Genomic DNA, 288,358 nt, shown 5'->3' with positions numbered 1-288,358 from the left:
ACTCACTGGACTTCAGAAAAGAGTGTAGGACATCAGTGAGACCCTTAACAATGAAATAAAAATTAACCAGAGATGAAGAACACAATAAATGAAATCAAAAATATAATAGATGGAATAAATAACAGACCAGACAAAGCAGAAGAACAAATCAGCAACCTGGAGAACAGAGTATTGGAAAAGTAATCAAGCTGAGCTGGTGAAAGAAAAGGAAATATGCAGAGTGAGAAGCGACTTATGGAACTCAGTAATACCATCAAGCATAATAACATTTGCATTATAGGGATCCCAGAAGGCGAAGAGGAAAAAAAAAAAATAGTGGCAGAAAGGTTAAAGAAATAACAGTTGAAAACTCCAAATCTAGGGAAGGAAACAGGAATCCAGATCCAGGTGGCACATGATGCCCCCAACAAAATCAACACAAGGAGGTCTATATCAAGACACATGGTAATTAAGATGCAAAACCTAGTAATAGAGAATTTTTAAAGTAGCAAGAGAAAAGAAAGCAGTCACATGCAAGGGAAACCCCATAAGGCCATGAGCTAACTTTTCAGCAGAAATGTTACAGGCCAGAAGGGAGTGGCATAATATAGTGGAAGTGCTGAAAGGAAAAAAAATCTGCAAACAAGAATACTCTATCCAGTAAGGCTATAATTCAGAATAGAAGGAATGATAAAGAGTTTCCCAGACAAAGGAAATTAAAGGGATTCATGACCATAAATCAGCCCTACAAGATGTGTTAAAGGGGACTCTTTGAGTGAAAAGGAAAGACCACAAACAAGATTAAGGAAAATAGGAAGCACAGAAGCAGTAAAAGTAAGTGCATCTGTAAAAATGAGTCAAGGGACTTACAAAATAAAAGTATGTAAAGTATGACACTATATAACTAAAACATTAAGGGGAAAGGAGTAAAAAATGGGCTCAAAATTAAGTGACCATCAACTCAATATAGACTACTATATAGAGAAGATATTATATACAAACCAAATGGTAGCCGCAAATCAGAAACCAATAATAGATATGCAAAAAATAAAAAGCCCAAGTGTATCAGTAGATAAAGCCAACCTATGGTAAGAGAAAGAAAGAAAGAAAAGAAATGGAGAATAACTACATAAATAAGCATAAAACAAACAACAAAATGTCAATAAATACATACTTATCAATAATTACTTTGAATGTAAATGGACTAAATGCTCCGATCAAAAGATAGAGTGATGAAATGGATAAAAAAAAAAAAAACAAGACCCATCTATATGCTGCCTACAATAGACTCACTTCAGACCTAAAGACACATGCAGATTGAAAGTGAAGGAATGGAGAAGCATTTATCATATAAATGGATGTGAAAAGAAAGCTGGGGTAGCAACACTCATGTCAAAGAAAACAGACTTTAAAACAAAGACTATAACAAGCGACAAAGAAGGATACTATATAATAACAGACAATCCAACAAAAGGATATAAAAATTATAAATATTTATGGACCCAACGTCAGAGACCTAAATACACAAAACAGTTAATAACAAACATAAAGGAAATAGTGAATAGTAATATAGGGGCGTCTGAGTGGCTCAGTTAAGCGTCTGACTTCAGCTCAGGTCATGATCTTGCGGTCCTTGGGTTCGAGCCCCACATTGGGCTCTGTACTGACAGCTCAGAGCCTGGAACCTGCTTCAGATTCTGTGTCTCCCTCTCTGTCTGCCCCCCCCCCCACTCACTCTCTCTCTCTCAAAAATGAATAAACATTTTTTAAAAATTTTTTAAAAACCATCAAGTTGAAGAACTCATAAAACTCAACAATAAGAAAACAACAATCTGATCGAAAAATGGGCCAAAGACTTTAAGACACCTCACCAAGGAACATACACAGGTGGCAAATAATCATAAGAAACAATGCTCTACATGACATTAGAGAATTACTAATTAAAACAAAATACCACAACACACCTCTTAAAATGGCCAAAACCAGAACAATGCACCACAGTCACTTTGGAAAACAATTAGGTTTCTTACAAAACTAAAAACACATTCTTAAATATGATTAAGCAATCATAGTCCTTGGTTTTTACCCAAAGAACTTGAAAACTTATGCCCCCATAAAAACCTGCATATGCATGTTTATAGATTTACTCATAATTGGCAAAACTTGCAAGCAATTAAGATGTCCATCAGTAAGTGAATGGACACATATCCACGTGCTATATTCAGATAATGTAATATTCAGTACTAAAAGGAAATGAGCTATCAAGCCATGAAAAGACATAGAGGAACCTTAACTGCATATTCTGTGGAAAAGAAGTCAATCTGAAAAGGCTAAATACTGTATGATCTCAATTATATGACATTCTGGGAAGTGGAAAACTATGAAAACAATAAAAAGATCAGTGGTTGCTGAGGGTATGAATAGAGCACAAAAGAGTTTTAGGGCAGTATAAATACTCCATATGATATTATAATGATGAATACATGTCATTATACTTATGTTCAAACCCACAGATTGCATGACACTAAGGGGGAAGCCTAAAGTAAACTATGGACTTCAGGTGATTATAATGTGTGTGTGTGTAAGCTCATCCTTGGCAATAAAGGTCCCATTCTGGTAAGTGATGTGAATAATGGGGGAGGCTGTGCATGTGTGAGAATGGGAGTTATATGGAATATCTCTATATTTTCTACTCAATTTCATTTTAAACCTAAAACTGTTCTAAAAAAAAATATTGTCTTTCAAAAACATTACCAAGTTGAATGTTTACGACTTCTTGCCTTAAAATCAAAATTTTCAAAAATTTAGGAAATTTTAGGGAGCCCCTAAAAACATAACTTATTTTAAAATATGTAGAACTTCCAAACTATGGATGGCAGGGAAAATAAAATAATTAATCAACCAAAAATAAGTAGAAAAGGAAACACCAAAGAATAAAAAGCATGGTAAAAGAGTACAAAACATGATATGGCAAAAATAGGTCCAATCTTAACAGTAATTAAAAAAAAAAAAAGTGAGTGGCTTAAATTTACCTCTAAAAAAAGGCAAATTCTCAGATATAATTCAATTTTACATCTAGTTTATATGATTTATGAAAGACCCATTTAAGCAAAATGACACAAAAGATTTAAGATAGTAGATGGAAAAAAAAGTCTGTAACAGGTAAACATTAACAAAAGAAATCTGGTATATTAATATTTAAGAGCAAAAGAGTATATTTCAAGACATTAAAAAGGACATTGATATTTCAGATTTTTTAAAGGAAGTAATTCACCAAGAAGTAGAAACATTCAAGTATGTCTTCAAAATACAGAAATCAAAAGAGAAACTGACAAGACCATAATCATGTGAGGAAACCTTAATATGAGCTCCCTCAAATAGAAAATATACATTCTATTCAGAAATGAATGGAACACTTACCAAATGTAATTATACACTACATAATTTTATTTTAAATCCTGTAAAATGAAATTTAAAAACCCTTTACTAACGATAAGACAAATTATCATATAATTATAGGTGGCTGTATCAATCATGAGTGAAAAATTTATTACCATAATAATTATATGGTTTTTTTCTGCTATAACTAAAATCTGGTTTATTAAAGAATAAAATTATACAAGACCATGATAAAGCTCTAGTTATTATTGCTCAAGGCAGTCTGTGTGAAAAAAATAATAATGTGAATGAATAGAAATATGACCTGAGTCTCCTAAGTTTTTTGGTTGTTTTTTTTTTTAATTTTTTTTTTCAACGTTTATTTATTTTTGGGACAGAGAGAGACAGAGCATGAACGGGGGAGGGGCAGAGAGAGAGGGAGACACAGAATCGGAAACAGGCTCCAGGCTCTGAGCCATCAGCCCAGAGCCTGACGCGGGGCTCAAACTCACGGACCGCGAGATCATGACCTGGCTGAAGTCGGACGCTTAACCGACTACGCCACCCAGGCGCCCCTCCTAAGTTTTCTTAATAAGTAGCCTTGTAAGAGAATCTTGGACTGTACTGGTCTGCATAGAAGTCTCTGAAATCAAAAACTTTTAACATGTGAACTCTGGGTCAGAAGAGAGGAATCCCAGTATTACATTTTGAAGGTTATTTAGGGAGAATAGATGCTAATGTCAGCTAATTCACACAGTCCTGTCGCACATAACTGTCCAGGCAGCAAATGTGTTCAGCTCAGAGTACCACTACCAATATTGACTCTTTACTTTCCTTGTGTATGCATATTACATTAGGCATAATAAAGGCCCTTATAACTGGGAACAATATAAGCAACAGTGTTAGGAACAAAGTGCCTTGAGGCTAATTCTATACTGGCAGAATAGCACTACAATTATCTTGCTTTGCCAAGAAACATTGCCTCACATTAAATGGGAATTGAGTCTAAGTTTGGTTTCCTTTCTGAGGCAAGAGGAAGAATCTTATAAGAAATTTCGCCGAAAAAAGACAGTTGCTCAGTTGTAAATGGAGCCCTTGTTTATGAAGATAATAAACCAGTTATTCATTTTCACTGAACATATTTTCAATTGAAGAGAAAATCTAGAACTGTATGTTCTAATACCAGTTTATAAATTCTCTACGAGACGTTCATCTTTTGTCCAGTCTTCATATTTTTCTCTGAAGAATATAGTGTATTTGATTCACAACTTGTCAGAGAATTTTAATAGCCAATTGAATACTAATCATTGAATTTTTTACCCCTAACCATATAAATTCTGTGTATGTGTGTATGTGTGTGTAATACACACATAGGTAGTGATATGCTGGTTAATGTTGAAGAACTGGCCTATCTGGAGAAAAACAAAAAAAAGCCCTGGTTTGTAACGTTTGCTGGTTTCCATGGTATAAATACTCCCTCCAGGATCAATTTCAAGCTACCAACGTGATTCCTGAAAATTTAACAGCTCTCACAAGCCAGTGCAAGCCAGTTCCAGCATACTAGAGGGGTGGAAAATGCTTCTGAACCATCAAAACTGAATTGGTGGCATTATCTGTATCTTGCTCTTCTGAGCATGCAGTTTAGGATACATGAGTTCTGGTAAATGTTATCTTTGATACTTTATCCAATTAGATTTTTACTTAGGCAAAAATTCTGCAGCACAAATATCCTTTTAAACTATCAGACCTCAGAGAGAGATGGTTGAATATAATAGCACAAGAAAAACATTAACGCTATATAGGTAACACTGCAGAATAAAAGCAGATTTTAATGAAATGTTTTAAAGGCTCTTTAAAGCACAGCCTAAAGACAATAAATAGGTCTTTGTATCAGTTTGCCTCTTTTCTTTAAATCTGAGGTAAATGATAACCATTACCTTCATGCTCTGCTCAGCCCTGAGAAGAGCTTTTCAAGCTGTATTTCAGAAATGCAACATTAAAGTCATGCTGAGAGCTTTTCCTTTTAAAGCAGACAACAGCTTTTATAGATGTGAGGCGAAGTCATTCAGCTGCACTCCTGACTCCTGGCCTATGTGACTCCGAAAAGCTTTGTATGATTTTCACATAGGAGAAATGATCTTACTGACACTTTCTCTGAACCTCAAAATGGGCTCCTTTTAATTGGAAAACTAGAGAACATGAAACCTCATTTTTTCCCCTAAGTTGTACCACCTAATTGTTACTCAAATTTTGAAATAAGACATCATTTTCCAAATACCAGTGAATTGTGTTCTATTCAATGTTATGCATTATCACACACACTCACATTTTAGAATTTCTTCTCTTCACAACTTTAACTCTCCACAGAAATTGCAGTACTTAAATAATTTTAAGAATGAAAGGAATTTAGATGATGCCTCAACATTAATCAGCACTGCCTGTTCAACTGACACAGACATGGAAATTTCGCCATTAGGATGGTATTTCGCTTATGAAAAGATTATTTTCCACTTATGAAAACAAGGAAGGGGTAATAACCACAATAATGATAGCTGACACTAAACCCTTTAACATATTAATTCACTTAAGGATTTTTAGACTGTATTTTATAAAGTTAATTAATTAAGGTTATGTTTCACTAGTAAAGAATACTCTACAATATTGGTAATATGAACTATCCGAGAGAAATAAATGGATTCCATTTATTTATTATAGATAATGGGTATCAAGCTTTTGCTACCAGTAGGCCCTTTTATTCAATTTGTTTGTCATCATGTTCTATATCTTTCATAAAATGTATAAAAAGAGTTATTTTCATGAAACTTTTTTTCAAATGCCCACAACCACAATTTTGAGTACTTAATACTTGAGAATCTATTTTTGCACTTTCAATCAATTCATCAAATGTGTATGAAGCTCTTACCATGTGTCAAATACGATGCTAAGTCTGGGAGAAATCCTAGGCTACAGCATCAAAAATACTTGGGTTAAGTGTCATGAAACACTGTTTATATTCCTTTTCCTGATGTATGACCCAAAAGTTTTCAGTATTGCACCAAATAGTAGGTCCAAAGCATGAATCTGTCCTCTTAGTAGTAAACAGATGATGAGCATCAATTGCTCAGTTTAGCTTGATATGTTAACTAGAGATATGTAAAAATGTACAATGAAGTTGCAAATTGAACCATAAGGAATTTGATCAAAGGGCTCTGGTTTGTTTAAATATGTTTAACTTAATAACATGACTAATATGAAAATATCAATTTCCAAACGATTATCATTGCTTTTTTCCTTATTTCTAAGCTTTATAATTTTTAGTGTACTTTATTTCTACCACAGTCAAAATGTTATCCATAAATAAATAACAGTAGGAAAAATATTTAAGAATGTACATAGCAAAATGATTTGCATTGGCTGTTTTCAGGCTTGGATATAGTAGCTCTGAGGCAACCTAAGACTTTTTATGATGTATTGAGACAAAGATAGATTTACAGAAATCCATTTAAAATGGGTCTTCAACACCAAAAAAATGAATAATCTAATTAAAAACTTGGCACAGGACCTGGATAGAAATCTTTCCAAAGATATGCAGATATCTGGTCAACAGACATATGAAAAATATGCTCAAAATCAGTAATCATCAGGGAAATACAAATCAAAACCACAGTAAGTTTTCACCTTATACCTGTCAGAATGGCCAGATCAAAAAGACAAGAAATAACAAGTGTTGGCAAAGATGTGGAGAAAAAGGAACACTTGTGCACTGCTGGAGGGAATGTAAATTGGTACGGCCACTGTGGAAAAACACTATAAAGTTTCCTCCAAAAATTAAAAATAGAACTACCATCTGGTCCAATAATTCCACTATTGGGTGGGGGGAAAAAAACACCAATTTGAAAAGATAAATGCACCTGTATGTTTACTGCAGCATTATTTACAAGACTTGGAAACATCCCAAGTGTCCATTGGTAAATAAATGGATAAAGATGATCACACACACACACACACACACACACACACACACACACACACACTGGAATATTACTCAGCCATAAAAAAGGATAAGATCTTGCCATTTGCAACAACATGGATGGATCTACAAGGTATTATGCTAAGTGAAATAAGTCAGACAGAAAAAAACGAATACCACATGATCTGTCATATGTAGAATCTAAAAAACAAAACAAAAGAATAAACAAACAAAAAGCAAAATCAGACGTATAAATATAGAGAACAAACTGATGGTTGCCAGAGAGGAGTGAGGTAGGGAGATGAGCAAAAGGGGTAAAGGAATGGGAGACACAGACCCCAGGTTAGGGAATGAATAAGTCACAGAAATAAAAGGTACATTGTAGGGAATATAATCAAAGGTATTTTAATAAAGTTGTATGGTGACAGATGGCAGCTACACTTACGAGCAGAGCAGAGCATACAGAGTTGTTGAATCACTACGTTGTACACCTGAAACTAATATAATAACATTGTGTGTCAAGTGTACTAAAATAAAATAAAATAAAATAAAATAAAATAAAATAAAATAATAAAATAAAATAAAATAAAATAAAACAAAACAAAATGGTTCTCCTTCATGATTGTCCTTCTTCTGCCTCACAATAACATTGCCTTTGCTATGTAAAAACCTCTGAAGTACCAAAGACACCATTTGAAATACTGGTGTAGGTGTTGAGAAAGTTAACAATGGGATATAAAATCTTTACTTATTTATTTATTTATTTATTGCAATTAATGAGCAATCCTTGCCTTGAAAAAATTTAAGAAGAAACTAAACTATCAAATGATAGATGATTAAAAATATTTTTAATAAGAGATTATATTAGTCAGAATCAATAGAATCAAATTGAGTGACGATGTTACAACAAAACTTCCATTCCTACCTATTTAAATAGACATAATTTTTCCATCTGTAAATATGAAAATTAGAGCAAATTAATGCTCAACCCTGTGGCATTCTAGCAGTAATATTCATCCATGTCTATATAAGATCATTGGTAAAAATTTCCACCATCTCCCTAAGAAACCTATTTCTATAATAATTGTCAAAATTTATAATATATTTGTGTTTATCTAAATTATATGCTAATAACTATAATAAAAACTCATTTAATAGACTCTTATGGACATAAATTTTCTAAAAAATATTTTCATATAGTATAATTTCATTAAAAGGTAATCTATTAATAAGATTAATTTAATTTAAAAATAATAAATTAATTTAAAAATTTATGTTTAAGCATGAAATGTAATTTAGGATAAAATTCTGTAGAGGAATAGAACAGAAATACAAGTACAAAGCAAACTAAAGGTGAAATTTCTGGTTTGAAGTTTATTCATCAATTTTTGAATGGATTGTAGTTAGTAACACACTGTTGTGGCCGTTAGGTAATACTGAGTGCTTTTTACAGAGTTTTTAAAGGTCAATATTTACATTATACTGGAAATGTTATACTTTGTGACTATTCATAATTATCATGAGAAATTTCAAATGTATATGAGCAAGAAGATATGTAGTTTTTCAAAATTCTTTCAGCAGATATTTTTAAAAATATTAGAAGACTAGTGTCATGTCTTGAGAACACAAAAGGCATTTCTGCCCAAAAATAACTCTGTACTAAATCAAGGAAATTTCAAGTTCTCAACTCTACATAATCTATTGGTAAAATAGGACTGAACTTTAGAGATCATCTAATTCAGTTCCATTATTACAAATGAAAAAACTGGGTCCAAAAAGGGTAATAAGAGGGTCTCTCCACCTACCCCAGTATCTTTGACTACATCATATAGAGAAGTCTTGACAAGGCAATTTGACACATCATCTTGCTATCCAGACAAGAATGTAGAGGCAAATATATGATGTAATGTTAAATATACGGAAAATATGAACATTACAATGGTATCTCGTTAAGAAATTGTATTTACTTAGTATTTTCAAAATTATCATTTTTTTCTAAGGATAAACTTAGACTTTGATTCTGTTTAACAGATAATAACATCAATTTATATGACAGTCTGATTCTGACATATAAACTCTTGAAGCATATAAAATAGCTACTAAATAATCATTCTCTTTAGATCTCAAATACCCGGAGAGCCACTGTGATATTGTGAAAGAAGAAATGAAGTGTTTTATCTGAGGTCAAGCATTCAATATAATTAATAGGTCTTTATTAAGCAAAAAACATGAAGATAAAACAGCCAAAACAGTATCATATTCATTTATATCAATTTATATCAGGATAATACTACTGTAGGTAGTATTTCCTTTTCCCTTTTTTTTTCCCAAATTTTCTACAATGTGATCTTACTACTTTTATAATGGAATTTTGTTTTCAGGAATGCTCAGAAAATATACACTGCTCCAGGTTCACAACATTTTTCGAATTTAGATAAAAGACCAATCTTGGGAGGAGGAAGACAGATTTTAGAGTTTTAAATAGAGCTGTACTAAGGGATATAGGTCTGGTAAGAAATAAATGAGTACCAAATGCATTTATGTCTCTAGTCTTCATCTTTTTTACTTAATTCAATTATTCCATGTCATCAGTTGAAGAAGAGATGAAGTCTAACTCTGTTGGGTTGTAACTCATAAAAGTTAGCCCCAGAGTAGCATCTCTCGAAGACTCACAGTCCAAACCCGCAAAAAGAGTGAAATGAATTCCATTCCTTAGGTAAGCCTCTGTAAAGACAGTAAACGGGGTACTTTCAGGTTAACACATACCTTCCTTCCCTTAAAGTTCACATAATCCTGGGGCACCTGGGTGGCTCAGTTGGTTAAGCATCTGACTTCGGATCAGGTCATGATCTCTCAATTCATGAGTTCAAGCCCCACGTCTGGCTCTGTGCTAACAGCTCAGAGCCTGGAGACTGCTTCAGATTCCAGATCTACCTCTCCCGCTCACATTCTTTCTCTCTCTCTCAAGAATAAACACTAAAAAAAAAGTGCCACAATCTTGGAGTATAATATTTAAATCAGATTATTTTTATACTAAAATGTGCTTAGAAAGAATTTCAGAAAAGATAGATTTTATTTGAGAGGTTTGAAGAATCTGAGTAGGGAAGAAATAGTCGATAATGGAGCAAGGAGACCTTGCATAAGTAAGAAAAGGTAAAAACAAAAAAAAAAAAACCTATAGTTAGGAACCTAGGAAGGGACTGTAGAGTGGTCCTGAAGAGGTTGAAAAGAAGTATAAATAGGGATGTATGATACAAAAGACACTTTGTGAGCATTATAGTCTTGCCTAGGGCCAGTGTTTTGCCCAGGATAAGCACTGAATATCACCCTCAGATCTCTGTAGACTAGCCCTCCTTTCTGCCTGTTATCTATTCAGTTATTCACGTATTCAATATTTATTAATAGTCTTGTTTATATACAGCACAAGAATTAAATGGATTTTTTTTGGAGACTGGTTGATCAGCTAAGCATTATTTTACAGCCCCACTTTATGTGGAAATGTGCACCAACAATCCCAAAATACGAACTCAACTTGCTTTAACAAATTGTTATAGGAAAAAAACTTAAGACTGTTTACAGAGAACATGAAGAGAAAAAATATTGTAAGTAAACAGAATGCATAAGGTGCTTGTCCTATTGAAACACAATCAATTAGCCACTTATACAGTAATGCAAATTAATTAAATATGATTGTTTTCCTCTTCTTAGCTAACACCAATCCAGGAAAGGGAGTTTGTCTTTGGAGTTGAGATGTACGCAAAGAACATTATTTTGCAACATGTTTCACTTCTGGGGTTCTAACAGGCTGAGCTAGAGATCTAGAAAAAAAAAAAACTTGGAGCCATTTAATCTTAAGAGTGCTGAAGAGGGGCGCCTGGGTGGCGCAGTCGTTAAGCGTCCGACTTCAGCCAGGTCACGATCTCGCGGTCCGTGAGTTCGAGCCCCGCGTCAGGCTCTGGGCTGATGGCTCGGAGCCTGGAGCCTGTTTCCGATTCTGTGTCTCCCTCTCTCTCTGCCCCTCCCCCGTTCATGCTCTGTCTCTCTCTGTCCCAAAAATAAATAAAAAACGTTGAAAAAAAAATTAAAAAAAAAAAAAAGAGTGCTGAAGAGCCAGTAGGAATTCGTTCACCTTTTGGACAAATAGTCTGTATATGAGTAACTCAGGAGTTAAACGTTTGCTGAGATGGCCCGTCTCATTTATATGTATTAGGAACTACGCTATGCTAGAAGGGAAAGAACATTTAAGGGAAAGGAGGATTGCAAACTGGCAAGTTTGAGGAAAAGGTACAACAGAGTGTTGTAGAAAACGGCAAATATAGTATGTCCTGCCTGATACATTAACCCAGACAGGGCAAAAAGGAGCAGACACACAGAGGTGAGAAGATTTTAACAGGGTTATATTTCTCAAAGTAATTCGATGCTTGTATAAGGCCTTAAAGGATCTTGTTCTTAAAGGGCATGAGAAACTGAGTTGTAAAATGACTTAACAAATTACATTTCACACCTTGAACTAGGCCTTCTATTTTAGACAAATTGTGTATCCCTCAGTTTGTTTCCATTTATAGACATAAGAACACACTGAATTAGGTCATTAACAAGACACACCCGATGCAGTGCCTCATTATATAAAACCATAAAAATTCTTTCTGGGAAAAGTAATCCTGTCCTTCAACATTTCGGTTGCTGGATATTATACTGGATTAGATTGCAGAGATTACATAATCTCTCTGAGGGTTGCAGGCCTTACATCCTCTCAGCTGGCATAAAAACAGCTAAGCACTGTCAAATAGCACTGGAAGAAATATGTGGGTATGTTCTATCACTTCATTTATACCACAAATCCTTGGCTTCTAAAACATGAACTTGATTTATCCTTCCTCTGAGTAATGTTCTGTCATGATCCAAGACTGAAGGAAGTAGGTTCTGATTTCAAGAGTTTTTACTCCCTTGAAAGAAGAATTCTTCAACAGGATCAGGATTGTGGAATACGAGTTCAATAGATCTTAGAGTTTTTCTATTCTAAGCCCCCTTTCCTACAGATAAAGCCACTGAAAACCAGAAAATCACTTGCCCAAGATCACCAACTTAGCTAATGAAAGAAGGGAGACCAGGTCCTGACCTTTTGAGTGTCACGTTTACATATGTGTATACTAAAACTAAAAGAGTTAAACTCAGGCTAAGGTGTTATGGTTCTCAGATCTGGCTAACGCAAAGCAATCACCAGAGGAATTTTTTTTTTAAGTGGAATTCCAGATCCCACCATAGACAATTCAAACAAAATCCCTGGGTGGAAAGACCTGGCTTACGTTTTTTGTTTGTTTTTAATTTTCCCAGACAAATCCAATGTGGAACCAGTTTAAAAATTACTACTCTCGAGAAAGAGCCAATCATCTTTGCCTATAATGACTCTGTATCTCTCTTTTCTCAAAATGTCCCCAGTGTGCATTTGTTGTCCTAGGTCTAATTATTAACAGAAGCTCCTTTTACTTTTAAAAGTGTCCCAGAGTGTAAGACAAGGTAACTTTATCTTTAATTCATCTCACTAGTAAGCACTGACATAATATCTCCAATGGCAAATGCAAAATTCCCCCTAAAGTATTAGAAACTAGAGCTAGGAATCATGGTGCTGCCCCAAAAGAATAAACCTATTCAGCTACTCTGGAACTCTCGCCTTAAGAAAGAGACATATCCATCTCCATAATGATTTTTGGCTTCCTAAGTTTAAGGTGACAGTGTAACCAGGTTATGAAAGACTTTGGGAAGGCTGTTTTTCTGGGATCTGCCTTAACATATTATTATGAGAGGTCCCTATATCTCTAATCAAGATATAGCAATTTATTGTCAGCTAAATGAGGCGTAATGGAATCCTGACAGAAAACAACTTATAAAAGAAAATGTCTAAACCTGTAGTATATACAAAAAACTCATTTACATATTTCAAGGGATTACTAAATTGCTGCATTTCTTAAAACTCTCCATTTCTGTTTGTTGTTGTTGTCGTTCATTTTAGTCTGGACATTTTCAGTTACAAGTAACGGAAACCAAATTCAACTAGCTTAAGGTAACAAAAGGAAAAAAAAAAATATTGACTTACATAACTAGGAAGGGAAGGGGCAGCCCCAGCAGGCATAAATATATCCAGGACCAGGTCATCAAGATCCTTTCTCACAGGTAAAAACTCTGCTTCCACCTGAGTGTGGGCCTCATTCTCTATAGTTGTCAGACTCCATAATATTATAAGCAGGACAGTTGCCAGTGGTCTAAACTTCATATCCTTCAAGCAAGGGGACCAGAGAGGCAAGAAACAATTTTCTACCCTTGTTCCAATAGAAATAGACCAATGAGTCTGATTGGTTGTTTGATGTCACAAATTACCTTCTGAACAAATCTGTGTAGCCAAGGGAATGGGTGCTCCAATTAAACAAGACTGGGTCTCATTCCTACCTGCTAATATCAAGAAAATGGTGAAGGGGTCCATTATATAAAGTTGGGAGGGGTACATGGGAAAACTACTGTATGACTAAAAACTGTAACAACCATCCTTACAGATCCTCAAAAAGTAGATGCCTCAATTCAATAGATTGGAAGAAATCTTACAACAGCTTTGGGGAAAGACTTCCACCTTTTAAAAATTAAAACAAGAGGTGAGTGAAAAGTGTAAAGCTTATTCTCCTAAAGGTAGGATTCCAAATTCAAGAGGTAGTAAGAATGACCTTTCTTAACATAAGCACCTGCACCTCTACTGGGAAGTTGCTATTAGAAATGCAGTTACATACCAATGAAAGAAAGGGACTGAAATATCTCCTTTATTATACCAGGAACCTGAGTGCAGATGGAAAAGCATAAAATTACACAGGAAGTCTAGAAAAGAATGAAATCCAGACCAGGATGTCCTGACCCTTTCCTGACCCCTAAAAACTAAATCTCTGTAATCAACAACTTAATGCTTTATATTCAAGTATCAGGTAGTAGCAAGAATTTGTGGATTACTGAAATGGAGACTAAAGTAAACAGGTCAACAGAAAATAGTCATGAGGTTAGGTAGCTAATTTTCTCTCTGATCAATTTTAGAATGCATTTCTTAGCCCTCTGTCTCCAAGTTGGGACTACATTCAAATATGAAAAGAAATAAATATTGATTGAACACAGATGGTGAGCATATTAATACTGCAAATCTAAGAGAATGAAGCATGATCCCATAAGCTCCTCTCCAGTGGAATCTCTATTTATTATCAGATATTTTAATGTATTCGATTCTGCTCCAGGAATATTACTTCCAGCACTCTGTAAATATGAAATAGTAAATGTGAGTCCATAATTAATTCACAGAGAAGAAAATTAAAGCATGAAGAAGTTGGGCTTTTTCTGAAAATTCCAGTAAATTATTATGGAGGTTAGAAAGTGGATGCTGAAGGAGGATATGCTCTGGTCAGGACGGAAAATGTTTTCCATACTCAGCTACTAACTACTCATTGCAATGCTTCAAGGAACAAATTGTTATTCTTTAGGCCAAGGTTTCTCCAAGTTTGAAATGGCAGTGTAAAATGCACCTCACTGAGTATCACATCATCCTTGCTGACTTACAATTCTATGAACAAAGGGACTGACCAGGAACCTTTGTTTTATTAAGCATACTCAGGTAATTCTTTAATAAGCTAAACTTTTAAAATTTTTGCTTTACTGTTTTTTAGTTACTAGTATTATATTCACCAGCTGCAATAGATCAGTGCTTTTTCCCTTTGTACTTGAATCTTATTAAAAACATTACACAATCAGTCTTGACTTATGTTCCTTAAGGAACTTAGAAAAGCATTCCTTTTTTTGTATTTTTATTTATTTTTTTTTAATTTACATCCAAGTTAGTTAGCATATAGTGCAACAATGATTTCAGGAGTAGATTCCTTAATGCCCCTTACCCATTTAGCCCATTCCCCCCCCAACAACCCCTCCAGTAACTCTCTATTTGTTCTCCATATTTAGGAGTCTCTTATGTTTTGTCCCCCTCCCTGTTTTTATGTTATTCTTGCTTCCCTTATGCTCATCTGTTTTGTATCTTAAAGGCCTGATATGAGTGATTTCATATATTTGTCTTTCTCTAATTTCGCTTAGCATAATACCCTCTAGTTCCATCCATGTAGTTGCAAATGGCAAGATTTCATTCTTTTTGATTGCCAAGTAATACTCCATTGAAAATATACACACACACACACACACACACACACACACACACATACATATATACACCACATCTTCTGTATCCATTCATCCATCAATGGACGTTTGGGCTCTTTCCATACTTTGGCTATTGTTGATAGTGCTGCTATAAACATTGGGGTGCACGTGCCCCTTCGAAACAGCACACCTGTATCCCCTGGTAAATACCTAGTAGTGTAATTTCTGGGTCATAGGGTAATTCTATTTTTAATTTTTCGAGGAACCTCCATATTGTTTTCCAGAGCAGCTGCACCAGCTTGCATTCCCACCAGCAGTGCAAAAGAGCTCCTCTTTCTCTGGTCCTTGCCAATACCTGTTGTTACCTGAGTTGTTAATGTTAGCCATTCTGACAGGTGTGAAGTGGTATCTCATTGTGGTTTTGATTTGTATTTCCCTGATGATGAGTGATGTGGAGCGTTTTTTCATGTGTCGGTTGGCTATCTGGATGCCTTCTTTGGAGAAGGTCTGTTCATGTCTTTTGCTCATTTCTTCACTGGATTATGTGTTTTTTTGGGTGTTGAGTTGGATAAGTTCTGTATAGATTTTGGATACTAACTCTGACACATCACTTGCAAATTTCTCCTCCCACTCCATCGACTACCTTTTAGTTTTGCTGATTGTTTCCTTCACTGTGCAGAAGCTTTTTATTTTGATGAGGTCCCAGTAGTTCATTTTTGCTTTTGTTTCCCTTGCCTCCAGAGATGTGTTGAGTAAGAAGTTGCTGTGGCCAAGGTCAAAGAGGTTTTTGCCTGCTTTCTCCTCAAGGATTTTGATGGTTTCCTGTCTTACATTTAGGTATTTCATCCATTTTGAGTTTACTTTTGTGTATGGTGTAACAAAGTGGTCCAAGTTCATTTTTCTGTATGTCGCTGTCCAGTTTTCCCAGTACCACTTGCTGAAGAGACTGTCTTTATTCCATTGGATATTCTTTCCTGCTTTGTCAAAGATTAGCTGGCTATACGTTTGTGGGTCCATTTCTGGGTTCTCTATTCTATTCCACTGATCTCTGTTCTATTCCCCTGAGTTTTTGTGCCAAGAAAAGCATTCCTTAAGCAGAGCTGAACTTATGACTAGCCTCTCTCAAGAATATGGACAAGGTTCCTCTATCATCTCCTCAACAAATATTTACCGAGTGTTTATTATGTGACAGACTCTACTTTTTGTGTTGAGGGTAGAACAGTAAACATAGTAGAAAAATTCCTGCTTCCATGGACCTTACATTTTAAGTGAGAGGGATCCATCTATTAAAACTTTCTTTTAATGAAAAATATAGTTTAGACAGTAAAATAGTTTATAGTTAGTTTATAGTAAAATATAGTTAGACAGAAAAATAGTTAGACAGTAATACTTGCTAAGAAAAGTGATGGAAGAGACTACAGCAATAGGCACTGTATCAAATGAGAGGGAAACAGTGTTTGTAATTTAAAGTAACAGCTGATTCCCCAAGAGCAACAACAGAAGCTTAAACAGTAAAAAAATCTGTGTTAACACACTGAGAGAAAAATAACTGCCAATGTACAGTTTTATACACAACAATATCATTCTTTAAAAATTAAGTGAAATCAATATATTTTCAGGTAATAAAAAAAACAGAGTATTCAAAGTTAATTCAAGATCAACTTCCAGTAATGATGGAAGAAAGAGTGATCCCATAAACCTGCAACAGGTAACAATTATAAAATAGGGGGAAAGTGGGAAAATTTTTATATAAAACTACTTAAAAATCACTAAGAAATCGCCTGTACTGGAAGAGCTAAGAATTTTGCATTCACAGCATGAAAACAACAGAGCCAAATTCAGAACATAAACTGCCCTAAGTTGTGACTGATAACTAAACTATATGTTACAGGATGCCAGGGGACGCTACAAAGAAGACAGAAAGCAGAGAGAAATCTATTCTGGAAAAAAGCTGAGCTGGACATGTGAATTTGACACTCTTCTTAAAAACATTCCAAACTGTGGGAAAAATCACGTTCCAGAAAACCTAAAGGTCAGAATACAGACCCCAAGGTAAATAAACCAGCAGTAAATGACTTGTATCCTTAGAGGCTTCCCTTGCTTTTCTATCCCGTTTTTATGTTTTTGTCCTGCTTTTTAAATCTAGCCCTCTGTGGGCTTCCCTTATACCTAAAAAACTTGGCAGTGAACCAAGTACTAGAGAATATATGGGGCTCACCACAGAGAGGGTTATCGGGTCTATAAATATTTTAAAAGAATTGAAAGAAAATATGGTATCAGTGAATAAATAAACTGGCAATCTCATTCAAAAGTAAAGATGATTTTTTAGATGAAAGTTCTAAATCTGAAGAATATAAATATTCAAGTTATAAAATCCCTAGCCTGGGCACTACAGTTAGACTGGAGATGGCAGAAAAACAAGGAGACCTTAAAGACTGCGATTGAAGTTACCCAATCTGATACCATGTTTTCACTCATATATGGATCTTGAGAAACTTAACAGAAGACCATGGGGGAAGAGAAGGGGGAAAAAAAAACAGTTACAAACAGAGAGGGAGAGAGGCAAACCATAAGAGACTCAAATACAGAGAACAACCTGAGGGTTGATAGGGGAGTGTGGGAGAGAGGGAAAAATGGGTGATGGGCATTAAGGAGAGCACTTGTTGGGATGAGCACTGGGTGTTGTATGTAAGCGATGAACCACAAGAATCTGCTCCAAAAACCAAGAGTACACTTGACACGCTGTATGTTAGCCAATTTGACAATACAGTAAAAATAATTAAATAAATAATAAGAAGAATTGAAAAAAGAATAACAAAAAGAAAGAAAGAAAGAGAAAAAGAAATTACCCAATCTGAAAACAGGGAAGAAAAACAAAAAGACTGAAGGAAAAGTAAAAAGAACCACAAAACCTTCTGAAACAATGAAAAGCAGTCTAACACATGAGTAGCTGTAATCATAAGAAAAAATGTTTGAAAGAATAATGGTTGAAAACTAAAAAAAATCTGATGAAAGGATTTAATTTACATATCTAAGAAACTTAACAAACCCAAGCAAGAAAACACAAAGAAATCCACTCCCACACAAATTGCTGAAAGTCAAAGATAAAGAGGAAATTTATTTTTAAAGCAACTACAGAAAACTGACCTCTTAAATAGAAGAATTATAAGAAAAGGATTATGAGCTGACTTTTCAAAAGCCATGAAAGCCAAAAGACATTGGGGTGACCTCTTCAAAGAGCTGAAGAAAAATGCTATTAACCAAGAAATTTGAGTTGCAAAGCTTTTCTTTAAAACTACATGTTAGGGGTGCGTGGGTGGCTCAGTCGGTTAAGCATCTGACTCTTGGTTTCGGCTCAGGTCATGATCTCACAGTCGTGAGATCAAGCCCCACATCAGGCTTTGTGCTGACAATGCAGAGCCTGCGTGGGATTCTCTCTTTCCCTCTCTCATTGCCCCTCCCCTACTTGTACTCATTCTCTTTCAAAACAAATAAATAAAACTACAAATCAAAAACCATACAAATATCTCAATCATTACCAAAAAAAAAAAAAAAAGATAGAAAGAAACCCTTTGATATACTTCAAAACCCAATCATAATTTTTAAGAAAGCCTTTGCAAAGTAAAGATAGAAGGTGGTATCTTTAATCACATACAGAAAATACTGTACATAATGGAGAACAGGCCTTGTTAAGAACATGCTACTCAGTCATATTCCAAAATGGTTCTTTTTCCCTCCCTCTGTTAGAAACAACAGGAAATGTTTCTCTGACATTTACTGTGAAAACCTTGTGTGAGCTCCTGGAGACAACCACAAAAGCATGCCCCTCAATGAGGACTGAGTCCCCTGGAGTTTTTGACTCTCAGATTTGCCCTCACCTAGCCACCAGCAATTCATCAATTACAGTTCAGGTTTTCCTTCCACAGCACTGGTTCCCATAGAGACTTCTGTTCTGGTATGTTGTGATTCTCTGTATCCCTTTGTTGGTCTCTCTGATTTGGGGGGAGAGTCGTTTGCCTTGAGGCTTCACTTTTCTTTCAGATCTAAGAACAGTTGTCAATTTTTCAGTTTGTTCAGCTTTTTACTTGTTGTTAGGACAGAGTGGTGACTTCTAAGCTCCTTACATGTAGAACTCAAAGTACACTTTCCTTTTGAGATTGAGAACACCACCAAGATATCTGCTGTCACTGCTTCTTTTTTTTTAATTTTTTTTTTTTAACGTTTATTTATTTTTGAGACAGGGAGAGACAGAGCATGAACGGGGAAGGGTCAGAGAGAGAGGGAGACACAGAATCTGAAACAGGCTCCAGGCTCTGAGCTGTAAGCACAGAGCCCGACATGGGGCTCGAACTCACGGACCGCGAGATCATGACTTGAGCAGAAGTCGGACGCTTAACCGACTGAGGCACCCAGGCGCCGCTCACTGCTTCTATTTAACATTATTTTGGTTGACCCCGTCAAAATTAAATAAGAGGAATAACTAAAAAGAATGAAATTGATAAATTGGACTACATTAAAATGAAGAACTTCTGTTAATTAAAAAAACACCACTAAAGAGCAAAAATTCAAGTCATAGAATGATAGAAATATATCATTGTAACCAAGGGCTCAGATTCAGAATACATTAAAAACTTCTGCAAATCAATATGAAAGAGAGATGGCCACAGTAGAAAAACAGACAGGAGACTTGAACAAAAATTTTAAAATAAATAAATGTTAAATTAAAGTAAAATTTTTAATTAATTAATTTAAATACAAGTTAGCTAACATACAGTGTGGTACTGGTTTCATGAGTAGAACCCAGTGATTCATCAGTCAAATATAATACCCAGTGCTCATCCCAACAAGTGCCCTCCTTAAATTAATTTTTTAAAAATGGACATCCAAAAAGCCATTAAATAGAATGAAGTTTCTCAATCCCATTAGTAATCAGAAATGCAAATTAAAAACGTAAGTTCTCACTACGCATTTATCAGAATGGCTAGAATAAAAACAATGAAAATTCTAACACTCCATCAGTGGGAACATAAATTGACCAACAATTGGAAAAATCATTTGACATTATCCAAGTTGAGCATACACATATCCCGTCACTCAGCAATTCCATTCTTAGGTGTGCCCCCTACATGCACTTTGAGAGACATGTGCCAGGTGTTTATACTAACGTTATTCATAATAGTCAAATACTGAAAATAACTCAAGTGTCCATACACAGTAAACGGGTAAATTGTAATATATTAAGCCAAGTACCAAAAAACAATGAAAATGAAGAACTGTAGAAATAATTAGGATTGAGTGAACTAAAAGTCCAAAGATAGAAGAGTCTTTCCTAAGTGAAATGTTGACCATGGTCACTGGCTATTCTCTGCTCTGGGGGCTTTTGCCAAATCCTGGTAGAAGCTGAAAACAAAGCCTGATTCAAGCAGAGAGACCACTAGCCAAGATGCAGAGAGAGAAATCAGGAAAGGTCTGAGGTCCTGAGGAGCTCCTGCAACAGATTAAAAACTACAGGAGCCCAGTTAGTAGTACATGATATTTTTAAAGATATATCCAGCTTGAACATGTTTTTGTATTTTCACACTACGCTTTTCACTTTGCTGGATTTTGTTTGCTGGAGTTTGTTTAGGAGTTTTGGAACATGTGTTCTGGAATGAGACTGTTCTATAATTTTCTTTAATTATTTAATATCCTAGCTTGGTTTTACAAGCCTCATAAAATGAGTTGAGAAGTGTTTACTCTTTTCATATTCTCTAGAAAAAGGCTTAAATTGCATTTAAATTGCATTAAAGAAAGTTTTAAATCGCATTACAATGAACTCCTCCATAAAGGCTTGATAGAATTCACTAGTAAAAGTGTTAGTGTCCACTCTTTTCTTTGTGAGGATATTTTTAATTACTGCTTCAATTTTTAATAGTTATGTGAGTACTAAGGGTTTTTTATTATTATTCCTGATGGGGTTTTGCCAAGTTATATTTTGTTTTCTAGTAAATTGTCTGTAATTTTTTTTTATTCATTGGCATAGATTTGTTCATAGGAGTTTCTTCACTATATTTTAAATATCTGTCATTTCTCCAATGATACCTTTTCTTTGACTTGAATTTTTACTATTAACAGTTTCAAACATACACAAAAGCAAAGAGATTGGTACAAACCAAAATAGTTAATCACCTTATAACTGCTTCTGTATTTTCATTTTGAACTTTTTTTTAAGTTTATTTATTTATTTTGAGAGAGAGCAAATGCAGAGGAGGGGCAGAAAGAGGGAGAGAGAGAATCCCAGGCAGGCTCTGTGCTGTCAGCACAGTGACCAACACAGGGCCAGATGTCAAGAACCACGAGATCATGACCTGAGCTGCAATCGAGAGTCAGACATTTAACCCACTGAGCTACCCAGGCATCCCTCATTTTGAACTTTTTGTGTCTTTTGGCTTTTGAGCTTCCTCTTGGAGACAGCATATACTAGATTTTTACTTTTTTTTTTTTAAATTGACCTAACAATCTCTGTCTTCTAATGGATAATTTAACCTCTTCTTTTTTGGTAAGTTTCAATTTTTTAATTCCATTTTTTAGTTTTCAAAAGTATATACGCTTTTCTATTCATTTAATTGTTAACTTAAAATTTTTAACATGCAAACTTATTTTAACATCTAAAATTTTTTTCAATATTTAAAACCTCCTCCCAAACACAAATATTTCACATTGAACTCTTATCACATTCCTCTCATCTTACATGTTAATTTTGCTGAATATTTATGTTCTATCTTAATTTAACTACCAAAATCAAGTATTAATATTGATGCCATAAAATTATTTTTTCCAGATGCACTCACATATTTCCCAAGTTCCTTGCTCATCAGTCCTTCCACATCTCAGTATTCTTTCTAGAACAATTTACTTTTTTCTTCAAGAACATCATATATATCAGCTTACAGGATTAGTTTCCCGGGGCTGCTCTAACAAATTACCACAAATGTAGTGGCTTAAAGTGATAGAAATGTATTCTCTCTATAGCTACAGAGGCCAGAAGTCTGAAATCAAAGTGTTGGCAGGGCCACACTGCCTTCAAAGGCAGAAGAGGAGAATCTTTGCTTGCTTCTTCCAGCTTCTGATGGCTTCCAGTGTTCCTTGGCTTGTGGCAACGTAACTTATCTGCCTCATGGTCTTCTCTCTGTGTGTCTGTTGTCTCGTCCTCTTTTTATTAAGTTACTGGTCATAGAATTTGGGGCTCACCTTAAATTCAGGATGATTTCATCTTGAAATCTTTAATTACATCTGCAAAGAACCTATTCCCAAATAAGGCCATCTCCGGAGGTTCCACGTAGACATGAATTTGGGAGACACTCTACACAACCCTCTACACATACAATATAATTACCCATTTGTACACAATATAGTGTGTAAGACAATGGTTTTGGAATGTTCAGTTGTGCAATCGTCACTACAATCAACTTTAGAACATTTCCGTCAACACCCCTCCCCACACACAAAAAGGAATACTGTACTCTCAAGCACATCTTCTAAATCTTCCTTTAGTACCTAATGGTTGCAATTGTTTTCAGGTTTTTTTTTTTATGTCTGAAAGTGTCTTTATTTTGTATTAATTCTTTAAAATTTAGCAAAGGTTATGGGGCGCCTGGGTGGCTCAGTTGGTTGAGTGTCCAACTTCAGCTCAAGTCATAATCTCATGGTTCATGAGTTCAAGCCCCACATAGGGCTCTGTGCTGACAGCTCAGGGCCTGCTTCGGATTCTGTCTCCCTCTCTGCCTCTCCCCCACTCGCATTCTGTCTCTCTCTCTCAGAAATAAATAAAAAACATTATTTGTTTTAATTTAGCAAAGGTTAAAATTCTAGATGAACATTTATTCTCTCTGAAGTTTAAATAAATCGTTCCACCATTTTTTGAATCTGTTACTATTGTTGAGAAGTTTGCTATTAGAATAATTGTCATTTCTTTGAGCCATCTGTGGTTCTGTTTTAAAAATCTTCTCTTTATTTTTAGACTTCTGCAGTTACACCGTGTTATATCCAAGTATGATTGGAATTTGTTGTAATTACTAAATCTGTAAGTTTGTGTATTCCATCATATATAAGAGATTATCAATCATTATCTTTTTATATAGTGCTTTTTTCATTCTTTATACTCTGCCCTTCAAAAAATGTACATCAGGGGAAAAAATTAACTTCCAGTTAGTTCAACAGACTGATATGTTCTGATCCCTTTTTAAATAGACTTTCAGGAACAACATTGTGACCAACAGCTAACTCAAAGATATATGAAATTAGTCACAAGAGAAGCTGTGGAGAAACATGAACTTCTCAAAATAAAGCTATTTCCATGCCATCTGAGGAAAAGCTCATAGCTCATGCCTTACTGAGACTGGTGAGTACATTAGCATAATTTCATATTAAGGACTGTGTTGCTATATCATAAATGAAGTGTATTAATTATAAAAGAAGATTAGACATAATTGCTTAGTCTATAGATAATTATTTGAGCTTGGCAACTGATCTCTATTATTTCCCTAAATGCTCCAGAGTAAAGGTGCTACAGAAATCTCATCAATCACACTTTGCTGTTTTCAAAGAAAACACGCAGTATAGACTGAGCAATTATTGTAGCCAATATCCTAGCATATAATTCCAGTTAATTTTGGTTTTTGACAATATTTTTCTTTCAGTGAGCAAAACTCAGGCTCCGAATAAGACATTATCTTATTCATTATGCCAGAAATGAATTCCTAAAATAGATGATTAAAATAAACTACTATAAATCCAACTGTCTAAATGGAAGTTATGTCTTTGTCATAAACCTTGCTCAGGATATTTGGAAACTATAATTTGAAAAACAGAAATCAAATATATCCGAAGGCAACTGTCCATTTATCAGAACATTTCCACATACATACTTTAATTTGCTCTCCTACATAGTAAAATATACTTATATATGTTTGGCAGAAGTTATTACTGTATGAATGTGTGTGGTTTTTTTCTTTCCGTATTTTCCCTTCCCCTTTTCCAAGAAGGTAGATAGGCTCTTTTTTTAATATCTTTCCCTCAGTGTGGTGGCCACCGCCAGGCCTGCCCACAAAAAAAGTCCCTACACAGACTTAAATGAGAAATTCAGATAAGAAGAGAAAGTCCCCATGCTGGCAAAGCAACAATTTCAAGGCCTGGACTCCAGATTTTTTTTATCTGGTTCACATGGCTTCTTGGAGAAGCTGAAGTATGGACTTTTATAGGACTAGGTTATTTCAGGGTGTTGATGTGGCTGGAAATATAAAGGGCAGTGAGTCTCCCTCCAACCTGGTGGGCATTTCCCTTTTCCCATGTCCCTTTTCAGGGACTGCCAAGACCCCAGAGATTGGGTGTGCATCTGTCAGATACAAGGGAGGCAGTAAGGAACTATACCTATAGACTTATATCTTTGTATTTATTTGTTTATGCTCAATTTTTATTCTGCTTCAGGAGTAAACAGAGTCCATGTTATAGTTCTTACCTATTCTGAAACCTGAACCAGACCCCATGGGGATATTTATAGATGTGGGAGCAAAAGCTACTTGAAGGTAATATTTTGTGAAAGTCTACACTCAGCAGATATGGTGTGCTAGTTCCTCTGGAGTCCCTTTGAAGTGTCAGTCTGGTGTCCCATGTGTCCATGCTGGGGGGTGTGGATTTTGGAGGAGTAGCTCGGGAGGGGAGAGAGTCTAGAAGATCTACATCCTGTTCCCTAGGGCAAATGGCAAGCCCATAGATGAGTTTTGTTCAACCCATAGCATGGAAAAACAAAACTGCTGAATTTCAAGAGTCCATGGACTAGAATGCTGCAAGTTAAGAACCCTCTAGCCATTGGTGTAGATAATTATTAGGACTAAATGGACTCAGTTTTACCCAGAGAGCCAGACAAGGTAGGCAAGCAGTCACCCTATCATACACATTGGACCACTCTGGTGGGGAATGGAAAACAACACATTTCAAGTAATTCTGGTATGTGTGCAAATCTCTCCTATTATACACCAGACACTCCCAAGAGTGCTTGGGTCATGAGGATATCAGCAGCAACCACAATGTACTAGAGAGTCAAGACCCTGCCTTCGTTTTCTCAACACTGTATGAGCCTCGGGATTCCTGGGTAATCCTGGAGAGGGGAGAGAATCACAATCAGGATTGATACCTCATTCCTCAACAACTTCTCAGAATGGAGAAACCAGGTTAGGGTAGAAGTTGATTTAAAGGAAATAAAGTAATGCATTAATTCTTATAGATCTGATTATGTGACTTCAGATACTTACTGTATACAGTATATATTTATAACTTATCTTTCAAAGTGACAAATTTTCAAAAATATTGTCTATCACTTTCTTATAAAACACACATACACACCCATCTAAAGGCACACACACACACACAAACACACACACACATGCACACATTCCCCTCATTCTGTTTCTCTTTCATATATGTGTATTACTTTTAATGTATTTTTCATTTTCCACAGTACCAGATTAAGCATAACTATGATTCTCCTATTATCTTTTTCTCTTTGGAATTCAATCTTTATAAACTCTTTGCAGATGCATTTTATCCACCCTTTATCTCTGCCTCCTTCACCTACCAAGAAACACCAAAAACAGGCTCTACTGTCTTCATCTTTGGCTAAAGCACAGCAAGAATTGCTAGGTCTTTAAAAATTAATTAATAAAAAAAAAAAGAGAATTGCTTCTGCATGATTTTCTTTTCTTTTTAAAGTTAAATTTCTTCTTCCCTGCTTTAAAACTTTAAATATTTAACCTGTGGACTGAATAGACTCAGACTTCTTTTGCAAGAAGCTTAGTAAAAAAATGAAAAGAATAAAGATGTATAGTTCATTGTAATAGCAAATGGAGGGACAAGATATTTTCAGCACAAGACAGACACAAAAATGCTTCTCTTCAGAAGGAAAGAAGTCAGAAGAGTAGGAGGCACTGAATATGTGAGAAAGAAATGGATAATTAAAAAACTGATTGCTACAGAAGACACAAGAAAATGGCATCAAGAGTATCCTGAAAAAGGGACATTTTAAAATTAGAATAAAGAAGAGAGACAATTACCAAATACACAGACAATCTGATATAAACTTGAAGGGAAGTTAATGGTGTTCTCTGAAGATCTCACTCTTCCTAACAGATCAGGAGATGCTGTCACTGGCTGAGAATAATACTGAAGCTTAGAAAGTGGAAAAGGTTTGAAACAACTGCTCTGGGAAAGTAGGAAGTAACAAGAATTATAATAACAATAAACACAGTAAAAAAAGTTATGACATTGTAATTCAATAACTGTTAGTCTTCTCTTTTGTCTCCAGTTAATCTCAGCTTCTGTTCTATCCTTCCACTTCCTCCAACTCTGTTCCTGCTTCTAGGGTCTTTGTTCTGTGCTCCCCCGTCCTGCTGGCCTCACTCGTTTGGGTCTTTCTGTCCACTGGTTCCACTATAGGCTTTTCCCTCTTCCTTTTTTCTTCTATTTACAAAGCTGTTTCAGGGTTTCCTTTCGTCTGCAAGAGCTTCCTTCTTACTTTCTCGCTACATCTCACATTCAATTCCGCCGTCACTTTCCCCCACATCCCTTCCAAAATGTCTAAGTTTAACTTACCTGTACTAATTCCTAATGATAAATCTACTGTTTCTCCCTTCAAGCCCCAAATAGCTCCTCTCTTTCATTTGGTAGCTGTCACCATCTCAGTTGATTCATTGTACCTTCCACTTTACATTCCTAAATATAAAGATAGGCCAGCTCTTCCTACCTCCTCTCCTTCCAGGGTAATCCTGAGCATTTACATAATTAGCCCTCTTTTCTCAAAGGTTACCACAGTCCCACCTTTTAAAAAAGACACTGGAAAATTTCCTTCTTCCACCCCAAGAGTTCAATCCTTGAAAATCAGGTAATGTCTTGAGCCTCAGTAAAAGAATATTTAACCTTCAACTTTTCTGCCCTAAAATGATATCTATCTTGCTCTTCTGACCTTGCCATAGTTATTCAAACTGGTTTCCCACTTTTCTTGAAACTATTAATTTCTTTAAATAGGCCCTAGCATCTCCTATATTCAGCTTTTCCCTCTCAAAGATAAAGAACAATGTTCACACTTGGTTGACTAAGTGAATTGCCTCATAAATCCTCTAGCATACTGTAATTCCCAAATCCCTGAAACCAGAGGGGAAAATATATAAATCCAGACTGCAACCCATTTGCACTTGCTTGCCATGCTCTGACAGACTACTTTCTCAGCTGAGTCTGTGAAAGATTAAAGACGGCCTCAAATACTCCAATACATTTTTTGTTAAAAGATTAGATCTGTGTCCCCATTTCTTGAATGTAGGTAGGTTCTGTGACTGCTTTAACTAGATAGAATATGGTAGAAGTATTGCTATAACCATTTCTGGGACCAGACCCTAAGAGACTGATAGCTTGTACATCTTCTCTCTTAGAAGACTCACATATGGCACCCTGGGCGACCACATGACAAAGTTGATCACCCTGATGAAAAGACCAAATAGAAAGGCCGGAGGCCATACTGGAAAGGAGAAGGACTCAACTGAGTGTAACCTTCTGTCCATTACTACTAAGGCCCCAGGCATGTGAGTAAGGCTTGTAGGCCAGACCACAAAACCACTGCATTAACACTAAATAACCCCAGTCAATACCATGTGGAGCAGAAGAATCACCCAGTCAAAGCTTGCTTAAATCCCCAAACCACAAAGGCATGAATAAATTATTATCTGAAGCCACAGAATTTGGGGTAATTTGTTATGTGGTAATAAATAAACAAGATCTGTATGGGCACACCCAAAGGAATACCACTCATGCACAAATAGGTGAAGCTCGTTTGTTCCTCAGTGATCTTAGAACATAGTATATTAACATTTTAGATAGAAAAAATAGCAGTAACACTGTTGGAGTCAGTATATTATGTGGTTAAGATTGTGGGCTTTGGGGGGTGCCTGAGTGGCTCAGTCGGTTAAGCGTCCAACTTCAACTCAGGTCGTATCTCACTGGTCCGTGAGTTCAAGCCCCGTACGGGGCTCTGTGCTGACAGCTCGGAGCCTGGAGCCTGCTTTGGATTCTGTGTCTCCTTCTCTCTCTGCACCTCCCCCACTTGCACTTTCTCTCCCTCCCTCTCTCCCTCTCCCTCTCTCTCTCTCTCTCTCTCTCTCTCTCTCTCTCACAAATAAATAAACATTAACAAAAAAAAAAAAAAAAAAAGATTGCCGGCTTTGGAATCAGACTATCTGGTATCAAAACCCACCTCTGTTGCTCACCAGTTATGTAAACTTTTGAAGTGAACTGAGCCTCAGACAGTGTCCAAATAAGCTTGTTATACTGAATTATAAAACATTAAAAGTGTAAAGGATCATGGGATCATCTAGTCCAGTGATTTCCAGACCAAGTTCCTGGGAACCCCTCAAGGGGAAGAGGGAAGGTAAGTGGATAGAGCTCAATCTCACTCCCACTCTGTCGACCAAAGCAACTACCCCACCCATGTTGGGTTTCCAGACAGAATTTCCTTTTTAAAAAAATTGCTGCTAGGGGCACCTGGGTGGTTCCGTCAGTTAAGTGTCTGACTTCGGCTCAGGTCATGATCTCCTGGTTTGTGAGTTCAAGCCCCACATCAGGCTCTGTGCGGACAGCTTGGAGCCTGGAGCCTGCTTAGGATTCTGTGTCTCCCTCTCTCTCTCAAAAATAAACAAACATCAATAAATAAATAAATTGCTGCTAAAACAAAATGGAATACTAATATATACACATATATTCTACACCAGTTCCTAAATACCCAAATTCAAAGAGGAGAAATTTTCAATTTTTCACAATCTCTAAATGGCTGCAAAAACTTTATTTGCTTAGTTATGACATCCTCCAAGATATAACTAATCTCTTTTTTTCTTAATTTTAACAAACATGTATTTGTTGCCCATGATGTGTAGAATGAGGTCATTTTCATAAGCAGAGAGTGTATCTCAAGTCTTCTACTTGCTATTTTTGAAGCATGGCTGGCTGGACACCTTACACAATGGCTTATGTTAAATTTGCCTACAAACTTTATGCTCATAGACGTTATGTACATAGGTAAGGACAGAGTATGTAAACTACTATTAATAATAATATTTTATTTGTTTGAGTGTGCTAATGTACCTGGTAATTTTATCCCAACTCTGTGCCCTTGCATGATGTGATATCCTCTTGCTAGTGCCATGTAGGATGTGGCAATGGTCAGGATTTGAAATGAAAGGCTCAGACTGGGAACTGTGATAAATCAGAGGAGCCATGACATAATTTGGGGTAGGCAAGTAGTAGAATCCAGTGAGTTTCGGCTAATGCAGAGCAGTCAGGGAGGACACACTTGAGTGCAATCTAAAGTTCAGGCCATGGGGTAAACAAGTATAGGACTGCTCAGCCAGGATGGTAATTTCCAATCCAAATCCACGACTATTTTGTTCCCACTCTGTATAGGTAGCCTTGGGCCTATATGTTTCCATCATCAGAAAAAGCCCTCACAGCCTAAAAATTACCAAGGATAGTTTATCCCCAAGTATAAAATTTCTAGGAAGCTGAAGAATTTGGAATTAAAATCTTTCAGGTTTGAATTTTAATCCAGCTCTAAATTCCACCTCTGCATTCTTCCTTGCTAAAAGATCCTTTGTATATATCTAAATGTTGGCGTCTATGTAAACCACATGATACTGCTTCCAAAACAGTTAAACTCCCGAGCATCTGTATCCAGGAAGGATGTTTAGTAGACTAAGGCTGGAATTACCATGGCACTTCTATTCTTGCCCAATGGGGATCTTTTTCAGCTCAGACCCAAACTGCGAATTACTTTTCCCTCACAAAATAAGTGAAATAAATCTCATACTGCAACACGTAGGTAGCACAGGAAGGCAATAGAGAGTATTCAGAAAGAAGCCAAAAGTTGAAATCCAGCAAATGAAAAAATAAGCCATTTTCAGGAGAATAAGTAGAATTAGCAGAAGGCATTTAACAGAAATCCCTGGATAGAAGCCACCCTCTTTAAAGATAGTTAATAGTGTTTTTATACTTAAAGTGAACTCAAAGCAGTAATATGTTTTTAAAAACATCTTAATTACCTCAGTAATTAAGGCACAGACCCAAGAATATAACTTTCCTAGCACAGACAGGCACAAGGCAAGAGATATGTGTCAGAATGACACAGACAACCCAAGAAAATAAAACAAGATCAAAGAAAAATGTATAACTTCATTTGGCTAAAAGTTTCAGCAAAACTTAAAAGAAAATAGGAATATTAATTTCAGGATAAGTTCATTATTCATGCTTCTCATAAACTCAACAGAACACTTTATAGCGTTCTCATTCCAAAATACAGGCTTGCTCTAGAATGTTGCAAGTTAAGAACCCTCTAGCCCTTGGTGTAAGATAATTAGGACTAAATGGACTCGGTTCTACCCAGAGAGCCAGACAAGGTAGGCAAGCAATCACCTAATCATACACATTGGGTCACTCTGGTGGGAAATGGAAAACAACAACACATTTCAGGTAATTCTGGTATGTGTGCAAATCTCTCCTATTATACACCAGACCCTAGAACTACAGCAACTAAACTAATTCATATCTCCACCCAATTAGTTTGGTGCTGATCCTAAAGCTATGAATATACTTCTTGACCTGACTAGAGATTTTTGTGTTGTGGTTTTTTAGCTCTTCTTTGAGCCCATATTCGCCTCCAGCTACGTTCTCGTGAATATTCTCCTTTATGCAAAATGTGGTTAGGTTGCCAGATTGGAGTAAATTGAAGAATATATGGGAGATGTAGAACAGGATAAAGAGAGATAAAGAGAGAGCACACACAGTGGCTACATTCTTCTGCTTACAGCCACACAAAATGTGGCCTTAAGACTCACCAATGTTTAATACTTATGCTCTAATTCTCTTTTGCCCTTCATATACTCTTCAATTCACTCGAACATAAAAAACTATAGAATAAAACCACTGTAAAACTACAGCATAAGAGGAAGGGAACCAGGGAAATGTATCTGATCTCTTTTCTCATTGGCTGAGCCCAACATCAAGCCAGGGGCAAGGGACCATGGGTTACACTGTTCAGCAGTACGGAGAAAGATAAAAAGACAAATGGAGAATATCCACTATGCTATTCTCTCTTGGTTTTCTCTTCATTTCTCTGACCACACTTCTCAATCTCTGATAATTTCATTTTCTTCTGTCTGACCATTAAATGTTACAATACCATAGTCTTCAGTCCTAGGTCCCCTTGTTTAACTTACTTCACACTCTCTCCTCAGGAGAGCTCAGCCATGGTTATGGATGCATTCACCGCCAATACACCAGTGATCCATAAATGTGTAATTCCCTTCCAGATCACTCCCTGGAAACTAAGACTTAAATATTCAAATGCCTACACGACATCTCTAGTTAAATGTCTCAAACTCAAAATGTCTATAACTGACTTCATAATCTTCTCCTTTACATGCACTCTCTTCCAGTTCTCCCTTTCTGTGAATAACTTCACCAGTCAGAAAGTTCCACAGCCCCAGAATCCTCTCCTTCACATTCCATATGCCAAATTACTATTAGTAGTAGTAAATTACTATTACTAATCTAAATGGATTTGCCTCAGAAAGACTCTCAAGCCTATACTCTACTACTTGCATCCACACCACCAAGGTCTAGGGAGTTTCATCTACACCAAGACTACTATCACCCATCTCACTCCTGCCTCTACTCTAATCCATTTTCAATACAATAACCAAGTGATCTTTTAAGAAAAATTCATAATTGTGGCCATTCCACTGTCATGTTTTAATATTTTTTACATAATCTCTACACCCAATGTGGGGCTTGAACTCATGACCCCAAGATCAAGAGTCACATGCTCCATCGACTGAGGCGGCCAGGTGCCCCTCCGCTGTCATGTTTAAAGGATTTAATCATTTCTCTTAGCCTACTGATCAGAATCAGAATCATGACCTGCAAGGCTTCCTTCAGATCCTCTCCCACCCTGTTCCTTCTCACTCTCCACGCTCCTGTCATACTGTCCTTATCTCAGTTCCCAGGCAATACTGACCCTCCTCTGCCAGAGGAGCTTTGCTCATGGCTCCTTCTGTCTGAAATGCTCTCTTCACCCCCACCTCATGCTTTTGGCAACACAACTCCAACTCATCTCAGACAAGTTGGAAATTTTCTGGGAGAAAGCCTTGCTGCCCATCCTCCCTACTCCCTAACCTGGTATCGTCTTTCATAGCACCATCTACCTTTTCTTTAAAGAATTTAACTCATTTTTAACTTTAAATTTCTTGGGGATGATTATCCTCTACTCTCAGGAGACTATAAGACCTATGTGAACAGGACTGTGTCTACTTTTGTTTACCACTGTATTCACGGCACTGTGCCCAGTATATGACGCAAGACTGTCTTAGTCAGTTTGAACTGCTGTAACAGAATACTGTAGACTGAGTAGTTTATAAACAACAAATATTTACTTCTTAAAGTTCTGGAGGCCAGAAGTCTAAGATTAAGGTGTTGGTAGATTTGACATCCAGTGAGAGCCTTCTTCCTGTTGCGTAGACTTTCTGCTATGTCCACACATGGTAGAAAGTGCTAAGGAGCTCTCTGGGGTCTCTTTATAAGGGCACTAATCCCATTTATGAGGGCTCTGTCTTCATGACCTAATCCCAAGAGGCCCACCTCCAAATACCCACACACTGGGAATTAGGTTTTAACATATGAATTTGGGGGTGACATAAACATTCCATCTGTAGCAATGATTAGCAGATAAACTGGTTAAATGAAGATACCGATAGATAACCAGATGGGTGAATAAGTAAGTGAATGAATGGAAGCAGTCAATGCTAATCCTACAGCTGAGAAGCACTGTGATTCCAGCTGGGAGGTCTTGGGTGGAGGCTAATAGTACAAGTCTGGGACATGAAATAGAATGTAGAAACCAGATTTTTAATGATTTCAAGATCTGTGTAAATTGGAGTCTATTTAGCAATCCCTTGGGTGGGCCCTGCCTCAAGGCATTCTGGGATCTCAGCACCACAAGCCAGAAGAAAAGGGGAGGTACCCAGGACCTGAGAGAATCTCCTCCCTACAGCACACACTGGTAGAGGGACTGCTGTGAGGTGAGGAACTCAGGAAAACAGTTCAGGCTTCTTGGATTAACGCTTGGGTGCTCTGAGTTGACAGAGAGGTTAACACAGAGCTCAGTTTTTGTTACAAAGAGCTGTCCTGCAGGGGTCTGCCATACCTGTCAGTCAGCTGCAAGACTCTCCAATCAGATAACACACATGAGAGCCTGGAGAGTTGAGGGAAAAAGAAACTGGTCAAACTGGCTGTCTGGTCAAACCGGCTGTCGGCTGTCGTTACATGGCTGAGTGCTCTCATTTCAAGGAAACCATTTTGTGCATCTTAATGTTCCCCACACTGATGCCAGCACTCTTTCTTCCACTTCCAAAATGTTTTGTAGCTATCATGTAAACCCAGCCTATATTTCAAAATAATCAGCAAAATTATTTTTAGAAAGAAACCCACCGTTCATTGTTTAACCTAAAGTAAATGAAAATACTTAAGAAACCTGTTTTGGAAATAGTACATCTTTGTATCTGAATATAACAAACGGTACCATGGTGAGGGACAAAATGTGCAACTAACAACTGAAATACATAAGGTTGAAATGTTAGCCTGAGGAGTTACCACGGATATATGGAATTAGGAATTTTGTAAATACCATGACAACTGGTATTCTTTAACATCAGATAAACTGTGTTTTATATAGCTTTGTAAAATACCAAGTCTCAGACTCCCTGGCAAGTTGGGTTTTGCTTGTTTGTTGTTGGTTTAACTTTTAGAGCATTTGTCCGTCTTTTAATGTATGTAGTATTCCTACTTTGATACAGTCTTTTCAGTTAATTGTAGAGCCTGACCGGACACACCCAGCATGCATATAAAGAATGAAGGAAAGAAAGAACAGACCCAGGAAATGCCTTCCCTTAGAAGCATGCTAATGCCAAGGCTCAGACTTGACTTTACAGTTTTCCAAACTTGTCTCTGTTTCCAATGGCAACTGTGAAATACAACCAGTAGAGTGTTTCACATTTAGATTGCTTTTGTCAGTAGGTTGCATAATTAGATTGAATGTGCTTAATCTCTTTTAGAGCTAAAACATGGAAAGATTTCATTTGGTGAAAGAAAGAAAAAAAAAAAAAAACAGTGGAAAGTATTTGAAACCGAAACATTTGTGGATATCTAACATTAATAGATAGTGTCCTTTACTGGTTTGGTTGCAGAGGCTGCACACTGAACTACTACATCTAAATGGAGAGGTTTATAGAAAAATTTGTTGTGGTTGCTTCTTACAATCAGAGCCAGAATGAAGAAGGATTGCATCATATCTCTTATTATTGGGTTAGGGAAAGAAAACAAAATTATCCCTTTCAACAAACCTTTTTTGAGGACCTCTGATGCCAAAGCATTGGGTTTGGCCTGCTGGGGGGAGACATGAACAAAGTCCTGCCTCTGTGATTTTGCAACCAATTAAGGAGAATTTCACTGTTAAAAATAATAAATAATGTAACAGTGACTATTTTGCATGTCTTAAAATTGTCAAAGTCCTTTGTGCTGACATGATCAAAGAAGACTTCCTGGGAGAAAATGTCAATTAAGCTGAGCCTTAAATGAGCAAATGTGGAGAAGCAAGAAGCACATAACACCACACAATCCTGCCCCAGCCTCTAAAATCCCACAGAAACAATGATCAAAGTACCCATTTTGAAAATAGCAAGCAGCTTTTCTGAGTGTTTTAAACTCTTATGTTGATCTCCAAGGACTGTCTGACACATACTCTCTCTCCTTCTCTCTCTCTTTTATTCATTCATTCTTTCTTCACCCCCACCCCCACCAGTAAATTTAAATTTTTTTTTTAATTTTTTTTTCAACGTTTATTTATTTTGGGGACAGAGAGAGACAGAGCATGAACAGAGGAGGGGCAGAGAGAGAGGGAGACACAGAATTGGAAACAGGCTCCAGGCTCTGAGCCATCAGCCCAGAGTCTGACGTGGGGCTCGAACTCACGGACCGCGAGATCGTGACCTGGCTGAAGTCGGACGCTTAACCGACTGCGCCACCCAGGTGCCCCCCCACCAGTAAATTTAAATACCAGAAGTGGTTCTAACGGAAAGAACTCTGGAAAGCACCTAAACTAATACAGAGATTCCCATCCTTTAAGACGAGTAGAGAGATCGGGTCTTGTTTTGTTTTGTTTTTAATTTCACAATCACATAGACATATTTTTGACCCCAGGTAAGGCTAGATTAGGCTCAAAAATGCTAGTTTTAAAAGTTTTACTTGTCAATTTTTTATCTATCTCCACTATCACAACACCTCAAACGTTTGGTCTTACATATACCTAAAATGTACTGACTTCCTATCAGATCCATTTCTGCCAAAAAACTGAGGCCCTTAACTCTCTTCAGATCTGTTTCCTATACACATAGTCATTCCTACACACACACGCACACACAAACACATAGGTGTCACAGAAGGAAGAATAAAATTCTGCCCCCTTATATCTCCTCTTTGTCATGAAACTATCCCCTGAACGCCCAAAGAAAAATGCATTATGAAGAGGGAGTGTGTGTTAGCTTCACACAACTTCACACAACTTCATAAATGCATTAGGAAGAGGGAGTGTGGTTAGCTTCACCAACGATGGCTGACACTGAAATACATATGCATACATGCAAAGAGTGGAGAGAGAGAATGTGCCGACAGAGAGAAAGGGAGACAGAGAGAGAGAGAGAGAGAGAAAGAAACAGAGACTAGATAGTTGCCCAATCTCTCTTCAACTACCTCAGAATGGAGAAGTCAATGCATTCCAAATAAGCCTTTTTGCAAGGGCTAATTTGTTCAATTAGCCATCATTCGACAAATAACAATACTCATTGTGAGATCATACTTTTTTCACTTTAAAAACAGTAATTTATATACTCTTTTATTTTTTACATTTACATAATTTTTATGTATTTATATTATCTTTTACTTTTACCACTTTACTACTTTAGTACAAATATATTAGAAATTTTAGAAGCTAAAACTAAGCAAAAAAAAAAAAAAAAAAATAGAAATCTCCAGCAATCCAGTCATCTCTCTCCATTGTAAAATAGATTGTGAATGTCTTTTTTCCTCTAGATTATAATTCTCCTAAGTCCTAAGAACATATCCTGTTTATCTTTTTAGCTTTCAAATTTACTGCACATCGTTGGGAGTTTCCAAATATTTAAAACATGAATTTCAATCTGGCAGAGGGAAGGTATAGAGAATCACACAGGAAGCTCTTTCCAAATCACACAGACTGCTACAGAACCTTCATCCACCACAACACCCTTTCCTGGGAGATTCTAGAAAACTGATTTGCAACCTTAAGTGCACACTAGAATCACCAGGTCAAACCCTAGACCAGTGTTTCTCAGCCTCAGCAATGCTGCCATTTTGTACTAGATAATTATTTGCTGGGAAGTTATGCTGTCTATTGTTTAATAGCATCCTTGACTTCTGTTCACTAGATGCCAGAAATACCCCTCTCCCCAGTTGTGAGAATCAGAAATGTCTCCAGATATTTCACCCTTGGACAGTAAAATGACCCCACCTCCATTCTGAGCCATGGCCTTAAACCAATTAAATCAGATTCTCTGGGGGTGAGACCCAGGAGCATCAAGATTTTGAAAACCTTCTGAGATATTCTAATATACATCCATGGAGGCCCTAAGACAATGGGACCATATCTGCCACTCCATCTTGATCACCCTTCTACCAGCAGGCACAATGCCTGGGCATGGTAGGCTCTTTAAAAAGCTATGTTAGAGGATTCTAGTCAAGATGGCGGCGTAGGAGGACGCTGGGCTCACCGCGCGTCCTGCTGATCACTTAGATTCCACTTACACCTGCCTAAATAACCCAGAAAACCGCCAGAGGATTAGCAGAACGGAGTCGCCGGAGCCAAGCGCAGACGAGAGGCCCACGGAAGAGGGTAGGAAGGGCGGCGAGGCGGTGCGCGCTCCACGGACTGGCGGGAGGGAGCCTGGGCAGAGGGGCGGCTCGCCAGCCAAGCAGAGCCCCCGAGTCTGGCTTGCAAAAGCGGAGGGGCCGGGCGGACTGTGTTCCGACAGCAAGCGCGACTTAGCGTCTGGGAGGACATAAGTTAGCAGCTCTGCTCAGAAAGCGGGAAGGCTGGAGGACAAAGGGAGGGAGAGCTGCTGAGCCCCCGGACGACAGAGCTCAGTTTGGCGGGGAACAAAGGCGCTCGCCAGCGCCATCTCCCCCGCCCATCCCCCAGCCAAATCCCAAAGGGAACCAGTTCCTGCCAGGGAACTTGCTCGCTCCGCGCAAACACCCAACTCTGTGCTTCTGCGGAGCCAACCCTCCGGCAACAGATCTGACTCCCTCCCGCTGCCACGGGGCCCCTCCTGAAGTGGATCACCTAAGGAGAAGCGAGCTAAGCCTGCCCCTCCTGCCCCCGAGCACCTTGCCTACCCACCCCAGCTAATACGCCAGATCCCCAGCACCACAAGCCTGGCAGGGTACAAGTAGCCCAGAGGAGCCACACCACCCCACAGTGAATCCCGCCCCTAGGAGAAGGGAAGAGAAGGCACACACCAGTCTGACTGTGGCCCCAGCGGTGGGCTGGGGGCAGACATCAGGTCTGACTGCGGCCCCGCCCACCAACTCCAGGTATACACCACAGCACAGGGGAAGTGCCCTGCAGGTCCTCACCACGCCAGGGACTATCCAAAATGACCAAGCGGAAGAATTCCCCTCAGAAGAATCTCCAGGAAATAACAACAGCTAATGAGCTGATCAAAAAGGATTTGAATAATATAACAAAGTGAATTTAGAATAATAGTCATAAAATTAATCGCTGGGCTTGAAAACAGTATAGAGGACAGCAGAGAATCTCTTGCTACAGAGATCAAGGGACTAAGGAACAGTCACGAGGAGCTGAAAAACGCTTTAAACGAAATGCACAACAAAATGGAAACCACCACAGCTCGGCTTGAAGAGGCAGAGGAGAGAATAGGTGAACTAGAAGATAAAGTTATGGAAAAAGAGGAAGCTGAGAAAAAGAGAGATAAAAAAATCCAGGAGTATGAGGAGAAAATTAGAGAACGAAGTGATACACTAAAAAGAAATAATATACGCATAATTGGTATCCCAGAGGAGGAAGAGAGAGGGAAAGGTGCTGAAGGGGTACTTGAAGAAATAATAGCTGAGAACTTCCCTGAACTGGGGAAGGAAAAAGGCATTGAAATCCAAGAGGCACAGAGAACTCCCTTCAGACGTCACTTGAATCGATCTTCTGCACGACATATCATAGTGAAACTGGCAAAATACAAGGATAAAGAGAAAATTCTGAAAGCAGCAAGGGGTAAACGTGCCCTCACATATAAAGGGAGACCTATAAGACTCGTGACTGATCTCTCTTTTGAAACTTGGCAGGCCAGAAAGAATTGGCACGAGATTTTCAGGGTGCTCGACAGAAAAAATATGCAGCCAAGAATCCTTTATCCAGCAAGTCTGTCATTTAGAATAGAAGGAGAGATAAAGGTCTTCCCAAACAAACAAAAACTGAAGGAATTTGTCACCACTAAACCAGCCCTACAAGAGATCCTAAGGGGGACCCTGTGAGACAAAGTAGCAGAGGCATCACTACAAGCATAACACATACAGACATCACAATGACTCTAAACCCGTATATTTCTATAACAACACTGAATGTAAATGGATTAAATGCGCCAACCAAAAGACATAGGGTATCAGAATGGATAAAAAAACAAGACCCATCTATTTGCTGTCTACAAGAGACTCATTTTAGACCTGAGGACACCTTTAGATTGAGAGTGAGGGGATGGAGAACTATTTATCAGGCGACTGGAAGCCAAAAGAAAGCTGGAGTAGCCATACTTATATCAGACAAACTAGACTTTAAATTAAAGGCTGTAACAAGAGATGAAGAAGGACATTATATAATAGTTACAATGTCTATCCATCAGGAAGAGCTAACAATTATAAATGTCTATGCGCCGAATACCGGAGCCCCCAAATATATAAAACAATTACTCATAAACATAAGCAACCTTATTGATAAGAATGTGGTAATTGCAGGGGACTTTAACACCCCACTTACAGACATGGATAGATCATCTAGACACACGGTCAATAAAGAAACAAGGGCCCTGAATGAGACATTGGATCAGATGGACTTGACAGATATATTTAGAACTCTGCATCCCAAAGCAACAGAATATACTTTCTTCTCGAGTGCACATGGAACATTCTCCAAGATAGATCATATACTGGGTCACAAAACAGCCCTTCATAAGTTTACAAGAATTGAAATTATACCATGCATACTTTCAGACCACAATGCTATGAAGCTTGAAATCAACCACAGAAAAAAGTCTGGAAAACCTCCAAAAGCATGGAGGTTAAAGAACACCCTACTAACGAATGAGTGGGTCAACCAGGCAATTAGAGAAGAAATTAAAAAATATATGGAAACAAACGAAAATGAAAATACAACAATCCAAACCCTTTGGGACGCAGCGAAGGCAGTCCTGAGAGGAAAATACATTGCAATCCAGGCCTATCTCAAGAAACAAGAAAAATCCCAAATACAAAATCTAACAGCACACCTAAAGGAACTAGAAGCAGAACAGCAAAGGCAGCCTAAACCCAGCAGAAGAGAAATAATAAAGATCAGAGCAGAAATAAACAATATAGAATCTAAAAAAACTGTAGAGCAGATCAACGAAACCAAGAGTTGGTTTTTTGAAAAAATAAACAAAATTGACAAACCTCTAGCCAGGCTTCTCAAAAAGAAAAGGGAGATGACCCAAATAGATAAAATCATGAATGAAAATGGAATTATTACAACCAATCCCTCAGAGATACAAACAATTATCAGGGAATACTATGAAAAATTATATGCCAACAAATTGGACAACCTGGAAGAAATGGACAAATTCCTGAATACCCACACACTTCCAAAACTCAATCAGGAGGAAATAGAAAGCTTGAACAGACCCATAACCAGCGAAGAAATTGAATCGGTTATCAAAAATCTCCTAACAAATAAGAGTCCAGGACCAGATGGCTTCCCAGGGGAGTTCTACCAGACGTTTAAAGCAGAGATAATACCTATCCTTCTCAAGCTATTCCAAGAAATAGAAAGGGAAGGAAAACTTCCAGACTCATTCTATGAAGCCAGTATTACTTTGATTCCTAAACCAGACAGAGACCCAGTAAAAAAAGAGAACTACAGGCCAATATCCCTGATGAATATGGATGCAAAAATTCTCAATAAGATACTAGCAAATCGAATTCAATGGCATATAAAAAGAATTATTCACCATGATCAAGTGGGATTCATTCCTGGGATGCAGGGCTGGTTCAACATTCGCAAATCAATCAACGTGATACATCACATTAACAAAAAAAAAGAGAAGAACCATATGATCCTGTCAATCGATGCAGAAAAGGCCTTCGACAAAATCCAGCACCCTTTCTTAATAAAAACCCTTGAGAAAGTCGGGATAGAAGGAACATACTTAAAGATCATAAAAGCCATTTATGAAAAGCCCACAGCTAACATCATCCTCAACGGGGAAAAACTGAGAGCTTTTTCCCTGAGATCAGGAACACGACAGGGATGCCCACTCTCACCGCTGTTGTTTAACATAGTGCTGGAAGTTCTAGCATCAGCAATCAGACAACAAAAGGAAATCAAAGGCATCAAAATTGGCAAAGACGAAGTCAAGCTTTCGCTTTTTGCAGATGACATGATATTATACATGGAAAATCCGATAGACTCCACCAAAAGTCTGCTAGAACTGATACAGGAATTCAGCAAAGTTGCAGGATACAAAATCAATGTACAGAAATCAGTTGCATTCTTATACACTAACAATGAAGCAACAGAAAGACAAATAAAGAAACTGATCCCATTCACAATTGCACCAAGAAGCATAAAATACCTAGGAATAAATCTAACCAAAGATGTAAAGGATCTGTATGCTGAAAACTATAGAAAGCTTATGAAGGTAATTGAAGAAGATTTAAAGAAATGGAAAGACATTCCCTGCTCATGGATTGGAAGAATAAATATTGTCAAAATGTCAATACTACCCAAAGCTATCTACACATTCAATGCAATCCCAATCAAAATTGCACCAGCATTCTTCTCGAAACTAGAACAAGCAATCCTAAAATTCATATGGAACCACAAAAGGCCCCGAATAGCCAAAGGAATTTTGAAGAAGAAGACCAAAGCAGGAGGCATCACAATCCCAGACTTTAGCCTCTACTACAAAGCTGTCATCATCAAGACAGCATGGTATTGGCACAAAAACAGACACAAAGACCAATGGAATAGAATAGAAACTCCAGAACTAGACCCACAAACGTATGGCCAACTCATCTTTGACAAAGCAGGAAAGAACATCCAATGGAAAAAAGACAGCCTCTTTAACAAATGGTGCTGGGAAAACTGGACAGCAATATGCAGAAGGTTGAAACTAGACCACTTTCTCACACCATTCACAAAAATAAACTCAAAATGGATAAAGGACCTCAATGTGAGACAGGAAACCATCAAAACCTTAGAGGAGAAAGCAGGAAAAGACCTCTCTGACCTCAGCCGTAGCAATCTCTTACTCGACACATCCCCAAAGGCAAGGGAATTAAAAGCAAAAGTGAATTACTGGGACCTTATGAAGATAAAAAGCTTCTGCACAGCAAAGGAAACAACCAACAAAACTAAAAGGCAACCAACGGAATGGGAAAAGATATTCGCAAATGACATATCGGACAAAGGGCTAGTATCCAAAATCTATAAAGAGCTCACCAAACTCCACACCCGAAAAACAAATAACCCAGTGAAGAAATGGGCAGAAAACATGAATAGACACTTCTCTAAAGAAGACATCCAGATGGCCAACAGGCACATGAAAAGATGTTCAACATCGCTCCTTATCAGGGAAATACAAATCAAAACCACACTCAGGTATCACCTCACGCCAGTCAGAGTGGCCAAAATGAACAAATCAGGAGACTATAGATGCTGGAGAGGATGTGGAGAAACGGGAACCCTCTTGCACTGTTGGTGGGAATGCAAATTGGTGCAGCCGCTCTGGAAGCAGTGTGGAGGTTCCTCAGAAAATTAAAAATAGACCTACCCTATGACCCAGCAATAGCACTGCTAGGAATTTATCCAAGGGATACAGGAGTACTGATGCATAGGGCCACTTGTACCCCAATGTTCACAGCAGCACTCTCAACAATAGCCAAATTATGGAAACAGCCTAAATGTCCATCAACTGATGAATGGATAAAGAAATTGTGGTTTATATACACAATGGAATTCTACGTGGCAATGAGAAAAAATGAAATATGGCCTTTTGTAGCAACGTGGATGGAACTGGAGAGTGTGATGCTAAGTGAAATAAGCCATACAGAGAAAGACAGATACCATATGTTTTCACTCTTATGTGGATCCTGAGAAACTTAACAGGAACCCATGGGGGAGGGGAAGAAAAAAAAAAAAAAAAAGAGGTTAGAGAAAAACTGAGAACTGAGGGTTGATGGGGGGGTGGGAGGGAGGAGAGGGTGGGTGATGGGTATTGAGGAGGGCACCTTTGGGGATGAGCACTGGGTGTTGTATGGAAACCAATTTGTCAATAAATTTCATATATATATAAAAAAAAAGCTATGTTAATCAAGTGGTGATTAATTAAAATAGTACATGACTAATTAACAGTACTTAATTGATCAGCGTAAGAGAAAACAAAATCATGGTAGGATAGGAAAAATAATTTGAAACCTCTCAGAATATAATTCTGATGACACAATCAACATGCATTACCATACTGGTACAGCTGAGAATCACTAGGTTGGATCACACAATGTTAGAACTGGAAGGGCCTCACAGATCATTTAGTCATTACTTTCAGACTGTGCTCTGCCAAGCCCTGGAGTTCACTTGTGGGTCCTCAAGGACAGCTCAGGAGAATGAGGGGAAGGCCAAGTAAGGGGGTCCAGACTCCATGGCATCCCTCCAACACAGGAGTTCTTTTATTCATTTATCCAACAACTACTCGCTGAACACATACAATTTGTCAAATGTATGGCAGTGCTATCTATACAGGAACGAGAAAAATAATTAACCTTCTTGCAACTCACAATTGGATGTTTTATTGGTTAGGGCTCCATATAAAATTTCTTTTGAAAAGGGGCTCTGCTGTGATAGACAGGTAAAGAACATGGTGAAAACCCACTTCCTCATTTTGTAGACAAACGAAGATTCAGTGAATTACAAAATTAACTTAATCAAAAATATCAGAATAAAGACTAAAACTTACTTCCCCTAACACAAAACTCGGTGATCTATCCATATAGCATTCTACAGTCTAGAAGCAGTGGTTCCATGCAAGAGCTGAGACTACACGCAAGAATAGATCTCCTGGCCATTCCCATCATGGAGCTGTTACGTAAAAATGGTAAAAATACCCGTAGCCCAGCCTATTCATCAGGATGACTTTGCTTGCAAATAACTAAAATTCCATCTCAAACTGGATTAAACAATACAGGAAATTTATTGACTCACATAATTGATAAAGCTACAGATTTTGTTTCAGAAGAAGCTTAATCCAGTGATAAAAACAATGTGACTGGAATATAGTTACTGCTCTCATTTCTTAGCAATATTTCCTTTGTGGTTGTTCCATTTCCAGCCGGCATTCTCCTTGAACTTTCAAGAAGGTCTCCAGGCTATATGTTTTCAGTAGAAAAGAGAAAGTCTCTTTCCACGACTGGTATCCCAGAACATAGGGGTTTTTTCTCGGTTGTGATTGGCCTAGCTCAACAGTACTCAACCAGGCTAATACGCTGTCTTGCGGTGACCTGGAGCCACAACAATCCACACAGGTATGGGAAATTTGAAGTATTTTTAGAAAAGAGGGAGGAATGAATGGAAGGAAGCAACCAGCAAATAAATATGCTACAGTGGCTATTCTAAGGTATTATATCTGAATCTACCAATGAGCTAATGAAAACAAAATGAGACATAAACTTCTAGAGTTTAATAAACATTCAAATGAGAATGTGCAAATATTAATAGTGGTAGGGTTTCAGGTTATATCTTTCTTACAATATTATATATTGTTTGAATTATTTACAAAGTAATATTTAAATATCTGGAGTGAAATACATGACAATGCATGTTTGAGTCTAGCATACCCAAAGGTACTTTGTTTGGTTATGCAATAGGTGGCAAATAAAAATTGTTGCCTTTTTAACAGCCTTGCCTCAGAAGTAAAATAAACCTGATCTATTTGCTCCTAAGTTCTGAATAACCACAAGCCAAATATGCTATTTTTTGCCTTAAAGTACAATTGATAGGGACGTCTGACTGGATCAGTTGGAAGAGCATATGACTGTTTATCTCAGGTTTATGAGTTTAAGCCCCACATTGGGTTGTAAAGATTACTAAAAAAATAGGGGCGTCTGGGTGGCTCAGTCGGTTAAGCATCCGACTTCAGCTCAGGTCATGATCTCACACTCCTTGAGTTCGAGCCCCGCGTCGGACTCTGTGCTGACAGCTCAGAGCCTGAAACCTGCTTTGGATTCTGTGTCTCCCTCTCTCTCTCTGCCCCGCCCCTGCTCATGCTCTGTCTCAAAAATAAATAAAAACATTTTTTTTTAAATATGTAAAAAAAAAAAAAAGGTAAAAAAAAAAAAGAGTACAACTGATAAAATGCTATGCTTGGAATGGATACTTAGTTATTGCTTCTAATTATATTCATATTTCAGGTTATATTTTTTCCAATATGTTGATTTGATATAAAAGTAATTTCTGGAGTGCTTGGGTGGCTCAGTTGGTTAAGCCTCCGAAGCTTGATTTCCACTCAGGTCGTGATCTCATGGTTTATGAGTTCGAGTCCTGAGTCGGGCTCCGTGTTGACAGTGCAGAACCTGCTTGGGATTCTCTCTCTCTCTGCCCCTACCCTACCTTGATCGATCTCTCTCTCTCTCTCTCTCTCTCTCTCAAAATAAATAAACAAAAAAAAAAACAGTAATTTACTTTCATAAGCTAAAATTCAGCCTACACTGATTCCATGGACAGCACCTACCAGGTCTTCTTACTTCTGAAATTGTATCTGAAACCGTATAAATAGGTAGAAATTATTTTATATGTGTGTGTGCAATGATAAGTGATTTTTAAATTTTATTTCCTCCATTTTACTTCTTATAAAATTAAGAGAAATATTTCTTAATCCAGTGTTGTGAATTTGCAGGAAAATTAGTATCTTTGGCTGTTGACATTTTTGTGAAGATACTTATAAGCAACGGAAATTATGAAGATAACCCATCCTCATTTTCCCTTGCCTCCTATCCAACCATTTTTTTTTCTCATGGATTTATCTGTCTGGCATTGTCAGATAATGACTAAAAAGGTGCCTTTTATGATATTCCTGCCTGATGAATGGATGAATGACTAGTTAAACTGTAGAATATGGGAGTGTTTAGGGAGTGTGAGCACAGCCCATGGAAGAATGTACCCAGAAATGTTTGCTCACTACTTGGTAGACTCTGTGACAAAGATACAATAATAATAGTTAACACTGCAAACATAATGTGCTATACATGTCTTAACACATTTAAATCTTCACAACAACCTTATGAAGCATTATCCTAATTTCATGAATGACTATTTAACACAAAGAGGTTAAGTAATATTCCCACAGGATCATTTTAAACATCAGTCCTTATTCTCATCTATTTAATATGATTCTCTCAGATTATAGGAAATTCGTTCTCAACCCTGCTCCTGATGAGATACATGAGATTTTTTTTTTAATACTGATAATCCTGAAACAAAAAAGATATGATACCAGATGTTGGTGAGGATGTGGAGCAACTGGAATCCCCAAAGACTGCAGGTAGGAATATAAATTGCTACAACTACTTTATGAAAAACAGTTTAATCTAGTAAACTACTTGGCATGTTGTAAGTAATAGCTAGATTGCCTTCATTGTTTTGGTTTTCAGTTATGTGATTTGTGGAGGATGTCTGGCTCTGAATAGCAATTTTGAACTATCAGATTCACTCCTGTAGCATCCTAAAGAAGTGAGCTTTTTTAACTTTATTTACTTATTTATTTTTTTATATTTATTTTGGAGAGAGAGAAAGAGTGCAAACGGGAGAGAGGACAGTGGGAGAGGGAGACACAGAATCCACAGCAGGCTCCAGCCTCTGAGCTATCAGCACAGAGCCTGACATGGGGTTCAAACTCACGGACTGCAAGATCATGACCTGAGCTGAAGTTGGACGCTTAACTGACTGAGCCACCCAGGTGCCCCAGGAAGTGGGCTTTTAGTCCTCCTACTATTTACAGAGGTTTAACACTCACTCTCTTGATCCAACTTAACTTCCTCCCAATCCTCCCTGCTTTCATCTCAAAACTAATTTCCTGTTTACTGCCCTAAACTCCTCCAGACAGGAAGCTCAGCCCCACTGCGACTTCCCTTTCCTCCTTAACTATTACTTGTGCTTCCTACTTAACTATTACTTGTAACTATTGTTCCTGGTAAACATTCCTCTTATTCCCACCACCTTGGCACAACACCTACATGGGCAATGTTTACCTGGGATAAATGTACCCCTGGCAGTGGGACTGAAACATCAGTTTGTCAGTCCCATGGTTTCAGATTTGCCTTCTCAGAACTCAATTGCAGGAAAGATAGCTAAGTCTCACACTACTTTCTTGGTATTGCCTCTCCAAGGACAAGAATCATCTGCCATGCTTTTTATGAAAGCTGGATATTCAGCCTATTTATTTTGTGTCTAGCACAATCTCTGGCCAACACAAATTACTCAAAAGTTTGTACAACTACATTAAACACCATAGTTTCTCATCAGAATCATACATAAAGTCAATTTCTTATGCTTTCTCACAAATGATCTGCTGCTTTTACATGAAATATCCTATATGGTGTATATAAATACAAATTCATTTGAAGCAGTTTCTCAATTTTAATAAGTATCATGAAAGTGTCAAATAGAAAATTAAGCAGTAAATAAACAGGGTTTTATAGGAGCATACTGAAAGTAGCACAGGAATTTTCTATTTAACAAAAGAAAAAATAAAATAAAAAAGCCTTATAATGTAGGTAACGATATCCTCAAGCTATTTACTTTTTAAACTTGTCCCCAATAGTTACAGAAAAAAGAAGAGGAAAAAACAGGAGTGTTTATCTTACGATGTCATTGTAAAGCATTACATCACAATTAAGATGATAAATACACAGTAAAAGAAACTTTTTAAAAAATCTTTAGAACACACAAAAACCAAGCACACATTGCTGATACAAAGCATTTGTTGATGGACTCCTGACACCATCCCTGAGTTCTTTGATGTCCTAAATAAAACTTGTGTATAAAACCCACCTTCATATGTGCTAGACTCAGGACCTGCTAAAGGGATTTGCTCTTCTGTATGGTTCACTTTAGGATTCTCAGACTCCTAGAATCTCTATTTCAACAAACTGTTCAGCACATTGTAGAATAAATGGGTTTCTTTTGTGATCTTATATATATCAAAAAAGAAATATACATAATATCTACAAAGCATAAAGTATATTGGTTAATACTACTTTGGTTGTGAGTAAATCTAATTCAGTGGGACTGAACTCAATCCCAGTGGGACTGAACTCCTGCTGCCTACAATGACAGATGGCTTATTAGCACAACTTTTATTCGTTCTTTTCCTTTCTCTAGTCACTTGCCTACTCCCTTGCTTGGCTGCCTAAGTTCACACCCCAAATAAACCACCTCCCCTCAAGTTCTTATGTCATGGTCAGCTTTCAGGGAATCCATAGGTAGACAACCAGTAATCTACCAATTTGCCAAACAATAATTGTACGAGATACTGGGAACATAACAGTAAACAAGATAGGTATAGTCTCTCTGGAAGAGGACAGCAAAGAAATTTAACTTCTAACTGTAACTGTCACTGTATTATTCTCATGTGCATTCTCGGCGCCAATTTAAATAAAGAATCATCACATAGATTTGTTTCACTTATCGGTAGAGATATCGGCTACAAAGGAAATTTATTTTTAAGTAGTCAATTAATATATTTGTATGCAATTATGTTTTCCTTTGTCCTACATTATAAAACCAAAATTAGGTCCTACTCAAAAACTTTGTCCCCAATTGCTAGAAAAGATCAATTTCAGGAGTGCTATAAATGGACTCAGGCCCAGGCTATTTCTTAGCCCATCTTCTTCCCATCAAATTTGTTGCCATCTACAGGTTCAACTTTCACTCTAAATTCTAGAAACAATCCTAACTTTCAATAAAAGACTTTTTTTTTTTAATTTTACTTCTTTTATTTACTTTTGAGAAAGAGAGAGTGAGAGAGAGCATGAGAGCACACGGAAGTGGGGGGAGGGCAGAGACAGAAGGAGAGAGAGAATCCCAAGCAGGCTCCACACCGTCAGCATGGAGCCCAACACAGGGCTCCATCTCAAGAACCATGAGATCATGACCTGAGCCAAAATCAAGAGTCAGATGCTCCACTGACTGAGTGACTCAGGCACCCCACAATAAAAGACATTTAAATAGTTCTTGCCCAGTACTTTGGGATTCAACATCGGGTCACCTCTAACCTCAAGTCATAAGAAGCATTTGGTCTTATTGCTGAGGCTTGGTGTCCACCATGAATCATCTTCTAACAACTGGGCTTTTTCTTTATTCCTGGTCAGCATCTAATGTGTCAAGTATCAATCACAGGTGAAAGAATCCCCACCCCAGATAACTGCAACAATAAAGGAATGCATTGGTCCAAGCAACTAAAAGGTCCAAGGGTAATGTTGTCTTTAGGCATCAAAAGATTTGAAGTTTACTGTATCCTTAGGGCTTCGTCTTCATTTCCCTGCCAATTTCCAGTTTTGCCCATCTGTTTGGATCAGATCTTTCTTCAGTATGGCTCCCCTCATGATACTAGAATGGGTGGCAATGGTGCCAAAGAGAGAAGAGTGGATCTGTGTTCTAGCAGTCTCAGTAGAAGTTCACTATGTCTGATCCAGCTTATGTCATGGATAATATTCCACTGGCTTAAACCATTCAGGGCTCACCCCAGGATCAGTCAGATAAGATCAATTCCATGCTTACCCTCTGGCTGGTTTCTCAAAGGAAAACTGCGTTGGGGGAAAAAAGAGAATGGAGGCTAGGCCTCCATTCACTTAAGTGAAATTTGAATGCCACTGAATAATCTTTCAGGTTCCTCCCAAATGAGACAGATTTAGAAAAGGTTTAAATAATTTATGCATGGCTCATCTGTTTAAGTCCTTATTTCTCAAGCATTTGAGAACAGCTTGTTCTTTTTTTTTTTTTTTTTTTTATCATCTTAAACATCTCATCTGGAGACTCATTTCTACCAGTAAGCTCCTTTAAAATCCTTTCACCCTCTTTTCAATGGTTCAAAACCCAATTCTACCCTATGTCACGTCTAGTTTACCATAAACTACTAATTAGCCAAAGTCAAAATTACTAACATGTGATGGTACCAGGAACTAATTCGGTGAGTGGCTGAAGCACATTAGGTGGTTTCCCAGTCCCAAAGATGATTTCTCCCCATCAAGGTAAGTATTTCCTTCTAATATGCCTCTGTCTTAGATCTTTTATCAAAAAAAAAGAAATATAAATAGAATTTAAAATACTATAGTAACTGACTTAAAACAATGTGATTCTTCCATTTCAGATTCTCCACATTGTTCACGTTAGTGATTGAGAAAATGTTAATTAAACGAATTTAGCAAGTTTGCGATTACACATCTATTTGGGCTTCATTTTAATGGGATATACCTCTATCAAGAACAAAATATTGTCTTTTTCATAATAACAAAATTAAAACATTTTCAGATTTCAAAAAGATCTTGGTGGCTCAGTCATTTGAGCATCTGACTCTTGATTTCGGTAAAGGTCATCATCTTGTGGTTCCTGGAATTAAGCCCCATGCTGGTGGGCTCCATGCTGATAGCATAGAGCCTGCTTGGGATTCTCTCTCCCTCTCTCTCTGCCCCTCCCCCACTCACATGTGCACTCTCTAAATAAATAAATAAAGTTTTAAAAAATCTTAAAAATTTTCAAATGCAACCATATCTCTGAACTATTTGCAAGGGCATTTCTAATACATTTAATTGTTTCACTGCTGCATATGCATATAAAAGTTCTCTATTATTCCAAAAGATAAAATCTGTGTCTCTTACTAAAGGCAGTTTTATCTGATGATCAAAGGCCCACCATATTTTCCAAGTCTGAGAAGCAAATAAGAGAATAAATATGTCAATCCCCTTTAATGTTGGCTGAACAAGCACTCTTATAATTTTGAAACATTTTTTCCTGGCAGATGATGAAGTTATTTTCTAAGAAAATAAAATATTTCACTGTTTGACTTTTTCTGGTTGCCCATTTTTACTACTGAGTGTAAACATTAATGCATTTATTGTTTTCCATGGCATGAAGCTGAATAATGTACAGAATTACTATATGTTTCTGTAAATTTCAGTATTTGCTTTAACCACTTTGAATGATAAAGCAAATACTAAAAAAAATGTGTGTGATCTTCTTAGGTTTTGGGGTTTGGGTGTTTTTTTTTTTAAAAAGGAGGTGGTGTATCACCTCCTCCAAGAAGTTTATTGGGTACAGGCTTTCTTAGTTACCATACTTCTGTGCTCTCATAATATTTGGACACACCTCCATCATTGAATTTATCACATGGTATTATAATTATATGCTCATGTGTCTGTCTCCCATCTAAGTTATAAGGGAAGGACCACTTTCCTGATACCTGAGTCAGTGAGGTACTATTAATACTGAGTTTACAGATCTCAATAAGACATGGTTTCTGTACTCTAGGAAGTCACAGCCTTATAATCTGGCTTCTATGCCCTCCCCAGTCCTCAGAAAGATTGCAAATTAACAACCATGGCTTTCAAGAGGCCGTTAGGTATGTTTTCTTTGATATAACATCTTAGAAACTTTTGAACCTCCTTTAAAATGTGGATGATTTCATACAAATCTCAGGATTTCAGCTACCTTTCAAATATCAGAAGACCTGGCAGCATCTGGCCTGATTTCTCATATGGCATTAACCAACTGCTGCTGAGAAATGGTTATTCCTTTACACAGGGCTTATGGTCTCCAGTTTCCCTCAATCCCTACTGCTCCCTATTATTCCCTGATTTCAAAACTGAGAATTAGCTGCCATTTATACTTGCACTGATACTCTTCTGGTATAGAAATATTCTTCTATGCCTATGTGGTTTAAAAAAAAAAAAAAAAAAAAACAAAAAAGGCAAAGACAGGTCTAGAGGACCACATGATTTTTAAAAATATATAACAATCTGCTTTATTTATCTGCTCACCTGAACTATTTCAATAGTCTTCTGATTAATTCATTCAATACACTCTACTGTGTGTTCCTGGGTCTAACTGGTCTCCTCACCTCCACTTTCTCCCTGATTCTAACCCATCCTATATACACTTAAGGTATCATTACTCGTTTGCAAAACCTTTGGTGGTGGTAGTAGCAGTAGTAGGAGTAGGAGAATAACAACCATAGTTAATGTCTACCAATACTAATGCTAACTAGCTATCCTTCCCTGTTCTATGTATTTTACTTACATTAACATTTAATTCTCATGTCAACCATGTTAACTAGGTAGCATTACTACCATCTCTGCATAGACTCTAGCCAATTCCACACACACACAACTCATTAGCACCTCACTTCAGGCCTATACCATCCATCTCTCTTCTGCCTGAGGCTTCCTTGTAGTAGCTGATACTGTGAACCCCCTAAGCAAACACGTGGCAACTCAGAGGAGAAGAGCATCAATATCCCATCAGGCATACCTTTGACATTTAGGAACTAGGAGTAAGGGGATAAGTTCCTCCCCTTCCAACTTAGAGAAATCATTGTTATTGAATATCAAGTGGCGGACAGCTCAATACCACATCCTCAATGTGTCCTTCTCCTCTCCTGTCTCTCTTTTCTCTCTCGTGTCTACCCCTTAAGGCTAGATGGGCCCCAGGCTCTGCTTTCTCAGGAACCCAGACAGAGACGCTTTTATACTTCCTTTTTTAAGCTTAAATTGATATTGCCTTCAAAGACCACCTCATCATCTTGCTCCCCCCGTCCCTCTTTCTCATCTCTGCCGTAATTGGCATATCAGTATTAGCTTCATTTTCTCTCCTATGGTCCAGCTTCTTCCACGTGGTGAGGAACATGATGTTTCACAATTCCCAGTACACATTTCCCACAGCTCCTACACACCCAGTGTGACTGCTTCTTCTTAAAATTCCTTTTGAGAATTCTCAAAAGAGGACTCTACGGGGCGCCTGGGTGGCGCAGTCGGTTAAGTCCGACTTCAGCCAGGTCACGATCTCGCGGTCCGGGAGTTCGAGCCCCGCGTCGGGCTCTGGGCTGATGGCTCAGAGCCTGGAGCCTGTTTCCGATTCTGTGTCTCCCTCTCTCTCTGCCCCTCCCCCGTTCATGCTCTGTCTCTCTCTGTCCCAAAAATAAATAAACGTTGAAAAAAAAAAAAAAAAAAAAAGAGGACTCTAGCTGACCTTACTTAGGATGGGTCAGGAGAAGGGGAGGGCAGGCCATAGAGCATTGACACCAAGGGGAAACTTCACAGGGCAGGATGACGCTATGAACAAAGTCCCTAAGGCTCAGCCCCAAGGTCACTACCTGCACAAGCCTCCTCTGATATGAAACAAAGACACTGTGTGGTAGTTAAAAGAGACCCACAGAAGTGTGCCAGAGGTCCCCTAGGATCTGTCTCTTGCTTCAACCGTATTCGGATGGAACAGACCCAGGGATGCCCCTTTTTCCAGCCTCCCACTACCCTGCAACCTCTTTTCCAGTCGCAGCCTTCGAAACCATCTTCTCAGCCATCCTCGACCCCCGGGACCGGCCAACGCCGGATTTTGCGCTTAGCTCCTCACTGCCCTTCGGCCACGGGCTCCCAGATTCACCAGAATCATTCCGCCGAGATGGAGTCTCGACAACCCACCGCCTGGTCAGCGCACCACGGTGGCCCCTCCACCTACCTCTCCCTGGGCCTCAGTTCACTGCGAAGGTGCAACTGGAACACGAGGGCCACTTCTTCCATCAGTGGGCTGAGGAGGAGCTAGGAGGGCCACGCGTCCCTCCAAGATGCAGAACCGGCGCGGAGCCTCGCCCTCTTCCTGGACGTGCAGTTGTCCCAAGGCTCTGGGCCCGAACCCCGGATGCCGGGGAACCGCGTGGCTCTGGAGAAGAGCCCGAAGCAGGCCCTTCTGGAGCTGCGTGCTCCGGGCTCCTCCCGCGCAGACCCCAGCTCTGGGACTTCCTGGAGAGCCACTTCCTGCGTGGGGAGGCGAAACTCCTCAAGGAGATAGCGACCACCTGAGTAGTTGCGCGGACTGCCGCCAGGCAGCTAAACGAGTGTCTCTTTGAAAGGCTCCCCCTCAAGCACCACTAGGAGTCTCCGGAGCCCAGAAGCCTTCGCGGGGCCCTGACAACCGCCTAGGGCCAGACCATCTGCCTGAGCCTCTCCCTGCAGCCATGAGGCAGCTTTTTCTTTTTAACCACCCTGGAGCCCTCCTCCCAGCCATGAACCAAATGCAAACAATAAAGCTTTTTGCAGCAAAAAGAGAGCTAGCGAGCCCCAGAGCCCCATACATCTAGCCCAAAGTGACAGCTCTGATTTCTACACTCGCACACCCTTCTGAGCCTCAGTTCCAACACCTGTGAGGTAGAATCGAATAATAATGCCCATCTTTGTGAGAGAAATGATTTTGTAAATGCCTAGCATGTAATAGGCATTCAGTAAATGCCATGAGACAAAATATCTCCCTCTAATATATTTACACAACATAATAAAACTGTATCACTAGATATCTTTGTCACCGTTTTCTGGTTTATCTCCTTTATTTGATCAAAGATTTTCTAAGAGCAAGGAGTGTCTTATTCCTCTTCTTAACTGTGTTAGTCCTGGTACATTCCAGCACATTCGAGTCAAAGAATAAACATTTTTTCAAAGAGTAACTTCAACTGTGCTCAATAAAATGATCTGGTTTTTATTTGTGGATTTTTACCACTTTTTGAAAATGATTAGTTCTTCCACAGATTCAGGCAGTTAAGCCTTTTCCCAACTTTTATTAGGAAAAACTTTTCCTTCCTCTCTCAAAATGTACCAAATGCTCTTTGTGTAGAAAGGACTGTTGGAAGTACTAAGAATTAAAAAATGAATAAAACCATCTCTGCCCTCAAGGAGTTGAATATTAACTTGTTGATGTAGTTATTTAACTTTCAGATGTATATTTCTATATAGTTAATTCCACATGTTGCTCATATGTAGAAAAAATAAACATCTTTAAAGTTGGCTCCTTCCCTATTCCATGTTGCCTTCAAATCCACGCCTATGATGCAACTGGAAACTGTTCATGTGTATTTGATTACATGAAAATAGCTTATGTATTTCCTTCTATTAATTACAGTGACTCTAAAATTTATAAACCATTTCCTTCCCCATCCCATTTGCCACATTCTCACAATATTAGTTACACATCCTTGATTTAACATAGCACAGAAATATTTGAGATGTAAAACTATGAGGCTTTAGTCACAATAATTTTCAGAGTTTCATGTATGACACTTCTCATTTCTCAAAATAAAAAAAAAAGGTTTGTTTATAGGAACAATGTAAAGAATTCATGTTCTATGTAAGGAATGACAAAGCTTAGCTTTCTCTCAAACTAAAAGAAACAGATTATTCTGTTATAGCCGAACTCACCCTTTAAGTTTTAAACCATGTTTTCTTTGATGATTGCAGTGAATCCACTGCAATTAGCCAGTTTTGTGTAGTTGAAGGCACTGGATGAAATAAAGAATCCCCCCCACTCTGAACACGGTTAGCCAAATGAGCCTCACTTTGCTCCCAAAATGTAGTCTGCTCAAAGCTGGGAACACCAAGCCATTTTCTTTCCTCTTCTTCTTTCAAAATTTCTTCTTCTTCTTTCTTCTTTCTTTCTCTTCTCTTATATCAGAACAATCCTTTGTCATTTTTAATGAACAGAATCATTCCAAACATCTGGTCTGGACATCACTGGCCTCCCCTGGACCTCAGTCAACTGCAAAGGTTCCCACCTAGAAGCATATACCTACAGAGCTGGAAAAAGTAGTAAAGATCAAGAAATCTAGGGCCTTCATTTTGCAGAGGAGAACGCAGCTCTGGTGAGATCAACGTTGACATGAATGGAGTGACTGCCCAAGTGTACATGTAAATTGGTGAGGGAGCCTAAATGAATGACCACATTCCTATTTGGGGAGAATGTCCAACTAACCTGTAAGAGCCAGCTCTCTTTGTTTCCCTGTTACTCCTTACCCAAGGCAAAATTCTGAAATGAAAAAAACATGTCTTGGGGGCTTGGTCCCGCTCTTCCTGGAGTGTTTTCACACAGCCCCACACCCAAGCAGCCCTGCTTTTCCAGGTGCACAAAGATTCACATTCTTTCTTTTCCACCATCAGAACACCTTTCTCTTCTCGCCTTCCTAGCCATATTGCTTAAACCAATCCATCCTTCACTGCACATCAATGGTTTAATCCTTGCAGAAGGGCTTGCGTGTTACAAGAGTTTTGTTAACCCTGAGGAACAGCTCTAATGGTAGCACCAGGACAAGTTCAGGGTCTGGGCTTGGCAGCAGCTTTCAAGCTTCTGTAAAATGAATTTTAGCTGGTGGCTGCTCCAGAATTTTTTATGCAGGAAGCACTCAAAGGAGTCATTCTGGTTGGAAGAGGGTATCGAGGGACTTTTTGTGAACCTGTATTTGCCTAACAAACCCACTGTTTTTGCAAAGATTTTCCAGAAAATTTATTTACAGTGGCTTTGGAGACAGTGGTGGAAATCAGGCCAAGCCACCCCTTGAATATATCAGCTGATCACAGTATTTTTCAAAATTGGTAGTATTTGGTCATAGGAGATGGTCTAAAATCTTATCTCAATTTCTCACAAATTCCTGCCTTCCCAATGCTGGTCATAGTTGTCTTATCCTTTCCTGAAGTAAAAAACAGTCAGCATAAGCCATGAGCACTGCCATGAAAATACTCTATGTACTTTTAAAAGCAGTTTTAACAGAAGTAAAGAATAGGGCCAGTTTATGAAGAACTGGCTCAACCATTTTCCATTTTATGAATTGATTAGAAAAACAGAAATTTAATATTATAACTTAAACATATTTGCACACTTTGAAAGAAGAGAGTGAAAAGTATTGTTTAATGTATCAGATTGGAGATCTGATACCACCTCAGGGTTCTGCCCAATTTCACCCTGACATATATGGCCTACAGTGTCAGATAAATAGGGGAAGATACTTTGGAGCAGTGGATCAATCCACACTTTGCAGAAAGTAATCATACATCTCAAAACAGCCAAACTGAAGTCAATTGCTGTCGCCAGGCCTTAGATACCTGGAGCAGATTATAAATTCCTTGAAGCCTGTACTGGATCTTATCACATTATCTTTTTCTCTCTGCTTTGCATCTAAATCCCAGCATAAAATAGGTGCTTAATAAATATTTCCTAAGTGGAAAAATAAAACAGAGTTCTAAACTTAGTTTATTATCAACTTTTCTAAACGTGTATCATAGCAGATAAGTCATTTATCTCATCCATATCTCAATTGGCCCAGGTAATTATAAGACTATACTTAACATTTAAACATATGCTCCATTTGCCTTTAATGATTACATAGCTTTTTAAAAAATTTTTTTAAATGTTTTATTTATTTTTGAGACAGAAAGAGACAGAGCATGAGCAGGGGAGGGGCAGAGATAGAGGGAGACACAGAATCCGAAGCAGGCTCCAGGCTCCGAGCTGTCAGCACAGAACCCAACGAGGGGCTCGAACTCACAAACCCCGAGATCATGACCTGAGCTGAAGTCAGATGCTTAACCAACTGAGCCACCCAGGCGCCCCTGATTACATAACTTTTAGATAATTTCCTGTACTATTTTTTTCACAAAAGGAATAAAAAATTAAAAGAAAAAGGAAAATTATGATAAAGAAGGAAAATGCTTACATTTACGTTTTAGGAAAAATAAGATAATTATGGTTTTATATTTAAACTTTTCATAGGTCACAAGTTCCTCAAGACTTATGTACATTTTTCCATATTTTATTAAAATGTATTTTAGGTAACACTGGATATCAGTTAATAAGTCAGCAATTTAAAATAGTCATTAAGCCCTCTCTGGAGCTCCATTGCCCAGTGACATTCTGAATGGTCTTGTAAAAACAACTTGTTCCTCATAGTTTGTAAACTTGATTTGATGGGTGTACAGCAATATCTCACCTGCCCAACCTCCAGTCCAAATCCTAAGTTTGTACTCATAGCTTTCTTCTAGAAGAAAAGAGCTAGTACTTGTCTAGCTTTACTATGCTACCCTTCCCCCACCTCAAGCTGTTACTCTGGCTTCTGTTCCCCCTTAATTATTTTCCCTGCCTTTGGGCGGGGTGGAGAGGGGCAGAGGGAGAAAGAGAGAGAATCTTAAGCAGACTCCACCCAGTACAGAGCCTGACATGGGGCTGGATCCCACAACCTTGGGATCATGACCTGAGTGGAAATCAAGTCAGATGCTCAACCAACTAACTGAGCCACCCAGGCACCCTCTCCCCACTTAATTCTTAAATCCTTTTCAAAGACTTTCTTTTTGAAAGTCCCATTTCTTAATTCTTCATTACCACTAGGACCACTTTGGGTCCCTCTTGCTGGGCTGACGATTGGCATGGAGAATTACAATGGCTGAGGATTTTCTATCCAGAGTAGGAAGTATCTTGATTATCTTCATCCCCCTCAAGGTCATGATACACTGACAATCATCATCCTGCGCAACTAGACTTTTTCCAAAACTCATGAACTTCTCATTGCAGAACTGAATAGTCAGAAGCATTAGCTCTAGAGTCAGACTGTTGGGTTCAAATCCTGATTTACCACTTAGTCACCTATGACCTTGGGCAAATTAGCCTCTATGGGACTTTGTTTCTTACGTGGGGATAATGATAAAAATAATTTTGCTGTCAAAATTATTTTAAAGATCAAATGAGATTATATACATGAAGTGTTTAGAACATAGTGCACAAAATAAGCTCCTAAACCTATCTATTGTTGTTACAAACTCTGTGGGAGAGTTACAGATTGACAAGATTTACAAATGGAAGAAACTGGAAACTCATATAGCCCAGGGCTAAAAATATCCTGATGTTTACAGGGCCCAGACAGGCAATATGATTGATGTGATTGAAGCAAATGTATAGGATCGGGGAGGGGTTGGGAAGGCAAGACTGTGGTGGTCTCACTGGAGGGAGAGCTGCTACTCAGGACAAAGCACATTACCTTTCTATGAGATCAGGAGCCTAGTCTTACCAGTTCTTCCGGTTTTTCAAGAAAAGCTAGAAATACAGATTTGTGTATAATCCCAATGTTCAGATGTTGACAGTCAATTCAAATTTAAAAAAATTTTTTTAATGTTTATTTATTTTTGAGAGAGAGAGAGGGAGAGAGAAAGCATGAGCGGGGGAGGGGCAGAGAGAGACAGGGAGACACAGAATCTGAAGCAGGGTCCAAGCTGTCAGCACAGAGCCCTATGCAGTGCTCAAACTCATGAACTGTGAGATCATAACCTGAACTGAAGTCGGACACCTAACGGACTGAGCCACCCAGGCACCCCAGACAGTTAATTCAAATTTTTATACAATGCTTTGTTGTTGTTGTTGTTGTTGTTTTTAAATACAATAATACATAGTAGCTTCTACTTTATTTTATTTTATTTTTATTGTTTATTTATTTTTGAAAGGGAGAGAGATATATATAGAGAGAGACAGAGCGTGAGCAGGGAGGGGCAGAGAAAGAGGGAGACACAGAATCCAAAGCAGGCTCCAGGCTCTGAGCTGTCAGCACTGAGCCCAACATGGGGCTCGAACCCACAAACCGTGAGATCATGACCTGAGCTGAAGCCGGACGCTTAACCAACCATAGTAGCTTCTACTTTAGAGCCTCTAATCCAATCTCATCACATTTCATTTGAAAATGTAACAAACAGGATTGAGAAGAAAAATGTCATGTCAAAGGTACACACATCTAGTGAGTAGCAAAACTCTAACAAAGCTCACATCCAGGAAAGTCTGACATCCCTTCCAATGATGCTTGATCTTCCTTACATCTATTTCTAATCTGTCCCTAAATGCTGTTATTCTCTACTTTCCAGTCCACTCTCATGGCTACCATGATTTCTGGGCCCCCATTGCCTCATAATCTCCTCATTAAAGTCTCCCCTAATCTGAACCACCCTGCATGTTTGCTAAAATCACACTGACCTTTTTGCTATTTGATCACATCCCTGCTCTACATCGTTCAAAAGTTCTTTATCGCCCGCTGCATCAGAGCCAAGTGCACTGGCCTATAATTCAGTCATCCAGACTTAGATTGATTTCCTTTTACTGGTCAGCTTCCTGGTTCCTCCATAAACAAGCTGTGTTGCCTTGGGTGAATTAGTCACTTTACCTCAGCATTTCTCTAAACAAGATGAAAATAATGGGAGAGTATAATAGTAGCACTAACCTCACAACGTTGTTACAGGTATTAAATGAGTTAGCCCCCATAAAGTGCTTCACATAGAGCAAGCACTCTAAAATGCATGTACCTCTGTTATCTCTGCTACCAGATTCTAAGTATCTTTAGGGCAGAATCTATGTCTAATTGATATACATTCTTCCCACCCAAATATTAAGCACAAACTATGTACCATTAAATATTTATTCACAGAGTGAATGAATATAAATAAATGTAGACTATGTACAATCAGATAAACATGTCTATGTGCCAGAAATGAAAAGTCGTGAGTGGATTCAAGGTTCTGTTGGATTCCAGGGTCAGAAGCAGGCAGTGACTGTGGGGAGTTTGTCTCCTGATAGGGAATGGTGACTTAAAAATTTTCATTTAAGTGATAAGTTGGGGATGCAGCCCGCAGAGCCAGACTCACTGCTTGAATAAGTGCCATGGATGGGGTCTCTTTACTTGTAAAAGGAGGCTTAAAAAAGTTTCCTGCTGCCTAAGATTATAGCTTAGCTGGGACCAGAGAGACGAGAGAACACAGGCACAGCCTTATGGTTGGGAACTAAAGCAAGCCACTGGCTCTTTCTGTGGCTAGACCTCTGGTATTCTTTTTTTTTTTTTTTTTTTTAAGTTTCTTTTTTTTTTTTTTTTTAAATGTTTGTTTATTCTTGAGACAGAGAGACAGAGCATGAGCGGGGCAGAGGCAGAGAGAGAGGGAGACACAGAATCAGAAGCAGGCTCCAGGCTCCGAGCTGTCAGCACAGAGCCCAAGGCGGGGCTCCAACTCACAAGCCGTGAGATCATGACCTGAGCCAAAGTAGGACGTCTAACCGCCTAACTGAGCCACCTGGGCGCCGCAGACCTCTGGTATTCTTAATAGCACTGAAGAATAGGAGTCCCAAATCACCATCATAAAGCCTAGCTCTGGATCAGGGGCACAGGAAAACCACCGGAAGCTTGAAACAGAAGCATGCCATCATCTGATCCATATCTGAAGACTTTGTCTTTTGTTTTCAGAAGTTTAATTATGATGTGTCTTTGAGTAGGTTTCTTTGCATTTATCCTATTGAAGTTTGACTCACCTTCTTGAATCATTTTTACATCTTTTGCCAACTTTGGAAAGTTTTCAGCCTTTATTTCTTCAGATACTTTTCAGTCCCATTCTCTTTCATCTCCTTTTAGCACTCCAGTGATATAAATATTAGCTCTTTTGTTATTATCCCACAGGTCTGTGAGACTCTGTTCACTAATTCTTTTCAGTCTGTTTTCTTTCTGGTGTTCAAACTGGGTAAGTTCTACTAACTGTCCTCAATTTCACTGATTTTATCCTCTGCCTTCTCCAATTTACTATTGAGCCTTTTTACTTTAGTTATTGTATTTTTCCATCAATGATTTCCATCTGGTTGTTTCTTAGGACATATTTCTCTGCTGATATTTTCCATTTTTCATTTGTTTCAAGAGAACTTGGTATTGTTTAAGACACTTTTATGACGGCTGCTTAAAAATCTGTGTCAGATCATTCCGAAATCTATGTCCAACATCTTAGTGTATGCCTCTGTTAATATTCTTTTCTCATTCAAGTTGTGATTTGTTGGTGTGACAAGTGATTTTCATTTTCAATTATATCCTAGATATTTTAGATATTATATTATGAGACTCAGAATCCTATTTAATCTTCTTTTACAGCCAGCAGTCACCCTGTTGAGATATAGTGCAATGGCTGAGTGGCTATGCGTGCTTAGCTTTCTAATGAGCCCTGCCAACAGCACCCCAACAAAAGTGGGGCACCCACTTATACTACCTTGTTGCAGATGGGGAGGTAGAAAATCAGCTCCCCTATCAGCCCCATTGACACCTTCCCAGTGAAATCAGGGTACCAACTAGCTTTGTTTCATTGTATCTGAATGGGAGTGTAAGCTTAGCTCCTGTTGGGCCCTGTTGACATGCAGAGAGGAAGAAAACTGAAGATTGAGTCACACAGCTTTGTGCTACAGCATCTGGGCAGAGGCTTGGCCCCCAACTAAGCCTTGCTGATACTCAGGGGTGGGAGATAATGAAGTACTGACTCATTCAGTCTCTTGCCAGATGGGAGTGGAGGCTCAGCTTGCCACTAGACCTCCCTGATACTACCTTGGCAGGAGAAGTGCAGCAATGTCTGCTTCTGGTGGAAAGATCTGCTCCTCACTGATTCCCACCAACGCTACCCAGGCTAGGGAATCAGAGAACCAACTGCTTCTGCTGAGTGGGGAGATGGAAAATCGTCTCCCCACTCAGTTTCACCAACTTTATGCTGACTTTATCCCAGCAGAAGAAATCAGAGCACCACACCTATTGGGGATAGGGTGGGGGGAAGGAGTAGGGAGGGAGGAGGGCAGGATGGAGACAAAAGAGGGATGGAAGATCCACTTCCTTTTTGGCCCCCCTGAAACTACAGGAAGGCAGGCAATTTTTCTGTTGGTATTTGATTGGAATAGGGCAGGTATTACCAGAAAGAGTTTCTGTTGTGAGGCCATCACTTTCCTGATCCTCTGGCTAAGGGAACAGGTTTTTCTTGGAGCTTTTTTGTCTATGCCTATTGACAGTTCCAGTTGTGAGGCAATAACCTATCTGAAACATATGAGAGGCAAGAAAGAAACTCAGGGAACTCATCACCATGTCATTCCTCAAGTCCTGAGATCCCTAGAGCATCAGCCTTGTTCTTTCCACTGTTCAGAATCTTCCTATGCTTGTTTGGTTTGTTATGTCCCCTCCCTTTTAGTTGTAAAAGGGAGGGGACCTGGAAAGAATGGGACTATCTCATCTTGAACATGGTCCATATTTTTAAATGATTAGTCTGACAAACAAACAAAATGTAAAAAAGACATTTTTGAGATGATTAAAGAAACCTGAGGGGCGCCTGGGTGGCGCAGTGGGTTAAGCGTCTGACTTCAGCCAGGTCACAATCTCGCGGTCCGTGAGTTCGAGCCCCGCGTCGGGCTCTGGGCTGATGGCTCAGAGCCTGGAGCCTGTTTCCGATTCTGTGTCTCCCTCTCTCTCTGCCCCTCCCCCGTTCATGCTCTGTCTCTCTCTGTCCCAAAAATAAAAATAAACGTTGAAAAAAAAAAAAGAAACCTGAATATGGACTGAGGATTCGATGATATTGGGAAATTATTTTTAATTTGGTTTAATGTAGCTTGCTGTGATAATGGCATTATGGCTATCTAAGAAAATATTCCTCATTGCTTTAGATGTTTTATGAAATATTTAAGGGTGAAATTATATAATATCAGGAATTCCTATTAAAAATATGTTCACAAAAATAAAGAGAGAGAGAAGCAAGGGAATTAAGGAAGAAGGAAGGAAAGAAAGGAGGAAGGAGGGAGGGAGGAAAGTATCAAGGGAGGATAGAAAGAAAGAAAGAAAGAAAGAAAGAAAGAAAGAAAGAAAAAGAAAGTTGAAGCAAGTAAGGAAGTGTGGAAAGATGCTGGTAATGGTTGAATCTGATGAGTATAGGGGGGGTCATTATTCTATTTTTTCTACTCTTTGATGCATAACTAAAAACACCTATAATAATAAAAAGTTTGTTATTTAAAGAATCACCCTGGCTGTATTGTGGAGAATAGATTAGAGGGGACAATATAAGAATTGGGGCTGGAATATAGGAGCAAACACAGTCAGCCAGCTGAGAGATAATGGAGGTTTTAACTAGGATAAGGGTAACTGAGATGAAAAGACAACAGAAAGAGTAAGCAGAAGATATGAGAATTTGTAGTGATGGTTTGGAAAGAATATTTGAAAGAGGGTTAAATATAACTGGCTGCTTTGGGTTGGGCTACCTACCTATGATGGAAGACATGGGACTAGGTGTGTTTGGAATGGAAGTAGGTAAGGAGGATTAAAAATTGGTTTTGACCAATTTGACAATAAATTTCATATATTTAAAAAAAATAAAAAGAAGGCAAACTTGGGGCAATAAATAAATAAATAAATAAATAAATAAATAAAAATAAAAATTGGTTTGAACAAGTGAAACAGCTGGGGGGGCGGTGGTAATGGTTATAGGTAGAATGTGGTGTAAAGTCTGAACCTTAGAAGTGAGGTCTAGGTTGACAAACTCAGTGGAAAAAACTCAATAGAAACCTAGTGTTGGAAGTTGTTGTAGAGATGTTCTATGAAACCATGGGAATGGTTGAGAGAGTTGCAGGTAAAGAGACAAGGGGGGCCAGGACAGAGCTGTAAGGAACTTAAGCATCTACAAAACAGGCAGAAGAGACTTTTCTTAAAAGTAAAAAAAAGAAAAAGAAAAAGAAAAAAAAAAGCCAAACAAAAAAGCCTGGGTGGCTCAGCCAGCTAAGCATCCTGACTCTTGATTTCAGTTGGGGTCATTATCTCATGGTTTTTGTGGGTTCAAGCCCCACATCAGTCTCTGTGCTGACAGCAAGGAGCCGGCTTGGAATTCTCTTTTCCCCTCTCTCTCTGTCGTGCTCTCCCTGTTCGTGCTCTCTCTCAAAAATAAATAAATAAACTTATATATATTTAAAAAAAAAAAAGTGGCCAAACAATAGGAATGCCTAGCACCCAAGATCTTGGTTTCTAAATACCACTCTTCCATTCATTTCTTAATTAGATATAATTAGTTAAGTTAATAAGTAGGGTGGGCCCTTAATTCAATATGACTGGTGTCCTTATAAGAGAAGAAACAGACACACAGAGGGAGCACCATGTGATGACAGAGGCAGAGATTACAGTTACACAGCTGGAAGCCAAGCAACACCAAGGATTGCTAGTGACCACCAGAAGCTAAGAAGATACAAGGAAGGATTCTATTCTAGAGCCTTCAGAAAAGGCACAGTCCTACCAACAGCTTAGCCTCCAGAATGGCAAGACAATAAATTTCTGCCATTTTAAGCCAGCCTGCTTGTGATAATTTGTTACTGCTGTCCTAGGAAACAAATATACCATTCATTCCCTCAAACACATTTAAAGAAAACAGAGAAAAGCTCTTTTCCTTCCTCCTTCCTTTCCTTTCCTGAAATTTCAGTCCTAAAGCTCTAGGGACCATTGCTGATCTCCCCTAACAACTACAGAGTAGGTATAGGAGCCCAGGTGGCATCAGGAGGGATCCCTGCATGGGGAGAGAAGGGGAGCTTGGAACAGGTGTCAGAGCCTGACCAAGGTGAGCAGGGCTTACACTCAAGGAGACAGCTCTAAATGAGAAACCGGAGTGCAGAGGGTGAACCCTGCATGGGTTATGGGACCTGGGGTTAGGAGAGCAAACACGTATGAGCAGGCAGACATGGAGTGTCAGCCCCAGACTGTGATGGCAGGTGAAATGTAACATGGCAACATTTAGGTAAATTGAGTAAGCAAAAATATATCAAGAAAGATGAACACCAAGTTTCTCACTCTCAGAGAGGGGAACCACAACAAAGAAAAGGGAGAAATTGAACTGTGACAGACTGGAATTGGAGGTGTTAGTATGGAATCATGGTTTTCAATAAATATGAAAATAAGCATGGATGTGTGGGGGTATTTACGTTACATGGACACACATCTAGTCCTCAGCTCAGTTTTCTGGGAGGGCAACAAGAGTGCATAGGGCACAGATCTCGGTATCTAAATACCATTCTCTACTAAAAATATCCAGGATTTCCTTAGAAAAATGACTGATGCCAGGGATGGGTTAGGGAGAGTATGAGATGATCAATACAAACACATAGACACAAAACAAACAAACAAAAAACTCAACAAAACCATGTCAAAAGGACACAAAAGTCAATCTGTCGGTGCTTCCATTGGCCGATTTGGGGAAACTTTGAATTTTTTTTTAATGTTTATTTATTTTTGAGAGACAGCAAGACAGCATGAGGAGAGAAGGAGCAGAGAGAATGGGAGACACAGAATCCAAAGTAGCCTCCAGGCTCTGAGCTGACCATATAGCCTGGGTGGGTGGGGGGAGGCTCAAACTCACAAACTGTGAGATCATGACCTGAGCTGAAGTCAGACACTTAAACAACTGAGTCACCCAGGTGCCCCACTGGGGAAACTTTGAACAAAATAAATAATGAGATTAAGAGACCACTAAATGAGTTCAATGGAATAAAAATCTAAACCATAAATCTAAAGACATATATGTAAACGAATACATTGGAAGTTTGATGAAAAATGAAATATTTACATAGTCTAAAAGAACTCGCAATAAAGCACTTGTAAGTTACAAAATGAAAAGAGTAACTTTCTAGCGGAGAAACATGGCAGACATCAACACTTGATTAAAGCATTAATGAAAATGAAAAGCATTAATAACAGGGGACACTGAAATCATGAGTCACCTGACAGGATGCAATGAGACTACAGCGTCACCTCTGTGATATTCCCACCAACGGTGTATAACTTAGGTCTAGTCCTAAGGAAACATCAGATGAACTCAAACTGAGGAACATTCCACCAAGTAAGTGGCTGGCTAATCTTTAAAAGTTATCGAAGTCATGAAAGTGAAAAGAGGCTGAAAAACTGTTCCAGAGCGAAGGAGACTCAAGAGAAATTACTAAACACAACACATGAGCTTGAAGGTATAAAGGACATTATTGGGATAATTGGCAAAACTTAAATGAGCTCTGAGGTTTGGTTTAGTAATATACCGAGTATTTTTTTTTATTTGGATGCCTTTAGGGTTATGTAGGACAGTGTCTTTATTTGTAGGAAATACACATTAAAACATTCAGTGAAGAGTGGGTATTATATCTGCAACTTTCCCTTAAGTTGTCCAGAAACAAACAAACAAAAAACTTTTTGCTACTTTTTTCTAAGTTGGTGACTGTTTCCAAAAACCTGTTTTAAACCTTCCATATTTTAGGGATACTTTGAAACATGGTGCAAAATACCAAGTTCTAGAAGGTACAAGACTTATATACAAGGAATTTACAACTGAGCAAAGAAGTTGAGACACATACACATATATTCCTGGTAAATTAAATTGAGCCAAGAGTCAGATTTGACTGAAAATTCCTCCACCCTGACAGAGTTCTTGCCAAATCATATATCATAACAGGTATTAAGGAAGGTTAATACGCCTTTTAGAAATTATTGCCCTAACTTGATCCAACTTACTTGCAATATTGTATCTGTGAGGAATTCTTTATACTTAAATCCAACCCTCTGGTAACCGACTAGTGTGGAATTGAAGATATCAGTTTCACGAATGACCCAAATTTATAAAGGAAGTTATACGTGAAGAAAAATGGAGCTTCAGAGAACAAAAATAAAGAACTTTTTGTTTTACATTTATTATACCTGTCTCCTAGTTGCATTTATCTTCAGAGTAGCAATCATCCCCTCTAGAAAGCTAATTTCTAAGATAGAAGAGGCACCCAGAGTAAATTTGTTTCAGTGGTTTTCAAGTTTCCTAATAAAGCAACAGGACCCCATGATCACTAGAGGGCACAGCTGGGTTGTTCTCGGGCTTATGCATACAAAGGAATTTCTTCAATTTTCTATCTAAAAGGAGTTTATAGCATCACTTCACTTTTGAAACACAATAGATAAATGAGTTCATTTCCAAGTAGGTGGCTTGTCTAATACAGATGATTTAGTGGCAGGGGGGGAATGCTATGAGCACATTAAAACACTCATTTCTGGAAGTTAATGTCATTTGAGGTTTTTTTTCTGGTTCTCATATTTGTTATGTTGTATCATTTAAAACAGGACAATATGTCTACTCACCATTGATTTCTATCTCATTATGAAAGCCCCTTTGCCTTTCCTAACTTCTAGTCAACACTGCAGACACAATTTTCACACTGGCATCTTTCCATTTGTTTTATGTTTCAACTTTTTACTGGGAATGAATCTTGAAGAATTTTTTTGAAAGACTTCCTAAGTAACTCAGAGTGATCATGTCTGTGCTATTCTTACTACCAAATAATGGAGTTTTGAAATCCTAGTCTCTAATATTTTGTGGAAATCTCTATTTTCAATTAGATACTTCTGTTATGTGAAGCAATTGAGAGTAGGAGTTTTCTCTATGGCTACTTAGTATAACACTCAGTGGCCTAGGCCGTGTGGTGTGTGGAGTGTGAACTGAGGACAGGCTCGCTATAAATGCTACGTTCCCTGCTCCTACGTCCCTCATCCCACAGCCCCACTCCCCCACACCTTTTCCTGGTCTGCCTCAAAAATAACCCAGCAGAAAACATGTGCTAAGCCTCTGGGCGAGGCAAGGAAGGATAGAAAAAAGCAATCATGCGCACAAACTTTACAGTCTAGCTAGAAAGACAAAGCATGCAACTAGGAAAAGTGTCGACAATACAAGGTTATCTAATATTAATTATTTAATTCTGAATTTTCCGGAACTGCATCAACTTAAAATGTTCTGATGCATTGGCAGTTCATGTGTTAAACTAGATCTGAATGTAGTATTCAGCTAAACATCGTCGAGGGCTCTGGAGACCTGGATTAGAATGTGAACTTTGCTACCTATCATGTGACTTTAGACATTATTAATCTCTCTGAACTTTAGATTCTTCATCTGTAAAGTGGGAAAAGTAGTGCCTACCTGTTAAAGCTAATATAAGGATTACATTTTCTGGAATAACATGCAGCAAGTGTCTAGCTATAAAGGACAATTGTATCATCACCATGTATCAAAGTGTATGTTCAGAATCTTTCATTCGAGAATCCTGTTGCCATAGCGTGTATCAGGCACTTCGCTAAGCACTGGATAAAATGACACACAGCCACTGCCTTCAAGCGGCTCACTGACATTAATACTAACTTCAGCATTATAAATATGTACCCAGCATGCTTATAAGTACATACATATATATGCATATACATATGTGCATACTTGTACATATATAAGTATAAATAAATAAAAATACATATAGAAGAGGTTGCCCCGAGTTTTGACCAATAGGGCTGCATGATCAATGAATTTAGGCACCACTGACAGGTATGTTAACAACTAATTACAGTAATGAGTTAAAAGATTCTGCACTGGTGGTGTGAATTAAGTGTAATGGGAGCCCAGGGACGCAGAAGTCTCGAGAGTCTTAAGTGTGACTGGGAATTCACCAGTCAGAAAAATACGGGAAGAAAAAATTCAGGCAGAGGTAACGACTATGAGCTTTGAGTAAGCAAAGCTCTGTTGAAATACTGATTCCATCACTTTCCAGCTGTAAGAACTTAGACACTCCCGGGGGGGGGGGGGGGGGGGGGGGCTGAGGACCTGTGGTTTTTTAATTAAATGAAATCATATTCATTAGTTTAATGCAGTTCCCTTGCTCTAGATCTCTTCCTTCCTCGTGTCAGGAGGACACTCAGTGCACACACCAGACAGGTGAAGTATGTAAGGGTTACTGGAGTTCTGAATTTTTTTGTTACTGTGGCTCAAGCGTTTGTCTGTGGTTCATGCCTGAATTTTAGCCCCTTATGACTACTCACTGTGTAAGGGTTTCTGGGGCCTACTGTCTTTCTACGTGAACTTCTGACCTTCAGTCTGCTCTGAACTATAACTCACTACAGTGGACATTTCTTATTTTCTGTACACCCACATCGTTTCTCCCTGCTGCTGGTAGCAGCATCCTGTTTCCTTTAGCAACCCACCTATTTCTCTTTTAGTCCATATGGTTCTGGGGTTTCTGGTCAGTCACAGCAACTTATCCCTCTGGCCAGAGCAATTGAGTTCAACATGGAATACAATGTGAGTCAAAGAGAGCCAGGTGCAAGGCTTTTATTGAAACTTGGCAAGAGAGACTTTTTCTTCCAAATGGGAAGCTTCAGTTGCCAGAGGCCACTGTTAAAGAAATACCTGCCTGATAATGAAGCCAGTGTAATAAAGTATAACCGAAAGATAGACAAAACTGTTTTCTGAGCACCTGGATCCAATAGTACCTGAAGCCAGTAGATCTACTACTGAAACTTTTCCTATGTGAGTCAATAAATTCTCTGTTCCTTTAGCCTGGTTTTGACTTTGTGTCACCTGTCACTGAAAGAGTTCTAATATCTCTGGAGTTTGTCAATCAATCCAGTCTTCTGATTCCTTTCTTTTAATATTGGCTGCCTCCCTAGGCCAAATTTCCAGCTTTACTGCCATGACTGAAAATTGAGCTTATTATGAAGTACAGAATAAACTCCAGTGTTTTCTTAAATATGTTGTATTTATGGTAATTGTAGCAATTTGCCTTGTATTTGTGGACTACTTCCATACTCTGAATATATGGTAAGATCCAAATAAATTGAATCTCCCACTTTCCTCCTATTTTTAATGGATACTGCCTTTACCTGCTGTCACTATCTCAATGCTACTACCAAAAAAAAAAATAATAATGATAATAATAATGGCAGCAAGAATAATAGCTGCCATTTACCGAGCATCTATTGAGTACCAGGCATGATACCTTTAGTGGGCTATGTTTGGTGGGCTATACTCATCATTTCAAAAAATAAAATTCACCTGGGTGGCTCAGTCAGTTAAGCGTCCAACTCTTGGTTTCAGCTCAGGTCATGCATGATCTTGTGGCTCACAAGACTGAGCCCTGCATCAGGCTCCAAGCTGACAGTGCGGATCCTTTTTGGGATTCTCTCTCTCCCTCTCTCTCTCTCTCTGCCCTCCCCTGCTCATTCTCTCTCCCCCAACCCTCTCTCTCTTTAAATTTTTTTTAAACTTAATTAAAATAAAATGGAATAGAATAAAGTAGATCAGAATAGAATGGAATGGGATTATATAAAAAATAAATACTCAGAATACATGCAAGGTAATAAGTATTAGTTTGCAAATTTTTCCATCATATTGTGTCTGTGTGTGCATGTGAGTGCTGATTTGCAATATAAAGCATATTTTTAATGCACCTTGTGATGAAAAAAATAACTTGTCCAAAGTCACATAGACAGTAACAGGGCCAGCTCTGAATCCAGACATGTGACTGGCCACTGACTGTCTCAACCATATGGCATTTATAGATAGGGAAATGAAGTTCAAAGAGGTTAAGTAATATGAGAAAAATGATGATGTCTACCATATAGAATTGTAACAATTAAATAAGATAATGCAACTGGCTGGTATATAGTAGAGCATAATAAAAGTTAGCTAACATTAAACCATTTTGGAAGTCGTTTTTTTCATCTAACATTATATTAAAAACAGATTTCCATTTCTTTAAATACTCTTTCACAACAGCATTTTAGATATCTGCAATGTATTCCTTTGTCTGCATTTGTAATGATTTCTTTGCTTACCCAGTCTTATATCATGAGACATTTAGGTTGTTTCCGTCTTCTTGCCATTTATAACAGCAATTAACAGCTTAAAGCACAATCTCCATGTATAAATATTTCCTTAGGACAAATCCTGAGAAGAGGAATGGCTAAGTTGAAGGGCACACACATTGTAAACTTCAGAAAGTTTAAACCAATTTACACTTTTCCTTAGCAATTGCTCTAGGTCTGGCATCTGTAAAAATGGGGTGTTGGTTGTCAGGAACTTTCTAATGACTTAAAAACACACTTGTAGGGAAGTTACTGCTGTTGTGGTAAGACCAACCAAGGGGCACCTGGGTGGCTCAGTCGGTTAAGCGTCCAACTTCAGCTCAGGTCACGATCTCACAGTTTGTGAGTTTGAGCCCTGCATCAGGCTCTGTGGTGACAGCTCAGAGCCTGGAGCCTGCTTTGGATTCTGTGTCTCCCTCTCTCTGCCCCTCCTCCACTTGTCCCCCCCCCCCAATCTCTCAAAAATAAATAAAAGTTAAAAAAAGAATAAAAGACCCACCAAGCTTGTTATGTGTGAAACTCATCAAAACATCCCTGTACCTTATGTCCAACTCTCATCAGCCCAGGTCATATCTGTCCTTGATGCAGCCTTTGTCTCTTCTTAAAGTACTCCATTTCTGCACATAAATAACATCCCTGCCATCACTGGGTACACTCACCTGTACCTCAACCAAGCCTATCTCCCAAAAGCACGGGACTGAGCAGAATCCTACTGTATTTCCTAAACATAATCACACTAGTGTGCAACGATGTTGGTTACTTAATTGCTTCAGTGGACTCTTACAGCTGGTATCTGTAAATAACAAATAGCAATACTCTAGCCCATCCCCATTCTTCTTTTAAAAACATCCTGCTCCTTTCCCACTTGTTTATTTTAGGTAACACCTCCCTAACTGGATGTCCTCGTGAGGGCTTTCAACACAGGAACTCCTCCTTTCCCCTGGCAGGGGTGGAAATAAGATCTAATCTGGACCTGGATAATGGTAGCATACTTTTCCGGACACTAGGTCCAAGGTGGCAGACCCAGGACACAAAGAGGGGGAATCAGGGTCTGTCTCCCACGCTGATATACAAAGCCTAAGAGAAGGTACTTCTCTATGCGGCTACTAAATTATGATTAGGTAAGCCTGCTGCTGCTGGCAGCCATCTTCCCCAGAGGCACAGAGGATGTTGTCAAGTCCAGAAGAGAAAGAGGCCAGCACACCAAGAGACCAAGACACCTGAGCCTCTGAATCTGGCAGTGCCTAAGGTCAGTGCCACCAATAGGCTTTCGGTTTTATTTTTTTTTTTTTTCAACGTTTATTTATTTTTGGGACAGAGAGAGACAGAGCATGAACGGGGGAGGGGCAGAGAGAGAGGGAGACACAGAATCGGAAACAGGCTCCAGGCTCTGAGCCATCAGCCCAGAGCCCGACGCGGGGCTCGAACTCACGGACCGCGAGATCGTGACCTGGCTGAAGTCGGACGCTTAACCGACTGCGCCACCCAGGCGCCCCAGGCTTTCGGTTTTAAAAGAAAAAGGGTTTTGGCTAGGGCAAGTTTGATTCGTTTTTTGCCTCTAGTAACTAAAAGAGTCTTGATTGACACAGTTGTAAGATGAGTGATGTTGAGATGTATCTTGAGTTCAGAGAAGGGAGGCATACAGTAATGACGTATGGTAATACTGCAGAAATCAGGTAGACTAATAAAGTTATATAAATGATAATGGTTACAGGAGAGTAATCAATGCAAAGTACCTCAAAGAAAGTTGTTTATAAAACAAAATAATGAATTTGTTTTTTTAAGTTTACTTATTTATTTGAGAGAGAGAGAGTAAACACGAGTGGGGTAGGGACAGAGAGAGAGGGAGAGAGAATTTCAAACAGGCTCCATGCTGTCAGCACAGAGCCCAATGCAGGGCTCGAACCCATGAACCATGGACCTGAGCTGAGATCAAGAGTCGGACGCTTAACAAACTGAGCCACCGGGGCACCCATAGTACCACATAATGAATTTAAATAAAGGGGGTAGTGTGAGGAAACTGGTTATGGTCTCATCTCTACCTGGAGGTTGGAGTCTCAACTCTACCTCCAGGCAGCTACACATCTCCACCAAATCACAACATTTGTCAGGGTTTCGTTTCCTTGTCTGAAAATAAGTGGACTGAACTGGTTGAGCTCTAAGGGCTCTTCTACTCTAAAATCTGTAACCTTTGTCCAGTAAAGTCACTGTGGTCTGGTCCCTGTGTCTAGGAGATGCTGTTCACTGATTGGCACTGGCCTGGATTACTGTCTATTGAGGGTGAAGAGGATATTATACTGGAAGGGGGTGGGAGTCCCACACAAACCACCTGTTTATTTTGCATGAAGGGAGGGTCAGAATAGATACTGAGGATGCAATCACTATGACCATGTGATGCCTTTAAAAGGCATATCTGTTATGTCCCAAAATAACCACTGTGATAGACAATGAGGCTGTTCAGCGTTCCACAAAATTATTCTAGGTCGTGGGTGAGTAAACCTCAATTTACCACCACCCTCTCTGAATGTCTGGCCTCCTCTGGAACAGCTCTTAGGGCAGAGGTTACAAACTGGTCCACAGATGGGTTTTGTTAGGACCACACAATATTGGTCCACATAGTATTTTTAAAATTTAGAATTCATTGCCAACATTTTTAAAAAATGGGAAATTTGCATAAAAAAATCTGGATTTCTGGCTTGTGTTAAATCAGAAGCTCTCTTTGGCAGAGCTAAACCCACATTCCCACATGGCAACAATAGACTGGGGCTGAGCAGCAGCTGTTCCTTTTAGACAAGGCAAGCATTTTCCAGGTTTTCGCAGATCTCTGTGGATTATTTTGTACAGGTAGGTTACCTTTTGGCCTCTGTAGATTTGTTAATCTGTGATCCTTGTGTTCAAGCCTGGTTATGAACTTGCCCACCCAGTATGCTGGTGCACTCAATATGGTAACAATCGAGCCTACCCTGGTACTGACCCTGGACTCCATATGGCAAAAATGCTCTAAATTGTGGCTAAGAAGTAACTACTTCGTCAAGAGCTACTTTCCAGAAATCTCCATCTGCAGAGTCAACTGAATACCCAATCTAGCCCAGCAAAATGGAAAATTCCACCTTTCCTTTTATTAAAATATTTCAGGAGACAAACTTTTTAACCGGCAAATTCTAATTCTGCTCTCTTTGAGTAGAAAAAAAAAAAATCAATAATCAAATGAAGGACCAAAGGTTCAAAAGAAAGGGATTATTCTGAGGAATCATAACAAATATTCCTTAGGAAGCAAATTTACTCCAAGAAAACAAAATTAAAAAAAAAATCTCTTTCATAATCTCTGTAAGGGTCAAAAAGATATTGTCTCTATAAATGAGTACATTTTGAGATCAGGAAAAGTTCTACCAGATGGAAAAACAACTTCCCAATTTTCTGTATCTGTTTTTTTTTTTAATTTTTTAATGTTTATTTATTTATTTTGAGAGAGAGAGAGAGAGAGAGAGCTGGGGAGGGGCAGAGAGAGAGGGAGAGAGAAAATCCCTAGCAGGCTCTGCCCTGGCAGCACAGAGCCTGATGCAGGGCTCGAAATCACGAACCGTGAGATCGTGACATGAGCCAAAATCAAGAGTTGGACACTCAACCAACTGAGCCACCCAGGCGCCCCATGTATCTATTTTTAAAGTCAGGTTTATTAAAGTATAATTTACACTGTAAAATTCACCCTTTTTAAATTTAGTCTTCATGAATTTTGACAAATGTATACAATCACATAACCACCACTAAAATCAAGGTATTGAAAATTTCCATCACCCCAGAGTTCCTTCCAGCAACTTGGCAGTCTACTTCCTGCCCCCATACTGATGCCTCTAGCAACTACTGATCTTTTTTCTATCTCTATAGGTTTGCCTTTTCCATAGTATATAGCCTTTTGTATTTGGCCTCTTTAACTTAATACAATGATTGATTCATCCATGTTGTTGCATGTATAAGCAACTTGTTCTATTTCATTCTATGAATGCACTACAGTTTGTTTATTCACTCACTGGTTGATGGAAATTTGGATTGTTTCCAGTTTGAAGCTATGATGAATAAACCTATTAAAGACATTCATATACAGGTCTTTGCAGGAACATATGTCTTCATTCCTCTGGGTTAAATACTTAGGAGTGATGTTATTGCTGGATCATATGACAAACATGTGTATAACTTTATGAGGAACTGCCACACTGATTTCCATTAGCAATTTGTGAGGGTTTCATCTGCTTGTAACCTTGTCAGCACTTGGTATTGTCATTCTTTTTAATTTTAGCCATTTAGTAGGGGTGTAGTAGAGTCTCACCATGGCTTTAACTTGCCTTTCCCTAATAGCTAGTCATGTAGAACGTCTTTCTATGTACATATTTGCCATCTGTACATCTTTGCTGGTCAAGTGTCTGTTCATATCATTTGCCCATGTTTCTAATGAGTGTCTTTACACATAAGTAATTTATATATTTAGATAAATGTACTTTCTCAGATATGTTTTGCAAATATGCATGGATACAATCTGACAACAGAAAAAGCTTGTACAGATTCAGAAACAACCATCTGATTTTAAAACACCATGTCAGTAATAAAAAAAAAACCTATTAACTATTGCTAAAAACATAGTCAGTGATTTACATGGTTATTTAAGAAACTCTCCCAGACCTTAGGTCAAAGGATAAATACCTGAGCCCTGGGGGAAAAGAAGGTAAGAAACTTGGATTTCTAATTCCAAAATAGAAGAAAATATCCCTGAACTCAGAAAACATGTCACTTTTCAAATGGAAAGGACATGTGGAATATCTGAAAAAATAAATTACTTTCAAGGATAAAGGAAAAAATTTTCTAAGGGCACCCAGGTGGGGAAAACAACCAAACAAACAGATTACTTCTCTAAGGAAAAAGAAAAAAAGAAAACAGACTGGACTCTGACATATCATGCACAACTCAAAATGCTAAAACAAACAAAAAGAGAGAAAGGGAAAGAGAAAGAAGGATAGTTTATAGTCATGTTTTTCAAACACTGACTTATTAGTCAGTCATGAAATTGATTTAGTACATTGTAACTAGTGTTTATTTCTGAGTCAAAGAGAACAGAATATCGATGTAAAAGAATACAGCATATATTAAAAGTAAGGAAATTTGGTGTGTATGTGTCCCCGTGTGTATATGTCACTGGGTAATAAAATAAAATGCATCTCTTAGTTTGAATTGCATTTGAAAATGCTTGAGTAAGAGAACTACAGAATCTATCAACTATATACCAGTTTTGAAAAAGTACTCATAAATACTAGTTGACTGAGTAGTGAGAAAAAATTAGACTAAAAATTTACTAAGAAAATGTAGTAAGCAACTGTATCAGTCAAGGTACAAGATACCAAAGAACAAAAATTAATTTAGGTTAATTTAACTCAGGTAGATTCAAATAGAAAATGAATCAGTTGGAAGTATATTGGGTGCTGTATTAATGATTACTGTTGCATAACAAATCACTTCAAAACTTAGAGGTTTAAAACACTTATTATCTCATAGTTTCCATAAGGGCACAGCTGAGCTGAGTGCTCTGGCTCTGGGTTTCTCGCACAGCTGCCACTAAGGTTTTCAGCCAGGCCTGCAGTCGTTTTAAGGCTCACGTATTAATTAAACAAACAAGCAGACTAAACCTTTAAGTATTTTAAGCGGGGGACACAATGGAGAATATTGGATGAATATTGGAATATACTGGATGTCAGTTTACATGATGAATGTAGCCCAAGCCTTGTATTTCTATGAAGGATCCTCTGACTCTGAACAACAACAACAACAACAAAACAAAAAAACCAAACCTGAAACCATTAGAAGGAATAACTGTTTTATCCTACAAAGGGGAGAATTAATAAGTAATTATCCTACAAAGAGGAGAATTAATAAGTAATTATGTATGCATAATTTTGAATTTTTGACTATGAAAAACTTCAAGCAATAAAAAAAGGAAAATAGTATTATTCATTCTCATGTATCATCATCCAACTTTAGTAATTATCTACAGTTTTGCTAATCTTGCCATATTTTGAATACACTTCTTTCTGGCTAACATTTTAAAGCTTATTCTAAGAATATAAGTGATATATTGATGCTAACAAATAGTATTCAAAAATGATTTTTTTTAAATTAAGGCCATCATTAGATAAGTGTCTATTGAATATCTGCTATGTACCACATATGTAGGCAAATATACTATGACAAAAATTGGATATGCTCTTCCAATCTACATTAATGAGTATATACCAAATAACATAGCACAAAAATATACAAAATAAAATTTATGAGAAATTAAAGTAAAAATTAAAAAAAAATCAGAGACATTAATCTGTTTTCTAAAGACCAAGTTAACAATATAATATACATTTTAAATGTATATTTATATATAATATACATATTATATATAATGTATATTTTAAATATAACATACAATTTTAAAGCTTACTTAGTATATGTACTGAGCTTTTACCATACAGACCTATATTCTTTTCAAAAACCCATGAAACATTTTAAAAATGGTCTAAAGTAAATCTTAATAGATCTCAAATAGTACAACTAGTAAAGGCACATTTTTTTATTGCAACGTGATATGTAAATACTTATGCAGCAAGAAAACATAAATAATAAATAAAAATCCACCTGTTAGCTAAAAATAAAATGTATGTAATTATTGACTCACAGAAAGCAAAAGCATCAATGACATTCTAATTAGGAAACAGGAGTGACATATAAACACAACAACACAAAATTTAATGAGAATTGCACACAACTGCACTCAGAACAAAATGAATACCCTTAAATGTTTTTATTATTCAATAAGAATTCATGAAAACATGTGCTGGTTACCTACTGATTGCCTCATCTCCAAGTTTATCCTGTGAAAATGGACCTGAGCCCTTTAAATATTATTTGCTAGCTGGCACTGAAACTGTATCAGTGGAGAGCTGGAAAGACTTTGCAGAAAGAAAAGGATTTGCTTCCTGGTTCTGGTGTCTTGTTAGGCAGCCTCCTGTAGCGTAAAGGGTGGTTTTCTTCAGCACCAGACTCCAGCACTTACAGCTTCTTGAGGATTCAGCTTCTGAGGATTCAGCTTCCAGAGGTCAGCAGCTCCCCAACCCACACCTCATGCATCCTCCCTCGTAAGTTTTGTGCCTACTAGGTCTTCTGCTTCCTGCAGTGCTGTTAGCTTCTCCAGCACTAGGCTCCTGCGAGACTCTCAGCCCCTCCAAATGTTTAGCTCCTGCAATGTACAATCTGTAACAGCTCCTCTTGGCCGGAAGTTTGCCTTACCACCCCCCTTGGGTAGTTTTGTAGCAAAATGCCTCCAGGAAGACACCTCCCTATGAATAGTTTTTTTCTGGCACCCTAGAGGGCAGGTTTCCAGCAAGTTTCACGAGCACAGGAGTGCAAAGACTTCTCTGCCATGCCGGGAGCGAGTGCAAAGACTTCTCTGCCATGCCGGGAGCCAGGCAGTACCCTTTTCAAGAAGATCTGGATCTTAGCACCACCACCACTCTGGGCCGTCAGTGTCCCAGAAGAAAACATGGGTAATCATGTTTTATATTTTTATAATCACAGAATGGGATAGGCCTTTCCAAGTTTGACATAAAAGAAAATACCAAAACATTTTATTTAGATTTTTATAGCAATGGACTGGCAAAGCATATAATCAGCAAAGGGCTATTTTTTCTAGATATGCCAGGAGCTCAAATTCAGTAAGGAAATGATCAACCACCCAACATAAAAATAATGAAATATATATATATGCATACACGTTAGAGTTGGAGCCAGGAAATCTTCTTTTGCTTATTCAAATTCTATTTATCATGTCCTCCAAAAAACTTTCCAGTCTTCCAAGAGAACTTCTTTGGCATCCCTTTTATTCAATATTAAATCCTTTTTATTCATCTGGAAATACTAAGAATTTCTTTGAACAAATTATATATATATATATATATATATATATATATATATATATATATATATATATGAAACAGTTAATATTAACCGAAGTGAAACTAGCATTTTCTCGGTCAAAGGGTTACCTGCATCAAAATCACCTGGATACTTTATAAAATGCAAATTCATGGGTCCTGCTGCAGACTGCAGAATGAGAATCTCCAGAGGACTCAGGTGGCCCAGGCAGGAGCCTATCTTAAGTGCGCTGAAAATTCTTCTCAGTTGCACTTAACTTTGAGAAGCCTGACCCTGTAAATCAATAATAAAATGTCCACCTTTGTTTTGTACAGAGCTTAGAGTATTTTTCACAAGTGCTCTCTAATTCCATGCTCACACCCAATTTGGGTGATTGTCACAGCCATTAGCCCCACTTAAAAATAAGAAAATAAAATTCAGGGAGATGTAGGACTTGCTCAGACTCCCCTAGAGAATGGTGGAGCTCAGATTTGATTGTCTTTTTACAACTACCAACTCCAGCTTCATCCCACGTACATAAACCTCCTAAAATTCACGTTTCTTCATGTCTGTAGAACAAACTCATGGTAGTTCAAACAAGTTGATGATTATGGGCAGAAATAGCAGACACAAAGGACGAAAGCACCTCGGGAACTCATGGCTCTCTGATGTGGAAACTGAGAGCCAGAGAGGTGCACGATCAGAAGGCAGGGTTAGGAACACACCGCTATAATAGGAGACAGCAGCAGGAGTTAGAGGCACCTTGAGAAGATGATAGCCAACTTATAAAGTAAAGGAGGTACTGGCTGAAACACTCAACCTCAGCTGAGCTCAAGTTCGGATGGGATTCAAGAACAGCTGGGCCAAAGACACTCAGCGTCAGAAGCAACAGCAGCAGTAAGAACAGCAGCAAGGACCTTAGGCCAGGGGCAAGGAACCAGCAGGTCACCCAGAGCCTCTACCTCTATGGATTCCTCAGTCTGAGCGACTAGCGTTTTCTACAGCCCCTTTCTACCTAGATGTTTGAGAATCTCTATCACGGCAGAACTAGCTTTCTTGATGCACAGCCAGGCCTGGGAGCCCCAGTGCACAGACCCCAGTAGGGATTCTAGTAGCCTCAGCCCAAGACTTTTTTCTATGTCAGGGACTTTATGCCACTGTCTGAATGTTTCCTGGCTTCACTGTCTACCCTTCACCCACAAACCCCTTTAGTGACTCTCTATGAACCTTTTCTCCCTACCCCCATAACACTGCAGCCCTCAGGTGAAGCAGGCTGTTTATGGGAATATCCCAGTGCTGGGACATTTCTGAATCGCTGGGAAGAGTCTTCCACTGAAATGACCTGCTGATCCCCTAAGGAAACCCTTAGAAAAACCTCTATAACAACTATTTGTTGGTGAGTCTTATTCTAAAGATGCTTTTTTCCCCCCCATTTTCATTGCTAGTAGAATTTTGTAGTGGGACTATACCACCTTTTTACATCCATTCCTCTGCTGGTAGATACTTGGGCAGTTTCCAATTTGGGGATATTACAAATACTGCTGCTGTATTAATGAACTTCTCTTGGATAGTCAGGAGTGGAATTGCTGTGTATTCTAGCTTTAAATGATAATGCTAAGGAGTGATCTATACTAGATTAGCTAGTTTTCTCACTCACAGACAATATATGAGAGCTCTTATTGCTCAGGACCCTTACTGACATTTACTATTGTGAGACCTCAACATTGTTGCCAATCTGGTGACTGCATAGTTTTCATTTTCATTTCCCTTGTGACTAAACGAAGAGAGTACTCTTCATATGACTTTGATTATTAGGAGCTACCTTTGTATAAAACATGTGTTCAAGTAGTTTGCCAGCTTCTCTAATTGATTGGAATATGTTCTTTACATATTATAGATACTAGTCCTTTGCCAGTTATGCAAGTCTCAAACATTTTCTTGCATTCTGTTGTTTTCTTTTGATTCTTTATGGTATCATTTAACTAATTAGTTTTTAAAAACATGTTTATAATGAAACTTTTACTCCTTAAGAAATAATTTTTTTTTATTTTAAGAGAATGAAATAAGTGATTATTTGGAGGAAAGAGACTAGAGAAAATTACACATTCAATATCATATTTTTCTGTAATGTTTGAATTTTCCAGTGATCATGTATACCTTCATTCAATTTACTGAGCACATAATATGTGCCCAAACTAATTTAAGTCCTAGAAATCCATTACTGAACAAAAGGGACAAAGACTCTTAGCCTAAGAACATACAAGGTAAGATTCAATATTGCTTTTATTTAAAAAATATACAAAATTCTTATTTAGTTTCTATCAGACTTTCATTTTGAGCTTCTATACGTCTATACATAAAAACAGCATGGCACAAAACTCAGAGTAAACATTTAAAAATACGAGCAAAACCTTTTTGTAAAGGGTTGCCGTTGATTTGTCATTGATTTCAGCAGCTAATTTTCCAGAAAGCAGGCTGAAATGTCAGATCCCAGACCTCTCTAACGGATACAAATCATGCAACTTAATATAAAGAAATTAATTTAAAAACACCTTATTGTAATGAGCCATTTTAAATCAGAGAGGAAAGTAGTTTAAACGTAAGTCAGATTCTAGACTGAATTTGTCCTAGTCATTGATTTATACTTAAATATAATTAAATATATAAATATATTTAACAAATAAATATATTTAGTATATAAATATATTTAAATATAATGTAATACATAGAAAAATAAACCAATGAGTACAAAGATATGTGAACAAGTATACCTCACTGCATTCAGGACCCACTCACTGCAGGCCTCTTCAACCCGCTCTTCATCCCCACCTCTGCCACAGTTAGCAGCCTCTTGTGTGTCCTTCAGGAGATGTTCAATCGCGTGCAAACACACGGGATTATGTATGCATTCTGTTTTAACTATTTGGTACTGCTGCAGTAAATTAATCAGGGGCTGCAGATTTCTGGGGTGGGGATGATGTGCTATAATCTAGATTGAAGGCAAAGTAACAGCCTCTGCCAAGCTCAGAACTGGGCCAGGTGAAGCTGGAAGAACAGCGTCTTGACAAAGCCTTTGCAGTCCCAGACTGGCTGTCCGTGCTATTGCAAGTGACCTGAAATTGTCTGAATGCTGCCTGGAGGTGGAAGTGCCCTCTATGGATGCCCAGTTTGCACCCCTCCCACAGCCCAAGCTTCAGAGTGCACATTTATGCAGAGGGCTTCACTTCCTCTCCTTCTTCCCCTTAGAAACAAAATGAATGCCAACTGGTGGTTGCCAGAGGGGAGGGGGACAGGATGGAGAGGATGGGTGAAATAGATACAGGGGATTAAGAGGTACAAACTTCCAGTTATAAAATAAATAAGTCACAGAGATGAAAAGCACAGCATAGGGCATATAGTCAATAATATTGTAATAACTTTGTATGGTGACAGATGATAACTACACTTACCGTGGTAAGGATTTCATGGTGTATATACTTGTCGAATCACTACGCTTACACATGAAACTAATATAATATTTTATGCCAACTCTACTTCAATTGAAATACAAAATAAAATAAAATAAAATAAAATAAAATACATGTTGATATGCCACCTGAACTTCCTCCCAGATTTCTAGACAGTTCCCTCTCCTCACCACACAGCACTACACTCCATGGGTGCATCCTGCTCCTGCACTATTAACCCCTTTTGCTGTCTGTCCTCCCCTTGTTTTAGGGTGATTTTCTTGTTCCTTTCCGTTAGCTCCTGTGCTGCCCACACCTGCACTTAAGGCTCCCTTGTAGGCTCACTAACCAGTGCCCTGGATAAGATATTTGAGATCTGTAAAGCTAGCAGCCTTGAGGGATCAAGTCAACACATGTGATATATATTTTATAAACATTTCTCTGCTCTGCACCACAAACGTCTCCCCAAAATTGGGTTACCAGATGTAACAAATAAATATTCAGAATGCCCAGTTAAACTTGAATTTCAGATAAATAATAATTTTTTAGTATCATATGCTTGATGCGATCTTTAATCTGTATTTAATCTTCCAACACTATTTCAAAACCCAGTTAAGCAGTTAAGTTAAACAGTCTTTCTAATCTGCATGCCCTAAAAGCCAAGTTCTAATCCCCCCTTCAATGACTGTGGCCAATGCACAGCAAAATGCCCCACCAATTTCAAAATTGGTCATTTTGAGTAGTCTTGAGCCAGCACAGGAAGCATTTCAAAGTGGTTGCTAGGTGGCAGATCTCAATTCTGGAAAGCATTTTTCAAATTCTATTAGTGCTGCTTGGTGAGAGTAGCTTGGTAATGAGCTCAAATGTGTTTAGTTTACCATTTTTCTTCCAATTTAAAATCTATGGCAAAACTGAGTTTAAAAACCACTTCTAAAAAGCTTTGCCTTTGAAATCCAATGCCAGAATGTCTAGGTAAACACAGAATTTAGTAATCATGGGCTTAATTTATTTCAGCTATTTTTTCCTGCTGAATTTTTGAGATAGTAAGACTGGATTTCTTCCAAACTAATCTGGGCAGGAGAAAACTTGAAAGTATCGGCTAGTTTTAAGTGTCCCCACATGATTCCTGATACAGTTTTACCTGAAAAGTGGCGTGTACCCAACGGATTTTGTTTTTTAATCTCAAGTACTTTTGCAAACACCAAACTCTTCACACAAAAGGAACAGTGTGGCCTATCCAGCTATCTCTTTGTTCAAATTACTTAGCAAACTTCATGAAACAAGAGCTGTGATTCTACATTCTGTGTTGATGATCCAGAGAAAGAGCAGGATCTAGGAAAGGACAGAAAAGAAGAGGAAATAGACACTGGGAACTTATCACCAAAGGAAATCAGTGATAGTGATGATGGCATTCTTACCCCAATTTCCCCAAAAAGGAGTAGAACTCTGCTTAGAGCATGTTCATCATATTTCACCATCAAGATTGTGCTTAGAGCAGACTCCAAATTACACCTGATAGAATTAAACCATACCTGCATTGTTGTTCAATAAAGGTTCTCTTTTACTACCCTACAAATTCCAGGCACTGAAGAATGGGAACGAAGCAAAGAATCATGGAGATTTAGAGCTGGAGAGAACACTTTTTTCCTTATTGGTGCTTAGCTTTTGCAAAGAAATGATTTAAAGATTTATCAACAGGAAATTTGCTAATCAATTACATAATATTAGGTGGAACCATATGAAATTGTCAGTATTTGCTTATGACTTACAAACATGACAATTTTATTTGATTCTACCTAAGGCTATGCAGACATTGAGAAGTGTGGTAGTTCTAGAAGTAGTGGAATGATACGGCATGGAATGATATCCAAGGTAAATTATAAGGTATAGAATGTTGTTAAAGGATATTTTTGCGTGTGTGTTTCTATGTGTGTGTCTACCATATGTGCAGATATGTGTTTGTTTAATCTTTATTTTTGAGAGAAAGAGAGATACAGAAAGAAGAGCAGAGAAAGAGGGAGACACAGAATCTGAAGTAGGCTGCAGGCTCTGAGCTGTCAGCACAATGCCTAAGGGCTCTAACCCACAAACTGTTGAGATCATGACCTGGGCCGAGGTCAGACGCTTAACCCACTGAGCCACCCTTGCGCCCTTAAATGTTTGTTTATATCCCACCATAAATTTGACAATTTATCACATAATAACAAACTGTTCACAGTGGATGCATGTAGAGGGCCAAGTGGGAAACTTTTTACTTTGTATAATTTTTACCATATAAACATATTCAAATTTTAAAGAAAAAGAAAACAAAAAGCCAAACCACCAAGGAGAGTACTGTACTGAGAGGTGAAGAGTCTGTTCAAGTCATGCAGTGACCTTAAACTAGACCCCATGGAAGAAAGTGGCTGCCCAATTGCTTAGCTCATCCCTGCAATTCAAAGAATAAAACAATAGCTCCTGGGACCTGACCAGTTCTGAAAGTCACTCTCCACACTGCCCGTGTGGTTTACCTGGGATCCTAATCATAGACTGTGGTTGAATGTAGAGCTTCCTAATTGACCGTCACTGGAGGGTGAATATATTAAGAGTGATCATTCTCACTGCAGTCATGGATTAGTGGACTGGACACTGAATACAAGGACTAGGAAAAAGAGGCCCTTTCTCTCTTGAGTGAGTCTTTGTACTATTTCCTTGAGGCCCATCAAGAAGAGTCCTCAGAGCCATTTTCACCAACTTCTAAACTTGATGAAACCCTTTTCTCATTTTGATCTTTTTTTTAACCCTAGATTTAGAATAACAGAAATTTATTCTAATTAGTTGCTGTTCAAGATAAGGGGAAAGTTTTTGTACAATTAGCTGTCCAGATCTCTCCCCAATCCCCACCCCACCTCCCTGTCTCCCTTTCCCCCAACCACTACACTGGCCACATTTAAATAACTCTAATCTACACCAGTGTTTTCCAAACTATGCTGAGAAGGAGGGACAATTCATCTGACAATGAAGAAACTGTGGTCTTAGAGATGAAATGACTTGTCCTCATCCCCACAAGAAGAAAGTGGCAGGCACAGGCTGAAGCCCAGCTTCCTGACTTCCAGCCAAATGTCCCCAGTCTTGAAATAAAACTGCTTATTTCTCCTTTTCCCTCAAGTGACTGCCTATTTTTCCTCCTTCGTTTTCCTGTCAAAATTCCCACACTAGCAGTTAAGCACCTGTCCTGAGTTTTCACACTGGCTGCTTTCTGTACAAGCCCTGCAAGTTGGATTCCGTGCCCACCACACCTGAAAGTGCTAGTTGAAAGGGCACCACGTGAGCAGCAGGGTTGGCGTTAGATGCCCTCAAGGATCGCTCTTTTCTCATAGACTGTTAGCAGGACCAGGCGGGGACTTTCTTTACCACTGTATCTATGGCTAGCCCAGGGCCTGGCACCAACCAGAAGCCAAATAAGTATTAGTTCATGATCAGGACTGCTGATCGATTTCCATTTCCGAAACTTTCCCTTTGAGGGGCTCCTGGGTGGCTCAGTCGGTTGAACATGTGACTTCTGCTCAGGTCATGATCTCATGGTTCATGAGTTCAGGCCTGTGTTGGGCTCTGTGCTGACAGCTCAGAGCCTGGAGCCTGCTCTGGATTCTGTGTCTCCCTCTCTCTCTCTCTCTCTCTGCCCCTCCCCACTTCGTGCTCTCTCTCTCTCTCTCTCAAAAATAAACATTAAAAATAAGTAAACAAACAAAGGCATTTGAGTTTATCTTCCTCACTGGATGCTCCCTCAGAGGGGTGCTGACAACACTGACTCCATCTTGGGTGCTCAATCATTTCCGTGCCCATGCAATGACCTCCCTCAGGGCCACATGTTCCAGGCCCCGTGGAAGCTCATGTGTGCCTTGACCAGAATGCAGGAAGGATTGTTCTGGTCTTCCCTAAAGTAGCACACAGAAGACCCCACTTTGGTTAACTAGCAGAGATGACTGCACGCATAAGACTCCACTTGAGCTATCTGCTAGAGCCCTTCTGATGCACAGATGGTGCCCCTTTAGGTAACTATGCTTTGACCTCACCTCCATGCCCCTTGCTCTAGAAAACCTGTGGATTAAAGTCTGAGTGGGGGTGGAGAATAGCTGCGTAGCACGGTGGATGGTCTGTCCGTGTGATCCTTCTGTCAGTAAGTTACCCTGATAAAACTCTATGAATGGTATGGAGTGACTTGCTTTGTTTCCCAGTCTCAAAGTGCCTTCTCAGTCTGGAGGATACTTTACTGACCCTCTTCCACCTTCTCACAGCCCTTTGCTGTATGTGTCCTTTGCTCAGGACATTATCAGCCATCTGTTCATTACTGAAGAACTTGAGGAGATAGAGAAAGAACCAGTCTGACGTTGGGGTGCTTACATTTTGTTTGCAAAAAATAGGAATATGAATGAATAACAGAGTCACAAACAGTATGACAGTAGTGTGATAGTTATGAGCCAGATTGAGGCCAGACTGCACAGGTACTTAACCTCCCTGTGCTTTAGTTTCCTCATTTATAACATGGAGACAATGGTAGTTTCTACTTCATAAGGTTATTGTGAAGATTAAGTTATTTAATACATTCGAAGCACTCCAAAGAGGGCCTGGTATATCGTGAGTGCTCAAAAAAATGTTTTAAAAAAGCCTAAGATAATATATAAATCAATATTATACGTGTTGTAGAAAGTCTCCCTTTGGGGCGCCTGTGTGGCTCAGTCGGTTCAGCATCCAGCTTCGGCTCAGGTCATGATCTCATGGTTTGTGGGTTCAAGCCCGTGCTGGGCTCTGTGCTGACAACTTGCTCAGAGCCTGGAGACTGCTTTGGATTCTGTGTCTCCTTCTCTCTGCCCTTCCCTGCTTGTGCTCTGTGTCTCAAAAATAAATAAATGTAAAAAAAAAATTGAAAAAAAAAGAAAGTCTCCCTTTAAGAACATTTTCCCTAGTAAGAACCAATCTTCAAAACTTCCTTTGAGACTTTTCCTTGTCATTTTGGCTTTATCTTTTCATTGTACAGGGGATACTAGGCCTGTCCGGGATGGTTAAGGTACGAGAAAGAGAGAACTGAGGGGCCCCAGCTAACCGCCAGCACCAACCATCAAGCACGTGAGTGAGGCCATCTGGGCCCTTCAGATCCAGCCCATCCCACAGCTGGCTGCAGCAACATAGGAGAGCCGGGGGGCCAGCAGAGGAACCAAGCACCAGCCCACAGGATGGTGAGAAACCATAAATAACAACAGTGGCCTTTTTAAGCCACTGATGGTAAGGTGGTTGGTTGCACAGCAAAGCATAATTGAAGTTTTGCTGTCCAGAGGTGGACATGCTAACATTTTAAATATTCCAAATCCAGATGTGACGTATATACACGTAGCTATTTGCATGTTTAAAAATGCCAAGGAGGACATTCGGCATGATGTGTTTAAAACCAGCATTTTTAAACACGTTTGTAAAAGCATTTTTTCCTACTTAACATTTTGAATTTTTTATGAATAATTGTATATCTACACTATTTTTGGTAGTTGCATTGTAACCCTAATTTATTAACGACTCTCCTCCCAATAAACACCTAGTCTGCTTCTAATTTTTTGCCACAGTAAGAAATGCTTTGATGAACATCCTTGAACATACTTCTTTGCGTACCTCAAGGATAATTTCCTCAAGATTATATCCTGCATAGTGGAGTTCCTGCATCAAACATTTGCCTGTTTTCAAGGTTCTGAGTATGTATCATCTAATTGCTCTCCAGAGAGGCTGCACCAATTTACATTCTTACCATAAATGAGTTGAAACTCTCTTTTCCCTGCACTTTTGCTAACACTGGGTTAAAAACGTTTTTTTTGTTGTTGTTGAGCTAGTGGATGAAGAACTATGATCTCATTACTTTTTTCATTTTATCTTTACTGTTGAGGCTGAATATATTTTCACGTATATTTGTGTCTTCTCTGAAACCTACATTCTCACTCTGCTCATTTTTCCATTGTTACCTTTTTCTTACTGATTTGCAAATGATATAGATATTAATGCTTTGTTCTTATATATTTATAAATATTTTTCTTTAAGATCACCCTCAGAGTTTAGGGGCTTAGGTAGATTTTTTTAAAAATCTACCAACAAAGCTGTTTATCTTTATTTCTGAGACTGAATGTTGATAGATGTATTGTTTTATTTTATTTTATTTATTTATTTTTTTAAATTTATTTTTGGGACAGAGAGAGACAGAGCATGAACGGGGGAGGGGCAGAGAGAGAGGGAGACCCAGAATCGGAAACAGGCTCCAGGCTCCGAGTCATCAGCCCAGAGCCTGACTTGGGGCTCGAACTCACGGACCGCGAGATCGTGACCTGGCTGAAGTTGGCTGCTCAACCAACTGCGCCACCCAGGCGCCTCCAGATGTATTGTTTTAAAGGATACAGAAGCTTAAGTACTTTCAGAGAGTGTCAGATGCCATCCAGGTAAAATCCAGGTCCCTTCGTTTATGCCACATGCCACACTTGGTTCTCACCATATTTAGCCACATGAATCTCCTACAACTTCTAACTACAAACTCTCTGTTCTTGTGAGCTTAGTTTCTGGTATATGGAGCTTGTGGGCTCTGAAGTCTGACCGTGACAGACCCGAGTTAGGATTCTTTTTTCAAGTTTATTTATTTATTTATTTTGAGAGAGTGAGAAAGCACAAGTGGGGGGGGGGGGCGGGCAGAGAGAGAGAGGGAGAGAGAGAATCCCGAGGAGACTCCACACTGTCAGCACAGAGCCTGAGGAGGGGTTCAAACCCACAAACCGTGAGATCACGACCTGAGCCAAAGTCAATCGCTTAAACAACTGAGCCACCCAAGCGCCCCCTCAAGTTGGGATTCTTGCTCAACCACTTCCCCAATAGTATGAGAAGAGCATTGTGACCCTCAGCACTTCATATTTAAGTAGAGACAGGATTAATGAGAGAGACTGAATTCTACGTAATAATGACAATGTGTGACACACAGTTGGCACTTAATATTTGTTTTCCAGCCATCCTTTCATGTTTTTGCTCATGCTGGGACATGTTTCTGGGATACCCTTCTTTTGTTCTCCACCTCGCAATAGTGTACCTATTCTTCCGGCCTAGTTCTATCTGTGCTTCTTTACAAAGGTGTTCAGGGAACAGGGAGCTTCCCATGCATCTAATTCAGGTTGGGTATCTCCTGCTATTTTTTAATGTTTTAGATATAGTTAGTTAACAAAGGACACTTAAATTAGCACAATTATTATACCAGGCATATAATTAGTGATCAATGCAAATTGATTTCGGACATATAACAGTAATTGGTATCTCAGCCTCTGGTATCTTGTACCATTGAATATTTTAATATCATCGGGGGTAAGGAGTGAAGGTGGTCAAGACGTGCAAACTTGTACTTATAAGTAAATTCTGGGGGTATAAAGGACACCATGATGATTGCAGTTAATTATTATATATTTGGAAGTTGCTAGCAGCAAATTGAAAAAGTTCTCGTCACACACAAAAGTTATAACTGTGAAGTACTGCATGATAACTCACTTGTAAACATTTTGAAATATATACATATATCAACCATTCTAAGAAGCACTTTGGCCCCACATTTTAATGTCTCTGGAACTGGTACATGTCTTACTTCAGAAATAAGCAATGGCCAGATAGCAGTCATGATATAGTTGGCATTGCCTCTTTATTTGTGAACATGGTCACAACTGCTCGAATTGTCATCATTTCACTGAGGTCTATGCAATTTAGTACTACACGTGTCAAAGTCATATGATAACAGATGCTATTGAAGGCGAGAGAAATTGCCAAATTAGGTGAAAGAAATTCCAAAGCAACAAGAGGCTGGTAAAAGCAATTCATGTATTATATACGACTATCATTAAGGCATGGAATTTAATTTGTCAGAAACTTTCTTGTGGCCATTAAAAGAGAAGCTGTAGAGGGGCACCGAGGCGGGGGGCGGGGGGAGCTCAGTTGGTTAAGTGTCCAACTCTTGATCTTGGCTCTGGTCATGATCTTCCGATTCCTGACATCGAGCCCCACGTTGGGTGCCACAATGACAGCGCAGAACCTGCTTGGGATTCTCCCTCTTCCTCTCTCTCTCCCCCGCTTCTGCTTGCTCTCTCTTTCTCAAAGGAAATGAATAAACATTAAAAAAAAATTGCAGAGCTTGTAATGGCATCAAACAGGATGGCCCCAGCATCAAACTTGCAGAATGAGTGTTAGTGGCTAGGAACCAAATTCCAGAGACAAGACTAGGAAATTCTTTTAAGAAATGCTGCCCTGTCATTAGTATTGTGTGCAAAAACACATATTGATGTTCTGTATGAAAAGGGATTCAGAATTATATTTAGTGTACAAAATTTTTAGAAATACTTTACTCAATTTAATTTGCTTATATTTCTTTTTTATATATGCATATTAGTATAAAAAAATCTATGTCCAAGTCTAAAAGTAGTCTTTAATAAGCAAAAACACGAAAATCCTAAATGATAACATGTTGTGTAGTTAAATTGGCAACTCTTTGTCCTTTCTTGGTGGTGCATACAATTGAAGCTCTCTTTGATTTGGAAATGATAAATTGGAGGCTAAAATAGGCAGTAAGTCTGTGAATTTCCAAACTTCCCCTATTGAAGGAACAGAGTTTGGTGTCTTCTGTTGCTGTTTTGGTGGGAATGAAGCTGTTGCCTGGAAATGAGATAGGAAATCCCTGTGATTTCTTCACAATCCTCTGCTACATTTGTTTGCAGACACAACGTAGGTTGAAGGTAAGCTTGCTTCTCATACCATGATTTTTAACTTGTTAACATAAGTCACAGATTGCATTCTGAATTAGGTAACACTTTATTTATCATCAGTTAAGCATTTTTAAATTATACTTTTCTAATATAAAAAGTAATAAATGTTAGTACTGAACATATTCTGTGTTAAAAAGTGGGTACTATGATTGTGTAATTAGCTGTATTTCTTCTTTAAGTCTCTTAATTTTTTTTTTTTTACTACAACTAACAAACCTAAAATTTGTAGGGAACCACAAAAGACCCCGAATAGCCAAAGCAATCCTGAAAAAGAAAAACAAAACTGGAGACATCACGATTGTGGGTTTCAAGCTACATTACAAAGCTATAGTCATCAAGACAGTATGGTACTGGCACAAAAACGGACACATAGATCAATAGAACAAAATAGAAAACCCAGAAGTGGACCCAGAACTACATGGCCAACTAATTTTTGACAAAGCAGGAAAAAATATCCAATGGAAAAAAAGACGGTCTCTTCAACAAGTGGTGGCGGGTAAACTAGATGGTGGCATGTAGAAGAATGAAACTGGACCACTTTCTTATACCATACACACAAATTCAAAATGGATGAAAGACTTCAATGTGAGACAGGAAACCATCAAAATCCCAGAGGAGAAAACAGGCAACAACCTCTTTGACCTCAGCCACAGCAACTTCTATTAGACAAGTCGCCAAAGGCAAGGGAAATAAAAGCAAACATGAGCTCCTGGGACTTCATCAAGATAAAAAGCTTCTGCATGGTGAAGGAAACCATCAAAAAGATTAAAAGACAACCAGCAGAATGGGAGAAGATATTTGCAAACAACATATCTGATAAAGGGTTAGTATCCAAAACCTATAGAGAACTTATTAAACTCAACACGCAAAAAACAAATAACCCAGTTAAGAAATGGGTAGGAGTGCCTGGTTAGTTCAGTAGGTTAAGCATCTGACTTTGGCTCAGGTCATGATTTCACAGTTCATGAGTCTGAACCCTCTGTGCTGTCAGCACAGAATCTGCCTCAGATCCTCTGTTCCCCTCTCTCTCTGCCCCTTCCTGGCTCTCTCTTTCTCAAAAATAAACACTTAAAGAAATTGGCAGAAGACACAAATAAACACTTTTCCAAAGATGACATCTAGATGGTTAAGAGATGAAAAGATGGTCAACATCACTCATCATCAGAGAAATACAAATCAAAACTACAATGAGATACCACCTCACACCTGTCAGAGTGGCTAAAATTAACACAAGAAACAACAGGTGTTGGAGTTGATGTGGAGAAAGGGGAACCCTCTTGTACTGTGGGTGGGAATGCAAACCGGTGCAGCCACTCTGAGAACAGTATGGAGGTTCCTCAAGAGCCTAAAAACAGACCTACCCTATGATCCAGCAATTGCACTATTAGGTATTTACCCAAAGGATACAAAAATACAGATTCAAAGGGGTATACACACCCCAATGTTCATAGCAGCATCATCAACAGCCAAAATATGGAGGGAACCCAAATGTCCATTGACTGATGAATGGATAAAGATGATGTGGATCTTACACAATGGAATATTACTCAGCCATCAAGAAGAATGAAATTTTGCCATTTGCAACAATGTGGATAGAGTTAGAATGTATTATGCTAAGTGAAATAAGTCAATCAAAAAAGACAAATACAATATGATTTCACTCATATGTGGAATTTAAGAAACAACAGATGAACATATGGGAAGAGGGGAAGAGAAGAGAGGGAAACAAGCCACAAGAGACTCTTAATGATAGAGAACAAACTGAGGGCTGATGAAGGGAGGTGGGTGGAAGATGGGCTAGATGGGTCATGGGTATTAAGGAGGGCATTGTGATGAGCACTGGGCCTTGTTATGTATGTGACGAATTACTGAATTCTCCTGAAACCCATACTGCACTGTATGTTAACTAACTAAAGTTTAAGAAATAGATTACACTTTGAAAAATTTTTTGATGCCATTTCTTGTTTACAGAAATATCTCAGCTCAAAGTAATATATATTCAACATACAGCATTTGGTAATACAGAATAGTATAAAACATGAAAAACTTCATGCTTCATCTCACAACCCAGAGCTTGCCTCTCAAGATTTTTGGCCATCACATTCAATGTATCTAGGGCAAAAATGAGTAACTTAACACACACAGTGGATACTCACTATATCCCGGCTGGATGCATGAATGCTGGGAGAACTTGGAGAGCAGCCCATATGTTTTGCTGATAGACTTGATTATATAGATCTTATGGTCATTTTTCCCTCCAGTCTGCCTTATTCTTCGGACATAGCAGGAGCTTGGCCAGGTTACAACCAACTTTCTATTTGGCAAGGGAGCATTCTGGAGGGATGGCCACATGGCTCCTGCCCTCTTGAAGCTTACTTACAGTCTAAAGAAGACAAAACATAATAACATAAATACAAAAATAAATGTATATATGCACATTGTCCTGAACCGTAGAAAAGGAAGAGAACAGGTGGCTGGGAAAATAAGCAGGGCCAAGATCTGATTCAGGAGGGGTCAGGGAAGTCCTCTCTGACGGAGGAACGGGTCAGAAGGTCAAGGAAAAACAAAAGGGCAGGTTCTGAGGCGGTTAAACTTGAAGTGGGTGTGGCCTAAGAATAGTGAAGCAAAGTGTTGAGAGAAAAAACTGCCACAGAGGTAGGCAGGTCGTGCAGGGCCTGGTAAGCCATGGAGAATTTTGAATTTTATTCTATGTATGCTTGGAAACCAATTTTTTTTGTAATTTAAATTGCATTTATTTTTGGTAAATAAATTTTGGTAAAATTCACGATTCAAAGCATTAAAGGGCCAATATTATTGAATGAAAACTCCTCCTCCCTCCAGCTTCCTAGCCACCCAGTTCCCCTCCCCCGAGCTGCCGGTACACATCCTTCCGGAAATACTCTAAGCACAAGCAAGCATATCTATCAATCTATATTATATTTTAAGCAGGGGAGCGAGGCCATCAGATTTGTGTTTTAAGACCACCCGAATGCTGAGAGGGCACTGGCTCTCAGCGTTTAGAGCCGCGCAGCCCAACTCACGCATTTCGCAAAACTCTACTCTGCGTAGGACCAGACCCCTAAACCACCCCCTCCCCCAAACCCTGCCCCAGGGCTTTCTAAATTGCAACTCCGCATGGCTCCCACGCTCTTTCTCACGCTGTGCTCCTGGCAACAGCCTAGCGCGCCCACAGCTCCCGGTCCGGAACCCTTGAGTTCGGCACCCAGCCCACGTGTGCTCAAGTGTTTTAAACAGAGACCGGAGGGGAGCGAAGATACGCCAGGGCGGGAAAGCAGGATTTGGTCAGGCTGAGACAGAGGCGGGTCTAAGAGTGGCTAAAACTGGGGCGGGGCCAAGGCTGAGGGCGGGACCAAGCTTGAGGGCGGAGCCGATGGCCCCAGTCGGCTGCTGTGGTCTCCAGATCTCCCGCTGCTGTGATTCGATCTGAGACCCGGGCCACCCAAGGGGCAGTGGGCGCTCGTTGGCCCTGGGTTTTGTAAAGTCCCGAAGGTAAATCTGCCCAGGAGCCAGGCGGCTTGAGCGAGAGGGGACCAACGACGGCGCTGGGCGGCTGGATGGCGGCGGAGGGAAGCGTCGCGCGGCGAGTTTCCCAAGAAAGCTGAACTCGTAGCAAAGTTTCCTGTGCATCAGCTTGCACCCTGCGTATTGGTGGCGGGCTTTTTCCGTGCGGGTGGTCTTTGGACGTTGGAGAGACGCGGAGGTAATTGGATTATTCCGCCTGGGTACAGCCCAGATTTCTGTTCCGGAACACGCAGCGAGGTGGGCGCAGATTTTGCCCGAGAAAGGGTGGGTAATTAATTGACACGCAGTTGTATCGCGCACAGCAGTCGGGTGACTGCCAGACTCCGAGAGCGCGTGTTTGCAAGGCGTGTCTGGTTGTCCGGAGGCAAAGTTCCATGACTTCTTTCCTCTTTAGGCAAGACTAACTGGGTGCTGTTCCCTCTCGGGCTGACCTCCGAGTCTCCGCTATGGACAGCGAGAGTGATGTGGATTTTTCTAGCAACAGCTTAACCCCTTTATGGCGGAGGCGGTCAACTCCTCAGCCTCAGTTGCTGGGCCGGAGCAAGCCGAGGCCCCAGTCGTACCAGAGCCCCAGCGGATTGCTGATCACGGATTTCCCAGTGGAGGACCGAGGGACGCTCCCCGCAGTGCAGACTCCTACCCAGGTACCCACCGCTTCTGAGGGCAGGACCGTCCAGGGGAACCCCCTGCTGCTTTGTACTCATCGTAGGGTGGTGACCAATGGGAGGACAGTCTCCCCGGAATACAGAGCTGTTTCTCCTCGGCTCCGACGTCCCAAGTCTCCCCAGGCTCCCAAAGCGTTTTCAGGGGGCTCCCGGAAATCCCCAGCAAATGGCACAGTGACCTCGCCCATGCCGCACCCGCTGCTCCCCCAGCGGACTCCTAACTCGCCCGCTTGCTGTAGCCGGGAGGGAGACCTGACCGGATTGACCACCAGCCCACTGCTTTTGCCTGCTGCAAATGGGCTAATCCTTAACATCGACTCCCCAGGCTCTGGGTCGCAATCCGGCCAGACGACTAAGGACCCTGAGCCGGGACCCTCGAAACTCTCTCCTGCGCCCCAGAAAAGGTCTTTGGAACAAAAACTCCCCCTCCAAAGGCTGCCTTCACAGGAGAACGAGCTCCCAGAGAATCCTTCAGTGGTTTTGAGCACAAACAGCCCTGCTGCCCTCAAAGTGGGGAAGCAGCAAATCATTCCAAAGAACCTGGCCTCGGAAATTAAAATAAGTAAATCCAACAGTCAGAATGTGGAGCCCCACAGGAGACTCCTCAAGGTGCGTAGCATGGTGGAGGGTCTCGGAGCACCTCTGGGCCCCGCAGACGATGAGGGTGAGGCAGAGAACGACGTGGACAGCCCAGGGTCTCTGCGGAGAGGCTTGCGGTCCACGTCCTATCGTCGGGCGGTGGTCAGTGGCTTTGATTTTGACAGTCCTACCACTTCAAAGAAGAAGAACAGAATGTCCCAGCCTGTTCTGAAAGCAGTGATGGAAGACAAGGAGAAGTTTTCCAGTCTGGGAAGGATAAAGGTAAGGGTGAGCAGGAGTGTCACTCATTAAGCCAAGCCCAAAGCGAAGGTGTTGGGGGTGGGGGGAGGGGCACAGAGGAAACCAGAAGTTGTCGTTCTCTTTTAATTCTCTTGTTGATCAGACCTGTGCACATCTATCTCTTGGCCATTCTGTTGCAGGCAGTCACAGCCAGGTTAATGCAGCTTGGTGGGAGGAAGTAAAACTCTTACCACTGTTTTAACTTTCTAAACTCAGGCAGAATGGCAGAATGTGGGGGACAAATGTGAAAAAGAAATACAGCAAATTAGGTACTGGCTGAGTGAGTCCTGAACACTTTTAATACAGGTAGCTGAACAGGAGGTGGAGAGCGGGTGTGGTACTCTTGACTGAATGGTCAAAATGTCTGGGGCTTGTTTAGAGGTGTCAGGGGTTGCTGATTCATCACAGCTGAGACAGGAAACTACCCATTTCTTTTGAGCATATTGATTATTTTAATTATTGAAAGTAATTCATGCTAATTATTCACTGAATTTTTTTTGGAGTAGTGATAACATAGTAAATGCCATCCAGGTAAAATGTGAGTTTTAAAATTAATTGCCAGAATCACAAAAGTTACAAATGTTTGTCATCTTTGTTGTTGCTTGTCTCTGTCACCACTGTCAGTGGTTGTATTTTATTCCCATGTTGTGTCCATTTATTCTTGAGAGCATTTAACAAGTTGGTAGCTCAGAACTTCAGATTCAAGTGAACTCTGTTCCCTGATCGAGGCCTAGAAATTTCATAGGTTAAAATACTGCCAAATATGACATAAAGAGATAGGGAAAACTAAAGAAGGACATTTTGGAGTGTGTATGTGCTGCTTTCTCCAGAAACAAGACAGATCTCAGCAGAAATTCATTTTGGCAGCCTCAACTTTCCTTGGTTAATCAGAGAAGTGGAACCAGTTTGTACAAATGTCAGTATGTCATAGACAAGTAAGGCTATTTTATTTTCGACCTCATGGCCTTAAATTACATAACATTTTAGGTGGTTTTTATCCCCCACCCCCCAACTCTGCAAGTATAGCACAGTTTAACAGTGATGGTGAATCACCAGTAGTGAAATGAGCTGCTTGCTGGTCTTTTGAGGATTCTCAAGCTGTTTTGCTGGGGTCTGTGGGATGTTGTACATTTTATTTTACCAGTTTAGTGAATTGTAGTAGTCAGATGAGTGAACTACTCAAGGGATCGTCTGCTGTATGCTTTTGGAAATCTAATGAATGTAACAACAAAAGAAGTAATTTTCTTAAAATAGCTGTATTTTCTGTTTGGCTCATTCATACATAGTTTGCTTTGCTTTTTCCTTTTTTGCTTTTCTTGTTTCTTAGAAAAAAATGCTGAAAGGACAAGGAACATTTGATGGGGAAGGTAAGCATTTGATTTTCCAGACTTTTATTGCTGTTTCAATGTGGAATATCAATTATAAGTTGAAATCCAACCGCAGTAACAAAAACACTTAACATGAGAAAAATGTCCAACTTCTTCCCAAATTATACAGTATGAATCTCTGCACTAAGCTAAATTTTCATCCAGTAATACCAGCAGCAAATGGAATTAACGGCATTCTTTGTAAGCTGATAACTTTGTCAGCCAACATCCTGGATTTTTAATTCTTATCTACCCTGGCTCCATCCCCGCCTCCCTCAAAAAATGGACAAAGAGTAAGAGCCAGCTCTAGATTTTGAGTTAAAAATCCTGAGTTTGGCACTTAAATCTTAAGTCATAGTTCCTTTGACTTAATATTCTTTTCTCCGTATTTCCAAATTTTAGTATCATTACTGACTTCCTATTTGCTTATCAAGTTTCAACTTGGGGGAACTCTAACTGTCCCGGCTGATACAAACCTATTCCTAAGAATTTGTAACCCATATAGTATTTTTGTGAAGGATCACAAAAACAAAAGCTGCTCAGCCAGGTGTTCAAACCCTAATCAGATTAGAGGACTTTGTATATACAGACGGGTCAAGTGTTAAGTAACTGGAAGAGCACAAAGCAAACAGCCCCACCTGCAGCCTTCCTGGGGTGGGAGGAACATGGTGGAGGTGAAGTTAGTTACTTTCTGTCATGCTTTGAAATGTTAAGATTTTCTAATCTTTCAAGAGTAATGAAGAAGGGTATGCCTCTCTATAAGTAAATCTACCATAAAATCACCCAGAGATATAAAATACGTAATCTTAGGTGATTACAAAATATTTCCCTATGTAATTCTTATAAAAATCCGTTCCCTTGGAGCATTTAAACATGACCAGTTCATAAAAATGTATTCATTGCACCAATCTGAGGTGCAACGAATATATAAAATATATGATATTTTAGCTGGTTTGGGCAAATTCATCTCTCTGATTTTATAATTGAAGAAACTGGGAGCTTGGAGGGGTTTAGTGTCTTGCCCACCATCACATAGCCATTGTGAGGGCAGATAACTGGTCCTGAGTCCATTTTGCTTACTCTTGAATCACTTTATGACCATGAAGTAAACAGAGTATCTACCTAATAGGCATTTAGAGAGATGGTTTGCGTCTTCTAGAAGTTGACATTGATTCTGGGACCTTTGTCTCAAAGGGTTAAAAATGTTGAGCTTTTTTTTTTTTAGTCCGAGGATAGACTTTTTATTTTTACTTTTATTTATTTATTAAAAAAAAATTTTTTTTAACGTTTATTTATTTTTGAGACAGAGAGAGGCACAGCATGAATGGGGGAGGGGCAGAGAGAGAGGGAGACACAGAATCGGAAGCAGGCTCCAGGCTCTGAGCCATTAGCCCAGAGTCCGACGGGGGCTCGAACTTGCGGACCACGAGATCGTGACCTGAGCTGAAGTCGGACGCTTAACCGACTGAGCCACCCAGGCGCCCCTTAACTTTTATTTTTTATACGTAGTTGTATATTGTTTCCTTTTAAAAGGAGCTGTTTCTGTGCACTCTTTGGTCTCTTCTCAATATGATGGCCTGGAAATTTTCACAGATAGGTACGTGAGGAATACAGGATTCTTAGAGTTAATGACTAAGAAGAATGTAGCTTAGGATGAGGTGCAGTAGAGTGGTGAGAACCTGCCAACCAGGGACCTGGGTTGTCATCGTACAGTTTCTGTTCATCAGTTGTGTGACATTGAGCAAGCATCTTAACCTCACCAAGACTCAGTGTCCTCATGGATGAAATGAGGCCAATAATACTATTGCCTTTGTTGTTGTGAGAATGAGTGAGTAATCTTATCAACAATGTACGCGTGTTTTGTGCCAACCACTGGTACTTTAGAGAACACTACAGAGGTGTGGTAACGCAGTCTTTACCCTCATAATCTGTTTTACATATGTAAAACCATCAGAGAACAGTAAAATCTTGCATCAACTCCAGTATTACTTTAGTCATGGTGCATATAGAACATGCAGTAGTTGATGAAGAGGCAGATGTCTGTTTTCTTTGGTAGGTGGGAAAGGCATTTCAAAGTCAGTAGGTCCCAAATCAAATTCATGATCTTTCCCTCTAAAGCTACATCTCCTCAGGCGTTCCCATCTCCTGCTGTGCAGCTGTTGGGACCTGCAGATGTAGGAAACATCCTTACCACCTCCCTCTCTCTGACCCCCGTCTCCAGGCCATCCTCAATAGCCCATCTCCATTCTTGCATAGCATCTTAATTAGTTCTCTACGCAGCTAGTATTTTGCTCCAACAATATAATCAAATCTTTTCCTTTCCATGGATTCCCTTTGTAATCAGGATAAAATACAATCTTCGCAGTGTGGAAGAAATTCAGTTGTTTTGTACTTGGGATAAAATCCAGTTTTTTAACATCGCCTGCAAATCTGTGCTTGATTTAGACTATCTGGCTCACCTCCCTAAACCCACCTTGCACCCTTTGTCCACTAGACACCCATACTCTACACATTGACTTTTCCTTTGTTCTTCTAAGGTATTATGTTTCTTTTTGCCTCAGGGCTTTTGCATATACTTTTTCCTTTAGCTCTGAAGCTTCTCAGCTTTCAGATCTTAGATTTTTCTCAGTAACACCTGTTTGACCACCGCCCACCCCCACCCCCCACCCCGCCCACAAGAGGTCACACCCTGCTGAGAATCTGTTCTTCAAGCACCCATATAAAAATCATTCAGTTTATAGGTACATATATGTGCAAGATTATTTTGTCTTCAACCCTACAGTGACTTGCCTTCTCCGACTGAAAATCAGAGTCCTTTCCATGGCATTGAAGAGCCTACGTGATCTGCCCTCTCTTCATCTCCAGCCCCCATCTCTTAAGCTTCCTCCCTTCCCTCACCCTGTTTCACCCATATAGGCCTCCTTGCTGGTCCTCACACATAGAGACATACCAAACAGACTCCTGTCCCAGGACCTTTGTACTTGCTCTTCCCTCTGATGGGATGTTCTTTTGCCAGCTGTAAGATGTCTTGCTTTCTCACCTTTTTTAGATTAAATATCACTTTGGTGAGCCCTTCCTAAACCACCCTATTTAAAATCTACATACCCTCATTGTAACGTTCCCCTCCTTTCCAGGTCTTGCTTTTCTCCATGACACTTATCAGCATCTGACGTACCATAAAAATTACTTGTTTATTTATTATCGCTCTTTGCTCACTCCGATGTCTGCTCTATGAAGATTGAGATTTTTATCTTTTTTTGTTCATTGTATCCCTAGCAGTTGTTGGCATCCAGGAGACATTTTATAAATATCAGTTGAATGAATAAATGAGTGAGTGACTTGGAATATTTTTCTCTTCCTATTTTTAGCTTATGAGGGCACAAGAAGTTTCTTTTATTTTCCATTTACTCTCAGCCCTTGGCACATTGTAGATATACAATAAATGTTGGTTAAATAGGTAAATGAATGGTGATGGGCTTTGAAGGAAAGGTAGGGTATGAATTCAGTCTAACCTAAAGAAAAACAGTGATTTAATAGGCATGGCTATCCTCTGTAGGTGGTAGACAGAAACATGGAAACTTTGCTTCCATTGGTATTTCATGTATGGATCCCTCCCATTCCCCTGTAGGTGAACTGGGGACAAAGCTGTGTGAGTGAGAAAATCACTTTTTGGTGATCACTTTTCTTCAGTGATGAAATCCATTTGTTTCCTTGTTGTTCATTAAACTGGAGCCCAAACCTTGTATAAATATGGATGTTGGTTTAGAAAAACTAGCATAAAGACGGGGGCAATTAGTGACCTGTAGGGTTTGTATTTCTTAACAGAAAATGCTGTCCTGTATCAGAACTACAAAGAAAAGGCTCTTGACATTGACTCTGATGAAGAGTCGGAGCCCAAAGAACAGAAGTCAGATGAAAAAATTGTGATTCACCACAAGCCACTGAGATCCACATGGAGCCAGCTTTCTGCGGTGAGTGTTTACCTTTTTCTTTCCGATCTGTGGGCATGAAAAAACCAAGCTGTGGAAATTAGGTCTGGATGTGGTTTTAACTTTTTCTGCCAATGATCTTGTAACCCAGAAGAGAAAGACTCCTCTTCTTTTTAGATTGTGAAATGGGTCTTGAAAGTCTTCAGGCACTGGTGAGAACATGGACTTTAACACTTCTGATTGGGAAAATCAGGTTTTGATAAAATAAGGTGACTTGACACTAATATACTATGCTCTGGAAGCTTTTCCTGCTCAGTATCTTCTCTTGTTTTTTTTAATTTTTTAAATTTTTATTTATTTTTTATTTTTTATGTAGTATATGTGCAGAGGTAACTTAATCTATCCTGAACTTTATCGTAATTATGGCTATATATACAGTTACGTGCATGTGTATCTATGCACAATAGGGAGTTTATGACAGTTTTTCCTTGGACATTTCATTTGATATAGACACAATTATATGTTCTTGCAGTTGAGTAATGAATGGCATTCTGTTCCATATCCCTCTGTGCATCTTTTGTGTGAGCCTGTCTGATACTTATTTTGTGTCGATGAGTAATTTCTCCTCTCTGCATCAAACATCTTTTGTTTATAGCCATAATTTCTCTTCCTCCTGGTTTAACAAATGTCACAGTGTGCAGCTTAGTTTACTTGATAGGAGTTTGGGCACAGCATCTGTGGGCATCTGATGCATTACCAAGTAGAAAGGAATTCCCATGGCTGGCTTGGGTGGTGGGAGCATTGCATCAAAAAACAAGCCAGTACACCTCTGTGAGTCCCTTAGGCAATGTGGGAGCAGAAGCGATTCCCTCTTAAGCTGAAATGAGCATTGTTCAGCGTCAAGAATATCATATATTTAGGGATTGCACCAGTATAAGAAAAGGAGTTGTATATGTTGGAGCTCATAAACAGGGATATGGGAATGGATGTATGGTGATGACGAGGATGACTTCTGGTCAGGTTCTTCCTCCTCTCTTCTACTCTCTGTTGGAATTCAGAATTCTAGAAAACTAGCCCTTTCCCCCTGTCTCCCTCCCAGCCCCTAATTCTGTTCTAAGGAGAATTTATTCATTTCCAGTGCCTCCAAGCTGTGGCTCCCTTAGTATTATTCCACAGATTAAAATGTCCTGAATTAAAATTAAATTAAAATTCCCTCAGATTAAAAGGGCAGGTGGTGTTACAACTGATGCTGGTGAGTGTGGAGGATGAGGCCTGGTGGGGACTGTGGTGAACAGGCCTGATGGAACCTGAGCAGCGGCCACTTAGGTCACGCCAGCCCTGTCTTGCCAGATCTTCTGACATTTAGAAAAGAGAAAGCCGAGGGGCGCCTGGGTGGCTCAGTCGGTTGGGCGGCCGACTTTGGCTCAGGTCATGATCTCGCGGTCTGTGAGTTCGAACCCCGCGTCGGGCTCTGTGCTGACAGCTCGGAGCCTGAAGCCTGTTTCAGATTCTGTGTCTCCCTCTCTCTGACCCTCCCCCATTCATGCTCTGTCTCTCTCTGTCTCAAAAATAAATAAATGTTAAAAAAATTAAAAAAAAAAAAAGAAAAGAGAAAGCCGAAATCTGGATTTTTTTTTTTTTAGGAGTATTATCCTAATTCAATTTTAGAAATTTTAGAAAAATGATGTGTGAGGCCAACAAAGGATTTATGGGCCAGTCTTGTCTCCTGTGCTAACAGCTTTGGAACTTTTGTGATGTTTCTGTGATTTTCGCATGTGGTCAGGTGGTCACACCCATCCACAGAACCAGCATGTTGGCAGCCTTACACCCTAATCTAATGATCTCGTGATAGTAAATCCCTGAGCACATATGTGGAGAAACTGGTGACAGGCCCTTAGAGGCCATGCTAACTCTAAATGGCTGTCATTCCACTGTTGGTGTGGGCCATTTGGTCGAGGATCCTCAAAAAGAAAGCTGTGAGTTCTTCCTCTGTGGTGGCGGCAGCTGCATTTGTTAGCACGGGCCTAAATCTTGCTGTTCTTCTCTGCACGCTAAACAGAAATGTGTGTTTCCGTGTCACTCACACTCTGATCCAACCTAGCTTTAGTGCTGAAGAGCAAGCTGCTGTACTTCCACCCCCTGAAATTTGGCTTTCATCTAGATTAACAAATGCGTATTAAAATAATACTCCAGGACCTACTCCGTACAGCTTCAAATATGGGCCTGCATTTCATTTGGCCAAAGATAAATCGATGTGCCTTTTGTTAACAAGACTGCTATCAAAAGACTCTCTGGTGATAAAATGTAAAGCTATAAAGTGGCTTCTAACTTTGGTGTGTGTTATCTTGGATTTCGGTGTTTCCAGGAGGCTTGTGTATATTTATTGTGTTGCTTGGCAATCACATTTAATCAAAGCAGCATTGGACTTCGCCTCTTCCCATTCTTAGGCACCAGATTGCATTTCCTTTACGCTTTTTGTGTCTCCTTTTCACATTTAAAACATTTTACTTTAGTTTTCTACTATAAAGTACTTGAAACATGCGGAAAAACTTAAAAATAAGTATGTGTAATAGATTTCTGGGTACCTGCCACCCACATTGAACAAATGTTACCATTTTAACATCCAGATCTCTATTTCTTAAGGCAGATCCAGTTAACCACCCTCATCTCCAGCACTTTGCTCCTTTCTGCCTTCCCAGAATAAGTACTGCCCTGAAGTTCTCTTCTGTCCTTCCCACGTGGGTTTTCTGTCCACTAAAGAGACGCAAGCAAGCAGCTCTGGCTTTTAGGAAAGTAGATATTTCAGCGGCAGAAAGTGGTCATTACTGTTTTAAAAAGCCTAGCAGTTGGTATGTCCAAGTTGCGGTTAGGAGCCTAAAGAGAGGAAGCTTTGTGAGTTATGACCAATGTCAGGATGTTTCCATGAGGGATCAGCACCTCCATTTCTCCATTTGACCTCCTGCCCTAATCCTTCCTTGTAGCGGGGCTACAGTGTTTACGGTGGGTTTCAGAAAACATCTGCTCTTTCCATGCTTCCCTTTAATGTGCCAAATTAGTAGGGTAACCTGCACCTAATCTTGCAGGTATCACTTTATTTACAAATTTTTTTTTTAATGTTTATTATCTTTGAGAGAGAGAGAGAGCAAGGGAGGTGTAGAGAGAAAGGAGACACAGAATCCAAAGCAGGCTCCGAGCTCTGAACTGTCGGCACAGAGCCCGATGCAGGGCTCCAACTCATGGACCATGAGATCATGACCTGAGCCAAAGTCAGATGCATAACCGAGCCACCCAGGTGCCCCTTGAATATATCACTTTAACACAAAACTCTTCTTTGAGTAAGGCCTTGATTCTAGAGAGTAGGACAAGGGGTTTTCTGGCAAAAGGTTAAGTCTCAGTTTGGCATCTATTGACTTTCTACTTGGGAGGGGTGTGTGTGAGCACACATGTGCATTGGCTGTTGTTGGTTCTATTTTCTAAAAATCTCTTTGTTGCAAACACCTGCCTGCCTCCTGGGATGATGAAACCTTTCTTACCAGTTGGCCGTAAGAAGCACTCAGTATGCAAAAGGCTCTTCAGAAGTGCAGCAGTTTGCAGTAATTTATGGTGGTTACACAGCTCTTTAAGCCTTCAGTCCATAGTGTAGTGTCTTAGTGTGCTTGCTTATGTGTCTCCTTTGGTTCTGTTGGACAATCACACAGGTGACAAGTGTCCCCGTTTACATTGCCGGGGACAGGTTTAACTGTAGGGTTGTGATTATCTAGCAAGGAGGGAGAATTAGAACTGTGTAAGAGACATTGGGCCTCAATGGGATAGAGAGTCTAGTTGCCACGGACTTCTCCAGTCGGGTTAAGGTGAATTGATGGTGATGAACTCAGCATTGGTGGCTGTGCCAGCAGGTTCTCCATGTAGTGGTGGCCATTGTCCTGTGGTCAGGAATACAACCTGGGCTCCTTAATTTCATAAGACGGTGACAGGCTTGCTCTTCATTCACTTGATTGTCAAAGTGGGCAGACCTCTCTGAGTAGGTAAAAGTAGGTAGAGATAGAATGTCTGCATTCCAGGGAATATAACTCTGTGCTGCTCTTCAGGCCTTCGAGAACACTAATATATGAGATATAATTTTCAGTTATTATGGTTCCCAGTTTTGAAGTGCAAAGGGTTTGAGGTTTTGAGCCAGGGAAGTCATTTTTAACCTCTAGGCATCTGTGCCCAGGGACCAGGAACCTGCCCCACACAGGTATGTTGCTTGTGACTCACCTAAAATGGCAGCATGAGGACTAAGCCAACAGTTCTTGGATCCCTAGGAAAAGCTTGAGGTCTGAAGAGAAATACTGATGATATTATTAGTCTGGGATGGAACACTGAGTGCTTGTTACAGTTAGTGCTGGGTGTGTAGCCAGCTGAGTACTGGACGCAATGTGAGCTTCAGGATTTCCCTAAAGTTCATCCTTTACTGGGATCCTGGAAGCATTTACAATATTACCAAAAGCAAAAGACAGATGTTGACTGGAGTCTTTTTGTTTTTTATCACAACCACCCCTCCCTTCCCTGAGATCACACACTGTGCATGTACTAAAAAATGATGGTTGTGAAACCAGTGTTTGCTTTGTCAAGATCAGCGACAGCACCAAAGCCACCCTCGCCAGCCATGCCCTGACCCCATTTATTTGCCATGGGGTGTGTTTGTGTAATTTCCATCACCTTGACATGCCAGGTACCTTTGAAAAGGGCGTTCAGACTCCGCAGGCAAAAACAAGCACGCAGGCAGACTTTCTGCTGGAATTCAACACCTAATATAGTCATCTTCTTCTGCACTCTTCATTTGCACTTGCTGACATGGGGCTTTATCAGTAATCTTGAATCATTTTGAGTATCTCTTTAGGTTGTTCAGAAATGCTAAACTCTAGCGAGGAACTGATTTTTCTGTTTTCATCAGAGTGTTCAGCTGTGCGTAGTGTGGCCAACGGCGTAATGGGAGATCTGATGTCAGGATTTCAGTCTCTGAGCCCTGGCTCTGCTCTTAAGATGCACAGAGTTTGCCGCTGGACGGCTTTTGCGAACTGCCAAACGAGAAAGGACGATTTGAAAAATGGTGACTTTGACATACGTGTAATTTCATTCAGTTGAATATATAACAGACACTTTGGAGACTTAGCAGTTTTATCTGATGGGACTTATTCTTTTAGAATTTATATTGTGTTCATGGTGAGAAGACGTACTGTTTTCTACTAAAAACCAGAGCTCCACAGATGTGATAAACCTGAATATCATCCTGTTTGCAGAAATGCTTAATGCATGGAGAGGTCATAGAAAATTGCATTCTTTTTCCTTACATTTTCACATGTGTCTGAATTAATTTTCAGTTCAGTGACTTGCATAAAATAATCTTCAGTCATAGAATTTTCTATTTACCTTTTGCAACATAGCAGTCTCATAAAATTATTTTTTACCTAAGGTGGGGATTTGTGCCTTTTACCATACCTATCTTTTGTTTTTTAAAAAATAGAAAAAAACATGCTCATTTTTCATGTCTGGCTTGCTTTTAGTGCTCATAGTGGGAACAGTCTGGGCTCTAGATATCTACTTGTCCATGCTTTTAAGTTGGCAGTAGGTCTCCTGAAATGTTTGTATCTTTATACAGAAATACAGAATATTTGTATCTTTATACAGAAATAGAGGTCCATGTGCCTGGACCTGAGACCCAACCAGAGATCCTGTTCTAGCTGAGGAGCCTGGAGCTGGGGGCCTGCTTAGCTGAGCCAGGGACTAGGCTCTATATGCTCCTGCCATATTAGTACAGTTAGATTATGGGGTCCTCTTAACATTTTTAAAAATTAATTTTGACTTATGTAAGCAACACATAATACATTCTCCATGTAAAAAAAGAATTCAAACAATTCTTTAGTCTTCAGGTAAGACTAAAATCTCTTTTGTCATATCTGCAATCCCAATCTCTTTCCCCTTCTCTATTGGTAGCGCTATTCTTTAAAAAAAATTTTTTTTAAATGTTTATTTATTTTTGAGAGAGAGAAAGAGCACAAGCTGGGGAGGGACAGAGAGGGAGACCCAGAATCTGAAGCAGGCTCCAGGCGTTGAGCTGTCAGCACAGAGCCCAATGCGGGGCCGGAACCCACGAGCTGTGAGATCATGACTTGAGCTGAGGTCTGATGCTTAAATGACAGCCACCAAGGCGCCCCTAGGCAGTTCTGTTCTTAATTTGGTAACATTCTTCTCAAAATCCACACATACACATTTAAGGGAAATATAAAGATCACATGTGTTTACTTAAATATATACTGTACAGTGTTCACAATTTTGCTTTTTTTCTGAGTGATGTATCATATCAATCATTTCATGTCTATACATGATGATCTTCACTGTTCTTTCTAGCTGCTGTGTTATTGTATAGGATGGATATCTGTTTTGCCGTCTTTCCTTTTGGGTAGTTATACGTGCATTGAGAATATAATAAAGACTTTGAGGCATGGGTCTTTAGAAAAATGCACACACAAATATACATGTAAATATTTTTTAAAATTTATTTTATTTTATTTTTGAGAGAGAGAGACAGAGTGCGAGCTGGGGAGTGGCAGAGAGAGAGGGAGACAGAATCTGAAGCAGGCTCCAGGCTCTGAGCTGTCAGTTCAGAGCCTGACGCAGGGCTTGAACTCACAGACTGTGAGATCATGACCTGAGCTGAAGTCAGACGCCCAACCGACTGAGCCACCCAGGCGCCCCTGTAAATATTTGTTTATAATTTTGTTTCTTTTCTTTTTTTTAAATTTCAGTTTGAGGATTTTTTTTCTTGTTTAATCTCTAAATACTGGAAACACCTTACTTGAGCTCTCTATATATTGAGTAGTTTCCATGTTGTTCATATCACCTTTAGAAGTTTTCCTTTTTCTGAATTATAGCAGAGTTGGAACTTGAGCTGTATAACTCTTTCTGAAGAATATATATAGATATATAAACTGCTCCAGCTGAAGCTGATTAATGAAAGGGCAATTGAGTAGTAGATATGCCAGTGTTTATGTTCTTGATTCTCCTGAGAGAACAATGGGATGTGAATTGTGGGCGTGTACGCACCATGCCCCTAGAGAGGCAGAACACAAGATACAGGTGCTCCAAGAAAGTGGGAGTTGATGAGCACAGGGATATTAAATTTTGGTCAGCATAACTACAGAAAGGCATTTCAAACAGAAACCTAGACTTGGGACCCAATACAAAGAAGGTCTTATTATTTCATTGAGCAGAAAACCAATGAGAGAGATTGATGAATGATTCCTTCATTCATCTAGTCTTTATGGAGAGCCTGCTGTATTCTAGGCCCCGTGCTAGACCTCGGAGATAGAGCAAAACAGATTCCGCCTTGCTTTCATGTCCTTACAGACACTTTTCATGGTGAGACAAGTATCAAATAATCCCACAAATAAATGACAGAATTACAACTGTATTAATGCCATGAAGGACGGGTTTGTGGTGCTCTGAGATCCTATGAGGGAGGGCACTTGTCTGGGCGAGGTGCTGTCAACCGATAGATGGTGGGAGAGGAAGGGACAGGAGCCTGCCATCAGTGGTGTGTCTACATAGGTGTCTGGGTGAAGTTGGTGGTGGGGGACAGGCACAGGATTGAGGAATCTCAGGCAGAGAAATCATCCTGTATGTGGACCCTCTGGGGTGATGGTGGGTAAGAGGAGTTAAAATTGGTGCACCTGGAGCTTCTTGCTCTGCTTCATGGGCTCTTCCTCACTCTTCCCATCTCTAAATGTTGGAGGCTCCCGAGGCTCCATCTTTGGGCCTCTTATGTGCACTCATTTGGTGATCTCATCTGATCTTGTGGATTTAAATACATCACATGCTCTGATGACTTCTAGTGTCTATTTCTAGACTGGACCTTTTGCTGAATTTTCAGAGAAGGATATCCAGCTTCATTTCTGGTATCTAATTGGCTTCTCAAAGTTAACCTGTACAAAAGTTCACTTCTGATTACTCTCTTTTATTTTTATTTTTATTTTCTCAGCAAATAGCAATTCCATCTTTCTACTTGCCAACATCCAAAACCTTGGTGTCATTCCTCAGTCTTCTGTTTCTCCCATAACCTTCTTCAAATTTGTTGCAAAGCCTGTTGCCTTTACCTTCAGAATGGAGCTACTCTGCTGTTCTCCCCTGTCCGGCCTAGAAGTGGATTATCCCCACTGCTTTTCAGCTCAACTCCTGCATCTACTGGGGCCTCTTTTCATCTCTCCTCCATGTAGGAGCATATAATTATATTTTTGTTTGTGATCCTGTTAAAATATGCCAAGATGCTTTTTGTTCTGAACCCTAAAGTGTTCTCACCTCCACTTAGAGTAAAGGCCAAGTCTTACAGTAGCCATTGAAGCTGTATAATCTGTCCTGGTTACCTTTCTGGACTTATCTCCACCATCTTGCTCATTGCCCAGTCTCACTGATGGTCCTTGAATACAAGGTGTACTCTGCGCCAGGGCCTTTGCATTTGTGGTCTGCCCAGCTGCTAGTAACTCTTCTTTTTTTTAAAAAAATTTTTTTTTTTTTAACGTTTATTTATTTTTGAGACAGAGAGACAGAGCATGAACAGGGGAGGGGCAGAGAGAGAGGGAGACACAGAATCCGAAACAAGCTCCAGGCTCTGAGCTGTCAGCACAGAGCCCGACGCAGGGCTTGAACTCATGGACTGTGAGATCATGACCTGAGCCGAAGTCGGATGCTTAACTGACTGAGCCACCCAGGTGCCCCTAGTAACTCTTCTTCCAGAGAGCCAGATGGCTTTCTCCCTTACCTTCTCCCTTACACTTTCTTAACATTTCTTATCCTCTCTATGACACTTACCTCTCTAACATACTGTGTTATTTACTTTTTTGGTTAATTGCCCATCTACTCTGCTGGAATAAAAGGTACATGAAGGCAGAGGCTTTTGTCCATTTTGTTTCTTGGTCTATTCCTAGCACATGAAACGGTGCCTGACTTACAGAAGACTTGCAGTAACTACTGGATGAATTTATGAATGAATGTGTAAATGAATGAATAAATGCAGAAAAGTAATCCCAGAAGTGAAAACAGTAGAAAGTTATGCATCAGTGAAAACAACAAGGAAGTTTCCTATTTAGGGACCACTTGGAGGCTATATTTAATTTTTTTTTTATATTTAATTTTTATTAAAAAAGATTACTACTGATGGTTGTTTGGCTGCATCCTGGATCTAATACATGTCTTTGATACGTTGGGGGAAATTGGCATCTTCATAGTTTAGAACTGTGTTAGCCCATGGTAGGTGTTTGCATGCTATGAAATCAAATTCATTTGCAACCTAATTTTTCACTTGGTATTTCTTTTGAAGAGGTACATAGGGTGCATGCAAGAACAATAGCATTCTGTAGAAACATAGTACAATTAGGTAAAAGGAGGGGAGCCTCAGGTACTTTGAGGAGTTCTGAATACTGAGCCTTGGATTGTGGAAATCATCTGTCGGATTCTTGCATTTACTGTCTCGATCTTAAGATGTGCCCTTCTGGTGTCTCCTTCTTTAGTCTGATGATGGGACTGGTTCCTCAAGGCCACATCCACAGAATGATTTGTCTCCATGATGATGGAAGAAGTCATCACTATAAAAATTACTATTGAATCTTTAGATATGGAACTTGTGCTTAAAAATGTGTTTTCTCAAAATTTGATTTATCCAGAGTACTGATAGTCTGGATTTTCTACTTTAGTCTGTACTCTTATTAGGTCTTAGCATTTTATGGCACTCATTATCTGAATATCTTCAATTGAAGCTATAAAAGATTATAAAGCCAATGGACAGCTTCTACAGAAGTAGTGTTGTCAGTGAAAGGAAATTGAAGATTATTTTCCCTTTTGGCGTGGGAGAGAAACATTGCCGTCCAACTGCAATAACACAAAAATGGAGTGGTTCCCATTTTGAAGTGGCAGGAAACTCTGTTTCTGGTAGTAATAGGCAGAGGAGTGTGATTGTTGTTTGCTCAACTGAGCAACAGGGAGCCCTTCTAGCCACATGGGTTCAAGGTCTCAGTGTGAGCAGGCAGTGCAGTGACTGACCTGCAGGAGAGCTGTAGCTCTGGGACCTGCCATTGGACAATTAGGATATTAATTTGTTTACATACAGTTAAATTATTGACCAAATATTTGCAGAGGACTTACTGTGCATTGGAGATTGTCCTAAGTTATTTCATTACAGTTTATGTAGTCCTTAGGACAATACCATGAGGGCAGTGCTGTTTCTCTACTGTGTTTCAAGGTGACTGAGACTGTGAGATGTTAAATATGGTTAGGCTCCTACTGTTTTTGTTAGGGTCTTGTGATTACCTAGAACAGAGCCTCTCAGGTGCCCCGTTATCATGGATACAGGTACGTAGGGCTCTGGAAGAGCAGGAACTATATTTACCTCTGGTACTTGGCCGATCATGTGACTCAGCAACTATCTGCCTGTTGGCTCACTTCTTGTCATGAACTTATTGTCCCATTGTACTGTGTCTGTGTTTTCTCCCAAGAGTTCCTGCATACTCAGTGTCAGAGTTCTGGTAACTTAGACTTGAGGTCACCTGGGATGGGCCTCCCCTACCTCATGTTATCCTTTCAGCTTCCATATATAACTACCCAGTTCAGTTTCTTGAGAGGATCATATCGGATCATATTAGCTCAGCACTTCCCCCCACTTAAGAGGCCACCTAAACATTTATTGTTGTTTGGCTCAAGGTGCCTAATTAGGTATTTTCCAGTCAGCTTTGGCCTCCATGATGCATTATGGTGGTCAATATGGCCACCTTGGGTCATTTATTTTGTGGAGGTTGTGAGTAGAACAGCTTTTCCTGTAGGGGTCTGTGAGACTGACATGTTGTTGAGCGACATGACTCACGTATCTAGTGTAAATTTACACATGGTGGAAATTGATGCTGCAAACATGCTGCCTATCAAAGGTGGAGCATAACGAGAAATACATTTTACCTTTTAATTGTGTGTGTGTGTGTGTGTGTGTGTGTGTGTGTACGTGTCAAAAGTTAGAAGTTACCCTCAGTACTTGCATTACACAATGGTGTTTTCTGTCCTTTCTGTTTTATTACATTTAAATAGATGTTGACCAGAAATCCATGAACTTGATTGTGTCAATCACTTGTAGTTTGGAAAGCACTGGTGTCTGATTCCAAAATCCATTGATATTAACACTGCATTGTAGTGAATGGAACAAACAAAGCAAGCCTAGATCCCAGTACCTGCACTGTAGGAACTTAGAAGCTGGTTCAGAAGACAATAGAAATGAAATATCTAAATGATGTTTCTGAAAGAATGTAGGACACGATGCCAAAATGAATGACCCAGATAGATACTATAGAGAGCCATAAAGGTCAGGGAAGTTTTCTCTAGAGAATATGACTACAACTAGGTGGGCAGAAGAGTAGGAAATAAAAGCAGTAGAAGTATGAAATATGGCTTGAATGGCATTTGACATATAGGTAAAGGAAGAACAACAGTGGTAGTTCTGTGCCTGTGTCTCAGATCTCCTCCATACCATGAGACAATCCCTGTCTGATGAAAACATTGCATGCTTTTTGTACACCTAAGGTAAAATATCAGTTCACTTTCTTACCCAATATTCCAGAACAGGTTTTGCTCAAGTTAGATTTTTATTGCAAGTCTAGGAAATTAACTTTATCGTCAGTGTTGTTTGAAGTAACTTACTGTTTTGGAGTTGATTGTTCCGCTCCATCTGCCACTTGACAAAAACAACACACAAAAGTGAAAGAGCCACTGAAATGTTCGCACCACCTTCACAAATGGGAGTTTTCCTGCCCTGCAAGAGGAGCGCACCTCAGCCCTGTTCTGCCTTCGTCAGCCCGTGTTGACTCGCACCTTCACTATGAGTCAGAGGTGCTCATGCTCAGTTACCTACTTCGAGTCCAGTCACCACTGTCACACCTGCACCCCTGCCTGTCCTCACTCACTTTCATCACTGCCTTAGAAGCCACTGCGTGGTTTGGGCTTGATTGAAATCTTGCTTCCTTGTTGCCTCCCTTTCCCTTAGCTATTTCGCTTCTTTTATCTGCTAGTGGTCACCTGCCACACCTCTAGCTTTCCTTGTGGGCGACAACAAAGGAACGCAGGTAATATTGACACCCTGGAACCATTCCATTTGTCTGCTGTGCTTGCTTTCCTCCTTTTGAGAGAAGACTTTGAAACATATTTTAGCTTTTATTAAAAATGAGGCTGTAATTACAAAGTACCAGGAAGAATTACAAGTACCAAAGGAAGAAAATAAAAATTAGTTGAAATCTCTCCCCTCCCCATCATTATTGATGTTTTGATATAGAACTTCGCAGACTTTTAAAAAAAAAATGTATATATGTATAGAGTTTTTTTCTTTTGAGCAAAAGCTCAATAATTTAATGTTGCCTTGTTACCCATATTTCCCCCTACCAATATAAATATCGCTTCATGTCTTTAAATCTGCTGTTTTGTAACTCATTTTTTTTCTCTTAACCATGTTGTGAATGACTTTTCATGTCATTACACTTTCTTCTACAAGAACTTTTTTTCAAGCCCATAGCCTGTTTCATCAAATAAGTGGATATTTGGTTCTTTTACCTAACTCCCTGATGTCAGTCGTTAGTTTGTTCTGCGGTCTTCACTATAAAACTCAAAATCTAAAGCTGATTAAGTTCTTTCAAACAATGTTTTTGAATCACAGAAGTAATGCAGGTAGATTCTCCTTATTACAACATTCAACATGCCAGTAAAGGCTGAAATCTGTTTTGACTTTACCACCAATTCCAGGCCTTTGCTGGTTAACCACTGTGAGCACTGCTTCTGGGGATTCTGTTAAACGTTTTACTTTTTAAACATCTTGCCTTTTATTAAATGCTTTTAGAGAATTGCCCTTCTCTTCTAAAGTCAGCTTCCTTTCCATCCTTTCTACTTCATGTCATTAGCTTTTCATGCCTTTCCTAACTTCACTTTCTTCTCTTAATTGCTGATCGATACGGAGAGCTGCTTCTCATCTGGGGGCTAGAGGTTGACTATGCTGGAGTCTGGGCTCAGCAGCCCATAGGGGAATGAGGCTAGTGAGAGCTGCAAGTGAAAGAGGAATGTTTTTAGCAGGAGTCATGTCAAGACTAATGAAAGAGTTAAGTTGCAGGGTCCCCCGCTGACAGGGTAGCTTTCAAGAGCAGCAGAAGCTGGGAACCCAGTGGGAGGTGAGGTGTCTGGGGCATTCAGGAGGAGGACTGTTTTAGGGGATGAACAGCTGCAGATCACAACCGCCAGGAATTCAGAAGTGTTAGAAGGCAGGGTGCTGCGATGGTTAAGAGCTCACAGCCTTGGGGGTGGGGGGAGGGGAGCAGGCAGGACTGGGTTTGCATCCAGGTTTTACTGCAATAATATTCGGGCTAATGATTTAACTTTTCCGTGATTCTGTGTTTCATTTGTAAAATAGGGATAGAGCCAGCCTCCTTGCATGGTTGTGATAAGGTTTAGGTGTTACAAGTTCTGGTGCATGGTGAGCATTTGATGCAGCAGTCGTTTGAGAAGTAAATTGAGGGCCAACAAGAATTGCATCAGGAGTTGGCCGGATACAGGTAGCTAGCTAGTGAGGGCTGGCTGGCTACAATGAAGTAATGCGTGCTTATCTCCTAAATTGTACAAAGGACAACAGTTCATTCTTGTACGTTTAACTACCTATCTGCTTGTGGTTTGTACTCTCTGCCTCCTATCTGTATTGAAATAATTTGGGTTCATTCGGGAATCCTGGCTCTGTCTGTAGAAGGTGACACGGGCCATAGAAGAGAGAAAACCTCGAGCCCTGGCCTGCCTTATCTGAGTTTGCCATTGACTTAGCAGACCTGAAGTTACCTCCAGGAGGCTGCTTGCTGCTTCTTAAGATCCAAGAACTTTGGTGAGGATTACAGGATTATTACTACAGTAGATCAAAGAGGAGATCGGTTTTTTGAACAAATGAATTAGGAGGTCCCTGGCATGTTAGTTGACATATTTTTAAAATCAAGCCTATGATTTTATTAGTCGGACCATTGTCTTCTACCTCTTCATTTTTTTAAATAGTGTTTTATCTATTTACCCACTCTTCCCTAAAAATGTGACACTGTCTTCCTCTTGATCTCATTTATCTGATCTTTGGTTACACAGATGTCTGACTCTTTATTTTTTAGTTTTTTTTTTTTTTTTTTAATGTATTTTTAGATCTCTGACCCTTTAGACTGATGTTCTGTGGCAGCTCGTAGCTTGGGTAGTGTGATCTCTCAGGGTCCTTCTGATATGAATGAGGTGGGACTAGAGAGAGCCTACAGGCCTGGTTGCAAGGACACTATTTCTGGATCTGCACAGATTTTTCATTTTAGGGACTTCAGACATACTCTCAGGGGGTGGCCGTTCCCATGTTATTTACAGTGAAAGAACTCTAGCTCATTTGTAATTCAGGGGCTGTATGGGTTAAGTCTGTAGAAAGGACCTGGGAGTGATTGTGTCCCATGGTATAATTTTACTTGGCAATTCATTCCCTTCCCACTCTTGAACTCTTGAGAACAAAAGCCTGTGAATAGGGAATCACCAACAAGCGTGAATAACCAGATGATTTTCAGCAAGTGGGTAAACTCCAGCAAGTTTAAAGGTCTTAGCTCAAGTTGAGTATTCAATGTACATTAGTGCTTTACGGAGCCAGAGTGATCTTGGAGTATAAATACCTGTTCTAATTTTTCACCAGCTATATTTCTGAACCTTTTTGGTCAGTCAGTCTTTTGGGGCCCTCCCATTCTGGTTTCCCTGGCTGGTGGGGAAACATAGAAAGAATGTGCCTGCATCTTATCTAGAAATAGTGTCAACTCATGGAGGGCCTGAGAACCATACACCGTGGAAAATGATCATCTAGTCGGCTGAGAAATTGGTGTTACTAATGTCAGCTCCCCCCACAGATACAGGACCAGCTCTATTCTGTAGATAGGTTCTGTATAAATGGCAATACCAGGGCTCTGTTTGGGACTTGGAGAACTTGGCTCATAACCTATTCCAGTCAATGAAGTCAAAGGCCAAGGAATAATTGTGCAAAGTTTATGGATGTCTGGACACAATTCTCTGCAAGGTGAAAACTCCCGTAACTATGGTAAGTACAGGAATGGAATTAAGTGCTAAAAGCCTGCCTGCAAGGTATCAAGAAGGAGCCAGGCATGAATTTTAGATGGAGTATCTAATAATTAACTTCTGGCATTATACTTTACAGAGTTTACCTTTTTATCGGTTTCAAAAACTACATTTTAGGTCTAACTAAACAATATCATTTCCATAGATGAAGTATCTTGTATCGTTCTTTATTAGTTTTAGCCAATTTTCAATTTCCATCTCATTTGAATATGCAAATTATATCCCTTACAAAGATCATGAGTGAAGAGTTTCAATACTGATTACAGCAATAAATACGTATATATAAATAGAATCATAAGGATGAATGTAAAACTATTATAACATTAATGAGTTCTCTGCATTCACTGTCTTGATAAGCCCCATACACACATTTATATTTTGTAACTTATGTTAAAATTATAGATTTGGGGAGTACCTGGGTGGCTCAGTTGGTTAAGTGTCCAGCTTCAGCTCAGGTCTTGATCTTGCAGTTCACGAGTTTGAGCCCAATTTAGGGCTCTGTACTGACAGCTGGGAGCCTCTGGAGCCTGCTTTAGATTCTGTGTCTCCCTCTCTCTCTGCCCCTCCCTGCTCATGCTCTGTCTCTCCCTCTCAAAAATAAATGAACATTAAAAAAAACACAAACTATAGATTTGGGCTCAGTTGTGTTGTTTTATTTGAAGTAATTTTTATCTATTTAAAATATCGAAGATAATGGCATGCATCATACTTTCTTCTTAGAGTCTGGAATCTGCCATGGCAGATTAGATTAGGTGAACTGTTAGGGTATACAAAATCAAGAACCCCAGGTTGAATCCAGTTGTTAGTGTTTCATTAAACTACTTTTTCAGTTTTATTTACTGATGACATAGTTAAATTAAAAATTTTAAATCAGTGAGGAATAAGAAAGCTCGAATGAAGTCAGATATTTAGAGGAGTGTTGCTTTTGCTGTCTGTGTGTACTCAGCCAGAACTACCAGTATGAGATATAGGTTAAAATATAGAAGAGGCCTGTACAATTTTAATTCTTTTTTCATTTACGATAGCACACAGGAATCAGGTGTTAGAGGCTGCTATACTATTTTTTTTTCTTTTCTACACATGGAAACGAGGAACACTTGAGGAAACATGATGAACTTGATAATATTTCAGATTCTCTTAGCACAAATGTGCAAACTGCAAAAAACAGGTCAATTTAAAAAACTGTAGTTATAGGGGCACCTAGGTGGCTCAGTCATTTGGGCGTCCGACTTGGCTCAGGTCACGATCTTGTGGTCCGTGAGCTCGAGCCCCGCGTCAGGCTCTGGGCTGATGGCTCAGAGCCTGGAGCCTGTTTCCGATTCTGTGTCTCCCTCTCTCTCTCTGCCCCTCCCCCATTCATGCTCTGTCTCTCTCTGTCCCAAAAATAAATAAACGTTAAAAAAAAAAAAAAAAAAACCTGTAGGTATAAATATATGTTTTCTATGCATTTTTTTCCCTTGGGGGGGAAAATAGGCTGAGCATTTCAGTGAGTTTACTTAAGTTTACTGATAAGGTTGCTGTTTTTGAATTAGAAAATTTCTAGCGGTATTTACTATTCATATTCTCCTTATTTCCCTTCCTTTTCCACTCTCCACCCCTGCTTTCCTTCCTTGTTTCTTTCTGCTTGATCTTTTGCTCTAGTGTGTTCATTCTATCCTAATATTCTGTACTCTGCCTTTGGTAGTCTCCATGGGGCCTCCTTTGATATCATTCTCTCCCTTTCTTTGTCTGGTTACATCTCTCCACACTCCTTAGTCTCTGAAAGCACCTGGCCTGTTCATGACCTTCTACATCCAGGTATCTGCTCTCAGGTACTACTTAATTTAGAGTTGAATGTAGAAAGAGGTCTCAGGTGGACAAAATGATTCCTCTTGGCTCTGGAGGGAGAAGCTGTCTAGCCTGCCCTGAACAGAGAAGGGCTGGGATAGGAGGGCAGGCCCCAGAGCAGTGGTCTGGCAGCCAGCCAGGAGGGCTTGGTCTGTCATAACTCTCTGGAGTAAACTTTCAGGCTTCTCCAATATGCTGCACTTCAGATTTCTTAATTATGACCCAAGAACACTCCCCTAGAATCAAGAATCAATCTTTCTTTCTTTCTTTCTTTCTTTCTTTCTTTCTTTCTTTCTTTCTTTCTTTCTTTCTTTCTTTCTTTCTTCTGTCTCTGTGGTTTTGTATGGGTTGCTGGTTTCTTACTGATGACTTTTTGTTAAAGGAGTATTTTATCATTGTTTGTATTAGTATTAATGAAATATGATAATTCTGGGAGTTAGCACTTTGCCTTTTCAACACTACCTTTCTTCCCCCTCTAAAGAAAAACTATTTTAGCTAGGGATCTTTTTTTCTTTTCTTTTTGATAGGATGAAGTACTGTTAATCCCTCAGTAAACTAGCTGTCATCAGTATGGGTCTCAACGCCCATGTGGTTCACTCTCTTTCTCTTAAGATTTCTTGGTCTGAACTCACTAATAATTTTGGACAGGGATGCCAGTGCATGGCGATTCTGGTGATCTCACCTGCAGAGATTGTGGGCATGGTGCCTGGATATCGATCTGCCAGGACATCGATCTGCCAGGACTGTGTGTCAGGAAGGAAATCCTGTGAAATTCCTGCTCAGGGTTAACCAAACGGGAGCAGTGCTGAACGGTTTCATTCTTCTGGCCAGTCTCCTCCCTTATAAAATGGATGAAGAAGCCTTTTTAGCCATGAATTCTTGCTGACAGGCTGACCCAGGGTCAGGATGGTGGGTAAGGCTAAGAACATTCCACAGTATGGGTGGATGAAAAATAACATACGGAGACTTGCTACAGACCTGGCATTAGAAGGAGTCTTAGTAATGATTGCCCAACACTAGAAAAGAGGTGCCTCTCGCAGAGAGCAGGAGTCCCTCAGCCATATAATATCATGATGGAGAGCATGAGCTCTGGAGTTAGACAGGCATGAAAGCAGATCCTGGCCTTGCTACCTGTTGGCTATGTGATCTCAGATCTTAAACCTGAATTGGAGATAAGAATAGTATTGACTTTCTTGAGTTTTTATGAGGATTCAGTGGGAAAAGAGGTATAAAGTGCTTATTTCCACACTTCAGGCACACAATAAATGTTCAGTCAGTGATTGCTACCTTTACCATTATTGATTTAAGACTCTATCTACACGACTGTACTGTTTTTTGTCCTTTTCCAAAAGTCAGGTTGGAGACTGTGACATGTGATTGTCTTCATTTCCACGGCAGCACCATGTAGGGCACTGTGCACCAGCGGCCTTCACACAGGGCTTGCGCCAGCAGGGATTCATGGAGACTGTGCAGAGTGGACAGGGATACCATTTTCCAGATCTTTAAGTTCCAGGGATCCTCCTTTCTAACACTGAGACTGCATGTGCACAGTGTTACCCCAGGGTTTTTTCCCGGTTTCCTCTCTTACAGTTGCCCTTTTGCATTTTTACTAAAGAAAGGTGTCTCTCTTTTCCATCTCCTATCTTAGGGTGGTGCCTTGTTTCAATGTGTCAGACCACTGGGGCGCAAGATACAGGGGGTCAATTTAGAATACTGGTTTTAGGGGCACCTGGGTGGCTCAGTCGGTTAAGCCTCTGACTTTGGCTCAGGTCATTATCTCATGGTTAGTGAGTTCAAGCCCCACGTTGGGCTCTGTGCTGAAGGCTCAGAGCCTGGAACTTGCTTTGGATTCTGTGTTGCCCTCTCTGTCTTCCCCTCCCCTGCTCGTGCTCTCTCTGTCTCTAAAAAATCAATAAACATTAAAAAACAAATTTTTTTAGAATATTGGTTTTAGGGAAGCCTCTTTTAATGAAGCCACCATAAAGTCGCCACCTTACTAAGGGTTGCATTCTCAGTAAAATTCATTTTTAGGGTCTAATGCATTAAAGTTGGAAATGATTGTGTTATTTTGATCATAGGTTATTAATGATAATTGTGGTGATTATATAATCCAGGAGAGGGTCTTTTATACTTAAAACTCATTGGTCAGAGGATATTTTAGAAAATTAAATTTAAAAGTGTACTTTTGCATCAAAGTATACTAGTGTAATTCCTCAGCTACCCTAACACACAGAATTACATTAGGAAATTTGGGAGGGAAATTGACATAGAAATGTGATTTTTATGGAGAAAGAAGAATAATCTCCAGTTGTTATGGAAAGTATATTTATCTTTAAATGGATGGTGGTGGATATCACATCATTATATTTTTTATATTCCACTGGATACATTGGAAACAGTGTAGGCAACAGGTTTTAAAATGTCTAGATTTACAATTAGCAGAAAACTATATCTTTTAATTCTTATTTTATAAATGTTTATTTATTTTGAGAGAGAGAGAGAGAGCGAGCATGTGAGTGAGGGAGGGGCAAAGGACAGAGGGAGAGAGAGAATCCCAAGCAGGCTCCACACTGTCAGCATGGAGCCCAGTGTGGGACTTGATCTCATGAACCTGAACTGAAATCAGGTTGGATGCTTAACCAACTGAGACACCCAGGTGCCCCATCTTTTTAATTCTTTAAATACACAACGAAAACTTTGAGATGTCGACTTAAGAATGATCTAGGGGAACATGGTTAAGAAAACTTTATTAGGCAGTATGAAAAAAATGTTTGAAGACCTGTGTTAATATTTTATTGCTTTTAGTTTCTCAGAAAAGGGGAGGGCACTCACCTTTCTTGCGGTCCTTCTTTCTCTTAAGCACAGAATTTAATTGGTCAACTTGTATGTATGCCTGACCTTTTGCTAATTTATTTTTTTTTTTTAATTTTTTTTTTAACGTTTATTTATTTTTGAGACAGAGAGAGACAGAGCATGAACGGGGGAGGGGCAGAGAGAGAGGGAGACACAGAATCGGAAGCAGGCTCCAGGCTCCGAGCCATCAGCCCAGAGCCCGACGCGGGGCTCGAACTCAGGGACCGCGAGATCGTGACCCGGGCTGAAGTCGGCCGCTTAACCGACTGAGTCACCCAGGCGCCCCTCTTTTGCTAATTTAATCTTCAGCTGAAAAACACGAGTATTTTTCCTGTGCCAGACTCAGTGTCAGGTGTAGCAGAAAACACACCAGGCCCGCCTTCATGGAGTTCTTAGTTCAGCCTCTACTCTTTGGTTTAGAAACCGAATTATGATAGAATCTGCAGTAATCAAATAAAAATGGGTTGTAATTTAGGTAGGGACTGCAGTGATTTACCTAACGCTGCAACTGCGTTACTCCCAGTATGAGACTGGCGTTCATGGCTCTTGTGGGTCCTATTGCTTGCCCAAAGAACATCAGGCTAACATCCTTATTTGGCAAATTTAAATATGTGAAATTCGGACAGAGAGGACTTTGTTTTCCTGTTTGATTGGGTTTCTATGAAGAGCACGGGTATTCTGTGGAGTCTTGGTGAAATATAGAATTAAAGTTACTTTTTAAGTGTGCGGTCTTGGGCAGTAAACTTTTGAGGGATGGCTTCACTTTCTTTATTGTTAGGTTTCTTCACTTATGATTTGTGAAGTTAATTTGAGAAGTATTTTAGAAATATGTAGACCTAAGACTAGAGCAGATTAATGCAATCTGATAGGAGAGTGTTCTAGACGCTTTGCAGTTCTTTTGTGTTGCTAGTTTATTAATATGATTCAATATTACATGAGGGACCCAGAAATTAATATGTGCTTAATTCACATGTCTTGCATAGTTTCCTATAGTTCATTTCTCGAAGGGTGTGGAGTTATGCCTTACGTGATAAATTGTTAAAGTTAATGAGCCCAACTTTCTTTTGCTTTTTCCTCCAGGTGAAAAGAAATGGATTATCACAGACAGTTAGCCAGGAGGAAAGAAAGAGACAGGAGGTATGTTTTCTACTGGCAGATACTTTTATTTATATTTTTGATATATTTGTTAAGTTTTTAAATTTATTTCGAGAGACCGTGTGAGTGGGGGAGGGGTAGAGAGAGAGGGAGAGAGAGCGAGAGAGAGACAGAGAGAGAGAGAATTCCAAGCAGGCTCCATACTGCCAGTGCAAAGCTGGATGCAGGGCTCAAACTCATGAACTATGAGGTCATGACCTGAGCCGAAATCAAGAGTTGGATGCTTAACTGACTGAGCCACCCAGGTGCCCCAAGCAGATACTTTTTAGAGCTCCAAGGAATGTGTGTGCTTTCATCTACTGTGTGCACTGGTTCAGTGTTTTCCTTCGAAAACGTGTTCGTTTTGTTCTTTTAACATAGGGGGTATGTGATCGTTGTCAAATAAAGCTCCACGTAAGCACCCAGAAAAGAAAACTTTAAAACACCCTAATGTCATTTTAACTTAAATAACAAAGCACCTAGTAGAGGTATTTAAACTGAAAGAAATATGTTGAAAAATGAATGAGATGTTAGGTCCTGGAATTGAAAAAGGATGTTGGTGGGAAAACTGATGAAATCTGAGTAAAGTACATAAATTTGTCTACGGATAAAATGTAATGTACCCTCGCTGTGTCATGTGCCCTGGCTAGGGGAAGCTGGATGAAGGAAATACAGGAACTCTGAACCCTCTTTACAAGATTTCTATAAATTAAATTTGTACCAAAATAAAGGTTTACTTAATAAAAAATAAAACTGATAGTAATAGCATTTTACAACTTGAAGTTTAAATAAATGTAGTTTAAGGAAATTACTCATTGTAATAATATTGTGAAGTTCTCAAAACACTTTTGTGTTATGCATATTAACATGTATATATATGTTTATGTATATATGTGTGTATACATATACACACACAAATATTGTACAAAGGACATGCACTGTATTTTTGTTTCATGGGCATAAATAACACAAAAATACATGGGTACATTATAGTGCCATTTTTTTTTTTAAGTTTAAGAATAGTATATAACATTGGCGTACCCATCACTGAGAATTAACAAATATATTACATTTATACTTTTTACTCATATTTTTTAAAGACAACAAGACTTTCAATAAAGTAGAATTCCTTTTCTCCTCAGTTGTCATTTTCTTCCTCTCCTTCCCAGAGGCAACTGTAATTATGAAATGATGTGTATCTCTCCAAATTGGGTTTTTAAGTCATGTATTACATATATTTATGTACATGTATTTGGGTGCATGTGTGTGTGTTAAAATGTAGATACATGCTTATTCTGAACATGTTTTTTGTTTGCTTTTGACATTCAGCACTATATTTGGGATTTATGTAGGTTAATATATATTAATGTAGTATTAATATGTATGTAGTCCATTTTCTAAATTCCACCTTTAAAAAAAAAGCTATTGTCCAAATTTTGGACAGTAGGTGATATGTTTTTTGTTTTTTTTTTTTCTTTATCGCAACATAAACAGTGTTTCTTTGTGGACAAATTCAAGAGCTACTCTAGGGTCCTAAGCCCATTTGATTTGAACATTTGTGTTCTTTTAAACCTTTCCTATTTAACCCTATTTCTTTCCCCTATATTTTGAAAATATTCAGATTTGTGATATAAAAAAACTAGTGATGGCAGCAAGTCTAACTTTATGGTTTCTTTCTGTTCCTATATGGCTATTTTTAGAAAGTTTAACCCAATTTTCTTTTAAGTAGTTGATGGCTCTATTGCAGGATGTTTTAGCAGTTATTATATTAAATCTATTATATTAAACTACCACTTACTCATCTTTTCACGTGATCTATATCGTTCATGTCATATTTTTGTTCAAATCTTAGTATTTTGCATTTGATTACAAAAGCTTTTGCTTTTGAAAATATTTTGTCATTCCAAGTTACCATATCTATGAACAACCTGAAATCCACTATTTTTGGTCAGGAAGTGACAATTTTCTTCAGTCTGCATTGCATTTCCTAAGGATAATTGTATTGACTGAATAGAATTATACAAGATTCAGGTCAAGTGAGGCTCTTAATATCTTCACTTAAGTGCCTGGAGCACAGCTGAGGCTAGACCAACACCTTTAAGTAAGACTTCCTTTAAAGCTTATAGATGCTGAAAAGGGAGGTGAACATTGAGACCTGCACCACAAAGCTGACTTACAAAATATGGCCCAGCTGCTCCCACCTAGTCTCAGCCACAGCACAGGGCCTTATGGGAAGAATCTCCTGTGCCTTTTGGGTCAAGGGCTTGAGGGGAGGTGGGGAGGAGCCCTGGAGGTCAAGGCAATGATGTCAGTGTTACCAGGGAGATCTCCGGGAAGGATGCAAATCTCAAGCCTGCAAGGATGTTTACCACCCTACCTCAGGAAGAATCCCTATATTGTGATTCTTGGAGGATCTGAAGTGGTTTTTGTTTTTTTGTTTTTGTTTTTTAAATGTTATTTGTTTTTGTGTGTGTAAGAGAGAGAGAGAGAGAGAGAGCGAGCGAGCATGAGCAGGGGAGGTGCAGGGAGAGAGAGACACACAGAATGTGAAGCAGGCTCCAGGCTCTAAGCTGTCAGCACAGAGCCCGATGCGGGGCTTGAACCCACAGACCACGAGATCATGACCTGAGCCGAAGTCAGACGCTTAACCGACTGAGCTACCCAGGAGCCCCTGAAGTGATTTTTGTTAAGGAGCTAGATGAATTCCTTACACAGGGTGTAGGTGCCTATTCACTTATGCGGACTGGCTTTTCATCATTATGAACACTTACCAGGTAACCATTGTGTGCCTGACACCAACCATTTCTGCAGACAGTCCTTCGCTCCTTCTTGAGATATTGACGAGAGCAGAGAGGGTGGCTTGTTGAATAAACAGAATTACTTTCAGTTGTATGAGTTTAATATAAAAGAATTCCTGTGGCTGATAAAAACCTTTTAAGGGTGAATATAGTCATGCTCTTTTAATACACCCAGACTCTTTGCTGTTATTGACTGCAAATTTGTTACACTGAAACATGGGGAGAGAAAGGGCCCACACAAGAGGAGAGCAAAGAAATGTATTTGTAAGAAATTTTCTCTGAATCTCAAGTGATGTCTATAAATCCTTACTGTCCCAGAGCAGTCTACTTTGAAAACAGGGCTGTAGGAGATGACCCCAAAGGTTAATTAATGTCACACTGAGATTTTATGACAGGCCCTAGCTTTCTTCCATAGATTCCACCCCTTGGCAAAGCATGACCTCAGGATGCAATCTCAAGTCATCCAAGTGCTTACACTTTTTCATTTTTACACTGTCGGCAGTGACTCTATTTCTTGAGGTTTGGATGTTCATGCTTTACATGAAGTCACTAGTTAGGTGATGCATTTTCCTTAATGCTTACCTTTTTTTGCTTTTCAAGATATGTCTTTTTTAATGGAGAGTTATGAGAACTTATTTTAGTTCTTCAATTATAAGAATTAATGATATCTTTCTTTTCCCCTCTTTACCAGGCTATCTTTGAAGTCATATCCTCTGAACACTCATATTTACTCAGCTTGGAGATCTTGATACGAATGTTTAAAAATTCTAAAGAACTGAGTGATACGATGACCAAAACAGAGAGTCACCATCTTTTCTCCAACATTATGGATGTGTGTGAGGCAAGCAAAAAGTAAGTTCACCTTAGTTGGCCTTTAGTCAGGCCAAGACATTCCTTACTAACGAACATCTGTGTTACCTCAAACAAGACCTTTAGAAGTATGAGGTCTCTCATGGAGTTAATTGGCTTTTATCTTCATTCCTTGAAATAAATTTTAAGGTATGTTTCAGGTTGTTGATGTCTAGATGGATGCCAAGTGCATAATGAGTTGTCTCTCACTCCTCTGTCCCTCCCTGTTCTCCTCACACTTGTCCTTTTATTCTTCCTTTTAAATTATACCAATAATAGAACAACTTTTAGTTGTGCAGGAGAAAATGACTCACAGTCATACTAGTCAAATACAAATGTTATTTTTGTCTACATTTTCACATTTTTTGTTCATATATGTAATTATTATTTTGAAAATGTAGTCACAGTGACCTGCTGGTTTCTTTAGGTTTTCCCTATTTAAGATTCCATAAATACTATTAGAAGAGTTTCCATTATTAGTTTTAGTGAGTGTAGGAATCTCAGCTTGTATACCAGTGATGAGCTCTTGTATTCTTTTGAGTGAACTACAGAGCCTCTACTGGAGCCATGTGCCAGCAGTGGGCTAAGCTGAGCCATCCTGAGTTGCTATTTTGCTAGGTCAAAATGGTTGAATACTGGCAATTTTATATAGTTGGGTCAAAGGTGGGTTTATTGTCTAATTAATGAAGCTTAAGCTTTAAGCTTTAATTAATTATTTGCTTTTGTGCCTGTTTTTTTTCTTTTTTTTTTTAAGTTTATTTAGGGGCGCCTGGGAGGCTTGGTCGGTTAAGAGTCCGACTTCAGCTCAAGTCATGATCTCATGGTCCGTGAGTTCGAGCCCCGCGTCAGGCTCTGTGCTGACAGCTCAGAGCCTGGAGCCTGTTTCAGATTTTGTGTCTCCCTCTCTCTCTGCTCCTCCCCTGTTCATGCTCTGTCTCTCTCTGTCTCAAAAGTAAATAAACGTTAAAAAAAATTTTTTTTTAAAAAGTTTACTTATTTATTTTGAGAGAAAGAGTGGGAGAGGGGCAGAGAGAGAAAGAGACAGAGAAAGAATCCCAGGCAGGCTCTGCGCTGTCAGAACAGAGCCCGATACGGGGCTCAATCCCACGAACTGTGAGATCATGACCCAAGCCGAAATGAAGAGTCAGACGCCTAACCAACTGAGCCAGTCAGGTGCCCTGTGCCTATTTATTTTTCTAATTTTTGTGCCTGTGTGTTGTACCTGCTTTACTACCCACAAAAACCGGATCTGTCCTAGGTAGGGAGTATTCTTGTGAATCTGGACATTATTTGTCATGTTAGGGTAGAGCCAAGCAGACAATAATGATAACGTGCTCATGCCCACTGGCACCTTCACTGTGTGCAAGTAGATCTTCCTTTTGAACTTACAAGATTGACCATTCATGTTGAACATGTAAGCCTATGAATTGAGGCTACTTCAGAGTGCTGGAGTTTGTGGTCAGATCCATGAGATCTTCAAAATTTCATGGAAGTGACACAACTTCAGAATCCAAATTCTGCCACAGGAAAAGATCTTGGTAATCTTGATACTGATGTGGATACTTAAAAAGAACGTGTTCTGAGGAGGCAGTGGGCCCGTGGTGTGTGGGTGGGGGCATGCACCACGGCTTGGAAATCCTTGTTTAGACGTGGGGTTGTTGCTTGTGTTCAGCCCATTGGTCCTCTTGGTAGTCTTAGCAGTTTTGGTAAGAGAAAGGGACATCTCTTTTCTCCTTCAGTGAAGAGTCAGAACATGAGCCTTAGATGGTGTGTCCCTATTTGAAAGGTATTCACATTTCAAAGTGAGTCTCCTTCATTTTAACGTGTATTTTGGTTGATCTATAAAACCAGAGCTCTGTTTTAGATACACAAGTATCAAGAATTAATACTGTTTTGATAACTATAAAATGTAAGTCATGATTTCAATGAGAATACGTTTTCTGAAAACCACAGTGGCATGTTTTTATTCTCCTGTGGAATTGTGCTTTGACTTGTGTGGGCATCAGTCAGCTTCTTGCAGTATATAAATGACTCCAGAGAAAGCCTTTAGTAAATTCTGTTGTAGACAGCAACAGTTCTTGGGCAGAGGATGCTTTGTGTCCTTACCTTCTTTGGGCCCCCAAAGCACTGCTTGCTTATCAGGGTAGTTCACCAGGGTCCTGGGCTCCAGCAGTTGCCTTTCCTTTTGGTAGTTGGTTAACCTTGAACAGGTTGCTAAACCTTCTCCCCTCATTTCTTATTTATTAAATGGGGATTAAAAAAAAATCTGTAGCTAGTTAACCATGAAATAAGTAAGTCATTTTGTTTAAATTATAGATTACAATTTTGTGATTTTAATTTCAATCTTTTAAAAAATTGAAATCTTTTATGATTTCATTAAAAAGTTTTCATTTCTCGGGCACCTGGGTGGCTCAGCCTATTGAGCATCTGACTTTGGCTCAGGTCATGATCTCATGGTTCATGGGTTCAGGCCCCATCTTGGGCTCTGTGGTGACAGCTCAGAGCCTGGAGCCTGCTTCAGATTCTGTGTCTCCCTCTCTCTCTGCACCTCCCCCGCTCATGCTCTGTCTCTCTCTGTCTCAAAAATAAACATTAAAAAAAAAATTTAATGTGATAACTACTTGATGTGCTACCCATGAAAGAGTTTCCAGTCCTAAGGAAATACTAAATAAAATGTTGAATAAAGCAAATGACTGGTGTTCAAATTAGTGATTACTGATGAAGCATGGCGTTGCTCAGTGTGGCATAATCAAGACTCTCTTCATTGTTGTACTTTCATGAAAAATTGTAGCTAGAGTTGAGGTCAGAACAAGCTTTGTGAATTCAATAGTGGCTCAGGTTCTTCACTGCTTGCCGATAAATAACACTAAGAAGCCTATCTGTGTAAGAAGATGTTATATGAAAGCAGGCAGGGACAAGATCATTCCGATTCTGGGTGTGAGTGCTTATCAGTGGCATTTCCCTACTAAGTTCTTTGTTTTGTAAAGAATTGCTCATTTCAGTCATCACTTGTGGAGCCTCCTCTTCTGCAAGATGCCTGGGTTCTAGAGCATTTCTGCTGGCATCCACCCAGTGTCTCTTGGTCTCCAAGGATCATCAGTAGCTGGTGGCACATCTGTAGTGTGTGTGAGGAGGAATCATAGAGCAGGGCCCTGCCCCTGAAATGGATAGGCCTGGGTCACGCTGGAGGTTATGGGCTGAAGGGTCCCTGGTGAGGGTGAGAGCAGATGGTGAAGGCCTTTGTGTGCCCAGCTGAGGAGTTTTCAAAGTTTCCTGAAGGCTGTGTGGAAACATGGAGTGATCCAGTAGGGGACGGCCAGGGTGGCCCAGGAGATGACAGTATGGTGTTTGCATTAGAGAGGATGTAAAGATGGTGGAAGGTTTGAGGCCACTGCAGTAATACAGCTGGACATGATGGGAAACAGAGGGGTCCTATGAAGAAGGACTTGCGAGATACTTGGAACATGGAGTCTTGAGGACTTGGTGAGAAAGAGGAGTTTTGTTTGCCTCCCACAGGTGTCTGCCCGGTTGACTGTGGACAGTGGTTGTATTAGCTAGGATATAAGGCAAACAGGTTGGGGCTTAGGGAGATAAGGAATTCAGTTGGGACCAGTTTTGAAGTGACAGTGGAGCATGAGGGGAGAATGTCAACTTGAAAGGAGAAAAACGGATTAGAACTCCAGAAAAATCTTGACTAGAGATGTAGATTTGAGTTAGTTCTCCACACTGTGGGTTTAAATGAGATACTGGAGCTTGTAACAGTTGGTTTTCAAGTGGTGGCGGTGGTTGTATTTACCTACTAGGGGCATTTGGCAACGTATTTTTGATTGCCCCAGTGACTTGGAGACTCTCCTGGCATTTGAAGATGGGGACAGAAGTGCCAGGTACCCTACTGTTGGTAGGACTGACCCAGACACTCATGAATTGTCCCGTCCAGATGCCAGGTGTGCCCTCCTTGAGATGCATGGGTAAAAGGGAATGGAAAAGAAAGCCAGTGTCAGAATTTTGGCACAAAAACATTTAAGGAGCCTGTGGTTTGGGACAGAAATGAAGTAAATAGGATAAGAATGACGCTGATCTTTCTCAGGCTCCTTGGCTTTCTCTTGAATGCCTTCCTGTGACCCTTTCTGGCCTGGCAACTGTTTGCATTGTGTGTGTGAGGAGGTAGCTGGACTCCTGCTGATCCTATATTTGTCCCCTCCTAAGAAAATGCCTTTTTTCTTTTCCTTCGGTGATGATTAGAGCTGAATCTTTTAAATTTATGCCTTTGGATCCATGCCAGTGCAGAGCCTTTGACCTCCCAGCTCTGGACCTACTGCCTTTTACCTTAACTGTGTTAACTTCCTTCTGACTCAGATTCGTGAAACCCCTCTGGATTCATGGGCCTCCTGTCTTTTAAGGACCAAAGATGCTTTCATGTATCTGTGTCCATTTAGAATGATTTATAGATAATTTCTGCATTAATAGGAAAAGACCTACAAGTATGATTGATTTACATACATTTGCAGCAGAATATGATCTAATTCTTGCTTTTACATTTAAGATCTATTGATGGTAAAAGACATACTTTCAGGAAAAGAAATGGCCTTTAGTAAAGACTAAATGTCAACCCTATGGCTGTCTTTAGAAATGCTATGCTCTAAGCAAGGTGTTTTGTGTTAAAAGGATTTCTGCAAAATGAAAAGTAGATGAGCCTTTGTTTTGATGTTTTATAAAATGATGTGTTTGTACTCCCAATGCTGAGTTTTCATTATAAATTTCTAGGTGATGGATTTAAATTTTTTCAATAATAGAATATACTATTATTTGTAATCTATAAAAATATACTGCTAAAGAACTTTGCAAGATGCTTGCTTTTCTTTTTCACATTCCAAAGTTAAGAGATTGGCATTTCTTTAGGAAGTAATTTAAAGCTAAAACTATGCCATCTTCAATTTTACAGAGTAAAATAAAAATATCCATCAATGTGCTTTCGTGTCCCGAGGAACTGAATTTGTTCCCAAGATATGATGAGCAGCTAATGCCAAACTCTTCAGTTTCTGCCTTGTGTGGAAGAGTAACTTACAAAAATAATAAACATACAAAATAGTACTTACCCAGCACTTGCTTCTCTAGAAGATTCTTTTTCCTGATTTTAATCAGATTATATGAAAATTGAAATATCAGGGGACACTAAATACTGTTCTCAATATATATGCTTTAATATTATTTTGTGAAATGACTTTATGTTCCAAAAGTTGACATTTTACTCAAGTAATGGTGTAGCATATCTGTGTTGTAAAGTAGGTTTCCTATTTGGTAATTAAAAACTCTAAACTTTAATGCGTTAACAGTAAACCTTAAAAACTTTTATAGTATTAATATTAGCATTTCATCCTTCCTAATTTTTAAAGCTAAATTTTATTTTATTATTTATTTATTTATTTATTTATTTATTTATTTATTTATTTATTTATTTTTGAAGTTTATTTATTTTTGAGAAGCAGAGGGCGAGAGGGACAGAGGACCTGAAGTGTGGAGCTTGAGCCCACGAACCTTGAGATCATGACCTGAACCGAAGTTGGACGCGTAACCACTCAGGCGCCCCTAAAGCTAAATTTTACAAGAAAACATAATTAAGTTTAGGCCAGAGAATATGGAACTCTTTATGTTGTGGAACCTGAAGTATTGGCTATTGCCATTGTTTTTGGTCAGCAAATGTTTTTTGTTTTTTTTTTTTTTTTACTCCATAGAAGTTTACCACAGAATCTTTGGTAAATAAAGCAACTGCCCTGTTTATCTTCATGGAACAAAAAATCTTTCTTTTTAAAATCCAACTTCTTCAGCTGATAGTTGAAAGACAGTGACACTCAGAAGCTACTTTTTATGACATGCTTTGGCTTTTCCCGTCCTGAGATAAGGAAACGAAGAAGTTGATTTGAAATTCACCTCAAGTACTCTATAATAGCATGGATATTTTAGTCCACATTGTTCAGCTTTTAGTAATAGCCAGTGTCTGAAGTAATAGTACAAGAAATAAGTAGTTATTTAAGTATCATTTCAAGTAGGGGAAGAAGGATGACAGGTGTCTGAATAATAGCCCCAGTCCTTTCAGGGAAGGCTGTGGAGAAGCAGTGAGAGGTCTGAAGAGTTTGTAAGTCTTTGTAACTGATGCCACCTAGTTAAAGATGACTGAGGAGACGTATGCCCTTAAGTTCATTCCTTTCTGAAATTCCATCAAAAATGATAGAATAGTCAAGAACATAAACCCCCAAGGATCAAAACCAAGCAAATAAAACAAGCAGACCAAAAAAACCAAACCAAAACAAAACAAAACCCCCAAATTTAAAAAGAAGAGACAATGACAGCAATATTTTGGAACCTGAAAACAGATGGACTCTCAGGTAACTATTTCAGGCAATTTGAACAGGTTAACTCTAAACTGGTAGTGAGGAAATCCAAGAAAGAATTAGATTGAACCCCCAGAACCTCTGACTGGCTTATTTCACTTAGCATAATACCCTCCAGTTCCATCCACATTGTTGCAGATGGCAAGATTTCATTCTTTTTCATTGCTGAGTAGTATTCCACTATATATATATATATATATATATATATATATATATATATATATATACACACACACACACACACCATATCTTCTTTATCCATTCATCAGTTGATGGACATTTGGACTCTTTCCATAATTTGGCGATTGTTGATAGCACTGCTATAAACTGTGGGGTACATGTGCCCCTATGAATCAGCACTCCTTTATATAAATACCTACTAGTGCAATTGCTGGCTTATAGTTCTATTTTTAATTTTTTGAGGAACCTCCATACTGTTTTCCAGAGTGGCTGTGCCAGTTTACATTCCCACCAACAGTGCAAGAGGGTTCCCCTTTCTCCACATCCTTGCCAACATCTGTTGTTTCCTGAGTTGTTAATTTCAGCCACTCTGACCGGTGTGAGGTGGTATATCAGTGTAGTTTTGATTGGTATTTTCCCGAATGATGAGCAATATTGAGCATCTTTTCATATGTCTGTTTGCCATCTGGAAGTCTTCTTTGGAAAAGTGTCTATTCATGTCTTCTGCCCATTTCTGCATGGATGTTGAGTTTGGTAAGTTCTTTGTAGATTTTGGATACTAACCCTTTATTGGATATTTCATTTGCAGATATCTTCTCCCATTCCGTTGGTTGCCTTTTAGTTTTATTGATTGTTTCCTGTACTGTGCAGAAGCTTTTTATCTTGATGAGGTCCCAATAGTTCATTTTTGCTTTTATTTCCCTTGGCAAATACTTATTATCTCTACATCTTAGTTCTCCCTCTGTCCAATGGGGACCGTAGCTTATCTAACCTCATAGGGTTGGTATGAGAATTAAAGGGGATCACACTTGGTGCGATACTAGGTAAACTCAAGTAGGAGTGATTTTGTTGATATTAGTACTGTTATTTTGATCATCTATCTGGTTTATGAAATGTCTCTGAATTACTTATTTAGTGACTTTTGTATGATATTCTCTCTATATTTGCCTCTGCTGTCATTGTTTAAGGACTAGGTTAAAGAATAGGTTTTATGGATTGTGGCACAATGGTTTGCATGAGTTTCTTCTTAAAGATGATCGTGGCATGTTTTACAACATTATAACAATCATCTTCATTTTGATATTGAATGAAGTAAAAATAAATGGATTCTTCCTTGATCATAAAGCATGTTAGTTCTGACTTAGGTTAGGACTAAAATGTGAGCTGTTTGCTTCCTCTCAGTATTGTGTTTGTCTTGTAAGCAGTGGATTCCTTGGAACATTCTTTCAAAACACACCCTAACATGCTCCGGCTGCCAATTGGGCCATTCTCCTGGTTGGTTTTTGCAGATGGTTGGGGCTACTACACGCTTTTTTGCCTTTTTGCATTGCTTTTGCAAGGTCCGAGAGTCTGTGGATTCTGAGTTGTCACACAGAGATTTAAACTTGGACCAGGATCTTGGTTGGGACAGATGGAAGTGTTACCAGGCTCAGTCATTAGCTGTTATCAATCTTAAACTAGAGTAGAATTATGGAAAAAGAAACAATGGCTGGGGTGTAGTTGCAGTATTTCATCTGCATTGCATTTACAGCTGTAGATTTTGAACCATTACATGGATTTTTGACTCTTGCCAGTTTTGAGTTAAACAAGCAGGACCACACAGTTTTTCTGGCCGATGGAAAAGATTTTAATGTAAACTTTGTGATCTCGCCAAGTTAAATCTAGCACTTGATTTAAGCACGAGGAAGATGGTTGACGAATTAAATTTCAAAAGCAAACTCCTTTAAGCTTGCTTATTGCTCATTTATTGTCAGATGTTACCTCTAAACGCTGTGCATTAATTATTAGCACCTGGGCATCAATTTTGTTTCTCCAATGCTTTTCTTATTTCATCTGATTTAATCCTTTATAGAGTCTTGTGGAATACCATCATTTCTTTACTGCAGGAGCTTGAAACCCAAATTATGTGAATTGGTTTAAGATCATTCACTTAAAAGAAATGGAAACTAGTGATTTTTTTTTTTTTATTTTTTTTATTTTTTTTTTTTGCTTCTTTAGAATGCATTCCCCTAGACCACTTTTTCAGAACTACACATACTTCTTAAGCACAGTTATGGTTTCAGTGTAGGGCCTCTACTAGGGATTGCCCATCTGGAAAATAGTTAGGATTTGCTCTTTTTGGTATACATCACTTTTGGCGCTAGTTGTAGAGAGTGATTAGATGCTTATCTCCTATTTGCATGTCTTTGACCTCTTAGAATGTGGAGAACTTAAAAGCAAAGAGCATTTAGTGTTTTGACACTGCTCGGTGCATGGCACATCATAGACATCATCTTGTTATTTCCCCATGATCATCGTTCCCTCAGGGATAACTGTCCAGTAGCTTTATCCTTGGCAGTCTCTGAATGTGGCCCCATGGTTGAAGTGTTGACTGCGTTCTCTAGAAATAAGCTAATTAATCATGAAAATCTTATAATTTATATCTTATCAGAAGCCCTAACATGCAACTATTCAATAAAATTAAAAAAACATTCAAATTGTTTTTGTTGAGGTCCTTCAACTACTTTCACAATGATTTGGAGAAGAAAAGAGAATGTATGTTTGGAAAGTGCTGTCTAAATTCAGATTATTTGCTGCTTCTTTGTGAAAAGTCTGATGTTTTCAGAGTAAACTTTCATAGAAAATGAGTTTGCAAGTCTTTCTTAGGACTTAAATGAAAGAATTCTTTGTCCCGTATGTGGTAATGTAAATACTGAGCAACCTTGCAGAAAAATAGTTTAATTTTTAAAATGTCAGCTTTGTGTAAAAGCTGTGAAAATGTGATTTTATTAAAAAATCTGAAATCACTTTCTATATGCTAAGAAGACAGGTTAATACTGTTTTAAATATTAATTCAGTATATTATTACCATATTCTTAGTGTGTTTTTTTAAAGGATGGAGATTAAATCACACAAGCCTTGCGATTTTAGATTTTACAAGTATATTTGTAGAAAAATATCTTGAGGAAAATGTGTATCATGAATGGTATTTGTTAAAGAACCTAACTGATACTTTATCTATACAGTGTTTTCTTTGGATTTCAAAAAGGTTTCAGGAAATGATTTGAATTTGGAAAAAAATTTGGTGGAAAGGTTCCATAGAAACGTCAAGATTGGCTAAGATTGACCTTGTCACTTGTGGGGGTTTCAAACAAAGGTCCCTTTGTAGCAAGAAAACTGTCTCTGTATCGAGAGTTCATTGGAATTTCTTTTCTAGCAGAGAAGAGTGATATGAACAACCAGAACAGGGCACAATGGCAGTGTTTGTGTTTATCTGCTGAAGTTGTCCTGTTCTGGAACTCCTACTTCTGATTCTCTTGCATCTTGTGTATGTTTGATGCACAACACTTCGTTACACATATGTATGTACGTGTTTGTGTGTGTGTGTAGATATCTTTGAAACATATGCTAGGAATAAGATGTTTTCCAGGACATCTTTTTTTTTAATGTTTTTATTAATTTTTTGAGAAGAGAGTATGAGCAGGGGAGGGGCAGAGAGAGGGCGATAGAGGCTCTGAAGTGGGCTCTGAATTGTCAGCAGTGAGCCCATGCGGGGCTCAAACTCACACGCTGCGAGATCATGACCAGAGCTGAAGGCGGACGCTCAACTGACTGAGCCACCCAGGTGCCCCTCCAGGACATCTTTATAGCCACTTTCACAAGTTGAAATTTTAGTTGAGTCTATTCTATTGAAAAGGGAGCAGAAATGATTAAAGCCATGAAATTATTCTCTCAGATTTCAGTAAGTAGCGTTAAGTTAAAGATCATCAGGAGGACTATTTTTTTTTTTTTAATCTATTATCAAGATTTAGCTGCTTTATGTCTAATTTTTGGAGCATCTGGTGGAGTCATCTGGGAATGTATGTTTTGCAGGTTTTAAGCCACATTAAATATCAGGGAAGAGTTGGTTTGGCTTATTTGTGTTTATGCCAACCATAGGGATCGCTGTATTAAATGCCTTTATTTGGGCCCTTGCCTATCCCTTTATTTTTCTTTCAGTCTTCTGGCCAATATCCAGTTTACTAACACGAAACTACTTTTGTGATCAGAATATAGCTTTATTAATTTAGAATATCAGAGTATCAGTTAACCAATTTATTAATAGCTATAGAGGTCAGGATGTCATTTTACTAACATTTCCGAACAGTTTACACTAAGGGTGGTTCTGCTTTTTTGCACATTAAGTATCCTTTCCAACTGTTAGAGAAGGGGGAACGTGTAATGATCTAAACTTAAAACACTCTGCCTCCACATATTGTTGAATAAAACATATTCTTCTGGACTCTTTGAAGACCCCGTGTGTTTGGAAGCTCAGATGTTCAGGCTGGAGAAACGTTGGCTTGCTTTTGTCTGTTTTATTGCAGACTTTCTTGGCATGAACTGATTCTTAATTTTGAAGTCTAATTCTTACTGATCACACTTGTCTCTCCTGAGACTAGAGCAAGGAATCCTAACCTCGTCTGTAAGCGGATCACTTCATCCTTCCACATGTTAGCTGCAAAGTGAGTTTTCCGTCAGCATGGAGCTAATGTTTATCAGACTAACTAAGGAGTCTAAAACTGGGGCCCTGAGGTGCTTGTCCACTTAGGAGTCTGTTCTCACCAACTCACGCTGGAGAATTACTTATTTCTACCAGTGCTTTTGCTAGACAGTATATTCTCCCCATGGTGTATGAATTCATGAAAGTTGGTCTCGTGAGGCTCATGAGGGTGGGCTTTGCAAACATTACCTTAGGCTCACAGTCTGACTTACATTAGGGCCTGGATGTGGTAAGTGGTAAAAGCCTTTTGGGGATGGTATGGAAAAATGTAGCTGTATACATGGCCATTTTTTTTTTTTTTTTAATGTGGGAAAGATTAGCTGGAAGAAGTAAAGATGTGAATAACCTGCTAATAAGATAATATATGAAAACAGTTTTCTGAGAGTCAACATCCAAGCTATGAAAAACAGATGGGGCAGAGGGCTCTAAAAGCATAACTGCCTGTTCCTTTCCTCTGCAAACTGTTGAACACCATGTCTGAGGACAACGTGGCATAACATTTTGATTATCTTGGTGGCAGTATTTCTTTTAATGAGCCTGGAATTCAATTAGGCAAAGCGTGACAAAGTAAAGGTTTAATTTGTCTAGAACTGCTTTGATCCCTTTGAAATGCATGCTTTTTCCTCATCAAGGCTGGCTAGATATTGATCATCTGGAGGAGGCTACTCTGTTATAATACAAGAAATAGTGGGTGAGAGGTCCTGCCCATCACCACTCAAAATAATAGATATATGTGGTAAACAATTCAAATTCTGCCAAAGGGTGTGCAGTGAGAAGTAAGTCCCCCAGTACAACTGGTTTGTTGTATAGCTTCCAGAGATGCTCTCTGCATGTACAAGTATGATATTTTTTATGTGACGATAGCTTACCTTACACACTGTTCGGCACCAGTACCTATTTATTTCCTTTTAGTCAAATAGCCAGATTCTCAAATGAAGGATAAGATTAGGTATGTTTTTTTTTTCCCTCTTCCTGTACTCCCCCAGTAAGCCAGGGTTTCCCCTGTTTGTTTTTTTTTTTTTTCTCCTACTTTAAATGAATTGTTCCACATGACTTACGAAATTAATTTCTTAGGGAAATAGTCATTTCTGTGAATATGAGATTTTTGAGCATTACATCTTCCTCTTTGATAAAATATTTTAGGGTGAGGTTTTTTTTTTTTAACAATAATTTATAGAGTATCTACTATGTACCAGGCAATGTGCTAGGCATTGGAAATATAATACTGAATAGGACAGGCATAATTTCTGTCCTGGTGATCTGTTGGGGTAAGCACACAGGGAACAGGTACCTGAGAAATGGGGTACCCCTCAAAGCAGGACCTCAGCACAGCCTGGGGAAACAGGGAAGTCACTCTTAACCCTTAGTTTTTCTTCCTACCTTATGCTCTCTTACTAGATTGATCTCATAAGGTTACTGCTATTTAATAAAAGTTTAGTTTAATAGATTTTTTAATTCAAATATAATTTAACTTAGTCTTGAACTATACAGTCATATATGAACACACTAGTCATATGTTAATTACTTTGTATTTGCAACTAATTTCATTAAATGGGCAACTGGTATATATAGAATAGGGCTTAGTAAACCAACGTTTTGTAATGTAATAAATTGATCATTTAACTATAGTATCAAGATTTTTATTTAAAGAAAAACAGAGCCTGGGTTATATCTATCACAGTTCAAAATACTAAATGTGCTTTTAGTTTGAATACATAGTTCTTTGCCTTCCTTACCTCTGAGTGATTTATAAATATGGGGGATTTGGATATTGTCAGTTTATCTAGCTTAAGGAAAAGTCATCAGATTTCTGTTTTACTAGAAACTCCTTTTATGTCATGTTCTTAGATAATGTTTAGTTTTGTTCATATTTCTGTAACTCATGATGACGGTTTTGTTTTTTAAACTGTCAGATAATTTATTTAAAATAGGAAATAGAAATTGTGAAACCTATCTTGTTAGATAATTAGCTTGACTAAGATCTAGCCCACTTTCTATTAATTTGTTTCTCCTGGTAATCACTGTGGTACAGCCGAGCTTGGTTAACACTTTTACTTTGTTTTGTGTTTAATAAACTATTTCCATGCATGTGTAGGATAGGGGGGGGAGATTAGAGGCCACCTATCCCATTCTGTAACTTCTAGTCCCCCTGGGTCCCACAGCTGATTAGAATCAGAGCTAAGTCTGACCCTTGCTTGATTCCTAATTTTACAAGAAAGAATATTTCATGTTCTTAGTAAGTTATGTATTTACATGGCTTAAAGTGCAAACAGTGTCAGTGGTATAGACTTGTGCACTGAGATGCCTTGCTCACCCTCCTATTCGCATTGACCCTGTTACCCCCACACTCTTTTACCATGAAAGATGTCTTGTTTCTCCTACCAGCATGTCTTTGTAAATTTTTATTTTTATTTTATTTATTTATTAAAAAAATTTTTTTTTAACGTTTATTATTGAGACAGAGACAGAGCATGGACAGGGGAAGGGTCAGAGAGAGATAGGGAGGCACAGAATCTGAAACAGGCTCCAGGCTCTGAGCTGTCAGCACAGAGCCCGACACGGGGCTCCAACTCACGGACCGTGAGATCATGACCTGAGCCAAAGTCAGACGCTTAACGGACTGAGCCACACAGGCACCCCTCTTTGTAAATTTTTACAGTTTATTTTCAGAGAGAGAGAGAGTGTGTGAGAGAGTGAGTGAGGGAGGGGGAGAGAGAGAGAGAGAGAGAGAGAGAGAGAGAGAATCTCAAGCACGCTCCACACTGTCAGCGTGGAGCCAGATGCGGGGCTTGAACCCACCAAACTCACTGTGAGATCATGACCTGAATTGATATCAAAAGTTGGAAGCTTAACCGACTGAGCCACCCAGGCACCCTTTCTGCCAGCATTTCTTTATGTAAGTATAGGCAAATACGAATGGTTTCTTGTTGTCTCTCTTTTCTTAAGAACTAGCATGCTGACTATACACTATTCTGCATCCTTTTTTCTCTCATTGGAGTTTAAATTTACGCTCCCTGGGAAGAGTCAGTATGCCTATCCCACTTCGTTTGCTTCAGTTAGCTCAGAACCAGGTTCTTCTATTTAGCTCGACTCCATAGCGTATGAGAAATATGGGGCCTTGGCTGCGTGAAAAACGGTTAAAGTAAAACTCAAGATACAAAGTTATTAAAATTGCTATTATTTGACCCAAAGAGAAGGTTTAGGCATGATTACTTTTTTTTTAATTTTTATTTTTTTTAACGTTTATTTATTTTTGAGACCCGAGAGAGACAGAGCATGAACGGGGGAGGGGCAGAGAGAGAGGGAGACACAGAATCAGAAGCAAGCTGCAGGCTCTGAGCCATCAGCCCAGAGCCCGATGCGGGGCTCGAACTCACGGACCGCGAGATCGTGACCTGAGCTGAAGTCGGACGCTTAACCGACTGAGCCACCCAGGCGCCCCCATGATTACTTTATAGATCAGAAAAAGGCGGCTCAGAGGGAGGTGAGTTACCCATAGTCACCCAACCAGTGGGTATTTGAGTGGGGACTTGCACTCAGATTTGCCCGTCAGTGTTGAAGTCTCTGTACTTATGCTGCTGCAGGAAGTTTGTGAGTGATGTGTACAGTTGATACTCTTTATTTGTGGATTCCATATTTGCAAATTGCCTACTCACTCAAATTTATTTGTAACCCAGAATTAATACTTGCTGTGCTTTTGCAGTCCTTCAGACACGCAGTCTACTTAATGCCACATTTTTCACATTTTTGTGGCCTTTTTGGTTGGTGATCTTGCTCTTTAAAATGGCCCCCGAAAGATACAGTGCTGAAGTGCTATCTGGAGTTTCTAGGTGCAAGAAGGCTGTTCTGTGTCTTATGGAGAAATGTCTGTGTTGGATAAGCTTTGTCAGGCATGAGTTGTAGTGTTGTTGGCCAGAAGTTCAATGCTAGGGAATTAATAATATTAAAGGAAACATCCTTAAACAGAAGCATACTTAAAATAAGGTTATGTATCGATCAGTTGATGAAAATGCTGTGATGAGAGGCTTATAGAAAGCTAACCCCGTATTTCCACTAGGAGCACTGGTTCAGTATTCGCTAATTCAGTGTTTGCAGTAATTTTATAGAACATAACTACCATAAGTAATGAGAATCATCAATACATACAAAACTTAAGTGGCCACCTCCTTGCTAGCTCTAGTTGGGTTTATCTTTTCTCATTCCACCCTAAGGTATATCAGGAGTAATTTCAGTTGGATGTAAGAGAAAGGAAATTGCCCAGTAATGAAATAATTCAGGACTGTGAAAAACTGGGATTAAGATTTAATTGCTTCTAAAATGCTTCTAATTCTAAAATGCTGTAAAAATGGAGACTTCTAGAATGTTGCTAAAGTAGTGTTACAGTATGGCATGGTGACTAACCAAGAGTGTCATCAGTCTGCCTGGGGTCTAATCCCTGTTCTCCTGCATGTCCTGTGTGACCCTGGGCAAGCTTTTTAACATCTTTGTGCCTCAGTATGCACGTACATAAAAATGGAAATAACAGTACCTATTTTCTTGGGTTGTTGTGGAAATTAAATTAGTCAATACATGAAAAGCAGTTGGAATAGTTGGTGGTATTCAATAAGTGTTCTTTAAATTATTAGGGTAATTGCACATTCTCATCTGTCCAGGATGATTTCATTTGTACAGGTGGGATTATTAATTGCCCCATTTCACTCTCAAAAGGTATCCCAATTTGGGGAATAAATTATGTGTTGATGTTCACCAGCTGTGAGGATGATTCTTCATTATCTGATAATACCTAATTAGTGGCTGCTTCTGTAAATACAGGTTGGGATGATTATCTTCTTTTTCCTCTTCAAGAGCTAAGTTGAAAACTCCCTTCCCCTAGTTTTGGAGGGCTGCTAGGAAAAGATGAAATGAAGGGGAACAGGTTGAATATTCAGATGTGGCAGGTGTGTGGCTTTTACTCATTTTGCTTCCTGCTCTATAAAAAAGAGTAGTCTGGAGTGTGGTTCTGGTTAGTGAGTTATGTCTTTACCGCTGGTCAGCTCTTCCTCCAGTAGCCAGGAAGGACTTGTGGAAAACACTACTGGTCAAGGGATCTAAGAGATCAGGGTTGGTTAAGAAGCTCCCATAAAACTCGTCTTAACTTCTAACCATGTGAGAAGAGACAGAGTGTCTATGGACTCCCCTGATGGAGGTAATTGTAAACTCTTGGCTGATGTCACTGCTACTAAAGGGTGATGAGGACCTTCCTCCCTCTGGAGATCTTTAGAAAAAGCATTGTATACTTTTCTAGCTAGGATGCTGTGAATACACCCTGATACACAGGAACAGATTAAGTGATACACTTTTAGGTGTCTCTTCATTTGGCTCATTCACTGATGTTTCAATATACTTTATTTTTTAGAACAGTTTTAGGTTACAGCAAAATTGAGTGGAAAATACAGATTGCCTACATATTCCCTGATCTCCCACAAGCACAGCCTCCTTTGCTATCAACACCTTTCACCAGAGTGATACACTTGTGATCATCAAACCCATGCTGACACATCATTTCACCAAAAATCCTAGGTTACAGTAGAGTTCCTTCTTGGTGTTGTACAATCTGTGGGTTTTGACAAATGTATAATGACACGTATCCACCATGATAGTATCATACAGGTTAGTTTCACTGCCCCAGAAAACCTCTGTGTTCTGTCTATTCATCCCCTCCCTCTGCCCAAGCCCATGGCAACCACTGATCTTTTTACTCTCTCCATAGTTTTGCCATTAATTGTAGTGTTGAGTTTTTAAGTGGCTATTTTTCTCACATGCCCTAGGGAGCCAGTGCTGAGCAGGCAGTTGGGTATCTAAGTCTAGATTTGGAAGTTTGATGGCTTGAAACATGTTTGGGAGGGGTTGGTATTTAGATGGGATTTCAGGCAAGGATGTTGGGTGAGGTTTCTACAGAAAGGATGGAGATGCAGGAGTGAATGCCAAGCACGAAGCCCTGGGACTTTCCAACACTAAGAGACTGGGATTATGGGAGAAGGGCCAGCAAAGGAGGCTGAGAAGGAGCAGCTGATGGTGGTGGGGACGGGGTTGAAGGAGACCTAGGGGAATGGTGTGGCTAGAAGCCAAGTGGTATCTAGCTTGCTTTTTGTTTTCTTTCTGTGTTTATAGGGGAAACAAATCAGTATACCTTAAGAATTACTTTAGGGGCTCCTGGGTGTCTCAGTCAGTTACGCGTCTAACTTTGGCTCAGGACGTGATCTCATGGTTTGTAAGTTCAAGCCCTGCATCAGCTGTCACACAGAGCCTCCTTCAGATCCTCCCTCTCTCTCTGCCCCTCCCCCATGCTCTCTCTTTCTCTCTCAAAAATAAACATTAAAAAAAAAAAAACTTAAAAGGATTCCACAAGATGGAAGGTTTTTTTTGGAGGATCCATATTTTGTACTGTGTCTGTAGGTTGCAGAGTTCTGCACCAGAAGCGGTTGCTGTAGGTTCACTTCACCGTGTGATCAGTGTATAAAGGATGCACCTTCAGAACCCATTAGTCTTGGGCCTTCAAAGGGTTATTGGGGTAATTGGTATTCCTGCTAATCGGAGAAAGGAAGGATTGAGTGCTTCACTCAAAAAGGCAAGATGCTTTTGTTGAAGTTTTACTGGGACAGTCGGATGTAGGTGTTTCTTCCTGGTTTCATTTGTTTGCTGAAGGTGGAGATAGGTGTTTAAAGAATGGTTGGTCTAAGATTAGACTTAATAGAACGGAAAACTTCTCAGTGGCAGCATTTCCATCCCCAAATTGCCTTTTTACCAAATGAACCATGCAGGGTCTTTTGTTTGTTTGGCCATTTGTTTGTGATTTGATTTACAAAAATACTAGCTTTATAACAACATCTATTGCACCAATAAGGTACCTGGTTTTCCCGTGTTGGCATAGGGTGTAAGGGTTAGGCTGTGCTTTACTACTATTGACTTTAAAGCAGAGTGCTCATAAGGATCTTAATTCAGCCCATGTTTGGACCAATTTTCAGATAGGCAGTAGCCAAAATCAACATTTGAAAAATTGTTAAGGCTTTACAGCACAGTTTACTTATCATCAGAATGTCATGTGTTCAGCCAGGTGCTGTTAATACCTAAATATGCCATTGCAAGAGAATTTATTAGTAAAGTTTCCATGGATTCTTTTTCCCTCCTTCCCCAGTCCCTCTAACATTTAACTATGGTCCTGCCTTGGACTTTTGCCAGCATGTTATAAATAATTGGACTTAGCTTCTCATCTACTTTCTTCAGGCTCAGGTTATGAATATAAGTTGACAAGACTTTCGCACTGATTTTTGCTCTCCAAGATTGCATTAAGATTATGAGGAGATGGTTGAGTATAATTTGTCTTCCTTTATTCCTTCTGTAATCAAAGTGTAAATGTTCTTGATTAATTATAGTTCTCACGGAGATATCAGCTATAGCAATTTGCAAACTCCAAAGCCTTGATAATGAAGGACAAACATTTTATAACCATATACTTGTTAAATTTGATGTTAACTTCAGCAATTAATTCTTCCTCAGAGTTGAAATAATATTTTATAGGTTGATAAAAACTTTTTTTTTCTGTTAATGAGGAACCATTGATGTGTGTATGAAACTATTCCTGATGAACAGTATGTTGCTTTTCTTAGGAATTGAATGAAAAGTTGCAGAGGTTTTTATTTTCTCTACATATGTGGAGTTTGGCCTTACAGGTTCCTGACAAATGGAAGCAGAAGTTTAATGAATCCTAAAACTCATTTAGCTTCTAATTATACATAAATTTGAGGAGGTAGAAATAGTGATTTGACTTGGATGGAAATTACATCTTGTCAAGTATCCTTTGGTGCTTTGTCATTTGGTGATAACACCTGCCACCATTTAAGCAGCCCCGTGTGCCAGGTGCTGTGTCAAATCCTTTCTGTATTTTGTGCTTTATTTAACCCTTGCCACAATCTCTGCAGGAGATAATATTATATCCTTTTTAGCAGATGACGGAGAGGCTAAATAAATTGCTAGAGTGGTAAATACTCAGAATCTAAGTGATAAGCCAGAATTCAGACCCAAACCCGATCTCAGAGCCCTCTCTAAAGGGGGACAAATTCACATGCCTGCCTTGGCAGTCAGATCACATAGCTGAGTGAAGCAGGATGGGTACAGGATGGTTCTGGTGCTGGGGGGCGGGGGTGGTCGCTGTAAAGAGGTGTGAGTGCAGTTCCAGCCACTGTGACTGTTGGGGGAGTTTGAACTCTGTGTTGTGATCTGATATTTCAAGAAAAGTGGCAAATTAGAATGGGTGGGTGCAGTCTCTTGATTTTTAAACGTTGGGAGTTAATTGAGATTTTTTAAATACACATGTGTAGGGCAGTTTCAACCCATCAGCCACCCATTTGAGAGCTCTAATGCACATTTTGTTGATCATTTGGTTTAAATTAGCCTGATAAGATCAATTGGCCTTGTGCTCGTGTCACACAAGTCACAGTCTTGGAGTTCCTCAGAGACCTCTATAAATTCAGTGGTGTTGGAGAACAGAGGAAGGGAAAATATGTTTTAATGTATTAGGGTGCCTGCTGTCACCAGGACTTAGGGAGATTAAGCATAAAGAATTTCAAGTACATTTCTGACTAATGGTTAATAGTATGTAATTTGAGGCATTAAGAAAATACACTTGTATAATTTTCAATAACACATGCTTATCTTTATTTTTTCAGTCTGTTAAAATTAAATGGGCACTTGGTTAAATTATACTACCCTGTCAGTTTTTTGATAATAGAGCAGCTAAAGCATCAGATAGATTTGCCTTTTATATGGTCTTAACATAGAAGTAAAAATAGTGCCTTTCGCCTTTCTTGTATATTTTCAATACACAATTGAATTTTGTTTGTCTGATTTAAAAAGTTAAACGAGTTGATTCCTAAGTGTTAGTCTGGTAAGAAGGTAAGGCAACTACAGAAAACTGAGAAATAGTTAAAATTAGAAAATACGTTGATAAGAGAAATATATCTTGTATAAACACAGAGAAAATAGATGAGGGAGACGATTATGTTATGTTGAATCTCTGGAGGTCCTAGATGTAGTGAAAATGCCCTCTGCATGCAAATCACGATATTCCGGTGTAGGGGCTCCTGCCTAGAATGCTTTCAGTGTCTACTTTTTTAAAACCTGAATTTTACTACCCTGTATCATAAGGTCAAGGGTAAAGTTCGGGTTTTGAACGTCTAAGAAACAGTGATGGCATCACTTTCATCCTGTTTAAAAGGTGTCTCTATGAAAGGTGGTGGTTAGATTTTTTGGCCTCTGTCTCTGCACCTGCAGCTACACTTAAATCAAACCATTGGAGCCAAGGTTGGTTGTCACTGAGAACTTGCAGTGGGAAAGCTGCGGATTGTAAGGCCATTTTGACTGTCAGAGAAGGGCAGGCATTGATTCATGTGTCTATTAACTTTCCAAGGCAATAAAATACTTCCATCTTTTTTTTCCCCTCTTATTTATCTTCAAGCTAACCTTTTTTTTTTTTTTTTTAAGTATTTATTTTTGAGAGACAGATACAGAGCAAGCAGGGGAAGGGCACAGAGAGGGAGACAGCATCCCAAGCAGGTCTCACACTGTCAGTGCAGAGCCCAGCGAAGGGTTCAAACTCACAAACCGTGAGATCATGACCTGAGCCAAAATTAAGAGTCGGACACTTAACCAACTGAGCCACCCAGGCGACTCTCTTCAAGCTAACCTTAAACAACAAGAACAAAAACGTATAAGGAATTAATAATATACAGAGACCTAAAAATTTGTAAAAGTAAAGCAAGCCTTAATGAAATGACATTTTACAAAAGTCTTGAGTTCTTGGAAAATTCCTAGAGATAACATAGTCAATTCAGCATCGTATATTTAGTTTATTGTTGATTCATAATAATCATAAAACCTCCAAAAGACTTTTTGTTTCAGGGACCACTTCTCATGGAACAATTCTCTATAGATTAATTATGGTTTTCTAGTTTGCCAAATTTTTTTTTTTCTACTGTATGTTTGGTTAAGTTTTGTTTTAGAAAGAGGCTGGTGGGTATTTATTTTGTATAGCTCTAATGAGTTCTAAGGAAAGCCCTTAGAATAAGGACTACTGTTGAATGGAAGGTATAAAAGCACTTGGAAGCTGTAAAGCCCTATACAAGGTCTAGCAGATGATAATTCTGTAGTTGAAACTCACATTGGCCTTGCTACCACTAGTGCCAAGCCCTCTTCAGTTTCAGATGGACTACGAAAACTAGAGAAGCTGCTGACAACTTGAGTGATTGATCAGTCGTGTGCCGCAGCAGGACCTGGATCCTCCTGTAGTCCTGCTGTTCAGTAGCACATCCTTCCCTCCCACGGGGGTAGTAGCCTCTTGCATTCCTTCGAAGTGGAGACCATCACCCTACAAAGGGATCACAGTGCAGCTCTCCCTTGAGTAAACTACAGTAGGAGGTCTCTTTAGTCCTCAAATGCCTACGACTAGCTGAGAGCTGGCTCTGCTTTTGCAGAAAGTGAGGATGGAGAGTGTGGTTGGGAGCTACTCTTTGATGCTAAATTGATCAAATGCAAATGCCTGTGTATATTGGCCAAAGTCCAGATTAAGCTTTATGCAGGAGTTTCCACTATAGCTATTAAGATGCCGATAAAAAAAAAAGAAGACCGGGACATGACAGACTCCCTGCAGACTTGCGTGGTTACCTCTCTACAGTCTAGCCACTGCGTATTCTGACGAATGACAGGGTTGTGGTGATCTTGCATGAGCATTGTTAGCAAGCAACGAAAGAAGATTCTGCCATGGCTTTGTCCTTCCACGGTAGGTAGGTGGGTACGGGCATATAGGCTGGCTTTGTAAAGTGGCTCAGGCAGGTGGATGGGAAGGAACCAAGAAGAGGTGTGCATCCATGGGCTTTTCTTAGAAGGAGTTTTGTGGTGAGAAGCCAACAGTTAGAGATTTGGTTTGGACAGCTGGCTCCCATTGATGGTTTAGAAGGGGATGAAAGGGCCAGATTTTTTAGAAGGGATTTGGGTAGGTTCTTAAAAGTGGATTGAAGCAGGGTAAAAAAAAGGAGGGGATGGTGGGGGGCGGTGCATCATGAAGAGGGAAAATACCATTGCAGAAGACGTGTGTTTTGGGGCCAAAGTTTTGGTAGGGAAATAAGAGAAGGAGGGGATGCATGTATAAAAAAGAACACAAACTGATGAAATGTGACTGCGCATGGTTTATAAATTACTGGCAGCATCACATGGGGATTTGAGAGGTACATCTACTGTAGAAATTTCCCTCAAGGAATAGATAATGTGTTTTGTAATCCGAAATTTATCATTATTAAAGAGAGTAATAAGCATCTTGGTTGTGGTCAAATGCTAGGTAAAATTTTTGGAACATTTTGACTCTTCTAGACTAAACTGCCATCATTGGACCTCTCTGCAGGTCTTACGGGAGGTTGTAAAAGCAAACCTTTCTTAGCTTTCTATAAATGAAACCATTATTCCCTCTCACTAGGGAATCTTGTATGGTAAGGGAGCAAAAGGTTAACAGTTGTTACTTGGGTCAGAGGCCAATGCAGGGGGGCAGGGCCGTTTTGGTGTGCCCATACTGTCTCCAGTTCCCCGGTGTGGCTAGGAAGGTTTGGGCTAGATTCCCTCTCACTGAGCCTACAAAGATGTTTAATACTCCCACATCTCTCAGCCCTTTGGGTCTGTGGAGTGGTTTCAGATTGTGTTGTTGTGGGGCCTGGAATTTCCGGAAGGCACTTTGGGGTTGGCCAGTTTGGGTGTCATGGAAGCCAAACAACTGGACTCTGGGCCTTCTGGCCCTGCCTCAGCCAGGACAGCTTGCTTATATTGTTTAAGTCCTGGAACTTTTAGTAAGAGTCACTTGACAAGAGACGAAACACACACAGAATCACTGTCTGGGAAAGTAGGAAAAGAGCGCGCTCCGTGCATGAACACAATTAACAGATAGCAGCTTTGACCCCTTCTGTCCATTTCCCAGCTGCTGTCCTTTTTATTGAAAGAATAATTCATACACCATACAAATAATCTGTTTAAGTTGTATCATTTGGTGGTTTTAGTGTATTCACAGGCTGAGCAAAGCTCTCTGAGCTTTTCTCCAAAAGAAAGGCTATATCCATTAGCGCTCACTCCCCATTTCCCCCCACACCTCCCCGTCTCCAGAACAACCATGAATCCACTTTCTGTTTCTGCGAATTTGACTATTCCGGACACTTCATATTAATGGAATCACGTGATATATGATCTTTTGTGACTGGCTTCTTTCACCTGGCGTAACGTGTTTAAGGTTCATCCATGTTGTAGCATGTGTCAGTACTTTCCTGTTGCAGAGTAATATCCCATCATATGGATATACTGGATGTTATTGAGCCATTTGTTAGTTGGTTGACATTGGGCTGTTTCTCCTATTTGCCATTATCAATTATGCTGCCATGAACATTTGGGTGCAGGTTTTTGTGTGAACATATGTTTTCCTTTCTCTTGAGTATATATACCTAGGAGGGGGATTGCTGGGTGATATGGGAACTCTCGGACATTTTGAGGAACGGCCAGGCTTCTCTTCTCCTAAGTGGATTATGTGTGTAGACTGTGGATGGCCTCCTTGCTTCCTCACACCACAGTTGAGTCTTCAGCTCTACATCCTGTTCTTTACCCTGCTACCTCCTGGTTACTTGCCTAAAATATAAGCAATATCCATAGTCCTCTGTTACTTAAGGCATTGAAACTGCTCACCAAGGACTCCCAAATTATTCACAGCCTCAGCTCAAGCTACATCTAAAATTTCATCTTCTAGTGATTTCCCAATTTCTGTGTATCTTTCTATGTTAGCTGTTTTCATTATATAAAGCCAGTGGTTCCTAAACTCCTTTGTGTCGTTGACTCCTTTGAAAGTCTACCATTAACAAACCCTGAGGTCCACCACCACCTTCCCCGGGCACAAGCTGTGAGTTCCCATCTCTGCTCCTACCATTCCCTCACTTCCCCATCTCCCTCCTCCTTTCTGGTGGTTACCTAATATGAAAATCTCTTACCTTTTGAAGTGTCTTTTGGAGGACCTTAAAAAGACAGTGTTTTGTTTTTCATCAGTGGTGCTAACAGTTGTTTGTATAGTCCTCCAGGAGGGCCCTGAAGGAGCAGAGCAGGGATGGCTTACCCCCTAGGAACTAGACTGTAAGTGCTATAGAGGTGGAGATTTTTGTTGGAATTGCCCTGGGCTGTGTGTTCTCTGTGCCTAAAATAGAGCCTGGCACATAGTAGGTGTTCAGTTAAGTAATCGTGGGATGAACGAATAGGAGAGGGAGCTGGGTCTTGAGCCTTCTGCTTTCTGGAATTGACGAACCTCTAAAGTCAGGCTCATGAATAATCCAGGGGCCTCCTTACAGATAGTGGATATTAGATATTGGAGAAGGAACAGAGGTTAGATGACAGATTCCAAAAGGATTAAGGGGATATATTAATTTCCTATTGCTGCTGTAGCATATTACTGCAAACTTCGTGGTTTAAAACAACACAAGTTTTGGGGCGCCTGGGTGGCGCAGTCGGTTAAGCGTCCGACTTCAGCCAGGTCACGATCTCGCGGTCCGTGAGTTCGAGCCCCGCGTCGGGCTCTGGGCTGATGGCTCAGAGCCTGGAGCCTGCTTCCAATTCTGTGTCCCCCTCTCTCTCTGCCCCTCCCCCGCTCATGCTCTGTCTCTCTCTGTCCCAAAAATAAATAAACGTTGAAAAAAAAAAAAAAAAAAAAAAAAAAAAAAAAAAAAAAAACAACACAAGTTTTTTCTCAAGTCGAGGTATCACCAGGGATAGTTCCTTCTGGAGGCACTAGAGGATAATCTGTTCTTTTTTTTTTTTTTTTTTAGTTTTTATTTATTTTTAATATACATCCAAGTTAGCATATAGTGCAACAATGATTTCAAGAGTAGAGTCCTTAATGCCCCTTACCCATTTGGCCTATCCCCGCCCCCCACCAACAACTCCTCCAGTAACCCTCTGTTTGTTATCCATATTGAAGAGTGTCTTATGTTTTTGTCCCTCTCCCTGTTTGTATATTATGTTTGCTTCCCTTCCCTTATGTTCGTCTGTTTTGTATCTTAAATTCCTCATATGAGTGAAGTCATATGATATTTGTCTTTCTCTGACTAATTTTGTTTGCATAATACCCTTGAGTTTCATCCATGTAGTTGCAAGTGGCAAGGTTTCATTCTTTTTGGTTGTTGAATAATACTCCATTGTATATACATACCACATCTTCTTTATCCATTCAGAGGATAATCTGTTTCTGAGCCTTTCCCAGCTCCTGGAGGCCACCTGCATACCTTGGCGTATGCCCCTTTCTTCCATCTCTAAAGCTAAGTGCATTGTGTTCATTGTTTTTCTCTTTGATTTCTGCTTCCATCCTTACATCTTCTCTCTGATCCTGATCTTCCTGTCCTCTGCTTAGAGGGACCCTTCTCATTACATTGGGCCTACCTGGATAATCCAGGAGGACTTCCCCCTCAGGATCCTTAATCATATCTGCAAAGTCATTTTTACCGTGTAAGAGAACATAGTCACAGGACATGGACATCCTTGGGGGCCATGATTCAGCCTGCCACAGGGTACTCTACAGATAAACACAGTGCCTTTTGTGTTTTTGCCAAGTGTGTCTGTGCCTTGCTTAGCTTAATGCCTCATAATTGTGATATGACATGACTTCTTCCTCACAGTATAAAAAAAATGTTCTACTACTTCTCAGCAGAAAGTTGTTAGTTTGCCCTACTTTGTTGCTTTCCCGTTTGTAACTCACTGAATTAGTACCAAAACATAGGTCCTAAAAAGGACCAATGAGATCCTCCTCTAATTTTCTTTTTTTTTATTATTTTCTTTTTTTAGAGAGAGTGAGCACACGTGTGCAAGAGAGCTTGTGTGTGAGTGGGGGAGGGGCAAAGGGCTAGGGAGAGTAAGAATCCTAAGCAGGCTCCATGCATGCTCAGCATGGAGCCTGATACAGGGCTCGATCCCATGACCATAAGATGATGACCTGAGTCGAAATCAAGGGTCGGATGCTTAACCGAGTGAACCACTCAGGCACCCCTAGTTTTGTCATTGATAAGTATCCATTAAAAATTTTTAGGGGTGCCTGGGTGGCTCAGTTGGTTAAGCGTCTGACTTTGGGTCAGGTCATGATCTCACAATTAGTGTGTTTGAGCCCCATGTTGGGCTCTATGCTGACAGCTCACAGCCTGGATCCTGCTTCAGATTCTGTGTCTCCTCTCTCTGACCCTCCTGTGCTCACATTTTTTTTCTCTCTCTCTCTCTCTCTCAAATAAATTAAACATTAAAAAATTTTTTAAAAATAAAAAAAAATTAAAAGTTGTTGAACACGCATATCTGTGATTTTGAGCTTATTTGGTATATGGCAGGATTATTCTATCTGCCCACTGGGACTTAATTGATGGAAATATAGGAGCTGGGTTTGCTGTCTTTGAACAGACTGTACTGGAAAAGCAAGACAGCTTACTGGCATTATTTAAAAGATGTGTGAATTCATAGAATTCATATAGGAGGGAAAGGCATTTATTGCACTTTAAATGATAATAATAATTAATGGTAATGAGTGTGTACCGTGTGCCAGACCATATTGTAACCACTTAGCATGGTTTAATTCATTCAGTCATCATGAGAACCACATGAGGTCATACCATTATTATTCCCATTTTACAAATGAGGAAATAGGACGTGCTGATTTTAAGCGAGTTGCCTAAGGTTACACAGCTAGTAAAAGAGGGGGCCGGGACTTGAACCTAGGCCATCTGGCTCCTGAGCCTGCACTCATTTTCCAGAGGTGCGATGTAATGGTATACAATTAGCCTTGCTCCAGTAGGTAATGTGTGAAATTGACCTTATCTGAACGTCTATTCACCTGTAGGTATTATTGTCTAATAGCATTTACTTGTGAGATAAGAGATCACCACCTATCCCTAATATTGGGAAAGAGAAAGCAGAAACCCTGGTCTTTAGTATTGAGGAGGTGATTTGGAGGCTTAATCATCTCATGTTGCCTCGTTTTGTTCCTTCATGCTCCCCTACCATTGGACTGTGGGCTCTTTTCCCTTCTTTCTGGCATGTTTACCTCTTTGCTGTGATGCTTGCTGGTGGTCTTTCATGGGCTGATTATGGTGTGTGGTGGGACCGATGGTTGACCTAGTCTTCTCCATTCATTTGTTCATTTTGTTTTACTAAATGAAGAAACAGAAATTTATCATTATCTCAAATCCACTTAAGAGCCAGAACGAGAATTTGTTTATCCCATAGATCCTTTTCTTTGGATACTTTGCTAGCCAGTGCTAATAACCGTCTAAAAAGAAAGCATTTAAAAAATCCTTGCTGAAATTCGGAGAGGGCTGTCCGAAGAGGGAGGACAGGAGCCAGCTGCTGTGTAAACTGCAACAGGTTTGAAAAATGTCAGAGAGGACTTGAAATTCTATTTCTCTTGCGTAGGCAAGCATCATTTTTCTTAGGGTGTTATGCCTTAGGAAACAGACCTTTTTAAAAAAAAAATTTTTTTTTTAATGTTTATTTATTTTTGAGAGAGACAGAGACAGAATGCGAGTGGGTTAGGGGCAGAGAGAGAGGGAGACACAGAATCTGAAGCAGGCTCCAGGCTCTGAGCTGTCAGCACAGAGCCCGATGCGGGGCTGGAACTCACGAGCCAAACTCACCTCACCAAAGTCAGATGCTCAACAGGCGCCCTGGAAACTGACCTTTTTATAGTTTTTCTAAATTGTGTCCTGGTCCCTTTTTCTTCTTGATGAAATTGATGGGAGCTATAGGACGTATTTCTTTCTTTAGGAAGACAACTTTTGGGGACACGATTAATAAAAAACAAATATGCAAAGATTTGGGGCTTACTTCAAATGTTACTCTTCTTTGCGGATTGAATTCTGACTTGAAATACTGTGGGCACCATGCAAAAGGATCTGGAAATAGTGCCTGAAGAGAAATGTGTCCTTTCATGTGCTGGTTTTATTCCAGAATTACCAACCCACAATAGGAAAGGGGGCTTCAGCATGAAGACTGTTTTGTTTTACTTGACTTTGTTCCAGTATTCTATAAATTCATTCTTGGTAGCTGTTTCCCAGCAGCCACCAAGAATCCACGTTTTCCTGGTTTGTTTATAATTGATAATTTATATTCCCAATTGCATCCACAGAAGGCTCAAGGCAACTTACAGTAAATGACATGTTTGAGTGGGAGATGAATGTGGCTGTTTAAGCGAGAAATAGAAAACAAGGCAGCAATGATGATAGCTAAGGTGCTCGGCTACATCTCCTGCCTAGCGTTACTAGGAGTGAGGGTTAAACACAGCTTTATCCTTCCAGGCAGCCAAGGTAAAAGGGTCACAGAATCGGTTATGTAACTGTCATCTAATAAAAGGAAACAGTTCCTCAGAAGTCATAAATCTTTCCTAGGTTTTGAGTTTTCAAAGGATTTTTGCCAGGCGATGGATTAGCAAAATTATTCTTGAGGTTACAAGCCCGGTATCCTAGATGCTGTGCAAAAAGCCTAACCAGCCATGTGTTTACCCTGATATTTGCTGACCAGCAGAGCCATTCAGAGCCATCCCACCACAGCCCACCCATGCCGAGAGGACCCTGCTAATTTAATGTACGTATTAAATCGTGCTTGGTGCATACTTGCTTTACATTATCACTCCCTGTTGCTCTCCTTGGAAGATGGTACTTTAACAATGGGGCAAGGAGGACTAGCAGGTATCTGGTTTTGATTCATTCAGCACATTTATCGAGTGCTCATTCCTTGCCAGCTCCTGGAAAGCCAATGGTGAACCAAGCATACTTGGTGTCAGTCTGTGTGGTCATATATAAAATTTGGGAATGATTTTCTGTTGTGTGGAAATTAATAGTTGTGCTCAAATAAAAAAAAAAATTAAAAAGTATAATAACCCAGGGCATCACAGGCCAGTTCATACAGCAGCTTTGATATCTTCTAAGGACATTTTGATAAGAATGGTTTCTGTCATTCATTAGCATGTTATCCTCATTCCAGGAGAAATTACAATATGGATGAATGCATGTGAGTAGCCCTGAAACAAAAGAATCAAGTATGCAGTAAGTTACCATGGGAACAAGCCCTTTTCTCTCCAATATGTTTTTGTGAAACATTCAGATGATAAAGACTTTAAATTCTCATTTTTAAGTGAAAACAGCCTAATGGCATTAAAATTGCAAGAACTTTTAAAGCACTATTTTCATATCTTCGTATGGTCCATTTTACATTCCTTCGAGCATGTACGTCATCAGTGAGAGGAAAAAATAATTAAAGGGGAGCCTTAACTGAGGTGGAGTGGTCTTGGGTGGGGGGCCCTTAGCTCTGCAGTCTGTCTTTGCGTCTCTCTTCCCTGGCCCTAGCTCCACCTTCGTTGTTTTGGGATTGCTAGGCGCCTTGAACTGAAGGTGCCTGGGGGTACTGGATTTAAACCCAAGAAAACTCTGTGTTGTGTGGTATTGAGGGTAGGAAAACCCTTAGTTTCTCTTTTTCACCCCAGTCTCTTCTGTTCTCTGCCTAGGCTGATCTTAAAGGTTTTCACAGGGTGATAAGAATCTCTTAACAAAAACCATCCTAGAGATTTTAAGGACCAAGCAGCAGCTATCAGAATGAGAGTTAGGTTTAGGTTTACCAGAACAGTTTTGTTAGGAGATATATATAAGATACACACACACACACACACACACACACACACACACACACACATATACATACATATATATAAAACCTATTTATTCATTTATTTATTTAAATCTCACTTTCCCAATCAGTCTTAATTTCAACCCTTATCCCTTATCAGTCCAGAGATAACATTTCAGAAGAAAAAGCTAAAATAGAACATGACAAGATATATGTATCATAGTCTGCTAAGGAGGAAACCTCGTGAGACCTTTACCACATCAGAATGTAGGGTAGTCTGATTGAGAAGCAGCAGCCCTATATTTTTGTCAAAGTAACATACTTTTCCATCGTTGCTAGACTGGTGAAGGATTCATAGATGGGCTTCACCTTATTCATCAATTTGGATTGATCGATAATGGCTGCTTGGAGTGCAGATTCTGGGTCTGGGCAGAGTGCCACAATTGGTTTGTGACGTCTGCCATGGGTTAGTGGTGGTACTCTTGTCATGCACTGCCATCCCCAATCCAGTGTAGTATTAAAGGAAATTGACGCTGATCTTTAGCGTCAAAATGACTACCACCAAAAAGCCCCAAACGAACAAGCCCCAAAGCTCACTTGTCTGCAGCAGAATATAAATTCATTGTTGGTACAGTACAGGATGTTCTGTTGGTGCTCTGTTAGGAAAGTATTTCCAGCAGCAAATAGTTTGCTGCCACTTATCTGGAATATTTCTTTGGCGAAGATATTTTATTATATAACAGCGACTTAGACATGCGAAACCTGCCTGGTATGTTACATGTCTCCAGCATAAGTGAATATGACCCTCTCTGGTGGGAGACTGCAGCTGTTTAGATTGACGGCTCATTCAAGTAAGGAAGAAGTCCAAGAATGATTTGAGTCTGCGTTAGGCAGATGGTTATTAATGAAGGAAAAGTACCTTGAAAGGATGCCATTCCAGGAAGGGCACGGGACAGCGCTGATTATAACCAGAGCCCTGCTTTCTGCGCTTCTCCAGCTAAAGCGCTGAGTGCTGAGCCTCTTAGCCAAGCGAGAATCCTCCCTGAACTGGGTGGGGGAGGGGCTGGTCCAGGCAGGTTTTTCGGAGAATGCAGCTGGCAGCGAAGAAACTAGGACTGGCCTCCATCTCAACTGGGTGATCCTACTTGACGGGACCCTAAAAGCTTGTGCAGGGCGTTTGTATCCTCATTGGTTGGTGGCCCTCACTGTGCCCTGCTGTAGTTTTGGGAACCCAGTTTGTGGTCCAAAAATACATGTTCATTTGATATATCAGTGAGTAAAGCATGTGTAGAGACTGACCAATTTGTGGGTGTTAGGTTTTTGGTAAAACAAAATTGCTTGAACCTGTTTCATCTTTAATTTCCTATTGAAAACACAAATTTGATTTATTCAAACCAATATTGCACTGTGTATTAACTATAATTTAAATAATTTTTTTGTAATTTAAATAAACTAAAATTTAAATTTTTTATTTATTCATGTCAAATATTTGACTGTGTTTCACGTACTATGGTCCGGTTTTTGGCCATACTACAGTTAGAGTCAGGTACTTGAACATAAGAGACCTGGCCTCTGTCCTCTAGATCTTGCTAAGAGAGGCAAATGTAAACACAATCGTAATATAATTAATTGGGATCATAGTAGGGATACCAACGGAGGGGTTTATAAAGAACATAAAGCAACGCAGCCCAGAGGGTCAGGGAAAGCTTCTTGAAAGGAGATGAAATTTAATCTGAGACTTGAAAGCTGGTTGGGACTTTGTTAGGCAATGTGGAGGGCAGCAGGGTACAAGGAGGGCAAAAAGGAATGACTCGGAGATTCACAGGGCTTCTGTGAAACCAGCATTTGCTTATGCTGTGTCGGCGGGGACCAGAATCCATCACTAGCTGTGGCCTTCCTAATTGTCTTCCCCTGGAGGCTGTACCTGGGGTGGTCGACAGTTCGTCCGCTGCCCCGCAGATCTTGCCACAGCATAAATCAACGGTGCAGGTCTTCACTGTGTTGATGTGTGTGATTTACGTGCTGAGATGATTCGACAGCTGGTCTTCTTGGAAAATAATATAGTTCTTTCTCAGCTCCAGCTGTTAGTCTTTTTACTGGATGTCTAGATTGAAGGATGGCTGGTAGTAGCAGACCAGCTCAGTGGGCATCTGTGAGCAGAAGCAGTAGGTGTGCTTTGAGCATGGGCACTGGGCTCTGGAAGGCTGTGGCTCTGGTTCAGATGGAGGCTCCATTGTTTTAGTTTTTGTCATAAGCTCTCTTAGCCTTGGTTTTCTGATCTCTAAAATGGGTATGGGAGGCATCTCATAAAGTGGGCTTGAAGATTAAATTAAATGAGGCAGTATATGGGAAACATGTAGCACTGGGCTTGGTGATCATGAATATCAATCGTTTGCTCCTTGACATCTACCAAAGCCTTTCACCTTGAGCTGGACACATGGGAGGAGATTTGGTGGTGACTGCTTGAATCTGATTTGTTGTCTGTATTAAATAAATTGTAATCTCCTGTATAGATTGGTGAATTTACTGTACAGCCCTCAAGAGCTATCAGGAACACTCACGTCTGACATGCTAATTACATTACCAACAGAATATTTTTTAAATTGTTTATTTTTAAGAGGGAGGGAGCACAGGCAGGGGAGGGGCAGAGAGAGGGAGAGAGAATCCTAAGCAGGCTCTGTACTGTCCGTGCAGAGCCAGACATGGGGCTTGATCCCATCAACTGTGAGATCATGACCTTAGCTGAAATCAAGAATCAGACACTTACCTGACTGAGTCACCCCAGCGCCCCACCAATTGACTATTAAGAAGGCTGTTAGTATGATAGACATTTATACTTCACATTTGTGTCTTTTCTGCCCACTACAGAAGGGAAAAAGTGAAGCTAACAAGTGCATGTGCTGGGTATATGAGAAACACCTCCTTCATTGTTGAATTTGTCTTGTAACCCACAATGTGATGCCACTTTTAAGACCATCACTTGATGAAGCAACCACAAAAATCCTAGAGAATATGCAGTCCTAGCAGTTCTGGAAAATACTAGAGTCAAGGATATAGGTCATGATTAAGCTTTTCTAACATAGACTTGTCATTAAGTCATCTTGAAGTTCCAGCTCCTGAGAGGCCACCGTGGTGTTCTCAGTGGTCTGACCATTGTCTGCACAGCTAGGGAGCTCACCTGGGCAGGTTGCAATCATTTGAAGCGTGGGTGTGGTTGTGCTGGTGCTCGAGAGGTCAAACAGGGCTACCTTGGGTTTCTGGTCGAGAGGCGCTGTTTCCAAGAAGCCTTTTCTGGTCGGTCCATCAGAGGTTTCTTAAAATCTACACTTTAGTGATGAGATTAGAATTTTGATTGAGGGGTGTGGGGCGGGAAGAGAGAGAGAGAGAGAGAGAGAGAGAGAGAGAGAGAGAGGAAGACTGTGTAACATGTTTGCTTATAAAACACGATCATCTTGGTAATGCAACAAAGAGGAAATATTGTCCAGAAAAAAACAATTCATAGGGTTGAAATATATTTCCCTTAAAATGTTGTCCTTCAAATAAGCCAAATTACTTCACAAACTCATTTAAATTTCATTGAGGGAACCAGCATGCTTTTACTTTGGCTTCAGGTTTTATTTGGATCTCCAGCGTCCTTTGTTATTGAAATAATACCTCATTCTTCAGTAATAACTTTCTTGGTCTTTTTGTAGCCCAGCTTACTTAGTAAAATATGCAAATTTGCCAAAATAACCAATAGATAATTTAACATAGGAAGCTTTAAATTATGTCTTAATTATGCTACTGTCAAAATAAAAGATGGGTGGCTTGGTTTATGTGAAAGTGAGTAGAATAAACAGATATTTCATTAGTGCTTTGTTTTTAATCTCGTACTTTGGCAAGGCTTTTACTGTGATAAATGAATTTTCCTTTTCATTGGGAAAAGCCAAGTTACTGTTGTTTTTGGTTATGTAGTTGCATTCCTTCAGACTATAATAGTTACTTAAAGACAAACTGTAAGGGATATTTGCCTCTAAGACCTTTATTTCTTAGATTTGCACGATAATGACCTTATGAGTAGTTTCTTATTTTTTCAACTGTCTTTGAACATTTTCCTGAAAGACACTTGGAGTTAAAATAATTATCAAGTATTTTGCATTTATAGGAAAACCAGCTAAAAGTGAACTACTTGACTACACACAACCTAGAATTCCTGTGGCTCTGAATTCTCACAGATGTGTATTTTCAGCTGTCCGTTTCACATGTCCAAGGCAAAATGAAATTGCTTCCTTCTTGCCTCTCCTCACTCCTCCTAAATCCCTGTCTTTGTGAATGATTTAATGGCCCACCTTGATGATGCCCAGGGGGAGACCTTGAATAGGGAAACCCCAGCATCTTCCTTGACTTCCCATCTGATGAATATCTTCATTCTGTGAACTTCTCCCTCACATTGTTACCCTAATCCGTGTCCTCTCTCTTTGATTTCCCACTGTCAGGTTTTATGCCATGTTGGCCATTTCACTGGTCTGCTTCTGGTCCATTTTCTCTTCACCTGTAATCTGTCCCTTCTCTGCCCCAATTTTTCTCTGATTCGATGATTTATTACTGCCGTCATCACCTCCAGTGGTTCCCTCTGTCCACAGATAAAGCCCTAGCTCCTCAGCATATAATCAGACCTTTGTAGTCTAGCTCTGACCTGCTCTTCAGCCCTCATTCTCTGCCGTTAGCCCTCCTGTGGTCAACACCTCAGCCTCAATGAACGCCAGTTCCCCAATATCTACATTGTCTCCCCTGCCCCTCTGCTTCCAGTAATGTCATCCTCATTAGTGATGACCCTCCTTGCACCTTTCCTCACCTGAGTTTACCATGTTCTCAGTCGCCCTGACCTCTGTTACAGGTCATGTGTTCTAATTAATTGGCTCTGTGCCGCCCATGGGCTACTCCTCTGTGAGTGTCAGAAAGAAAAGGATCATTTCCTATTCAGCTTTCACTTAATGAAATAATCTCTCCTTGGCATATAACTCAGCTTCTTCAGTAGTGGTTCTTGGCATTATTCTATCATTTCTTGATATATATGATTATTGGCAGAGACGGTCAGGTTGAAGTTCCTCTTCTAGATATATAGCCCCAAAGACTTGAAAACAAGGACTCCCATAGATGTTCGTGTGCAAATGTTCAACAGGTGAATGGATAAATATAATATATATATACACAATAGAATATTATTCATCCATAAAGAGGAATAAAGTTCTGTTACATGTGTCAACAGAGATTGACCAGAAAACATACGCTAAGGGTATTAAGCCCGATAAAAAGTACAAACATTTCATGATTCCACTTATATGAGATATGTAGAACAGGCAAATGCATAGAGTTAGAAAGTAGATTAGAAGTGATCAGGGGCTGGGGAAAAGGGGACTAGAGCATTATTAGGTGATGGGTACAGCATTTCTGTTGGAGGTGATGAAAATATTTTGGAAATAGGGGCGATAGTTGTACAACATCATGAATGTGACTAATGCCATTGAATTGTACATTTAAAAATGTTTAAAATGGAGTACGTTAAATGGTGAAATGGAGCTCAGTTGGTTGAGCTCCAACTTCGGCTCAGGTCACGATCTCACAGTTTGTGAGTTCGAGCCCTGCGTCAGGCTGTGTAGTGACAGCTCAGAGCCTGGAGTCTGATTCTGTGTCTGATTCTGATTTTGGATTCTGTGTCTCCCTCTCTCTGTTCTTTCCCTGCTCACATGCTGTCTCTCTCTCAAAAATAAATAAAGATTAAAAAAAATTTTTTAATGGTTAAAATGGTAAATTTTATGTTACATATATTTTGCCCCAATAAAAAAATTTATAGTTCATGTAATTAAAGAAACAGTGACACCACCCCTGCTAGGCATGTATGTTCCAACAAGTGATTTTATGCAAGCATGTTGTCTTTATCATTTATGTTTATCAGACTTACCTTCCCAATGTAGCATAGATTTCTTGAAGTCAGGGACCAGTCTCTATAGAAAATAGCTTTTGAGAAACATGGCTTTTAAATATCTTTTAATAAACATGTGAGTTTGGAGTTGGTTGTTTTTGCAATTGCTGAAACTTTTAGGAGAGCATTTGATATTTTCCTTGAATGTTAATAGAATCAGTCCTGACAAAGCAGTATGCAGCTATTTTGGAACATACTGGTGTATTTTCTGACCTACTATGTAAGAATTGTGCATACTAACCCTGACACCTTTGGAAGGAAAGCCAAATAGCCCAGCCAAGTGTGCTTTAAGTTTTTTTTTCTTGCTGTTTTAAACAAAGGGCTTGGGGGACTGGGCCAATTACAATCTTGTGGATGGGAATCCTACTAATTATTTTCCCTAAATCCTTCTCAAAGGCAATAAAAATACAGGTGCTTTCTCAGGGTATACATAGTTTTACTCTTCTATGAGTTAAGGTATATTTCTTCATCTTTTAAGCTCCTATGAAAACATTAAAAAATCAAATATGTAATGACGACAAACACAGTTTATACTACAATGAGATTAATGTACATGTAAGTATATAAAATTAAGACCTTTTAAAATCTTACCTTATTGCTGAGTGCCAGGATTTTCTTTAAAAATAACTGAGATGAGAATGTGAGAAAATGTTAGCCTATATTTACTATTAATCATCTTGTATACATTTCTGTTGTCTCATTCACCGTCAGCCTTGAATTTTGTATTTGGAGTCCACTGGTTAGGAGAAATGATGTGAGGAATGCTAAGAGCTTATTGAAAACCATATTCCCTTGTATCCTTGACCTCCAGACGTCAGTGTTAGAAATTACTGTTGATTTCACCTTCATTACACTTTCTTTGGAAGATGCTTTGGTCACACAGTGATAGTTATTTCTAATAGATTTTCTTATCCCTCCGAACTTGGACAGTAAGTGTGCTCTATGGAGGTTCATCTCTGTTTTTAGTGTGTGTTTTGAATCGTCTGAAGATCTTGATATAAGGCAGGTTCAGACTGGGGGAGGTAGGTGGTGAGATTCTGCATTTCTAGTAAGCCCATAGGTGCCTGGTCTGTGGACTACATTTTGAGCAGCAATGCTCTGGGTAGAAACCTATTTCAAATACCTGATTTTGATGTGCTGTAAAATGTGGATGCCCTCTAGAGTTGCCAGATAAAATACAGGATGCTCAAGATGTCCCAGGCACTAATTTTATACATACCTGTACTAAAAAATTACTCTTTTATCTGAAATGTAATTTTCACTGGACTGGACACTAGATAAATGGGTCGATACACACACCCACCCCAAATCTGGCAACCCTAAAATGCAATCTGAATAATTTCTGAGTACATTTAAATGTCATGCATATCATTAGAGTTAAAATATGATTATTTTCAGAGAAAGCACACAGAATTAGGTTTATTTCAGACTTGTTTTTTAAGTACTTATTTAGATGTTTTGCTCATAGACTTTTCAGTACAATAAAATATGGAAACATGAACCTCCTCCTCCAATATCTAGGGAATACTTAGAAAAAAGTAGTGAAATTTGTACGTTCTAACATATACCTAAAAGCACAAAAAGGACCTGTGTTATCAGTGTTTCCAGTTGAACACTTGAAGTAGTAAGATGTTAATGTGATAGATTTAAACTTCGACAATTTTTTATAGTTTTTTCTTGTATCTCTTTGAGATGGTATTGTGCACTGTTGACATTTTTAAACTCTGTATAATAAGATTGCATGAGAATCATCTTTGATTTTTTAAATTTAACATTTTTTTAATGTTTATTTTTGAGAGAGGAGATAGAGTGAGAGCAGGGGAGAGGGAGAGAGAGAGAGAGAGAGAGAGAGAGAGAGACACACACACACACACACACACACACACACACACACAGACACACACACACACAAACTATCTCAAGCAGGCTCCAGGCTCTGAGCTGTCAGCACAGAGCCTGATGTGGGCTCAAACTCATGAACCAAGAGATCATGACCTGAGCTGAAGTCGGACACCTAACTGACTGAGCCACCCGGGCGCCCCTGATTTTTTTTTTTTTTTTTAACTATATGGAAGAAAATGTAAATGCTTTTCTTTGTTTTTTTTTTTTTTCAGATTCTTTATGGAATTGGAAGCAAGACATCAGAATAATATCTTCATAGATGACATAAGTGACATTGTGGAAAAGCACACAGCATCCACATTTGACCCATATGTGAAATACTGCACAAATGAAGTCTACCAACAACGAACACTACAGAAATTGTTGTAAGAGATGTTGAATGTTACATTCAATAGCCTCACCTCATTTTAATTAGGTCACATAGATAGAAATGAATTGATATCTTAAATTATATTTAGAAATGCCTCCTGCTGGGCAATTTCCCAGGATGGCTTTCAGGGTGAGGGTGTTTGAGTAGAAAATTCTAGTCTGTGGAGCACTTTCTCTCTAAAGCAATTATGAAATTAGGGGTTTCTGTTACTGTTTCCCTTGTTGTTTCTTTAAATTGCTGCAAAACACAGGAGTGATTGTCATGCCAAAGTCTCCGGTTTTCTAAGCCATTACCTGGCTATTAAGTAGTTTGCTTCAGGCCAGTAGAGTTCTTGAGTTGAACTCCTGTTTTGCCTAGATCCAGAGTTTCTCTGTTACTCTAATCTTCCTCCGTTCAAATGACAACTCAATATTAAGTTGTTTTTGTTGTTATTGTTGTTGTTGTTTGTTTTTGTTTTTAGAAGAGTTGCTGATTTTCTTCTGGGTAGTTAGAAGTGAGGCGAGAAGGGGAAAAAAATGTTCTTAAAGGCTTTAATTGTGCAACAAAAAAGAATTGGCTTTAAATTTGCCTCCTCACCTTTTCCCTTTGTCCTATTTAGGTTACTGAGAGTTTTGATGTGATAGATATTACTCTTAAAAGTCAGTGATTGTTCAATAATGTTTCATTTTATTTTGGGGGACCCTGTTTATCTCTAGTAGCTGTTTTATAGCACAGTTGTGCATCGCCATAAACCCGGTTTGGGGGCTGACAGCTGTTATCACTCTTATCCCCTCTGTGGGTTGTGGCATTTATGACCGCAGCGTGGAGCTCTGGTCAGCTTCTGTGGGATGTGTGAACCCCTGTGGAGGGATTTGGGCTGGTGATGATTATTACCTCATGGCTGCTGGGAGAAGCAGTCCATTGAAGTCCAAGTTGGTGGGAAGGACTGATAGTGCCCCTTCTCCCTCCACAGCCTCATGAACTCTTACATGGGCATGTGGAAAACCAACAGCTGGCAACCCCAAATGAGATTTTTAAGTACAAAGCTGGGTTTGTCAGCACTGTGGACATTTTGGTCTGGATAAGTCTTTGCCATGGGTGCTATCCTGTGCACTGTAGCATGTTTTTTTTTTTTTTTTTCTTCGTCTTTTAAATAAGTTTTTTAAATATTTATTTTTGAGAGAAAGCACGAGTAGGGGAGGGGCAGAGAAAGGGGGGAGCAGAGGAACTGAAGCGGGCTCTGCGCTGACATCAAAGAGCTTGATGTGGGGTTTGAACTCAGGGATCACGAGATCATGACCTGAGCTGAAGTTGGGTGTTTAACCAACTGAACCACCCAGGCGCCCCTGTAGCATGTTTTATAGCATCCCTGGCCTCTGTGCGCTAGATGCCCCTCACTCCATTTGTGACAACCAAAAATGTTGCCAGACGTCGACAAACGTTCTTCGGTGCATAACCTTACCCCTTGCTTTCCTTAATCCCCCTACTGCTGATAATAGAGGTTGCTATGTAACTGTTAGAAAATGCAAGTTTGAAAACAGAGCTTTGAATTAGAGCTGAATTTAATTCTGTTTTCATTTTGTTTTGTAGGATTTAAAAAATGTGAATAGGCACTGCTGTACATTATGTAATTCTTAAAAAATAAAAGCTCTAGGGGCACCTGGCTGGCTCAGTGGGAAGAGCACATGACTCCTGATCTTGGGGTTGTTAAGTTTGAACCCCACATTAGGTATAGAAGTCACTTAAAGTCTTAAAGAAAAATAAAGACTGTATCTAAATTAGCTTCCTGATACCACCATTTGAGCTGTCACATGGAAAGTCGTAGTTGTGTTTTCAGGGGTTTTGTTGCAAATGTTGTGAATTTACGTGTAGGGCAGTGACTGGCTGCACGTTGGGAATGCTTGAGAATCTTTGAAAAGAGGCAAACTTGCAGTGAATGCCTAGTGTCCGTCCCGGGCAGTTTAATCAGAATCTTTGGAGGTAGGGGTCCTGTGACCTGAGGGATTTAAATATGCAACTGAATTACAGTTTTGTTTGTTTATTTATTTTTTGCATTTCCAAGAATCTTTTTTTAAAGCTAGCAGGAAAGGAAACTTAAAACTCCTCAATTTGAGAAAATGAAAATAAAACATTTCTGTGTAATTTCTTTCAGTTTGCTATTCTAGGTATTTATGGGTTTATGAACCAAAACATGTAATTTCCAAAATACATTTAAAAAATGAGGGGTCACAATTGCCACTGCCCTGCTTCTTGGCCTCCCCCATCCCCCAATGTGGGATTACAGTATCCAATGCCATCCCCCCTCCCCTCCATGTTGTAAGTCACAGGGGAACTCCCCAGAGCACCTCTGGGGTAAAGTGAGGTGAGAGAGTGAGTGATCCTGGGGTAAGGGCACCCACCGGAAGTCAGAAGGCCTTGGTTTGACTTCTGTCTTCACCAAATAATAGGTCTGTTACTTGGCAAGTGGAGGATCTTCCTGAGACTCCATTCTTAATGGAATCCCCTCTTGGCCTTCATTAGATGGTGTAGGGCTGTTTCCACGTGAGATCATATATGTCCATGTATCTTGCTAAGTTCCGAAAAATGTGGCAATATTATCACTGCTCTTATGTCACTGGGAGGGGAGAAATATTCTGGATGACATGGCCAGAAAATTTTCTGTCTTAGAAGCTCTGAAAAAGGCTAGGAGCCTCCTAGTAAATAAATCCAGTCTGATGTTTCTTAGATTATTATCTGGGGGTAGAGAAGTGACTTAAAACATACCATTTGTTATCTTTTTAATGGACTGTATGTAGATTATCAGTTAATGAGATCTAGTCTGTATGCTGGTTATAATTCATATGTTCACAGATAGGTTCATCATTGTGATACCATTGCCTCTTCATTTGTTTGCTTTATACTTTTATAAATTTCTAGCACATACATATTGTTCATATTGTTGCCTTAAACTCCTATCCAGTCTTCACTATAAAAGGCAGACAAGCCATCTGTGCCTATTTATGTAATTGTTGTTTTATGTATTAAAAAATCATCATATAGGAGTTTATCACATTTTATAGAGGCATCAAGTTTTATTGTGCTTTACTTAATTGCACTTTGCAGATACTGCATTTTTTTACAAATCGAAGGTTGGTTGTAGCCCTGCATCGAGCGAGTCTGTTGGTGCCATTTTTCCACAGCATTTGCTCACTTGCTGTCTCTGTTATGTTTTGGTAATTCTCACAATATTTCAAACATTTTCATTATTATGTTTGTTATGGTGATCTGTGGTCAGTGATTATGACTCACTGAGAGCTCAGATGATAGTTAGCATTTTTTAGCCATAAAGTATGATTTAATTAAGGTATGTACATCATTTTTTAAAGACATAATGCCATCGCTCACATAACAGACCACAGTGTAGTGCAAACATAACTTTTACAGGCACTGGGAAACCAAAAATTCATTTGGCTTGCTATATTGCAGTATTTTCTTGAGTTGTGGTAGTCTGAAACCAGACCCACAATATCTTTGAGGTATGCCTGTAATATATTTTTACTTTTTAATTTGAAGAGGAAATATTTTGAAGTTGCTTCTTTCTTTTTCTTTCTCAGAGCCACCAACCCGTCTTTTAAAGAAGTATTGTCACGAATTGAGTCCCATGAAGACTGTAGGAACTTACCCATGATCTCCTTCCTCATCCTCCCCATGCAGAGGGTAACTCGCCTGCCCCTGCTGATGGACGTAAGACATGACCTGGTGGCTCTCTCCTCTGTGGGGAGCTGTGCTGCTATAAATCTGATTAAGAAGATTATTGTGCTTTCACTGAAGTCAATGTACTATATATCCCTCTTATAAAATCCTCCAAGTAAAGTGAGAAGGTGCCCTTCAGTTGGAAAGTCTCACTTGTGTCTAATATCGTTGGAAATCATCTTCAATTTAGGCTTGTGTAGTCACTCTGAGGAATTCAGATTACATCACTCACTCATTTTTTGAAATGGGAAAATATATTGGCTTATTGAAGACAAGAGGCTTGGATTCCATTTCCAGCTGAGCCACTTGGCATGTGACCTTGGGCAAGTCACTTAATGTTTTCTTTGGGCCTCAGTTTCCTCAGCTTGATCACTAAGATCCCTTCCTTGTAGTGTTTCAAGGTGCTGAGGCACTTCGGCTTTACATGGGAATGAGACGCACTCTTTGGCACTAGAAGGCACGAACTTGCCCCCGTTTTGTATTGCACAAAGGAAAGTGACGAAAGTCAGCATCCTTCTTATTTTAGGGAACATTCATGAAGAAAACAAGGATTTGATTTTGAATGGTGGCAAGATGTGGCTGGGAGAAAGGAGTTGAGGTTGCCTGGTATGGGGCAGAGCAGAGAGGACAGCGAGGTGCCCGGCGTGGGGGGAGGGGGGGGGACCCCCGCACGCTGGCTGAGCTGGAACCACAGCAGCGGCAGCGATGACAGGAGAACCAGGTGGCCCGACTCAGCTCCCAACCAGCTAATGGACCAAATAGTGTCTTTGTGATCCAATTGAAGTATTTTGCTGTAGTTTTACTTTAAAATTGGATCATAACATTCATGTCAGTTTTAACATACTTGATTTTTTGACATGTCAAAACATAGGATACAAATACTGCCAAAAGTTATGCTTAAGTTTACAAAATTCCATATTCTATATTCCGTTACAAATTTGAAGAGATATTCTAAAAGCACTGGCATTTTGCAATGAGTAAAAGTGTGTGATTATAATCACTTTGCTGGCTGTGGTGCTTGGTTCGGGGAGGTTTTAGTTGTTCCAGAATTTTCTGACACCTTGCTGCTCTCCAGCTTCACCTCAGTTGACTACCTTCATAGCCTTCCCTTGTGATTTAGGAACTTCTCTCCTTGTAAATATCGGGAGACTTGCAGAATTTGAAAATGTAGCTCTCTAATTTTTTCTTTTTTTGAGAACAATATTTCAGTATTTACCATGTCTCAGGATAGAATGCAGCCAGGTTATCAAAACCAAATTTCAGCTTAAAAAAAGGTTTATTTTTAGATGCCATCCACACTTGTTCCTGGACTTACCCGCTCTGCACCTTTTTCACATTGCTGTTGGCTGCCGCTTCTCAGCCTCACAACACAAGCCAGCCTATTTTCCAAGCACTGGCCCTAATGCTCCTCACTAAAGCCTTACTCAGTGCCCTCCCGAGCAGATGTATCTTCTTCCCCACGAACACCCACAGCACTTCCAGAGAAGGGACTCTGACGTGTAAACTTGGCATCATAGAAGTCCTGTGGCTTTTGGAGTAAGACAGATCTGGGCACAGATTCTGGTCCCTTCCACTTACAATGTGAACCCAGGCAAACTGCCTAACTTCATCTGAAGCGTAAGCATAATATGTACCTGCAGGGTTGGCATGAAAACAAATGAAGAAGTAAATGTTAAGCTTGACAATAATAGACACTCTGTGTTTCTTTTTTTTTTTTTAATGCTTATTTTTTGAGAGAGAGAGAAAGAGAGTGGGGGGGAGGGGCAGAGAGAGAGAGAGAGAGAGAAAGAGAGAGAGAATCTGAAGCAGGCTCCAGGCTCCGAGCTATCAGCACAGTGTCTGACACAGGGCTCGAACTCATGAGCTGTGAGATCATGACCTGAGCCAAAGTCGGATGCTCAACTGACTGAGCCACTCAGGTGCCCAACATTCCGTGTTTCTTGACTAAATTAATATATATAGTATATAGGCTTGTCCTGAGTTGTGTAAAAATTGTGAACTTTGCAAAGATACATTCAAGGAGCAGCTATTGTACTTTCTTCCATAAGATTTTCTCAGAAGTAAAAAGTCATTTAAAAAGAGTTTATTTCATATGATTTCTCACACTTTATTTTTTTTTTTATTAAATTTTTTTAACGTTTATTTATTTTTGAGACAGAGAGAGACAGAGCATGAACAGGGGAGGGGCAGAGAGAGAGGGAGATACAGAATCTGAAACAGGCTGCAGGCTCTGAGCGGTCAGCACAGAGCCCGACGCGGGGCTCGAACTCATGGACCGTGAGGTCATGACCTGAGCTGAAGTCGGACGCTTAACGACCAAGCCACCCAGGCGCCCCTCTCACACTTCCATAAACATTTGAAACTTTAATCCATCTAAGTGAAATATTTCAAATTTTGCTGTTGTTTAAAAGGAGAAATGGGTGCTTTGTAAATGCAACATTTCTTGCAGTGTTACAAATTTTCAGGGTTCTTTTTCTTCTGAAAATGTCTTTTAGCCATATTTCTTTAGATTTTGTATATGCCATGATCTCTCGACCTTCTATATTTTCTCTCTTTAATTGAGAGAAAATTGACTGAATAGATTAGGACTCAGAATCTAACATACTATGTTGAAGGTAAATGCCATGATTGTCCAGTGGGCTCAAAACTTTTTGGGTCAGAGGCCCTTTTGAGATTATGAGTAAAGCCATAGTCATTCTCCCTAGAAAATTCAGTAGTCACAAAATTTTACATAAAATTAGACACTTCAGGACTCAGGATGCCTGCTTTCAGGGCAGTGTTTGGTTACTGCTTCTGTACATTAGCGGGTCATGAAATTGATTTTTGAATCACAAGTAGTGTTTATTAAAAAAATGAAATAGCATGTGCGGTACATGATGTACACAGATCATAATGTCATTAAATTTTATTTCAAATAAAACCTTATTTCATCTTTGTGTATACCTGTACTGGTTGCTAATGTAAATGTATTTCTTACAGGGGGTCATAGTCAAAAAAAATTGAGGACCATTAGCATAAACCCCCTGGCTCACTCTTTGCTTTTCACGTAGTACGTATAACAATCCTGACACCTGACCTTTGGATTTGTAAGCCTAGTGCTTACCCACATTCAAGGTACCAGTTGTTTGCCAGTTTCCAACTTACCTTCCACTTCTGTTTGGTGCCTCTTGCCCTAATAGTTTCCTACACGTCAGAATCTGGCCACCTGGGCAGAATCTAAATGTACTTAAAGCATTGTCCCTTCCATTTTAGTTCATTAGGAGTGTTAGTTAAACTTGTTAATTGAGATGAACATTTTTAACAATTTAAATGGTTCCATTGGCTTTGCATGGATATGATCTCAAAAACTATTTGTAATTTGGTGTACCTTGAAATGACCCTCTTTAAAGTTAATCTCAGCATCACAAAAATTACGTGGCAATATATCAAGAGAAAATCCACCAGCTTGTTTTTCTTGATCTTTTTATTCAATTGTATTATCTACAAACATACTTACCTAAATAACGATGATGATGGTAATAACTAAAGTGATTTTGTCTTTCACTGAGGGCCTACCGTATGCTAGGCACTCACAGAGAAAACTTTACATGTATTTTCATTTAATCCTGGCAACAGCTTTGTGACGCGGTTGGCATTATTCCCATTTTACAGATAAGGAAACTGAGGCTTACAGAGACTAGGTAGGTGACTTGCCCAAAGTCAAATAGCTAGTAAGGGACAGAACTTGGATTTGAAACCAGGTTCATCTACCTCTGAAGTCTATTTTCATATTGAATAATTCCCTGGATTTACTTGGATCCTGTGCATCTAATGACTATTTCCTAGTTTTGTAATTGGATTGTAATATCATCTTCATACGTGTCCATAATGTTGTGTTCAGCATTATTGAGTTTGCTGTGAGTAAAACGATGTGGCTGGACCCTGATTTTGTTTTTCTTTTACTTCATTGCAGACTATCTGTCAGAAAACACCTAAGGACTCTCCGAAGTATGAAGTCTGCAAAAGAGCCTTAAAGGAAGTGAGCAAGGTAACTGTGGAACAGCTAGTTCATCACACAGTAAACCATTCAACACCTTGGAAGAGTATGTGTCTGGCTTTGGTGCCAAATACTGGTAGATTCTCAAAGCCATTTGCACGGAGTTCCTTAGGTAGCTAAAAGACGAAGTGAAGTTAGTATTTTGACTATTTCAGACAGTCTTGCTGTAAGGGCCAATAGATACCTCATTTTCTTTCGGTATCCGAATAGTTGTTTATTCATTCTCTCATTAAACAGCTATTTCCTGAGTATCAACTATGGTGCCAGGCATGAAGCCAGCCCCTGAAAATATGGTGATGGGCACATAAGACAGTTGTGGTTAATGCCATTGTGGACTGTGCTGTGTAAAGGGGAAGGAGGACATTAAATAAGAATTATAATAAAGGATGGTGAGTGGCATGGTAGGGAAGAACATAGTGATGTTCAAGCTGAAATCTAAAGCAAGCTTAGCTTGCTGGGAGCCAGGGCTTGGAGGGAAAGAGAATGTCTCAGGTGTGTGTAGAGACCCAACAGCGAGAAAGTATTTGGAGGATTTGGAAGAGCTGGAATGTTCTTTATGTGGCTATAGAGTCCAATCTAGGAAAGAATACCAAGAAACCATGTTAGGAACGTGTGGACCTTCTCTTCAGATGATACAGAAGCTATAAATTCATGTGTTGTGAAGGTGACAATGGGGATGGGACCAGTTGTGAGGCTTTTGTAGTTGAGTAGGCTAGAGGTGACAGTGGCCTTTATGGATATGACTGTAAGATGCAGAGAAGCAATATATAATAGAATGTTGAGGAAGTAGCACGGAGATTGATTGGGTGAGTGTATTTAGGATCAGAAGTCAAGGAGTATGGTCTCTGGCTTGAGCAGCTACATGGATGTTCCTATTTACCTTTACAATAGAAACATACGGAGAAGCTGCTGACTTCCATTTTGGATAGGTTATAACAGAGGTTCTTACAGAATATCCAAGTTGGCTTGAATAGTGGAGACCTGGATTTGGGAGGCGTGGGCATAGCATGGGTTCTGAAGTTGGGAGAGTGGATGCCATTTCCTAGGAAGAATGTGTAGAGTAAGAAGAATAGTGAGTCTGAGGCACAACCATGAGGAACTCCACCATTCGTCACAGAGGCCACTTAAAAACCAAACCGTACCAAAGAAGGAGGAAAACCGTAATGGCCTGGCAAACGGCAGATGATTTGGTGGAAGGAGGGTCAGCACTGTCGAGTGCCCCTAAAGGATACAGTGCGTAATGAGTGAGGCATTCATGGGTTTATCATCAGGTGGGTTGTGTCCTCGCAGTGGCAGGTGGGGAGGCCGGATTGCAGTGTGTTAGGAATGAGTGGGAGGCATGGATTTGCAGCCGGCTGGCAAGTGTAGCAAGCTATTGCAACATGGTGGCTGCCAGTGAGCTGTAGCTGAAAGAAAAGTGTGGGAAGTCTGTTTGTTTACAGATTAAAAAATCTGTGGGTACCTTTTAAATGCTAATAGGAATGTCTAGCTGAGAGAAAGCTGTAGAAGATGTAGGAGTCAGTGAGGATACTGTATGAGCTAGGCAGAGGGGGCAGAGATCATGATAGCATCAGAAGCTTCCTGAACCCTTGGAGCTACCTCATCACTTTAGAGTCTGGTACACTTTTGCACCACTTTACTGTGAGGTACACTTGACGGTTTCTTTTAATCAGGTTTAAGTTGACTGCATTTTACATATCCTCATCCTTGAGGATGTACCTACAAAATCATGGGCTTTGTGAGCTAATTTATTTTTCTAACATCTATTTTTTTCTTTGTCTTTATCTTTCTCCTTCTCTTTCTCCCTCTCTTTCTCCCTCCCCGCCTCCCTCCCCTCCCCCTCCCCGCCTCCCCCTCTTTCTCCGCCTCCCCCTTTCTTTCTCCCTCTCCTTCTTTCTTTCTCCCTCTCCTTCTCCCTCCCCCTCCCCTCCACTCCCTGTTTATTTTTGAGAGACAGAGACAGAGCATGAGCAGGGGAAGGGCAGAGAGAGAGGGAGACAGAATGGGAAGCAGGCTTCAGGCTCTGAGCTGTCAACACAGAGCCCGATGCAGGGCTCAAACTCACGAACCCTGAGATCATGACCTGAGCTGAAGTTGGACGCTCAACCGACTGAGCCACCAACATCCATTTTTTAATTTAAAAGTAAGATTATCTGTGCCTTAGTCCATTCAGGCTGCAGTAACAAAATACCACAGACTGGGTGGCTTTTAAACAACAGGCATTTGTTATTTCTAACAGTTCTGGAGGTTTGAAGAGTCCAAGATCAAGGTGCCAGCATGGTTGGGTGAGTGTCCTCTCTGGTGGCAGATTTCTCCTTGTAGCCTTACATGGTCAAAGGGACTATGGGGGCAGTAGGGCTTCTTTTTTAAGAACACTAATACCATTCATGAAGGCTCTACCCTCATGACTTTTTTTTTTAATATTTTTTATTTAATTTTGAGAGAAAGAGAGAGACAGAGCAAGCAAGAGAGGGACAGAGAGAGAGAGAGGGAAACAGAGGATCCAAAGCAGGCTTTGAGCTGCCATTGCAGAGTCTAATGCTGGGCTCGAACTCACGAACCATGAGATTGTGACCTGAGTCGAAGTTGGACACTGAACCGACTGAGCCACCCAGGCGCCCCCTCTACCCTCATGACATTTAAAGCACCTCCCAGAGGCCCCACTGCCCCATACCATCAACTTTGGGGGTCAGGGGTTCACCATATGAGCTTGCAGGGGTATAGAAATTTAAACCAGAGCAATCTGCCAACCACTTAAATTCATCTCTTGCCCTATCATTGGTCTGCACAACCCACTTTGGGAAACACCGAGTGAAGAAACTTAGCCTGACATGGGTTACCTAAGGTCCTCCTGCCCATGGGCCTCTCCTCTGGACCCCATATCCCGTGCTGCCTCCTTGGAGGCAGTAGGGGAGATGGTCTTTAGGTGGAGCTACTAGAGAAGTTCTAACCTTGGATTTGAAGGACATTTTGTCAGATTTTATTTGGTTGTTACTGAGACGTTAAAAAAGAATTCACACAAAAGAGAAAGAGGAAGGTAGTAGTAGTTGTTGAATTAGGAATGATATTTAGTGTCTCCAAGAATTTCACATCCCTGTCACAGTAAGCCACAACATTCCTTCAGGCATCTCTTGTTCACTGGATTTGACACTGGTACTTGTAGCAAAGGCTGGCAAAAATGTAAGGGATCAGTGAATAGCCTTAATCTGATACTATTAGCATACAAAAGGCACTCTGTGAAGAAATGCTGTCTTAGTGACTTGTTTTCTCTGCATTTCTTTTTCTCTCTTGAGCACAAGTTATGAGCATCAGCATTATTTCCCTAGTCTCCTAGTATTGTGTGGTAACTAAAACCACTAATACAGTCAGCTCAGGAATTAATCTTCTTTTGCATTTGTGTAGGTTACTGATGAGGAGTTACAGATTCTGGGAAAACAGTATCAGTATTTTCAACAAAAAGATTGTACACATAGAGCATTTTGTTCAAAATTAAAATGCAGGATGCCTGGGTGACTTAGTTGGTTAAGCATCTGACTTCAGCTCAGGTCATGATCTCACGGTTTGTGAATTAGAGGCCCATCTCGATCTCTGTGCTGACAGCTGGGAGCCTGGAGCCTGCTTTGGATTCTGTTTACCTCTCTCTCTACCCCTCCTCTGCTCGCTCTCTCTCCCTCTCTCTCTCTCAAAAATAAACATTAACAAATTTCTTAAAATTTAAAATGCAGAATTTCACTTGTTTGCTTTATCTGAAAAAGAAAGAAATTGGGAGTTCCCAGTACTTATTTTAGAGAGTGAAATTTAGTATATCAAGGTCCAAGTTTTTAGAGCCAGACTCTGTGGAAGGCCCCTGGACAAGTATCTCTGGATAGTTACTTGTTCTTAGAAAACATGAGTAATATCTTCTCTGGTAATTAAACTGCTAATGTAATGAAGTTTTTTTGCTTTTTTTGTTTTTTTGTTTTTTTGGGTTTTTTTGTTTTTTGTTTTTTGTATAGTGTGAATAATGTCATTGAGATTCCTCATACGTGTTGCTGGAATGAGAGTTACAGCTTACCGAATTTGGGGCCTTGGAAAATCTTACTGGCCTAGTTGAACAACTCAAAAGCAAGAAAGATGTTTCTCCTAAATAACAATTTGTTTACTTCTGACTTTCTGTTCACATGCTGGGGTGGAGCTAGGGGGAGGGCAATTTCCAGGGAATCTGAAGTTCAGCTGGTACACAATGATGTCTGGTGTTGAAGGAGTGGTGGTCGAGAGAGAGTTTCTTAGGCCTGTGAAGTCTTTGCTGACGCCGTTCTCTTCCATTTACTCTCCCATGGAAAAGACTAACTGCTTTCACTCTTACCTCACAAAAATGCTACCTCTGTTTGGAGACACTATTAAATTATAAGCTGTTCTCCTAGTGGCAAAATAGCCAAGTCTCTTCACTCTTCTCTGTAACTACTGCTTCAGCCATTTGCAGCAAGGTAGATGTATCTATCTGTTAACAGGGAAAGATCCCTAAGATATATTGTTACGTGAGGAACATTAAGTTGCAGAACAGTACAAATGGTGTGATAACATCTAAATAATACAATGTGTTGACGCACATATTTGTGTTATTGGTATGTAGAAACAGTTCCAGAATCATACACATCAAGCTTTGTGTGGAAGGGAGGGATTCATAAGTTTTCTGTTATGCCTTTTAGGTACTGCTCTGTAAGAATGCGTTTCAGGTTTACAGAGGTATATTTTTTAAATAAACTAGGATATTTAGAAAATTTAAGAGACCTAAAAATATATCAGTACTTTTATCAAAGGTGATGACTGTTGTCATTCTATTATACATCCTCCCAGTTGGATGTTTGTTCTAATGCCGGTGCATGGTATAAATGTACACTGAAAAATGCATTTGTGTGGTACCTGTTTGACTTACGGTTCTACAAAGTACTGCCTAGAACATTGTCTTGCATCAGTGATTGTGCTCATCTGATTATTTCTAAAGATAAATTTCTAGAACTGGGTTTACTGGAAAAAATGTAGGTATTTTTTAAAGGCCCCCAAGGGCCTTCATAAAAGGTTGTCCCCATGTTCATGGCCACCATGATATGTAAATGTTGGTCTTACTGCACACTTCTCAGCATCAGATATTCTTTTAATCTTTGTAAGTTTGAACGACTGAAAATATTTTATTTTCAATTTATATTTCCTTATTAGAGTGTTTGAGGTTTTCTTAAAAAAAATATATTTGTCCTAAAGAAATTAGTGAGTTAAATTTAATAAAGCTTTAACAGCTGCTGAGGGAAGTCATGGCTTTAATATACTGAGCTTGATTTTAATCAGAAACACCAGAGCACACATATCTGAATTAGTGCTCGTCCTTTTGAAATAGCCGTTAAAATGGGCTCTACTGATGAGACTGTTGGTTAAGACAGTTTGGGAACCTTTTTGTTTTTAATATGCCTTCGAAAACATTGTTTTCTGACATGGTGGCTGACTCTTATCTTTTGCTGAGGGAGTCGATATTTGAAAGTTTAAGAAATAAGATGATAACCCAAACTTAATAATGCAATTTTCCCCTATTTTATTTTATTTTATTTTTTATAAAGTAGACTTTATAATTTTTTTTAATGTTTATTTTTTGAGAAAGAGAGTGTGAGCAGGGAAGGGGCAGAGAGAGAGGGAGACACAGAGTCCAAAGCAGGCTCCAGGCTCTGAGCTGTCAGCACAGAGCCCGTAGTGGGGCTTGAACCCAAGAACTGTGAGATCATGACCTGAGCTGAAGTCGTACATACTCTCAACTGACAGAGCCACCCAGGCGCCCCACCCCTCTCATTTTAAAACAGGATTGCTATAAAGAAGCTGTTCCCTCCTCCCACCCACCTTATTTTGAAGTGATTTATAAACTGTCTCTGAAGGCAGCTTGTTCAGGCAGAAACATTTGCTGAATGTTCCTTGTGTTATTAGGTGCTGGGTTGTGGGCACTGGGTTTACAAATAATGGAGATTTCACAATCTCTGCTTTTCATTCTTTTTGGAGAGGAAATGCCCCAGATAAGTCTTGAAAGACGGGTAGGGGGGTATAAATCTAGTAGATAAGGAGTTGGTTGGACAGAGCGGGATGAAGGGTATTCAGGCAGAGGGAAAGGGAAGCACATGCAAAAGTGCAAGGGCAGGATGGAACGTGGGGCTTTGTCCAGAAATTTTGCAGGGCTGAGGCCCAAGATAGGAGTGGGAACAGGCTTGCAGTCAATAAGCAGTTGCCAGATCATGGTTTTACTAAGACCTAATTCTGAAAACCAAGGGGAGCTCTCTAAGGCTTTTAAGCCAAGGCATTTCATGATCAGATTTGAACTTAAAAAGATTGACAGCATTATCTGGAGGATGTGTAAGAGTAGGGTAGCAGCAAGGGATGGCAGAGAATTGGTAGGGAAGAGGGAGTTTGAGCCTGAGTTCCGGGTACAATACAAAGGGAGGGTCATGGACCGTGGAACAGCAGCATTAAGGAGGCTTTATGACTGGTTGGATATGGAGCACAAAGAAGAGGGCGGTGTCTGAGAGCTGTGAGGGCTAGGTTTTTCAGCTGCAGGGAGTGAGTGTTGGAGGTGATGGTCAGGTTTTGTTATTCTCATTCTGAGTTTGAGATGCCTGTGAGTCATCCAAGAAGAGATGTCTTCTAGGTGGAGGTAGAGCCTAGGGGACAGACCGAGTCTGGGAACGTAGATTTGGGAACTGTGAACATACTCCACGAGAGAAATTATAATAATGTCTGGAGCCATGGCTGCCTAGTTAGATTTCACTCTGACATGTCTTAATCCTTTCAGGATCGTGCAGTTTCAGATTCCTAGCCGTGATCAGGTATAGCCATCATTCCCTGCATCAGTGAACTCTTTAGGTTCAGACTTAAAGATAAGCTGTAACTGAAGATTGGGGTACCCTCCAAATCTAGAAATGCATTAGGCAATCATAAATTGTTTAAGCGTCCATCAGTAGGGGGTTGAATAAATACGTTCACAGCATAAATTGCATCATATCACGCTCCTGCTGAAAGCCTGCTGGTAAGACTTTCTCTTTGCACTTGGAATACAATCCAGATGCCTTAAGACCTTGTGTGATTTGACCCTGGCCTCTAGTTCCATCTTGTGCCATCTTCATGTGTCAGGATCTTATACTTTCTCGGGCACACCAGCACTTTGCCATCGTATACTCTTTGCTCATGGTGTTCACTCTGCCTAGACCAATGCTGTGAGGAGGTCTGGAAGGGTCTCAAGCACGGGAGTTTCTGTCTTCATGGAGTGTGGGGTTCCCCACCCTCCCAGTATGTAGATGTGTTCTTGTTCACCAACCTGGAGCTCTCTGAACTTCATAGTCAATCACCAGCCCTCTCCCCTCCCCAGAAGTCTGGTGGGGGAGGGTGTGGTAGGGCTGAAAGTTACAACCCTCTCTGTAATCACTTGGTTGGCTCTGCTGGCAGCTGGCCGCTATCCTTAGGGCCTTTCTGAAAGCTACTTCATTAACATAAACTCAGATGCGGTTGAAAGGGGCTTCTTATGAATAAGAAGACACCCATTTCACCATCATCGCTCTGGAGCTTTTGGGAACTGGGAACAAAAGTAAATATTATAACTAAAAATGCCCCTATGGCTCTTGTAAATAGAAATTATAAGGACTATAGGAACTGTGTGCTGGGAACTATGAACCAAGACCAAATAAATTTTATTATAAGTCACAGGCCCTTATCAGAGGACTTTGAATGCATTCAGTTTGTAGATAATTCAGTAGTTCTAATTACACTGAAGTTCCTATCCTTGAAGAAATCACTGACCAGTAGTTTCCACCGAAGGTTTCTCTCTTTTAGCATCCTGTGCTCTGGTCCTATGCTTTACAGGTAACAGTCTGCTTAAACTTTGCCTTTGAAGTTGGTAGTCTGCCCCAGCCATTTGGACTGCGCATCTTCCCTGGGGCTGTGTGAGGTTTCCCTGGTTTCCCTGGCAAAGGAGAGGAGAGGAGGGGCAGAGGAAAGGAGCTGAAGGGTCCGAGATCAGACTGTGGGAGAGCCCTCAGAGGGCTCCTCCCAGACTTTTCAGGAGTTTTTTTTCCCCCTCTGTCCTCACATCTTAATCCACCACCTCTAACGGGGTACAATGTCTTAACTGTGTAAAACTGTGAGTTCTTTAACTGTCAGAAATGAGTCTCTGGAGCTTCCAAAGTGCAAATTATTTCCTGTGAGAGATCTGCATTTGAAATTAAGGTTTCTCTCCTTGACCTCTTAACCCTCCTTATTATTCTGTGTTCCCAGTTGGTTCGACTGTGCAATGAAGGAGCTCGGAAGATGGAAAGGACTGAAATGATGTACACCATTAATTCCCAGTTGGAATTTAAAATTAAGGTATTCTCGTATTTCTTCATAAACAGATTTATTGCTGCTCTTGCCTATGTCTTATGTAAATAGAGAGAGGTAGTTGAGGGCAACAGAGTAGATAGGAATTTGCTTTTCAAAGAAGGGCCATAAATTGATTGGAGAGGGACTGGACTGACCGAGGGAGATAGATGCAGACGGACCAGGCAGCTCTCTTGCTTATGGTCACCAGATAAAGTTGCCTTTCTCCAGGCCACAGGTTACATGTTATCTAACTAGCACATTCCCTCCCACTTCCCTCCCCCCAGGAAGATGCCAAATTTAGGGAAAAAGGTAGGTAAGAAAAATAGAATTTTGGAATGGAAAGGTGATTTCTTTAGTATTCTCAAAGTGTCCTGCAAAACAGTGGTATCCCGTGAATTGGATCACGTGTTCTCCTAAATCAGATAAGGGCACTCCTCTTCCAGTTTGCCAAACAAAGGTTGTTAGTGGAAAGTTCTTTTCAAATTTGTTTTTCTTCCATAATTCTTTTTTGAATATGCGCTCCCTATTACTGCTTGTCTGACACCACTTAGGAGTGGATGACAGGATGAGTGAAAAAGAAAATGACCATTAATGGCAAATAGAGGTCCCAGTCCTTTGTTGGCTCACAACTGAGTTCTTAGTGGATGTGAATGCTCACGATTGTGATTCTATTTTATTTTGTAACTTGTAAACTTAATGAAGCAACTTAAAATGACTGGTCATATTTTTTCATAGTAAAAGTGCTCCTAAATTGTGCCATAGAAATACAGTGATCATCATTTCATAGCCTTATGCAGAGAGCAGATTCTCTGCTATTATAGAGACACTGGTACAGTTTAACTGTATGCTTTTATTTGTATAAAAAAGGAAAATAAAGCCTGGAGAATACTTCATTGTTAACAGGGTCACTGGACTAATGTTGGTAGGATCAGGACTAGGGTCCATATATCCTGACTTGGAGATCAGTGTAAACTCTTTCACTAGAACATCGTGACTATAACTATTTAGATGTCGGAACATGACCCATAATTCTTAGAGCAGAAGGTGATAGGTACTTGCTAAAAACTCACACACACACACACACACACACACACACTCAGTTATAATATCTTCTACAGAAATTTACGGTAATTTCAAAACCCATCTTTCCCCCATCCTTCAAAAACGAACTTTTTTTTCTCTGTAATTTGTTTTAAGTATTTTAGAAAATATGTCTAGACATCAGAAGTTTTATCTCTTCTTTTTTTAAAGTTTATGTACTTTGAGAGAGACCGAGCAAGTGGGGGAGTGACAGAGAGAGGTGGGGGATGGGGGTAGAAAGAATCACTTGCAGACTCCACACTGGAGCCCTATGTGGGGCTCGAACTCACAAACCCTGAGAACATGACCTGAGCAGAAACCAAGAGCTAAACGCTTAACTGACTGAGCCACCCAGGTGCTACCTCCCCACCACCCCCTGCCCTGCCCATTTTTTTACAGATATAAATCCCTAACCAGTTTGATTTTTAAAGACGATAAATTCTTTACCTAACAATTTTTTTTTCTTCACTGAAAATCACTTGGCTTAAGATATCTTTTTTTATTAAAAAACATTTTTTAAAAAATTTATTTATTTTTGAGAGAGAGAGAGAGGGAGAGAGAGCATGTGAGAGAGTGCACGAGCAGGGGAGGGGCAGAGAGATGGAGACACAGAATCCAAAGCAGGCTCCAGGATCTGAGCTGTCAGCACAGAGCCTGATGCGGAACTCGAACTCGTGAACCATGAGATCATGACCTGAGCCAAAGTTGGACGCTCAACTGACTGAGCCACCCAGGCACCCCTTTAAGATAATCTTTTTTAAAAAATTATTTTTAAGGTTTATTTTTGAGAGAGAGCGTGAGCAGAGAAGGGGCAGAGACAGAGGGTGACACAGAATCCAAAGCAGCCTCCAGGCTTGCTGTTAGCACAGAGCCTGATGTGGGACTCGAACCCATGAGCCGAGAGATCATGACCTGAGCTGAAGTCAGACGCTTAACTGACTGAGCCATCCAGATGCCCCAATTGGCTTAAGATATCTTTAAGGTCTGTTTCTCTAGAACCCAAAATTAATTTGTTATTGAAAAATGCTTACCCTAAGGGTCCTTAAAAATAAATGATTAACATCAATTAAGTTCATGAACTTTGGGTTGTTTTCTTTTGATTCAATGCTTAAAATTATTTGCGAGACTAAAGGAAGATAATCTATGTGTTGATTTTATATTGAGGTGCTTAATTCAGGTCACTTAGAAATACTCTTAAAATCTTAGGATCTTATTTCTGTAACACTTTATGGACAACAATGGACATTTTTATTCCTTTCATTTTATATTTTTTATGAAAAAAAATTTTTTTAATGTTTGTTTATTTTTGAGAGAGAGAGAGTAAGGAGCAAAGAGAGAGGGAGACACAGAACCCGAAGCAGGCTCCAGGCTCTGAGCTGTCAGCACAGAGCCCGATACAGGGCTCAAACCCACAAACCACAAAATCATGACCTGAGCTGAAGTTGGCCGCTTTAGGGGCGCCTGGGTGGCGCAGTTGGTTAAGCGTCCGACTTCAGCCAGGTCACGATCTCGCGGTCCGTGAGTTCGAGCCCCGCGTCAGGCTCTGGGCTGATGGCTCGGAGCCTGGAGCCTGTTTCCGATTCTGTGTCTCCCTCTCTCTCTGCCCCTCCCCTATTCATGCTCTGTCTCTCTCTGTCCCAAAAAATAAGTAAAAAACGTTGAAAAAAAAATTTTTTGAAGTTGGCCGCTTTAACCGAGAGCCACCCAGGCGCCCCTCAGTTCATTTTAAAGATGCGAAGATAGATATTGGAAGTTCAGTGATTTGTCCAAGCACATACATTGTTTCATCACATTTTGTGAGCACTTTCTTTGTGGAAGGCAGCATGAAAACCAAAACATGATCCCTGCCCTCAAGGATCTAACAGTCTAATAGGAGGCTACAGAATTACAGAGGAGTCAGCAAAGTCTACAGCTGTCACAGTAGATAAAGACAGTTGAGGGCACCCGGCTTTTTTTTTTTTTTTTACTATTATTTATTTTTATTGTTCTTAGAAGTTAGTGATTCATCACTTACATACAACACCCAGTACTCATCGCAATAAGTGCCCTCCTTAATGTGCATCACCCATTTAGCCAGTCCTTCTGCCTACCTCCTGTCCAGCAACTCTCAGTTTGTTCTCTATAGTTAAGAGTCTGTTTTACTGTTTGACCCTCCCTATCTCTTTCTCTCTCTTTCTCTCACTTTTTTTTTTTTTTTTTTTTTTTTTTTTGTGAGAACACTCTCATGGGAAGGGGGTGGTCATCCCTACCTGTGAGGCATAGAGGGGTGGGGAGCACAACCTTGTAGCAGTCAGGCGAGGCTTCATCCCAGAGTTATGTTTGAGCTGAATCTTGAAAGGCGAGTTAGGAAGAGGCTTCTGGAAGTTAAAAGCAGGAACAAATGCACAGGGCATGGCTTCAGCTGCTGTAGTCCAGCAACTGTATGTGTCTAGTGTGGGTAGGCATGAGGTGCAGGGGGAGTAAGGCAGAACCAGAGCAGTAAAAAGCAGCTCATGTGGTGCCTTGTGTGCCAAGAGGAGCAGCTGAGCAAGGTCATTTGGGAGCCAGTGAAAAGTTCTAGGCAGGGAAGTGACACTTTAGCGACATGGGAAAGTCCTTTTGAACTTATTCCAAATCCAGAAGTCATTGTTTTTTAATGTTTATTTTTTTGTTTTTGAGGCGGGGGGAGGGGCAGAGAGACAGAGGGAGACAGAGAATCCCAAGCAGGCTCCACACTGTCAGCACAGAGTCTGATGTAAGGCTCGAACTCGCAAACTGTGACCTGAGCCAAAATCAAGAGTTGGACACTTAACTGGCTCAGCCACCCAGGTGCCCCCCAAATCCAGAAGTTATTAAAAAAAATTGATGAGTTAATTTATAGGAAAAAATTTAAAGATTTCTCTATAGAGGGCAAAAATAAAAGACATAAAAAAGTGAAAAGAGAAATAGCAAACTGGAAAGATATTTGCAGCTCACATATTAGATAGTAGGTTAATATTTTCAACATATAAACTCAAAGTGATAAGAAAAAGATAAGGAAGACAGGGCATCTGGGTGGCTTAGTCCATTAAGCATCCAACTTCAACTCAGGTCATGATCTCACCGTTCATGGGTTCCAGCCCTGCATCGGGCTCTGTGCTGACAGCTCAGAGCCTGGAGCCTGCTTTAGATTCTGTGTCTCCCTCTCTGCCGCTTCCCTGCTCTCTCTCTCTGTCTCAAAAATAAATAAACATTAAAAAGAAAAAGATAAGGATGAAAACGCATTAGAAAATTCCAAATTAGAATTTGGACAGCTGTATGAGCTTGGACATTGCTTTATGTCTCAGTTTTCTGAACCTTACAATGGGACTGATAATGGTACTTGCCCTTGGAGTTCTTGTGAGGATAAAATTAATTTACTAGATGTAAAGGACTTGGAACAGATGTGTTTCATAGGAGGCAAGCAGTAAATATCATTCAGATTCATGGTTGGAATAGTTTCATAGGCCTGGTGGGCATGTTGCAGTGCTGGAGAGTGAATAGGATGTGAGACTGTTTAGACAGATTTGGCTTTTCATCTAACAACCTTGGTGGGAGGAAGGGAAATGAGGGTTATAGGGGAAAAAGTCGGTCACCAAACTGAGATCAGAGACCAGTTTGTGCCTCAAATCCAGTGTTTTTTTCCACTAGACCACAGCTTTCTCTAGAAGTTGCCTCCACAGAGTTGAGGAGGATTACTTTTTGGCTTGTCATGGGAAGTTTGGCCTTATAAATAAATACATGGGGAAGTAGAGGATTGTCGCGCTACACCATAAGCTGTAAGTTAAGAGTAATTGAGTGGGGTGGTGTTGTATTGGTGGGTGGATGGATTTGCTGGTCATTGTTTGGGGGCCTTGCTAATAAGTAGAAGTCTAGGATATAGCAGACAAAATGCAGAACCCTAAGGTGTTAAAAAGATCACAAGAGACTCTTAAATATAGAGAACAAACTAAGGGTTTCTGGAGGGGAGGTGGATGGGGCAATGGGCTAAATGGGCGAGGGGCATTAAGGAAGGCACTTGTTGGGATGAGCACTGGAGGTTATATGTACGTGATGAATCACTAAATTCTACTCCTGAAACCAGTACTACACTATATGTTGACTAACTTGGTTTTAAATAAAATTTAAAAATGTATATATAGTATTAAAAAAAAAAGTCTTTGTGCTATGAAAGATGGTTTGGTGGTTTTTCAAAAAGTTAAACATAGGGTTACTATATGACCCAGCAATTCCATTCCTAGGTATATACTCAAAATAATTGAAGACATTTGCTCAAATGAAAACTTGTACACGAATGTTCATGGCAGCATTATTCATAATAGCCAAAAAAGGGGAAACAACCCAAATGTCTATCAACAAAATAGGTGAATCGATAAATAAAATGTATATTCATACAATTAAATAGTGTTTAACCATAAAGTACTAAAGTCTGATACATGCTACCACATGGATGAACCTCAGACTTGAAAGTCCTGTACTATATAATTCTGTTGATGTGAAGTATTCAGAACAGGCCAAGGTATAGAGTTAGAAGGTGGATTAATGACTGCCAGGGCATGAGCCAAGGATGGGAAGGCAGAATGGAGAGTGACTAGTTATTGCATGTGGGGTTTCATTTTTTTAAATCTTTGTTTATTTTTGAGAGAGAGAGAGAGAGAGAGAGAGAGAGAGAGAGAGCGAGAGCGCAAGCAGGGGAGAGGCAGAGAGAGAGGGAGACACAAAATGTGAAGTAGGCTCCAGGCTCTGAGCTGTCAGCACAGAGCCTGACACAGGACTTGAACTCACAGGTGAGATTATGACCTGAGCTGAAGTCTGATGGTCAACCGACTGAGCCACCCAGGTGCCCTGGGGTTTCTTTTTAGGGTAATGAAAATGTCCTGGAATTAGGTAGTGATGATCATTGCACTGCATTGTGAATGTACTAAAAATCACTGAATTATATATACACTTTAAGATGGTTTAATGATGAATTTTATCTCAACTAAAAAACAATTTAGTCTTCAGTGGTTCTTCTTTGTCTTACTGGCCCATAAAATCAGTTAAATTTTATGCTGAGACTAGTTTTCTAGGAAAAAAAGAATGGAAACTCTTTTCTCCATAGGAATTATTTCAGTACTTTTAAGGATATATTTTTATTCATGGATTTCTTTTCCAATGTTGGTTCTAGTCAGAGTTTCTTAACTAGAAGAATTCATTTATTCTGACTTTGGATTGTTTGGATTCTTTTCTTTGGATCATTTCAATAGTTTCTTCCTTTAAAAAAAAAAAACACAAAACTGTCTGAGGGGCACCTGGGTGGCTCAGTCTGTTAAGCATCTGACTTAGGCTCAGGCCATGATCTCGCGGTTCATGAGTTCATGCCCCACCTCGGGCTCTGTACTGACAGCTCAGAGTCTGGAGCCTGCTTTGGATCCCGTGTCTCCCTCTCTCTACCCCTCCCCTGCTCACATTCTCTGTCTCTCTGTCTCTCTCTCTCAAAAATAAATAAACATTAAAAAAACTAAAAAATATGAGTTTAATCTTCTAACAATAAATTTTGAAACAAAAAACATTTATAACATTAGATTTTTATTTTCCAAAAAAGCATTGACCTCTTGAAAGCCACTGTGGATTTTAGATCTTTATTAGAAATTTATTTTTGCCTCGTGGACTATGAGGAATCCATAAAAATCAATCTATTTTAAAAACAATGCAGTTTAAAAAAAACTTTCTTCTCCCATCTCCTACACCAAGAACAGTTGTAGGGTGGCATGCATACTGGAACCTAACCACAACACTGTCCTTGGTTTATCCTGTAGAGTTACACGAAATACAATGATAGCCCTGGGCTCCCAGTAATTGCAGCCCTTCCCAGGACCAAACCCGACATGCGATCCCTTGTGGTGACCTCTTGGGTGTGCTGGTGGGGTCCTCCGGAGTTACCTAAGCATCTCTCTGTCTGTCTTTGGTCTTTAAAGTCTCAGCCATCTCAGTTGGATAATCGTTTGATTTGAAATTTGGGGGCTGGAAACTCCATGAGTTTCCCTTAATAGCCAGCTTTGAAAGTTTGAGGTCAGCCATAATCTTTCATCTTTCTTTTAAACCTTCCGGAAAATAGTATGTAACTGATGAGCAACCTCCTTATAAAAGTCCCTTTATAAAAGTAAAAAAAAAAAAAAAAAAGAAATCCTTTCTTAGCTCTTATTTCCTCTCTGGTATCTTCCTCTAGCTATTTTTATTCACTGTTCTCTGAAAAGGATGACATTTGGTTGGACCATACTACTATACTATAGTTATGTTTTGTGTGTCCAAGAACTCTTGCTTATTCTATGGATACAGTTTTTTTTTTTTTTTAAATCAGATTTTTGGCAGTAAGCATTTATGGTAACTTTAAAAAGAAAAAAAAAAAGCACCCAAGGATAAGGATTGTTCTTTGGCTTTGAGTTTTCCAGTTGGAAACTAGGTGCTGGGTAAAGAAAAAGCAGTATGTAATTCCTTGGATAGAGCCTTTTCTATGAGATTAAGGTGGATTATTTTGGAAAAGCATTGTTTTCACAGTCAGAAAGTGGCATGATGCCTTCAGAGATGAATTTCCATGAGGAAAACTGCTATAAACTTAAGAACCGGTGTTCTCCAAAATATGGCTTAGTAGGTAATCAGTAGACAAAACATAGTTTGTGGGGAGTTTTTCTTTCTGAATAAAATCTTTTTAAAAAAAATTTTTTAATGTTTATTTTTGAGAGAAAGAGAAAGACCAAGTACGAGTGGGGGAGGGGCAGAGAGAGAGGGAGACACAAAGAGGCTCCAGGCTGAGCTGTCAGCACAGAACCTGATGTGGGGCTTGAACTCACAGACCACGAGATCATGACCTGAGCCAAAGTCAGACGCCTAACCAACTGAGCCACCCAGGCACCCCTTGAACAAAATCTTTTTATTTATTTTTTTTTATTTACAACAATTTGTTACTAATTTTTATTTTTGAGAGAGAGAGAGAGAGAGAGAGAGAGAAAGAATATAAGTGGGGGAACGGTAGAGAGAGAGAGGGAGACACAGTACCCAAAGCAGGCTCTAGGCTCTGGGCTATCAGCACAGAGCCTGACTTGAGGCTCAAACTCACAGACCATCATGACCTGAGCTGAAGTCATATGCCTAACCGACTGAGCCACCCGGGCACCCCTTGAATAAAGTCTTTTTATTTGTTATTATTTTTTATTTAAAACAATTTTTTAAATTTTTATTTATTTTGGAGAGAGAGAGAGAGAGAGAGAGAGAGAGAGAGAGAGAGAGAGAGAGAGAGAGAGAGAACATGAGCAGGGGAAGGGTAGAGAGAAGGAGACAGAGAATCCGAAGCAGGCTCTGAGCTGTCAGTGCAGATCCTGATGTGGGGCTTGAACCCATAAACTGCGAAATCCCGACCAGAGTCGAAGCTGGATGCTCAACCAGCTGAGCCACCCAGGCACCCCTGAATAAAGTCTTTTTAGTTCATAGAATGAATGCAGATCTTTTTCGTTTGTTAACTACAATAATCGTATATTCAGATTCTGATTTGTGGTGTTTAAAGTAACTACAGTTGATACCGATGGATTTCATTTTGCGGCTTTTCAGTTTTAAGGGACTCCTTGTCAGTCTTCCTTTTCAGGTGAGAGTTAATGGAAGGGTAATAATATTTGGCTGACTCAATAAAATTTTCTCATTGAGGTTTAGTTATAGGCAAATAAATAGGTTTTTCATATTGTAAAATAATTGTTCTCTTTTTATTTACTCTTGAAGAATGTACTGTACTTCTTTAATTATATTTCACTATTATATACTTACAAGTAATGATGTATCCCATGATATGTATCCTTTGTTTCGATGTGAGTTTTTATTTTCCCTTCCACAGTCTTAAAAGGACTTTAATTTGGCTTCATACACTGAGTTTTTCTCGTTCTGCAGCCTTTTCCTCTAGTCTCCTCTTCCCGGTGGTTGGTGAAAAGAGGTGAATTGACAGCCTACGTGGAAGACACGGTGCTCTTCTCAAGAAGGACATCTAAACAGCAAGTCTACTTCTTCCTCTTTAACGACGTACTCATTATCACCAAGAAGAAGAGGTAAACCCTTTTGTGAGGTTGCTGGCTGTACATCCAGCGTTAAGGCTCTGTAATTCAAATGCCTTTTAGGGGTGATTATCCTTTAAAAGCTTGTGAGGTTAGACGCATAATTTCTACATGTGGAACCATGAAGGAAACCATGTTTCATTGTCTTCAAATTACATCCACAGTTAAGCATCAAATCATTGTCAACATCATCATCCCAGCCAACCTCTGTTGAGCTTTTATAGTGTGCAAGCCACTGTTCTGAGCATTTGACACATTTGTGTCGCTGGATTCTCACCAAGTCCCTGGGGAGGTAGCACTCTTATTATTCCCCATCAGCTTTTTTCAAACTTCGTCTGCCATAAAACTGTTGTATAAAACAAACAGATCAAAGTAGCTCCAGTTCAGAACAAGCTGGGATGCAACTCTAGTGTTTGTAACTTAATTTAAAATCCACTGCTCTTAACGAAAGTCTCCCTGTGACTGGGAAAATGACAATAATACACCAGTACTTCCTTCTGAAGGGACTAAAGTAAATCATTTGGCAGAATGTTCCTTCTTACTTTGGACTTTTGGTTGTATATTCATGTTCCATTGTAGGAAGACATCTGGGAGGAATACTGTACAAACTTTTTTTTTTTTTTACACTATTTGTTCTAACTATCCCTACTCAAAACACACACACACACACACACACACACACACACACACACACACACACACATTCCCCTCGGCTCTGCCTTTAGCGAACATTCTTCACAAGTGTATCCAATGTATATAGGGTTGTAAAGTATTTTTCTACTGGTCCTTCATAAATATTCTGTATTTTCTAGAATATGAACTTAGGGGAGAAACATACATCCGTGGTGTGTTTCCACATAGGAAGACCAGGATGGTGGGCTGAATTACTGCCATATAATAGGAGTATGGGCAGTACATGGGGTCCAGTTTAGACAAGATGAAGAAGAGAATCATGGTAGCAGACTTGTATGGATACATAAAATAAATGTACAGATGTATCATGAGATAGTTAAATTCTCCGTCTGAGTTGCTGACAGTTTAGCTTGAAAATTCAAACTAAATCAAAACAGAGTCTGAGCTTTCCTTTTTGCTCCTTTTAATCAGACTGCATTATGACTTATTTCACTTGCTTGGCTGTCTAGCTGAGCTGAAGACTATGAAAAGCCATCATATGACTATGATAAATACATAAAGATGCCGATTAGTGTTTTTCATACTTAGGAAAATAGTGTTTCCGTAACTTCAAGAAGAAATGATTTCTTGTACCTGTGGAAGTGTAAATAGTTCTAATAGCTGAGTAGGTTTTTATAAATAAAAATTGGAGAGGGATTATAATTTCAGATTTTTGTGTTTTGTTGGTATCCTCTGAGATAGCATGTTTCTTCAGGCTTTCTTTGAGATGTGTTGTCTTTAGGGCAAGTAGTTCTGTGGGACTCTTCAAATGCCATTGCCCTGGACTTTTAACATCTTCCAGCTGTTGAAATATTTGTTCTGTCTCAATGGACCAAAAGCTTTAGCTAAACTTCTTATTTTAATGATAAAATATACATTGACAGTAGGAAGCCAATTTTAATTATAAATGTACCTTTGATAATGATGTCTTCAGTGACTTGATGAAAACATTAAGGGTATTTAAACTAGTAGAATACAACTTTTACTCTCGAACTTGACTAGAACTACCCAATAAAGGCAGACATTTGACCTTCAGAATTAAGGTATATACCATTCTACTTAGCAGTGTGCTTTGTCCTCCACAGCAGATTCTGCCATTACTGCATAAGGAACCTTGCTTTCCTAGCTCTCTCACGTTTATTTGCTCGGGTATGTTCAAACTTGTCTTATTAGTAAATGAAACAACAAAATCTACAGCGCCAGGGAAGAGGCCAGCCTTGGTACCTAACTTTGCCTTTACCCAAACTGGGATTTCTTTTGCCCCTACCAGTTAGCTCATCATATTTCTAAGGTGCTCTTGACAAGGAGAATAGCATTGGAGGCTCAAGTTGTTTATGACCCGAATACCTGGTGAGGGTGACAAGCAGACCACAGAGACTTGATAAACAGGCTTGGTTAAAAATGTACAGTATGTGCAGCCGTATTTACACTGTTGCTTCAATGAAGCAAGTGCAAATGCTTCGCATGCCAGAGGCAGCAGCGAAGGAGATACAGCAGCTCTGAAGAAGGCAATAATTTCGGCTTGGCTACAAGGTACAGATAAAGGATACTTACGTGTGCCAGCCCCATAGGACCCATGCAGTCACCCACTGCCTAATTGTAATGCCAGGGTTCAGCCAAGGGGCTTAGCTGCTGGGTCTCCAGTGGGTTTCAGCTTCAGGGAGGCTCCTGGCCACCGAGGGAGGGCAGTTACTCTTCCTCCTCTGACCCAGTCTGGCAGATGGTTTATGCTGAGCTCGTTCCACAGACTGCCTCGTGTGTGGCCTCCTCTGCTTCACGGTGCGTGTATTAGTGCTGGTGCTTGCAGAGCGCTTAGCGACCGTGGGGCTGTCTTCTAGGTCAGGGATTTTCACCTTTTCTAGCATATCAGAGGAGGTTTATGGGGCACCTGGGTGGCTTAGTGGGTTAAACGTCCAACTCTAGATTTCGGCTCAGGTCATGATCTCGCGGTTCATGGGTTTGAGCCCCGCATCCAGCTCTGCGCTGACAGCACGGAACCTGCTTGGGATTCTCTGTCTCCCTCTCTCTCTGCTCCTCCCATGCTTGTGCTTTGTCTCCTTCAAAAAATAAACAAACGTTGGGGTGCCTGGGTGGCTCAGTCGGTTAAGCGGCCGACTTCGGCTCAGGTCATGATCTCACGGTCCGTGAGTTCGAGCCCCGCGTCACGCTCTGTGCTGACCACTCAGAGCCCGGAGCCTGTTTCAGATTCTGTGTCTCCCTCTCTCTGACCCTCCCCCGTTCATGCTCTGTCTCTCTCGGTCTCAAAAATAAATAAACGTTAAAAAAAATTAAAAAAAAATAAACGTTTAAAAACAAATAAAATATCAGAGGAAGTTTAAAGTCTCCGTTAGCCCTGGGATATTTGCAGATCACTGTATTCATAGACTGTCCTACCAGATTTCTGCAGGATATGTGACCAGATAGACTCTTCTGGATGAGAAAGTGAATTCTTCGGTGGTTGAAGATTTGGCTGCAGGGTATGTGGGTACTTCTAGAGCAGAGTTCTCAAGTCGGCACTGTTGAGGCCACACAGTTCTTTGTCACAAGGGCTGCCCTGTGCTTTGTAGGTTGTTTTAGCAGCATCCCTGGCCTCTTCTTGCTAGCAGCACCTCCTTCTCAGTGGTGACAACCAAAAAGGTCTCCAGACATCGTCATGTGTCCCTGGGGCGCCAAATTACCCCCAGCGGGGAACTACTGTACCACAGTCACGGCAGACTGTGAACCAGCACTGCCTTCAGAGTACTGAAGGTGTGCAAACCTATCAGACCTGACACAGCCGTGACAGGAATATTGTAAGAAAGGAATAGATTGCCAGGTTAATGAATAATAACTCATTTGTGCCTCATAATAACTTATTTATGATGATCGATTACAGTGTGTAGGCTAGACTATACCTGTGAACAACCTTAGAGACCAAGTAACTATAGTCTGGTCTCCAGAAATGTAAAAACTGAATCTAAGACTTAAACACTTCACATTCTCCAAAGCCTTATTTTTTTAATGTTTATTTTTTGAGAGAGAGAGACAGAGACAGAGTGTGAATAGGGGAGGCACAGAGAGAGAGGGAGACACAGAATCGGAAGCAGGCTCCAGGCTCTGAACTGTCAGCACGGAGCCTGATGCGGGGCTCGAATCTATAGACTGCGAGATCATGACGTGAGCTGGAGTCAGATGCTCAATTGTCTGAGCCACCCAGGCTCCCCAGCCAAAGCCTTATTTTGTAAGGTAGCTAACCACCTTATTCTCGTTCAGTGCCTTATATCTGGCTTCAGTCTCCCCTCCCAATTTCTTCTGAGACAAAATGCAGATCCCCCTCTGTTCGTTTTCATCGGCTGCGGTAGCAAAGAGTGACAAACAGGATGGCTCAAGACCATGGGAATGGATCGTGTCACAATTCTGGAGGCAGAGGTTCGAAATAAAAATACTCGCAGGGCCATGTTCCCTCTGAAGTCTCTGCAGAGAATCCTGCCTCACCTCTTGCAGCTTCTGGTGGCCCCTGGGCTTCCTTGGCTTACAGTAGCGCAACTTGAGTCTCTGCCTCTGTCTTCACACGGCCTTCTGTCTGTGTCCCGGTGTATCTCAAAATCCCTCTGTCCTTATAAGGATGCCAGTTACTGGACTTAGGGCCTACTCTGCTCCAGGATGATCTCACCCTAACTTGATTACATCTGCAAAGACCTTACTTCTAAATAAGGTCCCATGTACAGGTCTCAGGGGCTAGACTTCTCGAGGACACAGTTCAGCTCTCTACATTGCCCAGACCATCACCACTGTTGAATTATGATTATAATCAGATAAAAAAAAAAAATAAATGTGCTATAAGCCAGTTCTAGAACACACCTTTTTTTTTTTTTTTAACATCGATTGATGATGCCATTTCTCATAATTTTGGAATGTCCTCATGGTCACGTGACTTGAGCACCTGTATTTTGAGGGCTCCTAGGTCACCTTCATCCACATTTTCTCTCTCACACCTGTTCCTTGTCCAAAGTCTCCCCTTCCTTTGTTCAAGCCACCTCCATGCATTCAGGTCCTCCTCAATAAACCGAAGAGATTACTTTGGTTCCTTGTCCACAGGTGTTCCCCTATCCAGCCAATACCAACCTCATAAGCAGCCCGTGAAATTGCTTTTCTCCTCTCACAGGGCTACTGCCCTTGTGGGGCCACCTTGAATTCACCTGTGACACACACCCGACTGGAGTCCGGCCATCGTCCTCCGTCCGCTTTACGTTCCACAGCCAGAGTCTGCTTTTTATCTTCTTATTTTAGTTTTTTAGAGTGTGCTTTTTGAAAGGCACATCTACTCAGTTCATCCTTGTAGATGGCCCTTCTATGGCCTTTCCTTGCACTAGTCTCACTGAACCCCTTTTTAGCCACCAGGACCTGGCACATGTTTCTTTGCCTGGATTCTCTCCCTCCCCACTGATCCACTCCACCCAAGACTTTTCTAGGCAAAGCCCTTTTTATTCTTTAGGTCTTCAGTTAATTGTCACACCCCCTGGGTGCTATGATCCAGTCCTCTGGAGTGGGTTCAGTTCTGTTGTTTATGGTCCCATAAAACCCTGTACTTTCTCTGTGGTAACATTTGTGTTACTGGGTGTTCATATCTGTCTTGTTGACCTTTGTATCCTCAGTGCATAGCCCAGCACCTGGCCCATAATGATCATTTATAAATATCTGTTAAATTGGAATCGATTGTGTAAATATAAACAGTTTGAGTGAATGCATTACTCAATGGGCAGACCCCTGCATTCCATCCCCAAGCTAAAATTACTTTGAATTCTCCCTTATTTTTAAAAGATGGATTTTTTTTTGTATTCTCCATTACAGATTCCTATTTATTTATTTGTTTGTTTGTTTATTTGATTTTAGAAAGGGGGTGGTACCTCGGTGGCTCAGTCAGTTAAGCGTCTGACTTCGGCTCAGCTTATGATCTCACAGTCTGTGAGTTCAAGCCCCATGTTTGGCTCTGTGCTGACAGCTCAGACTCTGGAGCCTGCTTTGGATTCTGTGTCTCCCTCTCTCTCAAAAATAAACACTAAAAAAAAAAAAAAATTCAAAGAGAGAGTGCAAGCAGGAAAGAGGGGCAGATGGAAAGGGGGAGGGAGGGAGGGAGAGAGAGAGAGAGAGAGAGATTGAGATCTTAAGCCTGACACAGGGCTCGATCCGATAACTCTAGGATCCTGATCTGAGTCAAAATCGTCAGATGGTCAACTGACTGTGCCACCCATGTGTCCCATTATATATTAACCTTAATTAACTTTGGCAAATACAAATCTGGACCTGTGTTTATCACGTGGTTTTTCATATCTCTAAGCTTTACCTATAAACTTACCCAATGATGCCAGCATAACCTCAATTTCAAAAACATTTAGGACTGTATTTGCAAAACTGCTTTATAGAGGAAGTGTTTTCAGACCTGCTTTTATTTTGTACTATTGTATCATTTAATGTTTTGAGCTGCAAGTAAAAGTATAGTTATACCAAGGAGTTTAAGTAAAAAAACTGTTCACTTATTTCTCTGTCTCTGTCTCTGTCTCTGTCTCTCTCTCTCTCTTCTCACACACACACACACACACACAAACACACACACACACACACACACACACCAAGTCAGGTGAGCTTGGGAAACCCTGCGTACTCCATTTCTCTTTGAGAGATTCAATGTTGGATCACTTAGGAAAGCTTTTTTTAATATGTAACAGAACCTTCAAATAACAGTGGCTCAAACACTGAAGACACTTACTTCTGTAGGCAAACATGCTAAGGGGAGGCAGTCTGGGTCCAGTGTCATGAGTAACCCAACCCCATCTCTTCTTCACCTGCATGCAGCGAGCTCTTTTCACTTTTTGCCCCCATGCATATAGCTTCAGGGCTGCAGCTGGTTTCTGCAGGTCCAAACATCATGATTTCATTCAAACACCTAGCAGGGAGGCAAGGCTGAGAAGGAAAGGCTGACCAAAGGGACTCCTTCCTTAAGTGGCTTTTCTTTTTTATCAGCAGAGGAAAACCTTTCCCAGACAGTGCCCAGGAGGCTTCTTATGTTTCATGGGTCAGTCTTGGGTCACAAGACTTGTCATCAGTAGAAGAGAGGCTGGGAACGCCAGCATAAGACAAAGGGGAACAGGAGAGCCATGATTGTTCAGGTTCAGCCATGCTGCACCCCCTGCGGCTGGACACACTGGGACTTGGTAGACAAGAAGCAGGGGAGGCTGACAGCGGATTAGATGATAGACAGTTCCAGCCACAACCGGGAAATCATCTTTTCCACAGAACACTAACATACAAGTAGTGTGGGGAAAAAAAGAAGAGCTCTGTAAAACAACTAATGCCTTGCCTTTCAGATAAATGCAGGAAGGGGGTGGGGGATTAGTTCAAAGAGGCCGGAAGTGATTGGAGACTCGGAACCCACTTCCTTTTGGCTGGTGTTAGTCATCCAGCTGTGGTTCATGTGAGTATCTTGGTAGTACCTTTTTGTCCCCACCAGCCCAGATGTGTCCTCCAGCATGTTTGAAGCACACAGATATATGGGCCGGGTCTGGGTGTCCTGCACAGCACCAAAAGAATGCAGAAATCTAGTCTAGTCTTGTTATCTATAACAAGAAAGTATAGTAAGTATAGTCATGTTCTGATTTGTGTTTTCATTCTGCTCAATTCTCTGCCCACGAATGATCCAGCTCTGATGTTTTCGGGTACTCCCTGCAGCTAGGTGAGTTGTAATAGTAATAATGATGACAAGAACCCATATTATCGAGCACGTACAGTACACAGAGTGCATATGCAACATACTGTCGAGTTGCTATAGCAACGTAGTATTAGTAGTATTTCCACTTTACTACTGTGGACACGGAGGCAGAGAGAGAAAGGCTCTTCCAAGGTCTCTCAGAAAAGACCCAGGATTCTAATCTGAGTCTCTGACTCCAAAGCCTCCTCTCTGAACAATTTCTTTATGTTCATTATGTTTTAACTTTATTTTTCTAGAATATTTTCACCTTTCCTCATCCTGTAATGTCATTGGGGAAATACAGCCTAGAAGCTTGCACCTTTTATTTTGAGAAACACCCTTACTAATCTTAGGAGGAAATTAGAACCGGTACCAAATTGCATTTGCGAGCTTTCCTCTGCCTTTTAGATAACCTAGCATCAGAGTACAGGGAAGAGAGTTTCCTTTTTGTAACATTTCCTTCCTGAAGACATTTAAGGCAGTAGGTTTTCATTTCCTGATTCCTGGTTCCATAATGTTACATATATTGACATAACTTGAACTCTAAGACACATTACAAATCCTGAGGGCTTAAAAAAGGATTTTCTATAATGGATTACTACCAGATCATGATCCACAAGTTCAGGGACTTAAGTTAGAACTTGAGTGTTCCCAAGCAGTTTGAATGCCCAGTGGCTTAAAGCTGTGCAGGCTCCCTGCAAAGGGTCACAGCCTGGCTTGACCTCGTTTTGAGTTTTTCCATTTTGAAGTCTTTCCTATTATAGAGAGCTCAAGTCACCTGACATTGTCTCTCTTCCTCTGCAGAATAAATTTCTTCCTCAGGAAATTAACTTTTAAGAGAATCTTGGTTAAAGATTGAGTGGTTTGGGTATCATTTCCTCTAATTTGTAGGAAGAGTTGACATTGCTGTTCAATGTTGAAAGCTGTGGTGACTGGGAAGCACAATATCAATGTCTGGGGTTGAGTAGAACTGGGCTCAAGTCCTGGCCATGTGACCTTGGGCAAGTTACTGTTAATCTTTTAGAGCCTCAGTATTATCATCTGTAAAATGGGTCTAATGGTTCATCATCTTCATGGAATTTCTGTGAGAATTAAATAAGATAATGCACATAAAGACAGCAAATAGTCTTTGCTATGTGACTGATACATGCTGAGTATCATTATTATCCCCAGTCATTGTATTTTTCTCTAAGGATCTTGGCACAAATTAAGTTATTGCCCTTCTTCTAGATTATTTTACAGTTTTAAAAAATGGTTTGAGACCTTTGCCGTTGCTATACATCTGAAGGTTGTGGTACACTGTGGAGTCAGACATGATTTATGGCCCCCAATACGTGATCTTAGAAATACACGTGTTTAACTCAGTGCCTCTCCCTCCCCGTTCATGTCAGATGGCAAGGATAACCATTGATCTATGTTTATTCCTTTATAAGTTGATGTTACTCATGTGTACACTTCTCTAGTATCAATTGTCTTGCAATATCCCTCACAACTGATTAGGAGACAGTATAAGTTTGTGGCTGAAAAAAGTGAATTCGGTGTATTTTTTTCCTTTCATTCGAGGAAGCCAGTGGAAGTAAACCTGAATATAAAGATTACTTAGTAATTTGTAGTAATCCTGTTGCCAATTTAAGAGGCTGCCTACTTGCTCTTTAGAGCTTGCTTAGTTGTAGTTATGCCAGAGAGAAAGCTTCAGGAAGGTGGCAACAGCCTCTTGGACTTGCCCATCTCCTTTTTTTAAGGACCAGGGGTTCAGGGCATCCCATGGGCGCAGGGTCCTGGGCTGTGGAATCTGGAGATCGGTGTTGAGAGGAATGAGGCCTTTCTAGTCCTGTGATGCGTCACTAGTCATGTTTTTTGGTGACCATGAATCACAGCAGATCCTTATCTTACCAACAAATGTGGTCCTTACAACTATTTGTTATATTCTTGACAATGAAATAGCAAGCATATGGCATGTTTGTTAGTCTTCAGAATTATTTTGAAGGCCTGAACAAGTAAGACTGAACTCGGTTTCTGGATAAATACCATGCCTTGTTTTGTTGGAGTACTTGCCACATTATGAATTTCTTGAGATACATATTTAGTTCAAGTTATGCTCTGTTCACTTGCCCATTTGCAAAGTGCATGCAATTATCAAGCCTTGAACAAAATGTCAAGCAATTGAAATGCATGATCTGTCAGGAAAATTAAAAATAATAGCTAACATTTACTGGTTGTGAGTCAGGCATGACTGTAAGAACTTTACTTCCAACAGAATAATATATGACTTATATTTACAAGTAATAAATATATTACTATATCACTTAGTTCTCACAACAATCCAAGGAGATTGGTATTGTTATCCCCATTTTACAGATGAGAAAGCTAAAACACCAAGGGGATCAGTAATGTGCTCAAGATCATGAAGTGAGTAAGTGATAGAATTGGGATTCTCACCAGGCATTCTAAATCAAGTCTCTACTTTTACCTGTTGTACTACACTTCATTACTTTAAAATTGCACATTATTTCCCTAGATACTTGTTTGTATTATTCTAAAACTAAGCTTTAAAGTTTAGTGAAATCAATGTCAGTCATGTGACATAATGTTTCAATCTCTTAACTCAAAATAAATTTCAGTATAGACCAATAGTCTCCATTCCAGAAATGTTAACTAGGGTATTTTTATTCTAGTTAAGCACAAGATCAGATATAGGGATTTAGAAATCATGTTTTCGGAAGGAGAAGAGAAATTAATGGAAATTTGCACCAGAGGAATTCATATGCATGTCTTAAAGGAAAATAGGAAGAAACTCTGATTTTATCAAACCTCATCCAGTCATGTGAATCAACAGACGGGGAGAATGGCAGAGCCATTATAAATCCTGAGAGAACAGCAGGGGTCTAGGAGAGGATCTTGGAGAACGACCCAAAAGGAGGATGACTTAGAAATGTTACACAAGCATGAGAAGAGGAAGGTAGAGTTTCAGGATGTCACAGTACTCCACATCATCAAATTTTGTAGATGTCAAGAATAGCGAAATTCAAGTCATTGGGTTTGGTGGGATGCTGGGCCATGCTGGGCTTGGGGAGCAGTTTCACCGGCACGTAGGCACAGGGTCTGAGAAACCAAAAATGCAGGCAGTGAGTAGCTCAGGAGACGTCTGTCTTGCACCAGCAGATTCAGGTGAAGGTTTTTCAGGACAGGGCAACTGTGTGCATGTTTTAAACGAAGTCTCTGGAGCTACTTACTGCATAGGTAAAAAATAAACATCACTATCTTGATGTATGTGAAAAATCATATTGTTTTGGATAATTCATTGATAGCATCAATTCTTTTAAATTTAACTCTTTTATGAAAAGAAGAATTGGAGGTGCTAGTTGGGTTTCCATCTGTCAGATTTTGGCTATAAAAGAAAGTCCCATACCAATGCCATGGTAAAATATGAGACAACTCCTAGGGCTGAGGAGCAGTGGGTTGTGGGAAAGCTGGCCTTCACAATCAACCCTTCCCCTCACTTCCCCCATCACATCTTTCCTTTCATATGTATGGCTCCATCTTGGTCAACTAGCCTATTTCCCATTCCTGGTCATCCTTAATATGTACTTAAAGTAAAGGGTTTGCTAATAAAGGTTAAGTTGGGAACTCTCTCTAAGGTATTTGCATGTTTAAGAGTACCCCCCACCTCCAATCACAAGGCAAGTCCAGATGGGTCTGTGCCTAGGAGAAAGACCTGTTCTGTCACCACCTCTTCCTCATGACTCTTAATGGACCCAGAGCTTGGGTCCAAGGAGATGATCCTGGTTACTGAATGAGATTGGGATCCCAAAATTTTTTTTTTCCAGATGTTTCTTCAGATGTTCCAATATTATTTGTTGACTAACTTGTCAATTTCCTACAGATTTGAAATGTCACCTCTACCATGTCCTAAATTCCCAGATGTGTTTGGATCAGTTCATGAACCCACTCCTCTGTTTCACTAACCCATCTGTCAATTCATCCCCAGGCCCAGTCTTCGAATTACTGTAGTTTCACAATATGCTTTTAATATGTCATAAGGCTGGATGGCTCTCATTCTTTTCCATAATCTTTCTGACTGTGTTTACGTGTTTATTTTTTGTACGTTTTACAAAGATCAGCTTGACTGTTCCCATTCTTCACCACATCCCAAAAAACCCTGTTTGTACTTTGTTGTGATATGATAAAGTTATATTTTAATTTAGAAAGAATTGGAACCTCTATAATATCAAACTTCTGTATCCATTCAGGCTTTCTTCTGAAGTATAGCAGAAAGTGTTTTCATATAGCAGAAACTTGTTAGGTTTAATCCTAAATATTTTATGGGTTTTGTGGCTCTTATAAATAAGATGACTTACTTTATTACATTTTCTAACCATGTGTCAGTCATATATAGAAAAGCTTTTTTTTTGTTTGTTTTGTTTTTGGTTTTTTGTTTTTTTTGTCTCAACGCAACTACTTTATTGAATTCACTCTTACTTTATAATATCTTTTCAGGCAATGATGTCATCTGCAAATAATCCTTTTTCTGTAGGTCCAGAAAAATTCCATTGTGCAATAGTCACTTCAACTGTACCCTTAAACATCCACAGACACGATGCATTTATTATTCTTTAAGTTTTTCTTATCAAACACTAACATACCTATCATCCAGATATAATAGACATTAACTTTTTGCCGTATTACTGTCAGATCATTCCTTTTTAAACAAAAAATCCCTGATGTAATACTGCGGGTACATCCATAGTATCTCCACCATCATCCCATCTTCCTCTTCCTCCTCTTCCTCCCCAGAGTAACTCCTGTGCCGAGGTTGGTATCTGTCCTGCTACACTCACTAATGCATATGTATATATGTGGCTTTGGTATTTTAAAAACGTGTGCCTGTTGGGGCGCCTGGGTGGCTCAGTCAGTGAAGCGTTGACTTCAGCTCAGGTCTTGGTCTTACGGATTCGTGAGTTCAAGCCCCGCGTTGGGCTCTGTGCTGACAGCTCAGAGCCTAGAGCCTGCTTCAGATTCTGTGTGTGTGTCTCTCTCTCTCTGCCCCTTCCCTGCTGGTGCTCTGTCTCTCTCTGCCTCAAAAATAGATAAACAATAAAAAAAAAAAAAAAAAAAAAGTGCCTGTTGTATGCGGTTGTGAAATATCCTGATTTAAAAGTAATAAATAGAGGCCCAGTATGAAAAATCCCAGCCTTTCTAGAAATTGATGGGGCAGAAAGTTAAAAGTGATCCATAATAATCTTTTTAAGAAAGCCACTATTCACAATAAGGTATGTCATCTTTTAACCCACTTCGTTAGGTTGCATATGGTAGGACCACACACTATTTGAACTGCTTAACAAAAGAATGCCTTCCTGAGGGAAGAATAATTGAGGTATGTATTTACCACCAGATCCTGTTCTCTACTGATAGCTCTCTATCTGGTGAGAGAAAGGGAAGGGAAGAAAAGGGAAGGGAAGAGAAAAAAAAGAAACAAAAAGAAAAAAAAGAAAGAAAGGAAAGAATGGAATCTCAGCAGAGGTTACTAGGGCTTTAAGTAGATTTCAACAGCAAGATCCGTCACTGTTTACATGGCAGAGCAACGGACTTCTATAGATGTGATTGCTGCACCTGATAGGGGTCCTGCTTGCACAAAGCAGACAGCCTTGATGAGCAGCTGGCAAACTTGGAGCACACATAAGACAATCAAAGGAAGTCTACATATAAACTTCTCCATGCAAGGAAAGGTGGTTTTTCCATTTGCCTTTTTCTGTGCAATTTAACTTCCTAATTACATGATCCAAATTGTTTCGGAGACTATGTAAACCATATGTTTGTTAAATGATAGAGACAAACATGGGGAAGTCTGATTAGCATCAACTTCCCTCAGGAAAGGGGTTTCTTACCCACCCCAGCTTAGCCTCTGTTATACTTATTGGACATGGGTGAGTAAGCAGAGGAGGGAAGTAGGTTTGTAAATAGCTGCATCTGGCTATGGATTCTCCCCTCTTCCTTCTGCTCAGGCACGTATCTTAACATAGATTTTTCCTTTTGTATTAGCATGAGAGATAGGTGCCGCCTGACATTAGGAGAATGAGTTTTATCCAATAGTTAGCAGATTCAGAGGAGAAAGTAGGATTGTTTTGAACCTTTATGAGATTGAGTGTGTGTGTGTGTGTGTGTGTGTGTGTGTGTGTGTGTGTGTGTGTGTATGTGAGAGAGAGAGAGAGAACACAGATGTGTTAGCAAGAGGGAATGGCTTTTTAGTTTTTGTTTCAGTTGGTTTGAATAATAGAGGGTGAGAATAAATAATTGATTTACTGTTCAATGGAACCAAGGTTTTTAAAATATAAACATATTAAGAGTAGTGAAGGGGCGCCTGGGTGGCGCAGTCGGTTAAGCGTCCGACTTCAGCCAGGTCACGATCTCGCGGTCCGTGAGTTCGAGCCCCGCGTCGGGCTCTGGGCTGATGGCTCGGAGCCTGGAGCCTGTTTCCGATTCTGTGTCTCCCTCTCTCTCTGCCCCTTCCCCGTTCATGCTCTGTCTCTCTCTGTCCCAAAAATAAATAAAAAACGTTGAAAAAAAAATTAAAAAAAAAAAAAGAGTAGTGAAGAAGTTGTAAACATTGTGTAATGAAGTTTACAGGTCTAGGTGAAGTAATATTGGATGCTTGCTATTGGATCAGTTAACAACAACAAAGAGCAAATGTGTTTCCTGTGTCCTATTTTGGATTCAAGAAATTCAAAGAGTGGGAAAAGTTCCCTGTTCAGGCCTATTCTGTGACACAAATGTGCAGATGTATAGAAATGGATACCTCGAGGTGAAGTCACATAGCTATAAAATAAAGTGGCCACAATTTATCTTCCAAACTGGACATTTGAGAGGATAACAGGCATAAACTAGGTCACATAGTCACCCCAACTCTTAATGGCATTGTAGTTGTCATTGCTCCAGAGAACAATGAAAAAACTCTTAATTTTTCTATTTCTGGCTTTAATTGCCTCCAAAAGACAAAGATTCAGAGCATCATTGCAACACATTAGCGGATACTGACACAAACACTGGGGAAAATGGGAACTCAGAAAATTAAGAGGAAAAGAAAGACTTAACTAGTTAACTCATAAGAGTTTAGATGGCTTCCCTGTGACCTCTTGGTCTTAAATAGGTGGAACCACTTTACTGCCGACAACTTTTTGGAACTTGAGTCCTCTTGAATGATGGGCTTATGGCATATACATTTCTTTGCCTTTTATTTCTTTGGAAAGATGAAGAATACCTATGCAGTGTCATTGGTTAGGGCACTACCTGAGCACCCGTATACGCAACATTAGGATGCTTGGATTTCTCTGAGAAAACAGAATTCCTTTTAACTGGAAATGGGTGTCTTTGGCTAACAGGTCATCTTGTTTAACTTGTGAGTTGGACCAAGAGTAACTAGAGCTACAGAGAGAGGATGGCAACAAGGAGGCCCTCGTTCTTCTTGTTCTTTCTCTTGTTTTTGATGTTGTTGAGGCTCTGCTTGTGTTCTTTTGCGGTTTGGTTTTTTATCCTGGGTTCTGAGCTGTTAAATCCATGTTTAAGATCTCTAGACAACATTATAAGCATTCCCTGCTCTGCCAAAAATTGCTTTGTTTCTTGTAAACATGGTCTTTTGAAAATACAACCTTACTTGTTTGTAAAGTGTATTATTCTGCTTTCTCCTTTGATGAAAATCATGTGAACTTTGATAAACCTTATTTTGATATGAGAAATATTTTATATATGCTGGCTCTGGCTGTGTTGGTCTGCAGGCAGTCTCAGGAAAGCTTTGGAAATGATCTTGCCATGTGAACTTCCAGTTAATACAGATTATTACCGTAGCAACAAGTAGACTTGATCAGAAGGCAGTATTTTGCTTTTATAGATAATAACTGTGTGCTGTCTTTTGAAGAGAGAATACCAAACTAAATTTTAGAAAAGATTTTATAAATTTTCCTAAGGAGAGTTACAAGGGAGTGGTTGACTGGTAGACGTCCGCCACTGAATGAAAGAAATTCTAAGAAATATTGAGCAAAGCGGCCTATCCTGAAATGCCTAGTGTAGTTGGGCATGAGGAGTTTAATTTTCTCATAGCTCCCCTGAGTTCATACATTTGCATTTATTATTCAATAAGGTGAATATTTAATATTGTTCCTAGAATATATTAGAATATATTGCATAGTCATCCATTTATTCAGCAGTTATTTCTTGAGCTTTCCCATGTTCAGCTGCAAGGGCACAGATGTGGAGTAGAGGGAGAGCTGTATCTAACCAGGGTTGGGATTTGCCAAAGAGATGAGCATGTATACACGTGGTGATTATAACTACATCCCTAGAAATCCAAGCTGGGTAATCTAGTAAGCATAAAGGGTTTAAGGACAGGGGAAAGGTGGTAGAGTCAGTGGGCTAAAGAATCATTGGGGTTGAGGGGCACCTGGGTGGCTCAGTCGGTTGAGCGTCCAACTTAGGCTCAGGTCATGATCTCATGGTTCATGAGTTTGAGCCCTGTGTCGGGCTTTGTGCTGACAGCTCAGAGCCTGGAGCCTCCTTCGGTTTCTGTGTCTCCCTCTCTCTCTGCCTCTCCTCCTCTAATGCTCTGAATCTCTCTCTCTAAAAAATAAATACTCGTTAAAAACAATTTAAAAAAAAAAGAATCATTGGGGTTGAGGATTAGAAGAAGAGGGGAGTAGGAGAGACAGATGGTTGGAGAGGGTGTTTGACATTGGGATTACAGAGACATTGCAGTTGATTTCAATGACAAGGTCTAGGGTATGACAATGGTGGGGTAGCTGAAGGACAGAAGGTAAGATGGTTGGGGAAGGGGAAGTCAAGGAACTGACAAGCCGGGTTAATGGAAGTCTCCCCTGTGTGGAAATTCAAGAAAGTAGTGTTGTAGGGGGACCGTGAGCCAGCAACTAAACTCATAAGGACAGATAACTCAACTGGGAGTCTTTCCTTGACTTTGATTATGAGATAGAGCCGGACAGCATGAGCTTCAAAGCGAAGGACTTTTTGGGAGGAAGAAGTGATCACTGTCTAGCAGCAGCATGAGAAACCAGCTGATAGAAAGCCTTATGGGGAGGCCATGTTTTCTAGGGAGAGCCAAGCTTCTGTTAAGGCAAGAAGGTAAAGGGAGGGTTCAAGGACAGAGCTGAGGATTTACAAGATTCTGCTGGATTCCCTATATGAGGTCCATTTCTGGAAGACACAGAAGGGGTTCAGGAACAAGCTGAGGAGCTCAGGGAGATAGAGGCAGATTAGGTGTGTTCACAGTGCTATGGGGATGAGATTCCAGGGGAATGGAGAATACTGGGATCATGGGCATAAGCAGGGATAGAGAAATCAGTCTCCTGGTGGTTTCTGAAGCAGGTGGTGAGGCTGTGTGTGTTAGAAGGATGGCTTAGGCAGATCTCCAAGGCTCTTCTTCCCTCCTATGTCTGGTGGCTTGGAGGCTGGGACTGAGCTGTTGTTATCCAGAGCATGGGTAGGTTTGGGGCTCCCTCTTTATTCTGCGGACAGAGGGAAGACTGGGGAAATGTGCCTGTTCGAGCATTACCACTATGCATGTTGTCTCACTTGTAATACATTATCCAGTTCCAGGATAATGTAAAATGAAAGCTAGGGTTTAGCATTATTTGTTTTGTTTTTAAATATTTATTTTTTGGAGTGCACAAGTCACGGAGGGGCAGAGAGAGGGGGACAGAGGATCTGAAGCGGGCTCTGCACTGACAGGCCAACAGTAGAAAGCCTGAAATGGGCCCCAACTCAGAAACTGCAAGATCATGACCTGAGCCCATGTCCAACACTCAACTCACTGAGCCACCCAGGTGCCCCTAGCATTATTTAAAAAAAAAAAAACTTTTTTTTAATGTTTATTTTTTTGAAAGAGAGAGCACAAGCTGGGTAGCGCAGATAGAGAGGGAGACACAGAATCCGAAGCAGGCTCCAGGCTCTGAGCTGTCAGCACAGAGCCCGATGCAGGGCTCAAACTCACATACCACAAGATCATGACCTGAGCTGAAGTTGGATGCTTAACTGACTGAACCACCCAGGTGCCCCTTCCCCAGCATTATTTTTAATATTGCTTTCAAACCTGAGATACAATTTATACATTGCAGAAAAATAGTAATTAACAGGCTTAATTCGGGAAGATTATATTGATTCATAATCAGTATATATAATTCAGATTCTAGTTCATTTAAAAAATTTTTTTAATGTTTATTTATCATTGAGAGACAGACACAGAGCATGAGCAGGGAGGGCTAGAGAGAGGGGGAGACACAGAATCTGAAGCAGGCTCCAGGCTCTGAGCTGTCAGCACAGAGCCTGACGTGGGGCTCGAACTCACAAACTGAGATCATGACCTGAGCCAAAGTCGGTTGCCTAACCAACTGAGCCACCCAAGCGCCCCTCTAGTTCCTATTTTAAAATAAATCATTTTCAGGATGCCTGGGTGGCTCAGTCGGTTAAGCGTCTGACTTCAGCTCAAGTCATAATCTCATGGTTCGTGAGTTCAAGCCCCGCATCAGGCTCTGTGCTGAGAGCTCAGAGCCTGGAGCCTGCTTCAGATTCTGTGTTTCCCTCTCTCTCTGCCCCTCCCTCACACGTGCTCTGTCTCTGTCTCAAAAATAATCATTAAAAAAAGTTTTAAATAAATCATTCTCCTCCTATCCTTCCTTCCTCCCCATCACCTTCTCCCTGAATGTGACTTGAAAATGGACAGTGTCATAGTCTTATCCATTGAATTGTTGACCTGTTCTTTTCCCTTTTCCTTCTAGTGAAGAAAGTTACAACGTCAATGATTATTCCTTAAGAGATCAGCTATTGGTGGAATCTTGTGACAATGAAGAGCTTAATTCTTCTCCAGGGAAGAACAGTTCTACAATGCTTTATTCAAGACAGAGCTCTGCCAGCCACCTCTTTACTCTGACAGTCCTGAGTAACCATGCGAGTGAGAAAGTGGAAATGCTGCTAGGGGCTGAGACACAGTAAGTACGGACAGGGATGGTTTCAGAATTATCTGGTGTCATTCTTCCCTAATTACTTACCCTTGGTCTGAGACTCTCTAAAAAACTGGTGAACAGTAGCTACTATGTATTTTTTGCTGAGTACCTATTATGCCCCACACGCTGGGTCTAGGTGCTTCATGGAGAATCTCATCTTTTCATTGTGATCCTCTCAACATCTCTAGAGATGGGTGTTATTTTCATCTTCATGAATCCTGATGGGTGCATTGTGCTTTAGGTGGTGTGCTTTTATATTTAGAAAGTGGTTTAAAAATCACTTTATTTTAATCACTGATAAAGATATGACCCATGAGCCATGGGTAGTTGACACCTGGTAGTTTCCACGTAGGCTGTAAGTTTTCCCAGATAAAGGAGGTAAGGCCATTTTGTAGTCACCTGCCTTCAGCTAGACAGCAAAAAGCCTGATGATTTCTATCAAAAGAGATACTTGGTTTGGGGAAACATTAATGAATCCACTTTCCCATCAGAGTTGATGCCGAGGCTAAATAGAGAGTCCCGCTGTGTGTGTCTGCTGGTGTACTAGTGGTCATGGTGCAGTCCGTCCTCACACTGGATGGATGAAAGCAAGCGAGCTTAATTTTCAAGTCTACCCCCATGGTTTGGTCCATTTAGAGACAGTTGAACAATTTATTTGTTTGGAAGCTGGAGACCTCCTCTTGAAACAGTCATCACAGGCCGGTATTATGTTGGGTGGAACAGTAGAGGAAAGGGGAAGTTCTCTGACTCTTATCCTCAGGGATCATCCTACGCATACCTCCCACCCAAATCTGCCAAGGTTCCCAGGTGGTGAAATTAAAATGGATCAGCAGCTGGTGAATAACAACCCTGAGACTGTAGCAAAATCTTAATGAAAGTAAACCCAGAGAGGTGTCCCTACCTCTTGAGAGTATTTTAACAGTGTTTCTGGGTCTTTAAAGAGAGACATCAGAAAAAGATTACAATTACAAAGCATCCATATAAAATGTTTTCGGCGATCATTTCGGCGATCATTTCGTATCTTTTTGGCACTAGAAGTAACTTTTCAAAGGCTAAAGAAAACCAAGAGGGATAGGTTGATGTAAACTCCATTTGAGATTTGAAAATTTGCCAAAATAGAGTATTCCAAATGAACTTGAGAGTTAGCAGAGGGAATAAGAAAAGGAGCTTCATTCTATGTGTTTGTTTACGAAACAAAGAAATGCCTTTTCTTAAGGTGCCAGAGCTCTTCCATGAAATTGCTGAAGGAGCCTGCAGCATTCCAGGCACGTTCCTGTATTTGCTCCTCTGGGTGGGTGCTACTGCTGGTCTGTGCAGATGACCAGCATGAGACACACGTAAGACCAGGGCTCAGGAAGGCATTTCTTCAACTCTGGAAGTGATTAAACCTCTTGTCCAGTGAAGACAGACCCAGCCTTCCTCTGGGGAAGCCTCTCTTTAAAAGAGAATTTAGTATGTCTAAGCTTTGGATCTTATATGATTTTAAGGGTGAAAAGTCTTTAAAGGCTTTGGAGATGAGTGCTTATCCAGAGATTTTAGAGAATTCTCAAACAGATTTTCAGTTGTCAGTTTTAGTTAGTAATGGTGAAAGTGTTGCTGGTTTTGCTTTGTGTTTTCCTTTCCTCTGTGTTTATAAGGATTGTTTGTTCTCTTTCTTTTTCTTTTTTAGGATTGTTTGTTCTATATTCAGGTCTTGCCAACGTATCAGCAGAGCTTTTCCTGACTGTCTCTTTCATAATTTATGTAGCCTCCACCCCTTGTTTCTGAGATTATTCCAGCAAAGTAGGAAGTAAACCGACACGTCCAGTTCTTTTTATACCAAGGCTAGATCCTTTTCTGGGACATTCTGTAGCATTTGTTTACCTTCTTGCCTTTTGATCTTGCCATGGACTGAATGGTATATTCATTTCCTCAATCAGAAATGTTCTCAGAATATTGAGTTATGTCACCCATAAATGATATGAGCCATGGGTCTGACTCCTATGTGTAGAACATTCCAGAGAGGCAGAGGTCTCCTTGGGTACAGGAGTGACTCCCTCACTCTTCTCCCCTCCACCACCAACTTAGGTATCAGTGGAAAAATAAATAAACAAACATCTTTAAGCATACAAGTCATAAAATAGCATTTGTATTGAAAGAAAATGTTACAGCCAGGATGTACTTTCCTTAAAAAAAAACCAAAAAAACCCCAGAAAACAATTCACTGTTTAAAAGTCTAGCAAATTATTATATGCCATGTTGGAAAAAGTGCAGGTCAGCCCTGGGCCGAACTGGTTTTGAGCAATCAGAGTTTTGGTCTACGTAGAATATTTTCTTTGCTTCTAAGATTTGCAAAATTTCTAGGTGAATATATGTTTTTGAAGTTTCTTCTCTTGTATGTTATGTGTGATTAAGGTGGCCTATTAGCAAACTGGTTGAGAAAACCAGGTTTTCACCACCGTTCTGGCCTTTTAATATCTGCAGTACTTTATACTAGTTACTAATGTCCTTTGTCTACTTATTCTTTGGTTTGAAAAAGGAGGTGGTTCATACCTAAATATTTACCTTCTTTGAAAAACTGTTGTCAGCAGAGATCATGTGGGGATATACAGAATGTAAAATCAGCAGGAGGGGTGCAGCTGTTTGACACAACAGTTCAGTCATTATAATGGTGAAATTGTAGAACAGATCAATAACTTTGATTACATAAAGAATGTAGAAAAGCTTCCCAAAAGGAAATGGGGTAAACATTGAGCATCCGGGATGTGCCATATGGAGCCAGCCATAGAACATGAGGAAGGGTCCCATAGGGGTTTCTAGAGGATAAAACTGAGCTGAAGTAAAGTGACCATACATCTTGGTTTCTTCAGGATCAGTATAATGTCTGTTCTGGCACAACTAACAATAGCACCCACTTTGACTCTCAAAGGTGTCTTGTTTAGACAGTAAAATATGTAGTGGCCCTAATTACTGGTTGGTACTCCACTTCCCTCATTTTTTCTCCCATATGTAAAATGAGACAAAGGTGATATGATTTGCCTGAGGTCATACAGGAAGTGAGTTGTTGCCAAAGCTGGGACTAGACCCGGACCCTCCTGAATCTAGTGTTCTTTCTGGTAACAAATTTGAATCTTCCTACTGAGATGCCACCAGTCAGACTAGTCCACCCCTACCTTGCCATTTGGCCCTTTTTCCCTAGAAGGGAAACTCCAGGAAGCCACTTGCTATTTCAATTTTTTTTTTAATGTTTATTTATTTTTGAGACACAGAGAGAGCATGAACGGGGGAAGGTCAGAGATAGAGGGAGACACAGAATCCGAAGCAGGCTCCAAGCTCCGAGCTGTCAGCACAGAGCCCGATGCGGGGCTTGAACTCACCAGCCATGAGATCATGACCTGAGCCGAAGTCAGATGCTTAACTGACTGAGCCACCCTGGTGCCCCGCCACTTGCTATTAAATGTGAGAAATTATTAAAACGTGAATTGTATTCTTAGGTGCATAGACTAAAAAGGAAAAACATTTGTGGAAACTCAGATGGTAAATTTAGGGCATCATATTGTTTCATTTCCATAATAAAAAACAGAATAGATGGCGCAGGAAGACTTCTCTGAGGTGACATTTGAACTGAACCCTGAGTGACAAGGGGGAGTCAGCCTGTGGGAAAATGCAGGGCCAGAATATTCTAGGCAAAGGAAACAACAAATGCAAAACTTCTAGAGAAACGAGTTTGATGTTGTCAAACTTGGCTTGAACATCGTGAAAATGGCTAGATCAGAATAAACCAAGGAGAGAGTGGGTGGTCAAGAGGCCAACAGAGGCCAGATGATTTCAAGAGCAGAGCTATTCTAGTATGGCCCGTGGGCCATCAGTCCTCAAACCATAACCTCCTGTGCATGAGGGAAGGAATTAAGAACTTAGAGCATTTCGACATTTCTGCATCATCAAAGCATGTGATTATTTTACCAGTAACTCATTTTGTATTTCTAAGAACACTTGGTTCACAGTGGATGGGATAGGAGGTTGAGGTGGGGGGGGTGAGGACTGGTTCTTCACCACACGTATTTTGAGAAGCAAGCGTGTAGAGCCTTTTAAGTCATGGCAGGAAGTTCTCCGGAAGATTGGAATGGGGGCAGAAGAGAGCAAATAGGGTCCTGTTGCAGTAGTCAAGGGGAGTCCTGGCAGTGGCTTGGGCTGTGGTCTGAGAGGGGAGATAGAAACACGCTATTTCGGAGGCAGAGAATAGGATGAATTTACGGATTGGATGAGTTGGGGTGGCTGTGAGAGACGAATTGATGATGTTTTGGATTTTAGGTTTGAGCAGCTAGTACCATGTTAAGTTGTTCCTTAAGGGTCTTCAGTATGACTTCTTCCTCTGCGTCCCTGTTAAGGCTGTTCCATCGAAAGATGAGTAGTGGCTTCCTAGTTGCCCCATTCAACAGTCTTCCTTTCTTTACCTCCAGTGTCATTTCATTTTGTTGACTGTTCAGCTCATTCACCCTGACTCCCTTTTTAAGATTTTTTCTTCACCTGTTATCTGTACTCTCTTAGCTTTCCTTCCATTTCTAACCATCCTTATTTGCTCTCCCATCAGAAATGCAGCCTACCTGAGCCAGTCAGCTACCCACTGCTTTCCCTAAACACACATTTCTGTAAGTGGTAAAGTGGTACCATTGGCACCATTTCGAGTTGATCCAATCTGGAGACTAGTGCCATTTGTGATGCTTCCAGGTCTGAACAAATCTGTCATCTGCCAGTTCTTCCTGTGAAAAAGTCCATTGCATCTTTCCACATTCCCGAGGACAACCTATCTATCACTTCTCTTTTGAGACACCCTGTAGTGTCCTAATGATTCTCCTTCTCTCCAGTTTTGCGTGGTTTTATTACTAATCCCTACACTCAACTCCAGCTTTGTCTTTTGTCTCACTTTTGTCCGTGGCCAGTTCCCAATACATATTTTTGGGACTGACCCATAATTAATATAGTTAGCTTTTCTAGAAGGCAAGGTAGAATAAATAGTAACCACGTGTAGGGAAGTATCGCTTCCCTGTCAGTCTTTATTCACTGTCCTTTTTGTGCTGCTGAGGCAAGTGTTCTCTACGTTCCACTTGTTTTTCAAAGATTGCTATAAAGGATGTGGTTAAAATTTTCTTAGGATGTACATCTAACCCATGTAGATGGTGTTATCTCTGTCTGCCGTTCAAAATCTTAAGTCACATTGTTAATGAGACAGTAGTCTGTGAAAAGTACAAAAGCTTATCTTTTATAAAAGGACAAAGGATGAATATTTTACCACTGTCATTCTTCTCCCTCTGGGCCTTTCTAGAGGAATGTGGGAGCCGGAGAGCCCCCATTGTCTGCCTTCATTAAGAGGAAGCACACACAGCTGCAGCTGGCACAGACCAGAGGCTGCAGCAAGTGGCGTCCTTGGCTTCCTGGGTTTACAGTGGAATGTGAATGGCATTTGGGCTCCGTGTATGCGGCCGTGAGACATCAGGACATGCTCAGTGACAAACGCACATTTTCTTTATCCATTGTGTTGAGCTGTAGGATACAATCACCTTAAACCATAATCAAAGATCCTTCTCAAAATTTCTCCCTCACTGAAAGAAGTAGAAGCCTTGTGAATGTGGCTGGTCCTGTCAGCCATCCAGATGACCAATTCCCGGGCCTCCTCATAAAGGCGCATTGTTTGCCAGGGAGTCTGCGGCCTTCCTGCTTCTGTTAATGATTTAATTAACAACAGGAAGTAAGTGGAATAAAATTGTACATAGTATGTCTGACATGCTCTTGTACTTCATCCTCTAAAAAAAAATAATCCACAATAGATGGTAATTTATGTGCAAAAAATATATTTATCATAGGTTGTAGTATTTTTCCCCTCGTTGAATCTGGAATCCACATCCAGGAATGATCTCTTACACTGCATAGTGCCCCTCAAAGCACATGATCTTCTGTGATCGTCATCACCAGCCCCACTTCAGCAGGAGGGCAGGTGATGATATGGGTCTCATATCATCGAGGAAACAGATAATTCAAGAAATAATTGGCTTAATTATATAACGTCACAAAATCTGAATTTTAGAACCCTCTTAGTGGGCTAAGAGAATTGCTTTGGTTAGATTTTTTAAATTAGGTAAGTTGTGAACATGTGTCCAGCTTTGTAAGATTCTGATGCACAGCATTCATGATGACATTTTTTTACCCTGTGGGTTTTCTTTCATGGATCAGAACTCATCTGGTTGAACTGAGTGTGTGAGGGAACGAACAAAAACAACCATCCTCACAAACCTGCTCTTTACAAAGGCTTGAAGGACTTTCCCCCAAAGGCCGTGGGTGTAGGAGTTTCAAAAGGAACCCCAGGTAAATTTGTAGGCTGTGACAAGAAACACAAAAGGTATCTAGCCAGCTGCCACTGTAAGAGGGACACAGAGAAGGTTCAACAGCCCCTGTCTGTTCTGCAGCCCTGCCTCTTTGTTTCAAAGCCTGCTCTCCCATTTTTCTCAGTACATATCTGTCTTTTCTAGCAGATGCCTGGCATTCAATGAGAAATCCAGCTTTGTGATTTCGACCTTTATGCAATTAAGTTTAAGCCTACTGTGCTTAATTGTATGAGAGGCAGGCCATGGTGCTACCACATCTGACTCCTGAGTAGGGAACTGCAGGTGCTTAATTTTATGCTGTGCATGAGGAACACAGGTCTTAGGAAAGGACTCTACTTGCAGATATTTATGTGGAACGTCTCTTCTCAGTCTTCTTTCTCTCCCTGGGTGCCATGTTTTAAGCAGAATGTTCCGCCACAGCCCACTGCATACTGTGCTGGATTTTGTGTTTGTTTGCTTCCCTCTCTGCTCCTTCACACTGAAGGCTGTGGAGAGCAAGAGACCCTGTTTTACTCACTTTGCAACCCCATCTTAGCACAGGGCTCATGCAAAGGCAGGAAGCGCTCAGTGGATGTTGGTCTAAGGGAGCAGCGTTCGGGTGTCTTAGACGTTGATGTGCCCAGGTCCACATGAGTGGCGTTACTTATTCTCTCACTTTATTTGGGCAAAGGGAAAAGTCTGCGAACGGGGTGTGGGGTGGACTGTGAATTCATGTTGATTGTTTCATATTGTCCCTGGAGAAGATAGCTGTCTGCAAGTGAGCCCTGGGCTTGATATCTCAGTTTAATAATGGGTAGGTCTGTGCCCTGGCTTTTCTTGTTCTCAGAATTCCCTCTTATATTGAGGGAGTCTCCTCCCTGCTTTAGGGAGGCAGTGTTTTCTGCTGCATAGTGGGAAGCAGCTCCTTGGCAGGGCTCTGGGAGGCCCCGGGGAAAGTTGTGCGGTTTTGACGGCATGTAAGAGGGGGTGGGACTGGCTTCATTGAAGCCATTTCAAGAAGCGGCTCCTTTCAGTGAGGGCAACAAGGAGTGTCTTGTTCTGTCCTCTCGAGTCTCTGTGAGAGGCTGCCGTGTCTAAGGGATGCCATTAGCATCCAGGCAGCATGCCACACGAGTGAAAGGTTTCATCTGGATTTCTGGAAACTGTCTGCAAGGTCAGGCCTGTCACTGAAACTGGCCACTCGGTGCCAGAGGCGGGCTGTGCCTGGGAGTCTAACTGAAGGGCCGCAGACAGGAGTCAGGGCCGTGTGAAGACGCACGGTAAGGCAAGGAGGAGGCTGACTTGTTTGGGAATGGCACGTGGATCATTTTAGATGTCTCTCGGTGAACAATTTTTCCATCTGTACAGTATTATTTAGTTTTCAGTTACCTTTGTACTTTGGAAATTTCCAGTTGAGCCCAAGTAAAAAATAGATCTTATATCTGACAGAGATGATATCAAGGATTTAAGTGTTGGCTTAAGATTATTTTAAAGAAGGCTGTGCTTTATAAAACTTGTTCCTTATAAAACCACCCCGAGGCCCTTTGTGTCCTATACTATTTTTGTTGTTTTGTTTTTTAAAGCAAGCTGTATCATCGGTTTCTACACAAATTGTGCACATTACTACCTGATGCATCAGCTTGATTAGGGCCCAGCCTCATTTTCTTAACTAAGTGTGTCTTTTAGCACATCGCAGTTTCTACCCTTCCTGACTTCCCTCATTACTTTGAGAGCACCTGATAGGGAGCATCACCTTCTAGATCCCAGACTGCCTTCTTCTTTTTTTTTTTTTTAATTTTTTTTAATGTTTTATTTTATTTTCGAGAGAGAGACACAGAATCCAAAGCAGGCTCCAGGCTCTGAGCTGTCAGCATAGAGCCTGACATGGGGCTCGAACTCACGAGCTGTGAGATCATGACCTGAGCTGAAGTCGGACGCTCAACTGACTGAGCCCCCCAGGCACCCCTACCTGGCTTATTTTCTGACTCCATCACTTAGCTGTGTCACTGTGCACAAATGCTTATTAACACTCCAGCTTTGTCCTCTGGAGGGTGTGGGGGGGAAGAATGGTAATATTTAATTTCAGTATTGTCCTAAAGATTAAATTAGATGGTACTCACCAAATACAAAAAAGTAGCACAGCTGGCACATAAGTGCTCTAATAACTATTTAGAACAAGACCCAATGCCTTACCTCCTGAAGTTTATGGCCAAGAGAAACAGACAAGCCACTAAATGGGGGTCATGATCATCCAGTTAACAGATCTTTATAGGCCTTGGTTATGTTCTGGAGATATGGCAGTGAACTGAACGGGCAAGATGCCTGCCTTCGTGAGGCTTCCAGCTGGCCAGCAAAGGGATAGGGCTGAGCAGAGGAGTGCGTGGGAGCAGAATTGGCAAACTGGATGGGGATGGAGGTGTGGGCTCCTGCATCAGAGGAGGCCAGCTGGAGGAGGTGAGGCTTGTGTTTGCAAGATTGAGTGGACATGCTGAAGAATTCCATTATAAAGTACACGACAGGTAAAATGAGTCTCTGGTGGTGGTTCCCTTTGTGGGAGGTTATTGATGGGAAAGGGACACAAGGTGTTGGGTGCACCTACATAAGCACTCGCAGATCTGTATACACTTAAGATTTGTGCATTGTTTTATGGATATTCTTCATTAATGAGTATGAGGGGTGGAAACAGAGGTTCTACTTGAGAGTGGGAACGGGCAGGAAAGGGTGTGGAACAGTGTGGCATGCCCCTGGCTCACAAGCAGTCTGTGTGGAAGGATGCTTGAGGGGCGGAGAAGATGGGGCAAGGGTGACAACCATCTTTAGGTACAAGCTGTTACAGGAGAAAAAAATGTATTTCAAGTACGGGCATAAAGGTGCCCCTTCTTTTTTTTTTTTTTTTTTCAACGTTTTTTTTTTTTTTGGGACAGAGAGAGACAGAGCATGAACAGGGGAGGGGCAGAGAGAGAGGGAGACACAGAATCGGAAACAGGCTCCAGGCTCCGAGCCATCAGCCCAGAGCCCGACGCGGGGCTCGAACTCCCGGACCGCGAGATCGTGACCTGGCTGAAGTCGGACGCTTAACCGACTGCGCCACCCAGGCACCCCAAGGTGCCCCTTCTTAAGACAGTGGTTGGGGCGCCTGGGTGGTGCAGTCGGTTAAGCGTCCGACTTCAGCCAGGTCACGATCTCGCGGTCCGGGAGTTCGAGCCCCGCGTCGGGCTCTGGGCTGATGGCTCGGAGCCTGGAGCCTGTTTCCGATTCTGTGTCTCCCTCTCTCTCTGCCCCTCCCCCGTTCATGCTCTGTCTCTCTCTGTCCCAAAATAAATAAACGTTGAAAAAAAAATTAAAAAAAAAAAAAAAAAGACAGTGGAGTGCCTTATAAAAACTGGCGACTTGTATCACTTGACTTGGGACCTCCACACAGCCTTCTTTCTCATCCTTTAAATGGGCTTTTGGAGGATTACATGAAGTAATGGATGTCACATGCTTGTGTCTGCTATGTAGTATGGGTTAGTTACTAAGTGCCTCAAAGATTTCAAAGTGTGTGTGTGAGCCTTATTTACTTAATTGCAATCTTGATACTGGACCTTCGGAGGATAACTGAATTATGGAATAATGCTTATCTGAAACTTCTGATCCTTTAAATAATTGTTTTGTTTCATGTAATGATGGCTTTATATAAAAAGTCCCGGTTCGTTTTTTCCCCTCAACATTTTTTTGGCTGTATTCATTAAGCCATTTTAAGCATTTGTGAACAGTCTAAAAATGTTCAAAGAATTTTTATTTCAATAAGGCTCATGTTTGGCAGTATTAGCTGTATAAAGAACTACACAACTTTAGGTCAAGTTTCTCATCTTTGTGAAATGGTTTGAGTGTGGGGAAAGAAGAGAGTGTAGAGAAACTGATTTACTAGGAGTTTTTTTAAATGAAATTCACCTTTTTGAAATGTTAAAATATCAGACTGAATATACTAAATATCTTTATGTGATTATGTGATAGTGTAATCAGCTCTTTATTAAATAGTGGTGTCATATGTAAGAGATGAATCACTGGGTTCGACACCTGTAGCCAAAACCACTCTGTATGTTAACTAACTTGAATTTAAATTTAAAAAATGTTGAGGGGCAACTGGATGGCTCAGTCGGTTTAGCGTCCGACATCAGCTCAGGTCATGATCTTGTGGTTCCTGAGTTTGAGCCCCCACATCGGGCTCTGTGCTGACAGCTCAGAGTCTGGACCCTGCTTCGGATTCTGTATCTCCCTCTCTCTCTCTCTACATTTCCTCTGCTCATGCTCTGTGTCTTTCTCTCACAAAAAATAAACATTAAAAAAATTTAAAAATATTAAACTTAAATTCTGTTTAATCAATAATTAGTCAAATTCATTCAGAATCTGTTTTAACAGTGTTGACTAATTTTCAGCCTAGATTCCCCAGGTTATCCTTTTTAAATAACTCATACACCCCCATAACTCTCTGGGGAGTCTCTCCCTGTTTTCTGGGAATGGCTTTGCATTCTGTGTCCACACACCTTGAATCTCTCAGTTGGATATGCTCTGTGTGTTTTAGGAGCGAGCGAGCCCGCTGGATCACCGCCCTGGGACACAGTAGTGGGAAGCAACCTCTGGACCGAACCTGTAAGTACCTGGAGGGCAGCCTGCTCTGGAATGTGGAGGGACTGTGCCCCCTGCTGGACGCTGGGTTATTAGTGCTTAATGGCCACAATACCCACGCTGTAAGTTTCCTCCAGGCTTTCCTTCCTGTGGCCCTATGTCAGAACTGTGTGATCCCTGCCTTGGAGGTCAGGGGGTCTGAATTCAAATCCAAGGTACAGTTCTTTGTTGCGTAAACATGGCCAATTGTTGCACAGCCTTCCTGAGCCTGTGCATCTGCAAGTCAGGGGTATCCCTATATACAATGCAGGGATATTGTCAGGATTAAGTTAAGTAACTTACATTGAAATCTCTGCTTGTACTGTAAACCTCTTCGATTTTCAGCAGTTGTTAGTGGGCAGGAGTTGCACGTTTAAGCCTTCTTCATACTGACAGTCTGAATCAAAGTGGAATGTATTTTTTAATCTTAAAGAAAATTATGTTACCATTCCTTTTGACCTTATTTATTAAAGTGATAACATTAAGAAAATACATTTCCTTCTTCTAGGGAAGTAGAAACTGATGCAGTAAATAAAGGGTGGTGTCATGTGCTTAGTAGCACCTTAACTTTGATTTTATGTTTTTCTGGATGTTTCTAGCTGGACGGTCAAAACGAAAGAACTAGGGCAGCCAGAGTGGTTAGCTTGGAGCACTCAGAGATCATAGCTTTAAGCTTAGAGCCAAAGCTAAAGTGATTAGTTTAAAAGTTGCCTAAAATCAAGTATTATATTTAAAAAAAATTAAGAACTCATGTCAGTATCAAGTCACTAAAGTTACAATTGTTATGAGCCAGCATGTTGGGAGAACTCGAAATATTGTTTGACTTTCAGTTGGAGCTCCTTTTATTTCTGACCTTATTTGGCAGCTTTCCTGTGCTGGTGAACTAGGGAAAAGCCCCTGGGTGGGAACCGGGAGAATGGGGGTACTGCAGACTTTATCACTAGTTGCATGGCCTTGGCACATCACCTAATCTGTCTGGCCTCAGTTTCCCCAATGCACAATGGCTGTTGTCTGCTCTATTATGTGACATGACTAATGGCTCCTTATCAAGGTTATTTTTGAGGGGATGCATGCATCATAAAAGGCTTCTCTTGATCCTGAGCTTCTAAAGTTCTAAAGCTCTTAACAAAATAAGACTGTTCGAGGAACAGAGTTTCTGCTTGATAGAAACTTAACTTGTTTCTGTCAAGCTGGCCTTGAATTGCACAGAAAGATTGAGTAAATATACTGTATTGATTTGTACCTGTTCTGTTACTGGGAGCTTAGTATGTCCCCTTTACCCCCGCAGCACTGACCCAGGTAGAAATCATTAGATCCTTCACTGCCAAACAGCCAGACGAACTCTCCCTACAGGTGGCGGATGTGGTTCTCATCTATCAACGTGTCAGCGATGGTAAGTGGGTGTTCTTAGGGATACTCCTGGTGCAGCATTCAGGGTGCCAAAGAACCAAAGAGTCTCATTTCATTATTAAACCTCGCTCATATTTCATATCCCTTTGGTTTGTTTGCTCATTTGCTCCTGCCTTTCCTCTAGTTACACCATTGCTTTTGTTTCTGAATAGGAATGCAGTCACATGGTGTATTATTCAAAAGGAACCATGTTTCCCTTCCTTCCTACTCCCCCAGTGACTTCTCATTTTGAGGTTCTTCCTTCCTCACTTAAGGAAAAAAAAAATCTTTTTCCTGCTGCCCCTACCTATGCACAGCATCCCCTTCTCCAGCCCAGCCCAAGCTCCCAGGCTCTTTTCAACCTTCTCCCTTCAGGGTTCCTGATTGTGTGCCACCTCGGGTATGTCATTCATTCCTCCTTGAGGCCCTTCCCTATGTTGCACTTTCTCCTCACCTTCCATCACGTCATGCACAAGCTGGGGTACATCCTCCTCAGAGCCAGGCAGGGTCCAGATTCATCCAGACACTCATTGCTTCATGAAGACTCTGTTCCTGTTTGCAGGCTGGTATGAGGGGGAACGACTGCGAGACGGAGAGAGAGGCTGGTTTCCTATGGAATGTGCCAAGGAGATAACCTGTCAGGCTACAATTGACAAGAACGTGGAGAGAATGGGACGCTTGCTAGGACTGGAAACCAATGTGTAGCCTCTCGACGGCCTTGCGTTACCGCGAGATTTGCACTACATCACAGCAGGCTGCTTGGTTCTGGGCTGGCTTTGTTGTGAATTTTAACACAGCCTGTTTAATTAAAAGAATGAAAACACTTGCCTTTAAGCTTGCCAGGTGGTTATGCTCTCTCATGAGAACAGCTACCAGTTAGTTCGCAAGGTTCGGTGTGTGCACAGCCACCCACTTGCAAACTTCCTTAGGTCCGCAGATAGCTGAGCAGTCCACTTCAGGGACCAGGCCGCCTCTCAGCAGCTCCTAGGTTCACCATTTTCTGGCATTAAAAATGTGTATTAGATGCTGTACCCTGGTATTCTCTTTCCTCACTTTGCCAAGGATGTTTCTGTCCCCCTTTTGACATTTCCTTTACATGGTTTTCCCAGTATTAGCAAGAGTTGCTTTTAAAGAATGCCCAGTTTTGTAAATATGTTTTCTGCCTCTTGTATTTTAGATGATTCTAATGCTATGAGGATTTCATAAGGAGCTGGTAGAGCTCAAAAGATGAGCTATTGAGTTTTTCTAAAGTTCTTCCCAGGAAAGGGAAATTGACACTTGAATTTTTGCCACCTCTTTTCTCCTTAGGAGAGAAGCTTACTTAGGAGATTTTCTTTTTAGATTCACCTCACCCAGTACTGGTATAGCCTGATAAAACTCGAGCTACTCTAATAAGATAGGATTTAGATGGTTCACATAAGTGACAAAATCCTGAATGTAGGACAGGGGTCGTACTTTTTTTTTTTTAAATATTCCCAAATGAGCTGATAAACTGACATGAGGCTGCTTTGCCTTCAATAATTTTTTGCCTTTTATAATTTAATATTTTTGACTGTTCCTACTCCTGTTCCAAACAGGCAATTGGCTGAAATACAGTCTCAAGGAAGGTAAAATTTAGGCCTCACCAAGGTATCAAGATGCCAGCCTGGTACCTAATTGAAGCATAACAGTTTGGTCTTAATGGGAATCCGTTTCGTATGTCCTAAGGGCCTTGTTTGCTGGATCTGGAGGATCTCTTAACTGTGGGTGTCTGCAGAACTTCATTTCTTCCATTGATGCAAGGAGAGAGAAAAATCATTTTAATAGTACATTTCATAGGGAGTGACGGTTTGGAAGATTGAGAGAGGGGAAAGTAACTTTTACCGGCAGCTATGTTCCTCTCTACTCCATTTTTCTCCCACAAAGGGACAAAAACCTGGCAAAGGGTACATTATTCAAGGACTCAGATCTGTGTGTGACATGTCCCATCTACTGCCTGCCAACCAGGTACCCAGATCATGAGTGAAGTGAGTAAAGCAGAAGCACAGTGTGGTTGCTCAGTATGCTTGGCTCACACGGGGCCTTCTGGTCCCTTGTTTGCTCTCCTTTGCTTATGCATACAGTGCTGGATGTAAAAGACATGCCAGGCCCTGAGTTCCTGGAGGTCGGGGCCACTCAGTGAATTGATGGCAAGAGATGTCTCCAGGTTGGTAAACAAGGCATTGGTCTCCTCTTTCATGTCACAGACCCTTTAGAGGAGAGGTTAAAAAGGTTGTAATCTAATTTCATGTCATGTTTGCATTTAGGAAGGAAAGTAAATTCATTGCTTGCAAAGGGGATCATTTCGTATTAGTTTCACTAATATCCATTTGAAGCTAAAAAGCAACTATAGGAATCCTGTGAATTAATTTATAAGTAGAGATGTTAAACAGTCTTGGAAATATGTGCATTTTATAAATCAAAGCCTTATTTAGCAAGCAGTTAACACTGTTATTGGATAAAGTGTTATACAGCAGGTACTTAACATTATTCACAATGTTTAATTTCAACAGTGAATTGTAATTTTTACATGACACAGTACTGTTTTCAAACCTAGTTCCGTTTCTATGAATAGCTTCTTGGATTTGTACAAGGACTTCAGTGACCTGTGGAGAACAAAAATACTCATTTTTGTCTCAGTGAATTGATACTGCTTGTATACTTTTGGTGAAATAAGTGAATTTATAAAGATTTTGTATATACTTGTTCTTTAGTACTTGTGTGATTTAATTCACTATAGAATGCAGTAAGTATATAATTTGCTGAATTTTGGGTCAAATCAGAGGTCTATTCAGAAGGGATCTATAGCTAACGTTCGAGGCCACTGATCTTTCCTTGTTGGGTACATGGTGGCATCAGCTGCCCCAGAAGGCTGGGGCCTAAAGAGCTGGGCCGTGATTTCTTCTCAGTTTCCACAAAACTACACAACTGAACAGCCTATCTTAAGTAGTCTATGGTTCCCCGTTACATCCTACTCATTTTGGCCACCTAGTAGCCAAACCTTTGTGCTTGTGAAATTTCACCACTTTGTGAATCTTGGTGGAAGGCGAAGACCGACTCCTGTATTTTCTTTTACTGCATGACAGATTACCACAAACTTTATGCCTTAAGCCACATCCATTTATTAGCTCACGGTTGTGTAGTAAGAAGGCCAATATGGCATGGTAGGTTCTCTGCTTAGTCTCAGTCTCACTAGGCTGACATCAAAGTGTTGGCTGGCTGCTTTGTCAGCCAGAGCTTGGTATCTTTCATGCTCATACCTGTGGTTGGCAGAATTTGGTTCCTTGTAGTTGTAGGACCAAGAACCCTGCTTTTTTGCTGGCTGCCAGGGGTGGGGGTTGCTCACAGCTTCTTGGACCTGTTCCTTCATCTTCAAGGCAGCCGTGGCATGTTTAATCTTTTTCACATTTGCAATCTGACTCCATCTTATGCTACCAGCTGGAGAAAACTCTGCTTTTAAGGAACTCACATAATTATTAGACCTACAACAGGATAATCACTCTTAGGATTAACTCAGATAAACTGATTTGGGACCTTAATTAGATCCACAAAATTCCTTTACCATGCAACATCACATAACCACAGATGCAACACGTGGGGGGAGGGGGCAGGGATAATGTGGGTCATCTTAAAATTCTGCCTACACCACCACTTGTAAATCGTAAAACGCTGATTAGTTCTCCTGTATCATGTATCTAGTCATAATACAGCCATGTGATAGGAAACACCAATCAAAGGCATCTTTGTTGGATTTTTCCTCAAGCCAGTGATGGAAGAAGAAAGAGATGAATATACCTTCTCCGAACCTAGCAAGATCCATTCCCCTCTTTACTCCATCCTCCATATCCCAAATTACCTCTGCGTTTTCCCTGGACTTTAGAAAGCAGCAGAGGCAGAGCCACTTGGGGGACTACAGTGCCAAATAACGCAGGGCAGAGTTTAGTGCCTACAGTTATCACTCTTGTGCATTAAATCTCCAAAGGGCTTGTTCTGGAGTGAGGATATGAGCTTGGAGGACCGCAAACTTTGCTCTTTGGGCTTCTAGCACACTGAGGTCCTGACAAAATCAAGTTAAGCCTTACTCTGCAGGAAGCTAGCATCCTCTTAGTTCTCAGTTATTTCCAAAAACAATTTCTCAAAAGGTTCCACAAATTAGCAAACATTTGGGAGACACAGCATCAATGATACAGAAAACACATACTTACAGGAACTCTAGTGAAATCATTACATGCATAGAACAATTATAACCACCATCTTTATAGAGATAAATCTCAGCCAAAGTTTAAAATGCAACACAGTACAAAACAACTGTAAGAAGCAACTGAGGGGGGAAAAACACCACCACCACTAGAAATTATGGAACTAGGTTTAACAGATTAGGTAGTTGGTGAACTGGAAGAGAGGCTAGGAGAAACACCCACAAAGAAGCATATAGAGAAGAGATAAGGAAAATGCAGAGGTTCACTTGGAGTCCCAGATGAGAGTGGAGAGACAGGGAGCATTGGCAAAGGGACTATACCTTTAGAAACTGCTCTGACTGGTCATAGGATGCAGGCTATCCGCAGGGGGAAGTGGCCTTGGGTAAAGTGATTCCCATCAGCTGAGGACAATTCCTGTAGAGGGCTGATGGGTGAAGGCAGTCATCTGACAGCACTTGCAGCAGCTAAGGACATATTCCTTCAGTCCTGAGGGAGGATCTGGGCAGAACATCCCAATATTCACAATATTTATTACATGTAGCTATGTTAATATTAGACAGAATAGGTTTTAAGATAAAAGGTATGACTAGGGACAGAGAGACCCTAGATAATGATGCAAGTTTTATTGAACCAGGAAGATAAAATCCATGTATATTTTCTCTCAATAATATGGTCTCAATATATGTAAAACAAAAATTGGGAGAAATTTAAGAAATTAATCCAAAATCATAGCCTGTAACACTTTAACTCTCTCATTTGCTACATAAAAATAAAAGTGTAGAAGGAGGGGCGCCTTGGGGGCGCGATGTCGGTTAAGTGTCCGACTTCAGCCAGGTCACGATCTTGCAGTCTGTGAGTTCGAGCCCCGCGTCCGGCTCTGGGCTGATGGCTCAGAGCCTGGAGCCTGTTTCCGATTCTGTGTCTCCCTCTCTCTCTGCCCCTCCCCCGTTCATGCTCTGTCTCTCTCTGTCCCAAAAATAAATAAACGTTGAAAAAAAAAATTAAAAAAAAAAAAAAGTGTAGAAGGAGATAAAAATCAATGAAAGTGTGGGAGTTCTTAACGATAATTTAAAACTTAATAGGCATATATAGAACATCACAATTTGAGCATATATGTTCAAGAACACACATAATATTAAAACATTTGACCATTTCCTGGGTCATAAAGCAAGTTTCAACAAATTTTAAAGGACTGAAATTGTATACAGAGTTCTATGATTACACTTGGGTTAGAAATAAGTAATAAAAATAACCACTTGGAAACTTAGACTTAAATGTAAAACACAAAGCTGTAAAACCCTTAGGAAGTAACACAGAAGGGGTGCCTGGGTGGCTCAGTCAGTTGAGCGTCGACTTCGGCTCAGGTCATAATCTCACAGTTTGTGGGTTCAAGCCCTGCATCAGGCTCTGTGCTGACAGCTCAGAGCCTGGAGCCTGCTTCGGATTCTCTTCGGATTCCATGTCTCCCTCTTTCTCTGCCCCTGCCCCGCTCACACTGTCTCTCTCAAAAATAAACCTACATACACACATACGTAAATAGAAAGTAACAGAAAATCTAGGTGATCTTTGGTTCGGCAGTGACTTTTTTTTTTTTTGACAAGCAAATGCAGGATGCATGAAAGAAAAAAATTATAAACTGAACCTTGTTAAAATAAAAAATATCTGCTCTGTGACAGAAGAAAAGATAATCCAGAATAGGAGAAAATCTTGCAAAATACAGACCTGATAAAGCAGTGGCATCCAGAATATACAAAGAACTCTCAAATCTCCACAATTAGAAAAAAACTCAATTAGGAGAGCCTGACTGGCTCAGCTGGGGGAGCATGTGACTCTTGGTCTTAGGGTCGTGGGTTCAAGCCCTACATTGGGTGTGATTAATCTTTAATAAAATCTTTGAAAACAACTTAATTAAAAAATGGGTTCTTTGAAAAGGTGAATACAACTGATGCACCTTTTAGCAAGACTAATAATAAAGAGAAAATTACCAGTGTCAAGAATGAAAGGGGACATCATTACAGATTCCTCAGAAATTAAAAGGATAAAGAGATATTTAAACAACTTCAGACTCATAAATTCAACAACTAAGATAAAATGGGCCAACTCATGGAAAACCACAAACTACCAAAGCTCTAAATAGTCCCCTGACTACTAAATAGAATTTGTCTAAAAACTTCTGAAAAAGAAATGTCAGGTGCAGTTTCACCGGAGAATATTTTTAATAATTTTACTTCTTTATTCTGAGAGAGAGGGGGGGGAGGCAAACAGGCAGAGAGAGGGAGAGAGAGAATCCCAAGCAGGCTCCATACTGTCAGTGCAAGGCCTAATGTGGGGCTCGAGCTCACAAAACTGAGAGATCATGACCTGAGCCGAAACCAAGAGTCAGACACTTAACCAGTGGAGCCACCCAAGGGCCCCTCACGGAATTCTTAAAAGCATTTAAGGAATTAACACCAATTCTATACAAACCTCTTTCAGAAACTGGAAGAGTAAGACTTCCCAACTCATTTTGTAAGGCCACCATTACCCCACAAAAAGGAAACTATAGATTGGTATCCCTAATCATTATAGAAATAAATGCAAATTAAAACCACAATGATACAGGACTCCACATCTACTGAAGGCTAACCTTAAACACCACCAAATAACAAAAATACCAAGTACTAGCAAGGATTTGAAACACTTGGAACCCCTCATATATTGCCAGTGGGAATGTAAAATAGCACACCCACTTTGGAAATCAGTTTGGCAGTTTCTTACAAAGTTAAACACACTTACCATATGATACAACAATCTTAATCATAGGTATCTTCCTAAGAGAAATGAAAACCTTTATCTACACACAGCCTTGTATACACATGTTCACAGCAGCTTTATTTATAATAATAAAAAAAAAATAACTGAAAGGTCCATCAACTAGTCAAAGAATAAACAAACTATGGTATAACCATACAAGGCAATACAATTAAACAATAAAAAAGGAACAAACTACTGACACATGCAACAACATGACTATCTCAGAAGCATTAAGTAAAAGCAACTGGACACAAAAGACTAAATATGATTTTCCATTTATTGGAAATTCTAGAAAAGGCAAAAATAGTGACAAATAGCAGATCAATGGTTGTCAATGGGTAGGAATAGAGGCAGGGGACTGACTGCAAAGGGGAAAAGGAAAACTTAGGTGATGGGAATGTTCTATATCAGGATTATGGTGGCAGGCATTACATGACTTTATACGTTGACAATATTCATGGGATTGATTATACACTTGAATTGGCAAATTTTATTATATATAAAATAATTCCTTAAAGCTAAAAAAAAAAAAAAAGCATGGAAATACATGAAAAGGTAACAGTGGTAACATGCTTTTCTTCATATATTCAATTCCCAAATATTCTACAAATAAGGGTTTACTGTCTTAAAATCAGAATAAAAATATTTAAAAACAATTAGCATATTATACCACATGATCACAATTACTTAAAAATAAATATACACAAACACAGAGCTAAAAGAGTGGAAGAAAATTTATGATTTACTTTGGGTGAAGGGGTACTAAAATAAATTCATTCTAAAGCTTTTCAATAATTTCTAGCTTTTAGGGTGGACTTTGTTTTAAAAATATAGGAAGAACAGAAAATCACCTGTAACAGGTATAAACGTATCTAGAGCTTTTGCCTAAGTTAATGAATTAGGAAGCATTACATGCATTCACTTTTCAAAGACACATTTTAAAGATTACTCAGGGGTTTCTTTGTCCCCCCCACCCACCCAAGTTTCTGTCTTAGTTATTCTAGACAGAGTTCAAGAGTTCAAGAGTTCTAGGTATTGCTAAGAATGGTGAGGCAAATAGATTTTTCTTTTAAATGTCTTGATTCTTTACAACTACTAAATAACAAATAGTACTTAGATCTGGAACAAAATTTTCCACTCAGTAATATACTATTTTGTAAACAAAAGAAACAACACAAATAGCACCTTCAATCAAGATTTCCATCCTGATCAGCTGTACAGAAGACATAAATTGAGAGTGATAGTAACCACTTTAATCTCTCTCAATAGCTGATTTAAACAATTCTTTAGGAACATTTTCCTCATTCATATGGAGATTAAATATTGGTTTGGGAACATGGAACCAATTAAGTAATAATCCCTTTTTTTAAAAGAGATTCTTTAAATGCTTTCTTCCAAGACCATTTTGGCCTACTGTGAATTTAAACTGGAGAGTAAAAGCAAGAAAAAACACACATACACAGACATAAAAACACTCATAGAGCAAATGGGACCCAATGGTCAGGTCACCTTGAGTTTAGGGACAAAACCACAATATTGTCATAGGACTCAATGCAAGAATTCAGTAAAAGATCACTTTTGGGAGACTAGCCAAGAGAATGGACTTAGGACACAGTACATTCAAAACCTTTAGATAATAAGGATAGGTTGACACACATTCCCAGAAATGAGAGCAGTACCTGAACCAGTGCTGTTACTCAGATCACCATAGCATTATGAATAAATCCCAGTTATTATTTGATACTCTTCCTTTGGTTTCCTTACATTTATTGGAAGGCACAGTAAAATTTGAATTTTTTAGAGTGCAGCAGGATGTTCTTTTATTTCTTTTTGCGGTAGAAAAAAAGAAAGTCTGGTTCAAACTGTTAGATCACAAAAGAAATGGTAGAAACAGAGGCCGCAGCAAACACTCAATGATGGAGACCATGTGTTTCAGTTAATATGCTTTCTGCCAAGTTACACACAATATACTACCTAAAAGTGGCTTAACTCAATGAAGAAGGGTTTATGATATTAAAATAAGTCCACGTGCAAGGCAAATCTAGAACTGGATAATTCAGCAGCTCACTAGCATTATCAAGGACTGTAGTCATTTATATCTTTCCACTGAGCCAACATCATTATCCCCTGGAATCCTAAAATGGCTACAGCAGTGCCAGATTCGGATAAGACAATGTCCACAGGAGAAAATTTCCTCCTCTAAATCTACTAGTGAGGAAAATCTTTCTCAGATGCCCTCTCGCAGATCACTCGTCAGTTGCTATTGACATCACAGGTTCACATACTCATGCCTCATCAGTTACTTCTAAGGAGAATAAGACCATGCAGAACTGGCTTAACAGTCCGAATTACCCTTGAGGAAGACAGTCTAATACCCCTGGGCACAAGGCTATGTAGAGGAAGAACACTTGAACAGTCAAGCGAATGGGGAGGAAAAAATGGCTGTTGGATAGCAACCAACAGTATCTATCACAGTCTGATAAGGCTGAAAATATTAGCCTATCACTAGCCCTGTCACGCTAGCTTCCATTGGTTAAGAGGGTAAAGCAGAACTCAGAACACAAAAATGAATGTAAAATGGATTGCTACAAAAAAATAAAATCCAGGGACAAATAATAACTAAGATTTAGTGAATACATTCTATGTGCCAGACACTAGTCTAGGCACTTTACATTAACATATTTGATCCTCAACAATTGTTACCTTTATTTTACAGATAAAGAAAAGAGAAAAGCCAAGTAACTTGCCCAAGGGAGCTGGTAAGTCACAGCTGAAATTTGAACTTAGGTGGTCAAGTCTAGACTCATGTTCTCAATTGCTACATTATGCTGCACCGGGTAAAGTAAAAGGGGTACAAATATATTCTAAAAAGATTAAAAAAATCAAATAAGCCAAAGGATAGATGGATGTAGAAACCAAGCCAAAAAGCTAGAAGAGATTTATACACTGTACATTTTATTAAATACTGGGCTTTATAACAGATTAATTTACCTCTAATAGAAGTTTTACTTAAAAATGTGGTTGTGTTCAAATTTTTAACTTGATACTGCTTTTTGGCTAACCATTCTGTTTTTTACCGGTTTCTGTATTCAGTCACTGTGGGCAGAAAGATTAACTTTTCTTAAAAGAACAAAGGCATTTCTCAAGTGGTACAACACTCAATATATATAAGAGCAGTCCTCCCAAAGTGTGGACATGACCACAACAGAATATATGATCAGAAAACATATTGCTTTTTATGGTATATTTATAATAGCTACAGATAACATTGTTAAATCATGCACATTACATCTTTACTACCTACTGAAGATTTCTACCTTACATATGGAAATTATTCAGGTCCCGTGGTTTGGCATCTAGCCAAAAATTAAACTATGATGGAAAATGGCTGTCAAAGTTTCAGACCACCACAGAAAAGTTGTCAGCTGTAATATCCATCCTGGAATCGTGGTGGAAAGTTCCTGGGACTTGCTTTTTCCTGTGTTTTAATCAAGTCTATAATAGCTGACAGTACTGCACAGTCTCTGGATTTAGTGTCCTTCCAATCTACCGGATGGGGACTTTCGATCTTCTCTTGCAGAAGAATATCTAGTTCTTTTCTTAATTCCTAAGGTTGGAAAAATCACATATGTTCAACAACGGCAAATACACTATTAAGCGGAGTAATAAATAAAAGTGACTTTAGCTGTTACAAGGAATTTCATAAGCTATTATACATAATACTGAAATATTTAGTGAGCAACTAACTAAAGTGTGGTTATGAGTAGCCAACTAAAGTATACTCCAGTTAAAAAATTCAAACTTCAATCACACCGAGCCGTTTAGAACGGCTGGTCCATAAATACCTCAAAAAACAATTCTGAGAAACTGCATCAATTTCTCAACACCATTTGCTCTGTTCAAATAGAGCAAGAAATGTTTAATGCAACATATATAACACTTGGGACAAAACCGCAAGATCACATGCTAACTTGCCTGCAGATTCAAAGACAATCATGTAAAGTCAGTCACCTTAACAAGATGGGCAATTCTTGCTGGAGACTGAAAGACAATCCATTCATCTACGGCAATAGTTTCCTGATCATTATCCTTCTGGATGGAAATATCACCTCCAAAGAACAAGAGACAGTATGGGGAAACCTCTGTGCAGTCATACAAGTATATCTGTAATGAGAATTAAAGCAAACTAAAATGCTCAGGAGTCTAAAAGAGTATTGCCACATTAATTCACTGCCACCAGTACTAATGATATTAGTGCTTTCCTTCTAAATCAGGTGTTATCCTGCTAGTGTGATTACTGAAACTAATTTTGAGAATGTATCATTTTAAACTAGCCAGTCTTCATTAATCCAGAGAACACAGTTTTATATTTGTTTCATTTCAAATAACACTGTTCTTTAAAAAAAAATATTTCCTGAGTGACACAATGAAAACACTAATGTATCTGAAATTATTTTTATCTATATATAAACAGAATCTCACTCAATGTTCTGACCAATACTTGATACATTGAAATATCAGCAAAATTCTTTGTATGGTGTAAACCCCTATACCCGAGAATGCCAGTATTTATTCAAAACAGGCTCTGAAGGAAAACTATGCAAAGCAAGTAACTGTCCCAATTAAATAAAATACAAAGATCCATCGTGATAGACCTGCTGCACATTAAAAATATAGATTATTTTCTTCAAAGAGTTATAATTCGGGGCGCCTGGGTGGCTCAGTCACTTAAATGTCCAGCTCAGGTCATGATCTCAACAGTTCATGGGATTGAGTCCTTCCATACCCCACAGCCACCACCTCCTAGCAGGCTCACAATGACAGGGCTGAGCATACTTGGGATTCTCTCTCTCTCTGCCCCTCCCCCACGCATGCATTTTCTCTCTCTCAAAATATATAAATAAACATTAAAAAGGAAAAGCCTTAAATTCATGTCAGAAGAAAAATTTTCAGAAGAGAACAAATTTTGTTCATAATTGTGAGAAATACGCAACTGTAAAAAAGATCGATGTTCGAGGTGCATGATTATGTTAAATATTCACTTACGCTACTTGTTCTCATCTTCAGGTGATAGATAAGCCAGTTGTAGTGAAATTCTGTTTGCTCCACATTAACAGATTTAGGATGAATAGCAACTAGTCCATCAGTTTTTGTGTAAACTTTGACCCTTTAAAAAAAGTTAAAATGCAATTTGTTAGACAAATTCTAGGAGATCCAAACCAATCCCAGAATCTAAAAAAAAATTCCACAGGTGAGTTAACTTTTTGTTACATAAATTTACAAATTTGTATTTGTGAACAGAATTTTAACAAACATGGAAAAATATCAGTTAAATATGAATAACCACATGACAAACTCTTTTCTCGCAGGTGTAATTACTGAACATCTTAGGTGAGGAAATATCCCTTAAATCTGTTATTCACACTATACTACTAAAAAACTAAGAATAAAATAAATATCTGAAATAATTCTAAGGTATTCAGACCAAGAGAATAGTGTATACATTTTACCATCAATCACAATACTGACAATACCCTTAATTTCCAAAATAACTTTGTAAAATGAACAATTATGGGGACCCTGGGTGGCTGAGTCGGTTAGGCATCTAACTTTTAATAAGGATCTCAGCTCAGGTCATGACCTCATGTTTATGGGATTGAGTGCTGAGTTGGGCTCTATGCTGACACTATGGAGCCTGTGTGGGATTCTCTCTTTGCCTTTCCCTCTACTTGTGTGCGAGCGTGCATCCTCTCTCACTCTCTCTCAAAATAAACATTTTTAAAAAATAAAGAATTTCATAGGTTACACACCCAGATGAATATAAAATAAAAAATTAAGAATTTTCTTTAAAAGGGATTTTAGCTACAACTTATTTTTAAAAACCTATCCTAAAATGTTATCAATGGTTTCTTATTCATTCAAATCCCCCAATTTCAGAATGGGAATACTTGGAATAAATGTATTTTTTTTAAATATGAAATTTATTGTCAAATTGGTTTCCATACAACACTCAGTGCTCATCCCACAGGTGCCCTCCTCAACACCCATCACCCACTTTCCCCTCCCTCCCCACCCCCCTCACCCCTCATTTATTCTCAGTTTCTTAAATTTTTTTTTCATGTTTTCATTTATTTTTGAGGCAGAGAGACAGAGCATGAGCAGGGGAGAAGCAGAGAGAGAGGGAGACACAGAATCCGAAACAGGCTCCAGCCTCTGAGCTGTCAGCACAGAGCCCGACGCGGGGCTTGAACTCAGACTGTGAGATCATGACCCGAGCCGAAGTCGGACGCCTAACCAACTGAGCCACCCAGGCGCCCCTTATTCTCATTTTTTTTTTCAATATATGAAGTTTATTGTCAAATTGGTTTCCATACAACACCCAGTGCTCATCCCAAAAGGTGCCATTCTCAATACCCATCACCCACCCTCCCCTCCCTCCCACCCCTCATCAACCCTCAGTTTGTTCTCAGTTTTTAAGAGTCTCTTATGCTTTGGCTCTCTTCCACTTTGACCTCTTTTTTTTTTTTCCTTCCCCTCCCCCATGGGTTTCTGTTAAGTTTCTCAGGATCCACATAAGAGTGAAAACATATGGTATCTGTCTTTCTCTGTATGACTTATTTCACTTAGCATAACACTCTCCAATTCCATCCACATTGCTACAAAAGGCCATATTTCATTCTTTCTCACTGCCAAGCAGTATTCCATTGTGTATATAAACCACAATTTCTTTATCCATTCATCAGTTGACGGACGTTTAGGCTCTTTCCATAATTTGGCTATTGTTTAAAGTGCTGCTATAAACATTGGGGTACAAGTGCCCCTATGCATCAGCACTCCTGTATCCCTTCGGTAAATTCTTAGCAGTGCTATTGCTGGGTCATAGGGTAGATCTATTTTTAATTTTCTGAGGAAACTCCACACTGTTTTCCAGAGTGGCTGCACCACTCTGCATTCCCACCAGTGCAAAAGGGTTCCCATCTCTCCACATCCTCTCCAGCCATCTATAGTCTCCTGATTTGTTCATTTTAGCCACTCTGACTGGCATGAGGTGGTATCTCAGTGTGGTTTTGATTTGGATTTCCCTGATGAGGAGGGACGTTGAGCATCTTTTCATGTGCCTGTTGGCCATCTGGATGTCTTCTTTAGAGAAGTGTCTAATTCATGTTTTCTGCCCATTTCTTCACTGGATTGTTTTTTGCGTGTGGAGTTTGGTAAGTTCTTTATAGATTTTGGATACTAGCCCTTTGTCTGATATGTCATTTGCAAGTATCTTTTCCCATTCTGTCGGTTGCCTTTTAGTTTTGTTGATTGTTTCCTTTGCAATGTAGAAGCTTTTTATCTTCATGCTTCTGCACTGCAAAGGAATAAAGGTATTCTGACATAGCTCTAGTCAGTCTTTCAATTTACAGGGTCTTTTCTTTGATAGTCATAAAAGTTTTACCTCAAAATACACGAGTCTTTAACCAATATTATTCAACATGGAGATGTCTGACAGTTTCTTTTGAAACAATCAATGGTAATTGCCTGTATTAAATGACAACATAAAAGCTCTTAATCCATTAATCCTTCCTATTTGTTTTTAAGAGTATCTTTCCATGGTTCTAGGAACTCATAATACTTCTAACCAAATTCATGAATCACAGTCATGAGTCCTTAGAATAAAATCAGAAATTATTCTTCCTCACCACAGCCTATTTAACCAATGCCACCTTATAATCCTACATCATGAAAGCAGCAGGGGTTGGCAACTTTTTCTGTACAGGACCACACAGAAAATATATTAGGCTTTGTAAGCCAGATGAGCTCCATCACAGCTACTCAAGTCTGCTGACAAAGCAGGAAAGCAGACACAGATAACATGTAAACGAAGAGGTGTGGCTGTTCCAATAAAAATTTATACCAACAAGATTTTGGCCAAGCATGCTAAAATTGGCTGATCCCTGGTTTAGACCAAAATAAAGCACCGATACAAACAGAACTACATTTTTTTCCGTAAATCCTTCATAGGATGGCAGAGAAATTTATAAAATGTATTTCAGAGTCTCTCTGTTAAGCTATCTGTAAAGACAAGAATGGATATTTTAAAAAACTGACAAAGTAATGATATCAAAAAAGTACCTGGTTCACTTAAAGTGTAGATAATCCAGTTACAATGATTAAAATTCATGTTATCCGTAACTTCCTATGTGACAATAAGGTTTTCCAAACTCTGCATATTTGACATATTAAACTGAGTAATCCTTGTCGTGGAGGCTGTCCTGGATATTAAAGGTTTAATAGCATCTCTGGCCTCTATCTACTAGATGCTAGTAGTACTGCCCCCGCTGGAACTACCTCAAATGTCACAGTCAAATAAAATGTCCCTTGGCAGGTAAAGTCACCCCAGTTGAGAAGCACTGCCCTAAAACAATGTCTGCACTTTAATCTGTCCTTGAGATCTTGTATGTTTTCATGTTTATCATCATAGGATATCCAAACTTTTTCATTTAATGTCAGTTTATTTTGTTATTGTACAGTAACTGTTTTTATATGCCTTATTTTTAAAAAAAAAATTTTTTTTTTCAACGTTTTTTTATTTATTTTGGGACAGAGAGAGACAGAGCATGAACGGGGGAGGGGCAGAGAGAGAGGGAGACACAGAATCGGAAACAGGCTCCAGGCTCCGAGCCATCAGCCCAGAGCCTGACGCGGGGCTCGAACTCACGGACGGCGAGATCGTGACCTGGCTGAAGTCGGACGCCTAACTGACTGCGCCACCCAGGCGCCCCATATATGCCTTATTTATATGAGCTTAAATGCCATTATAATATGATAATATCAAATAATTTCCCCACTTTTTTTTTTTTGGACACCTATGTTCTTTACAATACACCTTTTTAAAAAACATTTGGAATTACTTCCTTAGGACACAATGCTCAAATTAACATATTCACTTATGAATCCACTGGCTAGGGACTATTTTAATGACATGACACAAGAGTCTAACATGTCTTCATTCACACACTACTACACATCTGTGACTTAGAGTTGCTGTTTCCTCACTAGAATGAACTTATTTGCTAGGCAAAAAATATGCCTTGCAGTCTCCAATTATTCCTGAGGCTAATTATTTGTACATATATTTAAAAGTTATACCTTATTACCTAAAACAGTGAAATCACCACAATTTTCATCAAAGAGGTAAATTAGAAAATTATGTGTCTTAGAAGAGAAGAAATCCTAAGAAAGTCTTCTCTAGGTAATATCCATCCATGCACTGTTTTTAAATGTTTATTTTTGAGAGAAACAGAGAGAGAGAGAGAGAGAGAGAACACAATCAGGGGAGGGGTAGAGAGAGGGAGACACAGAATCCAAAGCAGGCTCCAGGCTCTGAGCTGTCAGCAGAGAACCTGACGTGGGGTTTGAACTCACCAACTATGACATCATGACCTGAGCAGAAGTTGGACACTTAGCCGACCGAGCCACCCAGATGCCTCTGCACTGACTTTTTTTTTAATAGCTGGCTTACTTTCCTAATATTTACCCTAGTATTATATTTCATTAACGTTCTTTGTGAATAATGGGTGATGGGAGAGCTAACTCCAGGTAAGTGCTATGAGGGAAAGTGATGCCTGTGTTAAATAGTTTGCATTCTCTTAAATTTATTATTTTTTTTAATCTTTATTTTTTATTTTTGAGAGAGAGAGAGTGCAAGCAGGGTAGGAACAGAGAGAGGGAGACACAGAATCCCAAGCAGGCTCCAGCCTCTGAGCTGTCGGCACAGAGCCCGACATGGGGCTTGAACTGACAAACTGTGAGATAATGACCTGAGCCAAAGTCAGATGCTTAACTGACTGAGCCACCCAGGTGCCCCTGCATTCTCTTCAATTTAGATCAAAAGTAAAGAACAAGAACATGGCCCAAATATAAAGAAGAACAAGTTTAAAATATAAGCTCTGCTGCCATAAAGAGGATTTCAAAAGCTGAAGGAGACAATTACAAATAATTCATAATAATCTTCAATGCTTACATTTTTCTTTTTTTACCCAAATTTAGTCGGATTTTAGCAACTTTAGGATATAAACCAGCACAGATGACAGCTTTAATTATCTTCTCATTATCTATTGGGAGTAGGTAGAGGGGAAAAAAATTAAAATACAGATACAACAAACAATGCAAAAAGCAAGCTATTTACACTGCATTTTCTTCTTTACCTGAATTTATATTAGATTTTGGATCTTTAGGATTTCTACTGCTTACAAATCCAGCTCCAAGAAGATGCTCAGCAAACTGTCCTTTCATGTTATGCAGCATCTAGGGAGCAATGATAACAAACAGAACTAGAATACCTTTCATACAGATTTTTATAGGGGCCATACAACGTATACTCATATAAATAGCTGTAAGTTTTCCTTGCTTTATAAGACACTTGCAAAAATGTGATGTTTTAGAGCAGAGGCTGGCAGACTACAAAATTTACAAACACCTGTTTTTGTCAGTAAAGTTTTACTGAAACAAAGTCACACTCGCTCAGCTATTATTTATGGTTACTTTTACACTATAATAACAGAAGTGAGTGGCTCTAACAGAGACCATATGGCCTATAAGCCTAAAATATCATCTGATTTTTTAACAGAAAAGTTTTGCCTGCTATTAAGGAATAACCACTGATGTTTTAAGTGTTGCTCCATTCTGCAGAAGATTCATTAACATAATTTAAAAAATGGTTCTCCACCCCATATTTTGAAAACAACCCCCCCCCCCCCAAAACAGAAAAGCATAAATAAAATAATCAACATCCATATATTTCTACTACATCCATAGTTCTACTACTGAGAATTAACTGCTGTTACATACTGGCACAAAGGCTTAATGTCTGTTTTTTTGTTTTGTTTTGAAGAAGAATCCTAATTTGAATAAAAATGATGCATGGCTCATTATAAAGCACACAAGTAATACAGGAAGTACAAATGAAATTTCCCTAACTCAGTTTAGTCAGAAGTAACCATTAACTAACTAAATAATACTGCAGACATTTACACATATATACTGACAGAAGAGTTAGATAGAAATGCTATCCTAACAATGGGATAATGTATAAAAGCTATTTTAATATGAGTATTAAAATTAATTTGAGTTCAATTCTTTGGGGGTGCTGGATAATTTGAGTTCAATTTTAAAAAGTTAAATAGAAATAAAAATTAAACTGATGAATCTTAAATTTTCACAATCACAAAAGATAATAAAAGATCCTTTAAGCTTAAAATAAGAGATTAGGAAACGTAAAGTTGGTCTTAAGTCTATATCCCTTTTGTGAACTACGTGACTCTGACACTCCAGACCATGTCCTGGTTTTTTTATTACCATTATTTTATACTGTTCAGAATAATAACTATTCTACTCTGTTCTATTCTGTATCTTTAATTCCCAATACCGTTTTGTATTTGTTTTATATTTAAATAATATCCACACACAACACTCATTGATTTAATAGGTACTCTCCATTTCTGAAATTCTTTTTATCTCTTAGTAGACAGCAATTCAATGTCTCTTTTTCAAGAACAGCTCATGGGTGTAGTATTTCAAATGCATTCTTGAATGCCTGTCCTCTGTCTTTATAGGTGAATTAATATCTTGACTGGATAGAATATTCTCAACCCTTGGATTCAGTCATCTTTTCATACATGTAGTTCATTTTATTTTCTGTACTGAAGGAAATGTTCTTGCACATATCTCTGAATACATAGTCATAATTACACCTGAATTTTCTATGGAGAGACACCTATTATCTTTATGATGGATCCGTCCTGTCTTCCTGTCTAGAAGCTTTTTACTTATTGTTTTCAATTTTTTCTTTTGTGGCTGCATCTACAAACTGTGATTACCTAGACTCTTTCTTCTATATCAATCCTTTACAGGGATATCCATTTTGTTCCCTGTAATTCTTTTGGTCATCAATGTGTCTTCTTAGGTCAGCAGTCTTTTCATCCACTCTATTATTGGTTTATTTTCTTATCTTTGTTTTATTGAATTCATATTCTTCCTAAACTGTTATTTACTATGAAGCAGCTGTACAGTATTCTCTGTTGAGATATGTTGTAATCTATTCTTTTTTGACATTGATTGTTGTAACTTTGAGAACTGTCATATTGCATTTTGTTAATGTTTGCACAGCTTTTATTAGATTTGCTAGACATGCTAGATTCTTGATTCTTTTACCCCCTTGTACATTTGTTAAATGTCCAGTACCAAGGTTCCTGCCATATCACTGGAATGTACATGTAACAGGGGAACGTGAGGAATTCCTAATCTTATACTTCTCCAATTCAGTGTAGAGTCGTTATGTCTGATGTCTATCTGTCCTGTTTATTTACGATCTCTGGTTCACAAAGGCCTCCTTTCCAGTGTTTTCTTATTAAAGATAACCTACCCAAAAGTTAAAGATACTGTTTATTATTTTAAAATAGATTTTAGGAGTATCAGTGAGCATTTTCAGGCTGAATCATCCAAACAGCAACTAGAAGGTGGGGGCAAAGAGTACCCAAGCTTTACTACATTTTCCTGCTGTACTCTGGAATCTTGTTTCTTTTCTTAGCCATTAGCCACCTTTATGTTTATTATATTATATACCTTTGTTTTGTTGCAGTTGATTTATTTAATAAAGATTCCTTCTATTATTTTGTATAATCATTTAACTTCATATAACAAACTCACACCATTAACTTTTTTGCTGAAGATCTAACTGTACAAAATGGATACATATAAACATATTTGGGAATCATTTCAAAACATTCACCATTACCTGCAATGTGTTTGAAGACAAAAAATATTCCCAGCAATAGTCTTTTTCATATCTGAAACCACGTCGTCTAGCATCTTCCCAGCCCTATGGGGCAAAGAAATTAAAGAAAACTATTAATATTGTTCATCAAAGCAAAGATTCTTACTAGTTTATCTTTATTTTGGTAATAACTTACTCTTCTACCAATACTTCATCTTCTTTATAAACTACTCAAAGAATTTTGAAATTCACATACTATTAAAAAAAAGCACTCCCCATGATTCTAGTTGTTAAGATATACCCACTAATGAATTTCCAGACCTTTCTTCATACAAACAAGTAAAAGTTATATAACAATATACTGTGTATTTTATACAAAATGCCATCATATATATTAGGTATTAATAAAAAAGAACACTCTGCTGAACAAATTCTAATGCTACTGTATTGGCATATACACAAACATATATATATATACACGAAGTTTATATATATTATATACACGAAGTTATATACACAGACAAGGGAAGATGGGCAAAAAGAAAAGTTAATACTGGATGAGCTCAAAGAAAAAAAATACATAAACTTTCCCATAATACGTGGTATAAAAATGAATCTAGAGCTACAGTAAAAGGATACTATCTCTAAAAACCTAATTACATTTATTTAAATTTTGTAAATATGGGTGATAAATGTATTCCTCACATAAGCTTGACTTTTGGGAGGAGAAACGGTCTCTCTAAATAATGTGCATGATTAGCATACTCATCAAAATGTTAAATCTGAATAAGTTATAGTTTATTAATAAACAGACTAAGACCATCTTTTACGAATGTCAACACAAAGATATAAATGAATATAAAATAGATTTTTAAGATAAACTGTTAATTTGTTCTACTGTTATCAAAACACAAATACAGATTTTTTTTCCCAAAAGGGTAAATGTAATGAACTATCAAAAAATATATCATGTGCAATGTTTTTTAAATGTTCACCTAATTTTAAACACTCAGCAATTTATTCCTGATACCTATTAAATATACACATTTTAAAAAGTGAGTACGTCTATTATCAGCTTTTCACTTGAATGAACTGTCACAATCCAGAACAAGTCATTTTTTACCTCAAATGCATTCACAACTGTCAGATGGTCACTTTTGGTATCTTTTGCCAATTCTTTTCTTCTTGCATCTGCAATCTTTTCTTTGCCCTTAAGAAAGAAGAAAAAAAAAGAAAGAAAAAATAGATGAAGGCCACTTAAATTGCCCTGATGGTCAAGTGAGAAAGGCATTCAAATAAAATGCTGAAAAATGGATCTCAACAAAAACTATTCTGTGAATATAAAAACACTTAGCCTTTTATCTGTATCTTTCTTACCAATGGAATGACAAAGGGATCTTTGAAGCTGAGACTAGCAGCAATGGTGAGTACTGGGTCTAAACAACAGAAAAGAGCTCCAAAAAGAATCATTTTTCCAATGTGTGGCTCAACTGGTAATCGTGCTAAGTGGACTCCAAGGGGTGTCAATTCTTCTTGTTTATCCAAAGCATTCTGTAAAGCACGGATTTATGTTTAAAATCAACACTGTAAAGCATCCTATTCAAAGCTATTTTAGTTTGCTTTAAAATAAACAACAGGAGAGTTCTCACTCTTAGACCCAAATGCTTTAATATCGTTCGATGCTGTTTTCTTCACCAAAACAGAATTTCTGAAGTCAGCAAAGGTTAGAAACTTACATTAAAATCGACAAATAAAATATCCACAACCTGGCCCTACTCTAAATGTTAGGAGAGAAATAAGAGAAATACCACATCAGCAAACTTTCAATTAAATAAAATCACCCCCTGGTGTTGTGGGACAAAATAAAACAAAGAAAGAAACAACTATTATATATTCGAAATATATAATGCAAAGCTTTGATTCTGGTAGTTTAAGAGACATCAGACAGGAAGGCAAGAAATAATGGGCATATCCAGAACACTGAAAACTGGGGGTGGGCTACTGCTCTGATTACCTAGGTAATTTGGTCCAATTGTCCCACTGAATATAGTTAGGAAAGCTGCTTGAAGACACTGAGGAGTTAAAAAAGTATAAAAATTGTAAGTATAGAATTTGGAGAATAACAGAAGTCCAGGGAGGTGAGCCCAGAACTGGTGCTTCTTTTCCTGGCAGAAGCAACATAAATCTTCGCTGGAGAAAGTTATCATCATCTTAGGTTTCAAATTTTTATCTACAAAGAGCACTATAAATGCAATGTCCAGTACACAATTAAAATAACTAGGTACACAAAAAGATATCAACAAAAAATAAAAACCATAACCCGTATGTATCCCATCAGAAAAGACTTCTAAACATTTATGGTGGAAATAATCTTAATCTTACAAAAAATTCTTTCAGAGAACAGAAAAACAAAAAAAATATATAATGCTCCCTACTTGTTTTTTTGTACCTGGCCTAATCTTGGTAACAAACTGGACAGGGACATTTGGAGAAAGGAAAACTACTAAATAAACTTATGCATGAGAAACCACAGGGAGGAAAAAAAAAAAAAAAAGGCAAACTGAATCCCAGCAAGTTAGATTTGTTTCAGGAATGAAAGTTGGTTTAACATTTGAAAAAAAAATCAATGTAATCCAATACACAGCAAATTAAACAAGAAAAAACCCACATCATAATCTCATGAGAGGCAGAAAAGGGATTTGACAAAATCAATTATCCATGCACAATAAAAATCTTTTAGTAAATCAGAAACTTCCTTAATTTGACAGTTTCCATGAAAAAAATCCTCAACAAATACACTCAACAAATTGTTGACAGCTTTCCCTCTGAGAAAAATAACACAAGAATGTACACTATCATAACACTTCTGCTCAAGATTGTACTATGGGTCCTAGATGATTGGAAAGGGATAAACAGAAGTATTTATAGGGCCCCTAGGTGGCTTAATGGGTTAAGTGTCTGACTCCTGATTTCAATTCAAGTAATGATCTCATGATTTCGGTTTACAAAATGGGAGCCCTGTGCTTGGGTCCACACTGACAGCAAGGAGTCTGCTTGGGATTCTCTGCCCCTTCCCCAACCAACCATCAACAAAACTAAAAAGCAACCTACAGAATGGGAGAAAATATCTGGAAATGACATATCTGATAGAAGGTTAGTATTCAAAATATATAAAGAACTTATAAAACTCAACACCCTAAAAATGAATAATCTGATTAAAAATGGGCAGAAGACATGAACAGACATTTTTCCAAAAAATATAGATGGCTAACAGACACATGAAAAGATGCTCATCACTTGTCATTAGGGAAATACAAATAGAAACCACAATGAGATATCACCTCATGCCTACCAGAATGGCTAAAATCAACACAAGAAACAAAAGGTGTTGGCGAAGATGTGGAGAAAGGGGAACCCTAATGATGCACTGTTGGTGGGAACCCAAACTGGTGTATCCACTGTGGAAAACAGCATGGCCATTCTTCAAAAAGTTAGAAATAGAATTACCTTACAATCCAGCAACTGCATTACCAGGTATTCGCTCCAAGAATACAAAAATACCAATTCAAAGGGATACATGCACCCCAAATGTTTACAGCAGCACTGTCGACAATAGTTAAACTATAAAAGCAGCCCAAGTGTCCACCAAATGATGAATGGATAAAGAAGATGTGGCATGTGGCATGCATATATATATACATATATATATATATATAATGGAATATTACTCAACTATAAAAAAGAATGAAATCTTGACATTTCCAAAGATGTGGATGGAGTATCATGCTAAGTGAAATAAGTCATTCAGAGAAAGACAAACACCTAATAATTTAACTCATACATAAAATTTAAGAAACCAAAGAGCATAGAGAAAAAGAAAAAGAAAAACAAAAACAAAAAATCCCAGAGAGGCAAACCAAGAAACAGACTCTTAATTACAGAGAACAGATGGTTACCAGAGGGGAGATGGGTTAAACAGGTGATGGCGATAAGGAATGCACTTGTGATGAGCGCTGGGTGTCTTAAGGAAGCATCAAATCACTATATGGTACACCTGAAACTAATACTACACTGTATTTTAACTGGAATTTAAATAAAAACTTTAAAAAAGCTTTGGAATCTACTGTTGGGAGAAGGATTTGCTGGCCTTTTCATGATGGAGAAGGATTTGCATGGCCGTTTCAAGCAAACGGCTAAGTAAAGACTGGCTCTTAAATTCAGTTAGGAGACAAGAAGCCACCCACTTGGGTCAGAGTCCAACTGTTCTCTGGTCATCCATCTCTACCATCAACAGTAAGGTGATTCTCTGATTGCCACCTAGCTCTATTCTATTAGACGAAATAGCAGCAAAGCTCTATTCTACTAGATAAAAGCCTAGGTGGGAAGACAGGTCAGCAGTAAAACTGTACTACTTCCTAAAGTACCAGGAACCTCACTAAACCTAATACAAATTCCAACAAAGACAGATAATTAACTATGCTTTTTCATTTAAATAACTCACATTAAAAGCTACTACAGTGTTCTGATGTAGGTCAAATTCTCAAAATTACCTGTATAAATGGCTTAAATAAAAATGAAATATATAAAGTACATCTTCAGAAACCTCTAACCCCACACGAATCAACAGAATTTTAGCAATGTCAAAAATGTTCTATGTGCAATGTGACTTGAGATGCTGAATTTGTAATTTACGTCAAAATTCAAATTTAAATAGTCACATGTGACCAGTGGCTGCCTTATTGGAGAGGACAGCTTGAACCACTTTTTCTCTTCTCTGAGCATTACCTCACAGCGCCCTTCTCCTCACTCTGGGTACTAATTCATAGCCAGTCCTGTGACTCTTCTCAATATGGTCTTGTGCAGGGATGGCTACCAACTAAGTAGTCACTTGTTAAGTCACTGAAACTAGTTTCTCAAAACAATGATGTCACAGAAAGAAACTAAAGCAGAACAAAACAAAACAAAAAAATTAAGACCAGTATTCTTTCAAAAATACAAGAACTGCCTTCATAAGATGTCCACAGTCATTAAATTACTTGGATTTGAGAAAAGCTCTGAAAACATTATGGTAATCAGAAGAATCTAAGAAACCAACCAAATTCATCTGAAGAATGCAAATGAAGACAAAGACCAGTAAACTGAAAGATATAAAATTTTATCTAGTTTTTTTTTTTTATGTTTATTTTTGAGAGAGACAGATAAAGTATGAGTGGGGAAGGGGCAGAGACAGAGAGAGGGAGGGAGGGAGACACAAAATCTGAAACAGGCTCCAGGCTCCGAGCTGTCAGCACAGAGAACAATGCGGGGCTTGAAATCCAGAACAGCGAGATCATGACCTAGGCTAAAGTCGGGACGCTTAACCGAATGAGCCACCCAGGTGCCCCCAAAATTTTATCTAGTTTTAAAACAAGCCTACAATGAAAAAAATTGTGTGGAAAGGACCCAGAATAATAAGACCATCACAAAGGTATCATTTTATAACTTTCTAATTCACGTTTCGTATACCAAGCCAAAGAGTAAATCAAATTTGGCACTGTGTATTCATTGATCTACTTCATAGTAATGAGAGTAAATTTTTTAATCAGGTGGCTTACGTGCTCTAACATTATAAATCTAACTTAACATTTTGAAAAATAAAATAAAATTTACCAGTTCCATCAGGTGTTTTATGGAGAGTGACACCGCTTCATCTGATGGTGGATCCATTAACCTACTCAGAAAATAAGCAATTCCACCTAGCCTTAAAATCTGGGGGAAGACAAATATAATTAAACATATATCATATACTGACATTAACAGTTTAGTCATGCCTGTGTCAATTAATAAAGCATCAAACTTATACATGATTTTCACATTACTACTTTCTATCACCCACCAGCTTTATATTAATGACAAAAGTAGCTGGTTAAAATCTCAACAAATAGGTTAATTTACCGATCATTTTCAAAATAAAAAGGTTGTTTCTATCAAAATACATATAAAATGCCAAAAAATGGTGAGTGGTTTATCAGACGGACAGCACCTTAAGATGTAGTAACAGTACATGTAGCTAATATTTATTTACTGAACACTTACTCACTACATGCCAGGCAATGTTCTAAAGAATTCTATATAAACTTTATTTAAATAACTTGCCACTAGCTTGTCAGGGGAGTTAGGATTCAAACACAGGCAGCATGATCCTAGAGCAGTACATGATAAAATGTGTTTAATAAACATTTGAAGGAAGTTTAGAGACAGTTTACTAAAACACACACACACACACACACACACACACATGATAACAATTCTTCACAGATTAACATACTACTTTCTTCTATACAAATGTTGAAAATTAGAACCCCACTCTCCATTTAGTTTCTTAACTCTCCCACCTAATTTACCTTTATTTGTAAACAAAGCTCTTCCAGAGGAGTTCTCAAAATTTCTGGCAGTTGATAGTCATCCAGAAGGCTTGCTCTAAGACCATTATATAGATGATAGCAATGACCAGGCTGCACTCTTAAAAAAAAAATAAATAAAAGGAACATTACCAATGACTTTTTAGAACTCCAGAGAAAATAGCAGGCAGGGAAAATAGCCAATATCTGTATCATATGAACTACACCATAACTAACTTAATATTTCATTTTTATTAATCATACATTCCTTCTCCCCATGTATCTGAGTAACATTATCTAGATCCATTATCCCTATGTTCTAGTTTTAAGAAAGAGATGATTTCCTCCCCGCACCAATAATTTGGTTCCTTTTTACTAACTTACAGATTCCAGAATGCTGTGCTTAATAACTGTTTACTGAGGTTTACCCTCTATATGCCTTGTGAGCATTTTATGTAATAATCCTAGCATTATGTTAACCTGTCTATATTATTTAAAATCTTTTAAGTATGTGCTATTTAGTGAGCTCTCAGAGGGATTTTGGAAATGTTTTAGTTGCTGAATTTTTCTTTAGTGATATAAATGGACAGTGTTAAGGACAGACATGTAGAGGTGAGAGTATTCATATATTTTCAAACAGAATAAATATTCCTATGGACTCTTGCTGCTAAAGGAGGGGGAGGCCCGTTTTCTATAGGAATAAAAATAAATTCTAAAATTCTTAGCTATTTCTGTCACAAGTATACAAAGACCCATCATCTATTAATATAACATGCCTGTAAAAATGAAGAATGCTTCCACTGAGGACCATATAATATACTTTGATCTGGCCTTCAAAGTAATTATTAATCAAATCAGGCTTTGCTAAAGGAATTTATATCTGTGGACCCTACAAGGGGCTATTTTTCATTTGAATTAAACCACTGTAATTCCATAGTTAACTTCTATCAAGCTACTGCAAATGAAAATTTAGATGAAACAGAATACTTCGTTTACTTTATTTCTAGAACCGTTTTATGGATCAAACCTAAGGCTAGTATGTTTACTATTCATATAAAAAAGTGTACCACATGGTGAATACTACTTGAATTAGTATCCAGTGGTATTAAGTCTTCATGAGAAAACCTCAGTCTTAGAGATTATTCTTAGAATAAGCTATCACTTCAGCTCAAGAGCGGCAACTGCATAATCTAATAAATGGCCTACAAATTGCAGTGGGATAATCTGCAAAGATTATAGCAAGATACAGAGCTTTACTACCTACAAATGTAAAACAAAGTATTGCTGAAATTATCTAACTCTTCTTTCCTTACTTACGCCAGTTATCTGAAGATTAACGGAAATTTTTTCGTACTACCTGTAGGAGGCAAAAGAAAAACTCTCTTCTACAACTTCAGACATGATTCTACCACTCATATGAATAAGGGTGTAAAACTTCTAGGAAGTATGTATTAAAATGAATAATAAGTGCAATTACTTGTGTTAAAGGCAAATCACTCTACCATTAAGATAGAGATATTATTTCTTATGCTACCCCCATATCAATGAGAAAACTTCCTTGTGTTTTCATTGGTAACTAATAGTGAAAAACCAGTATAGATGTAAAGTACAGGGTTAGGAGCCCAGACTGGAGCCAGACTGCCCGAGTTCAAGTCCTGACTCTGCTACTTACACAACTGTTTAACTTTTAATTTCTTTATACCTTAATTTCCATACCCTTAAAATGGGGGCAATAACCTAGTTCCTAGCATTGTTGTGAAGATTAAGCAAGTTATTATATACAAAGTGTTTAGGAGATAACATGACATTCAAATATTATTACTAGTTATGATTAGTAATTCATGCTTTTTAAAAAATGGAAGCAATTAAATAGAACTAATAACAAATTAACAAAGAATATTAATTTTAATTAACTAGATTGAAAAATTAAAAATAGAAAACTTGGCAGATATTTTTCCAAAGAAACTATGATTAAAACAACTTACAGACAAAGGTTCCATCTTACCTTCCAGCTCGACCTTTCCTTTGTTTGGCATTAGCTTTACTAACCCACTCAGCAGACATGGTACTGATGTTGTTTTGTGTGTCAAAGTGTGTCTCTTTTATTTTTCCTCCATCTATTACATAAACTACATCATCTATGGTAATGCTGTTTGGAAAACAGATGTATGAAATATTAAAAATACATTAAAAGCACATAACCTCTAACAGGACTACAGATAGGGACTTCAAAGCATTTTTAATTAGTCATATTGATTTTGCAGTTAGGGATTTTCACCACTGTTCCCACATTCACCAACATTACAGGGATCAAGCCCCTTGTTGGGCAGGCAGCATCAGGAGCTGTAGTGGCAGTCAATTCTGCAGATGACATGAGGAATTTTTATTTGCCCATAGTCAAACTTCATAGCTTGCTTGATGACTTTTGTACCTAGCTCTGTGGTCCCAAGTTCCCACATGGTTTAATATCAGCTTCCACAGAAAAATCTGTTTCAATGAGTATACAGACATATTAATGCTTCCAAAGGAATATAAGAAATTTTAAGGCTATTTATAACTAATTCCCAAACAATACGACCCCCAACCAGAAAAACGCAAAACCAAAATTGACCTCAACTCCCATGATTCCTTAAGAAGGTTTTTTTTTAATGTTTATTTTTGAGACAGAGTCACTATGCAAGCAGGGGAGGTGCAGAGAGAGAGAGAGAGAGAGGGAGACACAGAATTTGAGGTAGGCTCCAGGCTCTGAGCTGTCAGCACAGAGCCCATTGCAGGGCTCAAACTCACCAACTGTGAGATCATGACTTGGGCTGAAGTTGGACGCTTAACCAACTGAGCCACCAGGCACCCCAAGAAGGCTTTTTAAAAAACACTTAGAAAGGCTAATCCATTATAGGATTAGAAAGCAAACAAAAGCCTCTGCCCAACACCATGACTAAATTAACTTTAAAGACATTATGAAGTATCTTTTAGAGAGAGAAGTGTATAAGGTATGCTAATTTATGGGGCTCAAAACACATAATCATCAGTAGTTGATATTTAAAACAATTTTTACCTAGTCTCTGCAATATTGGTAGCAATTACTATTTTCCGAACACCAGGAGGAGTTCTTTTAAATACCTGTAAGAATCAATACATCAAAACCTCAAAAGCACATTAATTTCTAAGACATCATTCTTCCAATCAGAATTACTTCAGATACTGTTCCTTTTCAACATTGTGTTCATTCCTTCACATATGCATCTAACATTTGTACACATACTTATAGGTACACATCATTTTCAATTAAACCATCATTTTCATTAAACCAAACAAAATCTCCCAGATTTTAGAATGAACCTTATCACAAACTAAATTTCAAATGAAATAGGATTACTTAAATTTACAGAATGTTTTTTAACAAGAACTGTAAAGCAAAATGTTTTTTTGTGTATCAAACTCTTGAGAGGGAGAGGGTTCAGTTTAACAATAAAAATTACGAATGATCCAAAACTCTATGGGTAAGGGACACCAACCACCCAGGCAGATGCCAAACTCAGAATGGATAGCAGTGGGCTGTACCACTACATACAAGTTTTTGAAGTCAAACTAAAAAAAAAAAAATCTTCAATGGTATCCTTCACAAAGCTACCTGAGTAAAAGGAAAACTTGTGGTCAAGTACCACTTGGCTATAATGCAAAGAAATACATACATTTATCTCTTCATTTACATCAAAGGTAATCAACAGAAAATATAATTTCTAATGTAGTCATATAATTTCTAGCAAAGGAATACACAGTTTACAATTAAGAGTGTCAGAGTGGAAGTACTCTTCTGTCTGGTCTTTGGAACTAAGAGTCCTTCACCCCTTGTCTTCACTTAGGTATGCACTCTAATTGGGTTGGCTGAGGCTTACTGAGGATTAAAGAATCAGCAGAAAAGCTTTAAAAGAGCCTCAATAAGAAATGTCTTGAGATTTTTCTCACAAAAGGAGGGGAAAAAGTACGAGAGAGAAAGAGAGAGAGAGAGACAGACAGACTTTCTTCTGAGCCATCTCCTTTTATCAGGGCCTGCAAACACTGCAGTCCAGAAAACTATCTTGTCTTTGAGAATGCAGTGTTGATCCTAACGAGGGACATGCCTGAACCTGACAAGAGACAAAACATTCAAAACCATAATAATATATTGTTGATAAAACAGGAAATCTCATACCTACAAATACATTAATTCTGTTAAATCAAAATCTCAAACATCAAGCTGTAGTATGTCATAGATAACTGCAACCCAAACAAGTTACTGGTGAAACCAGTCTATAAACTTTTCCCTAATGCTGACAAAACTAATTTGTTAATTACACTCAGTTACTAGAGTTTTTGTGCAATTATCCCCTGAAGACTCATTTGCAAAGTTCTTAAAGAAGTGATTTTTATATGGATTACTACTTCAAAATGCACCTTCAAAAAAAATAAAAGAAAATAAAAGATAATAAGCAGTCCTTAATCTGAAACTTGCCTCAATCTGAAAGACAGAGGATGAATAAATTTAACAACATACCTGTGTCTGGTTAACCGTAGGCATCAGTGAATGTAAGGGTATAATAATAAACCTGTCTGAAAATTAAAAAAGAAAAGTAAACTTTAAGATAAACAGTTGCAGAAAAGCTCCAGATTAGTTAAGCACATAATTCTTAATTTATATTACTATGTATAATCAGAGAAACTTTATTCTTTTTATTTTCTTGTTTTCTTAGTGCTCCAGTAAGTTCTTACTGACATTTTATTCTGTCAATTTATTTCACATTGATAAACATATTCCCCAAATTCCTAAAGAATGCTTAAAAGTTAGGAACAATCTTTTCAAATTATGCTAGAAAACATCATTAGTCCTATTCCCATCAGTTAACTGAACACCAAAAAATTCGCTCTAATATAAGTTTATAGACTTTGGGTGATCCTCACTATTTTAATCATATAGATAATAAGTGAATTTTTAGAGCACTTTAATGAAATTCCCATGTCCACTTTTATGTTAAAAAAATAATGAAACAGCACTGGTAAAGTGACCCACATTTTTAAATATAATTTTGTTAGAAATGTAAAATCACATTCCTACTTTTTAAGTTTCAAAATGAAATAGTTCAACCCATTCGTGATTACTAGACAATAGGGAGAAAGTTTGGTGTAGTTATTAGTGATGGAAATAAGGGAATGTTAAGGAAGCAAGGGTAAACTTCAAGTTTAGCTATGATTACAAAAAAAAATGCAACCCGACTTAAAGACTTAAATCTCTAGCAAGTATTGAGATGACTCAAGATAACTGTATTCCCCCTGCCAAAAACAATTGTTATTCAAAGGAAATATGATACTCCCCAAATCCTCTGATAAGGGTTACAAATCTTAAAAGGTAGTAAAAAGCTGTCAAGCAATTAATATTTCTAAAAAGATTGCTCTGAATTACTTGTCTCTGTAACACAATATGAAATGCATTAACTCGATCAATACTCAGGCCAAAAATAATTTACTTTGAGTTGGATTAGGCCTTAAGATGTAACTTCCATTTTATAAGTATAGGTAAGAAAGGATCAAATGATGATATTATGAAGACTCAGATTCAGACAAATCTAGAAAGTCTAGGTAGGTGGACCTAGCCTAGTCTTTTCCACAAATCATTACCATGGGGAAGGTAAGGGGGATATGAAAGTGATTATGTGGAATAAAAGACTTATCTGGCTTACAATTTTCTGTAATTTGAACTAGTAGCTGTGAAAGACACTTTTGGGGGAAAATGGGAAAATCTGATTATAGACTGGATTATTAGATGATGTTAAGAATTAGATATAAAAATGGTACTATGGTTATATATTATATAGAAAAGTACATTTTTAGAGATGCATATATTTTGAGAGATAATACATGACAGCCGCAATTTATTTTAAAAAGGAAAAAATTAGATCACAAAAATAACTGCTGCATTGAAGTCACTGGTGTATGTTGTTCACTATACGATTCTCTAGTTTTCTCTAAGTTTAAATGTTTCATTACAAGCATTACAAGTTAAAAAAAATCAGTAGCCAGGTAAAACAATGAAAGTAAAAACAATTCTGTTAAAGGTAACATAACTGGGGTAAAAAGAGTTTAGACTGCTGATATTGCACAACTACAGTAGTCAGTGGGAACAAAGTCTATACTCTTATGAGAAGAAAAAAATAAGTTGATAAGCATTCGATAAATTGAGTTTCAAAATTCACCTTTAGTCAGTATTGAGTTAGACCAATTTTTTTGCCCCTTTTAACATGGTCAACAGAGTACAGCCAATTATTAAGGCTAAGTTTTAAAACTATAACTTGAGAAAAAACATTCTTGTTAAACTTTGGAAAGATTTCTTTTTAAAAAGAATTGAGCAGGTGGTAAAAGTATAAATTAATACCTCCTTCCTTGAGAATAATTAGAAAATTAATAAAGTCAATTATAATAACCAATATCACAGCATGTAATTGTAGTGTTACATTTTGGTAGATCTTCCTTGTATTTTTCCTGGTAAATATATACACATACTCAACATTTTTTATTTGAAGTAAACTCTACACCCAACATGGGGCTTGAACTCACGACCATGAGATCACGAGCTGCATGCTTTACTGATTGAGCCAGCTCAGTGCCCCACACATACTCACATTTTTTAAAACTAAAAGTCGATCACAAAGTAGTGTTTTTTTGGGGGGTGGGAGAGACCAACGTTAGAAGGTTCGGCCAAAAAAAGAATCCTAGTTGTTTAAAAAAATAATTCAATTGCATAGTTTAATCACAACTACACTTTTTCTACAGACAAAGGTTATCACTGAAAGTAGTTATTTCATTACAGAGAAGCCCTGATAATCAGATAAAAACATTTTCCAGCTAGAGAACAGTAAATAATTTTAATTATAGAGAATGTTTTGAGGACATTACTACAATGGGATTTAACAAAGAATGAAAAATACTGCTTTACTATTTCAGTCAATACATTTAGATCAAAACATTTTTAGTGTCTTGTAAAAATAAAATGTGTCAAAAGCACTTCAAGAGATTAAGTTTAGAAAATATAATTAGAATTATACAATACTAAATAGAATTTGCTTTGTATTTTACTGATTGGAAGTTAATAATTATTCCTGAAAATGCTCTGGCTGCATTTTATAGGAGAAAAATGGTTCCATATATTTCTGAGACATAAGAGATTATGTCTCTTAAACATGCTATTTAAGCGTTGGAAGCACCTATAGAATTTTTTAAAACTACAGACGTTCAAATCACATTCTCAGATTTGGGTGAGGATGGGGTCTGAGTATCTGAATTTTACAGAAGCACCACTAGTGACTTGTATATTCAGAACTGAGAAACGCTGGGCTAAGGGATAAATTCAACCTTCTTTTCTGCCCAATTAAATGCAGCAGTGAGTGAAAAAACAAACGCAAGTACCAACATCTTAACTTTAAGGGCTCAATATTATTAGGCAAATTTAGAAAAAGAAGTAAAATATTCTCATAATACCAAAATAAAGAACTTCACCATATACCTACCACCTTCATCTTCTGACCTAGAACTTTATTTTTAAAAAAGAGAGAAAGAGACCCAACTTTTGAAAAAACCCAACCTGGGCTTAAGACCACCAAGTTCCTACAGTGAGGCAGCCTTAGACTAAGCAACGCTTCTTCAAATAAAAGAAAAAAACATGCTGCATATGATTTAAGTACTATTCTTAGAATTGTAATAAAATGCATTTCCATAATACCTGATTTAAACATCACTTGTGACATCAAGAGATCATGTAAAGTGCTGATATTGTCCCAGCCTGGTAGGAAGACCAGTATCGCACCATCCTATATGGAGGGGAAATAACCATTACAAAGTATCACGTAACCAAACACACTAAATGTAAACTTCTGTGCACACTTAAACTAGCTTCAGAAGTTTTATTTACTGATTATAACTAAAGAATAGAAGCTCACTCTTTTTAATGTTTATTTTGAGAGAGAGAGAGAGAGAGAGAGAGAGAGAGAGAGAGAGAGAAAGTGAGGGAGGGGCAGAGAAAGAGGGAGGGGCAGAGAAAGAGGTTCTGTGCTGCCAGTGTGGAGCCCCATGTAGGACTCAATCTCACAAACTGTGAGATCATGACGTGAGCTCAAATCAAGAGTTGGATGCTTAACTGACTGAGCCACCTAGTCATCCTGAAGCTCACTCCTTAAAAATAGGATTTACAACGCAGATATTTCATTTGTTTAGTCTTTTCTTCAAATAGATCAAATGCCTCAATTTTGGTATTCTGAGATTCTTATTTCTAGTGTCAAAACAATTTCTTCCATATGCTACTTGTAAAAAGCATTTAAAAAATTATTCTTCTTTTCTCAGGTCTTGATATATTAATGAAATTAAAATAACATCACCAAGAAACAAACAAAAAACTAACCTCTTCTTCCAAAACAATGTGTCGGATAAGGGCAGCAATCAAATTCAGATCAACTTTATCATCATCGATCATTTCCAGAACATCTACAGTACTTGCAGAATACCTATCAAAGTTAAATAGGAAGTCATGAAATACCTGATCAAGTTTCCTAAGGTTCAACCTGTTGTCTTAAAATCTTAAAATTAATTCAATCAGCAAATGGGAAAACACAATTAACATATAGAAGTATTACTGGGATAACAATAGTTAGAAACAAATTCAAGAAGACAATCTCTGCTTTTTTGTTTTAGTCATTTAGCCTCTGTGCTCTCAAATTAGATTAAAAACAAGCAAAAAACACGTACCTTTTTCGCAGTTCCCTTACATAATCTGGCCAGCGTTCTTTATAGATTGCTTCTTTTTCTTCTTTTTCTTGTCTGTTTACATGCCCTTGCATGAAACCTCTCTTAAACTGGGACCTGTGTTCTTTTTGTTCTGGAACATATCTAAAATAAATAAAAAAATTCTTAAATAGCTTAAACCGTTTGCAAACTCTCTGGTTTTAGCAAGTATCTGTGACTTTTTACTTTCGGGTTTTAAAGAGGATTTTAAAGAACATTTCATTATGCTTTCTAGTGAATGCTACTAAATAGTTTATTAGTAGCTGTTCATTAATATATAAAATCCAACATTTTATATAAAAATCATTTTTCTCTACCAAAGTACATAAAACTTTAGATCATCATTAGCAGTCAAAATAAAAAAAATAATTCTACAGTAACTTTTAAGTTTGCTCTAAAAAGTTAACATTACTATTTAATGTAAATATAAATATCACATATAAAATAACAAATGCCTAGTACAAGACTCAGATTTTGAATATATAGGTTTCCAAACCTGAGTGCACATAAGAATCCCAGAGAGCTTATAAAATACAGAATCCTGAGTCCTATCCCTTGTGATTTGGACTCCGTAGGTCTGGTTGGGGTCTGCTAATCTAGGAATTTGAATCAGTGCCCCAGGAAATTCAGTAAATTTATCTATGGACCTACAGACCCACTCATGCTTGAGAACTATTTAATTCTGCTCAGTCTTACAGTCAGAGCCAAATGGCAGAGCCAGAATCTGTATTCAAGTCTCCTATGTGTCAATCCAATACTATATGCCATGACTCCACCACGCCATTAGTGACTGCTAAAAACAGAGGGCGCATCTGCCTAAGAATTCCACCTAACTTAAATGGTTTGAAAGGCATGGGGGTGGGAGGAGACAAAGAAAAGTGAAACTACACTTTGACCCCAAAGCCCCTGGGAATTCGCCTAGGGAGAGCATCTAGATGGAAAAGGGGGGTCTGGACCATGGGCTTTAGAGTTAGACAGAACTGGACTGATGTCCGTGCTCTGCCACTGACTACCTGTGTAACCTTGGACAAGATATAAACCTCTGCCCTTCGGTTTGCCTATTTATTATAATACTTATAATAGTATTGGCAGGAGAATAAAAGAAAAATGCAGTAAGATAAAGCACAGTGCCTGACACATAGTAGACACCCAAAAAGTGTTAACCCCTTCCCTATTCAGTACCTGTGACCCAGGATTCCCCTAAGTCTTCGATACATATAGAGGCATCAACTTGAGGTAGGGCAACCTGAGACAGAGATTAGTCCTAGTCAGCAGGATGGACCCACAGTTGGCTCCCTTCCCAGCAATTCCAAAAAACAGAGGTAAGCTTCAACCCCCCCCTCCCCGGCCAAGCACCCAATGACAACCCTCCGTATCATCTTCACCCTGTTTCCTTCCCTTCAGTTCAGCTCTTCTTCTGGGAAGGGACAGATGGGGGCTTCGCCTGAAAACTTCTGTCGAGGGATCACCTTCCTTCAACTCCCCTCTTAGGGCTGACTAGGGGATGACAAGGGCACATACACCCTTCTTTTGCTTCCAAGACTCTTTAGTTACAGTTCCCTGAACATTCCCTGCCTTCTACGGAGCTTAAGAAAGCAATTCATCATTAAATAATTTTAGCTTACTGTTCTCTCAAACTTTACTTGCACTACTGTCACCTGTTACTAGAAAATAATTGGTAAACGTGCCACAGTAGGAAGTGAGAGGAATGGTGCAAAGTGGAATTGAAGAGAGAATGCATAATAAAGCTTACTGATGACAAAACCAGAGCACAGACGATTAAGATACCCTCTCTCACTTTTAGTTATGTTCTACCCTCTCTGATATACACACTTCCCTTTTTCCTACCCTGAATTTCACTACTTTCCTCACTTGCCCAGTCTATCCCTGCTATATAACCTCATTCCCAATACATTCTTTACTTCTTCCAGAATGGGTCAGTCATACTTTACAGGACAGCTTCTATGTCTTTCTGTCTACATTTAAGCTCTGAGGATAGGTACCAAGTCTTTCCTTGTTTTATGATCAGACCCTAATGCACAGGGCAGGCATGAAGTTTAATAAAAATCTGTTTAAATGTCCACCCAAAAAATTGAACAGACTTTTCTCCATGTACAACCGACTGTAGGATCTTTGTTTTCACCTTCCCACCATCACTTCCGTTTTCTCACTTAACAAGTAAGCTGTGGAATCTTAAAACACAAGTGTTTCCATATCTGTCCATATATTTATTCGCATGTTTACTATAGGCCAGGCACTGTGCTGTACTCTAGTTATAGAGATGAACAGGACAAAATGCTTGACCTTGGACAAATCTGAAATCTATTGCAAGAGGTAAATATAAAGGTGAAGTACCTGACAATATGGTAAGTATTGTAAGAGATATGATAAACCTGCTACAGGTTGATGAGAAAGCAACCCGCTCTGTGAGAGGGATAAGAAAAAGCTTAACAGACAGTGAAGTTGGAATTTGTTCTTACATAATTAAGTTTATACATAAAGGGTGGAGAAGGTGTCTAAAAGGACAACATAGCATGTAACAAAGCACAAAATCATGAATGAAAGGGCACTGGCTGGCATATTAGGGAATGGTACATTTAGCACAGGTACGCCAGGAGACACATAAGACTAGAAAAAAAGGATAGAGCCAGATTGTAAAGAGCTTTGGGATGACTAACTAGGGAACAGGAACCTGATCCTATGGGCTGTGTTTTCCCAGCCCTTCCCTCAACAAGAAATTCAAATATTAATTGGTATATCCCCTCGGAGAAGGCTGTTAGTAGCTAATGGCCAGAGTGTTGAAGGGATCAATAATTTGGGTATACTAGTTGAGGTATTCTGCTACAGGTCATGACAAACATAAAGGTCCTTAAACAAGTTTTTAAAGAAAAATTTCAGGAGGCTTGACAAGGGGGAGAAAGCTCACATAACCAGATTTTGTAGGAAAATACATGGCACTCTCACATATATGTGAGAGTGAAGACAGTACCAGAAGAGGAACTACTAGCACGGAAGAGATAATAACAACCTTAAGCAGAAAAAACGGAAATGAGAGGGCACATGCAAGGAGAAAGCTCTCAGGGTTTGTACTGTGGGAAAGGTGGGAGTACAGAATGATTTAGACTGAGTTACTAGGCATGTAGAGCAGTTAACATATCCTGGTATGATTTATCAACTGCTTGATAAATATTAGTCTTTGGATTTACAGCTCAGACACTGCGTGGAGGATAGTAACCATTGTAAGGCAAACTTGCAAAGAGAAATTATTTCATTTTAACGTTTTGGTGGAAGCACGGTGGGGAATGAATAGAAGATAATGATTTCAGCTGGAAAAACGTGAGCTTCAAGGTACCTATGGTACCGGAATGCTGCTGAGTAGAGAGTTAGATACCAAATGCAAAGTTCAGGGAGAGCTTCAGAAGCTCCAGCTCTGAGAGCGGTGAAAATACACAACTATGGCCATGGAAACAGGATGGCACAGTGAAACCATGAAAGACTGAAAAAAGGCTAATTAAGAACCCTCAGGGGAAATCTTATGTCAAGGGTAGGCAATGGAAGCCAGCAAAAACTGAAAACTTGGTAGGACAATCAGAGGAGAGGTTCAAGCACTAATAACAAAGGTTCCCAAACTTTGCTGCCCAGGGAGCTTTAAAAAACTCATGCCTGGCTACCAGCCCAGATTTTGTAATGTAATTAAGGTAGGGAATGTGAATTGGGCATCTGGATTTTAAAGGGCTCCAGGTGATTTTAATGTGCAACCAAGTTTGGGAATCCCTCATTTAAGGAAAAACAATGTTTTAGAAGGTAGTGGTTAAAAAAGAGCCTCTGAGATTAAAGTTTAACAGAAAAAAAAGGTGGCATTAGTATTTTTAAAGCTCTTATTTCCTAATATTTACTTACCTTATTTTTTCAATTATATCTTCCAAAAGATACTCCGCAACCGGAAAAGTAAAACCAGGTATGTGTATCATTGGACAGTTACCTATTATGGCAGACAAGACATAAATCTATACTCAAAACGTTTAAAAAAAAAAAATTAACAGATTATAAATAGGCCAATACCTTTCTTACCTTTCTTAAGTTCAAAGATGGTTCTGGCACTTTTACAATTCTACCCTATTTTTCCATAATGAATTTAATGAAAAGTAGCAGTCTACTCTTCATTTACTACCATTTTACTGCTACCAAACTGTACACACGCATCACGGTTCTACAAAGTAACACAATATATCAAAGAATAGAGCATTTTAAGTTGGACTCATAACTCATTAGTTGGAAGTCTATTTCCTCTCCATCACTAGTCAAGATGGTACCAGCAGAACCCAAGTTTTAGTGAAATCAACTTAAGAAGCACTACTCTTGTGGTACCCAGAATCAGGAAAAGAGAAAAAAAAGTAGTTCAAATAAGACCTAGCAAAATATTAAATTGTTACTTATTATTTTAGAAACACTAGTTAAAAAAAAAAACCACACAAAAAACTACCTCTCTTAGTACTGTTACTTAAATGCTACTTATATTTCAGACCATGCAAAACAAGCAGTATACATTGTAAACCAAGGCCAACATAGCATCAGAGGTCAAAAAGTATCTCAGGTGGTCTCACAGCTCTGCCTGTGAATTGCACAAGTTTGAGCAGTTTATTCAATGTTAGGTCTGGACCATGCATCAAAACAACAACAAACAAAACAATACAAGCAACTAATTTCACACGTCTTTAAGCTTCCATTTTAACTATTCACCCTTACCCCACCTCCCACCATTTTCCTCTCCTTCTCCTACAACTGGAAGCAAAAAAGATAAGCGTATTTTTTTAAAAATGTACTCTACAGCTAATCAAATTTTGTTTCAAATCCTCTCAACTCTTTTTTAAAATATTTACTTATTTTTGAGAGAGAGTGAGCGAGCTGGGGAGGGGTAGAGAGAAACAGGGAGACACAAAATCCAAAGCAGGCTCCAGGCTCTGGGCTGTCAGCACAAGAGCCCAATGCAGGGCTCGAACTCATGAACCATGAGATCATGACCTGAGCTGAAGGTGAAGTCAGATGCTTAACCGACTGAGCCACCCGGGCACCCCTCAACCCTCTCTTAATTATGCAACCATTACAAGGCATACTGGAAAGACACATCGGCAAAAATGGGAATACTAGCACCTACCTCACAAGGTGTTAAGATGATAAAGTGCCAAATACAGTACACCTGGCACACTGAAGGTGTTCCAGAAGTGGCCATGAGTACTATTAGTATTAGCAAGCTGACACTCTAGCCTGTGACAGTACATGAAAACCACAGAACAATCACAAAAAAAATGTTCAAAATATTCAAACATGAGGTTTGAATTCATTGATGCCACCTTAATTACCTGATGGTGGCACCAAAAACCTACATGTCTTCACTGTAACACAGATGATGCCACCTTTCAAAAATAGGCTCAATTCTCTAATCTATGAGATTAGAAGCTAGGAGAATATTTACTAAACATTTATTTTAAGTACCTGGTACCTAGAAATGTATTAGCTTTTTGATTTTTTTTTAAATTTTATTAACTCTAAATTCAGTGGCTTTGTGATAACTTCCTAAAGCAATAATCATAAAATTTACTCACCAAAATATTCTGAAAATTTCTCAGCATTCAATGTCGCACTCATTAATATGACTTTCAGGTCAGGTCGAAAATTGAGAAGATCTTTAATAACAGTCATTAAAACATCTGACTGTAGGTTTCTCTCATGGATTTCATCAAGCACAATATGACTAACACTGGACAAACGCCTAAAGCAAAAGTGTGAAGTATGAAACTTAGTACAAAATTCAAAAACGGAACCATTCTACTTTAACAATTAGTAAAATCCAATTTAATACTGACATCTTTTGCTAATGTCTAACTAACTAAATGTCTGTCCTAAAGTGAAACATACTCACGAGTCTGACTGCAGCCACTGAAGGATAATTCCTGTTGTACAGTATAAGATAGAACCCTGCTTCCTTGGCAACCGACTGTGAATGAAAGACAGGAGATGAGTTTTGGTTTTAGTGTCTTTACTGAACAAATTACTAAGTACCACAAAAGTTTAAAAGAAAATCTTCACAATTAACTTTTTGGTTATAGGAATGCTTACTGCAATAGAGTAATGGGAAATACTACATTCAAGTTCACTATACATTATTTTCACTGTCACGATACATCAATGATGTCTTTTTAAAGGCATAACCATTAACATTCAGAAAACAACACTTAGGGGCCTAAATTTCTGTTCAGTGACTGAAAAATCAGTTCATTTAAAAAGCTAAATGGAATCTTGAGCTCCAGAAAAGGACTACAGACATACGGTAAGTTAAAGATACCAAAATCAATAAAGTCAAGGGGGGGGGGGGAGGGATGGCAGTGGATGGTGGTACCAAAAGATACAAGACAGCAACTCCTTTCAAGTGCAGTGATGATCTACTAATGTATATCCAGGTAAGTTATTTCTCTAGTCACTTAATAATATAAAAGCACACTTTAAAAAAAAAGACAATCCAAACAGGAGTTTGTAGTTTGCAAGCTTCCTATGCTGCAGTTACTTTAAATGTTAATTTTAATAGTAATCAACATAAAAATAGGGGGAAATCTTTCTTTTGAATCTCTAACTTCAATGTTTCACTAAAATCTACCTGTATACAAGAGGTGAACATTCTTTACCTCTGGAGACGAATCTGGTATCCGGTACTATTACCATTGCCACAAGATTCGGCCCTTTCTGCGGCCACTCTCTCTGCAACCTTTAATCAAAATAAAAGACATTTACAAAGAAAATAGGATTTCCTTTAGGACAAATATCTTGAACATCCATAAAACCTGGGATTTCTGAAAAAATGTTCATCAGATTTTCAGGAGTTAAAAGAAGAGACAGATACTAAAATTCAAGGGTTCTAAAACCGTGTATTGTCCCTTAAAAGCTGCAGACTACTGCCTCTTACATTGACTTTCCACTTTCTCTTAAAAAGCCCTTCAAGGCCAAATTCTCATCGCTATTTTCAAACTAACTTTCTATATAGCATCCTCTCATTCATCTCTACCTTTCTTTTGAACTTTTCTAAAACAGAAATCATGATCTAAACTTATAAACCTTGTATATAATTTGAGGGCAAATACATGTTGGTACTTTTTGTTACTCGAGATTTTGTTTTTGGTAGAGATTGGTGTTGCTTCATTCCTGGTTCTTGGTTTTGTTCTAAAAGTTATGGCTGCCAAAAATTAACTTGGAATTGATAATCCAATACGAATTTATGTAACTAAAAGTAACCAATAGACATCTTGTGACAGTGATTTATGAGATTAGAAATAGAAAATGGCATAATTAAGAAACAATACTTCAGAAATTAAGTATTGCCCAACAGATCTTGGAAAAATAAACAAAAAATAACCTAGTCAGTATTTCTTCCCACTGTCAATATATATGTGTAATATTGTATTAGTGAAAATTGATCATATTTTTAACTTACTTAAATCTAGCTATATAATTGTACTATACCAAAAGTGGTTCTTTTTTGCCATTCTGTCATCTTATAAAATTTCTAGAAATATGATTCTACCAAAAAGACTACTGCACTTTCTTTAGAAATCATAGTTTAAAATGTATACTGTTATTTCCTCCAAAATATTGTCACAATTGGTAACACAGTCTCTAACCAAATTCTTTATTAAATGACCTGGAGATGATAAATAGCAGTATCATACAACTAAACATAACCGTAAATCTTTATAATTTAAATTTACACAAAAAACCATGTAACACTGAAATAAATTCACTATACCCATCAAATGTTGCAAGAAACCCCTAACATATTAAAAAATACATAACCCATACACTTAACTAGGTCCTCTAACTAAACAAACAGAAATGCTGTTTGTTTGTAATAAACATGTACCTAAAAGTGTTAATAGGATAAACCTAAAATAGTATCTTAATTTTTATGATAAATTCCCTCTTATTGAGCAATTGCATTAAAAAATTTAAAATGCAGCTAAAATATGCAAGGCTTCCTGCTTTCACCATCAGTGTACTTACATACTGAAAAAACAATCTGAGAACCAAAAAACAATGCTGAATGAATCAAGTGGTAACATTTAAAGCATCTACACTGATGGGGATTATTTGGAGTTTATAATCCCACAAAAATTTATCAGCTTTCTCTTCTTCTAATTTTATACTAAAGTTTACCTGAATTTATAATTTATCTTAAACTCATGAACATCCATTATCAATAAGAGGTCATTCAAGATTTTGGTCTTTACTACCAAATATTTACTTTCAAAACAACACATCCTAAATCTATTTAAGAACCATTACAAACCTTCAAAGCAGTTTAGTTCCAGCAAGACTAGGAGGATGGAAAATAAAGTGGGGAATTTTAAAAAGTGAGACATTACTTACCGAAATGGCACTAATTCTTCTTGGCTGAGTACAAACTATCCTGCATGCAGATCCTTTTCCTCTTTCAATGTAGTTATCCAAAATGAACTGAGTAACTTGAGTAGTTTTTCCACAACCAGTTTCACCACTTATTACTGTTACTTGATGGTTATCAATCATATTCACCAATTCCTATTTCAAAATGGAAAATAAGTTGAAGAACATCACATAGTGACTAACTCTGAAAAAGTAGTAATCAAAATACCATCAAACTGAAGGTAACCATTTTTAACAAAGGTATTAATGCATTTAAAATTTTGTTAAATGCAATGCTGACAGTTTGTATATCTGAGTCTACCTGTTTTCAAGAGAAAAGCAGCATCAAATTATGAAAAAAACAAACACAAGGCACTATGAAAGGAAAACACACCAACAAGAACTAGAAGAGACAGCTCTAAGTTCTACACATAAGAATAAACATTAATTAAAAAGAATGCTGAGTGTAGGACTACTGAGTACAAGAAAAATCCCAATACCCAACCAACTACTGAAGACATTAAGGGGTTATATCAAAACTCAAACAATACGGCTTTGTCTGCAGAACAAGTTTTGTATGCTGTTCCAGAGAACAAGGAAGTCTATAATGTATTTCCTTTCAAATAATTAAAGTTTGTAAATACCTAAATCAAAGGAGTAAACTTCAAATATCTGGAAAACCTCACATTTGGGGAAGGTCTTTCTTAAAACTTTTAGATAAACACTAATATTTTTAATAGTAATATTCACTGTATTAATAAGACCATCCTACTACTTCAAAGTAGTATTGGAGGTTATTTTTATCTACATTTTGAAAACTCACCTTTAAAAATTTTCCCATCTACTCTAACACACTATACATATATCAGAACAAGTTCCAAGTTTAAACAATGAAATTATAGCTTGTACAGCATGTGATTAATTCATTCAATATTTACGGGGGGGGGGGGGGGTCTCTGAGTCAAGTAATACATAGTGAACACTTTGTCCTCAAGAATTTACACCAGCCTAAGGGAGGAAAAAACACTGTGGCAGGTGGTACTTAACCAAAACTTTAATCAAAACAAAGTAAGGCTGAGAGAACAGAGTAGGATGGAGGACTGTATTACTCTCTATAAGGTAACTATGTAATAAAGCATAATAAATTAACTAAAGTACTCTATTTTCAGTAGTCTCAATTTTAATTAAAATGTTTGGTCTCAAATTAGGAGTAAGGGTATTTACCCAAGATAATTTACATGTGAAAATTCTACTTTTCTTAAAGTTCTAAACATTTCATTTTAGACAGAAATGAGAAAAGTTCAGGAAAATGGTTTCATGACCATTTTTTTCTTTTGGTCTTTCAAAAATTCAAAAGAATAAAATGAACTTTCAATAATATCCTTCAGAGGAAAGTTCTTTAGTTTGTATTTTTTGATATAGATCTTAAAAGAATTATATTTTAAGTATTTTGCAAATTAAAGGATATATTATTTTACCTTTTGCATTCCATATGAAGGCAGCTTTTCCCTGAAATGCTGAAAATTAAAAACAATTGTTAATTTTCACAAAAGAATCAAATTACAATCATGGTAATCAGAATATATCATAAATATGCTAGAATCCCAATATATTATTACTTCATTGATTATGTCAAGTATCAAGACTTAAAAAAGAATTTTTATAAAAAAGAACTCATGAACTTAACAATCCCCTTTATTTTTAAAACACTGAAAAAGAGAATTCCACTACATTCAACAGAGTGGAGACACTCTTTGAGTTAAAGTGGCAGTAAAATGCAATCTGATCTGTCGTCTAATATAGCATTCTTGTAGTCCCTAAATTGCTTTTACCATCTTTTGTTTGTTTTATATATTCATCTTAGATTTGTTTTGCTATCACAATTCATTTTCCCACCCATCAATCCACCATTTACTAATCCATTAGGCACTAGTACAGATGAATTACTTCTGGGTACTTGCCTTTCAGAATCAAAGAAAATTGAAAACAAGTAACATGTGGGGCACCTGGGTGGCTCAGTCAGTTAAGCGTCCGGCTTCAGCTCAGGTCATGATCTCACAGTTCGTGGGTTCAAGCCCCATGTCGGACTCTGTGCAGATAGCCCAGAGCCTGGAGCCTGCTTTGGATTGTGTCTCCCTCTCTCTCTCTGCCCCTCCCCTGCTCTCACTCTGTCACTGTGTCTCTCAAAACCAAATAAACATTAAAAAAAAATAAAAAAAATAAATACATACAACAAGTAATATGTGAAGAAAATCTGGTCCTACCATTTAAGAGCTAAGATCTTAAGACAAACCTGGATCCTGAATCCCTCAAAGGTTGTATCTCATAAGGTTGCAAGGAATCTGAATGAAAAACCTTTGTATAAAAAGTAGCAGTTTCTGACACATATAAGCTACTTAATTTTTGGTGAATTGCAACTAAAACACCCAAGAAGAAATGATTAACTCCTGTATCTTTTATTTGATGATGTCTTTGCAATTCTGAAAACTTACACTACATGAAAATGACATACACTTAAGAGTATTATGGTTTACAATGACCTAGGTACATTATAACATGAAAAAACCACAGCTTTAATAAACTTCCTTTATTGAAAAGAAAAAAAAAAAAAGCAGTAAAATTAGAACTGTCCCAGGTAATCCAGTATATTATTGCCATTTTTCAAAAATTTTTATTTCTTGAAATATTGCCCTCATCTTTTGCCTAGATTTGTCAAAATAGGAGAATAAAAAAAATCCCCCACTATTTTTTTTGTGATGTAATTGACATACAACATTATAATAGTTTCAGGTGTATAACATGATTCAGTATCTTCTTGTACTATGAAATGATTACCACAGTTAAGTCTAGTTAATATCCATCATCACACATATTTACAATTTTTTTCTTTATAACAAGAAGTTTTAAGCTCTTAGCAACTTTCAAATATACAGGGTAGCATTACTAACTATACACTATATATTATATATTAGCATTATATATATAACACATTGTTAATATATTAACATTATATATATATATTAGCATTATTAACTATGCTATATATTATGCTATATATGCCTGCTTGGTTATGGTCAGTCAGATAATTCTCAGTATCATAAAAAACAAGGCAATGTGATGACTTGAATGAATTCTAGCAATCTGAAACAAGTTGCCACACTTTTGTTGGTAATTTTTTATTATAATACATTATTTAAAACGATTTAATGATTTCTAGAAGTACTTCATGTACTTCAATGTAACCATCTCAATATATAAATATATAGAAGCTCTCCCATTAAATTTGAAACTAGCATTAACCACATTTGCTTTCTAAATATGTAAATGCTGAAGATAGTTACAACCCAATATTCTTTATCAAGACAGACAACCCTTCTATTTCCTAATTTCTGGCTGTAACCCTGAGATATGAGACAATGAAGATTATAAGCTGCTTGAAGACAGGAAATGTCTTATTAGTCTTCAGAAAACACAGCACAATGACAGACATGTAAAAAATGGAAAATTAATGTTTATTAAATAAATTATAACAATGGCATATTACCAAAAAGGATTAAAAAGTTGAGCTCTTAAGCACATCTAACTTTTATTTTATTTTTTATTTTATTTATTTTGAGAGAGCAAGAGCACAAGCAAAGAAAGGGCAAAAGGAGAGGGAGACAGAGAATCCCAAACAGGTTCCACATGACCTAGGGCTTGATGGCACAACTGTGAGATCATGACCTGAGCTGAAAAGAAGAATCAGGGGCTCAACCAACTGAGCCACCCAGGCACCCAATACATCTGAATTTTAGACTGGATTCTGTTACTAGCTGTGCAACTGTAGATAGGTCACTTGACCTAAGATTTTTTCCCCTCTCCATCACAAATATGCAGAATTTCTTACACAGGGTTGTTGGGAGGTTTAAATGATGTAGTACATGTGAAGTGTTTGTAAGTGTCTAGCCAATAGGAAGAATGTTTTACACATTTGTTCTCCTAACTTCCTTACTGGATCACTCACACATTTTTAATATTTGAGTCTGTCCTCCAAACAAAGCAGAGAGATAGGAGCTAAATCTCCTTCTTCCTAAGGCTATAAAAGAAGCTCTGCTCTCAACCACAATAATCTGAAATGATTAAACTTGAAGTCTCCTGTCCTGGAATCATATTTTCACTACATAGGCATCAAAAAATTACACAATTCCCCTCTGGACAACCTTACCTCAACTGTTTTTTGTTTTAATTTTTTCATTTTTGAGAGACAGAGACAAAGCATGAGCAGGGGAGGGGCAGAGAGAGAGGGAGACACAGAATCTGAAGCAGGTTCCAGGCTCTGAACTCTCAGCACAGAGACCGACACGGGGCTCAAACTCACAGACCTGCGATCATGACATGACCTGAGCTGAAGTTGGACGCTTAACTGACTGAGCCACCCTGGTGCCCCACTTTTTTTTTTTTTAAATAATTTTTTTAAGTTTATTTTGAGAGGGACAAAGACAGCATGAGCAGGGGAGGGGCAGAGAAAGTGGGAGAGAAAGAATCCCAAGTAGACTCTGTGCTGTCAGTGCAGTGCCCAATGCAGGGCTCAAACTCATGAAACTGAGATCATGAGTGAGCCAAAACCGAGAGTCAAGACACTTAACCGACTGAGCAATCCAGGTGCCCCTTTACCTCAACTGTTCTAATCAGGATATCCAACCTCATCAACGACAGTCAATGGATCCTTTCTTTCCTATGGGACAGGTGATATTCTGCCTTTCTCACAAAAAGTAATACATATTTGCATATTAAAGATGTGGCCCTCAGAATTTCCTCATTTTCTCTTAAAAGAAATACATGTGAACATTTTATTACATCTATCTCTAGAATATCCACAAAGCGTAAATTTTATGTTTTAACAGGAAGGGACCTAAAAATATCTTGCCTACCATAGAAAGAACATACTGAAAAACTCAGAAGAATTTTGTTCTTGTCACAGTCTTATCTTTAAAATGCTGGCGAACATATGTACATCATTACTTTGGGGTATTTAATTTTATCATCTGTAAAAGGAAGGAGTTGGATTAAATGGTCTAAACACCTTACAATTCTAACCACCTTGTCTCTTACGACATCTCACAAAACTGTCCAAGAAAGGTTCAACTAATTTCTTCTCCTCACTATGTAAGCTGCTGTAGGTTATATGCAATTCCACTCCCAATGCTTTTCTCTGGTATAAGAGAAAGAATCCCCACAGAGAACAGTCTATAGAAATACCACTGATCTATACCACGTAGCTACTTCTAAACGTAAATATATTTTTATCAAGTGTGAGAAGAAATGACAAAAACTTTTTCCACATCTTGCTTTCCATTACCTGCATTTCAATATACCGAGGGTCACTTTTTTTCTTTTGTAAATCTTCCAATAGATGTTGGTCTAAGGTTACATCAGGTTCATTTTCTTGCAAGAGATACTCAGAATCTCGGTCAATATATTTGTCCCTGATTCTAAATGTCCTCTTTTCTTGATTTATCAATTTCTTTTCCTGGTCCTCAAGTTTTTTCTCTGAGTTTGGTTTGCTCTCAGCAGGAGCTTCAGTCCCGTAACTATTTTGACAAAATAAAAAAATGATAAAAGGTTAAATGAAGAGCTGCTAGAGCCCTGACACAAAACAATATGCTAATTATTTTAAAATCACCAGCTATTATTCTTTCTTAGATCAATTATGAAAATACTTAGATTTTTATAATGAATTCAAAGTTTTCCTCCTTGTAAATAGATATTACCATACAAGTTATTCCTTGTGTAGCTAAAAAAATTAAAATTCACATAAGTCATCCCTCCATTGCAATGACTTACCGTATTTTTCTGATTTTTCTAAGCTTCATTTCACAACTTCCATTTTCTTCCTGCCACCATTTCTGAGTGCTTATAAATGGGATGCTACATTATACAGTCCCAGAAAAACCTGTCTTAATTTTTCCTCTAAATGGTACAGACCCCGTAATCATCCTAAAATAGCAACAATTTAACTTCTTACAGATTTCTCCCAGAATTTTGGAAATACAAAGATGGTGAAAAGGAAAACAATAAACAATAACTTAATAATGATCACATATCCAAATAGACTATTCCTACCATTTAGCTTTCTGTGGAATGAATGTGCCATCTGGATTTTTTTCAATCTACCACCAAATAGAGTCAGTCTATATAAGAAAAAGGCTTACTTCAAGGTTAAATTTCACTTATTGAAGAGTCTAAAGAGGTTATTTTTATTATCTTTTTTTCCCCCTAGCCAATGCTATGAAAGAAGTGTTACTCGGTCCATTCTTTAAAAGAATGTGTTTTGCTTTACCCGTGATCTTCAGGAGCAAACCAGGATATCTGTGCTTCCGAATCTTTATCATTCTTAGCTTGGACTGAATGCAGCAGCTGCACAATTTGTTCTTCTCGACGTTCATCCATGTGTACCACAGCTCTCTATTTTGTGCAAAGCAAACAGTATCCTTATCAACACTAGAAAGCATGTACAAAATCATTTGATAACTAAAACAAAAGAGCAGATATATACATATCCAACATTCATATGAAACCTAAAATTGCCCTACCAGGTGCTCTAGTCCAATTTCACTTCACAGACCTAATGTTAATATTTTTGTATATATCCTTTTTCTGCTATATATACCTATAAAATTAGCTGCAATATAACTGGCAAAAAAAAAGTACATTTACATCCCTTACTAAAACTTTGGTTCCTTTCTCTTCTACCCTCTCACATACTGATTATTATAAATTTTTCTGTCTGAAATTTTCAAAGATACTCACAATTAAAGTTACTAAAACACAAATGTTTGGTTTAAAAAAAAGCTAATTGAAAACTGGAAATAATATTTGGTGGCAATGAGCACTTTAAAGTTCTTACAGTAAAAAGATGAATACATTAGGAAGAAGGCTGAGCTCAGAGGAAATAAATAAAATTGATCAACATTCATGAAGATGATGCTCCAATATGGTGATGATGTAGCTGCTTCAGAAGAGAATTAAACAAACAATACCGGACAGGATAGGAATTACACAGTAAGAACAAGAACTTTTACAACTGTTCTTTTATAATTGTACATTGTAACTAGTTGAATTTAAACAGAGTAGTTAAGAGAGGGTAGATTTTTCCTCAAGTGTGCAGACAGGAAAGACAACCAAGATATTAAATGAAAAAAAAAACAAAAAACACCAGTTGTAGAAAATATATGCAGCAAATCTTATTTTCATTATTACTAATATTGAAATAGATTATTCACTTTATATCCTACATTTTTGCAGTATGTCTTCCAGATTTTTTTTTTTTTTTTAATGTTTATTCACTTCTGAGAGACAGAAACAGAGCACTAGCAGGGGAGGGGAGACGCAGAATCCGAAGCAGACTCCAGACTCTGATCTGTTAGCACAGAGCCCAAGACAGGGCTCAAACCCACGACGGGGCTCAAACCCACGAACCGTGAGATCATAACCTGAGCCAAAGTCGGACACTTAACTCACTGAGCCACCCAGGTGCCCCCAGATGTATTTCTGACACACAGTAGTAGATGCTGCAGACAAGTTTGCCAAAAGGATGAATGGCTGAATCTATTTTTTGCAATGAATGTGCATGACTTTTGTATTAAATCCATTTTTCTCTTTAAAGAAATACACAAAAAGAATACAAGCAGATCTCTGGTAAATTCCAGAAGACTTCTGCAACTTAACTGAAAAGTTTACTAAAACAATCATTATGCTTATACAATTAAAAAGTCCAAACTCTGGCTGATAGGAAAGCCGTAAGGAAGCACAGGTTAGAGCAAAATCTGTTTATTGACAGGTACTAAAGCCCATCATTTTTTTTTTTTTAACTATACAGCATGAAAATCTCGTTAAAATGGTTTATATATCAGACTAATGTATCTCTTCATAGTATAGGGTATGTAGTCTCCACCAAGACTAGGAGCTTGTACCTGGTTTCTCCTAGACTGCTCTACGCATCTTTTTGACCTGTGATGATTTTAATCTGTAAAGAACTGCTGTAAAAAACCCCAAAACATTGCATATGTCAGCTCTTCAGAGTTCTGCAATTCCTTCTCGTAAATTACGGAACCTGAGTGGTCTTGGGGACACCCAACAGAGTTTCATTATTGGAACATTTCTGCCCTATACTTTGAATTCTGTAATGTCCTCAGCACATGTTAACATTTATTGCTTTGTATACCTACATGAAATGGTCATCGAGTTTTTTCTTGGCAGTTAGAAACTACAGGACATTTTAATGATTAAAGACTACTCTAGGAAGGAACGCCAAGACATAAAGTCATTATCAAGCAAAGTTTCCTTAATTTTTCCCAACACCTCAACCATCCAAAGGCACTGTTTCTTCTGTTCACTTTCAAAATGGGACAGATTAAGCACTTCTTCTCTGAAGAATGATTTATTTCCAACTGAAAGTCACAGAATAGCATTTCTTCAACCAAAAAAACCTTGTATTTTGAAGTTTTTTAATCTCTACTAGCAGAACAAAAGTTCTTCTCACCTAGCCGTATGAGTTTTAGATATTCACAAAAAAGGCAGGATGACTGAAAAATGAAAAAGACCCTGAAAACATAATTTATACTTTTTTTTTTTTATGTTTACCTATTTTTGAGAGAGAGACAAAGTACAAGCAGGGGAAGGGATAGAGAAAGAGGGAGAGACAGAATCCAAAGCAGGCTCCATCCTCTGAGTCATTCAGGGCAGAGCCTGATGCAGGACTCAAACCCATCAACTGTGAGATAATGACCTGAGCCAAAGTCGGACGTTTAACTGACTGAGCCACTCAGGTGCGCCCAATAATTTATACTTTTTAGTAAAAACACAACTTATACCTCCTATAAATTGTTTTTAACAAGGTTCTCCCACAATGAGGCTCCAGAGGCTATGGGCAGTGGAGATTTTAGGAGTGCCAAAATTCCAAACATGGATCTAACCTTTTTTTGGTAGGTTACCTCCTCCTAATCTTCTACCAGTGTGATGTATCACCCTTCACTCTACCTCACCCCTCAAGCATGGAGAATCTCAATCATGTTTTGGGTGTCATGACTATTTTATTTTATCATGGCATTTAATTTTTTTTATTGTTTTCCCCTTTTTTGGACAACCTCAAATATCTTTGCTTTTAGTCATAAATTCCTGGCAAAGAAGATCCACAGTGATATCCAGCAAATTGTCTACGTTTATTAGCTTCTAATTGTGTGCAACTATTTTAAACCATTACCACCTTCCTGTTCACCCTCAACATTTCACAAAGAAAAAAACAAATGGAAAAGTCCTCAACTGATTGCCACCAAACCCAAGTCCACCTGTATCAGAATCTATCCTTTGTTCTCTTCCTTCCCGTTAATGGAATTGGGAGGCCATTTTCCTGCTTAAGGTTGATCTCTCCACTAAACTCTGCAGTCCAATAATTCCTTTCACTTCCTCAGGGCTAATCCTTCTATTGAGATTTACATTCCTTTCCTAAATCTCTCTCTGGTAGTCATTAGCCTACTGATCAATATTCTGGTTTGCCTCTTTCCAGGTATATGGTAGAAGTACATTTTCCCACCCATGACGTAAGCATCACCATGTGACTTACTGGCCAGAGAAATGTTAACAGGAGTCTCTTAAGAATCAGGGCAATTTACTGTATTCCCTCCAGCTGCCACCAAAACCAGCTACTTTTCAGATGGGTGGAGCTCTGTGAGCCATTCTCATAAGGAGAACTCTCAACCTAACTCCCAATGGTCCAGTAATTTGAGTAGAAAAGCAACCTTTGTTGTTATAGCTCCCTATGATTTGGAGGCTGTTTACTACTGCAGCATAATTTAATCTACCTGATAAACGTTTCCTCTCCACTGACTCCCTACCATCAGACATGAACAGGAATAGAGTCAAATTTCTTTACCTTAAAAAGAAAAAACGTTTATTTATTTTGTGAGACAGAGAAAGAGTGTGTGCACATCAGGGGTGGGGGCAGACAAGAGAGGGAGGGAGAGAATCCCAAGCAGGCTCCACACTGTCTGTTTGGAGCCGGACTGGGTCTCAGGAGCCACGAGATCATGATCTGAGAGGAAATCAGAGTTGGTCACTTAACAGACTGAGCCACCTAGGTCTCCCAAATCTCTTTACTTCTACAACACAAAATCCTCTTTTGAATCCACCCAACCCTATCAGATACTGCCCTATTTTTCTTTCTCCTCTTCACAGTAAAACTGATTGAAAAGTTCTCCATTTCTTCACCTCTCCTTCACTAGTCAGCCCCCTGCAATCTGGCTTTTACCTCCACCACTCCACAGAAAGGGCTCTCATTAAAGTTGCCAAGGACCTTGTAGCTAAATCCAATAGATACTCTGAGTTCTGACCTTACTTGACATCTCTGTAGCATTTGCCACTATTTGATTACTTTCCTTTTTTCATACACCCTTTGCTGCCTTCAACACTGCTCCTGGATTCCAAAACAACACCCACCTTATTTTCCTCTTCTCTGGCTGTTCCTTCCTAGATAAGAATCTATGAAACTTCTCTTACTCCAACCCTTAAATGTTCTTACTCTACACTGAACCCTAATGATCTCCAAACTAGCAACACTGGCACCATTTGGGATCCTGTCAGGAAAATAGAATCTCTCACTCCACCCTCGTCCCACATTTTAAAAAGCTGCCAAGACTTTCAAGTCTGAAAAACAGTGATCTATAGAATTTAGGCCTGCACCCACTTGTCTTCTCCATTCACTATCCATAGGACCTACCTATCCATAGGACCACGAACTGCCAATCTAGATTTCTCTAGGCATCAGATCCACAGGGCCTCCTACCTCCCTGAAATCCTCACTTTTATGCCCTACAACATCAAACTCAGGGTCCTTAAGCTGAGTCTATCTTCCTCCATCAAGCCTGTTTCTTATATAGTCATAAACATGTCATTTATTAATACATACTTGCTTTCCCCTTCCCTCCCAGATAAAATCACTTTTGAATCTCCTAAATTGCTTTAATCTGTCCACTTTCTTCCATCCATCTTCATGTCCTAATTTAAGCTATCATTTCTCACCTTAATTACTGCAAAGCCTACTTAACTGGTCTCCCTGTCCCAGAACTGCCTCTTTTCAGTTCATTCTCTATACTGGTATGAAAATGAATTTAAACACATACTCAATAATTTATTTTGTTTCAAATGCTTTAATGGCTTACAGGAGTTCCTAGGGGCAAGTCAATGAATTTCAAGGCGCTGCTTATTTTTCTAGTACCAGGCTTTTCAGATTGTTGCTTATAAAATTATATTAAAGAATCATTATCAGTATCAATAAAAAAAAGAGCAAAAAAGATACCAACACCACACTCAGAGCAATGTACAGATAATTATCATTTTATGAAACTTTTTGTTCAGTTATACATACCTGTACACTAGGCTGCAAATTAACATATATTTCTTCCTGTGGGAAACTGTCAACAAGTTTGAAAGCCACTGCTCTGCCTTCATCTCACCACACTCCAACACCCATGCTCTTATTCTTTCAGTTCCTTGAACATGTTCCGCTTGACCTCTAAGTTGTGGCACGTGCTGCTGCCTCTGCCTGAGAATCCCCTTCCAAATCCCCCAATTCCAAACATACACACTTCGCTATCTTCCAAGTTTCACGTTAAGAGTTATTTCCTCTGGAAAATCTTCCTAGTCTGAGTTAGATGATAATCCACATTCTCCTTTTAATATTTTAACATTGTAAACTATCCCTGTAACAGCCCCTAACACCACAATTTCTTTAAGGTAGGGCCTACACCCTATTAATACAGTGCTTAAGACAGTGTCTCAAACATATCAATCATTAATTTAAAAAAATAAAAATTGAAAGAAAAAGAGCACATTGTTAGAATGTGGTAACTTTGTAAACATAGGGATTACCTAAAAATTAAAAGTTAGGGAAATTGGGAAGCAATCATACATGGCTGAAGGTGGTCAAAAAGAAAAAAAAAAAAAAAAAGGTAGGATGAGCCAATCATTGAAAAATGGTCATATTGAGATAGAGAAGACGGAGATGCATTTTAGAGAGAATGGTAGAAGAATCGTAATACAAAGCAAAAATAGAAGTATATTTACAAAAGCTACAATTACATCAGATTGGGAACATGGGCTCAGAGAGTTAAGTACACAGAGGGAAACCTAGTAGTATACTGAAGCTATATTACCAAGATTCCTGTAAAACATGTTACAATGCAACTGAAATATATTCAACTCAGACAGATGTGACCTGGCTTCCAATCCCATATTGTGAGCTAGAGAATGAGGCAATCTACTTTTTGCTTTTGAAAGTACTGTGAGTGGTTCTACAAAGGACAGACTCAGTGGAGAGCAGGAGTGGGAGCCAAAAGACTAGTTAGGAGGCCAAGAACACTGAACAAAATAGTGGCTTGATCTATGGTAACTGCTGTGGAGACAAGTCGGTGGATTTGGGATATATTATAAAAAGAGCAGGCAGATTTGCTGAAATGAAAGAGAAATATTAAAGATAAATCCTGTTTGGGAGTTGCAAGTGAATAAATGGTAGTAACATTTACTAAAATGAAGGTTTGGGAAGGGGTAGAAATCCAGAATTCCATTCAGAATGATCCATAACACAACTAGCTTCAGGTGGAAATAATGAGCAGTTTTTCCTGATTAAATTTTTCATCTGTTCGCATGTTTTCCCAACCAATATCATATTTCCCAGTATCATGTTTCTTTAGATCCCCAGGGCAACAGCCATAATGTGAGCTAAATAAAACTTTATAAAGAGTAACTTTTCTAGTTACTGTGCACATCCTTTTATAGCAATCAGCCAATTATCCTTGCAATGTCAAGATGACTTAGATGTGCTCCCCTTCATTAAAAAAAAAAAAGTCTTCTCAATGAGCAAGTTAATTTTGGGCTGACAAACATGTACGTATATATGTTTTTTAAAGAGAAGGTGATAAGGTGTGAAGATAAATGGATAGTGCCAAAAAATCATTTTGATGAAAATGACACGGATAAAAGCAAAATAAAGAAATGGAATAATTTAAAAGCAGAAGCCTAAATGAGAACTTAATTACATACATTCAGTACCTAACATGAAAGGTGCTTTTAATGAAGTTACTAAAAAGTTGTTCTCAGGCTTATAGTAAGAAAGCTTCTGTTTAATTAAAAAAAAAAAAAAAAAAAAAAAAAACTAAACTAAAATAAGCCACTCAGCGAACTTTAATGCTTTCCTTACTACAGATCTTCAAGATACAAACCAAATGGGCCGGGCAATCACCAATGCTAAGAGACTAAATAATCTCTTGAAACGTCTACTATTTCTAGGATCCCACGTTTCCTTCTCAAAGAGGAGCTGCTACTCATCAGAAACCTCCCCAGCCCAACATAAAAACAAAAAACCTGGGTTTGTGGCTATTTTTTAATGCTAAATATGAAAGCTAGGCTATTCTTCTGAGCGATCTACATTCAAAATAGTACTTGACAGCTTTTATTCCGCGCAAACTTGTATGTATCAAAAAGGCCGCTATTTTCGAACTCTTTGGGCAAAGAACTTAAATAAAAGTGACCAAAATTTTTCTAAGGGAAAGGGCGGCCAGAGATACTAATACAGTGATACCCCAATGAAGTTAACTTCCGATAGGACGTGAACTTAACATTTGTTTTGTTCACAGTTCTCACGTCCTTAAAGCAAAATATACATCCAGCCTGCACAAATCCTAACTGCTCCAGGTCAGATGAGCATGGCTAATGTTAAACTACATAATATCCGCTACCGGAAGTTGTAGCATAATACCTTTGCACACTTGATTTTCATTTCACACAGCACATGCATGAGTCAAGGAACAAAAAACGAAAAGGTTAGGGGCGGCGGAAGGGAAAAAGCCTGTCCTGCCTCATCCCTCTCCACTATCGAGTTTCAGATTTACCTCCTGCCTCTCCGCTTCCTTGTTCTTCTGACCCTGTTTCTTCGCATACCACAAGCCAATTTCGCGGCCTTTCAGGTGCCCGGGATGTCGGCCTCGGCCGCCTCGACCACCTCCTCCTCCGCCGCCGCCGCCGCCGCCTCCAGAGCCTCGGTTCCCTCCATGGCCCCCTCCATGGCTTCCCCCATAGCCCCCGCCGGAGCTGCGGGGCCCGCCATCGCGGCCCCAGCTCTGATGGTAGTCATAGCTCATTGTCCTAGCAGACTACAACTCGTGAGAACCTGCAACCGCTAGAAATGGCGTCCGGGTCCGGAAGCTAGTGCACGTCCACTTCCGTTTTGCTTCCGGCGCCCAGCGCGAGAGGGAGGGCTATTGGAGCGTCACAAGTAGCTGTTTCCGGTGACGTCAGGGAGGACGACATCTGTTATCAGGAAGTTGGCTCAGGTGAAGTCTTCTTTGGTGTGCCCGCAGTCCTCTATTTTTGTACCTCTGGAGGGAGAGGGAGCAAAAGGCTCGCGGGTTTCCTTACCTACACCAAACATGTGAGGAAATAGGTTTTACTTTTTCCTTTCTTATTATCCATGATTAAATCCGGAATTTGCGTCCAATTAGGCCGTGGATAGTAAACATCTGTTGACACAGTAAAAGAACCTGTGGATCGATGCGTTTTCTACTAAAAGTCTTGAAAGAAATGAAATGAGTTCATGTTTTTGGGTTTTTTGGTAGCTACATCTTGAAAACAGCCTGACACCAGTTTGAAATACATAAATATAAAACTGCCCCTGCCTTTCTTAAAGGATTGCCATTATTTACTGCCTTTATCCAATAGGGTGCAGGGGACACTAGGTTCACTAGGGGACATCCAGTTCATTTACATATTTTCACTGATTTAAAGGTGCTAGGGATACTCACTGAACACGACAAGTGTGGCACCATCTTTCATTTGCTTACCGTCTTGAGAAGATAAAGGCAAAAGAAATGGTTGTGCAGTGAGGTAAGAAAGGAAAATGCTGTATGCTTTGAAGGGGTCCAGAATACACCTCTGTGGCATAAAAATTACTTTGAGCAGAGGCATTCAATTCCTGAAATCTTGGAACTTCCTAAAATCAGAGCCTCCCAGAAGGATTCAAAAGAACTCAATTGTCATAAACCCCTTCCCCTGGGAGAGGAACTGATAAGATGGACTTATCACTGGAGACTAGAAGTCAGCATTCCAATGTTAAGCAGGCTAAGCAGGCATTGCCACAAAACTGTTATATATCCCATCTATTTCGTAAGAGCCCATTTTTCCTTCCTAGAAGTATTTTCCCATGAGTGCCTTTCTCCTCCTCCTCTTCTCCTATTAAGATGGTGTATATGCCATCTGTTCTACCCATCTGTTGAAACACGTTTTTGTATGAAGTCCCATGGGTATGGGATTAAATTTGTCTCTTTCCTTGTTAATCTGTCTTTTGTCATTTTAATTTGCAGGCCTCTAAGAAGTAAACCTGAGAGTAAAGGATAAGATTTTTCTTCCCAACACCATAGATGTTACTGCAAAATAACTTAATTTTGGAGTCAGGTAAGTCCTTTTTAAAGCACTAGAGGTTAAGCAGTGACTTTTGAGATAAATAGACTTTAGCCAGACTAATGAGGAAGGGGAGAGATTATTCCAGGTGGAGGAAACAATGTGTATGAGGGGAAATGATAAAATATTGGAGACTGAGAAAACTCTACACTGAAATTTAAAGACTGTTGGAGAAGACCAAAGAGGTAGAAAGGAGCATAAGCATGGAGGAACTTATATACCACATAGAGAACAACAGTAAACTTTAAGTAGGAGACTGATTATTTTTGGCTGTTTTGAATAGAAAGGAATGGAGGAGGCAAAAGTGGATATAGAGAGGCCAGTTAACAGGCTGTGGTTTAGTGGAGGCAAGATGGAACATGGGAAGGACTAGGATCAAGAGTTATTTGGAGATAAATATGTCAGATTTGATGATTCACTTGATATGGATAATTAGAGGAAGTGGTCAGATAACCCTTGAGTTTAGGATTTGAATGACTACCAAATAAGAAGGTACCATATCTTGAGATGAAGAACACTAGATGAGGAGGATTTTTTTTGGACTTGAGGGAGGGTTGAGTTAATGTGTCTAAATAATACATGTGGAGTTTGAGGAGCCTATGAAACATCCAAATACAGATGTCTAGAAAGTTGTTGACTACATGAGTTAAAAGCACAGAGAGAGCAGACGGAGACACATTTTGGTAGTCCTTGGCAAATATGATTAAAACTATTGAATAGTTCCAATAAATGTATTAAAATTCATTGGGCATACCTATATGACAAGTATGTGAATTGTTCAGTAGGTAAGATTGAGTAGGCATATTGGGGATGGTCGCGGCAAAATTTGAAGGAGATAGTGTGGGTTGTTAGGTGAGAAAGTGTTATGAATTGAATGTGTCTCCTCAAAATTTATATGTTGAAGCTCTAACCCCCAGTGTAGCTGTATTTGGAGATGGTGCCTCTAAGGAAAGAAATTAAATGAGTTCATGGAATTGGGGCTCTAATCTGATAGGATTAGTGTCCTTATAAGAAAAGATACCAGAGAGCTTATCCTTTCTTTCCTCAGAAGAAAGGCATGTGTGGACAAAGAGGCTATGTAGAAGCCAGGAAGGGTGCTCTCACCAGAGAACAAATCTGCTGGCACCTTGATCTTGGGCTTCCCAGCCTCCAGAACTGTGAGAAATAAATTTCTGTTGTTTAAGCCAGAATAATACCATAAATAAGTGGTACTTAATTATTTAAACATGGTACTTACTTATTAAACCAACAAAGTGTTTTTTTTTAAGTTTTTATTTATTTATTTTAAGAGTGAGAGAGAGAGAGCATGCATAGGGGGTGGGGGGGTGGGTGTCATGGAGAGAGAGGGAGAGAAAGAGAATCCCAAGCAGGCTCTGCACTGTCAGCACAGAGCCCCATGCACAGCTCGAACTCATGAGCTGTGAGATCACAACCTGAGCTGAAGCCAAGAGTTAGAGGCTTAACTGACTGAGCTTCCCAGATGTCCCTAAACTGGTTTAATACCACTGAAACCTGGGGTATTTGTTAAGGCAGCCTGAACAGAGAGTAAGTGGAAAAGAGAACTAATGTTTATTTGTTGCTTAGCATTTGCTGGGTATTGGGCCAGGCAATTCACATTTATGGTCTGCAGAATGTGACCCTCATAAATGTGCACATCCTAATCCCTAAAACCTGTGAATATGTTAAACTACATGGCCAAGGGAAATTAAGGTTGCTAATCAGCTGACCTTAAAATGGGGACATTATCCTAGGTTATCTGGATGAGCTCTGTGTAATGGAATGTAGGCAGCATCTAGAGCTGGAAAAGGAAATGGATTCTCCCTTAGAGCCTCCAGAAAGGAATACACCTTGCCAAACCCTAAATTTTAGCCTAGTGAGGATCTTATCAAAAGTCTGTGCCACAGAATTGTGCAGTAGTAAATTTGTGTTAAGACTCCAACTTCGTGGCAATTTGTTATGGCAGCAATAGGAAAGTAATATGATATTCCATATTTCATACAATCCTTATGAAAACCCCAGAGAGAGAGGTAGTGTGATCTCTACTTCCTGATAAATTCTATTATTTTCCTTCACCTCATGTTTGTTGATCCTAAGCAGAATCTTAGTTATAAATTTAAAATTACCGTGTTTTCCTGACTTCTTCAGCATGAAATAGTATGGTATTGCTTTAGGCTATTGCTTTAGACATACACTTTAGAACAAATGGGAAGAAAAGTATCAGTTGGTACTTTTTTTTTTCCTGCTTTGGTTGGAACCAATAAGAATTCTTAGGTTACCTAATGCCAGAAAACAAAAGGAATGACTGACTCATTATAACTGCCATTGTTACTCTTGCTGATGCTCTGCTTTGTGCTGTGCTCTGGGAATGCTGAAAGATGTCTTTCTTAAATGTAATCTCCACTAATCATGGGCTGGGCACAGAATGCAAAACTATTGCATTCACACCCATGGCGTTTGGTATCTAACTCCCACAGGCATGGACCTCCCAGTCCAGTGACTCCCAAGATGGCAGCTAGGGTGAGCCACACAAGACCACACCATTATGGGAAACTACCAGTTTTCCCAATCTCAGGAAATCTCTCATTCTCCATTTTCCTTACCCCAACCCTGTGAAACAACTCTAGCATAATTTTTCATGGGTCTAATATTCATGAGGGACTGGATGGGAATTTTGTTTAGTGTTCCCCTTGGAAAATGGAATCCTTAATGGACTCTGACCTCTTCTTGGTGGTGGGGAGAGGGGACATGCTGATAAGAGTAGTCTTAGATCTGTAAAGATCTGACTGTTTTGGGGTGGAGGTAGGGAGACATGGAGAAAATGTTTCCTTCTTATATCAGGAAAAATACTGGAAAATTATCAAACAACTCAATAGAACATCTTGTCACATAAAATTTGGGGGCTCAAATTGGTAGACATTACCTATTTCCTTTTTAATTAGTATAGGTTACCTATGTTTTGGGGGAAAAACACCTAGATTAGATATAACTTGCTTCACAACTATAGTGTGATTGGATAACTTATTGTCCAATTCTGTGAGAGTTAAAGAGGACACTATTAATTGTTATGCCAGGAAAACAATTGTAAATTGGGACTATCCCATGCAAACCAGATGCTTTGTCATTGTAACTATGAATTACTGCCATTTTCTGCTAATTCTATCTGCTTCTCATAAAAAGAAATAAAAAATGGATTTTAGTATTCATGTTAAACATCTTCTTGAATGTTTTGCATAACATATTTTCCCTTGAAAACTACATAATCTAATTCAATTAGTGGATTTTTTGCTGCCCAATGTAAGCACACAATCTGGGAATTTAGGGAAAAATGTTTTGAATGAGTACTAAGAAAACAAATTTTAATACTTTTTTTCTCTATAAAAAATAATAGAAATACGAACTCTTAAACTTAAGCAAGTAGCTATGTATCTTCACTACTGTAACCAGCTGACCATGGATTTATCCAAACCCTAATATTTTTTGACCTTCACATTTTTTTTAAAATTTTTTTTCAACGTTTTTAATTTATTTTTGGGACAGAGAGAGACAGAGCATGAACGGGGGAGGGGCAGAGAGAGAGGGAGACACAGAATCGGAAACAGGCTCCAGGCTCTGAGCCATCAGCCCAGAGCCTGACGCGGGGCTCGAACTCCCGGACCGCGAGATCGTGACCTGGCTGATGTCAGACGCTTAACCGACTGCGCCACCCAGGCGCCCCTGACCTTCACATTTTAAAGCTTCTGGGGATTGCATTTCTGCTAAGTGGTGGAGACTAAAATTTGCTCCTGAGGTTTTTTTTTTCTTTTTTTCTGGAAAAATTACTCAGTGAGACTATGCTTATGTAAAGGTTCAGATTGTCCTCTGTAATAAACTGTTTCAAAATAATGTGACTCCAGGAACCTAAATCATTTTATGTAATATTGCAGAAGATTGTCATTGTGGTCATTTTGTATTTGGGTTTTGATTGCCCAGTGCCAGCAAGTTCCTGCTCATTCTCAAGAAGAACATGTGATTTTGTATTTGTGTATGTGTTCTTTGTGGATTTTGAAGTTGAAATCCCAAGACTGTAGGAAAGACATACAAATATGTTTTTTTTTTTTTTTTTTTTTTTGTATCTTGAGTTGGAGAAGAAATCACATGCACAAATTGATCTATGTTTGTAGCAGTATAGTCTGTTCTAGAATCAAGACCAGATAACTCAAACCCTGGAAGATGTGCCATTCTTGGATTGTGGTATGCATCTGCATCTTGTGACACCAGGGATGGGGCACTATTTACATTCTAATAGAGTGTGGTGTATTAGTGGTGTTAGTGCTTAGTGGGGTCATAGCATGTGTCAGAGACTGGATAGCTAGCTGTTTGCCAAATTTAGGTTTCTTCTTCCTCTGCACAGATAGGTCTATTTCTTAACCTCCTTTGATGTTAGGAATGTCTGTATACCCAGAGGTCTCCAGCATAGCAGAAGCAGCAGTGATTGAGGTGCTGTTTTTCCAGGCCATCCCTGGAACAGTCCTTGCTGGATCCTCTCTGCCCTTTGCCCTTATGCCAGCTTAATATGGATGAGGATAATGATAATAAAAAAGAAAGAGTGGAACTACAAGATGGAAAGAGCCTAGACCCCTGAACCATACCTTAGAAGAGAAAGTCTGAACTACTTTTAACTGCTTTTAAAAGCTTTTAACTGCTGCTGCTTTTCTTCAACTCTTTCAAGTCTCTCTCTTTTTTTAATGTTTATCCATTTTTGAGAGAGAGAGAGCATGAGTGGGGGAGCAGCAGAGAGAGAGGGGGACAGAAGTTCTGAAACATGCTCCATGCTGACAGCAGTGAACCTGATGCGGGGCTCGAACTCACGAGCCGTGAGATCATGACCTGAGCTGAAGTTGGATGCTGAACTGACTGAGCCTCCTAGGCTCCCCTGTCTTCCAGATCTTGGGCAAATTCCTCTTTCTAGCAGACACTAAATCTGAAACTTGCCAGCAAAAGAGACTGGGAAAATGTAGTTTTCAGGCTTCTAGCCTCTGCGATATGTGGAGGACATTAGAAACATTGGGATATTCCAAGGTATTAACAGAAAATAGATGCCAGAGGTAATTTTTTACCTCAAATTACAGGCTCCATAGAAAAACATTTAAGAAATGTAAGTGGGGAATCTGGGTGGCTCAGTCAGTTGGGCGTCCAACTCTTGATTTTGGCTCAGGTCATGATCCTAGGGTCGTGGTATCGAGCCCTGCATCAGCTCAGCATGGAGCTTGCTTGGGATTCTCTCTGCTCCCTCTGCCCCTCTCCCCAGCTCACATGCGCACTCTTTCTCTAAAATAAATAAATGAAAAAAACTTTTTTTAAAGAAATGTGTAACTTAGGTAGTTACCAAGGAAATCCTTCCTATTTATTGAATCAGAATACGATTCAATTGAATACGATTCCATCACCATCTCTATTGCTACCACCCTAATTCTAGCAAATATCATCTCTAACCCAGACTATTAAAATAACCTCCTATTTGTTCTGTAATCGTATTTGTACTTGTATCGCCTTTTCCCCTTGACAACAACTGACAGTGGTCATTTGTGATTTTGTAATCAAATGTGTCATTTCTTTGCTCAGAACCCTCCGATCACTTCCCACCTCATTTAGAAAAAGATTCAAAGTCCATACATGGTCTGCAAGGCATTAATGGTCTGCCTCTCTGTGCTTTTATTTGTCTTTATTTCCAACTACTTTTTCTCTCACTCTTCTGCATTCACATTGACCTCCTGGATGGTTTCATCAAATACCAAAGGCATACTCCTACTTCTGGAAACTTGATGCTCCCTTGGATAGAAATATGATTTCCCTAGATACACAGCATGTTTCATCACTTTATTTAACTCTCTGATGAAATAGTATGTTATCAGTGAAGTGTTCCCTAACTAAAGTATTTGAAAAAACACTCCTTCCATCACTGTCCCTTTATTTTCATTTTTTTCTCATCATTTTTACCTCTGGTACCTACTTTCTATCAATACATTTAGCATTACCTGATATCTATCTATATCTATCTATCTATCTATGGATCGATCTATCTATCTATCTATCTATCTATCTGTCTATCTTGTTTGTCTGGGTGCCTTGGAGCAGCCAAATAGTAACAGTGTGATTTAGAGTAGGGGTTTTGGGTCATTCCTTATCAGCTTGACTTCCTGAGGAGCTGGAAATTAGTCATGTGAGCTGTCAACCATGCTTTACCCTACCCCTACCATGATGGGGCCCCAGTAAAGACTCTGGATGCCAGGATTCAAATGAGCTTTCCTTGTTGGCAGTATTCCCTATATGTTATCATATGCTGATGCTGAAAGTATTGCTATCTATGACTCCATGGGGAGAGGATAACAGAAGCTTCACATTTAGACTTTTCCTGGACTTTGCTATATGTGATTCTTCTCTTGGCTGATTTTAATCTGTATCCTTTCCCTGAAATGCACTGTAACTGTGAGAATACAGCTTTCTGTGAATTCTGTGGGTTGCAGTTAATTGTTGAAACTGATAGTGGTTTTGGGATACCCTAAATTTGCATTTGGAGTCAGAAGTGAGGGAAGTCTTATGTGGACTGTGTTCTCTAAATTTGCAATTGGTTCAAACTCATACAAATGTACATATATGTGTGAGTGTGTATGTGTGCGTTGTTTTTGTTCAGTCATAGTCCTAAGTACCTAGAACAATTTCTAGCATATAGCAGGCATTCTATATGCTATAATGATATAATGTTACAATAAATGAATAAAAGTAACTTAATAGAATAAATAAGAAACTAAGAGAAAATCTGTTTATGAAAACCAATACTAAAAACCACGTTGAGAAAAGCTTTGAAACACTGCATAACCAAATGGTTTTTATTACATTCTGAGTAATACTGTGATGGTTACTGTCTTCAAAATGGTTGCCTCTGTCAGTCACAACTCTTGGAACTCTTTGGGATTATATGTGGGTTTATATTAACTGGGAGTCTTAGGGATTATGTATTTACAGTTTGTAGGAGTCACCACCAGATGGTGATATTTTTATTAGATAATAAGTAGTTTTTGAATTCAGATTCATGAATTTATAGAGAAAAGAAATAAACTATATGAAATATTGAATTTATTAATAATAACAGTATAACAGAGTAAGCTATTTAAATATAGCACAAGATATCTAAAAGGGTATTTCCTATGCCAGAAATACATTTTTGCAGTCATAATCACTTAAAATTTTTTTTAACGTTTATTTATTTTTGTCAGAGAGGAAGACACAGTGCAAGCAGGGGAGGGGCAGAGAGAGAGGGAGACACAGAATCCAAAGTAGGCTCCAGATTCTGAGCTGTCAGCACAGAACCTGACTTGGGGCTGGAGCTCAGGAGCCACAAGATCATGGCCTGGGCTGTAGTCGGATGCCCAACCAACTGAGCCACCCAGGCGCCCCATGCAATCATAATTGTTTTAAAGAGTAGGTAGAGTTTATACTGATATAGTTTAACCTTACTCTTTCTTTCTTTCTTTCTTTCTTTCTTTCTTTCTTTCTTTCTTTCTTTCTTTCTTTTACAGTATAATTTATAGTCAAGTTGGCTAACATACAGTGTATACAGTGTGCTCTTGGTTTGGGAGGAGATATTCCTGCATAGGCACAGCCCCTGTTGATTTTTCTTGTGGTTTCAACTATAATTGGATTGGAGTTTGAAGTATTACAGAATAGTATAATGATGCTGATTAGCCTCTCAAACTAAGGTTTTGGGCTAAATAATTGAACTAAGGTGTCAATACTGCACAACTTTTACATGCGTCTGTGTACAGTTAATTCAGCAGCTAAGGGCAATTAAATGGGAATATTGTAGGTTTTTTGTTTTTGTTTTTGTTTTTTTTGTTTGTGTTGTTTTGTTTTGCTAGTTCTCCTAGCATAGGCCCAAGTCCAGTGAAAAGAAAATAGAACACAGGAGGAAAGCACAGTATTACTGTTTTCCAATCCAGTTCTGGTGCTCTTTAAATATTGATTTCCATTGTCTTCTCCTATGCATTAAAGAACTGTGCCAGCTAGAAAGGATTTATTTGTATTTAAATCTTTATTATTTTTTTTAAGTTTTATTGTGGTTCTGTTTCTAATTTCCTTTCTGACAGAAATTGTACTCAAAAGCAACAAAATCATCTTTCTTTTTCATAAAATTATACACCTAAATTTAATATATCAAAACTTACCTTTTACAAAGCATTATTAGAATATTCAGTTCAACTTTACTTTTATAACAGGCATTTAATGCCATAAATTTATAATATTTGATTGATCTGGCCATTTGTCATGATGGTAAAATAGCCCTCAATTTTAAGGTTATAAAAAGGCTCTTAAAATAAAATATATTTATATAAATAAATAAATAAATAAATAAAATATATTTGTAATGATAATATATTTGAATTTGAATTTATGTGTTATACATTATTTGAGGCTTGTTTTACAAACATTACTAGTTGCATTACATTTGGTTCCCAAATTCAGAAGATGAGATACTAAGAGATTACATGAGAGATAAAGTCCACTGAGAGAATTACTTTGAAAATGACTTCTTGATGGCCAAAAAAAAAAAGTCTTCTGGAGATGAAATGTCTGAAAGTCCATTTCAAATAATTTAGAATTCTGATTCAATATAAAATAGAAACCAAAATAAATCATTAAAAGAATAATTCACTCAGTCTGTAGTAAATAAGATATGTAAGATGTGTTGCACAGTTAAATACCATGTAGA

At 39.2% G+C, this 288,358-nt stretch overlaps 2 protein-coding genes across 2 annotated transcripts; one reads left to right on the top strand and one right to left on the bottom strand.

Annotated features, from left to right (window-relative positions):
- The first annotated feature begins 95,037 nt into the window (after window positions 1-95,037).
- ARHGEF26 (Rho guanine nucleotide exchange factor 26) lies at window positions 95,038-223,465 on the top strand. The gene is made up of 14 exons (XM_043595081.1): window positions 95,038-96,741; window positions 98,087-98,126; window positions 101,952-102,097; window positions 122,993-123,049; window positions 126,536-126,696; window positions 164,554-164,706; window positions 168,284-168,413; window positions 172,375-172,449; window positions 180,736-180,825; window positions 189,811-189,965; window positions 208,143-208,352; window positions 219,270-219,337; window positions 220,641-220,745; window positions 221,304-223,465. Exons 1-14 carry the CDS (start codon window positions 95,662-95,664, stop codon window positions 221,444-221,446), a joined length of 2,613 nt encoding a protein of 870 aa, XP_043451016.1. The 5' UTR covers window positions 95,038-95,661; the 3' UTR covers window positions 221,447-223,465.
- A 4,545-nt stretch (window positions 223,466-228,010) lies between these two features.
- DHX36 (DEAH-box helicase 36) lies at window positions 228,011-278,375 on the bottom strand. The gene is made up of 25 exons (XM_043595080.1): window positions 278,049-278,375; window positions 270,446-270,570; window positions 269,465-269,696; window positions 265,605-265,643; window positions 264,112-264,282; window positions 262,377-262,456; window positions 261,617-261,691; window positions 261,300-261,466; window positions 259,597-259,678; window positions 255,661-255,801; window positions 255,317-255,419; window positions 254,642-254,729; window positions 251,426-251,481; window positions 249,947-250,011; window positions 248,897-249,040; window positions 246,895-247,012; window positions 246,161-246,259; window positions 241,889-242,062; window positions 241,635-241,721; window positions 240,533-240,616; window positions 237,945-238,044; window positions 237,761-237,851; window positions 232,798-232,918; window positions 231,763-231,915; window positions 228,011-231,358 (listed from the first exon to the last, which is right to left on the bottom strand). The coding sequence occupies exons 1-25, from the start codon at window positions 278,295-278,297 to the stop codon at window positions 231,173-231,175; spliced, it is 3,030 nt and encodes a 1,009-aa protein (XP_043451015.1). The 5' UTR covers window positions 278,298-278,375; the 3' UTR covers window positions 228,011-231,172.
- Window positions 278,376-288,358: the final 9,983 nt, after the last annotated feature.

Source organism: Prionailurus bengalensis, chromosome C2 (genome assembly GCF_016509475.1).
Source record: "Prionailurus bengalensis isolate Pbe53 chromosome C2, Fcat_Pben_1.1_paternal_pri, whole genome shotgun sequence".
Classification (NCBI taxonomy): Eukaryota; Metazoa; Chordata; class Mammalia; order Carnivora; family Felidae; genus Prionailurus; species Prionailurus bengalensis.
The sequence above is the reverse complement of the archived record's forward strand: the minus strand, read 5'-3'. Positions and strand labels throughout refer to the sequence as shown.

Bases quoted from the DNA above. Each gene is read 5' to 3' on its own strand.
- ARHGEF26 (XM_043595081.1), top strand. From the start codon at position 95,662: ATGGACAGCGAGAGTGATGTGGATTTTTCTAGCAACAGCTTAACCCCT. The intron at 102,098-122,992 runs GTGAGTGTTTAC...TTTTTCCTCCAG, and splicing joins CATGGAGCCAGCTTTCTGCG to GTGAAAAGAAATGGATTATC. The intron at 123,050-126,535 runs GTATGTTTTCTA...CCTCTTTACCAG, and splicing joins AGGAAAGAAAGAGACAGGAG to GCTATCTTTGAAGTCATATC.
- DHX36 (XM_043595080.1), bottom strand. From the start codon at position 278,297: ATGAGCTATGACTACCATCAGAGCTGGGGCCGCGATGGCGGGCCCCGC. The intron at 250,012-251,425 runs GTATGTTGTTAA...TGATTCTTACAG, and splicing joins CTACGGTTAACCAGACACAG to GTATTTAAAAGAACTCCTCC. The intron at 238,045-240,532 runs GTAATGGTGAAT...ATTGCTCCCTAG, and splicing joins TGTCTTCAAACACATTGCAG to ATGCTGCATAACATGAAAGG.